The sequence below is a fragment of the Leptidea sinapis genome, chromosome 26, assembly GCF_905404315.1.
Source record: "Leptidea sinapis chromosome 26, ilLepSina1.1, whole genome shotgun sequence".
In the NCBI taxonomy this organism is placed as follows: Eukaryota; Metazoa; Arthropoda; class Insecta; order Lepidoptera; family Pieridae; genus Leptidea; species Leptidea sinapis.
In genome coordinates, this window is record NC_066290.1 from 5,392,966 (window position 1) to 5,636,758 (window position 243,793).

General features: G+C 35.6%; 5 protein-coding genes and 1 long non-coding RNA gene across 8 annotated transcripts; 3 read left to right on the top strand and 3 right to left on the bottom strand.

The window, feature by feature from the left end:
• The first annotated feature begins 73,372 nt into the window (after nt 1–73,372).
• On the top strand, nt 73,373–103,405 carry LOC126972570 (uncharacterized). Its single transcript, XM_050819426.1, has 2 exons — nt 73,373–73,548; nt 102,660–103,405. Exons 1-2 carry the CDS (start codon nt 73,525–73,527, stop codon nt 103,341–103,343), a joined length of 708 nt encoding a protein of 235 aa, XP_050675383.1. The 5' UTR covers nt 73,373–73,524; the 3' UTR covers nt 103,344–103,405.
• Nucleotides 103,406–106,148: 2,743 nt separating this feature from the next.
• On the bottom strand, nt 106,149–127,513 carry LOC126972538 (zinc finger protein 664-like). Of its 3 annotated transcripts, none has more exons than XM_050819372.1 (11): nt 127,383–127,513; nt 124,908–125,297; nt 124,639–124,819; nt 124,427–124,519; nt 123,987–124,156; nt 123,244–123,437; nt 119,830–119,971; nt 113,389–113,514; nt 112,248–112,372; nt 108,680–108,799; nt 106,149–106,405 (listed from the first exon to the last, which is right to left on the bottom strand). In XM_050819372.1, exons 2-11 carry the CDS (start codon nt 125,295–125,297, stop codon nt 106,336–106,338), a joined length of 1,611 nt encoding a protein of 536 aa, XP_050675329.1. In that variant the 5' UTR covers nt 127,383–127,513; the 3' UTR covers nt 106,149–106,335. The 3 variants fall into 3 exon arrangements, with proteins under 3 accessions (XP_050675329.1, XP_050675328.1, XP_050675330.1); XM_050819371.1 differs by lacking the exon at nt 127,383–127,513 and adding an exon at nt 127,087–127,209; XM_050819373.1 differs by lacking the exon at nt 127,383–127,513 and having other exon boundaries at nt 124,639–124,832; nt 124,908–125,043.
• On the top strand, nt 114,466–115,521 carry LOC126972581 (uncharacterized). The gene is made up of 3 exons (XR_007731161.1): nt 114,466–114,878; nt 115,087–115,167; nt 115,459–115,521. It is a non-coding gene; the product is annotated as an uncharacterized LOC126972581 (long non-coding RNA).
• On the top strand, nt 125,680–240,791 carry LOC126972525 (RNA helicase aquarius). Its single transcript, XM_050819344.1, has 28 exons — nt 125,680–125,847; nt 127,337–127,437; nt 129,927–130,083; nt 132,796–133,006; nt 134,820–135,012; nt 140,312–140,465; nt 182,950–183,063; nt 184,076–184,179; nt 185,957–186,068; nt 186,554–186,767; nt 197,412–197,460; nt 199,285–199,520; nt 200,252–200,469; nt 210,286–210,455; nt 214,340–214,471; nt 216,289–216,426; nt 217,008–217,099; nt 218,410–218,608; nt 222,385–222,586; nt 223,211–223,335; nt 227,552–227,712; nt 229,033–229,300; nt 231,294–231,465; nt 232,647–232,817; nt 234,743–234,940; nt 236,579–236,758; nt 239,861–240,024; nt 240,634–240,791. The coding sequence occupies exons 1-27, from the start codon at nt 125,761–125,763 to the stop codon at nt 240,008–240,010; spliced, it is 4,308 nt and encodes a 1,435-aa protein (XP_050675301.1). The 5' UTR covers nt 125,680–125,760; the 3' UTR covers nt 240,011–240,024; nt 240,634–240,791.
• Nucleotides 145,093–156,587, bottom strand: LOC126972541 (probable G-protein coupled receptor Mth-like 5). Its single transcript, XM_050819376.1, has 8 exons — nt 156,155–156,587; nt 155,819–155,954; nt 155,068–155,248; nt 153,108–153,405; nt 151,807–151,885; nt 150,783–150,982; nt 148,756–148,891; nt 145,093–147,019 (listed from the first exon to the last, which is right to left on the bottom strand). The coding sequence occupies exons 1-8, from the start codon at nt 156,342–156,344 to the stop codon at nt 146,752–146,754; spliced, it is 1,488 nt and encodes a 495-aa protein (XP_050675333.1). The 5' UTR covers nt 156,345–156,587; the 3' UTR covers nt 145,093–146,751.
• LOC126972551 (probable G-protein coupled receptor Mth-like 3) lies at nt 157,570–180,250 on the bottom strand. Its single transcript, XM_050819398.1, has 9 exons — nt 180,041–180,250; nt 165,418–165,644; nt 164,621–164,809; nt 162,531–162,646; nt 160,928–161,006; nt 160,451–160,614; nt 159,662–159,806; nt 159,177–159,269; nt 157,570–158,460 (listed from the first exon to the last, which is right to left on the bottom strand). Exons 1-9 carry the CDS (start codon nt 180,044–180,046, stop codon nt 158,253–158,255), a joined length of 1,227 nt encoding a protein of 408 aa, XP_050675355.1. The 5' UTR covers nt 180,047–180,250; the 3' UTR covers nt 157,570–158,252.
• Nucleotides 240,792–243,793: the final 3,002 nt, after the last annotated feature.

Genomic DNA, 243,793 nt, shown 5'->3' on the forward strand with positions numbered 1-243,793 from the left:
TTTGACAAGGACACACAACATACTAAACATTATCTGATTTATTAAAAAATATATAGAACGTCTTTTTAACATGGCGAAGAGCAGTAGCATTTTTTGACAAAATCATAAGTTTTATGTTAAAACTGACGAATACTTTAAGTCGATACAGTAACTTACTAGGACTCACTAAGCACACATTTAAGAAATATATTAAAGCTTCTTTGAGAAGAAAGACTTACTGTAGTATAGTAGGTTATATAGAGTTCGTGTCTGATTCTGTGGAAGTCACCTTAAATTGTATAATATTATATTAAATAGGCTAAGTTGTTATATGATTTAAAGATGGGCTGGCAGTTTCTTATCACTTCTTCTCCCCATGTCAAAGCCCCTTCGCGAACTGATGTAGCTTCATGACATTTACCAAGTGTTGTTGCGATATGTTATTGTCACTTCCTATGGTAAATAAAAAGATTTTTTTTTAATGAAAATACGGGACGAGACGAGCAGGACGTTCAGCTGATGGTACTTGCCACGCCCTGCCCATTACAATAAGATTTTAAGTCTCATTTGCCCAGTAATTTCACACTGGTAACTACGGCGCCCTTCAGACCGAAACACAGTAATGCTTACACATTACTGCTTCACGGCAGAAATAGGCGCCGTTGTGGTACCCATAATCTAGCCGGCATCCTGCGCAAAGGAGCCTCCCACTGGTGAATATTCTTTATTTCACGTCACCGCGTGTAGGTAAAACTTGACATCACATGGAGTACTGTACTAACGTTTGACCTGGAACTCTTCAATAACAACTCATTTGATTACATCGAGACATCTCATGTCAGTTTGATTCGATGGCGTTGTACGGCGCTAATGTGCAAATTAAATTTGTAACTCGCGATCTCTCGGGTTCCGTCCACTAAGGCAACCGTTCGGGGGACGTATGGTTTGTAAATCTTGGTATGTTGTTCAACTCTCAGGTTGTGGCTCCATCTACAGGATCTTCTTTACAGTTGATAACCTGCTCAACCCCAATATTTGCATATTAGGAAATTGACTAGGGGATGTCTCTCTTGCAAATCTAAAAAATTTGTTGTTTATTAAGTGATAACCCTCACTTCTGGGATTAACTAATCCAAATTAATAATCTTAAGTAATAAAAAATTGTGCAGAGCTGATGTGAATCTGCATCTTCTGTATAAGTGTATAAAAGGAAGTGATATACCAGCAGCTGAACTACACTTTGGGATTATTACAGTGATGGCTAGAATCCCAACGGGAATTTACGTTCGTTTTTCCTCGTACCGCCACTTTGTAGAACCTTTCACATCTTGGCGCCTTCAATCATAAGGCAACACATTGTATACAACGTGGGCTTCCTATTAAATAAATAAAAAAATATAAAAAAATCTGAGAGCATACTCCCACTTAAAAGCCCAGCAATGCACTTCACGATGTGTGAAAAACATTAAATAAATCGAATATTTCATTGATTTATTTCCTTGTTTTACCTACATTATGTTTTCTATACTATAATATTATTGTACAAATATGTGTAGAACAGAGGTAATAGCATGTAATAGAAACTCTGTTAAAATTTTAGCTGTCTAATGCTGTTTTTATAAGATACCTAAAGGCCGCTGACAGTCAGACGGACGGAGCATTAGTAATAGGTTTCATATTGGTCGCCGTATGGACAGGGAGCCCCAGAAACGAAACATTAAACAGATCTTTGAGTGTGGGTATAAATAACACAACACACACCAAGTATCAATAAAGGAGGAATGTTTAAAAACCTTCGCTTCACTCGTGTTCCACTCGGCCTGGCGAGAAGCGACTGTTCCTAGCTGTTTCTGATGCGATCACAAACCGGTTGACCATCGGCCGACTCGTAATGACGATCGCTTCCACTCAGAGGCTGCCTCTTAAAGCATTTAACTAGATGGAGACGGTATGTTCCTAAACCAAAACTACGTAACCTTTAGTGGTGATAACTTCTTATGGTGAGGGTGACCGGTTCGTAACGTAACGCGTTACGGCGCCATTCTGTCTGGCTTTCCTTTCTCTCACGCACACGGCTGCGGTAGGCAGTGGGAGGCTACTTTGCACAGGAAGCCGGCTAGATTATGGGTACCACAACGGCGCCTATTTCTGCACCAGTGGGAGGCTCCTTTGCACAGGAAGCCGGCTAGATTTTGGGTACCACAACGGCGCCTATTTCTGCTGTGAAGCAATAATGTGTAAGCATTACTGTGTTTTGGCCTGAAGGGCGCCGTAGCTAGTGAAATTACTGGGCAAATGAGACTTAACATCTTATGTCTCAAGGTGACGAGCGCAATTGCAGTGCCGCTCAGAATTTTTGGGTTTTTTGAGAATCCTGAGCGGCATTGCATTGTAATGGGCATGGCGTATCAATTACCATCAGCTGAACGTCCTGCTCGTCTCGTCCCTTATTATCATAAAAAAAGGCTTCTCCTCTCACACTCTAGCCAATTGTTACTCTTATAGGAATAAATAATGATACTAATAATGTACATACACATATTTCCAATGTACATGTTCTAGAATTGTAACTAAAATATATATGTATTTTATAATCATTAAAAGATTCTATTAATAATTAACCTTTCCTTACATTATCATATTAATATACATAAAATTTAAGTAATAAGTAATAAAGTAAGCTTTTCTCAAGTTAAACAATTTCAATTTTAAATAGTTCAAGTAACACTTCTGTCAGTCTTTTTTTTAATAGCGTCAACGTTAAGAGGGGACGCTAGCAGCGTCATTCCATACAGACGTATTCCCCTTTTTTCTCCCTGGACAATGCTTCTAGAGAGGAGATTTTTTGTCACAATATCAAGATATGCTAAAGCTGTGTCGGTACGTTTTGTTTTTTTCAATCAACTTACGACAAAAGAAAATATGACTCTTCAAACATCGTAAAAAACGCCATTTTAATACCGCCCTGTTCAGACGAATACGTAACAATTTTAAAAGGTTTTAAAGAGTAAAGGAAAACGTACCGACACATACTCGTTCTTCCTGAAAATAATGTACCAAAAATTTATTATTTATCTGTGGTGTTCTGGAATCTGGATATGTTTTCCCTAAGGAAAAAGGAAATACTTAAATCGGGTCATAAAAAAACCTTCTCCCCTTTTGCTATCGGTTAAAAGACACATCAAGTGCACAAATCCTTGATACTCAATAAGAAAAGGTCTAGAAATTTTACGAAATTCAGTATTGCAAGAAACTGCGGTGTCTCAATCTAATCTCAGCAGGACTATATTTACATCCTGGTACGCTCATGCATTAGCTCGAACCGTTCGAATACGATCATAATTTCTATGTTAAATTGTCAGCATACAGTAGAGACTGTTGATAAGATTCTTTGACATTGTGTAGAGATGTCACTACATTCTGGTTCAACTACGTTTTGTTATTTTTTTTTTGAAGTGATAACCCTCACTTCTGGGATTAATTACACAAATTAATTTAAAAAGAAAATTTTTAACGACGCGGGACTCGTACCCGCGACCTCATGCGTTCCGTGCGAGCGCTCTTTCCAACTGAGCCAACCGAGTGAGGTAAAGTTCATAAATTTTGATGTGTCTTGTTCAACTCTCAGGTTGTGGCTTTATCAAAAGTGACGGTTATAACTTTAAAATAATAACAAATTGTTTAGATTTGAAAGAGCGACATCTCAAGTCAATTTACTAATATGCAAATATTGGGGTTGAGCAGGTTATCAACTGTAAAGTCGATCCTTGTGTGATCCCCGACTGACATATTTACTACTAGACTCCCTTAACTTAAATATCATCCTCAACATCTGAATACCATTCTATCAAAGTGTGGTACTTAAGAAACTTTAAAGCAATTGAATGAATAAAAATTTATGAACTATTATTCATCAAAATTGACTAAAACTAGTAACACGACAGAATATAATTTTGGTTTAAATACAGCGATATATAATGCTTTTTAACTTAGCTTTTTATATATTTTCAAAAATCAAAATAGTTTTAGAGTTAAAATTTTTTGGAATCTTTCTCAGGAAACCCTCTCATTCGATACCCATATCATAAGACTTCATTAAAATATATGTAATATGTTAGCATTTAAAGTGTTCTCTTATTGCAGCCAAATTTCAGAACAATAGCCAAGGTGAGAAATAAATATTTAAAAAAAAAACATAATATTTCATACTATTTTAATATTGACTGTCACTAGAACTCAGTATACAATTAAAATTTCAGTTACTACATTTGGCCCAGAATACAAACACAAACATTGCAAATTAAATAAAAGCTACTAGAAAACTTAAAACATAAACGCAAGATCAATCCTATTTAACTCCTGTGTTTAAGAACAGATATGAACTCTGCAGTTTTTTCACCTTAAAACCTCGACAATGTCATCTCCATTGTGGTTACAAGTCCAAGGGCCAACAGTGTCGGTGTGAATGTCGAAACACCAGTCAGCCTACTTTGCATTAGTCAATGATATTTTTACCAAATTTTTTCGTGCAATTTATTTGTCTTCTTTATTCATTTGATAGTATTAGAAGAGAAAACTGTGCGCAACTAGTTCGTGATCTAAAAGTCTTGGACACATAATATAATTTAACCTGTTTCCCGTGTACATACAAATCGATATACAACGCCTCTCTCCAGGGCGGTGGGCTCAGAATTCGAGCTTCCATTTACCACAGTCCTAGTTCCCTAGTTTCTTCCATTAGCATCAAACCTTATAAAAGCTTTCTTCTTCATGATACTCTAGCACTGGTCGCTTGTTAATACATCCTCGAATCGATCGTGAAATATACGCCTAGGTCGACAGTTTCCAACATTTCCATATGAATGATGAATATGAATTTGCGGAGTCAATCTACTTTCCATTACCGTTTCTCTTACTCCTTCCTTTCTTACGTCACTTTTACTTAATCTGTCTCTCAAATTAGCACATATACTATACAAAGCTCTCATTTCTACTCCATTTATTCTGTTTTCATACTTCCTCTTTCGTATGGGCGCAACATCATCACCGTATCGCATACTCCCCTGCAGTACCAGAAGAATCAGGAACGCTGTCGGCTTTTCAGAAAGGTTCAAAACGCTCAAGGAAGTCCATTTTTAGTTTGGTTTTATGTGGAAGAAAATCAATTGAAAACTGCATTTTGGAGGAACATAACTTGAATAGCTGGTGAGCATGATTTATGTTAGTGGCGTGTGGTGTTAGCAAATAAGCTGTGTGCGTAAATAGCCCAGTATCTCAAACTATCTAGTGCTTGTCACGTGTACGCAAGTGTAAACAAACGTTAATCAATGTCAAAATACGTCACAATTAGAACGCTTTAGAGTCACGAATTTCGTGCACTTTTAACATATTCGCTTTACTTTTTTCCTGTGCTGTACCCAAAGGGTAAAAACGGATCCCTATTACTAAGACTTCGATGTCGCCCATTTCGTATTACACTGGAAACAACGCAAAAGTGAGGACGTTACATTTTTAATTGCGTTATGTGGAAGAAATTCAATTCCTTGAAAACCGCACTTTCTAGGAACATCAGTCATTCAGCTGGTGAGTATGATTTATGTTAGTGGCGCCTGGTGTGAGTGTAGAATTCGGCAGTAGGAATCAAGTCAAATAGCTCCTCGGATCACTACTAGCGTGTTTCTTATGGAGTAACTGGGAAAATTCCTTAAGTCTAAGAGACTTTGCGAGAACGTTCTCAGATAAAGTGAGATATATTTTTAGGTGCACGTATCATATTGACCAGGAAATACCGCGTAAGCTCGTAACGCGATCCTGTTATGTTGTTTACGAAAAGTGGTATAAGGTTAAATTATATTTTAAAAGGCCAACGTAGGTACATGTTTATAACTACACTAGCAGCTCCCGCGACTTCTTCCGCGAGTATTTAGTTCTGTAATGAGATTTGTAACAGCATCTTAAATATTATCATCTGGTTCTGTAGTTAAATAGTGATGAAATAAACTTTATTCAATTTGACTTAAACTAAGTGCTATTGCATCGTCACTGTAAATATTTCTTTTAAATTACTGAACTACTACTACCTACTAAGTTCGTGAGAAGAACATACAAGAAACTCTCTCTACTCTTAAGCGCTTAATATTTTTTCATAACTTTAAATTACTTATTTCGTTTTTGTAGCAAACGTATGCTTATTAAAAAAGAAAAATAAAAACACAGATGTATCTTTACATTCTATTACTTATTTTTACCGTTTCCAGATATTTCTTTGCAAAATTCTTTCATGTTCTGAAACGCGATAATATTATAAACGTATAGATTTTAATAGTCCAGGTGAAAACAATAACAGTTATCGTTATAATTTAGTTAATACAAATGGATATAGTAAGGATATTTAATAATTCAGTGTAGAGTGGAGATGTAATGCGCAAGTCGGTGCGGGTCTGGCAACACTGCGCACCGCCGAATGAGGGCAAGAGACTGCTTCCCGAAATATCGGGAGACGAACTCGGACCGGGCGCGTAATGTCGATATAAATTAGACAAATGCTTAGACGAGACTTTCCTTTACATCTCCACAGGGTATTTATAATTTTACTACCTATATTATTGAAGTTTACTTGCTCAATTATGCACTATATGAATTATTTGTTTTACTGTGAACATTTGTCGAGTGTTATTTAATAGGTGGTTACTGTCTATCCAGTACGGGTTACTAGTTCGGTTCCCGATAAAATTTCACATCATTTTTGAGAGTCATGCGCTCGAGTTAAAAAATATTGACTATCCGCGGCAAGGTTTCACGATTAGTTTCGCTCCGTGGACCCAATTATAAGTATTTTTATTATTAATAAGTGTGACAACTGTTTAAGTCTAGACGAGCTCTTATTTTATCGGTAGGTATTTAGTGAGACTATGTTATCATACTAGGGTTGCGCGATCAGTCAGAGCAACAATTACCAGAGTAATTTATTAACAATTATACTGTAACATATAAATATGATACTACAATATTCAACAAAAAAGCATGTCGCACCAGAATAGCACCACCCCATCTCCTCCCGTGGGTATCGTAAGAGGCGACTAAGGGATACAAAGAACGGAGAATGAGCATCCTTCCGAGAAACACCAACATCATCTGCGATCACCAACCCGCCTGTGATTATGGCCAACCCCCCCAATTTAAAAACATGACAGAAAATATAAGGCCCCGGTCCCCAGTCCCCGGTGACCCCGCTCATGGCCACGGTAGCAGCCACATAAACGACGGGGCAGGGGTTGGTAAGAATCGTCGGGTTAGCCGTTAGGCAATGCTACCAAGCCCCCCAAGATGGACCGGTGATCTGGTCATGATAGCCGGAATTTATTTTAACATATTTTCTCCTTTTTACGGTAAAAACGGAACCCTATTACTAAGACTTCGCTGTCCATCCGTTGAAAACTTCACAGATGATGTAATTCTGTTCCTGCTATAACAACAAATAGTAAAAAATAGAATGATATAAATATTTAAGGAAGCTCCCACACATGAAACGATTTTTTACCGTTTTATACATAATGGGACAGAACCATTTGTGCACGAGTCCGACATGCACTTGGCCGGTTTTATTAATATACGATTATATAATATAATCATTGTAGTCTAAGTGTAAAGTATCAGAATGAAAAAAATCCAAGAACTTTTTTGTCGTGGTTGTCCAAGCAGCACCAAGGATCACTGGATTCACCATACTGTCACTGACCAGTGGGAGGTTTCTTTACGCAGGATACCAGCCAGATGTGTACCATAGAAGCTGTAATGTGCATAATTGTATTTCGACTTGACGAGAGCCGTAGCTAATGAAATTACTGGGCTAATGAGCCTTCTATTGCCTCAACGTGACGCAATCTTTCACCAGTGGGAGGTTCTTTTGCACAGGATGCCGGCTAGATTGTGGGTACCACAACGGTGCCTATTTCTGCCGTGAAACAGAAATGTGTAAACATTACTATAGCTAGTGAAGTTACTGGGCAAATGAGACTAAACATCTTATCTCTCAAGCAGACGAGCACAATTGTAGTGTCGCTCAGAATTTTTAGGTTTTTCAAGAATCCTGAGCGGCACATCCTGGGCAGGACGTATCAATTACCATCAGCTGAACGTCCTGTTCGTCTCGTCCTCTATTGTCATAAAAAATCGAGATGCCGCTCAAAATTTTGGGTTTCATCAAGAATACTGGTGGCGCCTACAGTGGCACCATACTCAGCAGTCTCTTTGAAATTTATATCTACTCTGTGCGGAGCGCGTTGGTAGTTGGTACAAAAAGATTGACGACGCGACGGCGCGGTGCAGCTGATTTACTCGGACAGCGACCAGTCTCGGCGGCGTACGGCGTGCCAGTCAATAGTTTTGTCTTCCCACGACTGCTTAGCGACCGTGTCAATCGTGTGTATGTGTGCGTGCGTCGATTCGGTCGCTCTAGTATGAAGTACTGTTGTACTACTGTAATGTGATATTGGCTATGGTTGCACCACATCAGAAACGGTTGAGCTGCAGCAGGATGTGATATCACTTATTGGAAGTCAAAAATCATCACCACCGAAATTCGAAAAAGTATGCCTCGCACCTGAGAAGAACGGGCGCAAGAAACTAAGCGGGCTTCTTTTTTTTCTTCATAAAAATATTGTCACAATTTAATATCGTACAATAGCATTTATTATTTAAAAGTCTGAGGGCGGTCGCTCCATTCCCAATCTGTGGTTCATTAAGAATGTATTTTATGTTATATTTACCTTTACCACACAAACGGTTTTTAGTAATTCTTGGGATCTTGTTGTAAAAGCTTATACATCGCCCTACAAAATACTTACTACCTCAACTTAACCGATTAGTAGGTATTATAAGTTATTTTTGTTCCCGGTGGTTATGACAGTTTCTAGCAAATACACATATGTGCCTATGTACAAACATAACATTATTAAGAATATATTGAGAGGCAACAGTTAAGATGTTAATTTCTTGCAAGAATCTCATTGCCACTCGTTTTACATTTTACATTTTTTTAATTGTATGAAGTGAAGCAAAAGTGCACTCAAACGTCATGACTGACACGAGTAATTTAAATAGAATAAATTAAATAAAATGCAAATGAATTTTAAAAAACCACATAAGTTATTAGCACCATATATGCATTGAGGCATACACACTGTTAATAAATAAAGATATTATAGGAGGGCTATATCAACATATATATGTACAGCACGTGGACCAGACATCATGTCCCTCGACCATATTTTAGGGAACAAAACAACCCGCCCCACGACGCCGCCAAAAGCAATGACATTTTAAGCGACCATCTCGAAGCCTGCCACAAAAACTTAATCAAATAAGAAGCGAGAATGTGTATCTACTACTACGCTACTTATAAATTCATATTGAGTATTTTGTATATTATAATAAATAAGAAATATACATTTCTTATATCAAAATAATTGATACTCGAGCTTTATTATCATTGATGACTTATAACATTGATTTATTATCAATATTATGACTGTTCATTGTCAGTACATTTATGAAAATTTAATATACGTTCACAAAAATCGTCACCTTTTTGCTCTTAATAGTGATTTTCATTATTATAACACTAGAAATAAGGGATTGCTTGTAACTAATTATAGTAGGCTTCATAAGATACATAATAGCTTTACGGGTAGATGTATACACTTCTATAATAAAGTCCCAGCCACTGTTCAGGCATTATCTATAAATAAATTTAAATGTTTTATAAAAAAATGGCTCTGTCGTAAATACAATATATTGTACATATTGTATGTTTATATTGAAAAGAGCGCAAAAAAGAATGCTGGAAGAGTTTCTTGCGCCGCTTCTTCTCTCTCAGAGCGCCATTTGTTTCCGAAGCGGTAGTAGTATCTAGTAGTTATTAGAAATGACATCAAAATGAATTCTAAAGGAATCAATTTTGAGAAAATAAATGCCTTTTATGCCTTTTTATTAAAGTAATCCCTTATATTGAAACCGGATTTTTCTATAAGTTTTCGTTTGATATGGTGTTTTCAGAAAGCTTATAATAAAATCGAACACAATAATTAATGTAAACTAATCTTTGTAGCTTGCTAAACTTAGAAGTGGGCATTTAACTGTTTTTGTTTCTGATATTAATATAACTACATCTTCTCAAATTTATTGCCATTTTTAAGTAGTATCACAAAATGTTCATGAAAATGTTGGTTGTGAACTGTCATAGTTTTAAAATCTTGTAATTTAGATCTAATTGACTCTCTTGGTTCCATACTTTATATAGCCCGAACAGCTCTCTACTGCAGTACAAAACTAGAATCAATATCTGGTGGTATGCTGCAGTATATTACCCCACGGTTAGGAAAGAAGAGAAGATTAGAAATGGCACCATTAAGAGCTCGAGTTTGAGTATAATAATATAATAGTGAATACAAATTAAATTTTCAAAAAACCCATTCACTCAAATCTATACATGCTCATAAATAAAACTGATGACTCCGTTAGTAATGAAAAAAAAACATGTAAGCATATTTTATAAGCCTTTAAATAAGAGTCAATTGTCAACTAAACCAATAGTCAAAGTCAAAGTCAAAAATATTTTATTAACATAAAATCAAAAGAAATAATATGCAAACATTGACTATGTAAGTACCTATAAGATCATTAAACTAAAAAGCACATTCCTACCCCTGTAAAAAGCATACATAAACATAATCAAAGCAAAATAGGAATTTATTCTGTGAACATTTTCATCACGGATAGCTTCCAATTTTTCATGAGATCATAATAATTATTCTGAATTGTAACATGAAAAAGGGCGCGAAATTTCCACAATGCACGTCCGCCATTTTGTTTCGTCCCGTTGCACGCAGCCGGTTCGTATTGGTTCGGATGTGGCTGCCTCATGCTTGCCACGTGCACAGCACATCTGTCCATTGCTGCCACCCCACAACTGATCACAATGTAGGACCAAAACGAGCTGCTTTATTTATCTCCCTGTTTTCCGCTGTATTTTCATATACATATTGATTGAAACTTTGAAATCATAACCAGTAATTAAATATTGAATTACTTACCTCATAGGTACTAAAGGTGTTCTATTAATGTCTTAGGCAGAGATTTATAAAGCGTAGTTAGGTTTTGCTCAGACTTCACTTACGTAAAACTTTTCTGAGTTTTAGCTTAGCAGAATTTATCTTTTAATCATTTGTAAAATCACTTGACAGCTGAAAGTATGCTCAGCTTAAGTTAAGACAGCCCAATACAAAAGTCAAGTTCCGGTTTTATCACACTCAGTAAAGTTTTACGCATATACATTTAAATTATATTTTTTTAAAGATAAGCCAATACTTCTTTAAAGTTGCGGGGCGGGTAGCTTAGAAAAAATCTTACCATTAAATGGATATATTTTTATTAGATAAAAGGCACATAGTTATAAGTGAATGGTATCCAATCAATTGAAATGTAAAAAACCAGGAACAGTTAATAAATTCATACCAAGAATTAATAGTATAGACGCCAATAAGAAAATGAAGATGTGATCAGAAGAATGGTTAGGATACCTAGGAAGAATTTTGTTATTAAAACGACACAATAAATAAAATCTTATAATTACTACTCTAGTTAGGCTAGTAGCTACAAGTAAGTTAAGAAACGCTTACGTTTATTTATTTTCAAACCAAACATAAAGTGAAAGTCAACAAAACTTTATTCAATTAGTCTAATTAAGCTAAACGCTTTTGAATCTTCACTATAAATATTTAGGTAATGTGTATTACTGTATCAATTATAATATGTTCGGAAAAAGTAGAGTTCGTGAGAAAAACATACAAGAAACTCAACGGCCTCTTTTTTCAATCAAATAGAGTATTTTACAATGGCAATGTAATATACATGACAAATTAGTTTGTAGGATGCTGCAATATCCAATATATAAATCGTGTTTAAATATAATATCTTAAAAAAATATTTAACATAATACTTGCATTGTTTTTTGTAGAAAATATCATTAAACGCAATATAACCAAATGTATTATAGATAAAAAACAAAAACATAACTTCGTTAATGTTAAAAAAGGTAACAAAAGCATCCTTATAAAACCGATATTTAGCGCGCGGTGCGACGAGGCGCGCATGCGCCGGAGGGTTGCCACCTCCTCCCCATTCTATTACGCACTCTATTTAGGGGCTGCTAGTTGCTACAACGAACGAGTCCGGCCTATCTATTTTGGTCTCAGAATATTGCCGTAGACGAACTCAATGTTTCGTTCTAGTAGTTGCCGCTACTCTTGGGGCAGACAGTTTCATATCTTCAATTTTGCAATTTACAGACTAAAGAGTATTTATATTACTACCACGAGCCTGCTTCCCTTCACTGCCTGCTACTATTATCCTGTGGGATGGGATGGTAGGTTCGATGCCCGATAGGATAGGTGATATTTTAACTGTAATCGTTGGCAAAGTTTATCTTTTTGCCTCAGTTTATTATAAAGATCAGCACAACCCGAGGGTCGCACAAGGAATTCTAACTCAAATCTCTCGCTAAACAAATCGCATTACGTTACACAATGTCTTTTTGTCATACCGTTGCGATTCAAATCATTTTGTCACTGCTTTGGTCAGTAGATACCACTTAACAAAGAGTGAGTCATCTGTTCGTTATTTCATTCATACCACAAAAGGAGATTTCTCATTTTATTCTGCAAATCAATAAAAAAATTTGCTCCGCGCAAGCGACCACCCTACCCTGCCGACTAAAAACCTCGTCTATGTTGCCCTAAAGGGTTTAAAAGCGACATAGGCCGTGGAGGCCGCAAATACTACACAACAACAGCCGCGGGGCGCCTCTTAAGAAGCCTCGGATGTGTGCCTGTGGGAAGGAGAGAAGATCGCTTACGATCCAATATGATCTGATAGTCCGATGGACAAAGGACTGTCGTTAGACGTCATCATCATAAATATTGCTGTTAATAATTACAACTGAGCATCGTATTCCTCTGACATAACACAAAATTATATTGATCATTGGATAACTAATACTAATTTTTCTATGCCTTTGTTTCGTCCCCATTTTATTCAATAGTAAAGACTTGTGACGCCACTAGATTCACAAGCTTTGCTGACCTTAAGATATCGTCGTATCCTTGAAATGCGACGTAAGGAAGTTTATTAGTAACAATGGTCATGAAAAAAAAGTAAAACGACCCTTTTTCTTGGAATAGGTCAAACCATCACGAACGAAGTACGTTGGCTTACTGAGAACAGAAGTGTAGAGGATATCCACTCATTCAGTTGGTGATTGGTGAAATTTAGCGGCATAAATCAGATCAAGACACAAAATGACGAGACGTCTCTATGTGCATCAAACGCAAAGCAATCAAAACCTTCACAAAGTACTGAATGCCTGACGATTTGAGCAGCTTTTGCGTTGCACGCGATCAAGTTGTTAGAGCTGGTATTGGGGACACCAAACAGTTGGAAGTAATACAGGGTGGACCGACCATACAAGATCTGTGGCGGTCGACTTAAACTATTCTCATGTTCTATTGAAAGTTCCTTTAGGACAATGAAATCCATATTGCGATGCTGTGGATGGTGCATCAATCTGTAGCGTGTACTATAATTTGATGGCAGGAATCTAGTCAAATAGTTTCTCAACACTTGATAGATGCGGAAAAAGCGCGTTAAAGTGATGTTCCAACACAACAGCAAGGAATCAAATTGTTCAAGAAGTATTATATCCCAACTATTAGAGCAGTTTATTGCATGCATTGAAATGGATCAAATTTCGTCATCACCTCACATCAGAGATGGAAACAATATATATGTGACTATACTGTTTTATTGCTATATTAGTATTGAAAGTTTACTGCAAGGAGAATTTCTAGTAATCGAGCCATTCACAAATCACTGGATCCATGACATTTTATTCATTCGTCAGCAATTCATCTTTAGATTTAGTTTATTTAGACAGGATGGCACGGGACTGTCGAATAGGTATTTGATGATGAATTAACTAAACAATGGCTGATGATGGATCTTTCTTAAAGGTTATCTATCAAATCGTCCTGAAAGAGAAGGATGAAGCTGAGAACTGCCATAGCAAGGTTGTTACCAACACCGCCTCCTACCATGACTGTTTTTTTTTTTATAACAAAAAGGTACGAGATGAGCAGCACGTTCAGCTGATGGTATTTGATACGCCCTGCACATCATAATGCAGTGCCGCTCAGCATTCTTGAAAACACCCAAAAAATTATTCTGAGCGGCACCACAATTGCGCTCGTCACCTTGATACATAAGAAGTTAAGTCTCATTTGCCCTGTAATTTCACCAGCTACGGCGCCCTTCAGACCGAAACACATTAAAAGGCATAAAAGGCAATTATTTTCTCAAAATTGATTCCTTTAGAATTCTTTTTGATGTCATTTTTCATTAGTAGAAATAAAGGCGCTGTTGTGGTTCCCATAATCTAGCCGGCATTCTGTGCAAAGGAGCCTTCTACTGGTCTTTGACTGTTTGACCTTTGATGGCAAATGTGGGTGTTCTGCGACGCGACCGATCAATAAAAGCCACCGTCCCTTACTCCGCATTCATCAGCTCCAGAAGGCACCAACAGAATAAATAGCTGGGCAATACCAATAGTCTCGCCATAAATATAGAACTAAAAAAATTCTGAATTATTTTCTTTACGGCTACAAATTTCCAACGCACTTGGTATTTACTTTGATTGTTACACATTTAAATAAAATACCTACTATTTAAAGGATTAAACCGAGTGTAAGTCTAAGTGTGTTTTTACATCACTTTTTGCTTAAAAGTTACATTTTGATTATTATTTTACGTAACCCAAATTTCGTGACCTTTTCAGAGTACGTTTTCAGGAAAAATTTTATTCAAAACGAATCCAAAAACACAGCTACAACACGCGTTTTTATCAATTAAAACGTTTTTTTTTTAATGGAACTCAGTGATTTAAAAACTTTTATAATTCCGCGCCGTTTTTTTTTACGTTGATATTAAATTACAAAACTGGACTGTTTAAGAAAACTTTGTATCAACTATTTATTAGTAAATGTTTAGGAAATATAAAATCCGGTGTTGAAAACCATAAAAGATAGTGATTGCTAAATGCTGACAATGCTAGAATAAACATAACCGAATGAAAAATTAAAACTCTCGCTACGAATCCCTCTAATACATACATTTTGTCCTGTGCTTCTCCGGGGCACAAAATATGAAAATCTCAAACCCAAGAATGTTGTAAGGGGCGACTTGGGGCATTTACCAGTTGGAAGCTTTTTTGCACGGGATGCCGGCTAGTTTACGGGTGCCACAACGGCGCCTTTTCTGCTATGAAGCTGTGACCATTATTGCGTTTCGGTCTGAAGGGCGTCTGACTTTCAAAATTTTTAGGTTTTACAAGAATTCTGAGCGGCACGGCATTCTAATGGGTAGGGGGTCTCAATTAAGGTTCGTCTCGTCCCTTTTATAATACAAGACCTTTGTCTCGATGATTATAGACAATATACGAAAATGCTCTAAATAAATCCATGCAACTATAAATAGTGGACAATCAGATCGCTTGCTGTCCCGATACGCTGGTAAAAGGCACAGAAATATCATCTTAACTGATCAAAAATTTCGCTATTGAAGAGTACTAAAATAACAATAAAGGGTATCTTCATAGCTCTACATAATCTTCGTAGTACCACGGTGGTAGTAAAGGTTCACGCACTTCATCATCCAGTTATTTTATAGAAGATGAGGCCAAACGATCGGGTCACCTGGTGTTAAGTGATCACCGCCACCCACATTCTCTTGCAACACCAGAGGAATCACAGGAGTGTTGCCGGCCTTTAAGCATTCCAGCGTAAGTCAGGAATTGGTAAGGAGTAAATTAACGAGGAGTTATAAAGCCTTACTATCTTATATCGTGTCGTGGAATCTGTCAGTTTTACATTTTCTTTAAACGTCTACATTTGAAGCTCTTAGACATCCTTCCATACCCTGGCTGAACTTGACGGATGCGTTATCATAGTTGCTTCTACGATGTTTCTTACGTAGCTCTTCCAACACACTGTTTGGTTCGTAAAGTGACACTCTTATGTAAATACTTTAATGTTATGTAATAGATCTCGGTTCCAAACGGCAGTGCAGCCGTTATTAACTTGCCATCTTTGCGCTGCAGAAGAGGGTTATTCGTGTTATTTAAAAATTTAAGGAAATGAACATATTAACTGTTGCCTCTCAATATTTTAGATAATGTATGCCCACAGGCAAATTAAAACATTTTCTGATAACTGTGATAATGATAATGTTGACACCAGGAACAACGATAAAGTTGTTATGCCTACTACTCGGTTAAGTCGAGTTAGTAAGTGTTTGCTATGGCGATGTATATTTCTACGAACAATTTAATACAACTGTAATAAACGTTTATGGCGCTAAGGAGTCATTAATATTATAGTTTTCTACTATGCTAGTAGGATGTAGCGCTTAATTTGTTTGGAAGGTACTCACGCCGTATCGATGATAACACTGGTAAAGGAAAGAAAGTGGAAGAAGGCTTCTTGAAGAATGACGAACGCCACACGTCCAGATGGTGAGGATCTTTTTTTAGTTTGATGTGATGTCAACAGTGGGAGGCTCCTTAGCACAGGATGTCTGCTAGATTATAGGTACCACAACGGCACCTTTTTCTGCCCTGAAGCAGTACTGTGTAAGCATTATTATTTATCGGTCTGAAGGGCGCCGTTGGGGTTTCTCAAGAACTCTACAGCACCATCATCATAATTTCAGCCGGAAGACAGGTCAAAGGCCTCTCCCAAAGATCTCCATTACGTTCGGTCCTGCACTGCCTACATCCAAGCTCTAACTTCACTAAAGAACTCTAGGCTGCACTGTAATGGACAGGGCGTACCATCAACCATCAGGTGAATATCTTGCTGCACTGGTAACTTCTTTTAACATGAAACAAAATAAATAGTAATACAATAATCTTCATGAGAATTGTCATTCAGGTAAAATACCACGTCTAAACTCACAGAACCTCGCATACACAGAGTTACTTTTTTACTTGAGTGGCCGTCCTGAAATATGACTGATTTCCGTCATTTTTTTCCTTGAGATGTCCTGTCCAATGCTGATAATGTTACAAAACATTATTAAAACTGTATACGTACAATAATTATTAATACATATACAGTTAATGAAACTGTATATCTACGTTATTAATAGCACAACTCTTCATCTTGCATGTGACTAGAAGGGATTTACAAAACGTCTTTACAATTGTAATCCTTCGATATTCATATCCATTTTTTTCAAAAACGACGTCAGAGTGAAGATTTTCCATCGTGTCAGGAAAAACAATATAAACATATTTAAAGTATACAGATAGCATTAGTTTGTGGATGTGATGACTACAAATTGAATTCTAAAGACAATCATTCCATTGAAATGATCTGATGATAAACAAATAGAGTAAGAAGGTAGACATAGGAACTCCTTAAAAGGCATAAAAGGCAATTATGAAAACTTTATTATATAATATTTTATTTTATGATTATGATGTCATTTCGATTATACTAGATACTATTACCGCTTCGGAAACAAAGGCGCTTTGATAGAGAAGAAGCGGCGCAAGAAACTCTGCCAGAATTTTTTTTTTGCGTGCATTTTAATGAAATATACAATATTGTACTGTCATTGGTATTACGATAGAATAATTAAAATCTTATCCCAGGCTGTCCGATCACTTAGATATTCAGCTGTGGAGTAGTATTACGACATTTAGTGGGATTTACGACAGAGCCATCATTTAATAAAACATTAAAATTTATTTATAGAATATAATGCCTGAACAGTGGCTGTGACTTTATTATAATAGTGTTAACATTTACCCTTAAAGCTATTATGTATTATATGAAGCCTACTAGAATTAGTTACAAGCAATCCCTTATTTCTAGCGTTATAATAATGAAAATTACTATTTAGAGGTGAATTCAAAAAGGTGACGATTTTTGTGAACCGTGTATATAAAATTACTAAATCGAAGTATCCTGTTCGTGTTTAGGCTTGTAAGAATTTTAGGTTTAAGACAAAAAATATACTTTAGTTACCTAGCTAAGAGCTATGACGAATCCATTTTTCTAAAATTTGCTCATAAGCAGAAAGCACTGGAATCTATATACATGTCGCCTCACAGTTGCCGTTGTCTCACACCAGCGAGTAAGTAGTGATTTAGTACTTCATTATATATCCAAAACCAATCTAAATATTATCTACATTTCATACTGCTGCTATTTAAATAAAATATAATATTGCCGTAATTCTTAGGGTGAGATTCTTAAATAACGTTCTAAATCATATCTATTTTTATTTTGCGCTCCATTGCTGCACAAGTTTCTCAATATCTAAATCGTTGCAAGAGTACCTAGCAATGTAATGTATGTATATTATAGGTGCCAACTGCCAGTCAATTCGCAAGGAATTATTAGCACAAGGATTTCTAGTATAATTTTTAAACTTCTTATTTAGATTTCTATGGGAAAAACCTTATGTGCGATGCTTATTAGAATTTTCATGGTAAGATAAATTTTCAAACTCAGGTTTATTTCGGTACAAGTATTATTCCGATTGGTTCAGTAGTTTTCGCAGTATAACCGAAGTAATAAAACTGCTCTCCATTTATTAATGTAGATGATTTATGATATTATTATAAGAAACAGTTAGGGAGACACATCAAAACAGTTTTCAGTAATATATTCTGATCTTAAAGAATATGTGGGTTAAAGAAATAGGTAGAATTCAGGAATGCCTAAAACAGTTATTTATAGATATATAAGGTATTGTTTGTAATTTAATTTCCAAATATTTTAAGTTTTCTTTGGTGTTAATTCCGCCAATATTAATGTCCTTTAAATCATTCGACACGTGTTTCGCCTCTACACATCCCCAGGACAAGTTAACTCGGCAAAATCTGGCACGAGACTCAAAAAAAAATGTTTTAAAGACAAATATTGGCGGAATTAACACTAAAGAAAACTCAAAACATTTGGATAATTATGGATTTCCGCAAAGTAACGCCTGCTTCAATAAAAGTAATTTAGTAGTATATGTAAATATTTCCAATGTCTTCCGGATATTTGTTTTTTATTTAAGTTAAGAATATAAGCTCTACTCTACCCCAAAAAATTTCGTAACATTATCCTATTGGAATGTTAATTTACAGAAAGAACACATACTTATAAGAAAATACTAAATCTCCTATCGACTAATTATTTAGGTTTACTACTAATTAGAATTATTCTACCAAGACTTAAAGAAAATTGTTATATAAACGCTTCTAAAATCATTAAATCAGCCAGCGTTGTAAAAGGCAAGAAGTAATTATTGGAAATCCAAAGTTACCCGGAAGTCGGTCTGTGAAGCGGATGGCCGGAACCTAGCGCCCTCTGTTGTCGGGCACGGATCAACGTTTCACGCAAGTCGCAACACTTCTTGTCATAAAATCTTTGATCAAATTAAACTGTTTATCGAGCTGTTATTAATCATTTTATATAAATACGAAGCGCTTTCACGAGAATTTGTAAAATTATGAAGTAAGACTATTATACTACGATATTATAAATAGGTAGATATAATTTCTAAAAAACGAAGATGTCTGGACAAAATATCAGCTAGTTTTACAAGTTTATTATTTCAGGTAAATAATCAAATAGATAATTATTAAGAAAATTGAATTATTAGGTTACGTAAGATCTAAAACCGTGCATTATACACACTTATTATATTTTTCGCTGTGTTTTATCACCGTTACTTTCCATCCAACTTGTCGTTGCGTAGAGACATCGCAATATTACTTTTGCTGCTACCGTTAAGCACTCGATGCCTAAGATCCAAATACCAATTCGTTTATTTTTTTATAGAAGAGGAGAACAAATGAGTGTCATCGCCTCATGTGAAGTAATTATCGCCGCGCAAATTCTCTTGAGCCCTAGAAGAATTACACGGGCGTTGGCGGCCTTTTAGAGGTGTATGCGTTTTTTTGTGTGTATGTCGGTAATAAGTCGTATTGTCCTGGAAACACCGGACAAGAAAGCTTATACCATCGTTTCGTAGAAGAAAATGCCAGGAAAACCGCATTGTAGAGAAATGCAAATACAGTTGGCGAGGATTTTATCCAAGTTTGTGGAGTGTCGTGTGAAGGTGGAATTCGGCGGCAGGAACCGGATCAAACAGGTCTTAGGAACATTCTCCGTGATAGATGCGGTAGAAGATCTAGCCGTTCACAGAGTACTGGATCTCCGACAATTCAAATTGGAATTCTTAGCGAATTCAATAAGTTGAAAAATAAAGAACAAATTTAGATCTTGATATATTCGGTAGTGGGCTGGTCAGGTTTCAAGAAACCGTTGTTAAGCACTTAGCTGACACTCAATCTGCATTAGTCAAATAAGTAGTTTTTCTTTTTCTTCAATTAATAGGTTAAATTTTTATTTCTTCTTTTTTTGTAGCCTAGTAGTACTTTAATTTTTAATTGTGTCTTCTTCAATAGCAATTAGGGAGTATGTTTTGCAATTTTCATGTTCACCATAATTATAATATATTTTAGAACAACAAATTGTAACTTAAGATGTTGAGAATCGTACATGATGTGGTGTACTTTAATAAATAAAAAAAGTTGGCAGTTGCAGAGACTGACGATGTAAGTGAAAACTTAGAATTTTAACCAAGTGATCTAGCCGTTCACAGTGCACTATATCTCCGACACTTTGAGCAGCTCTGTGTTCTTAGATGAAGAATTAATTAAAAGCGACGTCTCTACGCTGTTTCGAATAGGTTTCCTCGCAGTGCTCTACTTCACCATCCCGCGGTGTCAGAGCTCCATGTCTGAAGTACAATTAAGACAGAAAACTGTTCGGCGAGCTCTGTTTTCGTTGGAGGTCAGGAAGTAAAGCGGGCCGGATGGCATTTCTCCAATCGTGCTTAGAACGCGTGCCCCTCAGTTGACGCCGGTGCTAACGCAATTATTCCGGCACTCTTATTCAAATGGCGTAGTCCCTGACTCAGTCAGAAGTCAGCCCTTGTCCATCCGATCCAAAAAAACGGAGACAGTTCGGTTCCGGCAAACTACAGGCCTATTGCTATTACCTCCATGCTCTCCAAAATCATGGAGAGCATAATTAACCGCCAGCTCTTGGTATGCCTTGAGGGTCGCCAGTTGATCAACGACCGGCAGTACGGCTTTCGCCATGGTCGGTCGACTGGCGATCTTCTGGTATACCTAACACATAGATGGGCGCCGGCTATTGAAAGCTAGGGGGAAAGTCTGGCAGTTAGCCTGGATATAGTGAAGGCCTTTAATCGTGTATGGCACAAGGCGCTCGTCGCATAACTTCCATCATTTGGCCTTCACTTGGGGTCTTGGGCTCCATCTTCCTCACTGGGCGCAGCATACAAGTCGTTGTCGACGGTTATTGCTCGAATCCCACGCCCGTGAACGCTGGAGTGCCCCAAGGCTGTGGGCTATCTTCCACGCTGTTTCTTCTGCATATCAATGATATGTTGGACACCTCCAACATACATTGCTATGCAGACGACAGCACTGGTGATGCCGTATACACGGGCCATGCAGGTCTCTCTCGGGAAATCATCGACCAGTGCCGGGAGAAACTTGTGCCTTCTATCGAGTCAGTTAAGCCCTGTCCAATTTAACCCCCAGAAGACTCAAGTTTGCGCGTTTACCACTAAAAAAAACCCATTTGCCGTATCACCTCTCTTCGACAACACTTCCCTTAAAGCCTCGCCTAGTATCGGAATACTGGGCCTCGAAATCTCGAGCGATTGCCAATTCCGTGGCCATCTGGAGGGCAAAGCCAAATTGGCTTCGAAGAAGCTGGGCGTCATTAATAGAGCACGGCAATACTTCCAGCCGGCCCACATTCTAGCGCTCTACAAAGCGCAGGTTCGGACACACATGGAGTATTGCTGTCATCTCTGGTCTGGCGCACCCCAGTATCAGCTCGATCCATTTGACCGCGTGCAATGCAGAACAGCTCGAATTGTCGGGGACCCAGTACTCTGTGAACGGCTGGATCACTTGGTGTTGCGTAAAGACGTCGCTTCATTGTGTGTCTTCTACCGCATTTATCACAGAGTGATCCCAAGAGCGGTTAAACCTGATTCCTGCCACCGAATTCCACCTTCGCACGACACGCCACAAGTTAGGATATCATCCCCACCATCTGGATGTGTGGCGGTCCTCCACAGTGCGGTTTTCAAGGAGCTTTCTTCCTCGTACTACAGAGCTGTGAATGAGCTTCCTTGTGCGGTGTTTCCGGGACGGTACGACATGGGTTCCTTCAAAAAAAGCGCGTCCACCTTCCTTAAAGGACGGCAACGCTCTTGTGATTCCTCTGGTGTTGCAAGAGAATGTGGGCGGCGGTGGTCACTTAACACCAGGTGACCCATACGCTCGTTTGTCTTCCTATTCCATAAAAAAAAGAGCGCTGAAATAACCGGATTGAACCGATGCCTCCTGAATGAGAGACCTCCGTCATAACCATTGCCACCGAAGCTTCCTGCGACGTACTGCCCATCTCACGTGTTTCTAAGTCGATCTAATATTATCTACCGTGACACGTGATATTATATTTAAAAAAAAAACAATATCTACATTCTCAAAGGCTGTCAAAACTCTCTGAAAATATTGCGTAGGTAAATTCCCATTAGGTAGGTAACCTGGTTTTACCATAAAAAAAACGGCCAAGTGCAAGTCGGACTCACGCACAAAGGGCTCCGTACCATTATCAATAAAAATGTCAAAAAAAATATGTATGTTGTATGGGGAGCCTCTCTTAAATATTTCTGATATTTTAATTTAATTATTTATGTTTAAAGTGAAAAAAGGCTTTACTAGGGAACTTTCAACAACGGATGCAGGTGTTGAACTGAACAAGAATATTTTTGATGCCTGGGATGAATCACAGAACGCACTTGGTATCTTCTGTGATTTGTCTAAGGCATTTGACTCACTATGGCATAAAAGGAACTGCGCTAAATCTTCTGATTTTATATTTAAATAATAGAATTCAGAAGGTTGACGTGAATGCCAGGATATCTTTTGGGACTCCCTTCAGTTTGGGCGTTCCACATGGGTCTATTCTTGGACCGTTTCTCTTTCTTATGATTTTTTCTTCCATGTACATAAATGATCTTCCTAACCTTATAGAAAAAAAAACATATATTGCCTTGGGGCAATGCTGCCGATATCAATACCATCTTTGTACTGCAGAAGAAGGTTTATCCGCGCTATTTATAACCTTTGTCCTAAAGAATCATTGAGAGCAAAATTTAAAGAAATAAAAATCTTGTCTGTTACCTCTCAATAAATTCTTGATTATGTTATTAATTATTTACATAGGCACATAAGGGAGTTTGCTAGAAACTGTCATAACAATGCTTTTACAACAATCCCAGATAATGTTCAAAAGAAATGAATTACGAAATTCAACAGAATTGTTAAAAAACGTTTATGTGGTAAAGGTTAATATAACATAAAGGACTTTCTTTATGATAGCACTGATTGGGAATAGAGCGACCGCCCACAGGCTATTAAATAATAAATTTTATTGTACGTTTTTATATTGTAAACATATTTTTATATAAAAAAGAAGCCCACTGAGTTTGTTCCGCCCGTTCTTCTCAGGTCTGAGGCATACCTTTTGGAATGGGTGGTAGTTGTTGACTTTCAATAAGTGATTTTACATCCTTTTTTGAATAAAAATATTTGAATTTGAACATATAAGTACATAACCTTGATTATTTCAAGCATCTACTGCCGGTATTAACGTCGACCAAAAACAATCACGGTTTTTTGTATGGCAGTCCCATTAAATATTTATTTTCTTCTGTAGTCTTCATGGAGTCCCCCTGAAAACGAGATCTGGAAAGGTCTTGAAACGTCGGATTAAATAAAGTAATAATAAAAATGTATTTTTTACGTAAAAATTTTATGTAAAAACAAAAGTTACAATTACACGCGTTTTAATCCTTTAAAAAGTGTTTTATTTAAATATGTAACACTAGCGTAAATCGAAGAAAATATTAGATGCTTGTTTTGCACACCGTAACAAAGCAACGATGTGACGTCATCAACTTGAGCTCCAGAGATAATGTAAATGGGTAGTATATGCAAAGAATATATAATAGTATAGTATAGGGTATAATAAAGATAACACTACCTACCTATCCAATTCCCTAACAAACAAATTTACGGAAGATTCGGTTGTCATTACCAAACTTCAAAAAAAAAATCTATATTAATCTCAACAGAGTACCTAAGCAAAAAATACACCCATATTTTATTTTAAAATATTATCCTACAAAAGGGGACGTCAATAGGTAGTATGTAAAGAGACGTTATATTTTTTAACTGATATAATGAATTCCTATATGAAAAATACTTAAATAGTAGGTACCCACTTAATTATATCAATTATATAAGTACCTACCTACCGATTTTAATATAGTAGGTACCCACCGGTATTTGGAACTCTACCTCTTTGATTATTTAACTGTCTCTAGCTTTGTCTCTACAGTGATTAAGTCAATGTTATATATAAATTATTTCAATAGATATAGGTAATCTGAATTCGACGATAAAATAGAGCAAGAGTTTGTTTACAAATTTTGTCTAACTCAAAAGTTAAACTGACAGTGAAAAGTAAAAGAAAATGCGACATCTATGAACTACAACGTAAACTGCAACGAGCAAAATGCCTTACGATCTTTATTATCAGCAGTAATGGCACTACAAATTTAGTTCTTGCCCTACAAAAAGAGTTTCTCCTTTCATAATAATAAGAATACGTGGAGCGGTTGGCGCGAGCTGGTTCACGTACAAAGTGTGCCTGTCTGTGTGTACGGTACACTGTTCGCGAGTCGTGCTGGTGTGTGTGGGACGCTCGCCTCCCCCCCGCGGCGGCGCCCCCCTCACCCGACCCGCCTGCCTTTGCTTCGTAGCTTTCTGTTCACTTATATAACATACATACAAGCACTGTATATAAATGACGAGCGATGAATAGCGAGCTATGTGCTGCCACCTAGCGGTCCGTTCGCTCAACATGCCACCGAGTACAGATTATGAAGACTTGTGCTCTTTTATTCTGTACATAATAAATATCAAGGCTCTTTAGTTTATAACTTCTTTTGTAGTTTTTAATGTACAGTATAATATTTATTGCTCACTCTTGCTAATGTTTTAAATAAAATTTATTTTATTTCAGGTTTATGCTAGTAATTCTACTCTATATAAAATAAATATTAAAATGTAATAGGTAGGTAATTAAAATTGGTCTAAATAGTAAAACAATTTGTATTAGTTGGTACGATTATTTGATTGAATTTTAATGTAGATAGACAGACTTCTTATAATATTATAAAATATACTACAACATTGTGTAAATTATTCTGTATCCAAACACGCAATGGTTGTCATGGCAACCGAGCCGTATATATTCTATCGATGTAGCTGTTTCTGGCTGGAACTGCGATTGCCGAATGCCGACTATCGTCTGTCACTATTCAGTGCTCAGTGTTTAATGCTCATTGGCCATTCGCAATCTCAGTGCACAATAGTCCCTACTCGGTGGGCACTACAAGATATTGGCGGGAAAATTTCACAAGAACTCGACCATGACCAAGCAGAACCGCGCACATAGCGACTTCTTTCTTGGTTTCGTTGAATATTTTATATGAGAATATAATATTATGAAATGTAAGATTTGTTTATAAAGTATCTTAAAACTAATTATGGAGTAAATTTTAACAATCATGTTGCATGTCAATAAATTATTTTCATAGTAGAAATAAGTATATTTTTTGTATATGATTAGACTAAATCTAATTAAGTAAACAGAGTACAACATACCTGCATACATATGTACGCATATTAAACAGTAAATTATTTTCCATTAATCATTTTAATTATTTTATTTTTATTATTATCATTTTTAATAAAAATTTAAATTTAAATAAATAATAACAGTATATATAATAATAATAAAAATAGGTTAAGTATAATTTATTTCGAGACTTTGCAGCGCCCGTTTCGCTGGCTCCGACTTCTAGACTCAAAACTTATTTATTTTTAATTCTTTCATTTCAGATATCTTTTGATACTATTCGGGAACAGCAAAAATCACTCCAGAATGCTCTTGAAGCATCGTGACGTTAAACATCCATTACTTATGTATAAGATTCTATTTAACGTAATAATATTAATTATTTAGTTCAACAAGTCGAAAGCGGTGATCGATCGACTTATGTTGAGGAAACATCGAAGTCGAACCGAAAACGGTCGTTCTTTGAAATCCAGAACATCCCTCACGCGTTCCATAGACAAGGATATCCAGAGTCTTAGGTACTCTCAGTACTGTCCTTATAAGTGTGCTTAAATAGACAAAGTAGGTACTTTTGATCACGGATTAAGTTTTGAGTATAGTCAAATAATAGGTAAGTATTGTGATGAAGACGAGACTTTCGGAATATTGACTGAGATGTTAGAGAGAGATGGATATGAGAATTAGAATGAGTTGAAATGACTCATGAGTCATGATCCGAGGATATTGGAACAAATCAAAGTGAGGTGGAAATGTATGCTGAGAGCCATATGTCAGGGATATCTAAGGGATCGGATGGGATGTGCTGATGATAATAACAGTAATAATTTACAAATCTACTCATTTTAATGGATAATTTTGATAGGTTGGATATGTGGAATGTACGTTTCAGCGCAATTTTTATAACCGGGTTGATATAAAGTCGATCCGATTTTTTTATCGGATTGATTTAAACTCGATCGGTCGAGCATCTTTCTGATTCTGATGAAATTTACAGGAAACCATTCAGATGAATTTTTAGTTTTTACCCAAATTTTATCATTCAGATGAATTTTTAGATTTTTTTACACTAACCGTTTCCAACGTTACTATATATATTAAATTACCTATAATTTTTTCTATTCATAGTGAAAATATTGTGCTATTTGGATACAAAATGTGGGCACTATAAAATAATTGTAGCGGAGATGACGAAATCCGCCATTGAACGGGTTTCCCCCCTATTCACTTGCGAACTAAAATAACCCAACAGATATCGAACCAACTTTTATTCGTTTTAAAGTTAAACCAAGATATTAAGTAGACTATTAAGCATTAATTACTGTATTGTGATTAAGTTAGAATACTAACATTATGTTACGTAAGTTATAAGAATCACTTACACGGATCATCATATAATATAGGTGCATATTTAATTAGAAAGTTAAAAAAATCTCCAATTTAATAAGAGAGGTTTCTACGCAAAGTGTATTTAATATTGATGATGATGGTGATGATGATAATAATGGAAACTCACAGCTGAGTAAAAGACGTCAACATCAAACCATATGCTACCAAGATCCTTGCTCGGTTACACCACATGTCAATTGATTGTACTCAATTATGGAGCTTATTGTAGTGGTATAAAGTTTAAAGCACCTTGCGAGTATTTAAAAGCAGTTTTTAGTTATATGAACGGCCCGCGCGTCGCATGTCAATGACTCAAGTCTCAACATCGTTGAAACTCAGCGCAATGAACATGAAACAGAAAAATTACGATAGCGAGGGTATTGCCAGCTATAAGACACGTTACATTTAACGCGCTTAGCTCCTTCACAAGATGGCGCTGTCTTCCAAATTTAAATATCTCTATATAAACTTTTTCTGTGTCAACTTTTTAAGACACACATCAAACAAACATATATATAGTTAATGACGATATTAATATTTTGTAATTATAATATTATTGTAATGCTGTTTTGGTAATATTAACAATTTTTTTTAATTATTTAAATTTGTTTATTGTCTTGTTTTATTTGCTAATTTCAAAGATTAAAATTAAGATTTAGATGTTGTTTTTTATGGGTAAGAGTGAGTAAGTAGCGGCAAGTCTTAGTAGAAATAATTTTGGAATGATTCACTGCGAGCAAGTAGAAGAACAGGAAAATGGTAATGATGAATCATTCAACTGTATGACCTACGTAGTTGTGATAACGTATATTTTTCTGGCTTGTGATATTTTTTCCTTTCTGATAGTAAAGCCACTTTGTCGAGTTAAAACTTAAATAACACAGTGCCTATTTACTTGATATAAATCAAAGAAAATACTACTAATACTTATTCTAATTGCTGAGTACTAGCCCGTTTTAAGTTTAATTACATCCTGTATATATATATATATTATTAAATAATCCGTCATTCCTGATTTTTAGGGTTCCGTAACGCAAAAGGAAAAATCGGATCGGAATAACTTATCCTTGTGTCCGTCCGTCTGTCTGTCTGTCTGTCTGTTAAGACTCTTTATCTCGGGAAAGCGTAAAAGTATCGAGTTGAGACTGTGAAAAAAAAACAAAATTCGAAGTTTACGTAAAAAAAAAGATATCGCTAATAATATATATTTCGACACTCTCAACTCTCAAGGGAATCAATTGTTTTTTATGATTACATTTCATACAAATTTGTATGGAACCTTCGGTGGGCGAGTCGCACTTGTCCGTTTTTTTTAAGGTTTTATGTAATATATTTAAGAATTTGGGAGGCTTTAATTTGGGGTATGAATTATATTGTATACTTTCGCTTCCAGCTTTTCTTGCTTTGATCTCACAGTTGATGATCGCCATGCCATTTGAACTGCATGGCGACGGAATGGAATGGAATATGGAAACAGAAGCCGATATATCCCCATTCCCCAATGCATCCAGACTAAGAATAGTAAAGTTACAGGCTCGGAGAGTCACTGGGCAGTGCAGACCTCGACCGGATTAGTCACTTATACCAAAAATCTGGAAATCGGGGTTTCCAGATATAGGCTTCCACATCCAATCTTATTAGATTATCTGCAGACGGCATATCCCGATTGTAACGGCATATCCTGGTCAGGTGTGGAGCTACCCATCAAACAGCTATGACATGGAATACCAGCGATGATAATAAAAACAGCAGCAGGTTGGGGTATGATACGTTGCTGTCACGCATCCTACCCTTGGAGCAGGGTTTCTAGCAGGGACCCTAATGCCTGTGCCATTACTGTTCCGATTGGATACGATTGGGTAAATATATTTTCTTTCAAGCTCTGTAGTATCGATCCGTGGCAGATCATAGCTCTGGTTCAATCGTATCTGGTCTGAATCTGGTGCGTATTCGTGGGTAACACTGAAAATGTTTAGAACTGGCCAGTTTGAAACATTGGTAATGAAAACTTTTTTGAATTTAAATTTAAGAACTCTTTGGTAACCTAATGTAGTATCTTGCATTAATTTGTCATTTGAGTTTATGAATTGGGGGCAAATCTAAAACTCTTGTTACACGTGAAAATGAACCTAACGCGAGAAAATTTTCGGTCAATGATTTATTATGACTTTCGTTGTGGGCTTACTCAACAAAAAACCTATGATAAGCTGCGATTAGCATTTCGTGGACGTAGCAATCTCAATAATGATCCGCGTGAGGGACGTCCTTTAACAGCGACTACTGAAGATAACATCACTGCTATGCGCCGCATGATAGAAGAAGATAAGAGAGTGACCTATCAGCAGATCGGGGCAAGCCTAGGCATTGGTGTGAGTCAAGTTCAAAAAATATTACAAAGCTGTGTACCAGATGGATTCCCCATACTTTAACCGATGACCTGAAACACCTTCGCATGGACTGGTGTCGCCAAATGTTAGATAAGTTCAACGGCGGTGACTCAATGAATGCTGTATTTGACATCGTCACAGGTGATGAATGCTGAATATATTGCTTCGAACAGGAAAAAAAAGACAATCAGTTCAGTGAGTGTTTCCTTTCGAGGATCGGCCAACTAAGTTAAGAAAGGAAGAAGTCAAGGAAAAAAGATGATTTCCTCATTCTTTGGTCGGAAAGGTCATTTCGCGTCAGTTGTGCTAGAAGATGGAAAGACAGTTACTGCAGACTGGTATGGCAATCGCGGTTTGCCTGTTGTATTGGAAAAAATTCTGTGCCCTCGAAGCAGGATCCTCCTTCACCACGACAATGCTTCAGCTCACTCCGCAAAACGGACTGTTGAATATTTGACTATGGCAGGTGTCGAGATAATGAGTCATCCGCCATACTGTCCTGACCTGGCGCCCTGCGACTCTTATTTATTCCCAAGAACAATAGATAAAATTCGAGGTGTTCGCTTTACGAGCCCTGAAGATGCGGTGAAAGCGTACGAAAATACCAAAGAAGAGACCCCTGAGGAAGAATGGGCCCACTGCTCTTCTCAGTGGTTCCATCGAATGCGACGAGGTGTAGAGGGGAACGGAGATTACTTCGAAAAACAATAAAAGTATTGGCAACTTTCTACATTAAGCCTTTTTTCATTTTCTAAACATTTTCAGTGTGACCTAGGTACTAAGGCAGAAATGCATACAACACTCAACAGGCATATCTAATCTGAGTTGTGGTACTCAAAAAAAAGCATGCCTCCAGATTCTTAAGGTGTAAATCTTCAAACATCTTACAAGACCCTTTTCCGTGAAACGCAAGTTGTGATCGTTTTTAAAAGCAGCTCTCGATAATTCCAGCCAACCGTCCCTGCCGCCTACGCATGGAGAATGACATCCTGTGCTCTGTGCTTCCCCGGGGCATAAAAAGAATAGGGAAAACCCAGGCCCAAGAGTGTCGTAAGAGGCGATTAAGTGTATTTACCAGTGGCTTCTTTGCACAGGAAGTCGGCTAGTTTATGGGTACTACAACGTCGCTTTTTTCTGCAGTGAAGCAGTAATGTAGAAGATGTAGAAGGTCTGAAGGGTGCCATACATACTGAAATTAGTGGGCCAATGAGACTTAACATCTTAAGTGTCAAGTTGACGAGCGCAATTGTTGTGCCAATGTTTGAGTTTTTCAATAATCCTGAGGGCACTGCATTTTAATGGGCAGGACGTATCAATTACCATCAGCTGAACGTCCTGCTCGTCTCGTCCCTTATTATCACTCAAAAATCCTTGTTGAAAAGACAAAAGTGAAGGCTGATCTTCGAAACTCGACTCTTAACGACGACCACCCCGCGGTGTAGAGCTCTATGCCTGTAGGAAATTGTTTTCAGGAAACCTGTTTGGTGAGTATTGTTTTCCTTGGACGTTTAGAGCGGGCTGGATAGCATCTCTCTCATCCTGCAAACGAGTAAAACCACTTATACTCAAAAAGTGTATTTCCGTACTCATGGAAGTCAGCACTTGTCCATCCGAGCGCTAAAATTAGACCAACAATAGCTTCTTTGCTTACACCACTCCAAAACTATGAAGAGCATTATAAACTATCAGCTCTTGGATCAATAGTTGATCAACGACCGCCATTAGGTACCTTCATTTTTTACCATGATCTTGTTCGGGGTGATACCAGCAGCCGAATTCCACCACCGGACATTACGTTAAAATGCTAAATACCACCCGCGTCACGTTGACGTCTCGCATTCCACAACCACGCGTTTTTTAAGAAATTTCTTGCCTCCTACAGCTACTTTGTGGAATCAATTACCAGCTGCTGTTTTCCCGAACGGATACGACTTAGGGACCTTCAAGAAAACAGCATACTCTCAACATAAAGGCTGGCAACGCATATCTTGACCACTGGTTTTTAGGATGTCCATGAGCAACTGCCTCACCCTATCCCGGGGGCAAACAGACACTCTTGTCTGTGTGCCCCCTCCCTTATGAGAAAATGGTCCTTGGTGTCCTTCTAAAACCATGAAAGACAGTTTTGCAGTTACTCTATTTTATGTATTTATTAATTACACTTTTTTGACACCACATTAACAAATACTAACATACATAATAATATCATATGGAGCAAATGTATAGTCCAGTCTAGATACAGCAAAGCCTTTAAATCGAGGATGCCACTCGTAAACGGGCGCTACTTGTAGTGGCAGGATGATCCTGTTACCAGAAACTCTGCTTCATGTTTTAAACTTAAGGTTATTATTATATTTTTTATAATCGCTAATTAAATGCTTACCTTTATTTATTTACGGGGTGTGTGGAATGATGTATCTCCTGTACTCAATCAATGATATTATAGTATTAAATTGTACACATTAACATTTTTTTCACTTACTCGTGTAAGGAATTAAGTATCTGACATTTGATTATTTTTGTTGCATCACTATACTTATTAAATTGTACTTAATTGAAATGATTTGTAAAACGATGAAGCAGTAAATGTTGATTTAAAAACGTGCTAATGAGTGTCTTCTTTTTAAATAAAAAAATATTTACAAAAAAATATACAAAATCATATATTTCGCACTTTTCATGTACAAATTAACATTTTATACTGACCCCCACACTAGGCGTTGCCTGTCTCGTGGTGGAATTAACAGAAAATAAAGATACGACAAGACAAGCGGCTAGTGACAACAAGCTGATTACTAAAATTTAACTAATCATATAAAGAAATAAACCAAAAGTAATAACTATACAAGTATTTACTGTGTGTGTGTGTGTAGGTGAAAGTGTGTATATTGTGTATATGTGTATGTGTGTATATGTGTATTTTTTAGGATTGTACCTTAAGAAGATTTTCAGTTTCCATATAGGATAGTTGTATTAAATATTTTGATAGAAGCTCTTTAGCCTTGAAGATGATGATTAAAGATCATGCTTTTCTGAAATGGTGGTAAATGTAATAAAAAAGAAAAATTTTGACATTCATAAGTGTCAGTTCCGTGATCTATATGAATATGGTTTGTTTTGATTCTGATCTAAACACCACCACGCGCGAACAATTTGACCGCGTCACGTGTACAATGCAGAACTGTTCGAACTATCAGGGATTCAGGACACCTCATCTTACCGTCTGATTGGCGATTCTCTTCAGAGCTGTTTTCAGAAAAAATATGGACAATCCCTCTAAAGCGGTACAAAAGTCCACCATAGGAAGGAGCACTTCATCCTCATCAACATCATTCCTACCGAAAGACTTCCACTACTGGACAATGGCTTCCTCCAAAGATTTCTGGAAGGAAGAATTGGAGATTATTATGTTATAATTAATATTTTCTACTTCTTAAGAAACACTTAATATTTATAAATTATTTTATTCATTTAAAGCATTTTTATTTATATCATTTATACATCTAGATAAACTTTGACAGCTGTGCGAAAACGTTGAAAAAAATTGAAGTTGACTGTAAACCTCTATTTTGAGCAGTACACGCACACTAACACAAAGTGACATACAAATCACAGTTGTAAAACGTAGCTTGTCACGCACACTAGATTAATAAAGCTGGCCTGTTTTCATTTCATCGGTTGTCAAGCAACAGGAGACTCTATATAATATAATATAATCTACACATAAGTAATCAAAGAGTTTTTATTAACTATTCGTATAGGTAATCACTTTCGTGTGGTGGTGTGGGTGGCTAATGTAGTTTATCAAACCTCTGACGTCACCCATGACCTCGGGCAGAGTCCTTGGTGACCCTAGATATTTGACCCGGTATTAGACCACACTCCCAGATTCAAAACTAATTTGTTTTAATTATTTTTAAAATATATATTTCCTTAGATAATTTATGCGTCTAGATAGAGCATCTTGCTGCTAGACTACCGATGATAACAGGCCAGGTTTATTACTTTAGTGTGTGTGACAAGCTTCGTCTTACACTCGCGATTTGTATGTCACTTTGTGTTAGTGTGCGTGTTTTTTTCAAAATAGAGCTTAACGAACAACCTCAACTGTTTTCTACACTTTGATAGCTTAGATAGTATATCTAGAAGTATAAAAGATATAAGATTCTTTTAATTATTTTTAGTGACACATCTGAAATACTTTAATTAAAACGCTCGGTTTCTTATATCGTCTGTGTCGATATCTAAAATTATCCTGGATATCTTGATTGGGATACCGGACCGAAGTAATAGAAGTATTATATTATCATCAGTATATTCGCAAATTTTCAAGTAAATAGAACGTCTTGAAGTGATTACGTACAGCAGCTCGAACTGTCGGCGATCCACTGCTCAATGACTTCTCGATCACATGCCCTTGCGTAGAGACTTCACTTCATTGTGTCTTCTATCAAGCATTTATCGAGGAAGGTGTTTCGAAGCGCTGCAGCTTTTTGACCTGAGTCCTGCCCACGAATTCCATCTCGCTTTAAAAAATAATAAATATAAAATAAAATGGCTTTTATTTCCACAATATAAACGAATACAATAGGATAATCACTTCATCTACCTTTATATAAATCAACAAATAATTATTTACATAATGTAATACATTATTTATATAATTAATATTAAAAATTATAACATTTTGATTTTTAGTAGGTAAATTTATTGAAGAAGGCGTTACTTTGCGGAAATCCATTATTATACAAATGATTTAAGTTTTCTTTAGTGTTAATTCCGCCAATTTTTAAACAATTCGTCTCGTGCCAGATTTCGGCGAGACAACACGTCCTGAGGATGCCTCGTGTAGAGGCGAAACACGTGTCGAATTGTTTAAAAACCAATATTGGCGGAATTAACACTAAAGAAAACTTAAATCATTTGTATTTTAGTAGGTAGGTTTTATTATTGTATTGGAAATGGAACCCCTCCCAGGTAAAGGCCTCCTCCAAAGTTTTCCACGTCCCTCAGTCTCGGGCCTTTTTTCCACCTCGTTATGCACGCTCTTACATCGTCTATGGAAACTAGGGTAGCATCCTCACCACCAGCCACGTGCAACCAAACAGTAGAATGAGCTTCCTTTTGCGGTGTTTCCAAGATTACATTAAAAAAAGAGTGTAATTCTTCCTTAAAAGCCGGACGTACTTCTGTTATTCGCATACCATAGTGTTGCAGGAGAATTATTCCTCCTCTTTTAAAAGTTCAAATTTCTGTTACATACAGACATGCATACATACAGGTACTATAAAGTTTATAAAAATTAACAATTGCTCGACGATCTTATTGGCCTATATAGAAATTAATGTAAAGATATCTATTTAAATTTAGATATTTAATATTGATATTGTCACTATAAGATGTTGCTATGTTAGCTGATTAAGTTATAACTTAAGACAGAAGGACCCTTCAGTAGGGACTGAATAAATTGACTGCCTTAGTATTACATGGATCTCACAACATTCTACGGTAGAAAAACTGAGCTGCGAGACTTCTTTTAGAGGTTATGTTTTTGATGACATAACATCTATACATAAGCATTTTAAAGATCGCAAAGTATACTGGGAATGTATATTGTGCCGTTTCTTCTCTCTCAGAGTGCAATTTGTTTCCGAATCGGAGGCAGTGCATTATTGGACATCAAAAACTATTCAAGAAGATGGATTTTTGAGAAAATAAATGCTTTTTAATTCCATACTAAAATGACTGTACAATAAATAATTATTTAAAAAGAATTGTACTCGTTATACCTACTATTGTAACCGATGCCAAAAAATAGTTTTTACAATCTTTGTCTGTTTGTTTTTGCTCGCTAATATCGGAACGGCTGAAAGGAGAGTTTTTGTCATTCCAAATAATAAGTAAAATTAAGACAGGCAAAAAGAAAATTGATGCTCTGGAGATGTGGTCCTGGAGGAGAAAGCTGGAATTTTCGCACCAAAGTCTCCATTCTCTAAGAACTTGGCACAAAGCCTTTCGGGGTTAGAACAGAGTCGCATACTAAAGTTCTTCGGACACGTCTCCCAGCGCGAGAGTTAGTCCATCGAGCGCCTTGACGTGAAGGGCAAAGTGGAGGGAAGCGCCTATGCGATGGATCGACCAAAATAAGTCTGCTGCGGGCGGGCCATTGAATGAGTGTACGAGCTGTCGGCCAGCAGGGAAAAGTGGATAATGCGGATCTGCCCCTAAAGAATACACTTGGTGATGACCACGCTCTGCCAAGAGTATCACTATTATTTGATATATTTTAGCCATGGAAACCTTTCACAGATAACATCCAACGTCTTGGGTGATCATAACGTTTTTTTAATTAAATTTACTGAATCCACCGTTTTAACAAGGTAGAGAAGATATTATTTTTTTTGAATTTATACGTTATGTGTTGCAGCCATCTTTCAATATAATAGAACGTGATCAGAGTTTTTAGGCATCACTAAAACCTAAGACAGCCGTTGGCGAAGTGAAGTCGTCGAATAGCGACCACGTACCGGATGACTCAGTGTTGGTAGGCAGACTGACGTGGTCTAGATCACCGGAATACGTTGGATGAGGGCAGCGTAGGACCGATTGTCGAGGAGGTCTTTGAGGGAGGCCTTTATCCAGCAGTGTACATCTTCCAGCTGATATGAGGATCTTAGAAACTTAAGGCGAATCCTGCGGTACGAGCCCAATATCGTCACAAAGCTCCCGACAGCCTGAGACTGAAGAAGGAATGCTAAAGGAGTTACTAAATTAAGATAAGACAAGAGATTTTTGTATGTAAGAGGACAAACGAGCGTACAGATTGATGCTAAGTGATCACCGCCACCACCTTAAGTGTTATGTTAAGTGAGCAACAAAAACAGAGCGTTTCTGAAACCTTAGTGAGGTGAAAGGTTTCTTCCACCCATCTCGTCATCCTGGAAACACCACGCAAAATTCATTCTACAGAATCTGTCTTGAAAATAGCTCTACAGGAGCACCCACACATCTAGTTGGTGAGGATGATATATATGATTATAGCGTGTCGTGCGAAGGTGGATTTCGGTGGCTTGAATCAGGTGAAACAGCTCTTCGGAACACTCCCCGTGATAGATGCGGTAGAAGACATACCATGAAGTGATTCTATAAAACGCCAGGCGATCCAGCTGATTACAGAGAATTGTCATACCATGCAAATTAAATCAAATCAAATGAAATCAGTTTATTCATGAAGGTCACGGAAATTACACTTATGAATGTCAAAAAAAAACTTTTTTCTTCTTATTGAATCTACCGCTACTTTGAAAAGGGTTGAGCTAACGAGAAGAATTAGCAAGAGACTCATTGCCACTATTGCCACATATTAAGATTTACATTTCCATCGATTTACAAATCATTTCAAATACAATATGTTAAATGTAAAATGATGCAACAAACATACTCAAACGTCAAATAGTCAATGTCTTACTCGAGTAAGTCAAAAAAGTAAATGTAAATTAATACAAAAGTTATTGAGTACAGTAGCTGCATCATCCACATACACCATAAATAAATAAAGGTAAACTGTGAGCATTTTATAGGCGATTATAAATAAATAAATATATATCCATAATAACTTTTAAGAATCTGAAACCGAGTCTCCGGCAACAGGATCATCCTGCTACCACAAGCAGCGCCCGTTCACGAACATGACGCATGAGCCAGTCATCGCCTCCCTCAACCATATTTTAGGAAACACGGCCGACGACCCGGCCCATGTCGCCGCCACAAGCAGTGACATTTGAGCGAGCATGACGAAACCTGTTACGAGAACTCAACAAACAACAATTAAACAATCCTAATCTACATATCATACAATACTCACCAAATACCTCTACTTACAATTTGACAATTCTGCTTAAACTTGTAATTAATATTATATATTAATATTATATTTTTACTAACAGTAATCAAAAGCTCAATCCTTTCGGGTAATCAAATCAAAATCACCTTATTTTTACACCTTAGATGACCAGATGATTGCGGAATTTGCAATCGCTTGAGATTTCGATACCCATATTATTGGAAATGTTATCGAAAAGCGGTGTTACGACAAATGAGGTTTTATAGGGCTTCATCCACTAACATAAGTTTATAATAACCATAGACTCATAACATATAACATAGGGAATACACAAAAAAAGCACGTCAAAGTGATCAACTGCTCTGGCAGAGATACAAAATATAGAAAAGGAAAGCAAATCTATTGTTACTGTAACTGATTTTTGTTCAAACAGTAACCCCCTTATTCATAATGGTCCGCTAACTTTAAACAGCCGCTAAGGAGTGTTTTTTCTCATTCTGACTTAGGTCAATAGAAGAAGATAGAGTGAGAATTAGCATTGCTTTAAGTTAGCAGACTACATCGACATCAGCTTGCGCCTCTGTCTCCCTAAAAGAGGTGCCTCAGATGAAGCAATAGCAGGGGAATGCCCAAAACCAACCTCAGCTGGTGTTTAGTGGGTAGGCACTTGTGAGTCTCACATAACAAACGCAGCCAACTGCTGTTGGTATACATGAGCATTCACCACCTCCCTCCCATCTCAGAGGGTAGACCCTTCTCCTTAATCTGGCCATAAAATACCAAAAGCTAACGCAAACATTGACAAGCGCGAAGTTACTAACATATTCTCTTATGTAATTCTTAATTTGAATCACCGTTCGGTTTTTGAAACCAACTTTTTAGCTAAATGATGACTCATGTTCAGCACTCAGAGCCCTTTTGTCTGCTGCTTGTGCATGGATCAGAAGTATCCTGGGGACTTCACAGCATTCAGGGTTTGTCTCTGTTGAGACACTACCGCCAGGTGTTCCAAGGTAACGTGGTCTCTGTCTCTTTAGCACTAAGGACCACATTCCAGAAAACGTCTCAAAACGTAATCCTCATTCACTTGTATTTGTCTGTTTTATGCACCGCCATGAAGACTGTTAATGTTAACAATTTGTTATTTTTAAGAGATATCCCTCAGTTCTGGGATTAATTGGACGTTATTCCAGAAGAACGTTCCAAACCACAATCATGTCGAAATTAAGTTAGAACACAAAACTAGTCACGTGATTCATATTAACGGACTGACAAAAAATGGCAGCCCTACTGTCACTCTTTAAATGACATCATAGCTTAGTAGCCCAACTCACATGTATGGAACACACTAATATTAATTATTAAACTGTAAACACGAATTCCTTAAAATGTGATGTTTGTGGCTTGGAACGTTTTCCAGAAACTACGTCCAATTATACAAATTAAATTTGGAACCAAAATTTATGAACGATGCGGGACTCGATCTATCGGGTTCCCCCCGAACGCACCAACTGAACCAACCGTACAAGTGACGCATGGTTCGTAAATCTTGGCATGCATTGTTTAGTTCAGCGTCACTCGGATGGTTGACTCAGTTCGTGTTTGTGTTCGGGGGAACCCGAGAGGCGTGGATTCGAGTCCCGCATCGTTCATAATTTTTGGTTACAAATTTAATTTGTATTTTGGAATATTCTGGAATGTTTACTATTTATATTTATACAGTTTATCTTTTAATGAAATATTTGAAATTATTTAAACACTGTTCATATATTAGATACAGTACATAATTTGATTGTATATTACAGCCATTGTAAAATACTCTATTTGACTGATATGAGTCGCCGTTGAGTTTCTTGTATGATCTTCTCACGAGCTCTACTTTTTCCGAACATATGGTAGATTCAGTAATTTAAAAGAAATATTTATAGTGACGATTCAAACGCGCTTAGCTTAAGCCTAATTGAATGAAGTTTATTTGATTTTGAATTTGAGAAAAAATTTATCATTTGCCCATTATCGTCCCTAATAATAACTTTGAGGTTGCTCCTACTTAAGGCGACACTAAATGCCAGCGACCTTGAGCGATATGAGTTCACGGCTGCCGGCCCGCCATCTTTGTAACAAAGCCAATATTTTCAAAATTCTTGGGTGGAAAACAGTTTATATGCTTACAATCCTCGTTATTCACTACAAATCTGAATAAATGAACCTACACACAAAAGTATAAGCTATAAGAATAACTTTTCTGAGAGAAGTACGAAAAAAAATGCGTCACGCCATGCCAAAAAACTTGTTAAACTTCAAAGAAAAGTGGTAGTTCAAAAAGGCTCGGCAGTGTTAACTATAACCAACAGCAAGCATTAGCAATCTACAAATAAGACTTAAGGATATGTGTAACAGGATTAGGTAGTGTTCATAGCTTGAAATGCTATACTTTCACCACAAAACTTGTCTAAAAACACCATGTTTGCGTGTTTTCTGCTTACTCTTCGCCTTAAGGTTAGAACTCTAGCGACTCTAGAACTGTCAGTCATTGAAAATGGATATACACCGATCATGCGCAGAATACATCAAACATAGGTACAATCACCGTTGATAGTGTGTTGGCGGCATTAGGTCCATAGACTTAGAAACCTACAAGCCTGATAGTCCGTGTGTGACCAATTTTGATTTGTCCATGTGTGCGTTAGCTGGTTCTTTTTTTATGAAAATACGGGACGGGACTAGCAGCACGTTCCGCTGATTATAATTGATCCGCACTGCCCATTACAATTCAGTGCCACTCAGGATTCTTGAAAAGCCCAAAAATTCACTACACTTGCGCTCGTCAATTCACGTGCGTTAGGTAGTGGTTTAATGTTCAAAATCTTAGGTTATTTATTCTAATTATTTATTAGTCTAAGTAAACTGTGACAGCTGTCAAAACGTCGAAAACAAGTGAGGTTGAAAGTTAACCTCTATTTTGATCAATGCACGCACACTAACTCAAAATTAACTTACAAATCGCGTGTGTAAGACGTAGCTTGTCACGCACAGTAAATTAATAAACCTGACCCGTTTTCATCGTTTGTGTAACAGCAAGGGCCTCTATTAAGACTTATAAATTATCTAAGTTCAAAATACTAAGGAGATAATTCCAAACGTGGCTGACTGTTTACGACTTGTCAATAAAAACCGGTAACAGTAACTATAGATTCGCTTCCCTTTCCATCTTGCTGTTTTTCCGTTAAAGATATATCTCTCCCCCGCGCTATGTTCGTCTATAGTCTATACGCTACTATATTGTAAGTCTATGCTTAGGTTTTGTCCACATACAAAGAACGATGGCTTACAAAAGCAAGGAAAACATCTCCCTTCTCTGTCACACACTGTTTCATTATGTGGACCCGACCTTATTCTATGAAGTTATCGGGTCTCGTATTAAAAACTTTTTTATTTTACTTTACTGAGAACGAGAGATGAATAACAGCCATTTGTAATATTCGTTCAAAATAATATTGAATTATGTTAAACCTATCAATTTTATTGACAAACTAGCTGACCCAGCAAACGTTGTATTGCCATACAAATTAATTAAAAACAAATATAAGAAAAAACAATTTTTGGGCTCTAAAATAATATACACGTTGGCCGATACTCAGACCTACACAAGAGTCTCAGACCTGTGACCGGACACACACAAAATTATATAAAAATCGGTTCAGCCGTTTCGGAGGAGTTTGTTAACAACACCGCGACACGAGAATTTTATATATAATATTTCTAAAAGATTTTTTTATAAACTTGACAGTATAACTATATGTTATTTTTCAGTAATTCGTTTTCCGATTGGAATTGAAACAATAATACCATTTTTGAAAACTCGCTAATTATCGCAATAAGTAGTAAACAGTCTGTAAATAAAGGTATGTATGTATATTACATAATTTAATTTACTTTTACATATTCATTGCTTTAGGTATTATAAACAGACGTTATACTAGCAATACTCACACAATTAATTGATCGTTATTTAGAAAGACTCCAAGCTACATAATAGCAACACAATATGGTCGGATTCGGTACTAGCAGACTGTCCGGTGGATGCCTCGCACCAATTGGTGCGGAGTGCGGAGTCGTACTCGGCACGGTCCGGACGGTAGCAATAATAATGTTGTGCGATTGACAATTCGACATACCATCGAATATGATCCACTATGTTACGATTATAAAATAAGCATAGACATAGGAACCGAATATGACGTAGGCCAATTAGATTTCTAGAAAGAGACAACAAAATATGGCCGCAAGTTCCCTTTATCTCTCACACTCTAATTTATATTTACAGCGGTATAGTCAAAACTAATCATAGTCATAGTTTTTACTACAGTACCGTTCAGTTCAACCTCAAAAATTCTGAGCGGCGCTACAACTGCGCTCGTCACCGTGAGACATAAGATGTTAAATCTCATTTGCCCAGTAAATTTACTAGCTACGGCTCCCTTCAGATCGAAACACAGTAATGCTTACTCATAACTGCTTCACGGCAGAAATAGGCGCCGTTGTGGTACCTATAATCCAGCCGGCATCCTGTGCAAAAGAGCCTCCCACTGGTTACATTTAAAACTTAAAACTTTAAAAGTTTTAATAAGATAAGAAAGCTAAATTATTATAAGGTATTTATTTGAAATATCAACTTAAATTGCAAATGAAATTACCCAATTTATCAAAAAAAATCTATACAAGTACCTAACCTATTTAAAATACATAAAATAGTTTTCTATTTTATTTTGACACTAATTAACAATAGACAAACATCAAAGAATTAAACAAAACAAGAACCACATTGCCTGAAATTCCGAATGAAACCTGTTACTGAAACTATCGACTGTCGCCGAGAAATCGATTCGAATCATTTTTCGATCGTGATTAACCGCAAATATACCACAACTATGACAATAGAACTGATATATGAAATATCAGCTCTATGCTATAGGTGCATAACGTTCAAATTCAGTTGTTATCAGAGTACTGATAACGTTAGCTTACAATACGTCGAGTATCGACTGAATCTTAAGATAATACAGAACAGCTGGGTATTAACCTAGCCCAATTGTCACTAGTTTTCAATGAGTATTTACTAGTAAATAGTTAAAACTCTCTAATTTTTATAAGATATAGTTTTAGGTAAAAGTTTAAACACAATTTTACAAAGGTTACCCCATCAAGGTCCCAACCGAGATAAACATCGCTTCACTTTTCTGATTGAATTCGTACTGTGAACTCTATGCTCGATAGTATTACTCATCTTAACCATAATAGACTCCCAAAATTTATTTTCGCATAGTAAAGTTAAAGAAACGCAAACGATTTTGAATTAAGAACGAAAAAGAGGCGTCATTTCAAAATAGCTGTTTCGGAATTTCAGAAGCGAAATCAACTTCATAACAATTAACGATACGACCCCCTCTAAATTCCTCGCCCCGAGCGTACCCGCTGTACGCTGGCGTCGTACGCCATACGCCGTACGCCGCGCGGTACGCGACGCTAGCGAGTAGCGATACGACGCCTTCGCATAGATAGAATAGAGAGCGGTTTCAGAACGCACCCGTCCCGCGGCGCTGTGTGGGTGCCTGCGTCTGTGTGCGCGCCGCGTCCCTACACACGCACACAGCGCCGCGCCGAGCGCTGTTCACCGCACTCTGTGAGCGCAAACAACCATCTATAAGGCCACGCTATAGCTGACAGAGGGACGACCCGCGCCTCAAGCCGTTAACGATTTTCCGATTTAGTTTGTTTGAAATGTTTTGTCATTTATTTCTAACACCAGGATTTACTAAAGAGCGATTTTTTTTATTATTTATCACGGCTTTAAAATATAGTAACACATGATTTGACATATTAATAAGTAAAGTTAAAAAGAAACTAATTATTTAAGTAGGGTCAGATATCGGAAATTGTGCTAGTTTTACGGGCTTAGTTTTTAAATTTAAAATTTATAGAAATTAAAGGTTTTTAATCGTTATATGTAGGTATATAAATTCAAGGAAGCTTGCAAAACAAATAAATATTTCCAATATCACGCATAATTAAACTGATGATTAATCTTTCATTCTCTCTATATCTCTATCCTTAATAAGAAATTACATGCATAAGTTCTGGTTCTAATTCAGCATTCACATATTCAATTATAGTTTTATAGCATAATTTGAATTGCTCTCCTAAATAAATTTTTAAACTATATTGATTTCTAAGAAGTAATGCTCTGTATGACAGATAAAATTTATTATTAAAGTTAAGGTTTTAAGATAATAATAATTCAAATATTACCTAAGAATTATAGTGACGTATATAAATTTATAGACTTTATAATTTCAACATTTTATTATAGTTTTCTTTTAGTTTTTTTGTTAACATTTATCTTTTTCGTTAAATTATTAACTACGAATGTAAAGTTTCGTTTATAATGTATTGTTTGCGTCTCTCACTATTCAACTTAATAGATAAATTATAAATAAATAGCTTTACAAAATTTAAGTTTCTCGTTTGAAAATTCATTATATTTATACTAACTATATCACATAGTAGTTTTGTAATTTGTGTATAAGTACTTGTATAATAATAATCATACAAGTTCTTAGTTTTTTAATAGTTCATAGATCTCTTCTTTTATGCTTCATAGTTCAATTTGATTCATTTAAATACCATATTTAACATATAATATATTTTTTTCAGAATACTAACTTTCAACGTTAACCTTGATAATTTAATTTTTGATCGGGTAACATGTTATTTAATTAGTAAAAATTAGTGGCAATTTTTTTATTAATACTTATAAATTTATAATAATTTATAAAATGTAACAAACAATCTTAATAACGTTTATATATTTTTGATATATAGTATTGCGATAAAAAGTCAATGTACAATTTTAATTTTTCTTAGAATTTTTTAAAATCGCTTCTTTTACAATCACTCATTATAGCTGCGAGGAATGCTTACCCTAAGCTTTATATTTTAGCAATACAAATATTCTATCAATTGCAATCAATTCGTTAAAAAATGAAAAATAAACTTTCCATACAAACTAAATAGCGAAATTGTATAACGGCTTGAGGCGCGGAACGGCCGGTATATTTCCGACATAATACCGCTGCGTCGAGCGATTACTACTATATATTCTATATACATTTAATAGCTATACAGGCGCGCATAGAACTGGCCGTACTTATGTGAGCGCTACGAAGCGTACACCGAAAGCGCTGCAGCGCTTCACATCTCAAGCTCGTCCAACGATACATGAATATAAAGCGCTTTAAAGCGGCAATATCTCCGAGCCCGGCTTATTATTATCGTAGATTGGCGTCGGCGCAACTACAACGTTAGAAGGACGTTCCGTTTTAAATATCAGGTTTTATTATTATGAAGAACGGCACAGCGGACGGTGGCGGACAGCACGGCGAGCAGCGGGCAGCGTTTGCGTGTGATAACATTTGACATTCGTAATGAGTTGAGCCGCGGACATTCCGAGAGTCCGGCGGGCAAAGAGGTCGCGGCTCGCGTTGCGTCAGCGGAGAGTTGCGATACGGCGAAGTGCGCGCCTGCCCGCTCGCAGTCACGTGGCCGATCTCGCCGTTCGAGTACACATACATCAGCCTTTATGGCTTTCACGCTTTTCAGACTCACTTGCTCCACGACGTTTGACGCTGCACCCACTTTTTACACGCCGGGGCTAGCGGCCCCACGCTCATATACTAGCGGGGTAGTAAATTGTATGAATATTCCTCCTTAAAATGAAATAATAGAGCTATTTTCGTACATTTTTTCTAAGGCAGTTTTACGGCTGGCTGGTGATTGACCCGCCTGTTACCTCATTACTGATATAGTTTTTATTTTAACTTCAAGTTCCGTAGAGATTAACAAGCCAAAGCTGAAACATTTGTAATCGGTGGTTCGCTGCCCCGTCGTTATTTATTACATTCCTATCATCCGGAATATAAGTAGGGACTGAAATAACAAGGGGGATCGAACCTGCAACCTGTTCGTCGAGAGGTAGACACGTTTACCGCTCGACCAACGGGTAAAAAATTTTCCACTGTAGTTTTATGAACTTTGCCATTATTATTTGGATAGTTTATAGAGACTGTTGCTTCTATAACGATTACTAATCGTATGTCAGACAACAACTTACAAGGATGGGGCCTACTTGATGGTAGGTGAAAACATTTCACTCACAATGATGCCAAAACGTACAATACTCGCATCGACTTGATACAATTATAAACGATGTTTCGTGGAGTCGACGAACTTATTTATTTAATATTTCAATGTCTGTAACTGGGATTGAACCAGCAACCCGAAGCTAGTCAGCCAACCTTGGGAACGGGGTTTTTATCACCACGTTAAAGAAATAGCAATTAATTTTTTTTTCTTCTAAGTTCTAATGGGTGGTAGATTCTAGCTTTCCATAAAAGATTTAAAAATAAATCGATTCCATAGGATGGCAACATTAATGTTAGGTAATTTAGTTAAATTTTTACTCTAACATCTCTTATGGTACTTATAGTAAATTATTTTAAATTTAAAGTCACATAACCTACAAATTACAATGATATATTTTATTTATACTTATATTTTCTAAACTGGCATTAAAAGTGGGATCAGCTATTGTATGGGATGCTTGGACTTTTACTTGCTGTTTTTTTTGTTCGCCCAGACAAAGGAGCAAGAACTACTCTCATGCATACATGACCATTCACCACCTATTGGTATGTCAAAGCAGCCAGGTGTGTTGGATATGTGGGACTCACATGAAACCTACGTGCCTACCCACTAAACACCACCTGAACTATTAGCAAGTGCCCTCTAAGCCTTCATCTCTTCTTCATTTTCTTGCGGAGTGAGATGCGCAAGTCTATGATACGATACTTCCAGAAGGTGCCATTTAATTGGGACTAGTGTCATCAGAAGGATGCTCACGAACAGGAGTTGAGTCTGTCACGTGTATGGTTATTCCCGGATGCCAAGAGGCGATCCAGGTCTGTTTGTATACAAAAAGGCAACTAGAAGGCGTTGTGTTTTATTATGAGAGCGCACTATTGAAGCAGCGGAGCAATAGATTGGACCGTTGACTTTCACCACGGAGGCCCCGGTTTGATTCTCGACCGCCACGTACTACTCGGTTACAATATCTCTGGACATGACGTCGATGACGTCACATAGTCGCTTTGTTACGGTGTGCAAAATAAGAATCAGTAGAATGTTGTAATAAATAAATAAACAACAATTATTTTTGTATCAGATTTATTAAAGCGGCACAGAACAAGAGAAACTACAGAACAATTAATAGAAAAACTCTAAACGGAACAATAAAACTTCATTAACATAGTAGTGAATATCGCGGCATGTCACGGTGATGAAAATGCTGACCGTACCGACGCGACGTAGGACGAGTGCGAGGGAGTTATAGGGTTTCACGAGAGTATGGGCTGCGGTGATCACAATATTTTATGGAGGGGGAGGACAACGAGTGTACCAGAGGAATCGCAGGAGCGTTGCCGGCCTTTTATAACGTGTACGCGCTTTTTTTGAAGGTACATGTCGTGCCGTCGTAGGAACTCGCATAATGCCTTTATTTTATTTTCGTATTAGCCGTTCCAGCCCACTTCGCTGGGCGAAATTGAAAAGGAAGGAACGTTGGAACCATCTAGGACTAATTTCGCATCCAATGGTGGTAGTTTCATGTCGATACGATCAGTGGTTTAGGCGTGAAAGAGCCACAAACAAAGACAATTTTCATTACATATATATTTATATATGTATTGTACTTTACATTTTTTTTTACTTACTCGTGTAAGGCATTTTTCAATTTGGCATTTTTGAGTATTTTTATTGCATATATTGTAATTTAAATGATTTGTAAATTTAATTGAAAATAAGAACCTGTAATACAATTCTGTTTTGAAAAGAGTAACCTTAGAGTTTCTTGCTCGTTCTTCTCTAAGGAAATCTGCCTTGCGAACGAGCTGTAAGAAAAAATTACATATTTCAAGCGTAATGCAATTCACCTACGAATTAAAATATTTGATTTGAACGTCCGCACAAGGAAACTACCATCACATATTTACCATAGATCATTATAATTACTGCCATGAGGTGATCCTTATGCTCGTTGGTTCTCCTCTTCCATAGAGATACATAAATAGTGGTTTCGTTTGTAATTCTGTGTTGTCAATAATTTTGAACTGCTTTACATTATAGTGAGCATTTCGTGTTAGTCATTACGTGTACGTCTAGCAGGTCCCGTCAGTTTAAACTATAAAAAAGGCTTCTTCATGTTGTTGAAGTGAAAACTAGGCGTGCTGATCACTTTAATTAGTTGTTATTGAATGAGACTGAGTCGTCACGCTTGGATATGTAACGCTCGTTCGGGTGAAGACGGCTCTATTTGAAGGAGCAATCAGAGCAAAATTTACCAAGGTAACTTGAATTTATAATTTTTTTATAATATATTGTTAATATTATAACTTTATGATTCATATAGCATAAAAATTGTTTAATTGTTTAATTGTGTTTTTTTGTTTTATTTATAAACCTCGTTTGTATAAGGTTTCCACTTTATCCTGTGGTGTTAAGAACAGACCTTTAATTTTATTACATAAAACTGAAACGTTATATTCATGCAGCAATGAGGAATAGATGAAGTGGTAAACATCTCTTGGTCTTCTACCGCATGTATCACGTTGAGTGTGGCAAAGAGCTGTTGGACCTGATTCCTGCCGCTGAATTCCACCTTCACACGACACGCCACAAATTAGAATTTCATCCCCACCATCTGGATGTGTGGCGGTCCTCCACAGTGCGGTTTTCAAGGAACTTTCTTCCACGTACTATAAAGCTGTGGAATGAGTTTCCTTGTGCGGTTTTTCCGGGACTATACGACATGGGTACCTTCAAAAAGTACCTTTCTTAAGAGCCGGCAGCGCTTCTGTGATTCCTCTGGTGTTGCAAGAGATTTATAAATGAAAATAAGGGACGAGACGAGCAGGACGTTCAGCTGGTGGTAATCGATACGCCCTGCCCATTACAATGCGGTGCCGCAAAGTAATCTTGAAAAATCTAAACATCTAAGCAGGACGGTAAATCGGACGGTCCGGCGGGCGCCGCGCACCAATTGGTCCGGACTGTAATAATAATAATTAAGTGCGATGGCCCAGGCGACATACCATCGAATATAGTGTCTACCAGACCGCGTCCGATGGTACGACCGTACCAAATTCGATCATATGTCTAGGTTTTATCAGCCCAGTTATAACACTAGATACGCCACTCTTCTAACAGCAACACAATAATGCTTGCACATCACTGTTTAAGATCTGGAAAAGTTGCCGCTGTAGTACCTCGATGACAATCTTGTGCTAAAAAGCCTCCCACTATTAAAAAAAGGGAATAATTTAAAACAACTCCATTTGTTAAAACTGAACTCTGTCATCTGTATCACATCATTGAAAAGCATTTAAACAATGATTGATTTTTTTAATTTAATTAATTAATTTATTTATTCGAAGTCTTCTTCGAACGTAATTATATTGAAATAAATTGGAAAACCGAAGCATATATTGGTTACGTGACGGGCGAGGATCGAACCGTGGGCTTCGTGGTGAGAGCCAACATATAGCGCCATCGACGATTTTTAAATAAAATATCTGTTATAATGTTATTCGTTTAGCTTTCTGCACTTCTTCTCTGTACAAACTTTCACCTCTGCTCTCAAAGTGTAAACCAATATTGATAATAATATCTACAGGGTGCTCAAAATGTATAATTACAAAATTTATTCGGGACAACGAAGTACCGTATATAAAAGTAAATCCCGGAGTACGTACTATGCGTGACAGTGGATTCACCTGGTGGAATACTAGTTCTTGGACAACTGGTTTAAGTTTTAACATCGGTAGCAAAGATAATATAGAAAAATTCTGAGAGAAATTAATATGTTGCATAATTTTTTTAATATTATTAAGAGAGTTATTTCGAAAAAAGTCTGTTTATGAGTACGTTGTACGTGACTAGATTTCGATGATACCTGGATTGGGAACATTTAATTTGCTTTCCGAAGGAATTGGCTAATCGAAGGATATTTCTGGATACAAAATGGCGTCCTGAATATCATTTGATCCATTTTAAATACTACAGTCCATTTGATTTTTCTATGTTTGCTGTATTTTACCATTTAATAATTACATTTTAATTACTTAATATTTTTTTAAACAAATCATTATGTTATGTTGGACAATTTAATAGAAAGTCGTAAATAAATATAATTGAAATAGACAAGTTACAATTTAGACTTACAATATACTAGCGTTAACACAATCAAAGCGTTATAATATGTTATGTTATTAAAGTGATGACCCTCACTTCTAGGATTAATACACAAATAAAATTTGAAAAACAAAATTTTATGAACGATGCGGGATTCGAACCCACGACCTCTGGCGTTCCGTGCCAGTGCTCTGCCAACTGAGCTGACCGTTCGAGTGACGTATCATCATAAAATCTATATTAATATTGGGGTTGAGGTCCGGTTGCAGCGGCACGGAACGCCGGATAATTATTTTTTTATTTTTATTTATATCTAACAGTGTTACAGCAAGATAGAAAAGGAAAGCGAATCTATTGTTATTGAAACTCATTTTGATTTTTTTTTTATGAAAATAAGGGACGAGACGAGCAGGACGTTCAGCTGATGGTAATTGATACGCCTTACCCATTACAATGCAGTGCCAATCGGGATTCTTGAAAAACCCTAAAAATTCTGAGCGGCACTACAACTGTGCTCGTCACCTTGAGACATAAGATATTAAGTCTCATTTGCCCAGTAATTTCACTAGCTACGGCGCCCTTCAGACCGAAACACAACAATGTTTACACATTACTGCTTCACGGCAGAAATAGGCGCCGTTGTGGTACCCACAGTCTAGCCGGCATCCTGTGCATAGGAGCCTTCCACTGGTAAAATTGATTGACCACTCGTAAACGTAAACAGCATGTCTCGTTAGTATTTTGAATATTAATCCATTAAGTAACGTACAAATTGACGAATCAAAATCACATCATTGGGCTGCCAGGTCGTCTACACGTTAGTATATTGTAAGTGTATGGTTCACACGTACTTAATGACAGTTGACATTAAACAAGTGTGTTTGTTAAAGTATGCTGAGTTGGTCCATCCGTGAATCATGTGTTATCCGATCACGTGTTTAGGGTTTAACATTGGATTTGGTCCGGCCGAACTATCGGACGCGGTCTGGTACCGGACCATATGCGATGGTATATCGCATTGTCCATCGCACAAAATTATCATTATTACCGTCCGGATCGTATCGACTACGAACCCGGACAATTGGTGCGAGGCACCAGTCTACGGTCCGGTGGGCGCGTGTGTTAGATTTTAACCTCAATGTTATGTGCACGGGAAATTTACTAGTGACAAGGTCTTGCTAATTCTCATTTAAAAAAAATCGAGAGTTTTTTGTTTTCATATGTTTGGATAGGTTACATTATATAGTGACTGACTTAATAACATTTAGGACAGTTTGTTACTAAAATATATTTAGTCTGATATTTATTACCCCAATTAAGATTAAGATTTTCTCTTGTTTGACGACTCTACATCTCATGTCTGTATAAAGAACTGAACACCGCCTCCTAGCGGTCTTTATACAAAACTAATCATTATTAACTCATTATTTAAATTTAATTTTAAATTTACGATTACAAAAATCGTAATATTGTAGATTTTTTAACCCTTTTTTATTAATTACATCTACAATTAAAAAAAATAGAGTTTATAATAATATAATCACCTTAGATCAATTATACGTCAAGATGTCTTTATGACAATGATAATAAATAGAATTATAAATAGATATAAATGGAAGAAATAAACGTGACCTGTTTTCATCGGTTGTCTAGCTCTATCTAGACGTATAAATTATCTATGATCAAGACTAGCCCTATCGGGATTCGAATACACACAATCCCGACCGATATCCGACCACTAATTCACATGACTAAAGTTACCGTTTGTCTCTGTAATACAAAGATATAAACAAAAACAAACATATTCATTAAATGACAACTCCATAATATTATTCTTGCATTTAATTATTTTCATTGATATAACTTCAAAATGTCGGTTAATTGTCCCGTTCACCAAGAACCGTATAAATTTTGTTTGTTAAGTCCGAAACATCCGAATACCCGTCTAATGAGTCCAAAATTCACGCAGGCGTGAGAATCACTCGAATTGCAACCTTATTAACAAAACGTTAGAGTCGTTTTCATATTTGTTATTCTGTCTACGTCAAACGGAGTCAAAGAGCAGAGATAGAGATAAAAACAAGTGAGGAAAACACACTCTATGATATCGTACAGCGAGCGAAAACATCGAGGCAAATAAACAAGTACAATATCAAGCTATATTAGAATAAATACCATTGGAATAAATACTAGAATTCCGTATCGAGTTATAATACGATGCAGCTTATAAAGTTATGAGGACTAAAGATAAGTTCAGTGTACTTGCAGTACTAACTTATTCTTTATAAAGTATATATTGCATTAATGCTATTGTGCTTGACTTGAAAAAGTTTTTACGAACAGCCTGAAGTGACTAGATTATAAGCAATAGATTGCATATTCGAATCCGACGTTTGAGCTACTCGAATTGTCGGGGATCCACTACTTGGTCACCTTGGGATGCGTAGTCTTCTAACAGCGTTTCTCACGTGTTTTTCATAGAATAAAAAAAAATTGGAATTGGTTGTAAAGAAGTGAAATAATTAATTTAAATTTATTTTCATTTAGCATCATTTTTGAAAAATGATGCCAAACTCTTTCTCTGCACCCTCGAGAACCTTGGATACGATATCCATATTGTTGAAATCATAATTTTGCACGGCGGCCATCTTGGATTTCAAAAATTATCCCAAATTCGATCTCTACTCCCTAGAAAACCTCGTATACGATATCCATTCCTATTGTTGAAATAATAATTCTGCGCGCGGCCATCTTGGATAAAAAAAAAACGAAACGGCGCGTAACCGAAAAGCGTGACGATTTGCCATAAAATTTCTCTCATAAGCCGATAAAGAAGCTTCTCTTCAAAAACTTTTTCCGAACATATGTTATAGCTCGCTTTTTCGTTTCATCGAGTTTATAAAAACAACGATTCTAAAGGACTTCTTAACTTAGACTTCAAAAATTGTTGCAACAATAATTAAATACGTGCTGTTTTTATTAAATTCTTAATTTATATTTTATTTCTTCTTTCTTATTGCATATAACATAGTATTTCTTACAATTTACTGATTTAGGGAAATGTCTATTAACTTGCAACATTATTTGGCTGTCTGTGTGCGTGTTGGCGAATGTAAGTACGTGACGCTCACGCACACATTAATCATAATGTTACTTCTATATTGACAGGAACTATGAATGAATGAAATATCGTTCTGAGCGTTATTATTATATGCCTACACATTGAACTTTTCACTAAATCTAATTTCACTTTAAAGATATTAGCACTAGCTGACCCAGCAAACGTTGTATTACCATATTATAAAGTAATAAAAAAAATTCAATAATTAAAATTTTTGGGGTGTAGAAAATAGATGACAATCGATTCTCAGACCTACCAAATATATCGTACATAAAATTTATCGTAATACAATAATTATTACTATCGATTTCCATCTTGTAACCCTATTGCTGATCTGTGGATGGAATAGAATAATATTAAAATCGCGATACAAAATAGGTGTTGATCGTAGACGGCTAAAATTTGAAGTTAAAAATAAAAAAAAATGTAAAAAAAAAATTTTTTTTAGGGGTGGATCACCCTTACCATTTAGGGATATGAAAAATAGATGTTAGCCGATTCTCAGACCTACCCAATTTGTGTACAAATCGATTAAGCCGTTTCGGAGGAGTTTGGTAACAAACACCGGGACATGAATTTTATATATTAGGTTTCGGGTATTTTCCGGAGAAACCCATCCAAAAAGTGTAACTATATATATTTATATTTATTTACTTATTATTTTACTACGCAGCCACTAAGTGTTGGAACAACCTGCCACCACCACTTCGAAATTTGCACTCAAAGGAATCTTTTAAGAATAACTACAAAAAGCTATTATTGCAAGAGCAAAAACTAAATTAAATACATCGACTGTAGTGAGTATGGGTATCATAATGGATATATTTTATCTATATAATATTAAATTACTCATGCATTTTTTTATATATATTTTTATTATATACTTGTCTAGCTAGTGGGGATGTACGTAAATGCGTGTATACGCATCACTACTTGATATAAATATTTTCTTTTCAGATTTATAAATTTATTAAATTCTGAGCTTTGTTTATTAGATAAAGGATACGATAAATATTTAAATATTATAATTATTTGTTTCACTCATTACTGCCAAAATAGCTTTCACGGAAAAAAAAAATATAGGAAGTTCATAATATCAGTGTTAGGAAAATACGTCCTAACGTTTGCTGAGAACTTTCCTTTTTGCGAATCGCGCTGCTGCCTGGTTTGTTATCATTCTACATAGTTAGTTTTAAAGCATTAATATCTCTTTCTTTATTGTTTTTTAAACATTTGTATTGTTATTTTTCTTTTCTTTATACAATGTTAATTGTCATATCTATTGTACTTGTAAAAAATTTGGTGGCAGTTTTTCGCAAATAAAAAATTTATTATTATATTATATTATTATTATTTTATTATCGCGTGCGCCAGTCATAAGCATGCCGGTGATGCGAACCTATAAGACTTTCCTTTACCTCCCACAAGCACACAGCCGGTCTGAGGTTCGAGTCTCCTTAGGAGACGCCCCGCGACTGTTGTTGCGTAGTCTTTGCGGCCTCCACGGCCCACGTCCTACTTCGCTGAGAAAGCCAGGGCTGCTAACAGCACAGAGGAGGTTTTAGTCGGTATGGGGCGTCCGCTTGCGCGGACACTCGAGTCCGACATATTACGCCCCGTTCCGTAACAGTATTTCCTCCTCTCAAAAAAAAAAAAAAAACTTTCCTTTACCAAAAATGCCCAACGCAGCCAAAGTAGTTTTCACTTCAAACATTTACATTTTATTAGGATTTTTTTTTATAAATGCATTTGTTTAGGTGAATCAAAAGGGCACCGTTCACCAGATAGTTTTATATAAATATGGAAATGAACATTGACAGAAGAAATTTGAGATCGATTGATAACTATTGCGATGGAGGGCTTTGTGGTTTATGAGGAGCAGTTCGATGACTGACAGTCTGCTCAGGGGAGTTTTAGTAATAAGGTGCACCTTACTTATTCTTCGCATCTACTTCACAGTCAGTTTTTTAAATTTCTCCTAGTCCATGGCTAGGCGGAATATTTCTTGGACTGTCTTGATGCCAGTCCACTCCCTTATGTGTCTGAGCCAAGAATTCTTTCTTCTTCCAACACCTCTTTTCCCAGCAAGTTTCCCCATCAAAATAGTTTGCAGCAGGCGGTACATATCGTTGCGCAGTATATGACACCGGTACGAGATCTTACGCTGTTTGGTTCTCACTATGGACAAGGACGTCATCGTTAGACAGCCGTCAAACTTTTCTTCACACATGGAACCCTAAAAAGATATGAGTAATCTTCAATATTTTTTTTATGGAAGAGAGGACAAACGAGCGTACAGGTCACCTGGTGTTAAGTGATCACCGCCGCCCACATACTCTTGCAACACCAGACACTGGTTTCTTTAGATTTTAGTTTAGTTTTTTTATTTTAGTTGCATCACTTTACATTTATGAACAATGAAGCTGTAAATGCAAATTTCAAAGAGTGGTATTGAGTTTCTTGCCACTTCTTCTCAAACTTTTCCGAAGTCGTGGTAAATGTAAAAAAAAGAAAACTTTGGACATTCAAACGTATCATGTCCTTGGATAAATAATAAATTAAAAATTAAATTGTAATTTAAAATGTGACCAATAAATAAAAAAGAAATCTATTCGAAATGACTACCTCTGGCCTTCTGGCTACGAATCTATGGATTTACAATCTGTTTCCTTGAGAAATAACTAAATAAACAAGTAGTCAACACTTTCTAGTTGACCATAATTTCTAGTCCAAAGAGTCCAGATCTGTCTCACCACTGAAAACCATTCTAAACAGCCAGTGTTTGCTTATTAAGTCTTATTATGGTTTACATGGCACCTTTACGTACCAACAGATAGATAAGTTAGTATATCTATCGATAAAACATATTTTTAAAAATTATAACTACATATTTTATGGCCTATAATGAGAATGTGGTGTCTGAGTTTGTAAAAATATTTATAAACAAGGATTCCTCATAAAAAAAATATAGACAAAGATTTTTATTTTTTTAAAAGCAACTGAACAAATAAAATTATTCTGATGAATGAAATGACCACCGGATTTTTCCAATATATAAATAAGAAATAAGTCTTAAGGTCCGCCACTGACCTGATCTAGTGATGCTGTCGGAAGGTAGGTCACATTAGGTCTTATCAGATCTAAGATATTACGGAAACCAACAAACTTTGGGCTTACTGGAATTGGCATACGATGGATTACACATATTCGTTACTAGAAAATATCAAATTACTGATACCAACATCAAACATGAACTTCTACTTTCATAAAAGTAACCAAAAAATAAAATCAGATGACATGGTAGCAATATATTTTAAAGACAACTTAACCCCTTTAACGGTGGAATGAATTAGTAAATATTGTTTTATCATTAGTGTAATTACTAATAAATAGATAGTCTAAGAAAATATAACTATTTATTATAATCGTCTTCGAGAACAATTTTTGGGTTTTCCACAGTTCTATTTTTCAAAGGCATGTACGAAAGCAGATTAAATTTATTTTGATCAATTTGAAATTGAGTAATTGGAGGTTTTGGGGGTTTCTAAAAGACACATTTATTTCCAGTTGTGGAGGTTAATGACTTTAAAACAACATTTTCAAGAACATAAAGCATGAATAATATAAAATATTAATATATATCTACTAACTATACGATACGACTACTTATCTTCAATAAACATATAGGTTTCAAATATTTGATTAAAAATAGGTTTTATTAATCAGTGATTCTGACGTCTGAATTAACCAACTGTTCGATGAGGAATGCTGAGAGTTGAGACGGCCCAAGAAACTCAGCGGGCCTGAAATTACAATGGTTACAGAAAATATTTATAGAGCTAAAATGGCGCGAAGCAAACGTCCTTCACGCGTGGTATTTGTACCTCGGAACAAAACTAGAGGGCACTTATTTAATAAAACATAATATTACTTGCAAGTGCCATAGTTACTGTAACTTGTAGTTAGTAGGTATGAAATAAACAACATACAATTATATACATATCTATTGAATATAAGAGCTTATTATATATGTTACGTTTAAATGTAGAGAGTGTCAAATCAATGACATACAAAATACTTATTAAACAGTAGAGTTTTAAATATTTGATACGCTTAAATATAGTTAGTACATATACGAAATAAATAATATATATAAAGGACTTTATAATATTTTAATTATTCATCAAGGAACAAATTTTTTGTAATGTAAAATCAAACCGTCAAAGAAAATTCATTTTGACGGGTTTCAATATACTTAGCGTGAACATAAAAGGTTTGCTTGCAGTCCTCTTTCAATACTTCTGGTGTTCCATGGTGTCCACGGTCCACGGTGATCACTTATTATCAGTTTTCCCATTTTTCATTAGTTTCCATAGGCCCTATTCCCAACTCACTAAATAATAGAAATACTAATGTGTTATTACAAAAAAGTTCAACTATCTGTGTGTTTCTGTTGTTTAGCGTCCAACAATATTTAGACATTGTTTATATTTTAACGAGTCGAAGCTTGTGTAAAGTGTGTCTAACGGCTATATCATATTCTTATGTAACATTTAGATTATATGATGACAGTAATTTAACGGTTTTTTTTTTAAGTAATCGAGTACCTATATTGAAAAATTATTTAAATATTCTACGTTTATTGTATTTTGGTCTTGTTACCAATGCTCTAAATTAATAAAACTAATTATATGATGACAGATAGATGACAGCTTGCAAAAATGGCGTTCCTTTTCTTTAATTGTTCCTGTACTCTTTAGTTTATGTTGTGATTAATGACGTTTTAGTTAAACACAAGCTAAACACTGTTTTGTAATTAAGAACCCCCATTTTAGACATCGTTATTGTTAGATCACTGACGTTGTTATAGTTAGGTCACTGTCTAACAAAACACTTGTCTAAGCCATGTTTAAAATATTTTTTTGTAATAACACTGTTAAAATTTATCTCACTGTAGACGCCTAACACACACAAATATTAAAAAGAGCGCTTACATTTAAGAAAATGTTTACAAAACTGAAGCTAAAAGATGAATACAAGAAGGTATGAATGCCTACCAGTTGTACAATAAATACTTAATCAAATATTTAATAAATATCTTACATAAGACAGAATTAAATACTTCATCTATTATATAGTACCTATGTAACGCAATCTTTGAATGTATTTTGAACCACCTAAAGATGACCAAATTAATTGAAATTTTGAATACAAATGAAGGGCCGACGACAATATGTTTATATAGAGTAAAAAAACACGTATATTTTTAGAAACGCACGCGCAATGAAACAAAGTGACTGACGTATCGCGAGTGTAAGACGTAGTTGTCATGCAAACTAAAGTTATAAACCTGGCCTGTTATCATGTGTTGCCTAATAGCAAGAGGCTGTAAATTATCTAAGGACAGTACAATTTTTTGCTACCTTAACTTTCTATCCCAGCTTGTAATAAAATATTTGCTATTCAATTATTTAAAATAAATTAAATAAATTAGATCTTTTGAATTATAATAAACTATAACACTCTATATCTATGCAGTAAAGTCCTTGAATAGCAAACACATACCAGAAGACGTAGTGTTGGTAGGCCCCCCCACACTTGTACCGGTGATCTGGTCAAGATCGCCATAATAGGCTGGATGAAGGCAGCGCAGAGCCGATTTTCGAGGAAATCTTTGGAGGGAGCCTTTGCATCTGACGGCAGGAAACGGCGCTGTAGTACGACGTTCAGCTGATAGAAATTGATACGCCCTGCTCATTACAATGAAGTGCCGCTCAGAAAGGCGCAAAAATTCTGAGCGGCACTCTACAACTGCGCTCGTCACCTTGAGACATAAGATGTTAAGTCTCATTTGTCTAGTAATTTCACTAGCTACAACTTTCACTAACACAATAACGCTTAAACATTACTGCTTCACGGCAGAAATAGGCGCCGTTGTGGTACCCATAATCCAGCCGGTATCCTTTGCAAAGGAGCCTCCCACTGGGCTCACAGCAGAATCTGCACAGATTTAATTTACTGGGAAAAAAAAGAAAAAAACAAACATAATATCCCACTGTCAGTATTCCGGAACCGATACGATTAAGGGACCTCCAAGCTTAGAGGGGAGAGGCTGGCAACGGATGGCCCTGGTCTTGCGGAAAATCAGGACAAACCTGGTATCGTCAGTCACATACAACATTGGTTACACACTTCAATACATATTTCATCAGTCATTTCACTACCTTGCCCAGGGTTCCAACTACTTCTGACCTTGCTGTCTTTGAGCAATCTGCTGACGTAACTCAACTCGTATACGCCTCGATCCCTTTAACTCCTTTCACTTCATGCGTTCACGATTATAGTCGCTGTATTGACATAATTATAATTAAGTCCAAATGTATATTTAAGACACCCAAAACTAACCCTAGTTAGTTAGTAACGATGGTTCGGACTTATTGTAAGTGATTTTAAAATCTAATCTTAATATATTGTAGGTTGAAGAATGTTTGTAGAGTTTGGTTGTAAACAGATTGAGTTCAATTAATTTCTACAAGCAAGCTTTTCCGGCAAGTTCTGTATAAAGGCATAAAAGGCATTTATTTTCTCAAAATTGATTCCTTTAGAATTCTTTTTGATGTCATTTCTGATAACTACTAGATACTACTACCGCTTCGGAAACAAATGGCGCTCTGAGAGAGAAGAAGCGGCGCAAGAAACTCTCCCAGCATTTTTTTTTGCGCTCTTTTCAATAAAAATATACGCTATTGTACAGTCATTTCTATCGCTATAAAATAATCACAATCTAGTCCCAGGCTGTCCGATCATTTAGATATTCAGCAGTGGAGTAATAGGATGTACGACAGAGCCATTTTTTTATAAAACATTTAAATTTATTTATAGATAATGCCTGAACAGTGGCTGGGACTTTATTATAGAACTGTATACATTTACCCTTAAAGCTATTATGTATATATGTAATACTTCAAGAATAACCTTACCTGCCAAGATTTTTGAATGATTAAATTCAATTGCCAATGCGGAAATTCTTGATTTCGTTCTACTAAAAAACTACACTGAAAACAAAAAATAATACGTCGTTCCCTTTTTTTTACTTTTGATGGTTGTGGTTTGTTGCCCCGTTGGAATTTATTTCTAGTTTTGTCATATTGCGACAAACGCCTTGTGCACTCGTTACTGATGCATCATGTGTTCGAATTACTTATCTACAATTATGTAGGTATATTTTTAAGACATTTTGCGATGAAATTAAACTGAATTAACAGTACATAGGTATTTACTGAACGAATTCAGGTGGAAGCGTTGGAAGAAATACTAACAAGGAGTACATTCCACGTATTAAAAAATTTGAGAGTTTAAGTATACCTTTAAGAACATTACAGAGCTTGTACAAAATGTTTATGTCTAGTCTTTTATATATTTGTTTAATTCGTGAGATGTTGTTGAAGCAATCTTTATAATTATTTATTATAAAAGATCGGATGGCAGTCGAATTTTGAAATATTAGTTTAAGTCATAGAGTTACCATAGAATATAGAGGAGCTGACAGCCCGATAATTTGTGAACAATTTTGACTTATCAATGTGTGTGTGAGCTAGTGGTTAGCAAGATTAATATTCAAAATGCTAAGGAGCTAATTCCAAGCGTGGCTGACTGTTTACGATTTGTCAATCAAAATCGGTTACAGTAACTATAGATTCGCTTACCTTTTATAATTTGCTGTATATCCGTTAGAGATGTTTGTTTCATGTTTCTTCTCTCTGGCACGCTAGTAGGTTTATATTGCATTCTACCATCACTCTACATCTCTATGATCGGTTGTGACAACGTCGAATAGAGGGAGTAAGGTGTATTAATACATTTATAATGTTATTTCATTTAAATTCCCTGTTCGAAAATCAAATCCATGACGCGAAAAATCGAAAATATATTTACGATAATAATTAAATATGATAACTATACAATTTTGATTTAGAATTAAAAATAACAGTTTTTGGTAGCAGTTATGGTGATTATTCTGTCCTTTACTTCTGCTCAAGATCACAAGACCAGCCATAATTCGAATGACATTTATATAATACAATTTTATTAAATGAGCTTGCTGGGTTTGTTCTTAGCATTCCGCATTTTGTTTGCATCTCAGATCTAAGACAAGTATTTTTTCAAACGAGTCCTACATTCAGATGCCTACTTTCATAAGAAAATCATTAAAATACCCAATATTGTATACAAAATTGTATATTGATAACAATTTGTTTCCAATTTGAAATTATAGGAAATAAATATAACTATATTTATTTGAAAGTTGATCGAACTATAGACATTTTTAATGATAAGCTCTCTGCTTTTCGGTATAAACTTCGGAAATTGATGTGTTGCTAGACAGGAATATAATTTGCTGCTCAACAGAAATTATTCATTTAATGTAATATTTTACTTCTGCCGTATTTAAGTAAAATAAGTTTTGTTCATTTTTATTTATAATTGTATTATATTGTATCTTAGTTCTTATGTTGTTAAAATTCAAAAATTATGTATGTTTTACTTGCATGTGGTCGTTGACTGTAAGTGAAATAACACTTAGACTTAGACTTATTTAGATTTATATTTAATGTAATTAGTTAGTGATTATTGTGTTGGCGATGCTAATAAATAAATAAATATTAGTTGTCTATAAAGAAATGTAAGAATTACTTAAATGTTAATGCCCAGTTTTATTTTTATTTATTGAAAAGATATGTAGATAAAGATATATGTACAAAAAAGCCTTAATTAGCCTTAAAGCCAATTTCAGGTCCCTTTATATAAACAAAAAAATGATCTTAACAGAGTAATTTAAACGACTATATTGTATAATAAAAAAAAAGTAATAACTTATCTATGTAGTCATTTGAATTACAATCCAGAACGCGGAATACTTTTTTTTTATCATAGAAAAAATAATAAAAAAATGCTTGTACTAAATACACCTCTTGAGTCGCTCATTAGTTTTAACAATAAATTTGCAACTATTTAACTATTGTGTAGATTACGTTACTAGTTTAATAATTACATAACAATAGAAGTAGATCGCAGCCCCATTGTCAGGCCCAATGACCTTGGGTTGTCATTAGCCTGTCCGGTCATAAAAAGAAAAAAATTTGTATTGGTTTAGTAGTTTTTGTCAGTCAAATTAGGCTCATAAATAACAATTTTAACGTAAGCCAAAAGTAATAATAATCGGCTTCGGATTCCACACTATCATGAGTCGGTTTTCTTTACACAATATATAGGGTGTAAGTGTTAAGTAACCAGTAAATTATTTAAAGATAACAAAATACTTTAAACAGATATCGATCCAAAATTTTAATAATAAACACTCCCATACTTTTAGTATGTAGTTATTATTATTAGTATTGGCAGAAAGGTTATATTTTCTTATTGTAATATGGTTATCTTTGCTTAGAAGTGATATTAAAGAAAACTCTTTATTATCCTTACAAAGTAATAAAACTAACTATCTTTAAATTGAATTATATTCCTTAGTCAGTACAAAATTTTATATTCGAAGTGACGTTATTATTGTGCGATTAACTTTTCTGCTAATTTCATAATAAATGAAGGGATTAGGGAAGCGTTTTATATCAACATTTTGGATACCCCTCGTTTGATTTTTAAAAATCCTCGTTTCATTTTACCGATTAGGTAACGTACTTTTGATATCAGTTCAAAGTTTTTCTATGTATCTTTTATTAATGTTATTATTTTTTTTTTTATTAATGCTAATGAATAATCGCCTGGTAATTTTTAACTATTACAACCTGTATAGTTTCAGTTCCGGTGTGTAGGTAATCTTCAAATTTTATTTAAATGTAAAAATAAAGAATGAAAGGTTCTAACTGTAGCTCGATTCGGTAGAGGGCCTTGTTTTAAGATATTGTGTAGGTTCAAATGTTCTTGTAGATATATTTTGCTCTTGATTCAGTTAACTGTTTTAGAAGCTATACATCTTTTGGGGCGTCAGGCAAATATTATACGGTGCGCGCGCACAGCGCCACGCAAATTTGACACCCTGACGTTAGCTGGTCAACTAGATCATTTGTATTATACCTCAGCTACCATAATTTAAATAAAAGTCATTTAACTAATTAATTTTAATTTAATTTGGTTGCATTGAATACCTTCTTTACTATAATATTGTTCTTTCGACAAATGTCAGGAGGCAAATAAGCAGGAGGAAAGTAATTTTAAAGGATTTTTGTTTTGTTACGCCAAATGAGTATAACTTCTTGCATATGTATATTAACACACACAAACACACACACACACATTATTTTTTATATTACATCCTTATCCTAGTATCAATTTACTAGTTTAAGTGTTTTTACTCATATGAAATAGTTTACATTTACTAGTTGTATACGTGTAAATGTATAAAATTAATTCTAAATATCAGTTATGAGCACGTCTTTTGAATGTGACGTGTAATTGTAACTGTGTTTTTACATTCGTTTTTGCGTAAAAGTTACATTTTTATTATTATTTTAGCTAACCCGACTCAAATTTAAACTCACAACTACATACCAAAAAAGAAGAGGAAACTGTTAGTAAATTTTGCTTAAAACCATCTGTCTACAGCAAATACCACCTCCGAGGCGCTAAACGTCATAATGACAACTATGACAAATACTATCTTACTTACTGCTGTCAAACGTGCAACGTAAAACGTGCTCTGAAAAGGTAATGAAACGTAGGGTTAGCTTAAATAATAATAAAAATGGAACTGTTACGCAAGAACTAATGCAAAAACACAGTTACGTTACTTCGCGTTCACAATCCTGTAAATTTATTTAAATTCCATTTTAATCAAAGAAAATACTATACCTTAAAAAGTATTCATTCTGTTGTTATTAGCTAATACTGGGTAGGTAACGTGTAACAAGCCGTGTTAATTTTAGCCAGATATTCTCGGTACGGCTGCTGTGTGATCATCACTACTGGACTAATCAAAACCAATGAAACTTGATGGTACTGGCGACACTCGCTTCATCAAATTGTAGCCATCAACTCAGACTTTGTATTAGTTCTAATAAAGGCTCAAACTCAAATATCTTTATTTGCCTAAGACCGGTTTACTCGCGGTTTATTGGTGTGGGTACCGACTACACTCGGACCATTCGGAGGTCCTTCATGAGGGTAAGCATAGTGAGTTCCTGTTGATGTCCGGTTTGACTGAAATTGATGAAGGACCTTTGAATGGTCGCATAATAGTCGTTACCAACTATAACAAACCGTGAGTAAGGCCGTTTTACCGAAACTGATTTTTTTTTTATTTATGTCGCACTTACAGGTTGATATGAGTGCACTTATATCAATTCAAATAATCTGTGAGGTAAATATAAATACATTTAATAAAAATTATTATATTTCACATAGTATATTATAATAACATTAAAAGTAATCTTTCTGGATGTCCTTGTGTGGATGGATGGGTTTGTATGTGGCAGGTAAAAGCTAAAAAGCTACTAAAGTATACTTTGTTTATATATGTATATCGTATTAAGTATATCGTTGTCTGGCATTCGTAGTACATTCAGTCTAGGCTCAGTTTGGAGCTAGAAGAAGAAGTTGTGCGTCGTAAATAGAGTACGGCAATACTTCAAGCCGGTCCACATTCTAGCGTTCTACAAAGCGCAGGTCCGGTCACAAATGGAGTATTGCTGGCATCTCTGGTCTGGCGCACCCCAGTATCAGCTCGATGAAACAACGAGTGTGCTTTAGAGCACACGACTGAAGTAAAACAAAATATTAATTTATAAAATTGTTCAAGGAGGAAATTAAATTACGAAATATGAAAGAAGTCACCGTTCGCGTAACCCGCGTAGTTTACTCCCCAAGTCAAGTGTGCGTAAAGAACTTTTACTTCAAAAACTTGCAATACTCAGTGTAAGTCATATGGTCTGATGGCCACGTACCAGGTAACACTCATATTATCTCCTCTTCCAAATAAATTCCATGAATAAGTTCTAACATTGAAATACTCACCGTAATAGCACGGCAATAAGCTAAAATTTGTATTCGTAGAAATTCTTATCGCAAGTGGAGCTATAAGGGTTCGAATTCCAGGAATGAGTTTAGTCTCATAATTTGAAGACATGACAAAAAGAAGGATAGGGAATCCGACTAGCATTAATGAGCTTGTAAAATAAAAAATTGCCTTCGTATAAAGTACACGTGTCAGAAGTGAAACCTGCATTGTGCATGAACCTCTAAACTACATATGAAGTCCTGGTACATGTTCCAAGGATGACACATGATTTCAACCGCTATTACCACTACCATATTTATTTTCTCGTATACGTACGTCGTACGCATGGACGTAAGAATATATTTAGGTATACTCGCGTCATACATAAGACAATCTCTTCTTCAATTATGATCGCCTAGTACCAAAACACTGCATAATGTTTCATATCACATTTTCTCCCACGATAATAAATCTTACGAACTTATGTGTTTTTTTACTGTCGCGGTCGCTTTTTCGTTTCATCGACTTTCAAATCACAACAATGCTAAAGAAGTGTTCACTTCAGAAACCTTTGTAAGGTGTGGACTTCGAACCCACGCTCCCTCTTAGACCACTCGGCCAACCTGATTCGAAAGCAATAGCTGAAATTTATTAATGATTTAACTTCACCTACTCCGCGGTCGCCTGTAACACGATATGCGATAGATGGTCGAAAAAATTTGAGGCGATAATATTAAAGATCAATTTTATTATTTTACAAAAGTATTAAGAAAGGGTATGGGTAAAGGGTATAATGCTATATATTATCGCACTTTTAGGACATATTATTCGCAGTCTGATAGCAGAACGGCAAAAGTGTGGAAAGTGTAAGCACACTTTTCTCCTTATAGTCGTGTGTCAACTGTTACTGACCGAATCGAATAAATGTTTTACATTGCTGCTTATTGACTAAGAATATTGTTAATAACTTGAATAAATGCGGCAATGTATAGGTATAGCAGTCGAAATGTACTTGGTGTAATTTGAGACATGTTCCATATCTCGTCTTTTTTATACGACGTGATTTGCCTAAATGTATAGAACGTCATTGGTTGTCGCACTTGATAATTTTTTTTCTTACCAGCCGTAGGGTTTGTAGAGACCCTTCCTACTTAGCTGATCCATCCGTCTGTTTGTCTTGTTTCTCTCAAAAGTCAGAGATCTGAATAAGAGGCTAAGGTATCATTTATTTTAGTGAATGTGCGGCGTTTATTACAGTCGGAAATCGAACCCGTTATTCTGTGCCGGAACAATTTCTCAATCAACTGAGCCGCTATTTCATTTCTGCTTTTTTATCATCAGAATAGATAAAGTATTAAATTAAGTAAAATTACAAGAATTTGTATTTAATGCGAATGAACTGCAAGAAAAAAAGCTAAATTATTTTGTGATGTTAACTGACTTCCTCTTAGCTCGCATTCAAGTTTGATTTTTAGTACGCTATATATTAGGCATAAAAGGCATTTATTTTCTCAAAATTGATTCCTTTAGAATTCTTTTTGTATTCTGTATACGTTACCGAATTTTTCAATTATTGAAAAATTTTACGTATTCGTAAATAATTATAATATATTACGTTTTTGAAGGTGTATATTATGTTGTATCGAATTATTAGTTGAGACTGAGCTGCCACGCTCGGCTAAGTAACGCTCGTTCCTGCATAGTCGGCTCGAATTGGCTAAGGGAGCGAAATCAGTTGACCAAATTAAACACAGTAGATTATAAAAGCACCCCACGCGTGTACTTTTAACTTACTTAGAAAATATATTTTTTAATATAAAATAAAATAGACAGATATATTTGAAATGTTTTTTGTACGTTCCATTTGATTGTACGTTTTTTTAACGACAATAAGAGATGAGAGGAGCAGGACGTTCAGCTGATGGTAATTGATACGCCGTGCCCATTACAATGCAGTGCCGCTTAGGATTCTTGAAGAACCCAAAAATTCTGGGGTGCATTACAACTGCGCTCGTTACCTTGAGACATAAGATTTTTAAGTCTCATTTGCCAAATAATTTCACTAGCTACGGCGCCCTTCAGACCAAATCACAGTAATGCCTACACATTACTGCTTCACGGCAGAAATAGGCGCCGTTGTGGTACCCATAATCTAGTCGGCATCCTGCGCAGAGGAGCCTCCCACTAGTTTAGTTGTTTCATAGAAATGATTGTAGTTGCACTCCAAACCAATTAGCATTACTTTTTAACTTTTAAATAGAATTGTATTGTGATGTTTAAAAAAATATATTACGAAGAAAAAACTAAAGGTTAATAAACTTCAGTTGAGAATATACAACATTTAAATAAAACACCTTTTATATGATTAAAACGCGTGTTTTTACATTAAATTTTTCTTAAAAGTTACATTTTTACTATAATTTTAGTTTTTCGTGACCTTTCCAGAGCACGTTTACAGGGGCTTTTACGCAAAATCTAACAGTTACAGAATCAACTCTAGTTCTTTCGGTACGTGGTCGCCATTCGACAACGATACTGCCCCAACGGCTATCTGTCCGTCAAGCTATGTGCCCTACCCACTGCCATCTACCGATAGCCCTCTCCATTGTCCTCTGAGCGACCATGAGCTTCCTCATAAGGCATGTTTGCTCAGAGGGCAATGGAGAGAGTTATTTCTATTTTACCTATTTCTACTTGTCCTAACAACGACCATCAACGAGAATATAGTGAACTAATATTTTGATAATAATTAAATTAATAATTAAAGTATAAACAGTAGAAAGACTTTCTGACAAGCAAACACTTTATTTATTATTAATGTTAATTAGAAATTATATTTATTAACATTATTTATTTCGATTGTCTTACAGCCTGTAAAAGTTTTCCATGACAAAAATGTTACATGAAGGAGTTTACAAATTTTAATTAATATCAAAAGAAAAAAATTAATTGCTATAAATTCAGCATGCGATTTGTTCTGTGTTTTTTTTTTGTATATTTGCCAAATATTCCATAGAATTTGTGTACTTTTAGCGTCGATTTCAAACCGTGAAGATTCATATATAACGTGACTATTCAAAGCGCTTCTTCTTAGATCTTCCTAAAGGTTCCTGTGTCTGGAGAACTTCAGCGTGAAGATTGTTGTGTCGCTTAAGTTTTTTAATATATTATTGAACCTGCTTAAGTATTACGTCAGCAAAATACAGTTTCCGAATATTAGATTGCTTTTTTCATTATTGTTCCTATAAATCTTTCTTTAAAATGCGTGTTAGCGATGTTCTTGAAATATTTAAGACACTAGACCGTTTCCGAATGGACAGGTCAGGCTGTTCTTCAACGGACTCTCTTACACGCTCCACGTTTGCAAGGTCTCGCGATGTCCTAGCCCTTCCTGGTGGCGGTTGATTTAAAGTTGAACCAGTTGTTTCAAATTTCTGCACCCACTTTTTAATCGTTTGAATTGATGGAGCTTTGTTGCTGTATCGTATATTATAATGAGTACAAAATTTTCGCTTCGCTGCGGTCGCAGAATCATTGTTTTTGTAATATTCCCGAACACAAAACGCACGTTCTTCTCCGTTGAATGACGCCATTGCACTAAATATTTGAGCCAATAGAGGGCACGCGGCAGGCCGGTCGTTGCTCGTTCGTAATCTCCCCACAGTTCGTTTACATAGCCCTAGCAAGTTAGCCACTAGTTCTTTTTTAAGTTAAATTCTTACAAATCATGTTATGTTTAAATAAAATAAAAATTTATATAAATTAAAATTTCAGAAAAACACTTTTTACTTTCCTACATGGAAAATACACGGGCGAAGCTATCGATTCCTACTCACACTAAGAATATACGTTATATACTCCAAAAATAGATATTCAATATAATGATATTTATTATTAGGTTGTAGTAGAATACGCAATTGTTTTTTATATTCATCACATTTCTTTTGTACTTTTTCTGGGATCATGTTGTAAAAATATATACCTACATCGCATTATAAAAGAATATCTGGACGACCGAGCCTTGCACGGATTTTTAAGAATGTACAAAACTTGAAAAAAAAAAATACTATAGGACATCTGGATTCGAACCAGGGTCTTCTGCTTTCCAGATCACCCAATGTCCCATCTGAGCTATTATAGTCGTGTGTATATAATATATATATATATATATAACACGGATAAATTACATTTTTTAATATTGAAACCTAGCTAGGTCGAATTCTCGCCCTCGAAACTACCTGTATACTAAATTTTATTAAAATCGTTGGAGCCGTTTCCGAGATTCAGAATATATATATATACAAGAATTTCTCATTTAAAGATATTAGATTTACTAATTCGACTTGTCCGAGTACTAGGCATAACAAGTATATTATGTTTGTTTCTCGTGTTAACATTATGATTGTCGCAGTTTCTATCAAATTCGTTAATGTGCTTATGAACACAAAAAACGTTTAAAATTTTTATTTTTTTTTTAATTTTTCTGTTAATGAATCTTTACGACTTAGGTTATAAATACATAAAACCTTCGAAATTGTCAGATTGCCATGTTATCTAAACGGGGAAAGTCACGGTCGCTTCCAGTATTTGATCAGGGTAAATCGAAGCGCGAGATCGATCGTACTTAGCCGTTTCTAACAATCATTATTACAATGTAATAATATGATAGTTACTTACAATTCATCCAATGGCCTGCTTTCTTAGTTATTGTAAACTGACACCTATACTGGAGTCAGCATTTTAGCTAACAATGATAAGTATTATACAACTGTTTGATACGAATTTAGTCTGTATTACATGTAGAAAGGCATCAAAATCGCGCGACTCTATAATTCTTGTAAGTTACAAGTGCAGTTGACGCAAAATGTTGTCACGGAGCAACCTGCGCCCGCGCACCTTGCGCGTCACCTCCTTGAACCGTGGCCAGCTGAATTGTTTTTTTTTTTTTTATAAATAGTCAGTCGATTTAAAAAACAAATGATTATACATTTATTTTATTTGCTTTTGGGTTTTTACAGCATGAAACTCTGCTATCTGAAGGTCAATAAACTTCGTGTTAAAACCTTACGGCCTTGCAAATAAACTTGGAATACATAATATAATTTATACCTGAGAATAAACCGTGACCATGCAAAATTTTTACAATTTGTTTATGATTAGTTTATTCGGACGTATAACGTTTTCCGCGCTTATTTGCATGGCTGCTTGATATATTTAAGATGAAACTTCAGATTTATTAACAGTGTTGTCAGCGAATAGATATATACAAAAGCAAACAAGTTAGCTCAGTTGGTTAGAGCACCGGCACGGAACGCCGGAGGTCGTGGGTTCGAGTCCCGCATCTCGCAAACATTTTGTGTTTCAAATTTTATTTGTAGATATATACATAGTAGTCAACATTTTACATATTCTTGGTTTATTAACAGGTATAACTTTATACCAAGTTTTAGGCAAGTGTAAGGCCGTTAATGTTATTTAAATGCGTTTGTTGTACAAAAAATATACTATTAATGTTAATAAAAAATTTAATTGTAAAATGATGTGTAATTTGTGTCACCATCCTAATAATTAAATAAAACTTGTAATTGACCAAAAGTCGGTATATTTTTTATAATTTAACGTAATATATTGAAATGAAAACTTCTCTAGGCACGCTGAACACTATTTTTTATGGTTACTGAATGAGACCGAGCTGTCACACTCGGTTGTGTAACGTTTGCTCGGGTTAAGTCGACTAGGGGAGTGAGACTTTCCGAACTAAATTTACCACAATCATTATATTGAAAAATTGATCACGACTCATGAATATATAACAAACAATAACTGTTGTATTTCGTATTATTAATAATGTTTAAACATGGGCTATATTATTAAGTCATCACTCTCCTCTGTCGTAAAGCACACACTATTTGTTTTTATCAAATAGTCGTTTTTTTCTACGAAATGTAATCTTATAGAAACTATCCAAATATTTTGAGTGTTCTTTAGTGTTAATTCCGCCATTATTTGTATTTAAAAAATTCGACACGTGTTTCGCCTCCACACGAGGCATCCTCATGAGATGTTGACTCGCCAAACTCTGGCACGAAACTCGTGCGGAGTTTGTCGAATTGTTTAAAGACAGAAATATTGGCAGAATTAACACTAAATAAAACTCAAATCATTTGTATAATTATGGATTTCCGCAAAGTAACGCCAACTTCAATAAATTTACTTATAGAAACTATAATAAATATGTTTTTATTTAAGTCTCTGCAATTGTTCAAAAAGTCGTCTATTCGTCCACATTTTAGTAACTGCTTCTTCAAGACATTTTTTAAGCGAAAGCGAATTAAAGTGTCACTTAAAATTGATCATTTTTCTAAAACTGCAGTCAAAAGAAAAAAGAATTGACAAATGTTATTTATATAAACACTAAGCAAGATTCTATTAAAACAAAACATTGCTTATAAGTTATTTTTACAATACTATGATAACATTTAATTTAATTATCATTACGGGGAAGTGTACCAAGAAAACTTGCAACATATAGACACTTATTACCTATTATTACAATAGTAATCATTGTTAAAGTTAGGTTAGGTCAGGTTAGTTACGCGAAATCTATACTAATATTATAAAGCTGCAGTGTTTGTTTGTTTGAACGCGCTAATCTCTGGTACTACTGGTCCGATTTGAATGATTCTTTCAGTGTTGGGTAGTCCATTTATCGAGGAAGGCTATGTTTTTTTTTTCAAAATTAGGGATCCGTAGTAAAATTGCTATTTTGTAACACAAGGTGTAAAATCGAAAACCTATTTTTGCGTGCACTGCAAAAACTATTGACAATAGAACAAAATGATGTACAGGCTATAATATAGGCAATATTTTATTACTTATAAAACTATCGCGTGAATTATACTTTATATGGCAAAACAACGTCTGCCGGGTCAGCTAGTCTTATATAATTTTTTATTGTTTTTATTTATACATGCAGAATTAAAAAAAAATATGTTTACAAAATAATATTGTACAATTAAACTTATTATTTAATAGCCTGAGGGCGGTCGCTCCATTCCCAATATGTGGTATCATTAAGAAAGTTATTTATATTATGGTAAACTTTACCAGTTATTTTCGCAAACGTTTTTAAACAATTCTTTTAAATAACGTAATGTTTAGAACAATTTTTGTTGTAAAAGCATACACATCGCCCCATAAAAGACTTACTAACTCGACTTAGCCGAGTAGTAGGCATTATAAGCTTATGTCTGTTCCTGGTGTTAACATTATGGTTATGACAGTTTCTAGCAAATTCACTTATCTGCCTATGAACATTACATTATCAAGAATATATTGAGAAGCAACATTCAAGATGTTAATTTCTTTAAATTTTACTCTCAATGATTTTTCGAACCTAGGTTATAAATAGCGCGAATAGCCCTCTTCTGCAGCACATATATTGTATTAATATCGGCAGCAATCATTTCGATTAAAAAAAATTATAATGAAACGTGACGCACAAAGTAATGCATTTTACAATTTAATATGAATTTATACTGTTAATATTATAAGGCCTTTTATTTTTCATTTTGTACTTGTTCGGAAGTAGCGCACTCTGTTGAGAGGCGATAAAAAACAAATTTAAGGACACTTTGCTGCCGTGTGCAATTCTTATTGACTATTATACATTGACGATTTCGTTAGAGCATACAGTGGATTGCAATGTAATAGAACAGCAATGTATGATATTCGTACGTAAGTATTGATTGGTAATGGAAGAGAGTACAGGCGCGGTATCTAGCGTGGAGTGTGGACTATGGCCTCGACGCGAATCGTTGAAATCATAACTTTCACGCTACGTCCGCGTCGCTACGAAGTTTTACAGCTACAAAGTACAACTTCCTGCTACGTACGGCCCACCCCGTACTCGAAACTTTGTTTGAAAAGCTTTTTTGTTGACACTCTTATCTGACCTATGAAAACTTTTTATCGCACTTGTTTACGTACAACTATTGTATACCTGTGCATGGCTTCTACGTGTCTATACACGAGTCTTGTATCATGAAGTTTTCAAAGTTTACATTGATGCATAAAACATTATTTTTACAAACATCTACATACAAAACAACGCAACGAGTTTCAAACAGGCCTTAAATAGTGATAGTATCACAATTTTAAATACAAAACGTATTTTATTTTTGCGTAATTAGTTTATAAAGTTATGAAAACGCTTAATATAGTTCTGAATTAGCAGTTGGTTTTTCATAGAAACTAAATGCAGGTGGGCGCCGTTAGTCGTATTTCGATATTTCGAAGCCGATGAATGTATGAGGCGAAATAGGGTCGGCCGAACTGAGCGGCGGGCCGCGGGGCCGTTCGCAGCTGTGGCGACTGGCGCGGCGTCGCTCGGCGTCGTTCCGACATCGGCTGAATACGATCCGGCGACCGCCATTGGCGCGGTTCTCACTTCAGTCAGCGCCCGATCACCGCACAGAGTGCATGTGTTAGTGACGTCGTGCTGTGACAAATTTGACAGTTGTTATCGTGCTCGTTGTGATGTTTTCGCGTCAGAACTATGGTGCATCCTCATGAAAATGTGGAGTGATTTTCAGGTAAGCGATTACATTTCGATTATCCTTTATCTTATTCTTCTTTTGTTTCACTTTACAACACAATTCTGTTGAGTAATGTTCAGTATTTTTCTTAGGTTGCAAATTTTTTTCGTACTGATTATGTTGTTCGTTCACACTTATTACAACTTTTGTGTTACTGTCAAAGTATTTAAAAGTAGATATACGCAAAACAAAAAAAAATTAAAACATGGCTAAGTTTACAACTTTCAAAATGTTACAACTTATTAACATTATTCTGTGCATGTTGCTCGCCTCATTATACAAAAATATAAACTATTTTGTATAATAATCGTACTACAAGAACAATGGGCCTAGAATTTTTTTGATATAATACTAGTGTATGCATTATAAGCTCTTTGGATTGATGTTATAATATGGTTTCTACCCTCAATAATTAATTTATACTTATATTTTTTAAGTTGTTTTATATTAGTTTTATTTCGAATAAGTTTTTTTTTTTTGTAATTCCATTGAATTTTCCACTTAAGATAGTACGGTATTGTGTTGTAAAGTACAAATGTATTTCTAAATAATTATAATTAATATCCATATAACTTCATAAGTTATCAATTACTGTATGGATGTAGCATCCTTGGCAATATAAAGTTGAACATTGCGTCAAGAAGATAAACACGTAGTTATAATGAAAACTCTTTGTTTCAATATACCTAGTTACGAAATAAAGAAACAATAATTTTACTTAGTTTCAATGCGCGCCTTTTTTCAAATTTGACATCCGTATCGTTTCCGGCGACCTGTCAAACGTCATATGATAGGATAGAAGGGCGCAATTCTATAGTTTTAAATCATAGCGCTGTAAATTCGCCTCGAATCTTGATAACTGCGCGACGCTCGAGGCAAGCGAGAAGTCGTCAAGAAATATGTAAGTGCCGCGGTCTCGCTCTACCCTGTAGCGTTGTCTCGCTCCGGCGACGGGTGTTTTTGTGTCGGAGCGAGTTTTTTGTGTGGCAGACTGGCAGTACGAGGCTGCCGGCGCCGCTTGTTCGAGACCCGACTCGACTCCACATTAATTATCGCCGAGTTGGCTCTAGCCTCTATCTACTACGCTTGCGCGAACGCACTTTACTTTCTATCTGAATTGCTGAGCTTATAACGAAGTTCTCTCGCCATCTCAAATTGAAATAGATAACACAGACTTTGACTCTTTTACTAAGACTTAGGACTAGGTACTCTGACTGAACTATTTTTAGTACCTATTTGTCTTGAGGTTGAGAAATTTTAACAATAGCGTGTGTACCTATTTCCATTTTATAATTTACAAATTTTCTACTGGAATCTTTACTTTTATAATATAAGTAGGCGCTTTAAATATATGACTTGAATTTGGTAACTCAAAGAATATATTAAGCTTACGTCTGAATAGTTATAAGAGCAGAAATCATTTTAGTAATTCAAAGTTCATCTTTGGGCTCTATTTGTTGGGTAGTAACAAATTCACTGAGGGTCCTATTACAATATCACACTATAAAGTTAGAAGGCTACGTTTCGTCAAGGAGGCTCCATAAATTCCTATGCGGTTAAATGGAATGTGACGAGTCGGTGCAAAAAGTCTTATCTAATTATAATACAGTGTCATATTATGTAAACGAGAATGCAAAAACCAAAAAAAATCCTCAACAGTCAAGCCGGCATTGCCAAACCTTGTATTTTACCTATGTAGGTCTACCTATAGTACCGTAAGTATTTGGAGTTATCGCCATTAGTAGACCTTCCTTAAATGTGATTTTCACCTCCCTCTTCTCCTATATTGTGTATAGCTGACCTGTAACTCTTTTTTTTTGTCAACACTAACTACCTCTATTATTTGAGAAATGCCGTTTCAACTTTGGTGGAATACATTTTATTTCGTATTTTTTGCTTCTGTTTCAAAATCAAATATAATTATTAAAAGTAGGATCTTTAATCTCTTATTGAACGTCAAATTGAAAATATGTACTCAGACGGCAGACAGGAGAAGAGCGGGCGCACCGCGCAAGAAACTCATGCCATGTCCTAATTTTCAAGTTGAAAATACCTATTCTATTTTGGGTAGCTAACAAGAAAATAAAATAAGTATGAGACTTGCAGAGTTGTATTTTATGTTACTAAAATAAAGGAATCATTGAAGATACTTCTTAATTGTAAAAAAAGGCTATTTTAGCAATATAATGACAGCCGACGGCTAAAGGGTAGGTTATTTAATAACGTCGAGACTCGAGCCGCTAGATGGCAGTAGGAGTCATAAAACGCGGACTTAGTCCAACTTGTTTGAATGTCCTAAGCGAGGCGTTATGGTTTATATAACTCTCAAAGAAATCTGTTCTAAGGTACAATAATTAGTAAACGAAATTATACTTTAAAGCTTCTATCTATCTATCTTTAATCTATCATGAATCAGGTATTTAATATTACGACCGGCGCGAAAATAGTTTGGTACTTATAATTAAATACATTATGATTATAGAAACGTCATATTGTATAAAATACTCACAATATTTTTATATTCATCTATCCCAAGTAATATTTGAGTTTTTGATCCTTCTGATGCTTATATAGCAAAATCGGCGTTAATGACGTATGAAAGCTTTTTTTTTTGTATTAGTCTGCTTTTTTATCATAACAAGATTTGATTACTTATATTGCTCTTTGTTCCTTGCACTATTAAAGTTAAAACTTGCTCCAAAATGCAATATTCTATTACAGGATAAACAAAATTTTGATGTTCTAGCAATGGTTTATTACACGAATAGGGGAAACGCGGGAACTAGAGGCACCAATCCGACAACGTACTTTTCAATATAATATAAAATTATAAAGCTGCAGTGTTTGTTTGTTTGTTTGAACGCGCTAATCTCTGGTACCTCTGGTCCGATTTGAATGATTCTTTCAGTGTTGGGTAATCCATTTATCGAGGAAGGCTCTGTTTTTTTTTTTTCAAAATTAGGGATCCGTAACACAAGGTGTAAAATCGAAAACCTATTTTTACGTGCGCTGCAAAAACTATTGACAATAGAACAAAATGATGTACAGGCTATAATAATATAGGCAATATTTATCTCGGTATTTCCACGGAAACGAGAAAAACGCGGGTGAAACCGCGGGGCACAGCTAGTATAATATAAAATCCAGGTTGTATGTTTCAGTACATTGGAAGAAATAAAATCAATTATCATTCATTACATATAATCCAACAAACAATCCAATAATAAGTATAACAACGTAGTCATGATAAATTATTATGAATGGTCAATGGTGCAGATAACAATACTATGTAAATAAGTCTCTGACGCGAAATTTACGCATCGGAAGTTAATAATCTGTGGAATCGATCGTGAGTCGATGTCATAATTGACATAACACGCACGTGCGAGCGAGTAAACAAACAATCGAATCAACCCAGCGGCCAAGACACATTAATAATTATTTATGCAAACAAATTATGTAAAACGTATTATGAATCGTTTTGACAGCGTTTACAACCAATTATGAGGCTATTGTGTGAGTGAACTTGAGCCATTACAATATGGGGCATCGACTTCGTTTGATTTATGAATGGCCGATAAGGCACCTGTTTAGAAAAACTACAGCTGTTCAAAGCTTAAATAGTTGTGACGGATTTACACTTGTTTCTGTTATTGTTCGGATGTGACGTGTAACGTGTTCAATATTCACTTGAATTCTATCGCATAGTATACCGAACCAAACTAATAAAATAGCGTTGTCTATTTTCAGGTAAATTAAAGATAGGATTTTATTTAAGGCATTTGTAAAAAAAATTACTTCTTTTAATTAACTTTTGCAATGTTTACGAACGTAAACAACAATTACTAGGCCGTCCTTTAGACCTCAGCGTTTACCAAAACTTTTGTTTAGCAGTATTGCTTGACTGAATTATTGAGTTACCGGCTACCATACCAAAACACAAAAATCAGATGTCTACGAGTATAAAGATCTAGGTAAACGTATGTTAGATAAAAGGTGTCCCTTTTGGCTGAACGAAACTCGTTAGCTAATTACAGGTGAATGCAGTCTACCAGTGCCTACGATTTATGGCACCACGTTGAAATGACACCTCTGTTAATGTTTGGAGAAGCCACGTGCTCTTTGTTGACTCTTCAAATCTTAAGTAAACATAACATTATTAAGTTTTTAGGACTTTATGATCCTTAAGCTTTTACTACTGTTTTAATGCATTTATTAGAGTCATTTACATTTCCGTCTTAGGAATTGCATATTTGCCGATAATATCTAAATTAAATTAGATTACTTCAAACTTTTCTTTGTCATTACCGTCTGTTTTTGTGAAGCTGTAAGTTTAGGTTTAAAAGAGTGAAGTTTCTGGCTACTTTTTCTCAAGCAAAGCCCAACCTTTTCCTTGAAATTAATTGAGTTTCGACATTCATAAGCTAAATTTTTTGACCTTATTCAATAAATCTGACTTTATTTGACATTTATCTAATACCATCACTGAAGTTTGCTTAGATTAGATCTTTAAGTCGTTGCATAATATGTATATTCACATAGGAACCCAGCACATGTGCTTTCCAATTTTGATCATATCAAGGAATCTGCCGACAAAAAATATGTCATATGACGACAGGTTGTAACGCAAACATAAATATTTGTTTCGGAACAATCCGACCCAATTACACGTCGGAGTTCACTTCGGAATGGCTGTGTAAAGTGTAAACACTGCAACTCCATAAACATATTCCCGGCGACGAGCTCCCAGACGCGTTGACGCCAATAATTTATGTAAATTCACGTCATACCGTAAACTGACGTTTTTATTGCCGTTTCTTATTTCGGCGGTCAAGTTCATCCCGGGGTGAAAGTTTATTAAACTGTCCTAAATATGCGACGTTTTATTTGAATTGAATGATATTCTCTGTTGTTTAAGGTTTTATGACTTTGGTTGAATGAAGCATACTCGTATTGAATGAACTAGTTCTTAAATTCGAAAAGGCGATGCATTTGTTTCTGTTAGTAATGATTTTTGTCTAAATATAAGTATTAATGTTATTTCGGGCATCATCCGACTTAAACAGCCTAGTGGACTTTCTATTATTCATAAATAATATGAAACTGGGATCTCACATTCATAAAACCGTAAACAATTTAGTTACAATTATAGCTTTGTGAAATCCCTCAAAGTTATATATATTGACTTCTTTAAAGCAGACGAGTTTTTGGAGCAATTCCTGTCAGTCTGATATAATGAAAGTGAGCGCTACGTTATAGTTAAAACTCTTATTTCATATTCCGTCCCTATGTCACACATTTAATTCTCGTGTATTAAAGCTGTGGTGCTAGTCGAAAATCTGAGAAGTATGATCAAAAAGGAACCAAGAGAAATCTTATTTATTTGACAAGAGTTTGAATGTGAGATGTGAGTTAAAAAATATTTTACCTATATGTTAAATTTAGAACTATTAACCTAAATAAACTATCATACGTTACATAGAAGTTACTCATTCACAACAAAGTTTCAATTAACATAATGTTCGTTTATTATACAATTTAATCGCCCGTTTGAAAATTGAATTAAAACAATGTTAATAGCACAATTAATACGTAACAAGGCGTGTAAACAAGAAGTAGGTAGGTACGTTTTACGACAGACACGTTGGTACCGCGTCAAATCTTGTTTAGGTATAATTATGTGATAATATTATTAACGCCACAGCGAATCTATTGGGTGGTAACTATTAATCATTTATGAATGGCATACAACCGGTCATTGATATCAGAATGTAGTAAATTTCATTTTATAATCATAAGCTCATAAATAAACATAGTGACGTGAGTCGCGACTCGGATCTCTGCAGCTCAGTCGGAACTCGGAAGTGGGCTGGCGCGGGTAAACCGCGACACTCGTATCGGCCACGTGCTCTGATGGTATGTTAAGCGTTTAATTACGTAAGATTGTTTTGACATTACAACGACACATTTAGCGTGGACATTAAGTGGATCAATGAACTTGAGTTAACAGTGTTCAGTGTTACGCAATAGTGAGATTAATGCACGGATTATGGCACGCGATACATTTCAATTTACGTTCTGTTTCATTCATGACTTGAGATAATGATGCTTGTTCCGCTTGTTTATGTGCCGGTGGCCGTGACGTCAGCTGTCATCGAGCACGTCGATATTCACACAATTATTGATTGTTATTGTACCTGTGGTATGTTATATTGATGGTAACACGCGCCAAACCGCCGCTTAACTGCTTATACTGCCATTGAATCCGTCACACTCTAGATATAATATATAAGTTTCTTCGTACTATAATATGAATATTATACTTTAATCATAACATCAACAAATGTAGGGTTAAATAAAATCACACTTGAATGACGTGATGTTGTGTCTCAAATTTATAGGTAATACGAGTTCTGTACGAATTAAACCTGGATTTACTAAACGAAGCGGAACCTGGATTTACGACACATAAAATCAACCTGAACGTACAACAAATAAAAGTTTTTATTCTTCATTGAACTATTTTGTATGCGTTACGTACAACTTGTCCCGAAGCATGAGCGAAACGTACGCTCACGTGTTGTCAAATAACTTCGTATTTACAGCAAGTTTGAAGACGTAGCTGAAGGGGTGAAGGGAGTCGTCTTCATTGACGGTTGAAGCGAACCGCGACACTTTCACTTCTCCGTTATTGCAGTCACTACGCGCCTACTGCACTGGGGCTCGACTCTCCCCAGTGCACTCTCCCCACGCCACCCTGCAGGGCGCAAATACAAGGGTGCCTTTGAACATTTAGAATGCTCTCTACATTATTTTGCTTTTGGTAAGCAGTGAATACTGTATTGCAACCTAATCAACATTTTCGTATTGAACTACCGTAAGGTAATATATTGATGTGTCCCTATGTTAAGATCAATTTAAATAACATAATATAAATACATATAACAGGTATGAACTGTATTATCATGACGATTCTGGCTTTATCTTTTCGCTTCTACGATTTCATGTAAGCTCTCATTTCATTCCTTCACCTTCTGGTATTACAAAATCTATGGGACTGTTTTCCATTTCCATCTAATGCAATACAATAAATATACTTTCTTCAAACAAATACTATATGTGTTTAAATGAACTATCGTACATAAACAAGTGTTCACTTTGAATATTTTTACATAGCAATGCAGCGGCAATCTTAAAGAAACTGCCCCAGAAATAGCGGCTATAAAGACGATAATTACCACACCACATAATGTATATTAACACGTGTAATCATTAGGCGGACGTGTTTTAAGTCTAGACGGTCAGCCGCCGGTGCTAAGTGGGACAATGTCAATGGTAAGGGCCTGCCATTATTTGCGTAGACGTGTGCGGCTTAGCTGAGGTGACATCTGAGTAGTGACGAGTGAACGCGTTTGTGACTTGTGACGGAAGTTTACAAACAACGGCCTTGTTCCCAACCGTTAGTCACGCACTAGCTTAGAGTATCTAACCGAAAGCAGACGCATGAATTGCAGGGTATAAGTTGTTTTTAATGTCGATGAATTAGATAAAGCTATTAAGCAGGCTCAATCTGTGAAATCAGGACCATTATGCATGGATATTGTTAAATTAAAGTATTCTAAGATTTTCACGCTATTTATCGTAGATTGTCCTCAACATATAACTGTTGTGTGATTTTGAGATTATGCGAGCCCACAAATAATGACGGTAATCGAAAGCTAATTAGATCTCTCTTCTCTTTTACTCTCCTCGCTACTTCAAATTCTCTTCTGCATTAAATTGTTAGTGCGAGTGGAAGAGGCCAGGTTTGTTTGTCAGTGCCGTGGCAAATAGAAGTCCTTAATCGCTGCCTAACCTAAAAGTTACACCATGTATCAATTTAAAATATTATAAACTGAATTTGGGCATAACTAAAAAAACCAGTGGTACCACTAATACTTTTAGAGAAATAAGAATTTGCCATTTCCGCTATGTTAAGTACTCTAAGACCAATATCGATATGAGTGCTATCACTATGAATCGATTGTTTACATCGCATTGCTCTCGATTCCACGTGAGGACCATTAATTATTACGTAACACGCATTACATATAAAGTAGATTTACGACAGACGATTAACGTAACAGATTCATGAGATGACTGAAGGTCGAAACACAACCAAATTGAATGTGATATTAATAAATTTATATTAATAGTAAGTAGTATTTTTAATAACTACTTATTAAATATAAACGCTTTGATAAGGGCGACCGATTTAAGGCACCACATTAGCAAATAGATCATTTAGATATGCACAGTAGCCAATAGCGATTTCTTACGGTATGTTGTGATTATTACCTGACCAAAGAGCATTCAGTTCTCCACGCCCACTCACCCCAGTTGATTGACTGAATTGTTTGCATTGCAAATATATAGGTAAGGTATTAGGCGTCTACGGTTATATGTTTCATTGGTATTACCACTCAAATTCCCGCCAGCTCTGAGGTGTATATCTAAGGCTGAGATCAATAGAGCGTACTTAAACTTTACTTAAGTTAAACTTAGCCGAGGGTTGTCTTAGCTTAAGCTCAGCATAATTTCAGTTGTCAAATGATTATAAAAATGAAATAAATGATAAGCTTATATTACGCTCAGCTAAGTTTTACGTAAGTAAAGTCTAAGTACGCTCTCTGTCTTAAAGATTTCATCGTGTTAAAATTATCAAAAAATGTTTGTGATCTGTCCGTGTGTCCCGTTTACAAAACTTCATTGAATTTTAGCTTTACACATGCTCTTGATAGCAGTACATCTCCGATCTGAAATGTACGGCTTAGAGGACCTTTCCTAAGGCTTTCATTCGCTTTATATATTTGTGCGGGTAATGAATTATTTTCTGTGTGTATCCTTATAATTATTACTAGGTCAATAAATGCCCGTATCAGTTCAGCTACGTATGACAATATTCAAATGTAGGCAGACGGGTTATCCCGCGTCTATCGACTCGGCTATCGAGTATCGACTCGACTAGTGATTGATGGCCGATAGATAGCTCGACATTGAACCCAGCCCGCTCAAAGTAAACATATCTATTGGACTTCCTGTGACGTAGCGTGACGCGTCTCTGACGTCACGAGCGCTCTTTTTGTTTACACTATAAAAGTATATTTACATTGTTATTGCATCGGGTCGACGACCCGTTTATTGCTTTTGAGTGAAGCGATTCGATGTTTATTTGTATACTTCTATTCTAGATTGCATTCATTCATGTTCGACAAGGATTGGGCTCACTGGGTCACAGGACCAAACGAGCTATAATATAATGAAGCTAAAAAACACGTTGCATTTGAATTTTATAAATTATGATAATCATTTATGATTCGAGCATACTTATCTAATGGTAAGTTATACTATCTGCAGATTTTAATTCAGTGCTGCTTTTATATTATATTCCTTTAAACGATCAGGGTTGTTAAGTTGAGATAAAATTATTAAGTCTTGGTACCAGACATTTTTTTAACAATACCCTCATTATTTAAACAATTCTTTTTTTTTATATATCATTCCCACATGCGATCCTCTACAAAAATGACAATATATAGTCATTTATAGCGACTATATATAGTGACGTCTTCACATTAATATATTAGACGTAAGACAGTTTGCTACAAAACTCTCGGGACTAATCTCGTAAGTGCGTGCCATTTAGGGTAGGGAAGGAAGAGACGACCGCCTTGCGTGAGTTTATTAAAAATTCATCCTGCTATTGGATTCTAACGTCTTTTTGAATAAAACAAAACATATTAAGTATTTAGTGGTTGATAATAATACTTAAGGTTACTAGATAAATACATAAATTAATTTTTTTTTTACATCTACCCACATAATTTGTGATTTAAAAAAAAAGTCTTTTAAGTAGGATTGAATAAGGTTTTGTTCTTATGTGCGTTTTTGTTACTGTAAATATTCAATCTAAGTGAATATAACTAAACAGCTAAAAAATCGACGTAAACGCAAAAATGAAACAAGCAAAATGTTAAAACTTTGTGCGAGATTCACCTTTATGCTTCAGTTTGTAAAACCACAATGATAAGGATTAACTCTTCCACTGCTAAATGTAAAGTAAATCTAGAATTAATAAATAAATAAGGAAGTTAAATAAGGCAATTACTGACACTTCTAGATTGTTTCATAATCCTTGTCCTTAACACTTTCCTGGTATTGCGCTCAGAAAGAAAACGAATGCAAATAGAAGTTTTCTAATTGTATAATTAGTGTAATGTTGTGTGGGAGCTCTGGGGCGGAGCGCCAACGCGGGGGGCTTCGCAATACACCCATCCCTATAATGTTGCGACCTCCACTCTTGATCTTTTATAACAAAGGATACTGTTGGAACTCGATTGCATCTCGATTCAAACATTATTTAAATCTTTATAAAAACATGTTTATAGAAATCTATGTTAAGTTTTAAATCCCTTCATGCTCAAATTTGTTTAAAAATGTAGATACGTAAGATATTATGATATATGAACGTTTTAATTGTCTTCAAGTGTTCTTGAAAATCATAAAATTGCAATACAAAAAATATTATATTAAACATAGTAAATTTTGTTATTTAAGTTATTTGCAGTGAGTGTAAAGAAATGAAAATAAAGTATTTGTATTATATAGTTTGCTGTTTGTTGTTCATATTAATTTGAATTACTTTAATACCAGCTCAAACATTCCGGTCTTACGCCTTTGGTAATGGCAAGTTTTGGTTACAGACTACAGACTATTAAAATTCAGTAGCTGTCAAACAAGTAGATCATGATACCCGCAATTGGAATTTTAAATAATCTCACCACCGCACAAATCATCCCAATGTACATAAATATTCCTCACAAAACCTCGCTTCCAAACGACCCTACACATTAAGAATAAGCGAGATTAAATTTGTGCGAGTTCGTGTATAAATGGTAGGGGAAGGCGCCAGTACGCCTCCGCATGCGATGTCCCCCCTTCCATCTAATCTAACCCCCCTGAACTCGTGACGTCACCTTTCATTGCTTTTTTGGCAATGAAAAATAAATCTTCCTGATTACACTACACTTTCGGTATTAAAATGCCATTGTGAGAAAAAAATGGAAACAGTTTGAAAATTATTCAACTATCATTAAATGTATATAATATTTTATTATCTATGTATATAATGTTTTATTATCTATAATATAGAATATTTTCCAATGTTTCTGAAAACATGCCTTAAGAGGTAGTTATCAGAATTAATCAGCTGATCGACAGTTTTCCATCGTCTCATGACATCAATTTTGACAATGGCGGGCACTGCTTGTACCTACACTAACTTAGTAAAAGAACACTATTCTTGATTGCTTGATATACTTAATAGTTTTGGTTATTATGTTAGTTATTTACGTTTCTAAACAAACTTGTGAATTTTCAGTAACATAACTTAAAGATGTGATTTTAAATTTTTTTTCACTTTGGTAATGTTGACTTTATTATTGATATATCTATAGTTCTATATTGTATATGTATCTTTAGTTTAATATAATATTTCTTAAGTTGGAGACGTATTTTAATTATTGATCTTTGTTCAATCAGTGGCTACAGTGCCGTCAAGACAATTGCTAAGCGCCCCTACCGGTTTCTATATGGAACTAATTTTAATTCTCGAATTCGGGATCCTAGCACTGTTTTATTCGATCAACGAAGCCCGTATTTCAATTACAAGCAATAATACGCTACAGCTCTTCGTTGTGAACATACTGAGTTCAATTTGTTTTTACTATACTCACTCTGTGGTCATAGGTATGATTAGATAAAAAAAAAATAGACCATGATATTAAAATTCAAATATTTTTATTCAAAATAGGATTTAAAATAATCACTTATTGAATGTCAAAAACTACTACCCATTCAAAATGTGTGTGCTCCTGTGTTTCATCTGGTATTTGAAGAGAGTATGAGCGGCCCTGATCACTTGTGATCATGTATTCTGTACGCTGTGAATGTAATAGTGTGTTAAGTTGTGGTGGGTGTTGTGTAAGAGTACGTGGAGATCGAAGACCGGTGTGCAGCGGTCTGGTCGCTGGTGCGGCCGCGTGTTGCAACACGCGCCGGTTGGCAAGATGGTTGCGTGGTGGTGAGCGACAAGCCCGTCTTTCGACTGCGTAGGGCTGTCAAACGTAGATTAGTTTTTATTTAATAAAAAACGTCTGTGTAAATAGTCTCGTTAGAAGTTGTACTGGGAATACAAGTCTGCCTTATCGCGATAATATGGCCGCAGCTTACGAATTTAAATCTACTATCAAGTCTTATTTTCCACAATAACCTCTTAATATATTTTCTTGATTTTATCACTTCACACTATACTAGTGGGTAATCTATCGACTAAATATCGTGGTGGTAGAAGCACTCTCATAATTTGTCCCCAAACGCGCCAAAAGAAGCGTGACTTCAAAAATCGAGTAGAGAATCTTTTTCAATTAATGGTCTTGAAAAAGTCCACGTGGTAATGCATCCTGAGGTATTGTGGTTCCCTGTCACTTTTTGAGTATTCTCAACGGGTTTGTAGATGAAAGTCTTTGCTTTCAACCGCGTATTGTCTTGTGTATATAAAATTTAACGCGATAAGCTAACAATTAATACGTATGTTTGAGTTCACGGGTCGAAAAGCAAGAGAAAACTTGAATCATAATGAGCAACATATAGGTCCACGTTAGATGTCCAACATTAAGCAAACAGGCTGGAATGATTAGGAATGTATTCTCTTGAATGAAGCCGCTAGTCAAACAAGATTCTCTCTCACCGCGCGCCCGCGCCTGACAGCTCGATTGACAGCTGTCGTGTGACAGCCCTGGCCGCGTACGCTCCAGCACTCGTGCGACGCGCGTGTGTGGGTGACGTCAACGCACCACTTTCACCATACTTTCGTCGCCGTGCTAAAAAACGCACATATCTATTAATACATGCGATACGCTGTCGTAGCACGACGATGCGCTTCATATAAGTTGCTAGCCAATCAAAGGACCGCCCTCAAAGCTGACACTCAACTCGAAATAAGAAAAAGTCAATAGTCATTATTTCCAACAACCTTCTGTAATAGCTTTAACCGAAATTAAAAAGCTTTAAATTCTGGGTTATATAGCTAACTTGTTAATTTTTTTAATAATTTTAAACGTGCAAAGGATATTCTCGTATCTCTTTATTCCTCGTATTCTGGAAGCCATTTGCCATCCAAGAGCAGTTTTGATATTATAAAGTACATAGTTAACAGTAAATTGACAAAAAATAACAAAACAAACACAGCACACATCCGCGAATCATCACGATTCACAAATGAATGCTAATTTTAAAGTTTAGTCTCGCGACAATAATACGCTACAGTTCACTCCGAATTGGACAAGTAAAATCCATTTGTGCTATCGCGCCTGTCTAATTAAGCTCTGTCATAGACTTCGAAGGCTCTATTACCGAACTTGAGCAAGATATAGAATGAATGCGTTTTATGCAAAAGTAATAAGGTTGAAATTAAAAGAGTTTATCATTTCGTGACAATTACGGTACCGCCCTTGCTTCGCCGCAATCGATAGGCCTCGTGCGGGGGCGGACGAGTACGGGGGGAGTAGCGCGCGGGGGGGGGGGGCGGGGGTCATTACTTATGCAAACGAGAAACGGTACTACCATTCTCACCAAGAAACTTCGTTCCGTCGTAGCCACAACGTCGGTGACGTTGGTATTTCTTGGTGGTATGTATTTATTGATTCTCAAGGCTATATGGAAGGCTATCTCAAGGCTATTTCAGAGTTAGACCTTCCTTAGTAACTCAATCAATTAGATAAAGAAAGTCTTTAACCAACCAACACTAATAATATTATCTACATCTAAAAGTATAATAAATAAAGTAATATTTATTAAAGCCCTAAGTTTGGGTACATTTGGAAGTCATACCTAAAAGGTACAAAGTGTCCAATTACATATTAGTTGGTGCATATTTTAGTAAAGTTTTGTTTTTGAGTCAGAATTTTAAAGTAAATAGAAAAGAGCTCTATGGTAACAGGTTGAACTATGTTGGTATCCAATCGAAGATCTTTATATAATTTTTGAGTAATATGGCAAATAGCCATACTGGTTGGTATTGGGTTTCAGTAGAGCTATTAGTATGTTAGTAGTAAAAATCACTAGAGAACACTATATCTTTTAACCCCCTTATTCATAATAGTCTGCTAACTTAAAGCATTGCTAATTCTCACTCTGTTTTCTTCTATTGACCTAAGTCAGAATGAGAAAAAACACTCCTTATCGGCTGTTTTACGTTAGCGGACCATTATGAATAAGGGGGTAAGTCGTCCGTGAACATTAAATCTCCGTGAATTATTTAATTATACATAGTTTATTATTCCAGGTAATGTTTTTGTGATAGAAATATATTTTAGGTTGTAAATTAGATCAAAATATCAAAGCATTGCAGTTACTTATTCAATTTAAAGTTATTTACGATATAAGTCTGTAAATAATAGTATATTAATTATAAGTTTTATTAAAAATTATAAATATTTTGGAAATTAATTGAATTCACTTAGATAGCAGTAATATTTTAGTGTTTCTTGTTTATCCTTTTGAAATAAACTCTTTTCACTAAGTGTTAACAATAGATATCTAAGCGTCTGTTTACATTTCTATACGTTTCAATTAATTATTGGTATATATTATATGGTGGTAACGTTCGACTTAACCGAAGTGAAGAATCTGCAAACTATAAACAAGAGTTAAGTCGAGCTCATGAAAAACTGTCGCGACGAAACCAAGTAGCGATAAGTTTTCGCGGGAAAACTCATTCTCGAGCTGCGGAGTTGAGAGAGCTAGTACATAGCCGCCCCTATCTTTACATAAGGTATATATTTACGTTACGAGAATATCAGATAGCTCAGTTCAGAGAATGCTCTCGTATGGACAGACGTATTTCATCACACTCAAACTTTGTACGATGTTTAAATGGACTTTGATATGCTGACCACCGATGTTGCGTTTTAGTAATAGATGGTACCTGAAGCCATACATGATGTAGATATAAATAATATTTTATTTGCTTATACATTATTAAAGGCATAAAGGCATTTATTTTTCTCAAAATTGTTTCCTTTAGAATTATTTTTGATGTCATTTCTAATAACTACTAGATAGTACTACCGCTTCGGAAACAAATGGCGCTCTGAGCGGCGCAAGAAACTCTCCCAGCATTCTTTTTTTGCGCTCTTTTCAATAAAAATATACAATATTGTACAATTATTTCTACCGCTATAAAATAATCACAATCTAGTCCCAGGTTGTCCGATCATTTAGATATTCAGCAGTGGAGTAATAGGATTTACGACAAAGCCATTTTTTTATAAAACATTTAAATTTATTTAGACTGAAATCTATAGAGTTTACTTAGACTTTCCTTACGTAAAACTTAGCTGAGTGTAATAAAACGCGAACTTAACTTTTGTCTGTCTTAACGTAGGCTCACCATAATCTAAGTTGTCAAAACGAATAAAAGATTATGCTAAACCTACACTCAAGTTTTTATAAAGTCTTAAGTACGCTCTATAGATTAGTGTCAGCTTATAACTTACTTGTGATATCGACTGCAGCTGAAACGTATAGTCCGCAGTAACGGCCTTTATATTTTTTAAAGGTTGCTGCTGTTTAATCGGGATTCATTGATTAATTAGTATTCCTACCACCCGACTTTTTAGAATAGTGTAGCATATATTAAAATACTATAGCTTTTAAAATTAAATGCTTTTTTCTTAATAATTTAAGAACAAGTATTAATGTATTCTACATAATAAGTAATTAATAGATATATTTAAAGGAAAGAAGGGAACGTTTAGATATATTATGTTATCTTCATAAGTATATTTATATTTAAACTTTGTTAATCTTAGTTAAAATGCTGTCTAAATAAAAATAAATAGTACTTTGTTCAATAATGGCAATGTAATTATTCATATTCAATGAATTAAAATTCGTAACTCTGTAATCTATGTTATTTGCTCTGTGTTCTATGATTTCAATGACAAAGCCGAAATAAAGAATATACCACAAATAACATCATAATAAGCTTCCACTTCTATTTCTATAATAAGCTGCAATGTGAAAAATTTATTCAGTTCAGGTTTGTTTCAGACAGTGACAGTTGACACACGACTAAGGAGAAAAGTGTGCTTACATTGTCTTTAATCACACCTTTGCCGTTCCTCTATCAGACTGTCAATGTCATTGTGTGATTCTTGATGAAACTTATTTGTAAATAGTTACGAAAAACATTTTCAATGTAATGATAATAATTAAATAACAGTAAGAACCGATGTGAGAATGTTGCAAGTTGTGTTATCAGGGCGCGTTATCAGTACTCAAGGTGACGGCTCGATGTAACGCTGATTGCTCGCTCTTATCACACACTACCTATTATTATTCAACTTTAATACCAGCTCGAGATTTTAATAATATTTCCGAGGAAGTTCATTGCCACTGTGTCGTGTAGTCGACATGACGGTTAAGGCTGATATAGACCTTACTTAGCTAAGTGTGAGCTTCGAATAATTTTTGATTTTGTTTGTTTGTTAATTTGACAGCTGAAATTATGGTGATCTTTAAAGCTAAGGCGGACGTTTCAAGATCAAATCAGGGACGTCTTGAAAAAAGGCCAGATCAAGAGTACCCTAAATCGGAGAGCATGTATGTAAGGAATAATGAAAGTGGACGAAGCGAAACAAGTATGTAAGGATCGTAGCAAGTGGAAAGAAGTGGTCTCTGCCTACCCCTACGGGAAAGAGGCGTGATTTTTATGTATATGTATTTAAAGCTAAGACAGCCCAATGCAAAAGTCAAGTTCGCAGTTTATCACGCTCAAAGTCTGTGCAAAGTCTAAATACGTTTTATAGAACACAGCCTAATAGTTAGCGGTGCGCGGGAAAAGTAAGTAATTATGGATATGGGAGCACGTGCTCAGATGACATTAACAAAGTTTCTCGATGCGGAGAAAAGTTTGTGACTTGTACGCCAGGACTGTTATGTATGCTCTGTGGCAGCAGTCGCAGTTGTGAGTCAACGAATGGCGCCCTCGTCCGACGCCCGTCTGCCCCCATACAAAATTTATACCCAACGTGGGCGAACCCCTCCAAACACTCCCAATACACAACCCACCCAAAGACGGCGAGACAAAGACTATTTTCGCTGGAACGGAGTCGGCTAGACAAAGGAGTTGGAGCAATTTTCCCGAAAACAAACCCTAACTCCATCGGGGTATAGTTTGTTATTTATGAGGCTGTGAAACTCACGTGCTACGAAGCGATCTGTCATGACGTCATCCGCGGCGGCCAATCGTAAAACTTAAAAATAAAACTCTTTGTAATCAGAGCTATCATTAGTACCCGTATATATAATACAAACCTATGCTTATAGATATCACTATATCTACATCGCCGTAGAAGTTAGAACAAATTGAAAAGATACAGATAAAATAGAAGAATAGAATGTACCTAGATACGTATGTACAGAAGAAAAACATTAAAAAATAACTTTTAGACAGCCGCTCCAGAGTTTCCCTATAATTCCCGCTTGGCATGTTTCGTCTCGAGAGCGTGTGCTCTCATCTCCTTAATTCGTCCTTCGCAGAGCCCCTGCTCCCGGCCGGGAGGGTGCCCACTCTCTCGTTAACTGGAGTCCCCCTTATTTATACCAATGCGAGGAGGCAGGCGGGGCGGAGCGCTAGGGATGGGGCGCTCCATCGACGTTCGTATACCTCTCTCTATGTACTGGTGAATTAAGAGCGAGCTTTCATTTTACTTTAGAGCTTCTACGACCGTGTGCGCGCTTTTCAGACGACTTTCGTGTGCGGAGTGTCTCTACAATCAACTGTACACTCTAAGAGAACAGCATAGGGTCGAGTATTATTTTGTTCTACTCCCACTTTTTATAACTCTTACTGGGGTGGGGCAGCGGGTCTGCCAGTATAAGCACTTTTTTTTGACGTACGTTTTTTATGTTTTACTCTGAATTTACTAAGATAACGATGTCACAATGAGGAAAGCGCTTTCCCGGAACGCTTTTCATATTTTCACTGTTGCAATTCAAAGCGCCATGTTGAAAGATAAGTTTGATTTTCTATGAATGCTCAGTTAGCTTTCATTAGTTTAGAAAAATTAAAAATAAATTTTAATGGCGCTATCTAAAAATATTTTAAATGGTTTTAAAGCAGTGGGAGAAAAAGGGGGGCTAAGTTTACGCATAACATCTTCAGAGAAAGTGAAATTTAGCGCAACTTTGGAGAAATACAACTCTACTCACTCCCCTGCCCTTATCGCGACGTCTTGGGGTGGCTTCAGGGGGCAATCCAACGTAAAACAATATTACTTAAATATATTCTACTGGTTGTTACTACATGTTTGTTATTTTCTACTATAAATCTGTATATAAAACAAATACACACCATTCAGTTGAGAAAAATATTTCTTTTAGAAACGTGAATATATATTATTTCCAAATTTTTTAAAGTCTAAGTGAAATAAACATAATTCAATTAGGCTTCAACCAAGCGCTTTTGAACCGTACCTATAAATATTTCTTTAAAATTACTAAATCTAACATAAGTTCAGAAAGAGTAGAAGCTCGTGAGAAGAACATACAAGAAACTCAACGGCCACTCATTTCAATCAATATTTTACAATGTCTGTAATATACAAAATAAATTAGTTTGTAAGTTGCTGTATCCAATATATGAATTGTGTTCAAAGTTAAAGGCGTTCTAAATATAAAAAATAAATTTTATAAATATAAATTATCCTATATTGGATTCTTATATATATATTATAATATACCTTTAGAGCTTAAATTCATTGTTTGTGTATGGATACTTTGTGAACATGATGGTCGTGATTACTGTCATAATAATTTAGTAATAGCATCCAACAAATAAAATGATTTATCAATAACAGGTCCACCTGTAGTACCACAAGTAGAACCCGTTCACGAGTTGACGCATGAACCAGCAAGGACCAGCCATCGTCCGTTAGATTACATATATATATTATTAGAGATCAACAAGAGCACAACAGCCCGTAACAGTTGAACGACCTGTGTTAAGGTGTCGCTTTCGGGCAGGTTATTTAGTGCGAGAGGGGGTGCGGGGTCTCGGGCGAGAGGTGGTAGGTGGTGGGTTGGTGCGGGTCGCCAGGTCGCTGGGCAACACAACTGGGTCACTCCAGGCTCCCAACCACCCACCAATTATGTACACGCTCGTTACCGGACACGCGTTTTTCAATCACATCCATATTTAATTGGGCATCACTGCTGCTAATAAATACTATTTTCACGAGCTTTATTCGCTTGTACTGAAATCTAGGTTGAATTAAGGGAAGCTCTGTTGATGAGGTATTATGTGTTGCACTATTATATAAATATAAAGCTCTTTTTGTGATCGTTTATGTGTCCGATAGACGAGTCATTATCATCGTCATATCAGCCGGTAGACGTACACTGCTGGACAAATGCCTTCTCAAAAGATCTCCACATCCAACGTATTCCGGCTTTCTTGACCAGATCATCGGTTCATCTTGTGAGGGGCCTGCCAACACTACGTCTTCCGGTACGTTGTCGCCATTCGAGCACTTATTATCCCAACGGCCATCTGCCTGTCGAAATATGTGCCCTGCCACTTCAGTTTCGTAATCATCTGGGCTATGTCGGATGTAATATTATAATGAACGAGTAAAAATACATTATTTTTGATAAACTATTTCTCAACTTATAACCGAACAAATATCATTAAAAGCAATCTGTTTTGGATCTTCTTGGCACTTCTGATATGAAGTATTGTCATATAGAATACTTTGTTAAATGTCGCTCGTGACCATGCTGTCTGTAGAGTACGCCAATTGTCGAGTTAAATCTGATACATACCGCCCAAACGTTGAAACTTGAGAGAAAGAATTAAAAGTATAGATAAATGTCTTATATATTCTTGATATATTTACTTTACAATGCTCTTCAACAAGAATTGTTCCTATAATAAAACCTGGATGAATATTGTCACTGACCACATAAAAATGCGGCGTATAATAATATTTTTGCCAGCTTTTATAATGTAATTTAAGAAGTATATTATGATGTGACTTAAAAAATCAATGTTTAAACCTCATGACCAGTCGCTCCGTAAACCTTTGAAACAACATTTAAATATCGGGAAACTCAAAAATAGAAATATGATGAATTTGGAGTTTAGTATGTATGTATGTATGATTGTTAATAACATCACAGAGTGCTATAGACATATTAATAAAATAAAGATACATAATTTTAAAATGGGTTAATATCCATAGCCAATGCTGTTTAATTTGTTTGTCTTATTATATAATATTGACACACTTTTTACACAAATTATCTTGCCCCAAGTTAAGCATATATAGCCTGTGTTATGGGTTACAAGACAATGATATATTTAACACAATATACTTACTTAAACATACATAAATTCATATAAACATACATAAATACATTTAAACATCCATGACTCGGAAACAAACATCCTATTATTATTCATCATAATCATCATATAAATGCTTGCACCTACCGTTATTCGAACCCGGGACCTCTAGCTTAGTAGGTAGGATCGCTAACCACTCGGCTATACGGGTCGTCTTATAGTTCGGGGTACTAGCGACTAGTAGTAATAGAAGGTCTCAAGAAAGTAGTAAAGTTAGGTGTAACTTGTTGCATAGATGCAGCTCAAAGGGTGGTAAGGGCGCGGGTGAGGGAGGCTGTCTTCCAGTGAATGAGCGCGTGATGCGGCCGGCATCGTATGGAGATACCGCCATTGATAACCCTGACCCCTTATCCCTTATCACGTCTGTCAATTGCTCCCACTTCAGCCTACCTACTACACATTTGATCCACTACTTAACTGATATAACTATGTGGTTAACACTGAGATCTATAGAGACTTTACTTACGTAAAACTTAGCTGAGTGTAAGCTTAGCATTATTTTTGAGTTCGTTTTTTTAGTCATTCAAATTATGCTGAGCAATAAGGTAAGACAGCCCAATGCAAAAATCAAGTTCGCATTTTATTACACTCAGCTAAATTTTATGTGAGTAAAGTCTGAGCAAAGTCTAAGTATGCTCTACAGATGCCTTAGGGTTTGTTTGGGATAGGTAGGTTTTGTCGCATTTTTTTATAGGTACAACTGATGCAACTAGTATATAACTCATGTAAAGCATTTTCAAGTTGATGCAACATGGGTTGCCAGACACAATCAGTGAAAACGTGTACGTCCTCCGTAACAGCTGGCAACACTCCAGTGATTCCTCTGGTGTTCAAGACTGCATGGATGGCGGATACCTTTAGAATGGCTCGTTTGTCCGTCTATAAAAAATAATCCCAACATCGATCCCACTTCTGCCAAATTTCTCATAAAATCCTTTTTTGCATTCGGTTACCTATAAAAGAGAGCAGATATACCTTAAAAACATTAATGATATCAAATACGCACCAGTATTTAGTATAGCATTGATAAAAACTAATATGTAGCGATCGTCTAGACCTGACAGTAAACAAAAGTTAGTTAACGAGCGTTATCGGAGACGGGGGAGTGTCATAAACAACCGATCATTAAGTGCATATAAAGTGCAACCTTGACATTGGCCGCCCTAATGTAACTTGTTAAGCGCGGTTAAGTTATTTACAAACCGCAGAGCTTAAAGCAGCTATATTTCTCTATTACAACAAGGGTCGGTAAGTGATTACAAGCGGTTTATCTGTTCTCTTACCTTTCTATTTCATTGCGGGTTCTATTTTGAAACTAAATTTTCCAATTCTGATTATATTCGAATGTATTCAGATGGTAGCAATGTTTCGTTGCCCCATGCTGGTGGTGTTAGTGACAGCAAAACAATGTCTCAGTTGTTTTTCAATGTCATGTCTTATTTTTTTCGAAGTGTCATTTTTGGATGAGTTGTTCACATGTAAAATTATCGCGGGTTCGCAAGGCTTGTTCAATGTCAGGTGGTGCGACGCGGCGGGTGTTGAATGATCGTTAACGACGCGGAGGCGTCATTACTCTCCCCATTAATCACTGAAACAATCGGCCGATATCTCGCTATTTACAAGCCGGGAGCACGTGCTCGCGTACTACGGAGTGTATTGACCCATTTAGATAGCTCGACCTTCGCGCGGCTATTGTGAGCGAAAAACATAAAAATAAGTTTTATTGCGGCGTCGTTATGCGTATCGCGGCATGCCACAGTTGGCCACAATGCCACCGTGCCTCCGTTCGCCACGCCACACCGACACACCGCCCGCCCCGACAGCTGATCGCTACGTGACATTTTTATTTTATTCACTCTTCCGGGATTCTCCGAGATGTGACGTCATTCTCACCCCGTACTGTCTGATTTATTAGCCGCGGCCCGCAGCCCGTCTGTATCAATTGATATTGACACGCTTTCACGCTGTCGTAAACACAACAAATAACAGTGTCATATTTTGCTTTCGTACATCCATGTATAACATTATTTTGATATAATGTTCTATAATATAATGTCGTGTTGTTTGGTAAACAGTGGTTGTGGTGTAACGTACCTAATGTATGGCTACCATGTCTGAGACAGACAATACCTACACAAGCGTATCGATAAATAAAGCGGGCGAGAGAGAAGATTATCTCTAATGGAGAAACTGCAAGATAGAAAAGGAAAGCGAATCTATATTCAAATTTTTTTATTCAATATATCATATAAAATCACTTATTCAACGTCTAAAACTGTCATCCATTCAAAATAGATTGCCTCAGACCTGAGAAGAACGGGCGCAAAAAAATCGGACTTTTTTATTTCATAAAAGAAATGGTATATAGTACAATAAACATTTATAATAAAATAGTGTATCATTTATGTAATAGTAACTTTTACCAGACAAGCGTTTTTTAACAATTCTTTTAAATATTGTTACACATTTGTTTTGTTCATATTGTAAAAGCATATATATATACATACATTAACCCCACAAAAGACTTACTAACTCGACTTAACCAAGTAGTAGGCATAACAAGTTTATGTTTGTTCCTCGTGATAACATTATGATTGTCGCAGTTTCTAGCAAATTATCAGGGATATATTTAGATGCAACAGTCAAAATATTTATTTCTTTAATTTTGCTAGAATCGGTACAAAAGAAGTATGTATTTAAAAAGATAACTAAAGCAAATTAAGTGGCACGAGAAAAAATTTGAGCTTCGAAGGAACAACACCGACATTCCTTTAGGTGATCGTCGACACTCGTTCTTGGAAGCGGTCGCGTCATGTTTGTACAAAAACCTACAATTATTTTCCCTTTCAATACATCAAGTGGCAACTCATAAACACACACGTTTGTAAACAATGCATTTCGGGAATACCCCCGCTTTTTATGCGGGAAGTGGGAACGCATTCCTCGGGAATTCCTTTTGTTTGCTCCTTAGCGGTATTCAACACCTTGCTTAAAGCACGGCTATTTAACTGTTCACTAACAGGCGACTTACTTTGGCTGGCTGGAATCGATTTGTCAATCAAGTGTAAATCATATAACTTCACTTTTTTGTATGTAAAAATAAACTCTACGCCAGCTGATACAAGTAGCAATTTTTCTTACGATTTACTTTACAATGGTTATTAATTACTTTACGCTTCTTCTCTCTCAGATCGCCATTTGTTTCCGAATCGGTAGTAGTGTATAGTATGTTAGAAATGACATCAAAAATAATTCTAAAGGAATCAATTTAGAGAAAATAAATGCCTTTTATAACTATACTGTATATATTTTAGACTTTTTGGGAGCTGAAGCCTTCCTCATGAATCTGGTTATCATATACAGAAGAATTATTAGAATCGAACGCGTAGGTCTACAGATTAGCACATTCAAACAAACAAATACTTCTCCTACTTACATTTAATTAAATGGCATATATTATTTTTATTACGTGAATATAATTCAATGGTCTATAAATAGTTGAATTAAAAAAACACCTATATTTAAACTTCTAATTGAGATATTACATTTCGCCAGCATTTACAAATTATCTTTTAACTAAACAATGCTTAAATAAAAACATACGTAATCAGATAATTCATATATATATTGTAATAGAGACCAAATAATATTGTCAAATAATAAAAATACGAATTATGTTTTGGTAGTTTAATGTAGGTACTTCAAAAAAAAAAACCGTCTGTCCTCTTATAAACGCAGTGTAAAGTTACTCCAAGTTTGCATTTACCTCAATAACTTCTTTGACAAAAAGTTTTAAATTTGGAATAACTTTACTTGGGTTATTAATAACACAGAATAAGGAAAATATTCGCGGTGTAAAACAGCTGCGTTTAAAATGTATCTAAACGGAGCAGTGGTGAAATAAAAAGCTCGATTCGAAGCTGCGCAGTCGCCGGCGACGGGCGACGGGCACCAAACAGGATGTAAGACTGGTTGTACACACTCGCGCGCGGCGTGTTGGTACGCACGCACACAGGCGCGCGCGGCCTCGCCTCGCACGGAAATGTGCGTGCCAGTTGCCAGTCCACGGACCGGCTGATGCCGCCTTGCCTCGTTGGCTGCGCGACTCTACGACCCGAAAACGAATTCACTCTGTCCCGCTTTTATATAACATACTTGAAATGCTTACGCCTGCGATAATTATCTTATATTTCGTTGCATAATATCACTGAATTTGGTACCGGCAAATACTATTTAGAATCTACCTACATATTTAGCGAAAAGATCGAGCACTTTTTATGAACTGCATATTGTGTTTTCTTTTTAATTTCTACTTAATTCGTTATTGTTAGAAAATCAATATCACCGTATTAAACATTTTCCCGTTTTTAAAAGCGATAAAAAAACATATTTTCATATTACCTACATAATATGTACATGCAATTAATGAATTTGGATGAGTACTAGATATATATTCTGATTATCTAATATAATAAAACATATGAGTTTATCTTTTAAGTTTTCTAACTTCTTTGAAGTAAGTAAAACATGACCAACAACATGGTTATGCGATATATATTGTTAGATTAGATTGATAGATTCATCATCATCAGTTTGAAATGACTTTCTTGCTACTTCTTCTCATTAAAGCTCAACCTTTTTCAATGTTGTGCTAAAGGGTTAAAAGAAAAAGCTATTGACCTAGATGAATAAAGTAATTTTGATTTCACTTGATATAACATCAATCAAACGAATCAAACATAATATAATTTGCAATAAATCCACGTGATGAAGAGCTTATTTCAAGTATTATTGTAAGCGGTAGCGAATGAAATTGAGCATGAACGAAGCGATAGCAATTGTAAACATTGAAAACAATTGCTTGATGCGTAAAGCACTTGCTTATCTCGATCTAATCTCACAGGTGGCAGGCCCGGACCCTTCTCAATGAACACAGCCAGTTCACGTACTCTATAAGTGTACAGAAATGGTCCTTCTAATGGGTCATTCAATCGAGGCTTCACAAACTTTATATTGCGAATTAACATTAACTTCACGCTATTGAAATTTATGAATGAACACACAAAAAACTACTATTTGGATCATTTGTAGTAAATCATTACTCTTTTTATAAACACTTGTGGGGATATACAACAAAGACGCAATCATAAAAACATATCAACATACGACTATGCTTTGTTTGATTTCAGTCCTAATTTCGGTTTAAATAGAGCTCGTTTTGCGATCATCAAAATCGCGTACGTATTATGCTAAAAAACATTATGTAAAATTATTACATTCCATTCACCTCTGCTACAAAGTATATTTCAATATTTAATTAAATGTATGTTTTTAGGTTATAACCGATGTGCAGTGTTGATAAAACTTATAGCTTAGTAAACTAAGTATCTAGTTGATGTTATAGCGAGTATAATACATAGCTCGTTGATACAAGCGGCCCGGCTACGCGGTGTTATTGTGTTGGCTGTGTGTGTGCGCCCGTCCACGCTCACACACACAAGCACAGTCCCTCGACCTCCCGCATTTCTTTCCCCGCTTCTGCTCCCGCCGCCCCGCTCCCCTACTCGACCCTCGCTCGCTCGACATCGACATGGTTAAACGCGCGCTGTGGCAATGCTTTACTGCTATTTATTCGTTCTTCACAATGCCGTAGAAAGTCCGTTCGAAGCGCTTCGACGCTCAAATTTTTCCTGCCTTACCGTTAGTAGTTTCAACAAAATCAGTACATTAACAATGATTATACCATGTGTATATTTTAATACAAGCTAAGATTGAGACAGACAATAATAAATTTCAGCATACAGTAATAATATGAGAGTCAAATACTTACGTTCAACTTTCAAACTGTAGATTGTACAACTCAAGCTGAGAACTCAACAAGCGAGTCGCTGAGGCTCAGAAAAAGAACTTTACGACAAGATTAGAAAGAGCGCTCGGAGCGGCAACGTCGCATGGCCACGTTCCGCGCTACAGCGGCAACGCCTGGGCGACGTCATATACTAAATTTATTATCATGAGCGCCAGCGCTGGCGACAACGCTGCTATTTTATTTGCTTCTTATATTGAGCTGCGTTCTTGTCTTGATTCAGTTTTAATTATTATAGTAAGACTTATTCAAATATATTGTTGTTAATTAAACTACCTTTTAATATTTCTGTAACTATAGATATTCAATAGATTTGTATTATTGGCGGAATAAAGAAAAGTGATGACGGATCAACTAGCGTTTAAGCAACCAGTGGTTATATTTGAATTGATAAAATCGTACTTATCATTTCATTTGCCATCAAAATATCTAATACTTACCTACTAAAGGTTTAATGGTTTGAAAAAATTTCTCCCTTAATAAATTAAGTTAGTACTAGGTATGTACTTACCTAGTTATGACATTAGAATATAAATTTAAATTCAACTTCGATAATTGACAGGTGGGTAGTACCATTAATACTGCTTTTTTTTACGTTTAGGTACAACTCTTAAAAATTGTTCGTGCTTACTATAATGTAACTTAAAAACTAGACAACAGATTATTAATGTAGGATCGTGGGTAGGTATGCAATTTTTAAGTAGGTAGAAGCGTGCCGTTCCTACGACAGGTGTTTTGGCATCTGCCGAGTAGTGCCTGAGTCCATAGACACGAAAAGGAGTTTTTTTTTTAATATTTCTTTGTCTCTCAGGTGTGCTGTGTGCGGTATTAGTTGTTTCAAGTGCATAAACACTTGTGATATCTAAATTGATTCCAATTTTGAGGCGTAAACAAGTTCACAAATAAACAGATTTTTATGAGATCAAGTATCACCTAGTTCTAGTAGGCACTGTATTTTATTCATGTTAATTCTAAGAAAAATAATTTTAAAAAATACAGTTTTGCAGCATTTTTGGATATATCCCAGGCATTTGATCGAGTGTGGCATGACGGACATCTTTTCAAAATAAGAAAAAATCTACTATAGGTAGATTTTTATAACTTCTACAAACTAATAAAGTACATACCTAAGCGACAGACACTTTTTTGTAAAACAAGGAGATGCATTAACATATTTATATGCTATCAAAGCTGGTGTTTCGCAAGGCAGCGTCATGGGTCCCACATTGTATCTGCTTTTTACAGCTGACCTCACTACGACCGATGGAGTAGTTACTGGAACATTTGCTAATGACACAGCAATTCAATGGACAAGTAACCAGCCATTGCAGCACAAAAGCTCCAAAAAAGTCTCGATCTAGTATCCAAATGACTCAAAAACTGGACTGTAATGGCTTCTAAATAATAAATCACGACTCTCACTTCAAAACAAACTATTGCTTTATAAAAGCATAATAAAACCCATATGGACATATTATGGCTTACAACTTTGGGGAACAGCAGAAAAATCAAAGATCGAAATAATACAGAGATACCAGTCAAAGATACTAAGAATAATAACGAACACACCTTGGTATATCTCACATATTAAACTCCATCATGACCTCTACATCAAAAATATTATAGAAGAAATCTCGGAAAGGTCAAAAGCGTACAAGAAGCGAATTATTAATCATCTAAATATGCTGGCAGTCAATCTTATGAAAACCCAAACAGTTACTTGTAGACTAAAAAGAAAGATTCCTTAAGACCTCTGAGAGGAACAACAAGAATAAACGAAGCAGTCACTGGACGGCTTCCGTGCAAGCCCTTTAATTAAATAAAATCTTACAGATAGCTGAATATCTGCAAGATTGATAGATTGCAATAAATAATTATAATAAAAAAAATGTAAATTCTATCGTAGTATCGATGTCGAATAAAAAAAAGGATAAGATTATTAGATTAGTTTTACATTAATCAAAAATTTAAAGTTATCTATAACTTCTGTAAACAAAACGATTAGTCAAATAGTAAGCGAACCCAAAGCGTATCTAGTGTTGGACTTTTGTAAAGATACAATTTAGTAGTATTTACGTCGAGGAATGCGGGCGCCTCTCTCGTTTTCTCGGGTAAATCCCACAGTGGAGTCCCGACTCGGATCTCTACCTGGGCAGAACCCTCGTTGGGGTTGCACCCCGAACACATTGTGCCTAAAAAAGGGAAGGGTCGCTCACAATGGCGCGCTGGGTTGCTTCAGGTACTGCGATGCAACGTTCAACTTTATATTGTTAATAGCTGTTCTTTTAAACGTGTGATTTTCACTGTAAAGTTTAAATAGACTGAATATGCAAGCATGCTGCTATTTTGATATCTTTTTTGATACTTTTTCCTCACCATCTTTATATTGTATGGATTAATTATTTACTCTAGTTGATATTTTTATGGTAGGAAGATTAGATGTCCTCATCTCGTGCAGACGTTTAGCCGGGACGGCCGGCTTTTATTTTGATCATTATCTTAGGAACTTTGGTTCTGAGATAAAAATAAAAGGGAGATGGGAATCTACTAGTATACTAACTAGTACTATAGACTTATTAGGTATAACGAGTCAATTTGCTGATTCTGTAATCATTAAATACTTATCCTTCTGCACAAGCGGGATGCTTATCCTTATGCAGGGTGTCAATTTTGATCCCATTTTGAAATTGATTCGTTTGAATGGAAATAAAGAAAGTTTCCGGTGGATTGCAGGGCTCGGGAGGGTGCGGCGCCAAGCGGCGGGCGACTTCCCCGGGAGAGAGCGCGCACGGCAAGGTCGCGCGCTGGGAGGACTCCATCGCGCGGCTCGAGGCCGTGGCCGCGGGCGCCGGCGACTGGCGCGCTGACGACGACGAGCGACGCGCGGGCCGGCGGCGCTGCGGCGCGGCTCACGACACCATCCGCGCCGAGAACGGCAAGTGCTACCTGGAGCTGGGCGCCGCGCGCGCCTGCTGCGACGGCCGCGCCGCCGCGCGCTGCGCCTCGCGCCGATGCTACCGCGAGCGGCGCCTGCGCATGATGAACCTGTGCGCGCTCAAGCTGGCGCGCCTGCGGCAGACGCCCGACCCGTCGCTGCGCCGCTCCGTGCTCGTGTGCAACACGCTGCGCGGCATCGAGCGCGAGGTGGAGCGCGAGAGCGCCGAGGAGGCCGCGCCCGACCACCCCCCCCTCGCGCCGGCCCCCCGCTGCGAGCTGCTGGCCGCGCGCCCCGCCACCCCCTACCCCGCGCCCGCCCGCGACTCGGGCTACGGCGACGACGAGCCGCGCGCCATCGACTGGGGCTCCGTGCTGAGCCTGTCGTCGCGCTCGGCGCTCGACCCGCCCGAGGAGAGCTGGCCCGACGACTGGGGCTGGAGCGAGGACAGCTTCGTGCGCCTGCTCGTGCCCACCAGCTAGCGGGCGCCCCCCTGCTAGCGGGCGCCCCCCTGCTAGCGGGCGCCCCCCTGCTAGCGGGCGCCCCCCTGAGCGGCCGCGAGCGGTCGCCCCCCGCCCCCGCCAGCTGAGGGCGGCCGCGCGGCGCCGGGCCGCCACGCTCGGCGTCGCGCGGCCGCCAGCCCGGGGTCGGTGCTAGCTGCGGAGGAAGCGTGGGACTAGCCGTGTTATTTTTGATATTATTTCTTTAAGTGAATTCCGAACTGCAACTGAAGTGACTTATCCGAGGACGTTAGCGTTTACACTGTGGAGTAAACTCGTGTTTGAAATTTTTGTTGAAATTATTGTGAATAGTAATTAGATAAAACGCTATATTTATTATGTTAAAAGAGATACGATTATTTGAAATTATTTCTGTCTTGATATTTTCTGTATTATACCTATCCGACGGCGTAACCGTGGGTTGTGTTCTGCCGGAGACCGCCCCTCCGTGACCGGTAGTGGCCCCCGGAGTGGAAGTCTCCGTCGGCGGAGACTGGTGTTGGTGAATGGACATGTGCCGCGTTCGCGCCTTCATCGGCCGACTACACTCGAGCAATCACGAACAAATTGTAATTTATTAATTGATAAGTACTTAATTAACTTTCATTGGTTCCGCCCCGAACTGAAGCGGCACTTAATTTGGGTGTCAATTACACAGCCTTAGCGAACGGTTATTGTGCATTTGAAATTGGAATTTGTAATACAGATTGTACTTAACTGAAAAGGAATTGCAAAGTTTCTGTCCAAAGTAGAATCGATGGTCTTTTAGCAGCGAAGAATTTAACACATTACTTTCAATTGTGACTATTGAGTTTCACAAACACTATCAGACAGTTCCTAATGTTAATTTATTCACAGTCTGTTAATATAGTTTTATGCGTCTGCTAGTGGACCACCGATAGCGTTTGATAATCAAGACAGTAAGCGGTTAGGTTAAACAGAGTTAAGACATCGATCGATAAAACTGAACACTGCCCGGCGATTATATGAAGAGATCTAGTCAAAACGGCGCTAACTTTAATGATGTGTTCCTCAATAACGTCGGGTTGGACAGCGTGAAATGGGATTTGGAGAATCTACGTTTTGTCAGGAATAACAGTCAAAAAACCATTCAAATGTAGTTTCAACTTATCATTTATTTTTATACAAGCCTTAAAATAGAGATCTGACTGTCATCCTGATATAACAATCCGGTGACGAAGCATATATGATTTCGGAAATGCGTGTTCCAAATGAAATAATGTCCCAAAGGTGAATGACCGAAATTCTTTTTGCTTCGTGACCCGAATATAGACAAGAAACCCGGCTCACTCGCGGAGTAGCAACTGCATGGACCAAACATACCTAGCACGACATTTAATAGAATAAAGTACAAATTTCAATATATTAGATGCATTAGTGCTCCGGCGCATGTTTGTCCACCGTTGTCAATTACTCAATTATTTGATATGTGATTCGGTAGCTAATGAGAGAAAACTATATGTTCTTAAGTTTAGTGTACATAAAATAATTCTAATGTAGATGGGCATTAAGGCGCAGTGATACGCGTTTGTAAATATTATATTATTACTTAATATGTAAAATAATAATTTTATTGGTATTGTTTTTTTAAATCAGCTCTTTATCCGGTTGAGACAATCAGGTGTCGTGTACTGTGGCCGTGGCGAGGGCGCTTCTTATGCTCTCGCTTACGCAGGGGTCATTGACCGAAAATCTTAATCCGCCGCGACCGCAGTACTAGTACCATACAATGTTATTCTGTCCAACAATACTTACAAACAACAGAGATTGTATAGTTAGTATAAAATGCAAGGGTTCTAAACTCTTATGGTTTTCTCAAACTTTAATTTAATTAAATCTAGATTTTTTTTGTTTAATATGTCCGTATGATTGGTTGTGATGGTTTACTTAAGTAAGTTAGTCAATAAATTAAAATAAAGTTTTTCACAAATTTGCTCCCAACTTAACCTTGAGTTCTGTCGTGCGATCCCTGGGATTATTTGGAACGAGACTGTACTTAACCATAAACTAGAAAGTAATGCAATCGAGGGATAGCCCGACAGATTAAACAATTGCTTGCAAACATGTACAAAATGATCAAATCAATATTCGACTATCCTGTCATTCATATTATCTAAGTATTATAATGAAACACGGGAATGCAGAAACAAATTGTTAAACGTTTATTCTTTTACATTAGACGAAATATTCATTTATATCATTATTACAATTGCGCGAGCTTAGGCTGCGCGTGCGTTGTGAAACAGCAATAATTGTGAGCAGTGTCACTAACGACACTGCTCAAGTTGAGGACATTTCAAAGAAACGTCCAAAACGCCATCATACGTAACATTGTAAAAACTTATACTCTATGTAATTTTCTTATAGCCGTATTTCACATTCATTGTCTAATGAACGCATAGAACATTGACAGCTAGCGTCAGATCGATATTTGACAGCTGTCAGTGTCATGTGAGCCATGACGTGGCTGTGTATGCGGCCTAGTGTTTCCATTGCCATTGGTTACCAAAAATGACAGGATTTATATAAAATGTTTGTGTATATTTCTAGTTAAATACTCGTTAGTTAATATTGAGGCCATTTTGAATATACTTAGTCAGTACATCGAATTGTTACACATAAATTATGAGTTATTCAAAATTGTTTCTCTATGTTCTAACGCGAGAAATATTGTAATATAATTATTGTTTAAGTGTGAAAATAACAAGAACAGGAATAATTTTGTGAAACAATGGCACAAAGAATGAACATAAAAATATTATATATATTATAGTGACGGAAATGTGACTATAAGAGCAATTTTTATAATAAATATTTACTGTTGAAGAATAATGCCTTTCATTTTAAAATTTATTAGTACCTACTTAAATATCATGAAACATATTAAGAATTAATAAAATATGAATAAAACTACAATCGAGATAAAATATTGGAAAATAAACTTTAACTATTATTATTTAGGATCCATATCAGGCTGCAGTCCATGCAGAGTTCGTTTATGTTTCCACATATCACCAGACCGTCTGTAAAAAAAAAACAATTTAATGTACTTAACACTAAACTATATAATATAAAAGAAAACGTGCGTGTGAACGTATGTTTTCCTAAAATTCGAGAACCGGCAGCCCAATTGAAATGAAACACACAAGAACCAGTGGGAGGCTCCTTTGCACAGGATGCCGGCTAGATTATGGTTACCACACGGTTCCTTTTTCTACCGTCAAGCAGTAATGTGAAAGCATGTTTCGGTCTAAAGAGCGTAGCATGTGAAATTACTGAGCAAATGAGACTTAACATCTTATGTCTTAAGGTGACGGACGTAATTGTGGTGCCGCTCAGATTTTTGGGTTTTTCAAGAATCCTGAGCGATTACGGATAGGGCGTATCAATTACAATCAGCTGAAAGTCCCTTATTTTCATAAAAAAAACTCATAGAGGGCGACATGACCGCTTCGATGAACATAGTTACGTTAGTGCGGGATAGGTGGCGCTGTTAACAGTGATTTTTATGTTCCGAACCATAGTCGAATTGATATGAAATTGTGGATATATATGTATGTGACAGCATAAGATAATATATAGACAATAAACGATGGATTTGAGCATCCTTGATTGACCTCTAAGGTTCTGCTAACAAAGTACCGTCCGCACATACAGTAAGTATCGTCCTGGAAACACCCCAATACACACACAAAAACAGGCGGTAAGACTAATAGATGTATCAGATCAAACAGCTCTTGATATATACGACACAGGACTAACAATATGGCGACATGGTGACATGGATCACAGATTATTCGAGCAACTGATTTATAAATTAAGAATAGTATGAGGTATAAGGAAAAAATAAGCTGCATTAATTGTTCTCCATAAAAATATTATCTATGTTAAAAACACTCATTCGTGTGCATTAGATATGTTTAAAGATGTGGTGAGAGAGTTTCTTAATACAGAAGTGGTTTTATATTAACGAAATTAAATTAGGAAATAATCAATAAATTACAGTTCGCGTAACGCTAGCGTTCGTACGCTCTCGTCACGCATTCACCAGACTTACAATATACAATCGTAGAGACCACCTGACTGCCCGATAATAGTTAACCAATTGTATTTGTCAGTGTGTGCGTTAGCTAGTGACTTAATATTTAAAATACTAAGGATCTCATGCCTTAGCTAGCCTTAGCGTGGCTAACTATTTACGACTTTTCAAACAAAATGCGTTTTAGTAAAAATTGATTCACTTAGCTTTTCTATCTTGCTGTCTCTGTTAGACATGTTCTTATATCTCGCACGCCTTGTTTACCTATACGCTCGTGTATTGTATTTCTATGCTTGATAAAAAGTGACGTAAAAATTCGATAGAACGCTTTTTCTCAGAGATATTACGTGGCTATATCGATTTTTCGCCCCTGAAGATCTCCGTGTATGAATGAAAATGAAAATTATTAGACCCATTTAAAAAATTGCTCGATTAATAGTATAGGTGTTTCTAAATTGTATCTAATGAATACTATAACGTATTCATTAACAGACTACGTAATAGTTATTTATGCAACTGTTGTGTAATAAGGGGTATTAAAACACGAATGTGGATTTATCTCACGAGGCGAAGCCGAGTGTGATAATAGTATCACATGAGTGTTTTAATACCTAATTATCAACAGTTGCATACAAGACTTTATCTACACCCAAAATATGAATCCTCTAAAAGATTCTGAAACAGCTTACTGCTAACATTAAAACAGCCAGTCCTAGTAGTAATCTAATATCATCCATTGCTGATTATATACAAATAAACTAAGTATTAATGAAAGAATTATTTATTTTAGTAGTAATTTACATTTTATATAGTGCAATAATTATAATTCACTTGAATAATATGTTCTTTTGGAAATTAATCGCTCATTTTTTGTAAACAAAACAATAAAAATATCGAAGAAAAATGGCGGGGATTCGAATAACCTACTTTTTTTACGCGCGTAAACCAAAATGTTCTTTTTTTGAAATTCATACAGTTGCCACGAATCGAGCAATAAGAATGTGACTGTCTGTTAAAACTCTTTGAGCATGAAGGGAATGAAAAAAAAAATAGGAGTGTTGTTATGAAATTCAGTACAACATTACAACACTCTTTTGGATGACGTAATGGTTATTAGAACATTGGGTGTTTTAATGTTGGCAATAAGCTAACTGTTTCGGAATCTTTAATAGAGGATTTAAAGCATGGGTGTAGATAAATATAGTTTAGTGTCTGTTCACACAAGAGTTGGTAGACAGTGAGGGATGAAGCTACTCGCCTGAAAGCCGTTCCGCAGACGTTGCACTCGTGAGGCTTCTGTCCTGTGTGGATGAGGGTGTGGACGGTGCGAGCGTACGGCCTCCGGAACGCCGCGCCGCAAATGTCGCACCGGTAAGGCCTGGAATTGACGCCACCTTTGTACCATCTATGTTAGCCTAGTACTTCCACTCCTTGTAATCTTCCACAGAAAATTTGATTCTAGGGCTCTGCCTTCTTATGTAAAAAAAATGACACTAGTGTGCTCTACAATGCCCTAGTAAATGAACACGTGCACGTGTCCAATCAAAAAACTTATACAGTATGTCCTGGCTGATGGTATTGATCAACTCTCAGGTTGTGGCTCCATCTACAGGATCTACTTTACAGTTGATAACCTGCTCAAGCCTAATAATTTTTAACTATGAAAATACATATATCACCGCACTCGCCGGCGAGATATATTAGATCGTTAGTGATCTTCTCTCCATCCAGCCTAGTGAGCAGGCGGTCCGAGGTTCGAGTCTCCTTCCGAGACGCTCCGCGCCTGTGAGCTATATTTTCGGCCTCCAAGGCCCCCGCCCGGCTTCGCTGTAAAAGCCTTCAGCCCGACATATGGGTATCCGTTTCGGGGTCTTCAATACGTAAATGTATTTTACTCCTCTCGAAAAAAAAAAACTATGAAAATGTCTTGAGATGTCGCTCTTTCAAATTTAAAGTATTTCTTAATTTAAAGTGATAACCCTCACTTCTGTGATGATTAAAATAAAAAAAAAACCTATTTATTTCCAATCTACTATTAAATTACATTCTTACATTTATAATTCAGTTACATCATCTACTTATTGTTACCATTATTTAAATAGATAAGAAAAAATATATATAAATATTTTTTATTTGTATTATTCATGACTTAATTAAAAATATAAAGAAATTTTTTATCGGTGAACTGTGATGATTATAGAAATTAAATTTTTAATTCGGATTCGAGTTCCACATCGTTCGTAAATTTTAGTATAAAACAAACAATTACAAATAATTAGAACATATCTATCGCTAACTTCTTCGTTCTTTTGTTTCTAAACATTTTCACATGTTCACATTTACACATGTTTCTAAAATATTTCAATAAAAAAATCACATTTTTTAATTTATGGCCTGCTAAACACTCAAAACAATAATACTCAAAACAACTCAATATTAGAACTCGAAACTAGAGTAAAGATTTTTCAGTTTCAAAAATTATTTATTACGTAATGATAATATTATACCTTCTCGGAAAGCGCCATCTACTGGGCCAAAAGTGCACCACTTATTACGTTCCAAAATGCGAGGCGAAAAGTAGTAAGAATCAATTTCTAACGTGGTATAGGTAAATTATAGGGGTGATGAGGTGGTACAATAACTCAATACATGTTCTTCATTTGTTATTTATTTGAATATTAAATACTTTGACAAAATAATATGATACTTTCGATACAAACTTTAATGTAGGATTAAATCTTTCTATCCTGCATTTTGGTATTTTATTACTTTAAAAGTTTATCAAAAATATTTCAAATAGACCTTTTTTTACTAAACAGATATTTCCTAAAATTACAATAATCAGTAATTGCATTTTTTTTTTATTCCAGCTAGGTGTAGTGTAAAGCACTATACAGTATCTATCTCTCGGGAGAAAGTGCAATACCTCAACCCGCGTCTACGGAGAATTCGTCTCGATTCCATAAGTTGCACCCTCGGCCTCGTAGAAATCGGTAACTTACAGCCTTTAGTGGACAATACACTATAACAGACTTATTAGTGGGGGATATACCTAAGCGTTTAATATTTTGTAATAATAATAGAAAACTATTAACCCCGAGTTGTATTGGTTTTGTTTTTGGTATAAAAATCGGCAGTTGTGTTATTTTAATATAAACTTAATATTCTACATGGGGAACACTGACTGGGTAATTTTTTGAATTTCAATTTTAGAACTCTTTGGTAAAGATAAAATTCGAGGTATTCTATTTACGAGCCCTGAAGATGCGGAAAGGAAGGAAGAATGGACCCTCTGCTTTTCTCAGTGGTTCCATCGAATGCGACGATGTGTAGAGGAGAACGGAGATTACTTCGAAAAACAATAAAAGTATTGGCAACTTTCTACATTAAGCAGTTTTTCATTTTCTAAATATTTTCAGTGTTACTCAGATAACGCAAGTTTTACGTGTCCGCTAATGTTTCTCTAAATTTATGAATAAATATGTTTCATAATATCAGTTAAACATTCTTCCACACTTGGTGATTTATTTATTTATTTATAGGACAACCAGTAGTTGTTACATTAAAATACGCTTAAAATATCTCAAATATTATTAACAAATTAGTTGAATGTACAACAAATTAAGGTGTCAGAACATGCACTTTGCTTTCGTGACGCCAAGAACACAATAATATAAAATAAAAATTATGATGAAGTCACTAACAAATACAGAACAATTTTTGTGACCAACGACAAGGAATAATAATTATTGTCAATGGAGGTATTTCCGAACATCTAGGCAATTCTCAATAAGTAGGTATTATGTACAGGATATAATATTATAATTTTATCATGAGAGAAGAATATTTTTTTAAGCTCTCATAAATAATAAATATATTTAAGAATATCTTAACAATTAAGATATTACCCTGTGAGCTAAGGAGCTTTATAGTTTAAACTCGAAGTTAAAATATATTGTCTTACCTTGGCGACTTACCGTTATAAGTTACGAATATGTAGGATGTTTGTGAGCGATACTACTAACGCCATCTCTGACTCATTGTCGGAAACATTCTTGGAATGGTTGAATTATGAATCATCGTAATAAATGGACGTTGCTTTTAGCTTTGTTTACTGAGAAATGTTGGCGTTTTAAAATTTAAAATTAATATTAAATGATCTCTAATTAAAAAGCATCACTTGATTGGGACCCTAAATAAAGCTAGATAGCTTTTCAGTTGAAAAAGAATGCATACGTATTCATTGTATTTATTATTTTACTTGTGGTTAAAATTTTCGTCATAAAGAGATTAGATTTAAATCATCGATTTGTTATTTCGTTAGTTTGTCCCAATTCTCACCCCTTGATGCTATTAGGTACATCTAGACCACAGAAACTGGTAAAAATCTGTGACCTATACTGGGAGCCTGATTTTTATATTACATTATATTGGGAAGAGTACATTCTGAATGTTTGTAATTACTTAATGTTGTTTTATACGGCAGAAGCAGGACATTGGTCCCATTATAATTTAATATCAGCTTTATAAAGGGATGCTCAATATGTGTAGAGTCCTCGTTCGTTTATTCTATTATAGAAGATGTGAGAATGTAATCCTGTGTTTTCCAGAATGAGTCCAAAATTATTCAAAGTCCATATTCCATAGGGTGTGTTGTACGTTGGTAATCAAGTGTATTTAGTCACAGTCTTCTACTCAAAAGTTGGCACGAACTGTTTATATGTGGCTGCTCGTCCAGTAGTCCAAGGTATGGCAAAAAACTTTTAAGTAACTACACAAAAAGCTAGACTAAGGTACCAGGAGTTCATAACACAAAGAATGCTAACCTTTGATCGGTATGTACGCGTGAGTGTTCACGCAAGCGTGCGGCGGCGGTGAATGTCTTCGGGCAGACCGGACACGCGAAGGGGCGCTCTCCCGTGTGGGTCCTCCGATGGTCGTCTCGCTCCACCTATCACACCGTCCCTTGTAAAAACTATGAGAACTGCCCAGCTATGCGTTGCGACGCCTCATTAAAATGAAAATAATTTAATTGGGATTAATGTATACATTATATATGTTATATTCTCTTAATATTTTTAAAGGTTTGAAACATTCTTGAGAGAATGAAGACCGGTGTTGTGAAAGACATGACAGATTTTCAGCTGGATTTAGTTCACCTTCTTGGAATATATCGACTAGACCGAAAAAAATATGATATCCAACAGCACATCTATCGTGCTAGATGGAATTTGATTATTGAAAAATGAAAGGTCTTTGTTAAAATGTATTGACGCTAGCCTTTTATTTATATATAGGGCTCTGTAGTGTATTGACATCTAGTCTTAACTGAGTACGTGTTAACTATCATTGTCACTGTCACGACATCGACAGTGACATTAACCGTGTCACGTTGAGTGCTATATAAAGAATGCACATTACAGCGGAACGCCTTCACCTCTAGTTTGTGATCATCCTTCTGATGTCACTAGTCCCAATTAGATAGCACCTTCTGTGCTATATCTCAGCGGATACTCCACAGAAAGTGCCGCTTGCGCCTCTCTCTCCGCAAGAGAAGATCGCCTTCGATGAAGGCTTAGAGGGCACCTGGCTAAAGCCAACTGCAGGTGGTGTTTAGTGGGTAGGCACCAAGGTTTTCGCGTGAGTCCCACATAACCAACGCAGACTTAGGCTGCGTTGGTATGCATGAGCATTCACCTCCCTCCCGTCGTTATGCCGGAGGGTAGCCCTTTCCATTTGTTTGGACGCAAAAAAAAAAGTGGAACGCCAGTTCTAATCGGCTATTGGTTGCGTGCGGACGTCTCCGTGTGTAGTGCTACATAGTAAAGATTAGTTGTTTCACTCGTGAGCAAACGAGGAACATTACAGGCTCATTGTTGACAATATTGCATTTGTATAACTTATTACAGGCTTCTAACCAGGTATGCCCGATTATTCTTCGTGTGCTCTAATTCATACTTAACATACCTTAACTTTAAAAGCCTTCGGACACAGGTCGCAGAGGTACGGCCTCTCTCCAGTATGCATCCTCATATGGATGGCCAGGTGTCCGGATTGATTGAAGCGCCTGCCACACACCTTGCACGGGTACCCCTTTTTATAGGACATAAGGATTAGAAGAAGGTCACATCATCGGGCCCATATATAACGATAAATGCTAAAAGAGAGCTGTTGATCGAAAGAGAAATAAAAAAAACGTACCGACGAATTGAGAACCTCCTTTATTGAAGTCGGTTAAAAAAGACAGAAAAGTCTTGTAATTATTGTTTTTTTTATCATTTACATAACGGGCACGAGGTTTAACTTCATCACTCACGCCCATTTCATCATCAACAGTATGCCGCGGATACAGTTTTATTAAATTCGAGTACTAGGGATTTTCTCAAAGACTGCATCATACAATCTGCACTTCACGGCTTCTTCATGATGGATATAGTTATGTTAGTGTGGTTATATAAATAAATAAAAAAAATTGTGAACGCGCGATGGTTCGTAGCTCCGTCGAAAGTTATTGTTAAAGTTATTATTACACTTTCCTACCACCTATGATCAATAACAACAAAGTGTTTTGTAAACGGAGAGGTGTTAAAACCGGTGGAATTTGCTATATTTCTTGGCATAACTCTAGATTCCAAATCACAATAGGGCCCCCATATTGAAGGATTGGCGAACAGACTTAGTTCTTCAGCATACGCGGTTAAAAAGATTAGACAATTAAGGGGCGTCTACGACCAAAAAGCCGCGCTAGCCGTTTTTTAGGCAGTTTTTTGGAGCTGTCTACTTGTTATTTAAAAGAAATATCAACTAATAAAAAATGCATTCAATTTCTGCGTAATCTTGACTCCATTATTGTAGTTTTCTTTTTTTTTTTAATGAAGTACTTTTTTAATTAATTTCCTTACAACGAAACCAGAGATATGAGAAATAATGATTGATATCGTGCGTCTCCTCGTGAAGTAAACATAATTTTATTTTGCTACTAACACTAATGGATAGACAATTTAATAATCAACATTTTGCAAAAAAATAAATTTTTCCAAAGACCAAAATTTGAGTTTTTTAAGATTTTATTCTAAAATTTGGGCGTATTCACTACTGTAACTCATGCGCCGGGGATCGGGATTCAGTCTGCCGCAAGGTCTCGAGGGTGGAACCCGTGCTGTTTGTTACCGCGTCGGCTATCGCACTTGCTCACTCACGAGTCACATGACACGTCACATTATTTGAAGATAATAACATTAGCTTATTGTGTTTGATATTTACGTTTGTTTAGTTTATAGCTTTTTTGTGTTAGCATAGACCTATTGTGTTATTTATTGCGAAAGGACGCTTTGTGTGTAAAAGAACTATTGAGTATTGCGAAAAGACGCTACTGTTTTTTAAACACTCAAAATGCCAAAATACAAGAAAATTGTGCGACAAGGACGTGCAAAAGTAGCAAAGATGATTGAAGCTCGGTAAGCTGTCTTTTAGTTATATTCGAAATAACATTGAAATTATTTGTCAGTAATTATGTATCGTATATTTTTAAATACATAGGTACTTTATTTAGAATATGTTTTTTAAGTATTAAAGTATTGTAATAATTTATTTATTATTATATATATTATAATACAATAATAAATATAAACAAAGCAATTTATTTATCAGTCATTTTTTTTGTAGCCGGGCTAAAAGAAATAGACAAAATAGTGACGAAACGCCAACCACTTCTAAAGATGCTCAACAAAATTACTTTGATAGCAGGTATGTATCTAACTACTATAAACATACTAAGTACTTCTCTAAGATATAATAATTAGTAAAGTGATAACATGTCATCATTGTCATTTAATATTTATTTGTTTAAACAAATAAAAATGAATCTTTGCACAAATCTTCGATCATGCGTGCTCCATAGAGTTATGAAACTACAGACATGAACATACATACATAAAATTGATTCGGTTCCTACGTGGTTCAGCGCTTGTTATGTAACTATTTTCGTATGTAAATTTTAGAGATTTATTGTATTTTTAAGTAAATTATCTTTTTTAGGTTAAAAGATAACCAAAGTGATGAACAACCACCAATAATGGATATTTCTAATATACAACCTATGGAAATAAGCAATAATGAGTAAGTATTTTATAATCCTTTTCTCTATATCTTAATTATTTACAAATGATTATCAAATTACTTTGATATATATATTTAATTGAAATTGTGAAAGTATTAAATAGTCGGGTGCTGCAGAGCTGGAATACTTCAGAAAAAAATTCTCGTATTTGCATAAAAAATACTTTGAACTTCCAAATTATTTTTTTTTAGTCGCAGAAACGATTGTGCTCCTTATTTATATTTTTCTGTGCAAGTATTTTCAACTCTGGAAGCCGAAGGCGCCGGGCTTTTTTAAATTTTGCAATATCATCGTATTTGATATTATCATCACTATGCTAATCACCCGAACCTAGAAAGTATATCATCATTATGCATAATATTTTTCTTTTACAGTATACGAGAGGACTTTGCAGGAGATTTCACGGAAACTGAAATCACTGAAGAAACCAATAAAAACATTGTAGAGGTAAGTTTCTGATACCTTCCTCGTGTGTTCCAAACTTGAATAAAAGTTAGAAAAGGTAGTTTCTATTTGAAAAATATTTTCAGATAAAAATATAGATTGTTTTTTGAGTAAGTACATACTAAATATGTTTTTTTTTTATTTTAGTTTCAAATTTCGTATGAAAAGGAAGCAGAAACTAAAGAAAAAATAATACACAGAAGAATTATTGATGTCAGCCACTTCCTTTCCGAATTAAAACGTATTTCAAACCATGGACCACTTGGATGCAGCTTCACAGAACTTGACCTCATATCTGAAACCCTAATTGGTCTACAGTCAAAATCAGACGGACAGCCTGGGACTAGATTGTGATTATTTTATAGCGATAGAAATGACTGTACAACATTGTATATTTTTATTGAAAAGAGCGCAAAAAAAAGAATGCTGGAAGAGTTTCTTGCGCCGCTTCTTCTCTCTCAGAGCGCCATTGATTTCGGAAGCTGTATTAGTATCTAGTAGTTATTAGAAATAACATCAAAAATAATTCTAAAAGAATCAATTTTGAGAAAATAAATGCTTTTTATGCCTTTATAATTTAGAAACAAAAACAAAATGTCCGCAGCCGCCACCTTGGATTCACATTTTACTAAATTACAATGGGCCCAAATTGAAGGATTGGCGAACAGACTTAGTTCTGCAGCATACGCTGTTAAAAATATTAAAAAAGCTAATTTAATTTTACCCTAAAATTATTAGATACCCACTTTGTAAAATAATAAATGATAATAAAATTGACTTTGTTTTTTATATTTTATTTTTCTACTTTTTATGGTCTGAATAACAGGTAACTCAATCTAAAAAGTAAACACCGCACAGTGTTTATTATGGATCACCATGAATACTTGTACACGGCTAACATATCAAACTATACAAATCCATTATAAGCTTACCTCTCATTGTTCCAAAATGATATACAATGCAAGATCAGCTTATACTGGAAAATCATTTTATATGTTGCTTGCCTGATATGTAGCCGTGTGTACCTGAATAAACGTTGAAAGTATTCATGAACGTAAGTAGAATCACTGAATTCATGACTTAAAATTATTTATGCGCATAAAATATTAAGTAATACACGTTTCTTTCTTAGAAATAAATATTTTTTATAGTGAATGCCGTGTCTGCGGATTATAAGGTCTATGAATTTACTTGATTCGTAAATTGTTCGCCAGATGACGCTCTAGTAACGTTTTACGAAGTATTGTAGAGGTGAGGTGCGGTAAAGAGGGAACGAATGCTCAAGGTTATTACCTCAGTGAAGGGCCTTAACTGACATAGATACGGCGCGACTAGTACACTTAAGTTATTTCCATAGTATTACGCCCTATGGTATATTGTTATGGGGCAACGCTGCAGATATTAATACAATATTTGTGCTGCAGAAGAGGGCTATTCGCGCTATTTATAACCTAGGTCCTAAAGAATCATTCAGAGCAAAATTCAAAGAAATTAACATCTTGGCTTTTGATTCTCAATATATTCTTGATAATGTAATATATGTTCATAGGCACATAAGTGAATTTGCTAGAAACTGTTAACACCAGTTAGTCTTTTGTTGGGCGATGTTATGCTTTTACAACAAGATCCCAGATAATGTTCAAAACAAAAGTATTACGTTCTTCAAAAGAATTGTTAAAAAACGTTTGTGTGGTAAAGGTTATTATAACATAAATGACTTTCTTAATAATACCACAGATTGGGAATGGAGTGACCACCCTCAGGCTATTAAATAATAAGTCTTAATTGTACAATATAACATTAAACATTTTTCGATGACAAAAAAGCCCTAAATAGTTTTTTTGCGCCTATTCTGCTCAGGTCTGAGGCATTCGTTTTGGAATGGGTGATAGTTTTTGACTTTTTAATAATTGATGTCACATCCTATTTTGAATGAAAATATTTTAATTTCGACCTATACCTGGTCGTGGAAATATATGAGATACAAGTGTTAACCCGGCAAACGTTTTGCCATATAAATTATGTACCCGGCGCGCCCGGTTCACTGTATGAATTGTCATAATCTATATAATACATATAAAAATGAATTGCTGTTCGTTAGTCGCACTAAAACTCGGGAATGGCTGTCCGATTTGGCTAAATTTGGTCTTAAATTATTCTTGTAAGTCCAGAGAAGGTTTAAAAGGTGAATAAATATGAAAATGCTCGGAATTAAATAAAAATAACTATTTTGTTTTCCCTATGATGTGTCCCCCGTCGTACAGAAATCAAATTTAAATTTCAAATAGTTTAAAATGAATAACTAATTAGAATTTTTATATCGTTCTAACTTTCTCAGGAGGTAAAAAATAAACTTTATTTAAGCTTTAATTTATTTAATACTAGGCAATTTTCGAATTCCAAAGAGAAATTTTAATACAACAATACAAATAATAGTTAAAAAAAACCTTAAAGAGCTACCTCATGTGCTAACCGCAATGATGGCCGGAGAGACAGATCAAGAAAATTGTCGTATTGCTATGTCAGAATTGCGTTCTTAGTGAGTGACAATGAAGTACATAGGCTTAGAATGCAACGAGTTCGTGCACATCAAACAGCCATAATATTGTCATTCGAGCTGACAAAACACCTGCCGGTGAACACACAAGGAGGTTTAATTCACCCACCATTGACGAAGTGGCTGTTGTCATTGTGGGAGAAAATTTTGCAAAACGGACATATTTTCTATGAGAGAATCTATTTACGCACAGTTTGACAGTTCTGCTTCTATAAAACACTTTCATTTTAACAACAGGGAGCATATCATACGAAATAATTTTTGATGTTATGATATATTATCGACAAACTCATAAAGGATATTATTTTATTTATATATATACAGAACGTCTGTCGGGTCAGCTAGTATGTAATGAAATGTCATTGAGTGAATTATTTGTATTGCTATAGGCATTTTTAAGTCAAATAAATATAGATTCCGGACACTTAAACCTTCTCCGAAACACGGTGCATCTTATAGTATAAATCTATTCCGACTCTGTGGAATAAGTATCATTCCGATCGGTCGAGTTGTCTTCGCAGTACTTATAGCTACTACGGCTCTTCATTTTATAAGTATAGATTCTCAGACTCCTGCGTCGGACCACACGCCACAAACATATATATAATTATCACCATCTGGATATTATGTAATTCTACACAGATGGATTAATTTTTTTGGAACTTTTATGTTTTTTATACTGATAATGTAAGTAACACTTATCGCTTACTTTATACATCCTAAATACATATTTTGAAAAGATATGGAAAATCTACAGCTGATTCTCATTAATTTTTTTCCTTGAACTCCTAGCATTATGGACACGCTGCCGCGGTTCTATATAAAATAATTATTGTAACATTAACGAATTTAGTTCTATTCAAGTTCAAAACCTTTTCGTATCTATTTTTTATTTTATTAAAAGAACATGTTATTCATACCAGTAAGTACTCGGTGCATTCACTTTATCGACTGATCAATTTTAATATGGTTAGAAAGAAAAAAAGTTTACCGACGTAACCTTGGAACAACGTTATGTTTTTTTTAAACGAAATATGTTTATTATTTTTTTATTATAACAATAAATATGTATTTTAAACCTAAAAAAGATAATTGTGCAATTCTAACTTTGCTAAAATAGTGCCCGTAGCACAGGAAACATATGTACGTCTACTGTGCCTGTAGTGTCAAAGTTACGTTGCTGAATATTGATCTATTAAATTGGCCATTCTATAGTTGCAGTTGTCAAGTTCCAAAATCAAATAACAGATTGATTTTTGTTAAAAAATATAAGAGCAATAACACATACGGGCTTTGACACTTTGTGCATCTTCTTGTGAGTGTGCAAGGCGCACATACTTCCAAGGACCTTATCGCACTCTTCGCAGACGTACGCCAACAGAGGACTTCCCGGCGGTCGATCTTCACCACGCTTATGTCGGTACAGCTCTCTAAGAAAAAAAAAATAGAGAGAAGAAGCTTAAGTGTTAGTTGGTAACGTTCTATTGTTTCCACTTTTAATTGGAGCTACGGGAGAGTTTGGTTGACGGTGATTACTATAATAACATGTATGTATGTAGGGTGGGCTATGTGGAAAAGTAAGGAGATCTCAAATATGTTGTAAAATATATTTTTTTGTACTGGGCTATTAGTATAAGGTACCTACATTAAAAGATTTTCAAAAATACTACCTAAAGTTATGGAAATAATTCATTAACACTCACAACAAAATCCAATGTTGCCAAATATTTTTTAAATATGTTTTTGAAACTAGATAGACATTCATTTAAACTATATTAAGTTAGTGTAGAAAAAGTCATTTAAACACTGTAGTAGTAACAATAATTAAATAATCACTTAATAAATTTGTAATACCTATTACTTGTATTACATATTACTTACATACTATAAAAAATATGATCAAGAATTATTTTTCTTATAGGTACTATAACAATTTTATTAAAATAAAGGACGAGGCGAGTAGGATGTTCAGGTGATGGTAATTGATACGCCCTTAGGAAAAAAATTAGGAAAACGGTTGTCCCTAATGGCCATCCCTGCAACTTCCCGCTAATTCCATACCTAAACGCTTCAAATTGTACTTATGATGATTACGAGTTCCTCGAGCTAAAAGAGTTAGCTTTATTAGCTTTCAGACGATCGGTAAAGCCGTTTAAAACCTATTCCAAAAATAACACACATTTTTTTTTTTCAAAATCTACCGCTCCAAATTGTATTAAAAATCTCAGTTTGGTCAAGCCCTTTCGAATGGCAACACATACACACACCCACACACGCAGTCAGACATAAATACACCATCTTAAAAAGTCGTCACGAACGCTTCCTAAGATATCCAGATATCGACGTCTTAAAGTCCTACCTTAAAACATCTGTACCTGATTTAAAACTCGATTTTTGAAACACGGGGTAAAATCAATGATTTCCCAACTTTGAAAATTTTCAATTTTCGCAGCAGGAAATTAAAAGTTAATTTGTAAAAATACGTATAATTATCAAAGTTTTCAAAATTGCATATTTTGAGAATGAATTTATAGATTTTACTTCATTTGGTAATATTTAACAAAGGTTAATGTAAATGATTAAATAATAATTAATAAATAATTTCTTGAATTTTCAAACGACAATAACTTTTGAATGAATGAACCGATTTTCACGCGGCTGGCGACATTCGACATTATTTGAACCTCACAAAGAATCCTTGGGTTTTTTTGTTTTTAGTTTTTTTGAAAAAAGTTCGTTTTGAAAAAACGAACAATCAACGAACGAATCAACTGATATTAAACGGCTTGATGTTGATCGACGTTGTTATTTATGTTAAGAGTTGATTAATTTTTGGAATCGAAAGGTAAAGCCGTTTAAAAGTAATTCGATACACACATACATACATACATAAAGACGTACATATACACCATCGCGGGAATAGTCAGGGAAGCTTCCTAGGACCTTAAAACGTCAATATTTTATGAGAACTCGACTTCCCGAATTTTTGAAAATTTTCAATTTTCTTAACGGGAATTTAAAAAATACAGCTTAGGTTTCTCGCTGTCAGACTTTGTGTATGCAGTCGTTACTTCCTCAATTTTATGTCATTACAAAACCACTCCTTTTCAATATATTAATAACTTATAATTGATTGGCTACCTCAGTAATTGTTTTTACACGGTCTATGTATAGTCTTATTTTTCCTTAATTGTCTTAAATAGTAAACAAACATGACCTTGATGGAAATTCACTTATTTTCGGTTTATCGTACATTTTAGATTTGTTTTCATCATTTATAGGTAACTATTTCAGGAACACGCACGTTATGAATTACATTGAATTTTGATTATATGATTTAAATGCATTAAGTTTCCCAAAATATTAAAAATTACAGAGCCAACTTTCACAGATAATATATGAACACATGATTTTGACATTTCGCTACGCTACTTTGTCTTTGAATCATAGAGATGGAACATTTAGATGATCGAGAATGGAAACTGAACTTACTGAACATGACAAATAGCAATATCTTCAAGTGACAGCACCACTATTTGTAACAATTTTTATTACGTTATAAAATTGTACTGTCTTCTGTAAGATATAGAAGATTTTCAATTGCAATACAATTTCAATTATGATAATCGCCTAATTATCGCCTTTAACCATTGATATGGACGAGTAAAAAAGGAGGACTCTGCGCCGTGATATTTGGAATTGAAGCTCTTTTAGGCTAGTGTGTGTGTGGTTACAGGGTATACTTGTAACACAATTATTTCTCCCTTATGGCCATGACAATTTTTAAAATTTCGATAGATTGTTTTACATTTTTTCACAACGCACGACGACTTTTTTAAAACATTTTATTGCGACGCAAAACTGATCTGGTAAACATAAGGGTGGCCGATCGGCTTGTATTGGTGTAAGTGTGTGCGTGGGGCTATGTATTTACACGTTTACCGGCTTGTTTAGATGCTTCGCTGTTTTGTAGGGTGACACGGAGTCCTTGTTTCCCCCTTTACTCGTCCGTGACCATTGATTAGAATATGGTGAACAGAATTTTATATTAAAACAGCCGTTTATATATAATATTTAAACGATTGATTATTAAATAAACAGTAAACGAGCTTTTAAGTAATATTAAGTAGCAACTCATAACTGGGTTGGTAATTCTTGGGTTGAGGGACAAGTTATACTTTTGATATGCTTACAAGTATTTTTTAATTATTTATATATTGGAACTATTATCATTTCGTATCTATCTGAACAGTTTATTAAATTGTAATAACGACCTTCGCTCGCGACGGATATCACCCGATCGCTTATTTGCTTTTTTTATTTTATAAGAGTATTGTCAGACTTTTTTTTATCATCGGAATCCGAATAATAAAATTATTAAAATAACTTGTCAAATTATTTCTACCCTTCTACCCAATACTTTTCGTTCACTGCATAAAAACCATTAAGTTCAAACGTTCATTCGTTCGATGATCTCCATCTCTCTATGCATTTAATCTGGTTCTCGGTGCGCCATATTTGTTTGCTATTTAAGAAGTAAGAAAAAATAGACTATACATGTCTATATTTAAAGTTTCTAAGGGCTATGTCATGATTTTCAATATCAATAAAGGGGAGGAGGAATACACGTGCACAACATATCTATCAAATAGATCATCGTTTGTTCAACATCGTAAATAGTTAAAAACAAATATCAAATTACCTTGCGGTAGCAAATAATTGGTTACAAGATCCACAATTCCACATTTTATTACTGGATGGAGTGTATCCTCGTCGACTCTTACTAGAGCGGTGACTCTCATTGTGTTTAAATAAATCTTCTTTGGTCGCGAACTGCGTACTACATAAGTTACACCATAATTCGAATGATTCAGTATCTTGCGCGCTTACTGCTCCCTTAAAAGTGAAAAATCTTTATTATAAAGTGTACCGGTAAGCTGTGAACTTGATCTTGAGATTCAGCAACAGCATTAACGGGAATCTCTGCAGAATTATTCCATTAAAGCACTCTTTGGCTACACTATCATCCTCAAACGCTGTTACGAAATTGAACGCGTAATTTAGGAGCAAAATCTTTTTGATGTCGTTTTCAGGTGGATCTCGAATCGATTGGGTACTCTTTAATAAATCATAAAATTGTAATCTTCGGAAAACACCACTTATTCAACTTGCATACTATTTGTACATATATTGTATTCTAGAAACTATAAATTGTATGCATCAAACCATAATCCATGAAAAAATGTCTGTATTTTTCTTATTGTTATCAATAAGTCATACTATAATAAAGTAATAATAATAAAGTAATAATAATAAGTAATACTTTTATAAGTTTTACTTTTCTTAAACATCAATATACTACCTTATTTATTTGCACCTAGATTCAGCGCCAATAATTTTCGCTTTAAATTTATAACCTCAAAAATATAATTTATTGTAGCTTACGAAATCGTTAAGTGTAATTTTATCATCTTGAACCAAACACGAAATCTTATGACGATCCAAAGCTTCAGCATCAGCATACAGATAGCTGCACATGTCACAAACAAACATAGTGCTAAGTTTACGAGGTAACACGCAGTTCTTGCCATCATTACTCAGGCAGCATAGCTGTTCTGTAAAAGAAAATGATCGAAATACTAAGAGTTTTGGTTACTACTGAAGGTCGCTTTTAGATAAGTTCCGATGACTTTTAGTGTACCTAAATGACGCAAATTCTCAGAATTGAAAAAGGGCTGATAAATAAAAAAAGACTTTTCGTTAAAAGGGAAAAGGTTGATAATTTGAGATATACTAATTTTAAACATTGAACAGCTAGTGTTCTGCAGTGGAATAGGTATAATTGGTATTAAGATATTACTTTGACCAATTATCGTAAATCTTACCATTCGGAGGACATTCCAGAGCTGTTGATAATACGCGTTCACACAAACAGCAAACGAGCCAGTCAGCTTCGAAACTTGTGCCATTTGAAAGCTCTAAAATATTTAAATTATTACTACCTTAATTAATACTAGGTACCATTTTTAATGTTTTTGCTGCAATGCGAATGTTCAAAATATTTCTCAAAAGGTTCAAACTTGCAAGAACTTTTTACCTGATACGTTTTCTGTAGGAAGTTCTTCATTATTTGAAGTCACTTTAGAATTATCTCTTGGACGGTCTGAGGCATGGAAAAATATTGTATGATCTAGAAGATCTGCTTCAGTTGTGAATATATCGTGACATATAACACAAGAGTATAATGCTAAAAGATCTGGACCATTGTTCGTATAATCCTGCAAATTCGTTCTAGGAGTTGTTATTAAATTAGGTAGGTACCTAACATAACATGCTTCTTAATTATAATTCTAACAAGTTAGGTACCTTAGCATTAGCTGACTCGTTTATCGGTAAAAGAAATTCGTTAACAGTATTTTCATCTAGCAATGTAGGTGAATCGTTAAAACATATATTTTCGGTTTGAACTGTGTTAACCCCGTCTAAATCGTCATAGAATATTGTATCCACATCAGTTATACCCAAGTTACTTGCTAGATTTAAGCAATAACTAGGTCTTCGCGTATTTAAATTAAAGTTTTGTCCTACAGTAGATAGAGTTCCATCGAGATTTGCTGTTAATAGATCTTGACCATTTGTTGTTGAAGAATCTTGTGGATCGTGGTTAAATATAATATCGTCAGCATCCAATCTATGACCAAGATCTAAATTGTCGGAAAAATCCTTGAAAGTAAGATCAGAAGAATCGTACATCATCTGTAAAATTATTATAAATAAAAGTTACATAACGTGTAAATATAAATTCAAAGTGCTGTACTGTACTGTTCTCCCAGTTCGATTTACTGTACTATAATAATATTAAATTCATAATATTTTCATAGTATAAAACTACAAGGATAAATTATCAATATCGCTAGTATGCATAGCTTTATTATTTAATTAATTGTTTTATAACAAATATAGTTAATCATTAAATTAATTTTTTCGCTAACTTATTCATAGTGACACATTAGATAGTCTGTATTTTCTAATATGTCTTGGTAACGACCTTACTTCATTATTGTGTCAATGTCTTCCAAAAATCAAACTTGACGTTGACATATTTTGATTTCTTGTAGATTCTGAATATTTTCCGGTTTGTTTTTGTGTTGTTTACATGAGTTGTGATTGTTCGCGGTATTTAAAGTTTATTAGATAAATTAACAAAAAATCAATAAACATGAAGGCGGATATTTCGGTGCCCCTTGAAAAGGCTAAGATACCCTTACCGACGCTTTCTCAAATAAATGCTGACAGAATAACATTGGTAAGACAATGTTAGGTTATAATTTTCTAAATATTATGACCATTTTTTAAATTATGTTAAAATAATTGCCTCTTAAGTTTTTTTTATTTACTAACATTTGACTTATTTACATTCATGTCGGTAAAATGAAGTTCTTTGTTTAAATATAATATCGGGTTTTTATTTACAATTAAATTTTAAATCTTGTGTTATATTATCTTTTGCTTTTACATTATATATATTTAATATTATGTTGATCAATACTCTGAGGTTTATAGATTGTAGTTTAATATATAATACATCACCTATATATGTTTGTCAACTGTATTTAATAAATATATGAAATGTTTTTAAAATCACACACATCCAGTTTAAATGTTTAATTTCCTACCAATGATGGAGAAATATTATATACTATTACAGATATAAATTTCAAATAATCAAATCAAAGTGAACATTGGATTTTATTTATATGACCTTGGTTGTAGCGAACATTTAGCTGTAGTGAAATATATATTATCCCCTTAAATTTAAACCATTGTTTTTAATTAATCATTTTTAAGAAATCCCTATAAATCCATGTAGAAAAAATTATAATAAGCCAAGCGATACAGGTGTCTGTATCTCTTTATATTTTCATGCAAAAACATCCGGAAATAACCACAACATTAGAGTGGTCCCTTCAACATTGTTATATCAAATAACAAAATCCACTGTATATATTTTCTATTGGTATCAAAATGATACTGACATTTTATGACTCATGAAGGCCAGATGTTAGTGACTGACTACTTTGCTAGAGTTCCTGGGTAGAATCCTGGTAGGTGGAACATGTTTGTATGATGATGAATATAATTAATGTATGATCCTGGGAATTTATGTTTATTTATATGTGTATAATATAAAATATGTTAAATATTTGTGTGAAATTGTGTCAAATACTTTTTTTATTATTTGAAAACAGTATATTTTAAAGAAAACTATGTTATAAAATATGGCTGTATTTCTTCAATAATATTTTTAGTTTCCATAAATGCAGTTCTCCGTAAATGAAGTAACATTTTTCAAATAACAATAAACTAAACTCGTACGTATGAGTATTGCTTCTTTTGTTTGAAGATTTAATAAAACCTCTATGTCTCTATTAGAATATGAAATAATGAATTTTTTATAGTATAATTAAGTATACATGAAAAGTAAAGATCAAATGAATTTTACATAAAGTAATGAGTATTGCTATAATTTATAAATATACTACACATTTGAGTTGTTTTTCATTTGAATCCCATTCGAGGATAAGACAAGCTTGTTTTTAACTGGAGCAATACATAATCACTTAAAACAAGTGAACTATTCACAGTACTAAAACACTCTTAATAAATAAACTTGTCAAATTTCTAAATATACTTTCATTACCATATAAGCCATCTAGTGTTATATAATATAATTCCAATCTATACAACTATCCTCATTGAATTACTGAAATCAATATGGTTGATTTTATTTTCAGCTTGCAAATCAGTACTGGTCACCTCAAACTAAAGAAAATCATTTACCTTATGATGCTGCTATCGTTGATTCTATTTACCAATCTGAAATACTTGGAAACAAGTAAGTTTTTAACTTTTTTTACATAAATTACTAATGTATTAGTTATAAAAATATTAGATACTAATTTGTTTCTTAGCCATCCTGAAATGCATTGAATTCAAGTTCAATGGCCTCATAGATTGAGGGCATTGACCCATTTATTTTTTAAAATTCTGCTGAGCTTACCTTTTTGAATAGACATTTAGTTTGTGATCAAGTACTTTTGATAATGTTATTTGTATGTAACAGTTGTATGTTTTTGTTGTTTCGAACTGATAAAATTATTCTAAGAAAATAGGGCACTATTAGAATTATTTCTAATTGTACTAAAATATAATCAATTATTTCATGAGTAATTCATATGATTACTCATCATTATAATTATAAGGTGATTCATGTCAGTTCAAAAATATTAGTTTCTTTTTAAAGGACATTTACTAATTTAGATAAAATTGTATTAATTTTTTACTAATTATCAATCAATTCTATTAGGAACATTTCCAGCATTAAGGTTGGAAATGCTCCTGTGATTCCTCTGGTGTTGCCAGTCACTTGTTTGTCCCATGCACTAGTATAAAATTATTAAATACCCTTAAATGAAGCTAATACACACATCACTAGTCTAGGGTGCAAGGTATTTAAAGAACTATGTAATGTTTATTTAAATTGATTAAATAAAATTTCTTATGTGACTTATACTTTAATGCCTTTGTATTGATAATAATTTTTTTCGATTTTTGCTTGTGTTGGCTTTTTCACCCGAGTTAATCCTGAATTTACATTAAAATGTGATAAAAAGTTGAAGAAGACAATCAGCATGATTGTTCTTTGTAATTCCTGGCATTATTTTTAAACAGTGTTGGCATCCAGTGGAGCTACTATACAATATATTTATAGTATCTGGAATCTTTTCAATCTGAGATCAATCAAAAAATGTCTCTCTTTTGCTGGCCAATTTCTGTGTTCTGCCCGTTGTACAATGGGCTTTGCGAGTGTGAAGATTAATAAGTGGTACATGTAGCGCTATCCAACAACGACGGCTTACTTCAAACAAGCATTTTCTTATGGCCAGTTTAATTATAGCTAAAAAGCTATGGAGCCTCGTAACCGAAAGAAAAGTACAACAACTGACCCATGATATTGAGTGATTCTTATTTTGTCATTTGGAACTCCGCTTCATGTTGTTAAAATTAAAGTTTTAATAAATATACCTTTTTATATTAGTATAATTCTTGCATAATACCTTTATTCTTTAACGGCCGTTTTCAATAACCTATTTATCCTTAGTTTAACCTACTACAGGTAGACCGTAGACAAATCTATCCTTTTCCGCTGACTTACATTACAATAACCCATTGACAGATAGCATTGGACCATAACTATATTGGACATAACTATAGATAGATAAGATCTTGTCATTAAACTGTGACAGCAATGTATTCGAAAGTTTGTTTAGTAACTAAGTCGCTTGTAACGCAATTTAATTAAATAAATAAATAATTGATAAAAAAAGTTAAACTAAATCCTTAGTCGTTCAATAACCTATCCAGATAGGTTATTGAAAACGACCTTAAGCGTTTGTGGATTGATGCGTCTACTCTACTATACGCAATAACTCTTGTTTTTTTTTTAATTGATATATATTCTTTAACATACTTGTGTATCATGAAATTTTAGTATTTTTGTTACATTATACAAAGAATGTAATTTAAATAATTTTTAGAATGATGTTGATTTAAAAGAGTGGCAATGAGTTTCTTGCCACTTCTTCTCATTAAAGCTCAACCTTTTCCGAAGATGTGGTAAATGTTAACTTCGTAAATGGTCACTTCTTTGAATAAATGAATAAAGTGATTTTGATTTGATTTATTAAAGCTAAGTTGCATTTTAATTGTATAGTAATAACATAATTAAAAAAACGAGTGTACATTAGACCACACAGCTGAAGTAAATAAAAAAATATATTTATAAAATTGTGAAATAAAATGAATGAAAATTACGAAATAATCAAAAAATCACCGTTCTCGTAACGCTAGTGTTCGTTCGTAACGCTCTCGTCTTGCATTTAGTCATGTCAAGAAATCACCATTCGCGTAACTCTAATAAACTCGCACCCGAATTACTTGTTTCGTAACACTTGCCCGATCACAAGTTTCGTAACGCTTTTTGGAAAGCGTTCACCAGCTCACTCCCCAAATCAAGCGTACGTAAAGAATTTATTTGTAATTAAAATTTATGAACGATGTGTTACTCGAACCTCGAAACGCGACCTCTCCAGTTTCGTCCGGGCGCTCTTACCAACAGAGCCAACCGTTCGAGTGACGCATGGTTCATAAATCTTGGTATGTCTTGTTCAACTCTCAGGTTGTGGCTCATCATCATATTGGTTACAGAAATTGTATTTTTATTATCCCAGAAGTGAGGGATACCACTTTAAAAAAAATTAATAGTACGTAAAGAAATTTTATTTGAAAAGTTATACCGTATTACTAATTCATATTTGCCCGCAGTTTTTCAGTACGTCGTATCATGATGCTGGAGTTCTCCCAGTACCTTGAGAATTATCTGTGGCCACACTATCAAACTGGAAAAGCGTCACATGCCCACATGATGTCTATCATCGTTATGATCAATGAGAAATTCAGGGAGCGAGTACCAGCTTGGCAGGTAATCCATATTCTAGATAGACTGTGACGGCTTATTGAGGTTGACAGTTGACCTCTATTTTGAGCAATGCACGCTGTGAAAACGTCGAAAAAAATTGAGTTTGATAGTTAACCTCCATTTTGAGCAATGCACGCTTACTAACACAAAGTGACATACAAATTGCAAGTGTAAGTAAATTAATATGTTAAAACCTTGGATCATTTATACGTGTAGATAGACATACATACATGTGAAAGCTGTGAAAACGTCGAAAAAAATTGAGGTTGACAGTTGACCTCTATTTTGAACAATGCACGCTTACTAACACAAAGTGACATCGCGAGTGTAAGACGTAGCTTGTCACGCACACTAAAGTATTAAACTTGGCCTGTTTTCATTGGTTGTCTTGCACTCAGATTTACATATAAGGCGCCCAATATGAGAAAAATATGGAGAGTAAAACCTACTCATCAAATGGGATAGTAAAGTTTTTCTCATTTAAATAAAAACAGACTTTGTCTGCTTACAAATAAGGCAACAATTAGCATTGTATTTTCCTGTTGGCCACCTAGCGTTACATTTGAATATTATTTTATTTTGCAATAAGAAGTGTTGTGGCTCATGTACCTTAGTTTCCTAAACTTTATAAGATGGCGTTGAACCACAGACACCTATTCTATTCTTCCTACTATGGCTCCTGTGGAAGGTATACCACAAGTTTGCCAATGTCACGTTAAGGTAGACCACCAAGCTTAGAGTATTCTTTTACTAATTTTAATGGTAGTGATCGGTGCTTAAGATTGAAACAAGTTTTATTTTCTTATACCTGATACAAATATACATGCTGTAAGGACATACACAAATATAATTACTTAAATTATTTAATATAAGTACTTAGTGCTATTTACAACTTAATCTTAATTATTTTAATATATTTACACAAAATAAATACAAAAGGAGTGAAAACTAGGGAGAGGAGACATTTAAAGGAAGTTGGGCGGGGAATTTCAGGAGGTATAAAATTGTACAAAGAAGGTTGCGTTAAAGGGCAATTGAAGAATAAATGATCCACGTTTCCCTCATCTAGACCACATTCACACAGGAAGTTGTCCCTAATTCTTTGTTTAGTCAAAAATACTGGGGTACAAGCATGATTAAAACGTAAATGGCAAATAGTTGAAATCACTGACTTGTTGGGAATTTTAAATTTGGAGAACTAAGGTTTCTGAGGAATTACGGGTTGTAGATCTCCATAAAATTTGCCTTTAGAGTTTTTGGAAACTTGCCATATGTTGGACCAACTCTCATGCATCTTGGGTTTCAGGATGGTGCGCAAGTCATGGGAGAATTTTTTTGAATATTGAGTTCAAATTAAAAACAATTAATATTACTAGATTAAACGTCATCTAGTGTCACTTTCATAAACTATTTCGTATTTCCAAATCGAACACTGAATCTATCGAGTAATACATAAACATAACGGTTTTCGATAGATGGCGCTGATCAAAAATTTTAATAATTAGGTACCATAAGAAAAATCACTATTAACTATGAAGTTTTTTTTTAAATATGTATTTATATCTATAATTTATTTAATTAATACGCTTTTATTAGCTTCTGCTGTATGTCTGTTTGTAACCGACTCCATTGGACTTGATTTTGTTTAGTACCTGTTCCAAGACAATCGTTCTTGAGGAGTAAACTGGAGTCGTGCGTCGGAGCTGGCACAAACCCTTTTTTTGTTTTATCATTGGTTTATTTTTTTCAACTTAAACATGGTGTTATAGCGATAATAGTATAGATGATATGCTAGATATTTTTTTATTTCTTTTTATGTACATCATACTATTATTTCTAGTGGACTCAAGAGACAAAATTATTTTTAAAAATTTAACATACCTCACAAAGTTAGAAAAATACTTACATCTATACATAGAAATAAAATTGGAGTGTCTTTTTGTAATATTGAAATAACCGTTTTTTACTACATATACATGTACAGTTTGTTCCGACAAATCTCTGAAATCGCTGGACCTATTTTGACGGTACATTTATTGGCAGGTAGCTGATATAATAATAATAAGCTACGTTTATTTTAGAAAAATAAAGTAATGTTGCAATGTCCAAGAAACGGGTTAACTCTAAAAAGAAATTATATGGCAAAACAACGTTTGCCGGGTCAGCTAGTATTATATAATATAAACCACACATTAACGTGTTAAACAATTTAATTTGCATACATGATACACAAATTGGAGAGTTAATGTTATTATGGAAATGTTACAATAGCTTTAATATTTATCTATAATACTTTGAACACTGTTTCTTCTCTATTATATTATGTTGTGTTGTGCACACAACTAAATGTCAACTGCTGGCTCAGTTGTACCTTAAAAAAACTAGTGGGAGTCTCCTTTGCACCGGATGCCGGCTAGATTATGGGTACCACAACGTTGCCTATTTCTGCCGTAAAGCAGTCATGTGTAAGCATTATTGTGTTGCGGACTGAAGGGCGCCCTAGCCAGTGAAATTATTGAGCAAATGAGACTTGACAACTTATGTCTCAAGGTGACGAGCGCAATTATAGTGCCGCTCGCTGGGTTTTTTGAATAATCCTGAGCGACACTGCATTGTAATGGGCAGGGCGTATCAATTACCAACAGCTGAACGTCCTGCTCATCTCGTCCCTTATTTCATAAAAAAATAGCTTAACCGAAATGTATTTCCTTTCAGGCCTTACTCAAAAAACCGGACCATTTTCCGGGCTTCTTTGAGCAAGTTCTACGAGCTAGCATAGCGGAAGACCACTTAAGCAACAACATGAAAGAACAAACTGCCCTACTGCTGTTCCTGAACCATTGTTTTGGCAGTATGGAGGTACAGTTGTGCAGAGATCAAGTCAAGAGGCTCGTCTCTCTCAGTATGTGGATCAGTTTACAAGAAGGTAATCAAAAAATATTAATTGCTTCTATCACGGTAGACCATACTTCTCGCAGTAAAACAGGACTGCACTGAACTGTACTAGGTATGATTCTATATTTTAGTATTTTCTTATATCTAACTCAGATTTCTGCCAAAATTTACAGTCGATGCGGGATTCAAATGCCGGCTGGCACATTTAACCCAATAGATGTACGTATAAAAGCTAACCATCCTATGAACCATCATTCGTAAATCTATCCATAATTTGTTCGAGTCCTTAGTCGAAGGCTCTGTCTATAAGATTAATTATAATTTGGATATATTCCTGGGAATATGTCCAAGATTGTGATTTCATTATTTGTTTCCTTGTTTTATTAGCGATAATTACGCAATCAATACTTCATTACAACTGTTTTAATATTTATTTTGATACCATTTCAAATTAGCGGATGTTTTCCGCGAACTTTGGTGGTATTCCACCAAATGCTATTATTATAGCAAATAGAGGATTAGCTGCTCATGAGAGCCAGAGAAAGGGGAATGCCCATTTTAGGCTATCAATGCCCAGAAATTTATTATTATTTAAAAAAAAATCGGACTTTTTTCTCTTTTATAAAAAAAATAATATATCAAAAAAGATTGCTACACTTTTACACATAAATTGAGTAACGCAACGATATTTTACAATACAATAAGACGACATATTTGAATGTTACATTAGAGAATTTTATATTATAGAGATGCCTAAAACAGTAATGCATAAAAAATTAAAATTTTGAATAATAGATAAATGCTTTTATAGTTTAAAAGAAGTCTTTAGCCAAAAATAATAGTATGTAAATGTTATTTTGAGAGGTACCTACAAACAAATGTTTATTTTATATTATATTATTGAATTACTTAAAGCTATGTAATGTGTATTAATGACGTGTATATATAAAAAAAAGACGTGTGGCACTCGGGGGGACTGCCGCGGTAAAGCTATTGCATAGCATTTTTTATCAACTTATGCAATTATAATTATTTATTTATTTTATTTACTTATGCAGTTTTTTTTGATAAAATTAATTTAAAAAAAAGCAAACGAGAAGTTAGTAAAATTTAACTTGCAAGATTCGATTACAGACAGACAACGGGACAGGTGAAATTAAATAAAAATGCTTGTAATAATAATAAAAATTAAAAAACGTGATAAAAAAAAATAAAGAAATTAAAAAAATCAAGACGTACCCCAGGCTCGAACCCGAGACCTTCTGCACAAAAAGACATAGAAATATCTATATAGATCTAGTAAGTGTTAGGTTATTTTCGTTACGGAATTTCTGGATTCGGTCTCCCCGATCAAGGCCCGCGATAGAAGCTATGCAATAGTTTAATATAAAAATTCCAATATTGACAATCAAATATTTGTATGCCGATATATTGGCGAATTATGCTGTACACCAATTAATTGTTAACAACTATGTTACCACGATTCATACAAATTAAATCATTTCAATTCATTACATTTACATATCAGTGCTGCCAATTACTAATTACGAAGCGATTTACTTGGTTTTAAACGATTTTGATCCTGTAATCTACCTATTTGTTACAATATGATATGGTATTATTGTTGCCATCACGCAAGTTTTAAATAACAGGATTATGTGAATAGCTTTTTGTCACAGCTGTCACAGTCTATCTAGACGTTATCTATGTAAAAAAATTGAATTTGATTGAAATTTTTACCTATACATCAGATTTATTAGTAACTCTGCGCCCATATTTAGGACCAATGAAAATGAAAAGACCGAAATAATGTAATTTAAAAATATTTTTACTGTAATCGACAGGAAGAAGAAACCAAGAGTTCAAAGCTGTACCAAAATGGCGGAAATATTGGCGAGCGATACAGAAGAAAGACAAACCAGAACTGATCGAGAAGTTGTCCTGGGAGAGACTGTTCCTACAGAGGCTGATGATTAAATTTATGAGGGTACTCGAGAACATTCCAGAAACTGGGGATATTAATCCTGAAACTGTCAGGTGTGTTATTTATTTATTTATTTGCCAACAGGTGTGCGTCTTAGTTATGACCTGGATTCACATTAATGAAGCAGTAATGTGTAAGCATTATTGTGTTTCCGGCTGTAGGGCGCCGTCGCTAGTGAAATTATTGGCAAGTAAGTCTTAAGTCTCAAGGTGACAAGCGTAAATGGATGTAATTCCAGAAAAACTTTCCAAACCACAATTAGTAAAATTGAGTTAAGATCACAAAACTGGTCACGTGATTCATATTAACGTACTGACAAAACGTGGCAGCCCTACTGTCACTCTTTAAATGGCATTATGACTTAGCTGTCCAACCCACGTGTATGGAACACACTAATATTTATTAAACCTTAAACTCGAATTCCTTAAAATGTGATGTTAGTGGCTTGGAACGTTTTTCAGGAACTACATCCAATTGTAGTGCTGCTCAGAATTTTTGAATTTTTCATCAATCCTGAGCGGCACTGCATTGTTGGCAAGGCGTATAAATAACCATCAGCTGAACGTCCTGTTCGCCTCGTCTCTCAATGTCATAAAAGAAACATATAGATGAAGACCCAATTACAGGCAAACACAGCTTGAGTTTAAAACAATATCGCTCGATAAATACGATTAAATATTAATAAAAATATGGAAGAAATTATTTCGAAAATTTTGAATATACATTTCTTTTAAATTTAGCTAATGAATCACAAAAGATATCTATACTAGTGGCGTGACAGAGAGTGCTGTTGTGTCCGCGACACATCCTGGACGGCTAACCGTTTTGAACCAAATTGGTCCTGGTATTCATTACATAAATTACCCGATAAAGATATATTATTTATATATATTAGTTTTTTTTAAAGGGTTAAATCGCGCTTTATTATGAATGATTGTTAATATTAATTATCGCCAAAATCTTAGATCATTTATAAGTCTAGGCAGACTGTGATAGCTGTAAAAACGTCATAAAAATTGAGGGTGACAGTTAACCTCTATTTTAAGCAATGCACCAACACTAACACAAAATGACATACAAATCGCGAGTGTAACGTAGCTTGTCACGCACACCCAAAGTAATAAACCTGGCCTGTTTTCCTCGGTTGTCTTGCAGCAAGAGGCACTATCTAAACACATAAATTATCTGAGGCCAAAATAAACATATAATGTAAAATTATACACTTTGCAATGGTTACAAGTTCAGAGTTTGTTTCAGGAATAAAGGATAAAAATAAGATTAACTATAATTATTTTTTAAATACTTTTTTAAGAACCATATTGCGTTAGCCCTCGAGCATAGGGTTGACTTGATACATTTATATTTATACGCCATTTGTTTCCGAAGCGGTAGTAGTATCTAGTAGTTATTAGAAATGACATCAAAAATAATTCTAAAGGAATCAATTTTGAGAAAATAAATGCCTTTATGCCTTTTTAAATTGTTGGATACCCAGTCAATAGGTTTTATTTTAAAATGCTTTTAGTACAAAAGACAAAATAAATTATTGTCTAGACAGATTAGGGAAACTATATGAAATCAACCTTATAACTAATAAAGGTTGCGAACACATACGGTGCATCAGGGTAATTAAAGGATTAAAGTAAGTAAGTATAAGATTCGGTAAGCCTAAAAAACTTTAATAACTTGTAAAGATAGCCAACCCCACCTCTCCCTCACTTCAGCCAGCAGTCTGCGTTTATCGATGGTTAAATGTGGTGTGTCGCACTCAACAAACATAGCTTTAGATTATCCGGAGTTTACTCAATGCACCGATAGATGGCGCTACACTAAAGTAGTGCGTTTTAGAACACGCTATGTGTGTTTGTCGAAGTTAGTCCACCACATGCGTAAACCACTGCTTAAGTTGTAATGGGCGTAAGGTGATCACTTACCATCAAGTTTATTTTTGACGAGTTAAAACTGCTTAACATTGATTTGTTAGGTAGAACTCTAATAACGATATAAAATAAAGTAGATATTGGATTGAAGTTGAAACTTGGAGACGTACTAGGCAGAATACAATACCAATTACTAGGCCGGTCTTTTAAGTACTAACACTAATTACTTATCTTATAAATAATTTGTTAGATAAATAAATTAGTGGTGTTTTTATTATTTACGAACACATCAGAAATAAAAATATTCAGTTCTTAGCAAATATAAGTAGAGTTTTTTTTATCCCACACTAGCTGACCCGACAGACGTTGTTCAGTATATAATAAATAAAATTATGTTTTTATATGAATTTGTCAATAATATATCATAACATCAAAAATTACTTCGTAAAATATGCACCCTGCTGTCGTAATGAAATTGTTTTACAGCAGAACTCTCAAACCGTGCGTCAATAAATTCTCTCATAGAAATTATGTATGGACACATCAAAGGAAAAACAAATTTGTTGTTTTTATTTAATTTAGCAGCATTTTCCTATTTATTCACATTTTAAACCTTCTCTGGACTTCCACAAATAAATGAAGAGCTAAATTTGCCATTTTAAATCAGCCGTTCTCGAGTTTTAGCGAGACTAACGAACAGCAATTCATTTTTATATATTATATAGATTTAAAAGAACTAAGAAGAGCTGAGCCAAAAATATAACATAAATTACATAATTATAGCTGTGACAAAATACTAGTTGTTACTAAATACTTCTATCACTTGTCCAGTAACCAGTTCCTTCAAATAACAGTCGGATACTCTTATCTCGCTTGTCACTGTGATTTATGATATCTTGTCACAGTGACAACCGGTGATGTTTTATAATACCTGTGACCAATGACGTTCTATACATGATACACATATATAGAGAATTAATATAAGCTTCGACAACCATATACATTTCTGCGTTTACTACAGTTGTTTAAGATATTATCAGCCAATAGGCAGCAATGTAAACATTTATTCTGCGTATGTTGAATTTGGAACCCAATTTGGACAGTGACATCAGTGGAGTAGCAGTTAGGTATTTTTTAAACTCTGAAGAAAAAGAGGGTTGTATAAGTTTTACGTTTGTCAGTCTGTCCCTATTTTCTGATCAAGATCTGTCATGCGGAGGTTTTATATGTTTTTAATCAAAATTCACATTCATAAAGGCGAAAGTTTTTATGTTTAACTATTGCTTTGTTAGTATATTTGTTACTCATTAACACTTTAAATGGATTTGGATCTAAAACTTTAATGAGAGAAACAAACACTCAATTATGTATTTTGATTTACATAAAATAATTCTGGAAACTGGCTTGTTTATATTAAAATATTAAGTGGCCTGGAATAAATTTAATTTGTTAATAGCTATTCTTTTAGACTTCGAAATTTTTTCCAAGGTACCTTTTTTCGCATATTATGTAGTGTAAGCAAGCGGCCATCAACATATCTTTGTATGACAGTTTTTGTCAAATTATAAATGTGGCTAAATTGGACTTATGTGTGTGCGTCGATTTGAATTAATATATTGACATTCGAAAGAGATTTCAATTCTTTTAATGTTAAAAAAGTTTTAGCATACTTTTTGAGTATGAATTTTTAAACGCTTGATTCGAGCAAATGAAACTTAACTTATTTGGTTTGTTAAGTTCTCATCACTTCACATCACTTAGCTAACAACTGGTGCCAATTCTCTTTCATAACTCGTGTATGGGAAAGCTGAAAAAGATAAGCTTTTACAGATTTGCGGTCTAAATAAGTATCTATGATTGTATCGGATCTATAATTGTTATATATATAAGGAGTCTACTGTGTATTAGTCAATGGATTGTGGTTTACTATTCTGAAAGTCAAATGAATTTTATACAAATAGATTCTTATAAGCACTTGCTTGTTTCTACCGTCATTAATTTGGTAACTGATTCGTAAATAAATTAGAACTATCATTACGGGGAAGCGTGCCAAGAAGAGGATAATACTTTGTACATTCTCCGCGCCACTGGGCCCCACGGGCGAAGTGTCTCGACACCAAACGGCACATAGATATAAGGCTCGCTGAGACCGACATATTTGTCTTCGGCAGTCGCAGCCCCAACTGACGTAACTTGGATATGAGAGTGAGCCTGAGTGTCGACACAAGTCGTATCCCACACCAGCGCCCTTCCCCGTGCCCTAGCCACCAGGGTTATTCCATCAGAACGCTTGCCATATATATGTAATATTTTTTTTTATATAAACCCCCTTATTCATAATAGTCTGCTAACTTAAAGCATTGCTAATTCTCACTCTGTCTTCTTCTATTGACCTTAGTCAGAATGAGAAAAAACACTCCTAAGCGGCTGTTTAAAGTTAGCGGACCATTATGAATAAGGGGGATAATATTTAAAACAATATTATAATAGATTGTGATACAAAGGTGTCATTAATAATCCCTGAACAATGATCGTACGCGTATACAGCCTATTTGATTATTGACAAAGTGTTAATTTGTAAATTGCTAACTTGAAACTTGTAATAAAATATAATAAACAACCATTTAAAATAATTTTGGGAATTCAATGCTAAAATGGGCTATTTTCTTCTTATTAAATGTAGTCGACATAATAATACTAATACTATATATAATATACATGTATAAAAACTCCTTGCAAGTAAACATTAATATATGACATTTAAATCTAAAACTAAACTGCAGATTATGGTCGAACTGCCTATGTAAAAGACTTATTTTTGGAATCATAATCACAGCCTCTGAAAGCACGCCATGTTTTACAACTGTATTGACAATAATATATTCAATATACATCTTTATTTATATATTTCTTGTGTGCGTGTGTATGTCATTGAACTCCTCCTAGACGGCTGGACCAACTTTGATGAAATTTTTTGTGTGAGTTCAAGGGGATTCGAGGATGGTTTAGATTCACAATTGAACTACCTCCTAAACGGCTGGACCGATTTTGATGATATTTTTGTGGGTTCAAGTGAATTTGAGATTGGTGTGTGTCTTCAGGTGGATTCGAGAATGGTTTAGATTCACAATTAAACTACCCCCTAAACGGCTGGACCGATTTTGATCATTTTTTTGTTTCTATCAGTGAATTTTAGATTGGTTTAGATTAACTCCTGCTCATGTGTAAGTTAGTGAACTCCTCCTAACGGCTGGACCGATTTTTCATATTTAAGACGTGTGTACAGGACAACGTCTGTTGGGTCCACTAGTTTATTATAATTATAAATTACTCTAGCTAATTTTACTCTGACTAATCGCACGGCCTACGTGTCTACGAGCGATATATAGTCAAGCGTGACAGGTCAATGTCATTTAATACTCACAAAATACTTCAAAAAATATTAGTCACCTGTGATTTTTTACATTATCAGGTATTGCGAGCGGTTTCTCGAGCTAATGATCGATCTGGAAGCCCTGCTGCCGACGCGGCGGTTCTTCAACACGGTGATGGATGACTGTCATCTGGTGGTCAGGTGTCAACTGGCTCCGCTGGCGAGGCGGTCCGAGGGACAGCTCTTCTCACAGGTGAGTGATTAAGTATTGCTTTATAGTACAAATGATAGTCTCACACTCAGTGCCAGATTTTGGCGAGACAACACGTCCTGAGGATGCCTCGTGTAGAGGCGAAACACGTGTCGAATTGTTTTAAAAACAAATATTGGTGGAATTAACACTAAAAAAAACTTAAATAATTTGTATAATTATGGATTTCCGCAAAGTAACGCCTAATTCAATATTTTTTTTATTGCTTTATAGCTTTGAAATTAAAAATTATCCCAATTTCAATAGATTAGATAATTTAAGAATTAAATAATACAGCTGGAAGGACCAATTTGACTATGTACGAGCTTTTGCTACAAATCGATAGTGAAATGAAAGTTGTTGTTAAGGAATTCCATATATGTATTATATAAATTAAAAAGATGTTGTTGTTAAGCTAGTCAAATTACTGGGCAAATGAGACTTAACAACTTATGTCTCAAGGTGACGAGCGCAGTTGTAGTTCCGCTCGGAATTATTGAGGTTTTTCAAGAATCCTGAGCGGCACTGCATTGTAATGGACAGGGCGTATCAATTACCATCAGCTCAACGTCCTGCTCGTCTCGTCCCTTATTTTCATAACAAAAAAAAATGTTATTGAGCACGCGCGGTAATTGTTCGTCCAGAAATCGTACTGATGTTAATACGGTGCGTGTGGCTCGAAGTGTTGAGTGAAGAAGGTGTATGGCACCGTACATTAATAATTTTTAAATAAACCCAAAATTAAACATCCGGTGAGAACACTATTTGTCGATTAAGGCAAAAGCCATCCATTTTTGAGCAAATACAAAATATATACTTTGAAGTAATAAATGGCGCTGAACTATTAATTAATAGTTTTTTATGATTAAAACTGATGAAACGTGAAGGACGTTCACTTCATTCATTCATCGCAACTGCGCCCGTCACCTCGATACAAAAACTAACAGTTATACCTTTATCGGTTATACAAAATATAATATTACATAAAAACCTATAGATTCCTAAAACTTAGTTAACTTAGTTATATAAATATGAGAAAGCTCGCTAAAAACGGTTAACTATGCCGAAGGGTTAACAAATTTAAATAATAAAGTAACACAAAGAAAACGAAAGCAATTTAAAGAGTTGAGAGCTTTTTATAATACCTAGGTATATATGTATAGAGCAGTCTTTACCTTAACTTATTTTTAAAACATTGCAGAGAGAGCTTAAATATATCTAGATAATTAGCAAATGCATTGAAATTACGCATGGCACGACTAAGATAGGAATTGAGAGCATAATTCGTATTACAGTGACTGGTTTGAAATGTAGGCTTAGAACATGAGAAGATACGGTTATTAGGAGCGCCGAAATATACAGCAAGCGCCATTTTACTTTTTACCAAGGGCATAGCTCCCGCCGTATCAATTATACGGAACCCCGATGTGCGTAAACAAAAATTAATAAACACTTGCTGTTTGCCGAAAAAAAGGCAAGGAAAGTGTATGTTTAATTTCAATTATTTATAAATATTTTGGAAAAAGTGACAGAAAGATAATTTTCATGAATAAATATTTCTTTTAATTTTAGGTTAACATTTTCTTTTTACTTTTGTAAGAAATCTTTACCCTTCATAAGGGCCGTACATCACATTTTTATACGGAGCCCTGCCAAGGCACGCTACGCCACTGCTGGTTACTTACGGCCGTTCCCAGTATTCAGTCTATCTCCGGTTGTGGCTTACTTGAGATAAACATCATAATTATCGTTGACTTTTCTGTCCCAATAAACTTATCGACCGTAAATCATCTAATCCGTACACGTTGTCTGTCAATGGGAGGACGTATAGCTTACCAGCGATAGAAGTTTGTATGGAAATTGCAATTCACGCATCCCAAAATAAGGCGATAAGAATTACTGATAGTAGAAGGTAGTAATTTATCTCTATCTGTATATTGGGAACGGCCGTTAGAGGACGTAAGGTAAAGGACCAACTGACAAGGTCAAAATTAACTTACAACTCTCTGACTCTCTCGATGACATAAGAAAGAATAACCTACTTACTTTGCCTAATTAGGTATGGGTGTAATCTTTACGTTTGTTCTGTTGAATTTTTTATGCCCTTTCATGTTTGAGAGGATTTTTACTCCGATCAAAAAACGAAGAAAGGAAAATATGTTCTTCATGTGACTAAAAACGGCACGCGTGTCGGGGTGAACGGTTGAAAACCAATTGCTTATCTACCTCGAGGAGTCACGCGTCGTATTTAAAGAGCAGAGTGACACACATCTGTCCACTGTACGACATCATTCGAGAATAATTCTTAGAGGTATAAAAATAGACGGACCATTTGTTGAAGTGAATACTCAGTGAGATATATCTAGTACTACAACTGTGAGAGAGTGTTATTGGTATCAGTTATTTTACTCGTTACTGTGTATCATCATCATCAGCCGCAAGACGTCCACTGCTGGACAAAGGCCTACCCCAAAGATTTCCACAACGATCGGTTCTGCGCTGCCCTCATCCAACATAATCCGGCGATCTTGACCAGATCGTCGGTCCATCTTGTGGGGGGCCTACCAACACTGCGTCTTCCGGTGCAAATAACAAATTTATTTATTGGTACTTGCTTATATAATTTATACGTCTAGATAGAGCTTGTAGCTGCTAGACAACCGATGAAAACTGGCCAGGATTATTACTTTAGTGTGCGTGACAAGCTACGTCTTACACTCACAATTTGTATGTCACTTGTTTTAGTGTGCGTGCATTGCTTAAAATAGAGACTAATTATCAATCTCAATTTTATCTTTTTTTGATAATTGCACAGTACAACAAAGCTGTAGAATGAGTTTACTTGTTGCGATGTTTTCGGAACGATACGACATGGGAGATTGGCCGGCAACGCTCCTGTGATTCCTCTGGTGTTGCCAGAGAATGTAGGCGGCGGTGATCACTTAACACCAGGTGACCCGTACGCTCGTTTGTCCTCCTTTTCCATAAAAAAAGGCTGGCCAAGCTATTATAATTCCTCCCATGTTGACAATAACTTAAAATTGCATATAAAATCTTGAATAAACAGTCGCTAAAGGAATGAATTAAAACAATAGTGATATCGTCATGTATATTAATAATAGCTTGTATTAAACATAATATATCATTGTATAATACATAATTGATTTTATATAAAGGCTAAGAACGAGATTGAAATGCCTTTAATACATATAGCTGGTGAAAGAGAGCTTAAAAATATTTATAAAAAATATAAAATGCGCTAGGACGGACGAAGATTTAGATTGTAAAAAAAAAACAATACAAAAAGCGTTCTTAGAATTAAATTTACAGCAGTGGGAGTATAATTAGTATCTAGAATCAGTTAGTAGAATTAGTTAGTTATTAGTTTCATAATCTAATTTTTTTTGGTATCATGTTTTCTTCTATACATTTGTGCTCAAGATATAATGTAGTGTAATTGACAGTTATGTAGCAGGTATATTGTCAAAGCCGTGACATTTCATACAATTTACGGTCGTTCCCAATATACTATCTACAGATAGAGATAAATTACTTACCTTCTACTGTCAATAATCTGAAGCTGTCCCAATATACCCGGTAAGTCATTCTTATCGCCTTATATTGGGACGCGTGAATTGCAATTTACATACAAACTTTATATCGCTGGTAAGGTATACGTCGTCCTATTGACAGACGGCGTGCACGGATTAGGTGAGTTACCGTCGATAAGTTTATTGGGACAGAAAAGTCAACGATAGTTACGATTTTTATCTCAATTAAGAGATAGACTGAATATTGGGAACGGCCGTTAACGGCCTGGTTTTAGTGAAATAATTAATTGTTTGTATTTAAATTGTAACTAGCCGGCATCAATCTCTGTCGGAATACAGCAAAAAAAAAATACAATAAAGGACACGTTTAGAAATAGATTTTCAATCAAAAAAGACTGTTTACAGAGAAGCCGTAATAAAATAATATAATATCGTTAATGAACGTACTTGGATTAACATTTATACTAAAGTAAATAAATTATATTTGTAACCAAAATTTATGAAATGAGATTGGACTCAAACCCGCGACCTCTCGGGTTCCGTCCGAGCGCTCTTTCCAACTGAGCCAACCGTTCGAGTACGCATGGATCGTAAATTTTCGTATATATTGATCAACTCTCAACAAGATATACTAAATTATACGATACATACGTACTTTGGTTACAAATTTAATTTGTATAATATTTGTAACAAATGAGCTTCCTTCATACTTACAGGGTGCAAAATAAGTAATGGCATTATTTTAACATTTAGCGCGTGACATTCTATTCAAATAATTTTTTTAAAATTAAGTATCTCAATGAGCAATCATTAATTATATTACGAAAATATCAGATATGTCAATGTTTTACTTTTACCTATTTCACAATAAACTCATAGTTTATACATAAAACTTATACATATAATTCGAAATAGCTTAACTTAGAACTTTAAAAAAGGTTAAATTCCCAAGTTCGAAAAATATTTTAATAACACTTTAAATTTAGTATAAATGCAATATAATTATTGTATAGTAATTCAGTTGTGGTCCCCAATTTAAGGAAAGTCGAAATACTGACAAAAATAAAAAATTGAAAACAACCATTCAAAACGTATTTATAATAACTTATATGGGAATGACTGACGGAACGAATACATGTTTAATATAATTACTATATAACAGTATGGTATGAATATAACGCGATACGACCCAATAACGTAACTCTGCGCCCGTTATCAAGACACAGATGGAATGTCTCGTGTGCTGTTGTTATTATGCTTTCATGCATTCGTATTTGTTAACACAAAAACATGTTTGTATAAACAGATTATGGGCGTGGCTTAACAGTTTTGTTAATAAAACATCTTAACATGTTTACCGCGAGAAATGGATAACATCACCTGGGTTCGCCTGCGGGGAGGGAAATTAACGCATAATTTGTTAGCGTTCACTGAATGAAGATGTACTTATCATTCGTAGCCAGCGATAATTCTAGTTTGTGAAGGAGTGGAATAAAAGAAAGAAAATACCGGTCTTTGGGATTTTACATTGGTAGATTATAAAAATGGATACAAAAAGCTGGATGCTCTTCATTGGAAATCATTTTTGAAGCGAAACAAAAAACATAAGCAAAAACAGATGCAGCGGATGGACTGTTTTGCTAACATTCTTTGTTAAAAAAAGCGCAGCCGATTTTACAGGCATTATAACAGATTTTTGTGTAAGCTTAAAAATTAATAAAACTCTCTTAAATAAGTCTTGTATACAAGGATCTATCATAGCTGCCCAGTTAATTTCTCATATCTATAGCCTAGTCTAACCTAGTTTACAATACTTACAACTCGCACATCCGATTATTGCCATAAAAATACTGTATAGCGTATTTGTTAAGGCACAAATTTCGATAATTATAATATGTTCAACAAATCACATTCTTTAAGACGCTTATATTAATATTTGTGTAGATAGAGTACATTATTAATGCTAGAACTATTATTAATAGAGATTTTTCGCAATTCGAGCTAATTTGTACGTGTACATATAACTACAATATTTATCTAATTTCAACTTGGAATCATTCATAAATATTATAAATGTGAAAGTTTGTATGTCTGGATGTATGTTTGAACTTCTTTAACGCAAACACTACTGAATGGATTTTGATGAAACTTTGCAATAATATAGCTTACACACCAGAATAACATATAGGCTATAATTTATAAAAATATTGTGTGAATTATCTATACATTTAAATAAAATTGGAGTGTCTGTTTGTAATTTTGAAATTTGTTCGTTTTTTACTAAATGTATATTATGAATACATACACGGTATATACACCAAAATAACATTTTTTACAATTTTTGTGTGTCTGTCTGTTTGTTCCGGCTAATCTAGTAATCTACTTTTATTGGCAGGTAGCTGATGTAATAAGGAGTAACTTAGGCTACGTTTATTTTAGAAAAATAAAGCAATGTCCAAACTCTAAAAATAATTTATATGGCAAAACAACGTTTGCCGGGTCAGCTAGTCATACATAATTGTAATTCCCTCGCGAATTACTAATATGCGCGGCCGCCATTATAGTGACGTCAGTTCCCGACAGAAGCGTTAACACAATAAGTACCGTTAGCAATACTTGCCGGCCGAGTTCTGAATTCATTATCTCTTATTTCTATAAAATATAATATATAAAATTAGCAGTACAATCACTTTGAAATTGTGTGCAACTTTGAGATTATCATATAAAATTGATTTTGTTTAGTAACCGTAATTATTCCCTCCATTCATGTGCGTCATTTCGTCTCCCCACTCACCAGTAGGCAAGGGTTCGGCATAGCAGCAGCTCTTTCTCAAAAGAAATACGACGTGCGACTGCCTGATGATGCAGACGTAGAATATGAGGATGGCTTGGAGTAGGTTCACGACAACGTACGCGTACAGTAGCCCGTCAAAGTTGAGCCATGACAGAAGCAGGAATAACCATGTCAGAGTCATGATGAGGAACATCTGCATGAACAGGTCGAAGCTGTAGAAAGAAATACAAAGTTTTATATAAAAAAAAATATTGAATTCGAATTCGTTATTTTGCGGAAACTATAATTATCCAGTTAATTCTGCTAAGATTTGTTTTACATCAATTCGACACGTGTTTCGTGTCTACAAGAGGTTGTCCTCTGGAGATATTGGCTCGCCAAATTCTAAAATAGCTCTTTTATACTCTCGTCGCTTTAATTGGCGCGCTGTGATTGGTCGGCAGTTGTGACGTTATACTCTCGGATGAGATACGTAACAATGGTAAAAAGGCATAAAAGGCATTTATTTTCTCAAAATTGATTCCTTTAGAATTCTTTTTGATGTCATTTCTTATACTACTAGATACAACTACCGCTTCGGAAACAAATGGCGCTCTGAGAGAGAAGAAGCGGCGCAAGAAACTCTCCCAGCATTCTTTTTTTATGCGCTCTTTTCAATAAAAATATACAATATTGTACAGTCGCTATAAAATAATCACAATCTAGTCCCAGGCTGTCCGATCATTTAGATATTCAGCAGTGGAGTAATAGGATTTACGACAGAGCCATTTTTTTATAAAACATTTAAATTTATTTATAGATAATGCCTGAACAGTGGCTGGGACGTTATTGTAGAAGTGTATACATTTACCCTTAAAGCTATTATGTATCTTATGAAGCCTACTAGAATTAGTTACAAGCAATCCCTTATTTCTAGTGTTATAATAATCTAAAGGTGTTGAATATGTGATAAACTATTTGACTCAAGTCAATTCTTACTCGCTGGCGATTTATTGATTGAACGGTCTTCGCGAAACGTCAATATAATGCTCTCTTCTCTAAGCTTTACAATAAGATTCATGAGAAGACTTTTATCTACACACTAAGCAATTTTGAGGTAAAAAAGAAAACGACCACTTAATCTTAAACAATTATCATATTCAGAAACGGAAAGTCTACTGTAACCTACTCACTAAGAATTACATACACACACACACATTTTTTAATTTTGTTTCGTTTGTCATTGCCATTTGTCGAGGAATCACTGACCCCGAAGATACAGTTTTAACTAGTTTCGGGGTCAGAGGTCAACCTCTTTTAATATCACTGCAAAACCGTTTTTCAATGTTAGTATTATTACAATTAGTGATAAAAAGATGTAAATAATTAGTACTATTATGTAATAAATATTGTACATTTAGTTATTTAAGTTACTTGCAGTGAGTGTAAAAGAATATGCAATAAAGTATTATTATTACTATTTAAAAAAAAATGATAATCTGTGAGGCGACATATTCAACGCGGCTATATCACCAGTGGGAGGCTCCTTTACACAGGATGCCGGCTAGATTATGGGTACCACAACGGCGTCTATTTCTGCCGTAAAGCAGTAATGTGTTTCGGACTGAAGGGCGCCGTAGCTAGTGAAATTACTGGGAAAATGAGACTAAGCATCTAATGTCTCGAGGTGACGAGCGCAATTGTAGTGCCGCTCAGAATCTTTGGGTTTTTCAAGAATCCTGAGCGGCACTGCATTGTAAGGGGCAGGGCGTTTCAATTACCATCAGCTGAATGTCCTGCTCGTCTCGTACCTTATTGTCATTAAAAAAAAATCACTTCTAATTTGATTTCTATGAGTTAAACCCTACTTTTTTTTACTTCTGCGCCCGTTTTTCCGTCAATGACACCAGGTGTCTGTGCAGTGTTGTGTTCTGCAGATACATTCAGATGTGTTAGTATTGTAACTTACCATCCTTTCAGTTTGTAGTGAATTCTTCCATAGATGTTTATTCTCTTTATTACTTTTAGCGTGGTGATGTAGAAAAATAGATTGATAATAAATGTGAATGCGATTGGTGTAAAAAATATTGCAATACCAAGCCATCCTGAAACATAATACAATAGTAATTAATCATCTGTATAGCCGAGTGGTTAGCGATTCTACCTTCTAAGCCGGAGGTCCCGGGTTCGAATCCCGGTAGGTGCAAGCATTTATATGATCAATATGGATGTTTGTTTCCTAGTCATGGATAAATGTATTTATGTATGTTTATATGAATTTATGTAACCCATAACACAGGCTATATATGCTTAATTTGGGGCAAGATAATTTGTGTAAAAAGTGTGTCAATATTATTATCTTAGATAATTTATAGACGCTGTAGCAGATGTGAACATGTCGAAAAAAATAGCACCGAACTGTTAGCCTTTATTTTCAGCAACATAGGCACACTAAAACAAAGTGACAAACATATCCCGAGTGTAAGATGTAGCTGTCATGCCCACTAAAGTTTTATATAAATAAACCTGGCCTGTTATCATGTGTTGGTTAACAGCAAGAGGTTCTCTCTAGACGTTTAAATTAATCATATTCATGATATTATTCATAGTTTGACTGTCCAGTATTTTACTATTGGGGAGTTATCAAGCGTACGGATCAATAGATAGTGTATTATCGATGTTAATAGTCGGCTGTTTTTTTTAAATAATAACCAAAGATAAAAATATCTTTTTTATTTCTTGTTGTGCCTTATTTTTATTTAAAAAGCTCTTTTATTGTACAAGATATAACACTATGTAATTACTTTTAAAGTAAATTTAATGTATTATACAAAATAGTTGTAAACTTCACAAACTTAATTTTTATTATGTGTTGTTAAAGCTGAAATTAGAATAAAAACCTGCTAAAAGACAAAAGAATGGACAGCGGAGTCTTAGCCATAAAACTCCTGCTGGTTACTCTTCAGGTACAGAATGATGAGCTCCTTAATGAGCACATACCCTGAACATCCACCGGAAATCCAGTGACCCGCAGGCTCGTATTCCATAAAAAATACATACCTAGTCTAAACATATTTTTAACAATATGAAAATATACCTCTCTAGTTTACTAATTTATGGTGAGTTAATATCATGCACCTTACAGCCCATAAACTTCCAGTCAAACAACTGAGGTGAGCGGGCGCGGAATACTAAATGCTCATTGGTCAGGCTATGATCGCAACATATCTTAGTTTTGGCCATGTAATGATAAAAACATTCGTAAACAATCACTATTGGATACTGTGAATTTATATATAAGATAGTTATTATGTTTCCATATTTTTAATACATAAGAGATAAGCAATGTGAAAATACTGATAAATACGTAGTACTCATAATACTAAAGAGTTTTTACTGTCAATAGAATTTGATGAATTCAACTCACCGATCTATGACTTTATATGTAGAATAACACCAAAAAGCTCTTAGGTACGTTAGTCGTAAGGACTTTATTTTTCATGTGACAATACAAACTTTATGCGTTTATGATCAATTTCCTATTTTTACTTTAGTAAATTTTAAAATCATAATATCTCTTACTAATTCATTCTGTTAGAGGTTTAATAATTAATCCTTGGACGCGTAAACAGGGCTGTGTTCGCCTTTATCCTTCTAGCCACTTACTGAGCCTAAAACCCTCTTTCTTGTGTAAGCATAATTTCAATATTTTAAAGCTAGTAGATCTTTTTTCGCAGAATAAATAAAATTTGGTATGTGAAACAAAATATGAAACAGGCAATAGCTGAGTCAGCACCCGGCTATGGACGTATGGACTAATAGGAAAGCCACTGACTGAGCAACAGCCTCCTGTGACTAGTCTGATGTTGCAGAATGTGGGTGCAGGTGATCACATAACATCAGACGACCCGTATCACTGTTCATCCCCCTCTCCCGTGAAGAACAAATAAATACCATATAATTAGAATAAAATAATCACACAAAAACATTAATTACCTATTGTCTCCTGTTCTACATCATCTAGGAGTATCGATGAAGAGAATTGTTTCATTTTTCTGTATGTGGTTGTTCCGGTGTCGAGCAAAAAATGTGCACAAATCGCCATTGAAGCCATCAACACCACACAGGACCACACCACGCTGGAGTAGTAACAGTATTTGCGAACATCTGTCACTCGTAGAAACACATTCCGTGACCTTAAAATAATGATGACGATTACTTATTATGACAGTAATCACGACCATCATGTTCACAAAGCATAACAATTAAATCCTCAATCTCTAAATATTGTGGCATCTCATAATGGATAATTTTATATGTTACTAGCTGACCAGACAGACGTTGTTCTGTACATAATAAATAAAATACCGTTTTTGATGAATTTGTCAATAATTTTTCATTGTAACATAATAATATGCTACTTGTTGTTATAATGAAATTGTTTCACAGCAGAACTGTCAAACCGCGCGTCAAAAATACTCTCACAGAAAATATGTCCAAACAAAACAAATATTGGAAATAAAAATAATAATGGGTCTAAAATCGAAATAAAAACTATCCTATCTCATAAGTTGGACTAAACTGCACTCCATGAAGTAATCCCCATTGAAATCCGTTCATTAGATTAGGAGTCCATTGAGGACAAACATTGTGACACGAGATTTATATATATTAAGATACAGTTTATGATATTTTTTAAACATGATTCGTATATTGGATGCATCACGCTCTTCTCGTAAACTTTTTTTTCCGAACATTTACTCCCTTATTCATAATGGTCCGCTAACTTTAAACAGCCTCTAAGCAGTGTTTTTTCTCATACTAACTTAGGTCAATAGAAGAAGACAGAGTGAGAATTAGCAATGCTTGAAGTTAGCAGACTATTATGAATAAGGGGGATAGTAGATACAGTATTAATCACGATTGAAAACTTAATTTAAGCAGAATTAAATAATGTTTATTTAACTTCGACATTTAATATTAGGTATCTGCCATCTAAAATCATTTTTATCTCACTTACTTGAAAGTTTTCCATATGTAAAATCCAAAACTGTTGAGCCAAAAGAAAGCTCCTAATAAACTGATATATAAGATGATATCTGAAATTAAAATTGTATTACTTGATATAAAAATCATCACTAAAGGGTTGGTTCTTCATTTACAATACTCCATAAAGGTGAATAAGTCTGACAATATACAATATGGTGATAGATACTGTTGGCAATAAGCAATAATAAAACTGTTCATTGACTGTTACTGTTAGAACAGAAATTTCATCCACACCATACCATTAATTCATAGCCTTCCTCAAGCTATTGTTTAAATTGGGGTGACCCTTCCGCAAAAGCCATAATAGAAAGTATAGAATATGTTCAGGTTTTTTTATTTTATTAGTTTATATGCACATTTGTTTACATGGCCAATTGAGGTTATTACAGTTATATTATTATAGTGTTGACAAACACGCATAAATTTAAATTAGAGATGAAACAGATATCCGGTAACTATCCGGTATCCGGCCTATCCGGCGGCCTTAATACTATCCGGCCGAATAAGGGATAGCTACCTACTATTCGGCCGGATAGGCATCAGGCCGAATTAAAAAAAATCTGTATAAAAAATATATTTTTAAGTAATTATTTGCTTTATTTAGATAGTTTTAGTGTCACTTAAGAAATATAATAGTTGTAAATTTTTAATCACACCATAGTAAATGAATGTAATAGAAAAAAATTAATTAATTAGCACTCATACTGCACTAAAGGCAAATTATGGTTGATAAATACTAGTTTCTCTGCATTGAGAAGTTGCTAACTTCGCTCATTAACGAAAAGAACCGAATCTAACCAAGTCTACTCGATAGTTCGCGCGCCGCCTACGCAAGTCTGGGTTTGTGTGTGCGATACACCAAACGGCTAAGTTCCGCCGGATATTCGGCTATTCGGCCACATGGTTGGCCGAATATCCGGTATCCGGCCAAACTGCTATCCGTTTCATCTCTAATTTAAATGCGTTTTTATGTCTAAATATTTGAATATTTACTTAACAGCCACAAGATGTCCACTACACTGGTCAAAGGCCCCCAAAAGTTACAAAAACATTAGAATAAGAATTTGTTTTTTTTATTAGTTTATCACCTTACGGTAGAATTGAAATAATGTTGTTCATCGCTTTATCTATAAAATTATCCCACATAAGTAAGCATTAGCCGGAGTCCAATCACAACAGGTTGTCAATTGAGATATATGGAATAATCTATTGCGCTAAAACTCTTATAATATCAAATATAGAACCAACATAGTAATACTGTATAAAACTTACCTGTTATCATAAAACTAACATGGTTACTGAATTCAGTGAATATTCTCACCAAACCAGCGGCCTGACTCACAATCAAGCAGACATTTATAGTTGTTATAATATTACCAGCTAGATCTCTCAAAGTTGGTAAAATAAAGTATATAATAGCTACAGATAGAAACAAAATCATAGCTATAGCATGAAATATTGGATTTAATACTTTTTTCATTAGGAACCCAGTATCCCTCCAGTTTATTTTCACCTCCGGTATACACACTAATGCATATTGTCCTGTTTTGTTTGAGCTTGTCATTAAAATCTGTGAAAAGATTGAATTGTTATGAATCATGAAACAACTGCCTTTCTCTTATTCAAATGTTAGTACTTAAATTATTATAACGAAAATTCTAAAACACTTAAATAGTTATTATTATTTATTACTAAAATTAAAACTAAGATGGACTGACAATCTGGTCAAGGAATACATTGGATGAGTGCAGCACAGGATCAATTGTCGTGGAAATCTTTGGGGGAGGCCTTTGTCCGCAAGTGGACATCTTCCGGCTGATGATGATGGTTAAAATTAATTTTTAATTATGTATATTTAGGTATCCTGAAATTTCATTGATTTTGCTAACAACATGATTCATACAATCAACTAGCTGACTGATGTTGATGTTATGAAAGTAATAACAACTCCAAGATGATATTTACATGTTGGTATAATATCATCTGTTAGTTCATAAGCAAATCTAAAATGCTATTGGCTATCTAGCTAGCTAAGATTTCTCAGGATTGTTTGATTCACTAATCAATGTCACCTAAATGGGTAAACATCATTAAGATTCCCTGGTTCTTTCCCAGTATTTGCAATCTTCTTAAATCTCATTTAGAAACTGATAATTACAACAGTAATAAACATAGCATGCCAACTAAAGCAGTTGGCACAACTTGGTTGATCCAAGTTAGTAAGTCCTTGATTGGGTGATGTTGTTTTACAACATGATCCCAGAAAACCCGAGAAACATGACATTTAAAAAAATATATATATATACTACTAGCTGACCCAGCAAACATTGTATTGCCGATATTAAAATCGCATATACAAAAGTAACTGTTGATCGTAGATGGGTGAAAATTTGAAGTTGTATGTATTTTTTAATGCTGACTCATAATCAAAAAAATTAAAAAAAAAAATTTCGTGTGGACCACCCTTAACATTTAGGGGGATGAAAAATAGATGTCCGATTCTCAGACCTACCCCATATGCACTCAAAATTTCATGAGAATCGGTCAAGTTGTTTCAGAGGAGTTCAATGTTTAACACCATGTCACAAGAATTTTATATATTAGATAAAATATACTAACTACATTTGACTTAATAAGACTTGGGAAATGGAGCAGCAACACCAGCTATTTAATTATTAAATTAAATTGTTTTGAATTCTATTTAAAAAAAGAAGTTCTTTTTAGTAATGTGGTATATACTTTCAAATGGATAAATTTTGAGATTCTATTTAAATGATTTAAAATCCTACTTTGAATTAAAATATTTAAATATGTGTAATAAATTGAATGTTTGAATTGGTAGCAGAGCTTTACATTTAAATTCCATATATCCCAATAGATCAGTTGTGTACTATAGACAGAGGAGATTAATTTCTCAGTGATCAATTCAGTGACTGAAATTGTTTGATACTCTTTCTATTTCACTTTAAATGGGAGATAAACAATTTTATTTGCATGTTATTATTTTTTATATTCAAATCAATCATATTTTAATAAAATTATACAATTCTTTTAATTGTAATAACTAGCTGCTTAACTGTCTGATATCTCAAGAGTCTGGGGATTTCAGATGCCCTACCAGAACGGTTCAGTCTTAAAAGTGGAAACCTCTTCCTTAGTTAACACAAATTTTATATGGTAATTTGTACATATGATTATAATCAAAAATAAAATTTGATATAAAATAATTTACCTTATCCATGCAATATTTATTCTGGCTATGAATATAGAATGAAGGTTCTCTGATCTCAGGTATAGTGATAACATCATGTAAACCATATGAATTAGTTAAAAGTGGGTCGCCTGTCATGGCATCCCTATACATTTCATGATGAATTACATGTTTTAGTTGACCATCAGATAAGAGATTTAATCTGAAATGTGGTTACAAAAATATTATAATATTAATTATATACTCTACACTGCAGTACCCACATGGGATGTATATTCGTCCCAACAAACACTTTAATTTGTAGTATATCAGGATATTTAGTTTATGATTTCTCTATATTATTGTGTAAATACTGTTTATTCCAAATATATATAATTCTTTCATTTTTTCTAAGTTTTAAGTCTATCACTACCATTGATATGTGGGTGGTATTTGTTTTTTTAACAATTTAACTATCAAATCTTGCAGTTTGAATGTCATCTAGCCTAAGGATCATTCCCATTGCAACATGTGTTTATTCATTTTACCTCTGAATGTAATTGGATAATATACAAACTCACAGATATTGACTATCCTTTTATTAACTTTTTTTTTTGTTGTTTAGTTAAGAATTATGTTTTTCTTTTGTCTTTTTAATGTACTTAGATTATAATGGGGCTGACATGTACATACATATAAAAGCCCCTAAATCAATAAAGAAAAAAAAGATATTGACTATGGAAAAAATAAAGCAACTAGAAACAGTTAATTTATAATATTCTGTGTAACTTACTTATCTTCTGAATTTCCCAAATCATAAATGGGTCGTTGTTCCGTTGTTGCACAGTTCGGAACACCCAGTATGTATCTAAAGTACTTCACCTTAACTTTGTTGCCATCTTCTGCATAAAATTGAGGTATCCATACACCTGCATCATTAGTCTTATTAGCAATAGCAATAATTACTCCTATATATGTGTTATTCTAATATCTAATGTAGAATGAATATGCTAGGAGATTATTCACAATCAATACTTGATTATAATCAATATATTGTAACAAATATTGGTGTGACATTTGTAAAGTTTATTTATGAACTAATATAGTAAAATCAATAATTTCAACATACTTTCATTGTATAATTCTGCAAGTCGACATACACGATCTATCATAACTTGATTTTCTTCACAGCATTTGTTTATCTGCACCGAATTTTGTTGCTCTGATAAATCATTCAGATCTATTTCACCAACTTCAGCTTCTGTATAAGGCCACACTACGAATGCCATAAATAACCACATATAATGTAAGAAATACATATTTTAGTAGGAAAGGTTAATGATATTTTGTTAAACTGAATAGCACCGCAATAATTATCTATACCATAATTCACTTAATATTTAATTACTACTCTAATCTATAAGTCACTTAAAGAGTGCTTATTTTGTTATATTGGCTTCTGCTTATTTTACTCTTGCTTGGTGTTTAATTTCTTAGAAAAACGCAGAATATTGCCGTTGTGTTTAGTTTAGAATAATTTAGATTTTACTTTTTACAAACAAACATTGTTTGACGTGACTGACGTCGCTACTTGACACATTGACATTTTCATCTTCAAGTTTATGCTCTGTCATATACGACAACACTATAAGGGCAAACATAGAGTACTTCACTACTGTATTGCTCTATTAACCTGACGTACCGATGATAGTTAATGGTTTCTTGATTTCTTCAACATGAAAAATATATTTTTTCTTTTATTCCTGTAACAATTCCTTTGAAAAAACGTGCTAATTTCTTGCGCCAATAGTTGCTTTAAAGGTTTCTTTCCTTTTGGTAGAGTACATTGTAGAAAAAAATATGTGTCACTTGTGCAATCGATTTTGTATTAATTGTCAATAATTTATCGTTGGCTTGGAATGGGAAAACAATAATGGAAAATCAAGCATGCCTCCTAAATATGGAATTTGTGCATAATTTGTCACAAAACGCGAAGAAGCCGAGCCTCATATATATATTTATCTCATATAATTATTATTATGGCGGCGCAAAGTAGTGTGGGGATGGTGCGGTGTGAAAGAGATATGCGCGAAGTAGGTGATACATGCAGTTGGACACACTAAACATTGTTTTTGATTTTTGTTATTTCGGCTTAATCGTTGAAACATCGAAATTCTTGAATTATAAATTCAAGGATGGTAAGAATATAAAGTCAAAGTCGGTGACTGTAACGTCACTCTGAAATCGTCGAAACGAACATTTTCAGCATGTAGCTATCTTAATCTAACGCGTTAGAGTATTTGTAACGTTTGACTTTTTCTTACTATGAGTTGGCTTATATAATATGTTATACAAGGTGGAGATGCTATACTCGGTGCAGGGCCCTTCTGATGGTAGTTTACAGCACTTTTGTACGTCTTAAAATCCTCCCATGATACACACATAAAGGATAATACGTCGCGCAGCCTTATGTCAGTAAAAAGCCTAGTTATAGTAGTAATATTTATATATTAAAAAAATAGGTTTAGAAAGAAAAACACAAAATACAATTAACATTATATAAATATTTATTTTAAAAATTACAACAACAAAATTTTTAATTCATTGTTTAACTATAAATTAATTAGATAATGGAATGTAGGGAGGATGCTTGCAAATTAAAATAATTATTATATATTATCATTCTAGAATTTACGATTATGCAAATGCTAGACTTAATTATGGCACATTGATAAAGGCGCTATAAATAATTATAATAAATTCGGAATAACCATTGATTAAATGTAAAAATTGAGATTCCTAATTAAAATTACAGTACCTGCTTAACAAATTCTAAAAGTTCCTAAGACATGCGACAGTTCCAATCTAGTTGGAAATTCAAACGTGTAACTGTAAACATTTTACTTAGTAAAAGTGTATTTATGATTATATAGTTTATACACTATACAATAATTGTTCTACGAAAAATTAAAAGTTACGCATATGAATTCATATTATGAAAATAATTCATTCCTTTAAATACAACAAACAAACAAAAATTAAAATCTAGCTTACTATAATATTGCATGGAATGGCCACAATATACATTAAAATCTCTAGTCTATCTCACTAAAGTAATTTAATTCTATTATGAACACTGCGGCAAAGTAACCCTTATTAATATTAAGTTCCTGTATAATTTTAATAGGAATAAACAGCTCGCGCTTGACTATCATTTTTTTTAACTACTAGTTAAGCCGCACTTCAACTGTATCATCAGATAGTATTTGCTGTTCATCAGCATCATCATCTGGGCTCAGTTTGTCAGCGAGGGGCCGGGTGAAAAGGAGACAACAGCGTTCACCAGCCAATCCTTTCATGGCCCGACGTCTCAACACTACCAGGATCAAAAATATTACAACCCCTTGGAGGCAGTTGAATATGTCCATAATTCTCCTGGAAATAAAAATAGAATCAATGAAATTAACAGTAAAATACATATTATTCATATAGAAGAATGATTTCAAAAAATATTTTGTTAATACTAAGTTCAACTTTCAGAATGCTTGCAGAAAAGCCAAAATGTTTCATTTAGAATATCCAGATGGTATAATTAAATTTCATCCGCTTTATATTGAGATTAACCCGTATAAAACAAATCTTATAGCTATATTTAAAATACTATCATTACATTAAAATATTAAAACTATCATTGCGGGGAGGTGTACCAAGAATACTGGCAGTATTTCCGCTTTGGATAGCTAGGCTCATCCGTTGACTGAAATAGCGCGGCGCTTGGGTTTCCAGTGGGCCTATTGGGGCGCGTATATAGCACTTTCCTTTATCCGCGCCTCTGGGCCCTACGGGTCAAGAAGTAGTATAATAAATATAACTTGACAAAGAAAACAGGTACAGCCAATACGTTGGGCATTTCACTGCTGCTATATTTTCAATGATTTCTTTTAATAACGTTACGTTAAATGTCTTCAGAGCAAAATAATATATTCCGTAATGCAAAAATGCCAGGAAAATGGTGGTTTATTCATAAACCTGAGAAAGTTTGTAATATTTCCTTAATCGGTTACAAATTAATATTTCTGGCTCTAGAAATGCATAGGCCTGAGATATATAGTTATATATTTCCAATAGCTGGTTATTACAAATATATTTACCAAATGATGTGGGATTCCCCGTGAGCAAAGCTGGCAATTTCGAAAATCCATGAGATACCCATAACAAGAAACAGTTTTAGAGAGGTGAGGAACCTGAAACAAATTATGTACTTATAGTTTGATAAGAATCGTCAATAAAACAGTGGATATTCTCAATATGAAATAATATATCTTTTTAATAATGCGAATGAATGCATTAAGAGATTTCAAACCGATTGATAAATAACAACTTTAGGTGCTTTGTTTTAAGAATAATACATTTAGCACAAGATAAAACAATGTAAAGTTGAAGGGTCTATTTCATCTCGAAGTTTCTATTTATCGGGAACTTTAATTCTGAAGCCTTTTTTATTATTCCTAATCAGGCTGGCATCGTATTTTTTGTACAAATCGAAAAATTTAAATCTTTACATTATCGTTATGAGCTATTCGCGGATAACAAACATAAACATGATTGTTTTTAACAGTAGCGCTGAATGACTTACTTGCGTTTAAGGTTGTTCAGCTTGTTGACTTCATACTTCCTGTTCTGAGTCCACAAATGGATTGACGACATTATGAAGAGAAACACATTCGTCGTGATGAGGATAGCGATTGGGCCGTAGAAATATATCCAAGTTTCGGTGCGCCCTGAAACATGAAATCAGTTGTAAAAATGTTTGATATTATTAAAACCGCATGATGAAAATGATGACTTTTAGGCAGTATTGTCTTATTTTGTCTTGGTCGTCATGTTTTACATCTATGCCCTTGTATATATCCGGCGACACGATGTCAACATCAAAAAACCATCGATCGCTACCAAGCGGTCAAAATGGATTCGTTCGAGAGTTATCGTCGACGAAAGAAAACCGAAAAAGGTGTGTTTTCAGAATTACTACGAAATTCCGAGTTTTTTTTAAGTTTAAAAAAACTGCGTATAATGCCGCCAACGGCGTGAAAAGAGGTTCATTCTTTCAAAAGTTATTGCCGTTTAAAAATTCGATGTTTTAGGTCCTAGGAAGCGTATCTGACGAGATCGTCCGATCCCGAGAAGATCGTGTCTGTGTGTCTTACTGCGTGAGTATGTGTGTGTGCGTGTGTTGCCATTCGACCGGTAGATTTTGAGAAATCTCAAAACAACTGCGAAAAATATATGTGTGTTTATTTAATGTCGCCATTGAAACGCTGTATAGGTATTCAGGAGTCTACTGTTTCATAAAGTCCATGCCACCAGGCATTCGTTTTCCTATCCATAAATAAGCCTTATGTCTAGTAGAATGTAATGTGGTTACCACTGAACCAGCAGCTGCCTTCACCGATACCGGGCTTGTAGTGGTTCCCTTCCACAAAGTTTGTTATGAGCACAACACTCAGGAACAACAAGGTACAGCCCCAGGCGTAGCTGTTGTACAGCACGTACTGTCTCTTCTCAGTTTTCTTTAGATAACTTGCGTCTCTGGAATACAATGTCCGTTTATTTGGATAATTTACTAGTAAATTTAATACTATTACCGACCCGCCCTTGTTTCGAACGAGTAAAAGTTATGTTAAAGTTAATATCATGTTTTATACATGTAAATCTCCCAGAAAATTATTTACTAGTAAATATAATGCTATTTTACTAGTAAATATAATACAACTCGCACTTTACTTTCGCATTAGTGTAAATTTTAACCGGTTATAACTGTTAAAGTTAATCATACACATAACACTCTCTGAATGGATTAATATCGTTGCCCCAAGGAAACATCGTATGGAAATATACTCACTGCACTGTGCGGTACATATTGATGCATATCACGTTCATCCAAAAGAATGTCGCAATCATCCAGAAGTACACGAAGAATCCTAAAAACGACAATATAAATAAGGTACTCTTTCATAAGCCACTTTGGACAAATATAAATTAACCATTTGTATTTCGCCCCTATAACGTCTTAACTCAAATTATACAAATTATTTAAGTTTTCTTTAGTGTTAATTCCGCCAATATTTGTTTTTAAAACAATTCGACACGTGTTTCGCCTCTACACGAGGCATCCTCAGGACGTGTTGTCTCGCCAAAATCTGGCACGAGACTTTCTCGTTTTTTTTGATGGTTTGATTGGATTTCCGCACAGTAACGCCTAATTTAATAAATTTTCTTAACTCAAATTATCAAAGCATTAATAACATCAATCTATCAACAATTTGGTACAATATACAAGACTATTTATTTTCATGGCAGCCAATCTCAACTGCATAGCGGTTTTGGTAATAGGGTTCTCGTTTGTTGCTGGCATACTGAACCCTAAACATTTACCCCCTTATTCATAATAGTCTGCTAACTTAAAGCATTGCTAATTCTCACTCTGTCTTCTTCTATTGACCTAAGTTAGAATGAGAAAAAACACTCCTTAGCGGCTGTTTAAAGTTAGCGGACCATTATGAATAAGGTGTATTAATAATATGTATTAATTTATTATGTACCCTGATGCTTAAATGGCAGAAGGATGCTCAACTATCAGTAAGTGAGCGTCATGCTCGCGCGACGTATTACAGAATACATACGTTATTATTCAAAACAAAATATGTAATCAATGTGTTAGTGGTCGAAATGAAAGCATTCCTACTTTTTCTACACCTCTACTTTTATCTGTGATTTATATAGCAACGATAAATATGACCACGACTAACATATGTACATACTTTATAAAGTTTTTGAAATAGTCTATACTCTATGGCCTAAAAAGCAATTTTATCGTACTCTAATGTCGCCAAAAAAAGTTTTATTTTGGGGCCACAGACGAAGTAAATCTAGGTTAGGTATGGTTGGTAACACGTAGTACCTACTATATTAAATTCATAATATTTTCATGTTTAAACCATTAGGTAAGTAAGGTAGACTAAATATTTTAAAACATCAACTTAAGAAAAAAAACTTGTTAATATAATTTGCCAAGTTACTGAAAGGTATAATCTTTTTTTTTTCACATTTCCCGCGTTCGCGTTGGCTGTATGAGTGTTCCTTTGCCATTCCTTGAAGTAAAAATAAAACCACTCACCAGAGATAAGTTTCATATAATATGTATTTCCCGCCTATTTAAACGGTAACTCGAAAAGTTATGTATATATGTATTTGATGGTTTCATTTAAAATTACCTTGTCGTAGAATAAATATTGTATGCGACACGTTGTTTAACTAGGGCAAAAAACGCTCGTGGCAACATTCATTGCGATATGCGCCTTGCGGGCCACACCACTCACGTTTTTTTGACCCTTCTTATACAACTGTTGCATAAAATACAACAATATATCGCTACTTCTTTTCCTACGCGTTTTATTTTATTATATTATAACTGCGCTTAAAATAATGCATTATTTAAATAATACCTGTGAGTGTGCACACTTCGTTTCTGAATCCTGGACTTAGTTGGAGTACGCCAAGTGATAGGAAACCCAGCGCCATGCTCAAACACATACACATGTAACATACCCCTTGTAGGTCTCTGTAAATGAATTTATCGTCACTTTATTTTAGGTACTGTGAATATCTAGCGAATATTGTTGGATACGATTACTAATTTTGACAGTAATCACGACCATCACGTTCACGAAGCATCCTTACACAAATAATGAATTCAAGCTCTAACGATTGCTGCATGCAATATAGGATAATTTATATTTATACAGATTATTCTTTATTACTTTTTATTAAATAATTGATATTTAAAACGCTTTTATCCGACATAATTCATAATTCATTTATATTAGATGCAGCACCTTATAAACTAATTTGTTTTATGTATTACAGCCATTGTAATCAACAGAGTATAGATTGAAAAGAGTGGCCGTTGAGTTTCTTGTATGTTCTTCTCACTTCTCTCGAGCTTTTTCCCTTTCTTTTTTCTTTTTCCGAACATATGGTAGATTCAGTAATTTAAAAGAAACATTTATAGTGATGATTCAAAAGCGCTCAATTTAAGCCTAATTAAATAAAGTTTATTTGAGTTTGACTTTACTCACGTATCTTGAATACTGTCATTCCAAAAATAACAATAATCGTAAATAGAATTAGATTTATTAATTAGATTGTATAAAAATACGCAATCATTTTAAACGTTTTAGTGCATATTTTATCTATTGTTTTGGAATAGTGATTTTTTTTTGGTTTTGTTCGTCCATCTGGTCAGGCTTAGGAATAGTGATTTGAAGTCGGTTTTTTTTTCTTAAATTTTTTTTTTTCCTTCAAGGTATAGCAAAAGTACACCCATACAGCCAACGCGGGAAAATTTAAAATGACAAAATATACCTTGCAACACCTTGGCAAATTTTTTTAATAAGTTTTTTCTGAAGTTGACATTAAAATGTTTAGTGTAATGATTTAAACATGTAAATATTATGTATGTAATATTGTATGTACTTCGTATTACGTAAATATTTCAATGACCCTACCATATCCAACCTAGACTTAGTTGTCTGTGGCACCAAAATAACTGCTTTTTTTGCAATATTAATGTTACTGCACTTTAAAGTGCAGTAAACAATGCTGATTTAGGCTCTATGACCTATATATAGTATGGACTTCAGAGACTCAACAAAGTATGTACTTATATTACTGATTGAGACTGTATAAATGATAGATAAAAGTAGACGAGTAGAAAAAAATATATTATAATATTTAATTCCCTACTAATATTATAAATGTCAATGTAAGTTTATTTGTTACGCTTTCACACCGAAACCACTGAACTGATTTTTTATGAAATTTAGTACAGATATAGACTAGGGCTTCGAAAAAGATATAGGTGGCCTTTTATCGCGAAAAAAGGGCTTGGAGGGGTTGAAATACACGGTGGAAGTTTCTATAAAAATATGCTGCCCAAACTTACTACTTACTACGCGGACGAAGTTGCGGGTAAAAAGTATTCATATAAAGTAGGCCAATTACCTAACATAAGCAAGGTCGTATCCATGAATCATCTTAAATAGGATGATTTTATACAGTAAGGCGAAAAAGAACAAAAAACAACCGTCCAATAGCAGTTGCGAAACTTATGCGCTGGTAGGACACAGGTTGACGTAACGTAAAACGTTAACTTTACGTCTGCAACCGTCTGTAACTGGAAAGCTATTTGATCTGCCTTCTGTGGCAACGTAAGCCACAAACCTTACTATATCATCACTATCTGGATGCGGGGCGTTCCTCCACAGTGCGGCGTTAAGAAACTATCGACGTACAACAAATGTGCTATAGATTTCCTTGTGTGGTGTTTTAGGTCTATATGACAAGGATACAGTCAAATTAGGTGCGCATGCCTATTTAACTGATCGGCTACTCTATGACGGTGATCAATAATTATCAGATGCTGAAATTAAACAATCTTCCTCAGAAAACTGCCTGCTTTGACCTTTCTGAACACCAAGAAGCGATAGTGGTATATTAAAGTCTACATAGAAAAGGTAGTTTGAAGCAAGCTTACCTTAGCTGTGGAAGGTACATGTAGACGGCAAACGTAGCCAGAAGAAATATAACAGAGACCAGAGTGAGGACACCGCCAGTCTCGATGTTGTCGTCTCCCTTCTTCACCTCGTCGAAACAGACGATCGCGGACATGGTGGTGCCAGAGCTCGGGTCACTCGTATTGCGGTACATTTTACCGAGGCAGTAACTGCAAGAAATAATAATTAGAAAAGATTATTCCATGCCACACACATAAAAATACAATCTAAATACTTAATATATATTCCTAATCCTAACTTAACAAAATATTCTGTGTGGCAACACAAATAGAAACTTTGTTAAACGATTTGTTATTTTAAAGAGATATTTATCCCTTACTTCTGGAATTAATTCATTATCATCATAATCATCTGGAATTAATTATACATATTATATAATTTGTGACAAAAATTTATGAACGATGAGGGACTCGAGCCCGCGCCTCCCGTATTCCGAGCGCTCTTACCAACTGAGCTAGTCGTTCGAGTGACGCATGTGTCGTAAATCTGTGTATGTCTTGTTCAGCTCTCAGGTTGTGGATCCATCTACAGGATATATTTTAAAGTTGCTCAACCCCAATAATTGCATATTAGGAAATTTACTTGAGATGTCGCTATTTCAAATCTACACAATTAGTAGTTGTAGAGCCACATTGTTGCCAAAATAAAGGTTTCCCACATTTGTGGGTACGAATAATAACAACGAGGAAACAAATCTACGAGCTCTACGTTGTGCCTATGATTACAAATAAATAAAACATGCTGAAAATAAACTTACGATTCGGGGTTTTCAACGAAAATATATCCTGGTGAGTCAAGCGTGGAAACCTTGTTGCCATTCAGCACCACATCCTTGAGCACCATGTAACCAGCGGTGCAGTGAAGATTGATCTTCTCCGAGGAGTCGCCACAGAACCCCCTCGACCTGATGATCGCATCGTTTGAACAGCAAAATTTTGCATGTGCCGACGCTAAACACCCGATTAGTATTGCAACCAGAAATAGCTGAAAATCATTTACCAGTGTATAAGTTAAAGTACCTAATCATATCAGAGACAAATAATTTTATTTGGAAAAAATCCTAAAAAGTTACTAATTTTTTTTTTAATTAAAATAAAAGACGAGCAGGACGTTCAGCTGATGGAAATGCATACGCCCTACCCATTACAATGCAGTGCCGCTCAGGATTCTTGAAAAACCCAAAAATTCTGAGCGACACTACAATTGCGCTCGTCACCTTGAGACAAGATGTTAAGTCTCATTTGCCCAGTAATCTCACTAGATACGGCGCCATTCAGACCGAAATACAGTAATGTTTACACATTAATGCTTCACGGCAGCAGTAGGCGCCGTTGTGGTAGCCATAATCTAGCCGGCTTCCTGTGCGAAGGAGCCTCCCACTGGTAATTACAGCGCTATCTATAAGTAGTAATATACGATTGCATATCGTGATGCACTATTAGTTGAATAATGTTCTAGTGGACTGATACGGCTGCGAGTGATAATGTCTATATGAGGGTTATCATTTTAACGTTAAGCGGTCTATTTATAACATAGAACAAGGCAATGGATACTTTTGTTCTGTGTCCATTTATATATATTTGAACCTTTAAATATTTAGTATTATTCTTCATAATCTTATTTATTTCTTTAATTGTATGCCTTCCGCCAAGTCAAACAAACGGATGTCAGACATGAGTCTACACGAATAAAATAATAAACACAGTTACATCAACACTAAGGGCATTGGAAATATTTTTTTAAAATTTTTATATTTCAACGATTTTAATTAGATTTTGAAATATTTGCAAAAAGAGAACCTCCTTTTTCTACTAAATTCTTTATAACGTTTGCAATCATTTCGAGCGAAACTTCTATTTGTTACTTTTGAATAAAACCTTATTCATATTTTACTTGTTAACTAGATTGTATTTGTTACCTTTTGTAGGAACACCTATTTATTACGTCCATATTTTTTTATTAACAGACTTCCAAAAGGAGGTTATCAATTCGATCGTTATTTTTTTTATGTATGTACACCGATTATTCTGAGATTAATGATCCGATTTACGTAATTATTCTTTTGTTTGATGCGATATAAATGACATTTGGTCCCATAAAAATTTTACATAGTTTGGCCCAGTAGTTTTCATTATATGAACATTTATATGAAAATTTTCGTCTACATGGATGACATAATTGTTTTCTGTGTACGGATTTTTTTTTGGGGTTTTCATTCAAGCTGATTATATATTATTATTAACTGACACTAAAACGTAAAAAATAAAAAATTAACAACGTTTAAAAAAACCGACTTCAAAAACTGATAAGTATCAAATAACTAAAAATTCAATTTAATACACCTCTTATGCAAATCTTTACCTTTAATATTTATAAAATACTATTATTTGTATGTGCTACATATTGATAGCTTTGAAGTCGGTGCCAAGCCAAATGTAAGAAGGGGTACCTACACTCGCCACGCGTGACTTTGAGCGGGATAGCTTCGTCTAGAAAAAAATAACCCAAGCGGACAGACATGCAAGGACAGACAACCAAAATAAATACAGTAAGTAAGCTGTTTATAATGTTAAGTTTTATTTTGGTTAGGGCTTGGCACTGACTTAAAACCTATCAATATATAGCACATACAAATAATAGTATTTTATTAATATTAAAGGTAAAGATTGGCATAATAGGTGTATTAAATTAAATTTTTAGTTATTTGATACTTTTCAGTTTTTGAAGTCGGTTTTTTTAATCGGCTATCCATTACTTTTTCTAAATCGACAAGAAAATTGGAAACGGAGATTAAAAAACTTACATTTTATTTGATTATTATCATTAAAAGCAGTTATAAGATTTAAGCGCGAGGCTAGATATATCTCACTTAATTAGTTTGTTTCCATTATCATTAAAATACTAGCATCTTCCCGTGTCTTCGTCTGTCTTCACTCGTCACTTCAATTACAATCGCCAAACCATGTCTTAAAGGATGATTTTTTTTATGGAATAGGAGGACAGACAAGCGTACGGGTCACCTGTTGTTAAGTGATCACCGCCGCCCACATTCTCTTGCAACACCAGAGGAATCACAGAAGCGTTGCCGGCCTTTAAGGAAGGTGTACGCGCTTTTTTTGAAGGTACCCATGTCGTATCGTCCCGGAAATACCTCACAAGGAAGCTCATTCCACAGCTTTGTAGTACGTGGAAGAAAGCTCCTTGAAAACCGCACTGTGAAGGACCGCCACACATCCAGATGGTGGGGATGATATGCTAACTTGTGGCGTGTCGTGCGAAGGTGGAATTTAATATATCGATATTGTTATTTTATCAAATTGAGAATGCGAATTGATACATCATCTTGCACTCGTCAATTTTCTTGGATTTTTGTTGTTAAGATCAACCACTACTTTTTTTTAACTAAAAAAGTTATAACGTTTGAATAATTTGGGTGGTATGTAAAGTGATGTATAAAATATAATGTAAAATGCTGAAACTGTAAATAAAGATTTAAAAGAGTGTTAATGAGTTTCTTGCCACTTCTTCTCATTAAAGCTCAACTTGTTCGAAGTGCTGGTAAAATCTTTGACATTCACAAGTGTCATTTTGACCTAATTGAATAAATGAGTATTCTCTCTTACTTTTAAAATACGCATAGACATTTATGCGTTATTATTAACACTCATCTGAACCTAAAAATCTCGTTTACAATATTAATAGTACCAAATAAATCTGCAGTTCAAAGGTTACTAGTACTACTAAAGAGTGCTTCAATTAACATTCGCGTAAGTATTAAAGCGTTTGATCGTCTTATAAGATCACATAGGTCGCGAATATAGGTGGTGAAAATGGGTCAAGCAGCAATCAATTATCACTGCTGATATGTATTGAGGGTAAAGTTTATGAATACACACTACATACATACATACTATCAGGCATCTCGTTAGGCAGAAAACTGCATTAGTTCTTTTATAGCTTCGAAGCTTCTAGAACGACTGGACCTTAACTCTTGTGAGGTTAGCTAGACTGAAACGAAAGTGTACTGACACACTGTGAAAGGCTCCTTCCTCTACACAGGATGCCGGCTAGATTATGGGTAACAAAACGGCGCCTATTTCAACCGTGAAGTAGTTATGTGTAAACATTATTGTGTTTCGGTCTAAAGGGCGCCGTAGCTAGTGAAATTACTGGGCAAATGAGACTTAACATCTTATGTCTCAAGGTGACGAGCGCAATTATAGTGCCGCTTAAGAATTTTTGGGTTTTTCAAGAATCCTGAGCGGCACTGAATTGTAATGGGCAAGACGTATCAATTACCATCAGCTGAACGTGCTGCTCATCTAAACTAATGACTTCGGAGTCTGCAGTATGAGGGCTATAATCACAGATAATCTAAATGGAATGACGCATCAAATATATAAGGCAAGTGTGTAAGGGCAAGTCGGTCGCGGGAGACCTCGTAGAACATTCGTCGACCAAATTGGGGACGTTTTGAGAAAAGGAGAGGTCCGAAGCACCCGCAACCGACGTGCATGTATGAAAAGAGTAATGAATGTAGAGGAAGCGCGTGAGGTTTGTAAGGATAGAAGCAAATGGCATTCTATTGTCTCTGCCTACCCCGACGAGAACAAGGCGTGAGTGTATGTTAGTATGTATATTCTAAATGGCTATAATAAATTGGTTTGTTTCCTTTAGTCTAGAGCTTCTCTCTTAATGGTCGCCATACCACCTAAGCTACGGAACGGTTAGCTCTGACGGCTTAGCTTGAGCCTTTTTTCTTCTTCAACTTTGACAATATTATTTGTTACAGAAATAAGTCCCATTTGTTACGTCCATATTTTTCTATTAAATTCTGCTATCCATAATTATTACGTTTCCCAAATCGTCAAGACAATTGCAAACGGAGTTTAAATGTAGGTATTTTATTTGCTTTTTAAAGAGACAAAATTTGCATGGTGACGTATCTCTATACCGAATGAATCATTGGATTTTTGCAGTATAACTCGTTTCTTTTTGATGTAAGAGGAGGACAAATAAGCGTACGGGTCACCTGATGTTAAGTTATCACCGCCACCCACATTCTATTGAAACACCAACACCAGAGGAATCACAGGAGCGTTGCCGGCCTTTATGGATCGGTGACGTATCTCTATACCGAATGGATCATTGGATTTTTGAAGTATAACTCGTTTCTTTTTGATGTAAGAGGAGGACAAACAAGCGTACGGGTCACCTGATGTTAAGTGATCACCGCCACCCACATTCTATTGAAACACCAACACCAGAGGAATCACAGGAGCGTTGCCGGCCTTTATGGATCGGTGACGTATCTCTATACCGAATGGATCATTGGATTTTTGCAGTATAACTCGTTTCTTTTTGATGTAAGAGGAGGACAAATAAGCGTACGGGTCACCAGATGTTAAGTGATCACCGCCACCCACATTCTATTGAAACACCAACACCAGAGGAATCACAGGAGCGTTGCCGGCCTTTATGGATCGGTGACGTATCTCTATACCGAATGGATCATTGGATTTTTGCAGTATAACTCGTTTCTTTTTGATGTAAGAGGAGGACAAATAAGCGTACGGGTCACCTGATGTTAAGTGATCACCGCCGCCCACATTCTCTTGAAACACCAACAGAGGAATCACAGGAGCGTTGCCGGCCTTTATGGATCGTTGGCTTAGAAAAGAGAAACCTGTGTGACAAATAGCAATTGTATGACGCGGTTTTTTAATATAACTGTAATTATCAATTGACTTACACATTGTTCTGATGCAACATATTATATTATTGATAACGTAATGAACGCTCGATATATTATTACTGTGGCTTGATAAAAGGCGGAACATCCTGTCATGAGTGGTTATAATGTGTTCGATACTTATTACTACTAACTTGACTGGTCTATATAGCAGCGTATAAACAAACATAGCGTGCGAGAGAGAAGAACGTCTCTAACGGAGATAGAGCAAGATAGAAAAGGAGTGAATCTTTTGTTATTATAAATGATTTTGATTGAGAAGTCGTTTAAAGTCAGACACACCTTTTTTTATGGTAATAAGGGACGAGACGAGCAGGACGTTCAGCTAATGGTAATTGACACGCCCTGCCCATTACAATGCAGGGCCGCTCAGGATTCTTGCAAAACCCAAAAATTCTGAGCAGCACTACAATTGCGCTCATCACCTTGAGACATAAGATGTTAAGTCTCATTTGACCAGTAATTTCACTAGCTGCGGCGCCCTTCAGACCGAAAGATAGTAATGTTTACACATTAATGCTTCACGGCAAAAATAGTTGCCGTAGTGGTACCCATGACCTAGCCGACATCCTGTGCAAAGGAGCCTCCCACTGGTAAAACTTACTTGGCATTATGGCAAGGAGCTAGTATTTTGAATGTTAAAACATAGACTGCGGAATGTGTTGCACCACCGTATTGCTTGGCATAGTTGAAGTTAAAGTGTCGCTATTGAGCTATTTAACAATAGCTTTTACCGGCGAAGATTGGACGGTTACGGTTAACAGTTAAAGTTATGACGTCATCTCACCAGCCTTAGCCTTTACTTATTACGGCTAAGTTGACTAATTTACACCAAATAGTCAAATGTTTATGTGACGCAGACAAGCATTTAAAAAAAATCTACTTCCGATTCGTAATTTACAAAACTATTTATTCCTACAGCATGTTTTGTAATGATCATTTCCGACATGTAATTAACATCACATTTTTTTCCAGTATATTTTTTTTTTTTATTTATTTATCATATTACATATACCGATATAAAACTAGGCCAACTTAGCATCTAAAAAAAAACCACAAAGATTAACAACTAATGCTAATAACACTTAATAATACGCCACAACTCACAACTTATGCTATAAATTAAATGAACAACAGTGAAAATATTTTAAAAGACATAAAAACGAATAAGTATAACTTATAAATATGACTTAGCAGGTTCAAATTCTCTTAGCTGCTATAATTTTTGTAATAGATAATCTTTTATCATGTTTTTATATATTCTACTTCACCTAAATTTTTATAGTTCTCTAATGGTTCTTTTGTACGTTAAAGGTTAAATCCTGTGATGTTGTATTTATTTACACTGGCTTATTATTTATTTTAAAAGTTGAAAATACAATTTTATTATCAATGAAATACAAAATATTGTCACGCACACTGAACTAATATTCCTGGCCTGTTTTTTTCGGTTGTCTAACAGCATAAGACTCTATCTAGACGTATAAATTATCTGAGTTAATCTCCTTAACAGGAGGTCTCTTGGTCTGAATGTGAGAGGGCAGTTCGAACAATATTTCATTGCATGTAAGTGGACGTAAAGTAAACATGGTTGTTTGTACGATCGCTTGATTCTTCGAATACCGCAGTTGTTTTCGACATTAGCTGGGAAATCCTGTGATCAGTGAATGATATCACGTGACGTATACGCCGTGGCATCTTATTGTTGATACCAATTGTAAAGGCTGCTCCAAACGATTATGGTTTGGTGCGTTCAATAAAGTCGCATTACGCACGAATTTTTTCGGATACAGTTCGTTGATTGCTTGGACAAAATATATAAATAGCAAAAAGTTAGACAAAGGCTTCTCCTTCGCTGATAATAATTTCAAAGCACTAATAATATGAAAAGTAATAAATATATTAGAAAATATTAATCATGGGTCAAGGATCTATTAAGTTTTGAAGCCCAGATAAATCAATTGTTATCTAATATAGAATTCTTATTCATAATAGTCTGCTAACTTAAAGCATTGCTAATTCTCACTCTTGTCTTCTTCTATTGACCTAAGTCAGAATGAAATATAACAGTCTGTAGCAGCTATTTTAGTTAGCGGACCATTATGAATAAGGGGGTTAATGTGTAAAATTTACAATCGGTGTGGTAAAACTTAGGAATATTATAACAAAATGTATATTACCGAATCTTCGTGATACTTTCTAATAAGTTAATTATTATCACACTGCCATATCACATTGTATTTTATTCAGCCATTTTTCTTACGTGGTCTACTATCTGCATTATAATGATTTCAGTCTTAAGGCGAAGAGTAAGCAGAAAACACGCAAACATGGTGTTTTAGACAAGTTTTGTGGTGAATGTATAGCATTTGGAGCTATTAACACTACTTTATCCTGTTACACATATCCTTAAGTCTTATTTGTAGATTGCTAATGCTTGCTGTTGGTTATAGTTAACACTGCCGAGCCTTTTTGAACTACCACTTTTCTTTGAAGTTTAACAAGTTTTTTGGCATGGCGCGACGCATTTTTTTGGTACTTCTCTCAGAAAAGTTATTATTATAGCTTGTACTTTTTTGTGTAGGTTAATTTATTCAGATTAGTAGTGAATAACGAGGATTGTAAGCATGTAAACTGTTTTCCACGCAAGAATTTTGAAAATATTGGCTTCGTTACACAGATGGTGGGTCGGCAGCCGTGAACTCATATCGCTCAAGGTCGCTGGCATTTAGTCTCGCCTTAACGACATCACAAAACAACCTGAGACGTAGCGCAATTCTATCTCATCACTTCTTTTCCTGATACCTTTTCCGGATTGCAATATTACAAGTGTGTAGTATTTTGCGGTATAAATAGCTGTGGTTATTTCAATGAATTATATTTGAACATATACATTGAAACCCTTACAATTAATATATCATTATCGTCCGTTCAATTCGCCGTATTTTATGTGGTCACCACCTTAATGAGAGAAACAGCAGATTGTAAATAAGAACCACGTCAAATGTTAACTCGATAATTGAACGTTAGAGGTAGTTATAGTTTGTTTTAGTACTTCCACATCCTCAGAATGATAATTTATTATTTATATATTATAATATTGAATTTAAATTTTCTAACACAATTTACGTTTTTATAAGTTGAAATATGTTGCTACGTACGTTTCTGTTTGACAATATTATTATAACTGGTCATACGCGATTTGATTGCATCTGATTTTTGCCTCGAGGGGTCCGTACCAAAATCGTTCTTAAGTTTCTTTAACATATTTATATATATAATAAGCGGCTACGTTAAACTTTCATACACAGAAGAAAATTTAAACGCTTTGAAATTCATTTATGAAAATGGAATAAATTATCACTTGTTTGTAGCCGAAATGCCTTATCTCTGATTTCTGTTCCTACTTCCTCTAAGCCCTGTATGCACGGACAGACAATTCATTTATATGTAGGTATGAAACTTTTAATTGAATTTTTCTACCCTCGTGCCAATTAAACCTTCTAGTTGTGACTAAGAGAAGCAGAAATTATTTAATACTTACTTATTATATATTTGTATATGTTTAAATCATAGACTTAAAATATACTAGAGAGAGAGAGAGAGAGAGAAGATATAAAGTCGTAAACAGTCAACCACGCTTGGAATAAGCTCCTTAGTATTTTGAATATTAAACCATTAACTAACGCACACATTTACCAAATTGGTCAAGCATTATGGGGCTGTCAGATCGCAAATACGCTAGTATATAATTACGAAGACAACCTGACAAGTTTAAACTGTTAATACGGCTATTGTCATTTAAAAAGTAGCTTCATTCTTTTAGAAATCTACTTAGGCGGTTATTCTTTTTTCAACATAGAATATTACACTTGACTATTGACGGTTGGAATCTAATCTAATATCATTAAACGAGCAATTCTTGTATATATATATGTATGTAATCTGAATCTTGGAAACGGCTCCAACGATTTTCATAAAATTTAGTATAAGGTAGTTTCGGGGGCGATAAATCGATCTAGCTAGGTTTCAATTTAAAAAAAATGTAGTTTTATCCGTGTTTTAATGAAAAACAGCTACAATAACATTACAGAATACAAAGGTAAATTTCGTTATTATATTTTTCTTCTTCGTCGTTATACTATTCCAGCCAGAGCGGTCGTGGTCATCACGAAGTGAAAACTATATACAAGACTATAATAGCTCAGATGGGACTTTGGGTGATCCGGAATGCAGAAGACCCCGGTCCGAATCCAGGTGTTCTATTAGTTTTTTTTTTGTTCAAGTTTTGTACATCCTGAAAAAACCGAGCAAGGCTCGGTCGTCCGGATATTACCAATTAAAATCCAACCAATTTAAAAAAAGCCTCAGGCAGTTAACCTTTGTTCTATTCCATTATAAAATAATCCAATGTGTGTCAATAAACTTTGTTAAAAATATGATTATGTGTAGGACGACTTTGCTTTGGTTGCGTTAAGATAAAGGGGTTATCGCTTTTGTATTCAAAACACCGGTTATATTACGAACGCCAATTAGCTTTAATTTTATATTACATTCACGAACTGATTCATATTATAATAAAATGTTGTGAGATATATGTAATACCAAGTCGGTCAATTTATTCAGTCGCTACTTAAGGGTCCTTCTGCCTTAAGTTATTACATAATTCGCCAACCTAACAACATCTTATAGTGACTATATCAATACTGAAAATATTTTATGTTTTAAATAACTTGTCCATCGCATCAAAACACAGTGTATCTTTTTTATTTAAAATACAATGTATGTCCCAAGTATTATCCATATTCACCATATAAATGTTTGCACCTACCGGGATCCGAACCCCAGACCTCTAGCTTAGTAGGCAGGGTCACTAACTACTACGCTATATGGGTCGTTGTATTAATATAAATGACATTCCCTTTGTTTCATTTGCAACATCGAATTATGATTCATATTGGCGGCCCGTGAGGTTATCTAGAGAGTATCATTTAAAACAGTACAGAATTAATTTTATCACTCATATGTATAATATATTATATATTTTTTATTTAAAGTCACTTAATGAACGTCAAAAACTACCACCCAGTCGGAATAGTAAGTATGCCTCGGACCTATGCAGTGCCAATTAGGATAGTTCTTGATTGAACTCAAAATTCTGAGTGTCATCTCAATTACGCTATTTTTGAGAGTAAGTCTCATTTGCCCAGTAATTTCACTAGCTACGGCGCCCTTCTGACTGAAACGCGATAATGCTTACACATTACTGCTTCAAGCAGAATTCCAAAGTAGTTGTTCTAAACGTATCATACAACCCATCATAATTGTACTGCATTTGGCGATATATTTTTATAGCTTTCGAATGGGTTCTGTTTTTATTCAAAATAGAATGATATGAAATCAATGATTGAAAGTTAATCACCACCCATTTGAAAATGCATGTCTGATCTGAGAAGAACGGGCGCAACAAACTCAGCGGGCTTCCTTTCTTTCATAAAGAATCTTTATTAAAGATATCGTTATAATGTAATATCGTAGAATAAAAATGATTATTTAGTAACCTGAGGGCGGTCGCCCCATTCTCAATATGTGGTATTATTACGAAAATAAATTATGTTATAGTAACGTTTACCACAAAAACGTTTTTTTGTCTTTTACTTTTTAGTGCCAGTTAATAATAGTAATATATAATCAACCTGAATAAAAACTCCTAAAAAGCCGTACACAAAAAAACAATTATATCATCCACGTAGACAAAAATTTCACAAAAAATGTTCATAAAATGAAAACTACTGGGCCAAACTATGTAAAATTTTTATGGGACCAAATGGCATCTATTTCGCATCGAACTAAAGTACTGTACATAATTACACAAATTTGTGTAAATACGTAAGTCTTACTGTATAGAAATACTGTTAATACATGCATATTTAGATATATCGGTTGTAACTAAAAATATTCTGAAACTAGCTGACCCGGCAAACGTTGTTTTGCCATATAAAGTATAATTCACGCAATAGTTTTATAAGTAATAAAATATTGCCTATATATATATTGTACATCATTTTGTTCTATTGTCAATAGTTTTTGCAGCGCACGCAAAAATAGGTTTTCGATTTTACACCTTGTGTTACAAAATAGCAATTTTATTACGGATCCCTAATTTTGAAGAAAAAAACATAGCCTATAGCCTTCCTCGATAAATGGACTACCCAACACTGAAAGAATCATTCAAATCGGACCAGTAGTACCAGAGATTAGCGCGTTCAAACAAACAAACAAACACTGCAGCTTTATAATATTAGTATAGATAAAAATAAGAACAATAAAGAGAATACTTGTTGTTCAATTTTTGTGGTTTGAAGACCGGTGTATTATTGCGGTCATACACATACATAGTGCGGCTATTGCTAAACTATAAAGTTACAATGTGGTCAATCATATTTTTAAATCATTGTTTCTGTAATTCACAGGCCATACGCCCAAAAGGCCCTTTTAAGAGATATGTTACGCAGCTCTTATTCATTTGTGCTTGTTTCGAATATTTTTTACCCAAAACAACAGTGGCCGTTGACAACAACTATGCGACAGACGACTGCTTGTAAAATATTTTCAGAGCTGTGAAACACGCTTGTGTTCCATTTCAAAATAATTAATATTTGCAATGTACCTGTTTGCTAGAATTAAAATAATTCGTTTGGAGTCTCTCGTGTCACTCGGGTGTATTTGGCTAGGTAATGCATAACTAATAAAAATAACTTATAACTAAATATATTCTTGATAATGTTATGTACATTAGCACGTAAGTGAATTTACTAGAAACTGTAATAATCACAAGGTTAACACTAGGAACAAACAAACTTGTTATGCCTACTCGGTGAAGTCGAGTTAGTGTTTTGTTGATGATGACTCCAGAAACATGATTCCAGAAAATTTACACAAACAAATGTGTAACGTAATTCAAGTCTTGATACAAACAAGAAGGTTACTATAACATATTATATGCTTCAATGTAACCACAGATTGCGAATTGAGCGACCGCCCTCAGGCATTGAATAATAAAAGTTATTGTACGTTATAAGTATTGTAACGATATTTTTATGAAAAAAAAAAGAAGTCCGCTGAGTTTGTTGCGCCCTTTCTTCTCAGCTCTGAGACATACTATTTCGAGTTGGTGGTATTTTTGACGTTCAAGTGATTTCAAATCCTATTTTGAATAAAAAATATTTGTATTGTAACTCAAAATACCTACAAGTAAATTAGTCAAGGAGTGACATGTCAACATTAAGTTCAACATATTATTTTTAAAACACGCTTAGATGGCAATTTATCTTAATATATATAAATCCAGTGTCTTAATGTTTGTTCCCAGTGAACTCCTCAACTAATAATGAATGAATTTAAATGGGGATTACTTCATGGAGTGCAGTTTAGTACTTGAGAGAAAGGATAGTTTTTATTTCGATTTGGGACACAGTTAATTATTAATTAATTTTATATATATAAATTAATTTTATTTCCAATATTTGTTTTGTACATTTCATAAAATTTTTCTCTTGTCTCTTTCAATATTTTTTTTCTTATTTAAAACATTTAGTTTTAATATTAATTTGCTAAAACGTATGTAATGCTCTGTTTATGTCCGTTTTGTTACTTGATCTCGATTTGTACATGTAATAATTGGGGTGTCACCTGAATAGATCTGTGTTAGCTATAAAGGAATTGTATTGGGGCTCATCACCCTGTTGGAGCAATAAATAAAATAAATAAATAAATTGTATGGACATATTTTCTATGAGAGAATTTATTGACGCGCGGTTGACAGTTCTGCTGTGAAACAATTTCATTACAAAAACAAGGAGCACATTTTACGAATTAATTCTTGATGTTATGAAATATTATTGACTAATTCATTAAAAACCGTACTTTATTTATTATGTACAGAACAACGTCTGTAGGGTCAGCTAGTATGTATATATGAATACAGAATGAATGTGTATGTCAAAGTGCTTAGTTCGCTATCATTAAGTTACCTTGTATAATTTATACGTGATGGCTTCTCTAGTCCGTAGTACATAATTACCTCAATGGTGCTATTTTCAAACGATTATTTCACTCATTTTAGCTCAATACATCTCGATCCTCCACACTAAACTAGACAATATTTTGTTAAACAGGCTATTATAAGTAATAATTATCATTTCTCAAAATAAGTTCTATCACAGTAAAATTTATAACTATTTTATTATTTATCCAGCAAATGATGACACGATGACAGTACCGTCACCTTGTAATTTATTTAAAGAGTTTGCAATCTACCCACATTACTGATATGAGTTTACTTGGTTTTTCTATCGTAATTGTGATACAGCGATCAATGTGCTTAGAAACTGGTGGAGGCTATTTACAGCTGACCGGTTGTATTACACTGTACAACTTGTACTTAGTTCCTAACAAAGTAATGGAAGTAACTTTTAAAAGCCAACGTATTTAAATACGATTTGGATTTTCGATAAGTGTAAGATTCATTCACGCATGTTGAAATTTATTGTATTATGGTTAAATAGCCATAGTTCGTTTTTTGCACAACTCAACTTTCTGTTGCGCTGTGAGCTAAAAATCTATACTTTTACTTATTTATATAAAACACTATATATTATTCGTGGCTCGATAATTAACATTAAAAATGTATGTTATTAATTGTATCAAAACCGAATATCAACTTTAGTTACATAATTGTAGCTGAATTGTCTGTCTTTTATGATTATAATTTATTAAAATATCGCATACTGTTAGAATTGATTTCGTATGATCTTAATTATAAATAAAGTTATAACTTTATTTCGCTGAAGTCAGCGGTTGTTTTGAAGTTTTTGTATGTGCTCTATTCGAAAATACACCGTTTGCCTCGAAAGACCGATTGATATGACTTGTTTTTTTTTAAATAAATTCGTTGTTTCGCTTAATTCGCATTATATAACCTCCTTTAGTCTTAACATAAATGCACTTTCGATACGAAAATACGTATCTACCGATAAAATAGCTTTATAATACTGGCTATTTATTAGTATTGTTATCATCCTTTATATATATAAACTTTAAGTACATTCACGTTATCTAAAATATAATGACTACTGCAATGGTCTCTGTGTGTGTCACAGCTAAGTAGCTAACACAAAACACTCCACAACAGAAATGCAAGCTTCGGAGAGATAAAAAGAGTATCTTGCAGCTCAGATGTACAAAAACAGACGTCTGATATTTAAAACTGTTTTTAAATTAAGTAATTTAATTTAACTACCACGTGCTATTCCTGATTCTAATATTGACACACTTTTACACTAATTTTCTTGCCCCAAACTAGGCATAGTACTGTGGGTGCAAGACAACGATATTACTAAAACATATATAAACAAACATCCATATTTTCCTTTCGATCTACAGGATTAAAAGCGAAAAGTTATTGAAATTGCGATGCATTGTTTTCGACGGTTACGCGGATGCGGTAGGTATATTTTAACAAAAACTTTATAATTAAACTTTAAATAAAAATCAATAACTTTAAATAGTAATTAGTTATTATTCAAATAACAATTAATACAATAAGAATGAACACCTAACAGCTTACCTTCATTTTACTATCCGGATTGTGGTACAGAAAAGTTTCGTAAACCAACCTCACGCACTAAGCACTCGAACCAAATAGGACACGTAAAGGGGCGGTATTTGGTGACAGTAATAATGATCGGTGTTTATCGAAGCCTCTAGCCAGCACAGATGATAATGACAAATAGATGCGTGTACGCAGCGTAAGTGTAGCACGCGGAGTAAGGCACAGATTGAGATTTCCATCCCTCCGGGGCTCGTGTCCACTATGTAGGTATGTTGCGAGGGTCGAGTACGATAACGATAATACAAACATCTTTTATTGTCTGTGGCATTCAGTTATCGAATAATTACGTAGATTATAGAACTATTAGACCCATTCACGCATAGACGCAGATCTATGCAAATATACACAGCTTTTTGGTACTTGTGAACTAAAATTATCATTTGATGATGAGTTGAGCAGGTTGCTACGTGACTCGATCATGAGTTTCGGCAAAAAATATTAATTAAAACATTAAGTTTTGTATGTGTAAATTTATTTGTCAAGATTTATAATATTACTCATTCCTCATAATATTAATATTCACTAACAGATATTCTTATACTGTTTTAGAGATCATTACAATATATTGTACACAATATCATGTAGGAATCAAAGTGTGATTCAAAACTTCAGTAACTTTCAAGTTCAATTTCATTCAAAATTAATTCGTAAATCTAAATTTTATGAATAATTGTTTCTTAATATACCTGATAAAAATATTTTATAATTAGCTCATAGGCTAGCCAACAATAACAAGATCAAAAACCTTAATTTTTGGGTAAAGGTCCTAAAAATATCAGCGCTAGCTGATTCGATTCTGAATGACGTCTAGGAACGAAAGGTCTTATTGAGAAGCTCCTATAGAACTTTGATTATCTTAAACCTTTAATTATCTTAAATTTATAGGTTGAATCATGACCCCTTGCAAGTCCTAAGCCATATTTTATGCTGATGCTATAATAAACTTTCTAGAACAAATATTTCGCCGACGACGGCCAGAATATTTTTCGGTTTTATATTTATTCAATCCACCAGTGATAATTACATTATTTCAAGCAACAATACCATATTGAATCTAAAGTTAATTCTAAATGTATTATCTTTTAAGGCTGATACAGCAATTATTATGAAGCTTACAAATATTTATATGGTATAATCAAATGAAGAACTTATACATAATTTAAAAAACGTATTAACTTATTACCGAAAAATAAATCACAATGAAATAGTTCTAGATAGTTCGCCAAATTGAAACCAGTTAAATATATTCTGTTAATATTACAAATGATTTAATTTATCATTATAATAAAATTTTACTACGGAATGTTTTGAGTGAGTCCCCGAATGAATCCAAATGTTTGCAACTCTCGTTTAATATTTTAGACATCCTGGAAATTGGTGAGTTATTGCCGAAACAGGTTTTCGAAAAGGTCGAAATTAGAAAAAACGCAGAAGGTTTTAAGCGAATAAAAAATTGCATCTGGCTTCATACCTGCGTTTTGTAATGGTATCAACGGTTCGTACAATATTCGGTTGTCTTCATCAGCTACTCGATGTATATATAATAATAAGATTAATGTACAAAGTCGTATACCTATATGTACGAAATAACGGGTTCCGTTTCGTTTTATGGCTTAATTTCTCTCAACGTGCAAGCGTTAGAAATAAAATTTGTAATCCCGCTTGTCACGACATGATACCGACACGCGTTATATTAGCTAGATAATTTTAACCAGGAGTTTGTTAAACTATTAATCATTATTTATTCTGTATTAAATATTGATGTTACGTGTAAACTATTAAGGAGTCGTTATTATCGTTTATCCAAACGGGCAAGAGGCTATCGGGATGGGGAGAGGTGTTGAGGCAGTTGCCTCAACTCTCCTCATTAAGGTATGCTCTTTTTATGGAGATCGTATCGGTTCGGGAAAACCGCAGCCGGTAATTGATTCCACAAAGTGGCTGTGCGAGGCAATAAAGAAATTTCTTTGAAAACGCGCGGTAGTGGAATGCCAGACGTCAAAGCGATGCGGGTGGTCCTTTGCACGTATTGTCCGGTGGTGGAATACGGCCGCTGGAATCAACCCGAACAGCGCCTCTGAGCACTCCCCGTGATAAATGCGGTAGAAGATGCAGAGAGAACCCACATCTCTACGCAACGCCAAAGAATCTAGCCGATCGGAGATGACTTGATCGTCGATGATTTGAGATGGTCTCTTCAGTGTTACAATTGTCACAAATATATGAATAAACTTATCTACAAAAAAATTTTTACGTGTGCGTCTAATATCAATATGTATATATTAATAATTGTATATCAGCCAGCCATCACTGAGTTTTACGATTATACTTATAATTTTAAGACTTAGCAATACACACGCTAAATTTTCTTTGGAACAAGTTGTATAACTTAAGTACTATACATTATATAGTTACCGTAATTATCGTCTCAAAACTTCCTTCATTTGAGAGCTAATGCAAGTGGATTACCAGCTTCTTCACTGGTTTTAACATACAGGTCGTTGTCGATGGAAATTATTCGAGCCTCAAGCCCGTGAACGTTCACGGGCCCAAGGTTGTGTGCAACCTCCTACATTTTCCTACATTATTTCTACTGCATATCAATTATATGTTGTAAGCCTCCAAAATGCATTATCAATAGTGGAGATGCAGTATTCACGGGCCATGCAGGTCTCTTTTGGAAATCGTCAACCTTCGCCCGAAACAAACTCGTGTCTTCTGGCGAGTCCTCTCTGGAGAATGTCCCTTATTCAACTTAACCCCCACAAAACTTAATTTTGCGCATTAACCACTAAAAATCATTGTATTTTCACAAGAATGAAAGCAGTAAGATTTAATCTAATAAATGGTATCGATTTTTTCAGCTTCTCCAGATGTTGAAGTTCTATGCCCGCTTCGAGATCAGCGATGAGACCGGTGACCCTATGACAGACAGGGACATGACACTGCAGCACTACTCCCGAATTACGTCACTACAGGTAAATTAAACTTATAGTGAAGGGGAGAATATGTATGTACTTATGTGGGCAGGGCACATAGCTTGTAGTAAAGTCTTCGAATGGTGACCACGTGCCCGAAAACGTAGTGTTGGTAGGCCTCCACAAGATGGACCGGCGATCTGGTCAAGATCGCCGGAATAGGTTGGATGAGGGCATCGCAGTACCGATCGTCATGGCGATATTTTTGGGTGGCGTTGTCCAGCAGTGGACGTCTTCCGGCTAAAATGATGATGATGATGAAAGGGGACACATTATCTTCCTTCCTGGTTATGCTTCCTATAGATAAATCAAAAAATTGTTCATATTCGTCAAAAAAAAATACTAAAAAAGAATGGCTAAACAGTTCTTGGAAAAAAAAAACTTATTATATTTAATCACTTGCTTGTCGGTTAACGCCATGTCTAATTAATTAAAGCTGAAAATTAGGGTCATACTTCATTTGATCAACCCGGCACCCTAACCGCACGGCCTTACCTCGTGCGGTTACTATTCTTTATGAAATTGTAAGGATAAACGCTCTGTACTACTGTATCTCCGTAGCCTCGCAATCTTGCGTAGCGACAGTGAGTGCTAACATCTTAATTGCACATTGCCAACACACGGGTCCCTACTTCCAATTGGATATGCGTCGATCACTGACGACAATCTTTCGGCAGTTTCGCAGACCAAGACCGAATCCTGCACTCCTTATTTGAATTAAGCGTTCAAAAAGACGTTCCGTCCAAGTAACTAAAACTATAAGCAAAAATGAAGTTTGACAATTATTACGGATATGCAAGACTTGGCAATACGCTATATTTTCAACAAGTTGTATTACTTAATTATTGTATCAAAACTTCCATAATTTGGGCTTATCGAAACACACAAACCAATATGCTAGTCACTTACAAACTCTTAGTTATTACCAGTAAAGGAATCACAGGAGTATAGCTAGTGTTCCATTCAAATCGAAAAGCTGATTATAATATAATTTATTAATTATTTGACTCAGAAAGCTGCATTTGCGAAGTTTCCCGACCTGAGACTGTTCGCATTAGCTAATGTTGCCAGCGTCGACACGAGGGAATCCCTGCAAAAACATTTTGGAAATCTGACGTAAGTATCTGAACGCATGTAAGATTTTAAGCTATTTTAACATAGTTAACTATTACGACGTCGCTTAATGAGTTTCTACTCAAACTAATCGTAGAAATTCTTCTCTTTTGTTTATTTTAGCAAACCTCATTCAGCAGTGTCATAACAAGTTGGATGCTAAGAATGGATTGCTTACTTGATGGCTAAAGCTAACCGACCACTAGCCAGTAATCGTGTTCTGGCAGTGTGGCTGTTGAACTGTAATAGATAAAAATAAAGGGACACTGAACTTCAATGACACTTCTGGAAGAGGTCTACAAAATGTACTCTGAAGGTGTGATCTCTTTAAAGAGTAAAAGAGCAAGAAAGTCACTGGCCACTGCAGGCTTAATATAAATCCAAATAAGAGATTTAGATCACCTGCCTGATCTTGGGGGACTGGACTAGCCGTAAGCCGTAAGCAGGTGTAAACCTGTTGGTCTACCGCCATCTGGGAGGATATGAATTACCATGGGATTTCATTAAAACGTTATTAGGCCACTATCAATTAATGGAAAGTGTCTAGCAGACACTAGCATAGATAGGTGAATTAATGATACAAAATAACCGAAAACACGGCCCTAGTGCGCGTGGTGAAAATCATAATAAAAAATAGTTTAAGTCTACAATCCCTTTCATATAATAAAATGCTGGGTATTTTGTATTGATCTCAGTACAAAGTCCAAACTCAAAAGTATTTATTCATATAGGTCAAAAAAAACATTTATAAGTGTCATTGTTATACATTTCACCATTCGGAAAAGTTGGGCTTTAATTAGAAGTTGCATGGAACTGATTACCACTTTTTTGATTTTACAAATATTTTAGGTGATCTTTGCAAAATGATATACAAAAAGCCTACCGTATAAAAAACACAATTGATTGAGTACAATGGATAAATCAATTCACACACGATATATAAGTTTTCGTTTGATTCACATCAAATTCAAAGCATATGTTTTAAAATTGCATTCATTACAGATATTTGCAATGTCTTCAGGATGTTCGTAGACTTGAAGTGAACATTAACAGTTCTGTCTTTTTTTTTCTGGTATTAATATCATGTCTTTCACATGATTTCTTAATTTCATTGATATTTTTATGGATCTTTCATAATTTGAATTTTTTAAAAGTTAGATCTAAGTGAATTTATGGATTCATATTATCATAAACCATATGATGTACGAGTACCACCATAAATCTTGCAGTTGCCATATTTTTTACCATTAAATAGTTATTAGCTTCAAATTAATTTAAATCTTTTGTAAGAGTATTGTTCGTCAAAATTTGTTAAACAATAGTTCATTTATCATCAGCAAACAGTACAATTCCATACTCATTGTAATCAATTAAAGTGTGTTTTATATAAATGACAAACAGAAAAGGTCCGAAAGTAAAACCCCGTGGAACGCCTAATTTTCCTATTGATCGAGCAGATCTCTTTCCACTTACCTCTTACCTTTTTAATCAAACCTTGGCCTTCTTCATGATTTTATGTCTTTATATTATATTCAGTTTCGAGCTCTAGGGTTTGGCTAACGGTACAAATGTCAGATCCTGACAAAAATAATGAAGAATGCATTTGATGAAATCTTTGTGAGTTATAGTTATATTAGGTAGTTGTGAAGTGCGCTATCACCTACGGTTACTATTTCATTATTTGTCAAGTGCATGGCAAAAAGAAGAAATAAATGAATGGACGAGCTGAAAAAAAGCAACATGATTTGATTGTTTCTTAATATAATAAACATTGTTTCAGTGATAAAGCCTTAAGAGCCATCGCGACGTATCTGAACCTAGTGCCACCCGAAGGAAAGGAAGCTGAAACACCGTGGCATCGTTTGGATAAGGATTTCCTAAGAGAATTATTAGTATGTATTGTCTTTAATTAAAATTTAAAACCACCAACATTGCAAACCAGCTGGCAACAGCACAGGCAATAATACTCTTTTATAAACTGAAACATTAAGTTAAAAGTTTAATTTTATTAAAATTAACAAAAAGCCATTAACATTAAATCACCTCAATAATATAATAATTAACAATATGTAGTAAGAAATAAAATAAAATAATTTATACAAATTAAATTCGTAACCAAAATTTACTAACGACACGGGACTCGAATCCACGACACAGAGCCGTTCCGTCCGAGCGCTCTTTCCAACTGAGCCAACCGTTAGAGTAAGCATGGTTCGTCTATGTTTGGTATACCTTGTTCAACTCTCAGGTTGATCACCAAATAACAAATTGTTTAAAATAAAATAATAAATTTAGAAAGTGAGTGTGAAGAAATGAAATGAAGTATCTTGTATTTATTGTTTGTATTTATATAATGTACTTATTTGTCTTCTGGCAGATATCACGACACGAGCGTCGGATCTCACAACTGGAGGAGCTGAACTCGATGCCACTGTACCCTACCGAGGACATAATATGGGACGAGAACGTGGTGCCCACCGAGATCTTCAGCGGAGAGAACTGTCTGGCCCTTCCCAAGCTGAACCTGCAGTTCTTGACGCTACACGATTACCTACTGAGGAACTTCAACCTGTTTCGGTTAGAGAGTACATGTGAGTGTCTACGCTAGTCTGTGAATTTATTCCAACGACTTTGTAACCTAGTGCCAGCCCAGACCAGTTAGCTCTAGGGTGGTTCTCGGTTTCGAATCACGATAGGTTCGAACGATTGACGTACAATATTTATGATAGAATTATGTTAAACATTACCAGTCGGAGGCTCTCTTGCACAGGATGCGGGCTAGATTATGGGTACCACAACGGCGCCTATTTATGTCGTGAAGCAGTAATGTGTAGGCATTGTTTCGTTCTGAAGGTCGCTGTAGCTAGAGAAATTACTGGGCAAATGAGACCTAAAGTATGTCTCAAAGTGACTAGCGCAGTTGTAGTGCCGGTGTGAATTTCTTGATCTATCAAGAACCCTGAGTGGCGCTGCATTGTACTGGGCGGGGCGTATCGATTACCATTAGCTAAAGGTCCTGCTTGTCTCGTCCCTTATTGTCAAAAAAATCAACTAGACTCACAATCCCCTCCTAAAAGGTCGTGAGAAATGTCCGCGCGGCGTTGTATATTATATACCGTATACATTATCTTATACATGATAACATGAAAACATTCATTAAAATTAACACCTTACACATTTCGTGGCACTTATGTTCAAAGTCTATTTTGCTCTCATGCTCATAAGAAGTTCATTGTGTGTGGAGCGAAATAAAAAGGCATAAAGGCATAAAAGGCATTTATTTTCTCAAAATTGATTCCTTTAGAATTCTTTTTGATGTCATTTCTTATACTACTAGATACTACTACCGCTTCGGAAACAAATGGCGCTCTGAGAGAGACGAAGCGGCGCAATAAACTCTCCCAGCATTATTTTTTTTGCGCTCTTTTCAATAAAAATATACAATATTGTACAGTCATTTCTATCGCTATAAAATAATCACAATCTAGTCCCAGGCTGTCCGATCATTTAGATATTCAGCAGTGGAGTAATAGGATTTACGACAGAGCCATTTTTTTATAAAACATTTAAATTTATTTATAGATAATGCCTGAACAGTGGCTGGGACTTTATTGTAGAAGTGTATTCATTTACCCTTAAAGCTATTATGTATCTTATGAAGCCTACTAGAATTAGTTACAAGCAATCCCTTATTTCTAGTGTTATAATAATGAAAATCACTATTAAGAGCAAAAAGGTGACGATTTTTGTGAACATATATTAAATTTTCATAAATGTACTGACAATGAACAGTCATAATATTTATTTCTTTAAATTTTTCTTTGAGAGACTGTCTATAACCAAGCTGATATATAGCACGAACAGCTCTCTTTTGCAGTGCAAACACTATATCAATGTCAGCAGCATGACCCCATAGTAATATACCGTACGTCATGATGCTGTGAAAATAACTAAAGTACACTAATCTAGCGGTCCCAAAATTCGTGTACTCTCTAATCTTTCTATATGCCGCAGAGCTGAGTCTATCTGCTAGATGGGTAATATGTGGACCCCAATGAAGCTTTTTATCTAACGTGATACCCAAGAAGACCGTAGTGTCCACAAGTTCCAATCTCTGGTCATTTATAAGTACGTTGGTTTGTACCTCCGCTGTGTTTGGTGTTATGAACCGTAAACATTATGTTTCTTTACTGTTTAAGTGCAGATTATTCGTCTCAAACCAACGCACTATCTTTGAGAGTGCATTGCTTACCTCGTCATCAATATCCGCACGTCGCTTCACTTTAAAAATAAGTGAAGTATCATCAGCAAACAATACAATCTCATGGCTATCATCTACCACAAATGGTAGATCGTTAATATATAAGAAACAAGAAAGAACCGAGAATAGAACCCTGTGGAACACCTATTCCCACAGGTTTACCCGAAGACCGTTTGCCATTTACATCGACTATCTGAACTCTTTCGCTTAAATATGATTTTAACAGATTTAGGGCTCTATTTTTCACTCCATAATGTTTCAGTTTTAGGAGTAAAGTTTCATGGTGGACGGAGTCAAATGCCCAATGCATCCTGTGACTCTTCCCAGGCGTCAAAGATGTTCTCAATGAGTGTAGTACCCGTATTAATTGTTGATAAGCCCCTAGTGATATCAAACTGATTTTTGTTCATTAATTTACAAAAATGCATTTGTAGCTGTTGAAGCAAAAGTTTTTCAAAAATTTTACTATAAACAGGCAGCACTGAAATAGGTCTGAAATTAGCAGGGTCAAAAGAACTGCCCGATTTAAACAAAGGTATAACTTTGCTGTATTTCATGAGGTCAGGGAACACACCCTCATCTATGCATTCATTAAATATTATTGCTAATTCAGGTGCTATAATGTCAAGTATGTATTTTACAATATTAGTCGAATGGCCCCATAGGTCTTTTGTATTTTTTAGGTTAATTAATTTGAAGATTTTTATTATATCGCTACCTGTAACATACTTAAATTTCAAATCAGTGGAAGATACTGGTACGTGTAATTTAAGCATATCATATGCTGCTTTTGGCGAAGAGTTAAGGTCTTTGGTCGTGACAATCGGGATTTCGGAGAAGTATTTATCAAATTCATTTGCAATTTCTATTTCCGAATTTATAACGCGATTATTAATATTTAAACAGATAGAGGTGTTACGGCAATTAGATCTACCAGTTTCATTGTTAATTACACTCCAAGTCGCTTTTACTTTATTATTACTGTTTTTAATTTTATCTGAATGAAACGTGTTTTCGCTTCATGACAAACTACTTTAAAGAGCTTGGAGTATTTTTTTACATATATTTTAAATTCTCCACTATTATTGTAATGTTTCTCATAATAAAGGTCAAATAAGCGTTTACGACTTTTGTGGATACCCATTGTTGCCCAATCATTAAAACAATGTTTGTTGTTTACTGTCACAGTGTAAAAATGGTATCGTATTTATCAAATTATTTCTAAACCTCTCAATAGGGCTACCCGTAACTGGTATAATCGTCATCTTTTTTGGTCTGACATTGTCCAATCTTGTATTTACTTTTATAAGTTGCCCACTATGGTCGGACTGAAGATTATTAATTATGAGTTTACTAGTAATAGTAATATCTGTAAAAATATTATCTAAACAGGTTGCTGTTGTAGAAGTGATTCTAGTAGGTTCCCAAAATACATTGAACAAATTAAAACTTTGAAATAAATTTTTAAGGCTAGTACAATTGGCCGAAGGTTCAAGCAAGTTTATATTAAAATCTCCACACACTATAATTGACTTGCTGGTTTTGCTAAATTTTGATAGTACCTCCTCCATTCTATGTTGGAATTGTTCATATGATGCAGTGGGGGGGCCGGTATACACTTGCAATAATAAATTGCTCTAGTTCTATACAAGCTATCTCAATTGGTTGTTCTATAGAGAGATTAACAATATCTCTTCTATTTTTACATTTTAATCTATTATTAATAATAATTAGGGAACCTCCATGTATTGCCCTACTTCTACAAAACGAACTGACTACTTTATGTTCTCTAAAACTAAACTGGAGCTGATGACTCTTACGCCAATGTTCTGTAATACATAATATATCTATATTACAGCAGCTCAAAAACAGTTCAATTTCTAATTCCTTGCTTGAGATACCTTGTATATTCTGGTGAACAATATTTATGAGCTTTATATTATGATTATCTATAGCAGTAACATTTATATTTGGTGAATGTTGCCTATTTTGTATGATATTGCAAGAGTTGTCCTCCCTTGTCAAATAACTTAATTTAAATTAATTGAAGAAAAATCTTCATTGTTATATTTTTGTACATTAGTACTAATACATTCCCCAATAGAGGCTTGTATGTCGATTATTTTACAATTTTGCCCAATAGAGGCATGTTTATTTAATAATACCACAGAGGAAGTAGTTTGTTGACTAAGACTATAAGCTACTAAAGTAGCCAGCTGTCGCTTAACTCTAAATGGTAGGTATAGGTTACCATTGGTTATTTTCAGTTTATAGTTAATGAATTTATTTGTGTCAAATAAAATTAAATTTTCATTGTTGTGGAATGTCGCATTATACAAAGTTGTATTTAATTTAAATATTTTTATATATTTTTTGCTCCTGTGTCAAATCCGAGGAGTATGGAAATGTACACATCATCGCTTTAGATTTTGTGTTATTGGAAATATTAATTAATTTTTCTATATTTTTAATTAGGTCCTTATTTCTAATATTATGAGAGTTATAACCAAACATAAAAATAAACATATTGACACGGGAGTGGGTCAGGGATTGGAAATAATACTCCGCTTATAGGAACGAGTATTTATTTGCGTTCACTTTTTCTGAACTTGCACTTCGCCGGTCTGCCGCTGTTTCTCTTGTGGGCGGCGGTACCTTCAACGCGTCACACCGCACCAAACACTAAGTCTCTTCTATCTTCTTCCTCTTGGATAACTTCCACTTTTCACTACTCCTTCTTTTCTTCTTCTTCTTCTTCTTTACACTTTCGAGTCAGAACTAGACCTGCCGTAGGCCACGCTTAGTACGGCTTATATACCCCCGGATCCGTTCTATTTTCAAAATGATTCTCCCATTCTTTAAATTTAAATTGTACTAGAAAATTCTTTTAACCATTTTTATCCTGCTTACACATTTTCCATCCCTTTTTTTCTGTTCGATTTGATCCTGAACTAACTAGAAATTTCCTTTAACTTCACAAAACCCAAAAAAATCCATACACTGGTAGGTGTATCGAACCCGGGTCTACAGCGTCTAAAGTAAACACTTTTCCGCTGAGCTACGAGTAATGCTGACGGAGCTGTTGAAATTAACAATGTCTTGAAGTTTGACAACTCTGGTCATATACTTCGAAGGGTTGCTACGCAACACTGCCCCCTCCCAAGACATGATCGTCCCGGTCATCGTTGCTTCCGTAGTACTTAGCCACCCGATCGACATGTACGATTTTCGGGGGGCTTCGAGGGGTACGCTGGATCCTGAGAGTCACATCATTTATCCTTGTGATTACTTTGTATGGTCCCTCCCAACTTGGTTGGAGCTTCGGAGACTTCCCCTTTCGCTTTACAGGATTGTGTAACCAAATCAGGGTTCCCTCTTCAAAACCAGGAATATTAGCTCTTCGATCGTAGCGGGTCTTCATCCGTTCACTTGCCTTAAGCCCAGTTGTTCTAATTTCCTCGTACATGTCAACCATCTTTTTCCGTAACTCATCCACATATTCTGTTATACTTTTCGGAGTATCCGGTGGACAGCCTGAGAGTAAATCAGCTGGCAATTTCAATTCCCTTCCAAAATTGGCGTACGCAGGAGTCACCGTTGTCGTCTCGTGTGTTGCGTTTCTATACGACATAAGAAACAGTGGAATGTACTCATCCCAGTTATCCTGATGACTGTCCACTACTTATGCCAGATGTCGCTCCAATGTTTGGTTAAACCTCTCCACCATCCCGTCCGACTGTGGATGATATGGCGTAGTTCTGGTCTTATGGATTCCCAAGATCTTGCAAACTTCTTGAAATACTTGTGATTCGAAGTTCCGCCCTTGGTCACTGTGCAACTCCAAAGGCACACTGAATCTGCAGAAAACTTCATTCACCAGCTTCGTCGCAACGGTAATTGCTTCTTGATTCGGTAGAGCAAATGCTTCCGGCCACTTCGTGAAATAATCCATCACCACCATTATGTAACGGTTTCCAGATTTGGTGACTGGGAACGGTCCAGCCATATCCAGAGTTACTCTTTCCCACGGAGCCCCAACATTGTACAACTTCATAGCTCCTCTGCTTCTGGTCTGAGGTCCTTTGAAAGCAGCACAACTCTTGCAACCAGTAAAATCGTTCTTTAATTTTTGTGAGAGTTCTTCTTATTCCCAAATGTCCACCTGAAGAACCATCGTGATAAGCTCTCAGGATCTCGTTCACCTTCTCCCTGGGAACGACCAGTTGCAGATGGCAATCCTTTCCTTGCGGGGTTTCCCATTTACGGCAGAGCAACCCGTCATGCATCACTAAACTGTTCCATTGTGCCCAGAGACTCTTGGTAGCCGTACTGTGTCTAGCCACTTAAGACCATTTTGGTTTAAGTGATCCACTTGCTAGCCAATGTAAAAGTGGTTGAAGATCCTTATCATTTTCCTGAGCTCTCCTCATTGCATCGTTGCTCCAGTTCTCAATAAATTCTCTTTATAAATTCATCAGCCGGATCATAAAATTCTCTTTCTCCTCCTGACGAATGCAATGTTTGCATTCCATCGGACATCGGTCTTCTAGATAACGCATCTGCATTTCCATGACTTTTTCCTCCTCGATGCTCGATTTCAAAGTCATACTCTTGAAGTTGCTCAATCCATCTGGCCACTTGTCCTTCCGGATTCTTGAATTCTAGTAACCACTTCAAGGCGGCATGATCAGTCCTTACGAGGAATTTGCGACCCAACAAGTACTTTTTGAAATGTTGTAATGTCTTTACCACGGCCAGTAACTCCCTACGAGTTACACAGTAGTTTCTCTCCGGCTTTGATAAAGATTTGCTAAAGTATGCAATTACAACTTCTTGATCTCCTCTCTTCTGAGATAGTACTCCACCAATTCCAGTGTTGCTAGCATCAGCATCCACTATGAATCTTCCCTCTGTGTCAGGATATCCGAGGATAGGTGATTCACATAGTCTTTTCTTCAACTCTAAGAAAGCTTGTTCGCATTCTTCATCCCAGGAAAAGGCTCTTTTCTCCTCCGTCAGTCGATGTAAGGGCGTAGCAACATCGGAAAACTCTTTCACAAAGCGTCGATAATAAGAGCATAGTCCTAGAAATGCTCTCACATGTGTCTTTTCTGTCGGCGTCGGCCAGTCTTTGACAGCACTTATCTTGGCAGGATCCGTCGCAACGCCTTGCTCCGAGATAACGTGCCCCAAGTAATTCACCTGACGTTGAAAGAAGGAACATTTCTTTGGACTCAACTTCAAGTTGGTACCCTGCAGTTTTGTGAAGACTTTTTCGAGCTTCTTAAGATGATCTTCAAAACTTCGTCCCATAATGATTATGTCATCCAAGTAGACAAGGCAGGTTTCAGTAGCCACTTTTCAAATCAAGAGTAGAGAACCACGTCATGCCACAAAGTGAATCTAATGTGTCATCGATTCTTGGCAATGGATAACTGTCTTTCTTAGTTACATCGTTCAAACGCCGATAGTCCACACAAAATCTAGTTGATCCATCCTTCTTCTTCACCAGAACCACTGGAGAACACCATGGACTCGATGACGGTTCTATCACACCATTTTCTTTCATATCCCGAATCATGTCTTCCACTTCTTGTTCACGTGCAAACGGAATACGTCTTGGTCTTTGCCTTATCGGAACAGTGTCTCCTGTGTCGATCTTGTGTTTCACCAAACCAGTTCTTCCGATGTCCCCGTCGTTCTTCGAGAATATCCCGGCGTAGCGTAGCAGGAAATTTCTCGCTTTTATTTACTGTAGCTTGGTAAGATTGTCCTTACAGCCATCCAGAAGTTTCTGTATGTTCACATCCTGGCTTGCAGCTACGGTCTTCCTCCCTTCTTCACACTTTCTTAACCAAGCTATCTCCTCACAACCTCCTATCACTGTTCTTTTCCTAATGATTTGCTTGTCCTCATGAGGATTAAACACGGGAACCATCGCAATTTGGGAGTTTCCCACAACAGTCCTGGCTGGGATCCATTTCGTGTCCGATGTATCTCTTTCTATTAAAGCGCATTTACAAGGTCTTCCTCTGTCATCTCTTGGCAGGACTACCGGGACTAGGGTCTGCGATCTCGGATTTAAAGTAGTGTCTCGTAAGCACAACACTTTCCGAAAAGTTCCACCTTTTATTGGAATTTCTTCACCTCCATGCTTCAATACACCATGTTTCATGTTAATCGTACACTGATGATTGCGAAGAAAATCCAACCCAATGATGCAGTCATCTGTGATATCTGCGATTACCACTTTTTGCCAGTACAACGTATTACCGATTTTCATGGCCACGATCTTCTCTCCCTGGACTGGTATGCGCTGGCCGGTAGCTGTTGTGAGTGTTAAGTTTGCATTTTCTCGCATATGTCGTCTTCCGATGCTCTCTAGTCTTCTTTGGCTAACGACTGTACGTGAGGCTCCCGTATCCAAAGTGAAACGGCAAGATTTTCCATTTATCATTCCCTCTATAACTAAAGTGTTTCCGTCACATGTCTGCTTAACGAAGATCCTTGGGGCTTTGCTTCTACCAGCCAGCGCCCACCCCACTGCCCTGGCCTTTTCTAGTTTTCCTGCTGCTCCAGCGGTGATGTTGAGACCGCCGCATCCTTCCTACCTTGCGTTATGCTCTCACGCCTGGGGCAAGTGCTCCTAATGTGTCCTCGCTCCCCACACCCATAGCATACTGGGCTATATGCTTGCCTTCGGCTGGAATCTGCTGGTACAATTTTGCGGAGTCACAACCCCCGAGAATCGTGGCGAACTGCTTCCACTTCCAACGCATGTGCCACCGCTTCCTTCAAGCTAGTATGATGACTCAGTCGAACGGCTGCTCTTACTTCGACGTCCCGTATTCCATCGATGAACACTTGGAGCAACATTTCTTCTATTGCAGTTGGCGGCGACTGATATGCTTTTCGCACTAGCTTCTCAGCTTCGAGGGACCACTGCTGCAGAGTTTCGTTGGCCCTTTGACTGCGGTCCTTAAGCTGCGCCCGATACACATGCTCAAGGTGTTTATCGCCATAACGTGCCTCCAACGCGTTAAGAAGGTCCGTATAGGTTACTTCCTCCTTCCCAGCGCCGAGTGCTTCATCACGGAGCGCTAGTGTGAGGGCAGAGTGTGCTTCTTGGTCACTCCAACCACTTGCTCTTCTGACCGTCTCTAATTGTAGCTTGAAGGCGGCCCAGGAAGACTTGCCGTCGTAGGGGGGTACTTTCAAACTTCTGGTCGATGTGATTCCGCAGGTGACTCCTGGGTTGGCTGAAGGACCCCCACACACGACCTTCCTATTGAGCTGATGAATAGTTGCTTCCATCTCCCCCATCTTCCTTTCCACAGTGTCAATCCGGGCGATCTCCTTTTCTACAGTGTCAATCCTGGCGATCTCCTTTTCTACAGTGTCAATCCGGGCGGAGTTTTTCTGCACCACGGATAAAATTTCCTTGGAGAGGCCTTCATGTAGACCTCGCAGCTGCTCCTCCTGTCGACGTGCTTGCTCTTCCTGCAAGGCTCGCAGCTGCTCCTCCTGTCGACGCACTTGCTCCTCCTGTCGGAGCGCTTGTTCCTCTTGCAAGCCCCGCAGCTGCTCCTCCTGTCGGCGCGCTTGCTCCTCCTGTCGGCGCGCTTGCTCCTCCTGTCGGCGCGCTTGCTCCTCCTGTCGGCGCGCTTGCTCCTCCTGTCGGCGCGTTTGCTCTTCCTGTCGGCGCACTGGCTCCTCCTGTCGGCGCACTGGCTCCTCCTGTCGGCGCGCTTGTTCCTCTTGCAAGCTCCGCAGCTCCTCCTCCTGTCGGCGTGCTTCCTCTTGCATCATGGCGGCCATCTGCTGCATGAGCGCGCTGATGTCTACGGCAGGAGCCTGCGGTGCTGACACGGTCGCACTGAGTCCAGAGCCGGATGCTTGTTGTGACTCGTCCTCTGCCGCTGCAGCTGCTCCCGCTCGCGTGGTCACTCCCTTCTCGTTCCTGGGCACTAATGGCATCTTTCCAATCCCACTTCTGACACCAATTGACACGGGAGTGGGTCAGGGATTGGAAATGATACTCCGCTTATAGGAACGAGTCTTTATTTGCGTTCACTTTTTCTGAACTTGCACTTCGCCGGTCTGCCGCTGTTTCTCTTGTGGGCGGCGGTACCTTCAACGCGTCACACCGCACCGAACACTAAGTCTCTTCTATCTTCTTCCTCTTGGAACACTTCCACTTCTCACTACCTCTTCTTTTCTTCTTCTTCTTCTTTACACTTTCGAGTCAGAACTAGAACTGCCGTAGGCCACGCTTAGTACGGCTTATATACCCCCGGATCCGTTCTATTTTCAAAATGATTCTCCCATTCTTTAAATTTAAATTGTATTAGAAAATTCTTTTAACCATTTTTATCCTGCTTACACATTTTCCATCCCTTTTTTTCTGTTCGATTTGATCCTGAACTAACTAGAAATTTCTTTTAACTTCACAAAACCCAAAAAAATCCATACACTGGTAGGTGTATCGAACCCGGGTCTACAGCGTCTAAAGTAAACACTTTTCCGCTGAGCTACGAGTAATGCTGACGGAGCTGTTGAAATTAACAATGTCTTGAAGTTTGACAACTCTCGTCATATACTTCGAAGGGTTGCTACGCAACAATATAACAGACGTCCGTCTCTTTTCGGCGATGTATTTTGTTTCAGCAATTGAAATGTGATTATTTTTATATTTAAAACGGCACTTACCTGAAATACGACAATCCACCCTTTTTATTTTTGTATATTATGTTATTATTTGGACAGTTTTTCACTGAACACTTTGTCATTGCGTGGCGTTGCATTCAAAGCGCGGTCGAAACACATCTGAACGAAAATCCTACCTAATAGATACGTGGGCAGAGTTTTGCTTCAGATAATTTTTGAGCGTGATTGTGAGTCTAGTTGTTTATTTTACTTATTATTATTCATAATAATTCTATAATATGTCTAATATTAATTTTTATGCTCTCAGATGAAATTCGCCAAGACATAGAAGACGCCGTATATCGACTTGCACCATGGTAACTAAATACTTTCATTAACTACAAATAAAAATAAAACACTAAGTTCAAGTTGTACCTTTATCAAAAGATCGTTATTTTTCACAATGAGTTTTTTTTTTCATATTATAAGTGTTTACTCAGAGGTATTTCATGAAACCATTGAATATTTGTTGCATCTATAAAGTTTTCATCGGGTATTTAAGCATTATTTTTCGATAGTGGTAAAATAAGCGGTTATGATTAGGACGCACTTAATAAACAATTATACCTTACCGACCGCGAATTAACGAGGGATTCAATAAACAAAGCTATCTTAACAACAGTTTGTAAAAATGACATATACATTCCACGTGAGACACAGAGTTCTTTCAAAATGATTTTGCGCCACTTTTCCTTCCTTGCACGAATTTAAAAAATATTGTGCGATTATTTCTTGGCTAAACATTCACAGTTACAATAAAGCAATAAAATTATTATTATTCACCGAAGTTAAGGAAGTTCCATTTTTTTGTGTCCTAAAAGTGTGATATTTCTATATCGCTAGTCGACCAATAACTGTTTCCAAGGTTAATCTTACAATACGACACAGTCTCGGTTACTATGTCGGCTTTAGAAGTTGAAGATCAATTTAAAAAAAAAAAACAAAATAAGGAAAATCTGCTAAAATATTCGTGCCAAACTTTGTTTACGTAAGAACTTTTGCATCAGATAAAAAATCAGGTCATTGGTCTCAACGCGAATATTTCGTTCACGTGTGACGTGTTTAACCTGTTTATTATTAGAATTACACATAATATCGTTAGCGGCTTGATAAAGTGTAAATTGTATTCCGAATTTTTAATGTTTCTGAGCTCGATATAACCTACTTCCATGCAGTGTAACATTACTATCATCAATATGTAATAGGTTAACCGTCTAAAAGTTTTTTTCCATTTTCAAGCCTCGGTTGTAATAATAACTCTGCTCTTATCTCTATATATTATCTCGAGGATATTTATGATGGAACTTCACTTGTTTATGCGAATAGAAGAAGCAAGAGACATATACCAGGATTATGTCTAATGCAGATCCTTTATCGCTAGCTGTCTTATTAATGAACGTAGTGTAAAGTTACTCCAAGTTTAAAGCTTTTTGTCTTTATCTTACCTTTGTCACTACAGTATTACATGACAGGGAGAAGTAATTTTAAACTTGGAGTAAATTTACACTGCGTTTATTAATAGAACAGTAGGAGTACAGAGAAGAACTGTTTGATCTGATTCTCGTCCCCGAATTTCAACATCGCACATTCGCACTTCATAAACATATTAAATCAACGGCCGAATTCCACCACCGCACATTACATCATAATGCAAAATAGCTCCCGCATCACGTTGACGTCTGGCATTCCACAATCGCGCGTATTGCAAAGACCTTTCTTGCCTCGCACAGCTAATTTATGGAATTAATTACCGGCTGCTGTTATCCCCAATCAATACGAGTTAGGGAACTTCAAGAAAAGAGCATACTCCCCCAAAGACCACCAACACATCTCTTGACACCTGTTGTTACGGATGTCCATGGGCGGTTGCCTCATCTCTCCCCATCCCGTGAGCCTCTTGCCCGTTTGCCTCCTTTTGTATATAAAAAAATCCTCACCAACTGGATTAATTGCGTTCCTCCACAGAGCGGATTCCATATATTTAAAATCTATAGAATAAACTTCCTTGTACGGTGTTTCCAGGACGATATGCCATTGAGTTTCTTAAACGCTCATGTGATTCTAAAACTAAGCATGATTTTTTTTTGCATTATTTTGTTTAACAATGGACTTTTTTAATCAGATTAAAATTTTTGTACCAGGAAAGCAGAAGATGGAAGCGTCTATTTCGGGGGCTGGGCTCGTATGGCACATCCCATACAGAGCTTCGCAGTAGTCGAAGTCGCAAAGCCGAATATTGGAGAGAAGGCACCTTCGAGGGTACGTGCTGACGTCACAGTCACTCTCAGTGTGAGGAGAGAAATCAAGCAAGAATGGGAGAATCTGAGAAAGCACGATGTCTGCTTCCTGGTTACAGTTCGTCCCTCACAGGGAATAGGTAAAAACTCAACATGACTATTTTCTTTATTCTACAGGCAACCTAATTAGGTAAGGAGAGCTAACGTTAAATAGTCTCTGCTGTAAAGCTTTTGTTAATTAAATTTTATAGGTGTGGTGGGCAAATAAGCGTACGGGCTATTGAAAACAAAAGAATATGATCGTCTTCACGAACAAGGACGAGCTTGGTTTCAATTTTCCTTTCAGGATTTTGTACTTGTAAAGAAAAAATAACGCTTGTATGATATTATAGGTATAAATAAACAAAAAAAAAATATATATTCACAGCAAACCAATCTAAAATATAAACTCAAAGTTTAAGCAATGTATTATGTTTCACTTAAAATCCTCCGAGATATACTTTTTTAAATATTACTAAACCAGTGTAAGTAGATACTTTAATATTGTAGCTTTTGACTATAATGATTTTATAGTATTAGCCCTATAAAATATAAATTAACAAGGTATTAATAATTGGGTAAATTTCATAATTTGTATCTGCTCGATTTGTACGAAATACTTTTAACCTTCCAAAATTAAAATAGTCATATGGGGACAGTTATCGGAAACTCGAGTGTGGCGTACAGCACACTATTCCCTCACTCAGTTTTGACCCTTGTTTTGTTTCCAAGATGGTTTATTTTCCTACAAACTTATTGCGTCGGTTATCACATCAATACGATGGCAATTTTCGTGAAGAAATGGATATTTAAACAATGCAATTAATTGCAGGTACAAAATACGACTACAAAAAGAGCATGGTGGAGCAGGCGGGTATAGTATACGTGCGTGGATGTGAAGTGGAGGGTATGCTGGATGCCTCGGGGCGGGTCATCGAGGAAGGTCCTGAACCGAAGCCCGAGCTCGATGGAGACTCCAGAACATTCCGGCTGCTGCTCGACCCCAATCAGTACAGAGTTGATCTGGACCTTGCCAGTAAAGGACGAGAGGTGAGTGAGATTGGTCAGATTTAGCAGAGTATAATATACAGTTTGTACTTTGCATAATATATGATTTAAATGCAGCTATATACTTCTAATCGCATCTGCTGACGATACACAAAAAACGAAATCGGTGCACTAATTAGGTGAAAATGTAGGCTTTTAATATTGAGCGAATATGAACGCGCTGTAGAATTGAATCACCAGGTCAATGTTTCAATGAACTTGTATTAGTGCAAAGAAAAGTGGTAGTTAAAAATGGCTCTGGAGTGTTAACTATAACCAACAGCAAGCATTAGCAACAAAGCAGCCTACAAATAAGACTTAAGGATATTTGTAACTTGTTTAAGTAGTGTTCATAGCTCCAAATGCTATATTTTCATCACAAAACTTGTCTAAAAACACCTTGTTTGCCTTAACATCTAGTGGTATACTCCACTAGTTGTTAATCACCAAAACAGTCGGGATATATATTCACGGTTTCATAACTATTCCAGGTATGTAATATACGTTTACGTAAATATGCATAACTTTATTTTGTACTCGAAAATAACATAATTATTACCTATATCTAAAAATTATGCATTATGAACGATGAAGAAAAACTTAGAAACACCATAAAATTACTGCGTGCCCTATATCCATAAAGTTTATCAAGGAAGGAATCCAATCCACTAGTGGCGGGAAGACGATAGAGAAGTAGCAAGGGGCAGGGACGGCGCGAGTTCAACGCCTAGCGATTTATTAATAGAATTGTGAATTGACCGTACACATACACAATAAACAGTCAGCTAAAATGATATAAAAAGATTAATCCTGTTTATCCTATAATTGACGAAATGAGCGTATATGCAATTAGATATAGGCTGGGATTAATCCCTTAAACGTGCTGTGGCCGTATGCTTTCAGGTTAATTATATATTATAATTATTAACTGATACTAAAAATAAAAAAAAAGTATCAAATAACTAAAAATTTAATTTAATACACCTTAAAACCTATCAATAAGTAGTACATATAAATTAAAATCTTAATTATTTGATACTTTTCAGTTTTTGAAGTCGGTGTTTTTGAACGTAGTTTTTTTAGTTAGTTAAGTTTTATGTTAGTAAGCATTATTTAATTATTAATATTATATGACAAAAAACATGCCAACATGTTGATTTCAGATACATAATATTTAAACTATTGTCCCGGGTACTCAAATCGAAACTCTAATGGATTTCATGACATGATGAAAACGTTATCCCGTGGCCTTATACAAAGCGTAGAAGGGCGTATTAAATTAAAAAGACTGTGGGATATTTTAATAGCCTCAGAGGTGCTGTAAAAACAGTGCAGCAGTGGAAGAAGGTTATAAACCATATAAAAATGTTTTTTTTCTTTTTATTAAATTCACTAGCTGACCCGGCAAACGTTGTTTTGCCATATAAAGTATAATTCACGCGATAGTTTTATAAGTAGTAAAATATTGCCTATATTATAGCCTGTACATCATTTTGTTCTATTGTCAATAGTTTTTGCAGCGCACGCAAAAATAGGTTTTCGATTTTACACCTTGTGTTACAAAATAGCAATTTTATTACGGATCCCTAATTTTGAAAAAAAAAAAATAGCCTATAGCCTTCCTCGATAAATGGACTACCCAACACTGAAATAATCATTCAAATCGGACCAGTAGTACCAGAGATTAGCGCGTTCAAACAAACAAACACTGCAGCTTTATAATATTAGTATAGATTTTAAATCCCTCTCACTTTTTTATTAGGAGGCATTATTAGGATGATCTTTTTGCAAATTGGTTACCAATAAACTTTTGATTAAGGCGATAATTTTAAACGAATTACCCATTGGGATTGAATTTGTTTATTAAATAAATATTGCCGAAGACGACGTCGTTATGCTGTTTCAAGAGTTTCTTTGTACACGAAGACCTCTTTGTACAGTAAAAAACGTGCCATTTTTATAATAAAATAAATATTTTTTTATCTTAAACGAAACCTATGAGGCTATATCGTCAAAAGTGAGGAGATCATTATAATGTCAATCAACGAAAAAGTAAATATCAAGTGAATTTGGGAATAAGGTAAGTGAAAGACAAAATCTGTAATCACGAACTTCGTAGTACAGATTTTGTCGATGTCGATATTCGTATCCGAAACACTTTCGTAGTAGGAAAATGTACGTTACGTCAACCGAAAATTCTTATGTCGATTTTAGTAATAGGACTCAAGAATATTATATCTAAACGTGAATAACGTATTTCGGTTCGTATTGTCCTTATAAGACAGTGACAAAAAACCCTTTATCACGGATGATGTATTGAGACATTTTCTACAATATCGACCTCTAGAAATAAGTTTGACTCACTGAATGAGGTTCTTAAGAGGGGACGCTAGCATCGTTATTCCATATAAACGTATCCCTCTATTATCTCCCTGGATAATTCTTCTAGAGAGGAAATTTTTTGTCAAAAAATCTAGATATGCTAAAGCTATGTTTTTGTTTTTTTCAAACAACTAACGACATAAGAAAATATCACTCTTCAAACATTGTAGAAAATGCCATTTTTATACCGCCCTGTTCAGACGAGTACGTAAGAATTTTGAAAGGATTTTAAGAAAAAAAGAAAACGTACCGACATATACACATTCTTCCCGAAAATATTGTATTAAAATTTTTTTGGTAGGTTTAATATTCTAGAGGAAAACAGGGGAATACGAAAATACGAAGTAGAATACGAAACCTCTATTTAGTCAAAATTTTGTAGGTAAAATCGGTCTCAGCTGCATTTGTCACTATCGCACTCTTCGGGGGATGGCTGGAGGTGAGGGGCGTTTGTTGGCCAGTCCGGAGTATAACTTATGAGTTATGCACATAATATATAGTAGTCGCCCAGATACTATGGGTTGCTTGTCGATTGTCGATTAAGTAGAATTTATTTATTGATAATTTTCGTGAATGTGAGATATATTGTATGTAGTGTGGGACTGATGATTATATTATTGTCTATAGAATAACTCAATGCAAGGTACATACGGATAGACAAGCATGTATAAATTATACACGCAACCTCAAGTATAAGGGCGCGTTTCCACTGACACGGAGCTGGGCGAAATTCAACTTGGAATTTTTCAATCACAGCTGCTTGGAGCGAATCAGCGACATGGAGTAGAGATTTTGAGTTGTCCATTGTCGTCCTGTGATTCGCTTACTCGCCAAATGTGTCGCGTAATATATATTACTACCTCCTCATATTTATGGATTCCTGATTTGAATACAATAGCGCTGTCGCTATTTACAATTCGAAGATACAAACATACTAATCGGTCATAAAAGTATATATCACAGTAAATTTATTATAGGTACGATTTACGAAACCATTTACGTCTTCTTTGTCACACTCAACTTTATTTATTACAGGCAGAGCGAACGTGGAGCCTAACTCTCTATGTATTTAATAGTATTTAACGAGTTCTTTAAATCTTATTTATATATTATGTGTACTATGCGATTTAAATAACAATAGGACTGATTTGTCGCCATATTGTTACTTCACGGGTGTTAAAATGAACCGGTTAGGTATGGTCAACAAAACAGATATTAACCAAAAAATATTTGTGTGAGAATAAAATTAATTATTACTTTTTTAATTAACACGACTTATACATATTGTTACATCAGGTCTTGCGTTAAGTTACAGTTTGAGTATATATTTCACCCGACGTTACAAAGCCTTTGCAGGTCAACAATTTAAGAGGCAATAAATCCTTCATTTTATTTAAAAAAATATTAGTTTTAATCAGAACCTAGTTTTTCTTGAACCTTGTTTATTCGTATGTTACCTATAGATAGTTTTGAAGTCGGTGCCAAGCCAAATGTAATAGCAGGTCCTACACTCTCCACGCGTGACTTTGAGCGGGATAGCTTCGTCTAGAACAGAACAACCCAAGCGGGAAAGCACCGACTTAAACTATCAATAGATAACATACAAATAATAGTATTCTATTAATATTAAATATATAAGATATGCAAAAGAGGTGTATTAACTTTAATCTCTATTAAGTTATTTTGTACTTGTTTTTGAAGTCGCTTTTTTTAAACGTAGTTTTTTTAAAGTCTTAAATAATCACCCGCACTCACTTTCCTTATTCCGTTCGATCGACATTGACGTTATCTTTTTTCCATTTGGTGGAATTTTCATTTGGCATTCGTCTCATCGTAATAATGATCGGTTTATTGAAAAAAAAAAAAAAATCAATATTAATGTTCAATAAATCCTGCAACTTCATTAATATAGTTTTTATATTGTTCATAGTCTATTATGTTATAAATGTATTTTTCAATTCATAAATTGTGTATTTTCAGTAGTTGTTAAAATATAGATTCAATTTTATAAAGCAGTAAATACAATGGTATATCTGAGTAATTTTCTCTGCAAGCTGTACTTCCGTGACGAAGCCATTGATATTATTATTTCAAGGTTATCGTAACTATGCGACCATTATATATTTTTTAATACATAAAAAATGGCGTATTGCAGGGACGTATAGCGTTCGGGATGTGGGCTATTACATACTCGAGCTTTTTATTTCCCAACTGTCAAAATAATGTCTATTAAAAATAAAAAACCAACCACGAAGTTTTTACAAAAAAAAATCAAAGAAGTTTTTATGATTCATGAAAATATTTCTAAAAAGAAGCTACTAAATTGTTTCAATACCAGATTTAATGGTTTGATTCAATGAGTTAAGTTAGGTTTCATTTCATTTCGAATGTAGACGAAGTTTAACTACTTGGTTGAAATCCATGAATTATGAGGAAATGGAAGATCTATTTAACTACACGGAGTAAATTTTAGTTATACCTTCTTAATAGTACAATAAGTCGTGTTTTACGAAAAGTAACAATGAAACACATCACACACACGCACACATGCTCATACACACACATACTCACATACATACACATACACACACACACACACTCAGACATCCTGTTTGTATAATATTTTTTTATATTTTTACACTTCATTTGTGATCCCTAGTTTTTGGTACTGTTAATTTTAATTGATATCGAAGAGCGTAGCCTTCTGGCACAGGTGTTTCTCACTTAATAGAAGGTCACATCTACTATTATGTGTGTACCATTTTTGTTACAGAAATAAATATTCTTTCATTTTTTTTTCATTTTCATTTCATCTCATTAAATTTTATTTTCATTATATATCAATAAAAAAATCTACTGAAGATTTGGGTGTATGGGCATAGTTCCCTTTGCCTACCCAGAATGGGTGAAGAAAACGAAAAAAAAATCTCCGCTTATATTCTTTTACAGTTGGCGCCATTTTCCAAAAATTTTCTTTGCGAGTTTAGTTGTTTGTTGCACAAAATAAGTAATTTCGACGATATTTTAATAATAGTTTGTCTCAAACAGTAAGTAAAACTGTTCCAATTTCAATGTATATGTGAATTACAACTTTTATAAGAAATAAATGATTAGTCAATTGAGTTTTTTTTTTTAATTATTCTATTAAATTGCTTAATTTTTCTCCCTGTCAAGTAATTCTGTAGTGACATAGGTAAGATGAAGACAAAAAGGTTTAATCTTGGAATAACAATCCAAATTATTGCTGCTACGAAATAACATGTATGAATTCTCTATGAAACATTCCCTTTTGATGGGCTTAAATTTTCTGAACATTTACCATTGTAATTTATATTTTTTTTTATACTATCGGAAAGTAGAGATTTTGACCTTTAGACCAAACAGATTTTTTTGAAAAAAGCTGAAATTATGACAAAAAATATTACTGTGCATATTGAAATGTGTTTTTAAAACCATTAAATTATAACGGCTTAAAAAATTGTTTCAATAGACTTTTTTACTGAGCGTTACTTCCGTCAGAAAAAAATTCTAAGTTACCCCCAAGTCGCGCCTAAAGAAGTTTCACTTCAAAAATAAATATTTAAATTCTAATAAATTACAACGGATTTGGGACATTAAAAGGTAAATAAATGTTCACCAAATTTCGTGAAAAAAAATATTTTGGAAAAGATAAAAATAAGAAACTAAAAACTTGTTTTATTTTTTATTTTTTCACATTTATTTTGAGGTTATATGAAAAAATTGTAAATACAAAAGTTGTAGATCTTTTTATTACCTACAACTTTGCCATTTGACTTATTTCCATAGAAGAAGAACAAGAAGATTTTTACCCTTAATCACCCCCCCTTTCCATTTCCCCCGACCTCGGATCGTACGTAATTTATTTTCCTTTCATTTTTGTTATATTATCTTGCGTTTCTAATGGGTTTCATTCTAGTATTTTTTTTCACTTTTTATTGTTTTCAAAGACTTCAGCACAGGTCTTCAAGCCGTATGCGATGCTCAAATCTATTGATAAAGGGGCTCCTGTTTCTGCAATGAAATGTGACCACTCAGTTGGGTCCATTTGTCGTGCAGTATGTGTCCTGGGGTGTTCGCAAACTTCTTGGAGCGACCTTGTATTCACTAATGTTATAGCCCTTTGGTTGGACACCCCAGCCAATTCCAGGATTACATGAGTGACGATTTTGTTCTCGGCTAGACAGTCTCTGCACTCAGGACTGTCCGTTACGCCGATTGTAAAACGCTGCATGTTTAGTGATGTGTGGCCTGTTAGAGTGGCCACCATGATTCGGATGTCATGTCTGTTGAGGCTGATAAGTCGACGTGTCAGTTTGAGCGACTGCGCAGGTATCGCTTCTTTCGACTGTCTACACTGTAGACAGTTATCTATATCTCTCGGTTATCCGAGCAACGGGCGCGGTGGTCTTCAATTGACCTGAAGTAGATGGTTCCGAAAGGTTCCTCGGCGGTTACCCGTCAAACGTGGTGGAGGTAGCTTTACCGACACGGGTGCTATGGGGGAGGGGAGCTCACTGGTTATCAGTGCCCCTCAATTGGTGGCGGAGTCGTAGTGTCTTGGCGCAAATGGGATGTAGATCTTTATAACCGAAAGGTTGATAAGTCCATGGGAAGGGAAATGTCTACACTGTAGACATTTATCATATTATCATTTTGCTCACATCTAAAGGAGATTCTGTTGAATGTTTCATTTATTGACTATAGGAAGTGGTCGGGTGATACTTAAAAAGAAATATATTTATTTTAGAGTTACATGCTAGAGTGTTTGTCACAAATTCGTCACATTTCAGCATAATGCTGACTACTGTCCCAACCAGCGCTGATCTTCCAGTGGGACCAATTAATGACGCCACACACGAACACACGAACCTATACAATAGAGTGACGTACATATAATGTCTCACGGTTTTAGCTTAGTAGCTATGATGTTAAGTTTATTTTCGTACACTCGTTCTTATGTATATAAGTGGATACGCAAACATAAAATTAGAGGCAGTTAAAAAATGTTTACTATCGTTTAACGACTTTTTATGTGGTAGTGAGATCATCTGTTTTGTCATATACGAAACACGTAGATACGAAAGGGAGAAACAGCTATAACGCGTTTTCTTATAACACCGAAACATTTTTTTTTATGGCATAGGAGGGCAAACGAGCGTACGGGTCACCTGTTGTTAAGTGATCACCGCCGCCCACAATCTCTTTCAACACCGGAGGAATCACAGGAGCGTTGCCAGCCTTTAAGGAAGGTGTACGCGCTTTTTACTTATATACTTACATTCTATATTCCTGCGTTATAGGGGCGATTACCTGTATATTTGGTTGTCGGAAATTTTTTAAGAATTGTATAGTTGGACTCAAACGAACACCCGATATATTTACTACCACGTGGTAGATCAGATCTAATGTAATCTCCATACATGTGAAAATACAATTCAGAAAAATATAATTCGAGAGAAAAAATTTCTTCGCATTTTTAGGGTTCCGTAGCCAAATGGCAAAAAAGGGGAACCCTTATGGATTCGTCATGTCTGTCTGTCTGTCCGTCCGTATGTCACAGCCACTTTTTTCTGAAACTATATGAACTATACTGTTGACATTTGGTAAGTATATATATCTGTGAACCGCATTAAGATTTTCACACAAAAATAGAAAAACAAAACAATAAATTTTGGGGGTTGAATCAAATTAAAACAAAGCAATCCCCATGCTTAGAATTGAAACTCAAAAAGTATTTTCGTTAAACCCATACGTGTGGGGTTACCTATGCATAAATGGTCTTTAAAAATGATATTGAGTTTAATTTTTTTTTAACTGAATATTTTCGCGAGAGAAATGGTAAAATGTGTCCCTCTGAACTTCTAAAAAAAGAAGTTTTCATTACCATGCAAACTTCCACCGAAAATTAGTTTGAACGAGGTTTAGTGAGTAGTTTTTTTTAATACGTCATAAATAACTAAATTAAAAAAAATACACTATTATTAAAACATTGATCAAAGTTACAGCGAACTAAAAAAACTTTTATATTTTGTTACTTGCTGCTACGGAACCATTCACGAGTCCGATTCGCACTGGCCGCTATTTTTATTTTTTCTAGAAATTTCTCTTGCTGCTAGACAAGTGATGAAAACAGGCCAGGTGACAAACTACGTCTCACACTCTAAAGTCGTTAACAGATGTTAACAGTCAACCTCAATTTTTTTTTCGACATTTTCACATCTTTCACAGTCTACCTAGACGTATAAATGTTCAAAGTTTTTTTTTTTACTATGGAATATAGATTTATACATACTATATGAAGACTACGATATTTTCCTCAACCTATTATTATGTTGAGTTTCTCTTCAACAGAAACAGCATTCCGAATCGATACTAATGGTTGGTCATTTAATGACAATCAAAATGTTAATATATTCGGCCTACGAACTATTTAAATCCGGTCGAGACAGCGACCGGGACCGACAAGTAGTGATTAATTCAAGGCCTTGAGATATGGTATGGCGTGTTCTCCTATCTCTCAGGCTCTACACTACACCCTCAGGCTCTTTAATTATAAATGTTAATTGTACGATATTACATTGTAATCCATATTTTATATTAAAAAGAAAAGCCCGCTGAGTTTCTTGCGCCCATTCTTCTCAGGTCTGAGGCAGTCTCTTTTGAATGGGTGGTAGTTTTTGACGTTCAATAAGTTAATTATGTAATTTTATTATGGAAGACAATTTTTTTAAGTTATACTTCTTGGAGCGCGTTAGGAAAAAAATATCAGAGTTAATTATTATGAAAAGCGCGCACACCGTCACGCAAATCCGTCACCCTGACGTTAGCTGGTCAAATAGGCCATTTGTACCTACCATACTTCAGCTACCAAGCCTCTTGTAACTCATATGTCTACTGAACCACTACCAATGGACGAGAATTAAATAAATAACAATATATAATTTCAATTTATGTACTAACAAAATTAAAATAAAAAAAAAAATTCTCTCTTTATTTTTTCTCTCATAGTGCCTTATTAAGAAAGTAAATGAATAAATTTTCGTTTGTATTATGGTAGAGATATAATGACCCTAAGAAGGAATAAATAGCCAATACTTAGGCTAATACACTACAAAATATAATTTTCCTATTATCGTGCGCAAAGTTCGATTTTGCGCATGCATTTGCGTCCGCAGAGTACTACTTTCCCACACTTTGACAAGAGCGTGCGGCGGGAATGTTTGAAAATAATTATAGTGGTCGAACTTTGCGCAACTTAATAGGAAAAATAGTACACGATACTCTCCTACGTGTGCACACACGTAGGTCATCCTGACTTGCTTCGCTGGTGCGGCAACGCCCTACTTTGCGCACTTGTATCTTACTGTAGTATATTAAGTTGCTTACTTACAATCTCAAACGATAAACTTTTTGCAGGATGTGTACGAGACATTCAACATAGTGATGCGTCGTAAGCCGAAGGAGAACAACTTCAAGGCGGTGTTGGAGACGATCCGAGAGCTGATGAACACGGAGTGTGTGGTGCCGGAGTGGCTGCACGACATTGTGCTGGGCTACGGGGACCCTGGACAGGCGCACTATACCAGGTGAGGACACATCTACACCTGGACCCAGCTCTGGACTATTTTTTTTTATGACATTAATTAGACGAGCAGAATGTTCAGCTGATGGTCGCCGCTCAGGATTTTTTAAAAATCCAACAATTCTTAGCGGCACTACAATTGCGGTCGTCACCTTGAGACATAGGATGTTAAGTCTTATTTACCCATTAATTTCCCTGGCTACGGTGCCCTTCAGACCGACACAGTAATGCTTACACATTACTGGTTCACGGCATAAAAAGGCGCCGTTGTGGTACACATAATCTAGCCGGCATCCTGTGCAGAGGTACCTCCCGCTGATAAAGTACATTATAAAATTGCTTACATGTTACTGCTTGCGGAGGCGGCGTGGGACGGGTCGTTCCCTTCCCTAAAATATGGTCGATGGAGGCGATGGCTTTCCCATGCGTCATGGGCGCTACTTGTAGTGGCAGGATGATCCTGGGACCAGAAACTCTGCTTAATGTTTTTAAAATTAAAGTTATTATATGAATTGGCGCATCTACTGTACTCAATAACTCTAGCTTTACGTATTGATTTACATTTACGCATTACTTTTATTTTTATTATTTTTCTTGCGTCACTTAACATATGTTGTAGTTGAAATCATTTGTAAACCAATGAAACTGTAAATGCTGATCTAAAACATCGGCAATGAGTTTCTTGCCACTTCTTCTCATTAATAAAAAAAATAGGTCTTTTAAGCAAGTGATTTGAAAAAATAAAAAGTACAATAACCATCCTACGTATTATTTCATTCACTATAATAGGTATTTTTATAACTGCTATTTATATTTATTTAGAGAAATTCGGTTTTTACTCGAGTGAATTCTCGTTATTCAAAGTCAATTTAGGCCTTACGGTATAATGTATCGCATGTGATGGGCCGGTTGAGTTACAAACTTACGTCATCCAATCCAAAAAATTATCATATCAATTAGCATTGAATGAGTGGTCTATCTAATTATTCAGTAGCCGAATTGGCACAGAATAACTAATAGGACATATACAATACATAAGGACCAGTCCCGAACATAAATTAAATTTAGGCATAGAAAATTACCTACTACCTACTTCCTACGGACGCGGTCTGATAGCGGATCATAATTGATGGTATGTCGCATTGTCAGTCACACAAAATTATTATTGCTACCGCCCGGACCGTGCCGAGTACGACTCCGGACGTAACATAACTCCACTGGGAAAGTCTGTATATATATTATAAAACCGGAAGTGACAAATCACTTCAACGACATAATGTAAATAATCATAAAACACTGCTGATGTAATATTAATAGTATCCGTTATTAAATCAATTGTGTCAAACAGACCATTTTTTCCTGAAAGCTCGCCTATTGTTTACACACTTAAAATACTCCGAATCCTTGAATATGAGCCAATTTTTTTGAGCTGATTAACTGTAAATACAAACTATGTGATATTTAGATAGATTTCACAAGATAGTTGCGAGCGCACTCCAATGTCTTTCTGTTAGAGAGGTGGACACGGACTTTAATTTGTCACAGTTCTGACCATAGACATTCTTACGTTATATATTAATGTAAATTCAAATAAAGCATGCGAGAGACAAGAACATCTCTAACGGAGATACAACAAGATAGAAAAAGAGAGCGAATATATTATTACTGTAACCGATTTTGATTGACAAGTCGCAAACAGTCACCCACTTGGTTCTGGTAAATATTTATGGTTGAAAGCGTCTGTCAAGTGTCATGATCATTGGGAGCTCATCCAGAGCTCACATAACTAAGGATATCCCGCAAGTGATTATTTTTACCAGTGGAAGGCTCCTATTCACAGGAAGGCGGCTAGATTAGGTATGGGTACCACAACGGCCGGCGCCTGTTTCTGCTGTAAAGCAGTAATGTGTAAGCATTACTGTGTTTGGTCTGAAGGGCGCCGTAGCAAAGGCGACTTAACATCTTATGTAGTGCCGCTAAGAATTTTTGGGGTTTTTCAAGAATCCTGAGCGGCACTGCATTGTAATGGGCAGGGCGTATCAATTACCATTAGCTGAACGTCCTGCTCGTCTCGTCCCTTACTTTCATAAAAAAATACCTGGCACCTTTGTACGACAATAGGTACCATAATGGTTATAGTTATCGTTGAGCCAATGTAAACAAATTTACAACAACATTTACGAGCTTTATTGCGATCTCCAAGTAAATGTATGGCAAAATTAATGACGTCGTTGATTTAAGTCATTCTATAAAAAAAAATTTGTATGGACTTTGGAGTGATAGCAACAATTTTATAAGAGATAGCTTTTCAGTATTCGTATGTTTAAAATCATCCTGTATATTAAAATCATCCTGTTTATTAAAATCATTCTGTATATTAAAATATGCTGTTTATTAAAATCATTCTGTATATTAAAATCAACCTGTTTATTAAAATCATCCTGTATATTAAAATCATCCTGTATATTAAAATCAACCTGTTTATTAAAATCATCCTGTATATGAAAAACAACCTGTTTATTAAAATCATTTTGTATATTTAAATCATCCTGTATATTAAAATCATCCTGTTTATTAAAATCATCCTGTATATTAAAATCCACCTGTTTATTAAAATCAACCTGTATATTAAAATCAACCTGTTTATAAAAATCATTCTGTATATTAAAATCAACCTGTTTATTAAAATCAACCTGTATATTAAAATCATCCTGTTTATTAAAATCATCCTGTATATTAAAATCATCCTGTATATTAAAATCAACCTGTTTATTAAAATCATCCTGTATATGAAAAACAACCTGTTTATTAAAATCATTTTGTATATTAAAATCATCCTGTATATTAAAATCATCCTGTTTATAAAAACAACCTGTTTATTAAAATCAACCTGTATATTAAAATCATCCTGTTTATTAAAATCATCCTGTATATTAAAATCCACCTGTTTATTAAAATCATTCTGTATATTAAAATCATTCTGTATATTAAAATCAACCTGTTTATTAAAATCAACCTGTATATTAAAATCATCCTGTTTATTAAAATCATCCTGTATATTAAAATCAACCTGTTTATTAAAATCATTCTGTATATTAAAATCAACCTGTTTATTAAAATCAACCTGTATATTAAAATCATCCTGTTTATTAAAATCATCCTGTATATTAAAATCATCCTGTATATTAAAATCATCCTGTATATTAAAATCATCCTGTATATTAAAATCATTTTGTATATTAAAATCATCCTGTATATTAAAATCATCCTGTTTATTAAAATCATCCTGTTTATTAAAATCAACCTGTATATTAAAATCATCCTGTTTATTAAAATCATCCTGTATATTAAAATCCACCTGTTTATTAAAATCATTCTGTATATTAAAATCATTCTGTATATTAAAATCAACCTGTTTATTAAAATCAACCTGTATATTAAAATCATCCTGTTTATTAAAATCATCCTGTATATTAAAATCAACCTGTTTATTAAAATCATCCTATATATTAAAATCATCCTGTATATTAAAATCATCCTGTATATTAAAATCATCCTGTATATTAAAATCATCCTGTATATTAAAATCATCCTGTATATTAAAATCATCCTGTATATTAAAATCATCCTGTATATTAAAATCATCCTGTATATTAAAATCTCCCTGTATATTAAAATCATCCTGTTTATTAAAATCATCCTGTATATTAAAATCCACCTGTATTATAAAATATAACCAAAACCTGTTTGTTGTTCACATTACTTCGGTTTCGTGATTTGTTCGATAGAATCGGAGTATAAAACGATGTTTTGTAAACCTTTCAATAGGATTTTATTGAGCTTTCATTATTATTTTAGTCACTTTTATGGGTTATATTTGTGTAACAGAATGCCAAATGAGATTCCAACGCTGGACTTCAACGATACGTTCCTCGATATGGAACACTTGAGGAACAGTTTCCCGGGGTATGAGATCAAAGTGAAGACCGACAATCCGCAGAAACTCATCAGACCCTTTAAGTAAGTATTTGGTTTTCTTTGTGGAAAATTTTAGTGACGTAAGGGAGCGTCCATTAATTATTTCAAAATTTATGTTATAAACGTGTTGGATTATTGAGGAAAAAAAACAAAAACATATCTAGTTCTATTATTATCAGTCCATGAAGGCTTGTGCACATTTTACACCGTTTTCTGCTAGAAAAATAATTACGTAATATTTGCCCCCAGCCCCTAAGTAAGATTTGAAAAGATTTAGCTTGATCACCTCCCCACTTAGAACACCTCACGTAATTAATAGACGCCCCCCTAATGAGGCGAGAATGTAATCCGACAACCTTTACTGCGCATGGAGCAAGGGATCCCTATATTTCACTGGACACCACAGTGACGCAACCATTCATGTCTACCAACACAATGTATACAGCTCTATATAGAGTTGCTCACCTGGTGTCTGTTTGGTGGCGCGACCAGCTCATGACTGTAGTGTCTGTATAGTGTCTAGTTTATTAGCTCCCGGACATCACGGTGGCGCGACGTGAGCAACCGTGATGTTCCAGTGAAATATAGCCCTTAAATCTGTAAAGTGGATATCTACCTTACCTCGTCCGAGCGTTTTACCAATAGTTAGGGATAAGATAGGGGTCCTTTTATTTAACTAAAATTAACTAACTAACATGTAGATTTAAAATTAAACGTTTGTGTAAGCGGCCAAGAGACTTCAAAAATTAAGAATATCATAAAATTTTTATTTTATCGTACAGTAAGCTCTATTAAAATATATTTAGGATACGATATAATGATTCCAAAATATTAAGTTGTCAAGCGGAGCGCTGCAGAGCGGCGTCGCTGACCGTGACGTCACTAAACTACACCTAGCGGCGCGCGATGTTATGACGTCAGGTGGATATTTCAATACGGGAACGAAAATTACCTACAAGTACCTACTCGTTTTATTTAGATGAAACAAAAACTTGTGCATTTTTAGGCATATAAGCAATACGATTGTATAGTTTGAAGTGATTCGATGGACTTCCTTATATCCTCAATTAAATCAGCACCCACACCACACCACGCCAAACCGAGACAACAGAAATGCGGTGACAGTACTGCTCTTAAAGAATCTGCAAATATAGTTCTACTGCTGCTGTATAATCTTCAGAAATCTTTAGCTATTTTCCCATGATTGTGGTCACTTTGTTTTGAAACACTTTTACACAAATTTTCTTGTCCCAAACTAGGCCTTGCCTGTACTATGGGTACAAGACAACGACATATTTAATACATTACTAGCTGACTCGGCAAACGTTGTTTTGCCATATAAATTGTATTGATCTTTTTCTTGCTAGTTGATAAGAAATGGCGCTAGTTGTATTCATTAGTAACAATCACACTTCTTTTATATTTTGTATAATTCACATTATAGTTTTATAAATTATAGCCTATTAGTTATTCGGGTGTGTAAGCTATATTATTGTAAAGTTTCATCAAAATCTATTCTGTAGATTTTGCGTTAAAGAAGTTCAAACATACATCCAGACATACAAACTTTCTCATTTATAATATTAGTAGGATACTTACCTAAACAGACATAAATATTTACAAACACCCATGACTCGGAAACCAACATTCATATTCATCATATTAATGTTTGCACCTACCGGGGTTAGAACTTTATTGTTGATATGATGGTAGTACCTACTTACCAGGAAAATTTAATTCACGACTATTTTTTACTCAATTGACCCTAATTAATCAATTTGAGTCGTTCGCTCTACTTTAATATTAACTAACATTATCCGACTCGTTCTATCGAGTAGCAACACTGATGAAATTTTCAGGGTTACCTTTGAGAATGTGAAACGTAAGCAGGAGTTGGGTGACAATGCAATGGATGAGGAGGAACCGCGGAAGGTGATAACAGTCGAGCCCCACGTGCAGCCCAAACGTGGGCCATATCTCTACAATGAACCTAAGAAGTAAGTATTGTAAATTTAATATCTATACTTATAAATGGTGATGTTACCTTCGGTTATACTACGAAAATTTCTTTTATGATTTTAAGGGACGCTAAAGCAGTACTTTCAGCTTATGGTTATTGATACGCCCTGCCCATTAGAATGCAGTGTCGCTCAGGACTCTTAAAAGAAAAAAAAATCTGACACAATTGCGCTCGTCGCCGTCACCTTCAGTCATAAGATGTTAAGTCTCATTTGCCCAGTAAGTTCACTAGCTACGGCGCCCTTCAGACCGAAGCACAATAAAGCATACACATTAGTGCTTCACTGCTGAAATAGGCGCAGTTGTGGTACCCATAATCTAGCCGGCATCCTGTGCAAAGAGCCTACCACTGGTAACTATTACAACTATCGGAGTAATACACCATAAAACACAGCGTGTTATTGAGATAGTTTAACTATATGATATGTTGGTGATTACTTATCTGGAAACTATTCTTTTTTGACTTCTAAGTAACCACATGAGATATTATTGTATTATATATGTACTCTCTACCATTTGTTCCACAAGGGCACATATTAAATTGTAAACCTTTCCACAGAAATAATATTTTGTTCACACCGACGCAGATTGAAGCCATTCGGTCTGGGATGCAACCTGGCCTCACCTTGGTTGTGGGTCCACCCGGGACAGGTAACTGCCAAAATATTTTATAAAACAAAGTCTTCTATAGAAAATCTCTTAAGTAACAATTCATTTACCTCAAATCAGAGTAATGCAATAGTTAAAAATAAATTTTCTCTACGACATTTTGAAGCTGGTGCCATGTTTAACATATAAATTACAACATTCAATAGGTGAAATGCATTGTTGAACCAGTTAGACGAAAATTTTCATATAAATGTTCATAAAATGAAAACTACTGGACCGAACTATGTAAATTTTTTATCGGACCAAATGGCATCTATGTCGCATCAAACAAAAGAAGAGTTACGTAAATAAGATCATAAATCTCTTTTTTTTTTCCTAATGGAATAGGAGGACAAACGAGCGTACAGGTCACCTGGTGTTAAGTGATCACCGCCGCCCAGATTCTCTTGCAACACCAGAGGAATCATAAGAGCGTTGCCGGCCTTTAACTTTAACTGTACGCGCTTTTTTTGAAGGTACCCATGTCGTATCGTCCCGGAAACACCGCACAAGGAAGCTCATTCCACAGCTTAGTAGTACGAGGAAGAAAGCTCCTTGAAAACCGCACTGTGGAGGACCGCCACACATCCAGATGGTGGAGATGATATCCTAATTTGTGGTATCTCTGAGCAATCGGTGTACATACATAAAAAAATATCGATCGAATTGATAACCTCCTCCTTTTTGAAGTCGGTTAAAAACAATACTTTTTTTCAATCAGATACAGGTGAATTGTTAACCTTTTACTTTTTTGAAGTTTCTAAATAATGAATATAAAATTGATTCAGAATGAATTGATTAAGGGCTCAGGGGAGTTGTTGGGGTTGATACCAGTTCCATGACCGGACATTACGTCAAAATGCAATATTCCACCCACACCTTGTTGACGTCTAGCATTCCACAACCGCGCGATTTGAGGGAGATTCACACATAGAACATACTGCCTCCTAAAAGACCGGCTATGCATCTCTTGCCCCTGGTTGCGGTTGCCTTCCCATCACATGAGTCTAAAAAAGTTGAAAGTTAAACATAACTCCATTGTTATAATTAAAGGCTGCATGCAAAGCATATTTCTTGAACTTGCTGCCAGTGCTGTTCTTTCTAGCTCAATATCTATTGGTCTCTTTTCATCGTCATCCTAAAATCTCAATATTAATTTAACAAGTACTCTTTAATTTGTTTAATGATCCTTGTTCGGCGTTTCCGGCACGATACAATAGAATGTGGGCGGCGGTGATCACTTAACACCAGGTTCGCTCGTTTGAAGTGTTTTACGATAAAATAAATAAATAACAAATATTTGTATCAAACAGGTAAAACAGACGTTGCGGTTCAAATAATATCGAACCTGTACCACAACTTTCCGTGGCAGCGCACTCTGGTGGTGACACACAGCAACCAGGCACTCAACCAGCTGTTCGAGAAGGTGGCCGAGCTGGACGTGGATGAGAGGCATCTGCTGCGTCTGGGTCACGGAGAGGAGGAGCTGCAGACAGATAAGGACTTTTCTAGGTACGGAATTGAATTTATTCTGAGTTATACAGCCCTGGTGGCAGGCTTTGTCATGCTCTTATGTGTCATTGTTTGTGGCGACGTCGTGAGCGTGTCGTTCCCTTCCCTTAAATATGATAGAGGCTAACGATAGCTGACCCATGCGTCATGCTCATTTTTCGAAGTAATTCTATTAATTTAACATTAATTACTTGTAAGTTATAGTCAAGTGTTGAATTCTTACCTTAAAATTATTCAAATTTAACGAGTGTAATATTCTAGTTTAATACCTAACGCCATAATATATATTCCCAAGTACCTACACAACTCTGCTTTTCTTATTACATTACACATTTTATATTTGATAACTCTTAAGGCTGTTTATATGGTTTATGAACATTTTTCAGCCTTAAGCACGTTGGTCACTTTTGGTCTAGGGAAAAAGCACTGGCCTCGCTTGACAGTCATGCTATAGAGTCGGATAGCTACTCTTCGGGTATTGATATCTATTACCGCATCGTCAGTCTAACTAGTTCCTAATAGTATTTTATCTACACCCATAATATGAATCCTCTGTATAAGTTTCTGAAACAGTTAGCTTACTGCTAACATTAAAAAAGCCAGTCCTAGTAACCATTACACCACCCAAACGAGTGTTGTAATGTTGTACTGAATTTCATTACAACACTCGTTTGGATGATGTAATGGTTATTAGGACATTGGGTGTAATTGACATTGACATTGTTGACAAGTCTTGTATGCAACAGTTGATAAAGGTATTAATCACTCATGTGATACTATTATGATGATAAACACACATTCGTGTTTTAATACCCCTACACAAAAGTTGCATAAATAACTATTATGTAATAGTTGTATAAGAAGTGTCAAAAAACGCGAGTGTCGTGGGTTGCGAATGAATGAACGAAAATAAATGAAATGAAAGACGCCACAAGCGTTTTTTCACTTAGTTATACGTGTTGGAAATTGGCAGGAAATGTACTGTATACATAGTTAGTAATCTCTATCAAGGAATGGCAATGATACTAAAACCATACAGCCAACGCGGGAAATGTGAATATTACAGAATAATTATAAAAATTATATTAATAAGTTCTTTTTTTCTGAAGTTGATATTCAAATGCTTAGTCTAATGATTTAAACATGGAAATATTATGTAATTAATAAAGTATGTACTTCGTTTTACCTAATATTTCTATAAACCTACGATACCTAACATAGATTTAGTTGTGTGGCACCAAAAAAACTGGGATTTTGGCGACAGTATAGTACGGTTAACAATGTGTTTTTTAGGCCATAAAGTAGTTATATTAGTAATCGGCTCTGTATAAATGACAGATAAAAGTACAAGAGTAGAATAAAGTAATAATTACACGTATACTTAAATCATTTTAGGTTATAAAAAAGTGTGTGTGTACTTATGTATGCACGCAAGAAGTTATACCTACTTCTTTGGCGTAACATAGCAAGAATCCTCAAAATTATTTATTCCTACTGCTATTCCACGTTTGAAGAAAGAACAATATTGTAAAAATCTTGCAAAGATGACTTTGACAGTTAAATATTAAATAACGAATACGGCTGTACCCTTTGCCTGTCCATAATGTCATAATGACATAACCAGAAACCAAAAAAAAAAAAAAAATAACGAATGTCGTAAACGTCAAAATTTGAGGAACCAACTTCACCTGGTTACTTTTGTGTTACAGTGATGCGCGCGCATCATTAAATTTCACTCTTATCATAACTTCAAAAATTACAAGTAGTTATTATTAGTTATTTATGCAACTGTTGTGTAATAAGGGGTTTTAAAACACGAATGTGGATTTATCTCACGAGGCGAAGCCGAGTGTGATAATAGTGTGTTAATAACATGAGTGTTTTAATACCTAATTATCAACAGGCACATACAAGACTTTATCTACACCCAGAATTTGAATCCTCAAAAAGATTCTGAAACAGTTTACTGCTAACATTAAAATAGCCTGTCCTAGTAGTAACCTAATATCATCCATTACTGTTTATAAACAAATAAACTAAGTATTAATGAAAGAATTATTTATTTTAGTAGTTATTTACATTTTGTATAGTGCAATAATTAAAATTCACTTGAATATTATGTTCTTTTGCAGCGTTTTAAATGAATTGCTGATTTTTGTAAACAAACCAATAAAAATATCAAAGAAAAATGGCGGGGAATCGAATAACCAATTGTTTTTTACGGCGTGCGACGCACTGGTAGTGTAGAACGCGCATAAACGAAAAGGTTCTTTTTTTAAATTCATACAGATACCACGCATCGAGCATTTAGAATGTGGCTGTCTGTTAAAACTCTTTGAGCATGAAAATGTATTGAAAAAAAAAATATCTTTTTTTTTTCATAAAACATACTAGCGTATATTAGCTCTATAGTATTTTGATTATTACACCACAAGCTAACGCACACGTTGATAAATCAGAACTGTTCACGCATTATCGGGTTGTCAGGTCATCTATACCTACGCTAGTATATTATATACAGGTTGTCCCAAAATTCAACGTCAACCTGAAACCAAACGATAGGCTAGATGGTAAACTTCATCAGAAAAAACATCCATCCCATTTTGTTTAGAATATATTGGTTTTAAACAAAAAAAAAAAATTATTAAATTGGATTATAATTTTTGAAATGGAAATGGACAAAAATAAAAAACAATAACCAAAAAATGGTTAAAAAATGGAGAAAATCTGCTTTTTTTGTTTAAGTGCCAATAATTTGTAAGGAATCGGGATCGATGTTTTTTTTTTCTGATCATGTGTACGATCTAGCCTAACATTCTATTTCGGCTTGACGTTAAATTTTGGTACAACCTGTATATATGCTATAGTCTACGGTCAAGAGACATACTCTCTAGAAACATAAAGCAGACTAAATTGAAAAAAAAAAACCTAGCAGAAAATGTGTTAGTATTGTTATAAAACTGCTATGATATTATAATCATCTGTACATTAAAATAGTGGAAATATTATTAGGGTCGAAAAAGTCCAAGTTTCGTATTTCCCCTTCGTCTTTATTTTTTTAGTTTGTGTCAGTAAACATAACATTATATGACATAAAGTATAAAATTAAGCAAGACATTGTTTCGGTTGTTGTGTGAGTTTAAGTAATACATGTTATTGTTATAACAGTGTGTGCTTAAAACCACATGACAAGTGAAAACTTCATTAAGGTGAAATTAATAATACGAAAGACAACATTTTTTTTGGTCTAAATTTGAAAAAGCAATGACCGATTTAGTCCACACTCGCACCGCACAATTACACTTATACCCGAACTGAGAAGAATACCCAATCATATTCTTACTGGCTTCTTAGTTCAACGTTCTTGACTACCTACGACATGTATATAAATTACTTTCATAAATTTTAATCTGTCTGATCGCACTACTTAACGAGTGTTACATAGCTAAGCGTGACAGCTCAGTCATAATACAAATATATAAAAAAACACACTGCAAAAATAAGAGTGCTCACGTTTCCACATTTTGGACTGGACTATAGTCCAACAACTACGTGCGTGACTGTCCCACGGGGTGACGAGGGTGGCGGGGTCGGGGACGGGGTAGTAAGATGTCAGCGCGTAGCGGGTTACGGGAGTCTCACGCATTGCCCTTCCCCGCAACACCACCTGCTACATCTTCAGTTCATTGTCCCCACCACCGCCTGTCACCCCGCGGGACGATCGCGCACCAGGTTGTCGGAGTATGTTGAATTTACAAAATAAATGTAACAAATAGATACGGACGCGTGAATTACGTGCTGGCGAAGCGTATGGAGCTACTGGAGCGCGTGTCCCAGCTGCAGCGGTCTCTGGAGGGGAGCGACGGGGGCGCGGGGGGGAGCGAGGCAGGCGCCACGTGTGAGCTAGCGCACCACTTCCACGTGTACCACGTGCGGCCGCGCTGGCAGGCCTTCGTGAGGGCCTGCGCCAGGCGACAGGTACCACATACACATCCCCATGCTTTAACCATTTTCAATTTAAATAAGAGTTTTAGTCACTTATTATTGTACTTCAATCTACCACCCCTTCGAAAAGAACTCCCACACCTGAGAATTCGAGAAATAACCTGGAGATGATCGCTCCACTCCAACGATCTGGTACCATTTAGAAATCCTGAAAGTCATCCATACGATAGTATTCGAGGGGCGTCAAATATACAGGTGGTGAGAAATAGGTGCAAACTCTATGGAAAATTAAATTTAATAAAATTTACCGGCATTAAGTTATTGCACTACGTATTTGCAATTTGTACGTTTTCTGGGATCCTGTTATCAAAGCATATATTTTGTTCCACAAATAATGACTTACTAAGTAAATAGTATATGGTAGGTGACTAAAATTCCAAATATATAAATATAAATGAGTAGCAATATGGCATTCATGAATCTAAATAGGTTTCCTATATTTATTCCTCTAGATCAATGCTCCACAGGGCAGAAGAGGTCAAAAAGAGGGACAAAAATTTAATAAATTATATCTAATCGAAAACGACCTCTTGGCGGATTATTATTAATATTATGTGGAAATTGTTTGTGAAATTTTGTTATACTTTATGTTAACAGGATAAATCTGCAGATGTTGTAAGCAAAGAGTTTCCGTTCCACGATTTCTTCGACGATGCTCCAAAACCATTGTTCCTTGGCAAGTTATATGAAGACGACATGGCCATAGCTGAGAGCTGCTACAGGTACATTTATATTTTGTTCTATCATCGTTTGCTATTACAATGGACGTTACATCTATTTTTACCAGCATACCAGTTTTTTTTTTTTTTTTTTTATGGAATAGGAGGACAAACGAGCGTACGGGTCACCTGTTGTTAAGTGATCACCGCCGCCCACAATCTCTTGCAACACCGGAGGAATCACAGGAGCGTTGCCGGCCTTTAAGGAAGGTGTACGCGCTTTTTTTGAAGGTACCCATGTCGTATCGTCCCTGAAACCCCGCACAAGGAAGCTCATTCCACAGCTTAGTAGTACGAGGAAGAAAGCTCCTAGAAAACCGCACTGTGGAGGACCGCCATACATCCAGATGGTGAGGATGATATCCTAACTTGTGGCGTGTCGTGCGAAGGTGGAATTCGGCGGCAGGAATCAGGTTAAACAGCTCTTCGGAACACTCCCCGTGATAAATGCGATAGAAGACACACAATGAAGCGACGTCTCTACGCAACGCCAAGTGCTCCAGCCGTTCACAGAGCACTGGGTCCCCGACAATTCGAGCTGCTCTGCGTTGCACGCGGTCAAATGGATCGAGCTGATACTGGGGTGCGCCAGACCAGAGATGACAGCAATACTCCATGTGTGGCCGGACCTGCGCTTTGTAGAGCGCTAGTATGTGGGCCGGCTTGAAGTATTGCCGTGCTCTATTAATGACGCCCAGTTTCTTTGAAGCCAATTTGGCTTTGCCTTCCAGATGACCACGAAATTGGCAATCGCTCGAGATTTCGAGGCCCAGTATTCCGATACTAGGCGCGGCTTTAAGAGAAGTGTTCTCGAAGAGCGGTGATACGACTAATGGGGTATTTTTAGTGGTAAACGCGCAAACTTGAGTCTTCTGGGGGTTAAATTGGACAAGGTTCAATTTACCCCATTCCGCGACCTTCTCAAGAGAGGACTCGATAGAAGACACACGTTTCTCCCGGCACTGGTCGACGATTTCCCGAGAGAGACCTGCATGGCCAGTGTATACGGCATCACCAGTGCTATCGTCTGCATAGCAATGAATGTTGGAGGTGTCCAACATATCATTGATATGCAGAAGAAACAGCGTGGGAGACAGCACACAGCCTTGGGGCACTCCAGTATTTACGGGCTTCGGGTTCGAGCAATATCCGTCGACAACGACCTGTATGCTGCGCCCAGTGAGGAAGCTGGAGGTCCACTTGCACAAGCTCTCGGGAAGCCCAAATGATGGAAGTTTGGATAGGAGCGCCTTGTGCCATACACGATCAAAGGCCTTCGCTATATCCAGGCTAACTGCCAGGCCTTCCCCCTTGCTTTCAATAGCCGCTGCCCATCTATGTGTTAGGTATACCAGAAGATCACCTGCCGACCGACCATGGCGAAACCCGTATTGTCGGTCGTTGATCAACTGGTGACCCTCTAGATATACCAAGAGCTGACGGCTAATTATGCTCTCTATGATTTTGGAGAGCAGGGAGGTAATAGCAATAGGCCTGTAGTTTGCCGGATCCGAACTGTCTCCTTTTTTTTTGGATCGGATGGACAAGGGCTGACTTCCATGAGTCAGGGACTACGCCTTTAGAATAAGAGTGCCGGAATGAACGCGTTAGCACCGGCGTCAACTCAGAGGCACACGTTCTAAGCACGATTGGAGAAATGCCATCCGGCCCGCTCGACTTTCTGACGTCCAACGAAAACAGAGCTCGCCTAACAGTTTTCTGTCTGAACTGTATTTCAGGCATAGAGCTCTGACACCACGGGATGGTCGGCGGTGTTTTTCTGTTGTCGTCAAGAGTCGAGTTGGAGGCGAAAAGAGTGCACAAGAGATCGGCTTTCTCTATTGCCGTATGGGCCAGGGTGTCATTCCTCATGTGCAACGGCGGCATGGACGGCTGGCTGAAGTTACCAAGAGCAGCTTTCGACAACGACCAGAACTTGCGTGTTCCGGTCGGGTAACTGGAAAGCTGCTCGCCGATTTTGACGGCGTGTTTTGACTTTGCACGGGCGATTTGCCGCTTAATAAATCTGGAGGCACGGTTGTATTTCCTCTTAAGAACTGTGCAGTTCGGATCCTTTGTGCCCAGCGCCGCAACTCAAGTTCGATACGCCTGTTTATTGCAGTCAGATGCTGCTTTAACAGACGCATCGAACCATGGCTGTGATCTGCCACCGATGGGTACTATAGAGTTTGGTATAAAAATATCCATACCCTGTAGTATCACATGGGCTACTGCAACGGCGCAGGCACTAGGATCATCCGAAGGGAAACAAACCCTGCCCCAAGGGTAGGATGCAAAAAAGGAACGCATCCTATCCCAATCTGCTGACTTGTAGTGCCAAACGCGGCGGGTCGCTGGTGGTCTGCGACGTTGGCGTCGGATAGGCACTACACTCCTGACCAGGCAATGGTCGGACGTTCCGAGAGGGGCGTCGACAAAGACCTGGTAACCATCGGGATGTGTAGTCAGCAGAAGATCCAATAAGGACGGCATGTGGCTATCCACATCCGGGAGCCGCGTTGGCGACTCAACCAATTGCGACAGACCATACGCCAATGCAAAATTATGCACAGATCGCCCTGCGTAGTCTGTGGTACGTGATCCAAGCCATTCGGCATTGTGCCCGTTGAAATCACCCAAGACTACGATTTCAGCGGAGGGGATCTGTGCAAGTACGTCGTCAATTGCCGCTTGAACGCAGCCCATGAGATGATCGGTTTCTGCGTTACCACTATGGGACCTGTAGACACACGCATAGATGCGGACGCGGTCCTCTAAATCTACGCGGAGCCAGAGAGTGGACAGGTCCCTACCCTCAAAATTGCCGAGACGGTGACAGCAGATATCCTCCCTAACGTACACACATACCCCAGCATGAGGCAAAAAATTGTGCTCAATTTTGTACCCGGGGTACGTTAAATATGACGTATCGCTAGGTCGAGATATCTGCGTCTCAGTAAGGAAACACAAGGCCGGCTGCGCCGTCTCAAGGTGGTGGTGGACGGCGTTTAAATTGGAGTGAGTTCCACTGATATTGCAAAAGTTCACGTTGAGCGTGGAGCGGGGTGATACTGCCTCGTTTGTCCTTGGTCATGCGCGGTTCGTGCCCTCCCCAGAATACGAAGGGCAGCCCGAGCTAGAGTGCCCGGGGAGGGATTCTCCAACTCTGGTAGAGCCGGTACCCTCCTGGGGTAAAATCTTTTTGAGTACCGCTGTCATATTCGGGTGGAGGGGTGGGGGGGGGGAATGGCCACCGGTCCTCGACACTAACCTATGTGAAACATATCGGCACTAGGCCGCTACTTCACGCTGGTATTCTGTGCGAGTGTGGTAATTAACTCGGACGAGTCTGGCCCGATTGTGCTGACGTCAAAAGACGGCAGCGTGACTCTCCCACTTCTAAAAAGCCCTTAGTCGCCTCTTACGACACCCATGGGCCTGGGACTCCCCTATTCTTTTTACGCCCCGGGAAAAGTGCAGGGCAGGTTTGGTTAATTTTGTGGTAGAAACTTATGAGATTTTATGTCGAGGTGAAATTCTTAAAAAACAAAAATTAAAACTAAGGAGTACCACGATTGCGCTCGTCATCTTGTGTCAACATATCGTTACAAGGTCAGAAATTTCACAATGTGCTCCGAATACTTGGCTTGGCATGATATTTTTTATATAAGAGGGGCCGAGTAATAGTCTGGAAGGAAGGAGTAAGGAATTTCTCACCGTTCAATACGTTCTTGTATATTGCCAGACGTCAACATGTTGCGGTTGGAAATGGAGTTGTATGTAAAACTTTAATGCAGTTTTTAAGATTCCACAATCATGATCTGAACAAATGCCTCCTCCAAAGTCCTCCGTGACCACCGTTGGCATGGCATAAAGGCATAAAAGAATTGTGCTCGGAGTTTCCCTGCATGATCGGATCAGACATGTGGAGATCCGTAGGACAACCAAAGTCACCATCATAGCCTAAATGATTGCAAACTGAAGTGGCAGTGAGCCGGGCAGTTCGACTGACGCATGGCCATTGATTGGGGCAGTAAAGTCCTCGACTGGTGACCAAGTACCGGAGGACGCAGTGTTGGTATGTCCCCACATGGGGGACTGACGATCTGGTCATGATCGCCGGAATATGTTGGACGAGGGCAGCGGCGATCTTTGGGGGAGGCCTTTGTCCAGCAGTGGATGTCTTCCAGCTGATGATGAATAAATCTTCCCTTCTTAGGTATATAGAGCACATATTTGAAGAGCTGGAGGAGTTCCGCGCGTTCGAGCTGTTGCGGTCAGGGCTCGATCGCTCCAAGTACCTGTTGGTGAAGGAAGCCAAGATCATCGCGATGACGTGTACGCACGCCGCTTTGAAGCGGTCCGAACTTGTGCAGATGGGTATGTCGCTATTTATAACCTAGGTTCTAGAGAATCATTACGAGAAAAATGTAAAGAAATAAACATTTTGATTATTGCATCTCAATATATTCTTGATGATATTCTGAATGTTCAGCATCTTAACGAATTTGCTAGAAACTACGACATTCATAATGTTAGCATGAAGAATAAACATACAATCGGCTAATTGCATTATGAAAGTCTTTTATTGGACGGTGTAAATGCTTTTAAAATATGATCCCAGATAATGTACAATCAAAATCAGACTGGGAATGGAGCAAACGACTATTTATTTAAAAAAAAAATTAGGTACAATGCTACATATTATATTGTTACTAAGTTAAGAAAATAAAGCCCGCTAAGTTTCTTGCCCCCGTTTTTCTTAGGTCTAAGGCATCTTATTTCGAAAGGGTGGTGGTAGTTTTTTGACGTGTAGTACCTAAGTGATTTTAAATCCTATTTTGAATAAAACAAATTGAGTTTTAAGTTTGAAACTAAGCAACACACTGTTTATTAAATGTTATTTTTAATTCTGACCTATATAACTCAGTGGTTAATGACCCTGCCTGCTGAGGTACACGTCCCGGGTTCAAATATCAGTAGGTGCAATCATTTATATGATGAATATGAATGTTTGTTTCCTAGCCCTGGATATTCTTAATATAGATTTATATATATTTAATTATTTAATATGTATATTGTATTAAATATTACAGGCTGTACCTGGCCAAGGGCAATTTTATGTAGTTACAGTCTTAACGTAATGTTCAATTGACAAAGCTATCTAAATGAACTCCATTACAAATTTATCCAAACTAAATATTATACGAGTTTTTTCCTAATCTTGGCTGTAGTTAGACCACACTATACACCAAAAGGTCTCATATTTATTTGTGTGATAATATAAGATTAATTATTATTTGGTCCTTATTTCCTTGTCGAATAATATTAGTATCAGTGACAAAATTGATGATTCATGATAGATCACGGCGCCTATTTCTGCCGTGAAGCAGTAATGTGTAAGCATTACTGTGTTTCGGTCTGAAGGGCGCCGTAGCTAGTGAAATTACTGGGCAAATGAGACTTAATATCTTGTCTCAAGGTGACAGGCGCAGTTGTAATGCCGCTCAGAATTTTTGGGGGTTTCAAGAATCTTGAGCGGCACTGCATTGTAATGGGCAGGGCGTATCAATTACCATCAGCTGCGCGTCCTACTCGTCTTGTCCCTTATTTTCATAAAAAAAAAAACATTTAATATAGTTCAGCAGTGTCTAAGGACTGGTATCCGTTATAAATGCAATAACGCTATTTCTCGTTCAGGTTTCAAATACGACAACATACTCATGGAGGAGTCGGCACAGATCCTCGAGATAGAAACATTCATTCCTCTGCTGTTACAAAATCCACAAGACGGTCGCTCTCGACTCAAGCGGTGGATAATGATCGGTGATCATCACCAGCTGCCGCCTGTCGTGAAGAACATGGCCTTCCAGAAGTACTCCAACATGGAACAGAGCCTGTTCACCCGAATGGTGAGGCTGGGGGTGCCCTATGTGGAGCTCGACGCACAGGGAAGAGCCAGACCTTCGTAAGTATATTATGTAACTGCTCATCATCTCAGCAGGAAGGCGTTCACTGCTGGACAAAAGCCTCCCCCAAAGATCGCCAACATGATCGGTCCTGGGCTGCTCTCATCCAACCTATTCCGGCGATCTTGACGAAATCATCAGTCCGTCTTGTGGGTGGCCTAACAAAACGTCTTCCGGTTTGTGGTTGCTATGTGCCCCTTCAGTATTCACTGCCACTTCAGTTTTGCAACCATCCGAGATATGTTGGAGACCTCGGTTCTCCTACGGATCTCCTCATTTCCGATTCGATCTCGCAGGAAAACTCCGAGCATAGCCCTCTCCATTGCCATCTGAGCGACCATTAGCTTCCTTATAAGGCCCGCGACCACGTCTGCGTACCGTAAGTCATGACTGGCAACACACACTGATTAAAAGCTATCGTCCTCAGACACTTTTGTTTGTAACTTCTGCAAGTAGAAAAACTATTTGTTCTCAGAAGTTTAATATAGATTCACGCTGGTTGGTTGTCCCAAAAGAAAGAAGTTTAAATTTCTAGATAACTAAGACGTAATAAATACAGCTGTATATATATATAAAAAAAAAGGTTTGCGTGTACTTATATACATACGCAAGATTTTGTACTTTTATGGCGTAATAAAACCATAATGCCTAAAAAACTTACTTTTCGTGCTATTTTACGTTGTTTGAAAGAACAATATTGTAATAAAGAAGGTATTAAATACAACCAATGAGAATATTAACATTATATTATACCGAATAGTTCAGTTCATTTAGTCGACGGTAGAGGGTATCGAGTGACGGTGTGCGTGCGCGTCATATTAATCCACTTTATTTTTTTCCTGACGCAAAATAACTATAACTTCAAGAGTGTAAAAGGCACGCTCTCCGTCAGTTCTATTTTACCACCTCCAGGGTAATAAATATCTTGACAACATAACTTTCTCTTTATTCATTAAGATCGGGACTAGACGACAGCCAGTCTTCAGCTCTGATGAAGTCCAAAACATTCGTTTCCAACCAAAACTGCGTAGACCGCTTTATGAGCCGGCGCCGAGTCTTGCTGGAAGGACCATTCTTGGTTATTGAACATGGTGTTGTTAAGAGGCTCCACTGCCTTCTCTAGATGGTATCTTGAAATACTTTGTGCCGATATTTTGATAACTTTTTCACAAAAGTATGGCTCAGTCACTCCTTCATTACCTTCTTCAGTTAATACTCCACCAAACTATCATTGAAGTCGGATAGTGGCCACGTTGCTCTCTGTCGACTAATTGGGAAGCTTCCTTAGAGCTTTGAGCATAAATACGGTCATTTTGTTTGTTAAAATGTTACTCAATTGTAAAAAAAAATTCTCATCCGTAAACAAAATTCTTCTATGACTTCCCTTTGCGTACCGCTTCAGTAGTTGTTTCGATTTTACCAACCTTTTCTTTTTTAAATAATCTGTTAAGAAATGACCAGTTCGTCTCTTATAGGCTGCAAGTTCTAAGTCATCTTTCAAAATACGCGACATGGTTCTAGGTGCTATCTTCATCTCCCGAGATAAAATCTTTTGCTTTCGGACAGGATTTCTTAGAATTCGTAACCTTACTGCTTTGACCACCTTTTTTGTACTAACACTACGTGGTCTCATTGGACTTATTAATGGCCCGGTACACAAACATTTTACTTAAAAATTATTGTCTTAAAAATTGCATTTAGCAATAAATAATAATGCAATCACAGCGATTCAGTTCTCTTTTTCACCCCACTCCATTCTAATATCGCAAAATATTGTTTAATGTATTGGCGCCAAAATGAGAAAACTCAATGAACAATCATATATAAAAATGACAAATTCCAAATTCAAACGAAATATTTTGCCAGACTAAGTAATTAGATCACAACACTGTCGCATTCCTGAACTCTGCATTCAACTCGCTGCATACAAGACGGATTAGATTGACGAAAAATTAGAGGAGCGGAAAAAAATAATAATTTTGTAATGTTTAGAATTTGCAACCTGTACCGCTGGCGGTATCGAGCTCTGGGCGACCTCGCTCACGTGTGTCGTCTGCCAGAGTACCGCGCGGCCAACGCCGGCCTGAAGTACGACTTCCAGCTGGTCAACGTGGAGGACTTCAACGGCGCCGGAGAGACTGAACCCAGCCCCTACTTCTACCAGGTATGTGCGACCCATCAAATACCTCCCCCAAACATCACCATGACGATCGGTCGTGCGCTGTCCTCATCCAACCTTTTCCGGCGATCTTGATCACATTGTCGGTCCATCGTGTTGGGAGCCTACCAACACTACGTCTCCCGGTACGTGGTCGCCATTCGAAACGTACTTAGACTTTGCTCAGACTTTACTTACATAAACCTTACCTGAATGTGATAAAACGCGAACTCGATTTTACATTAGGCTGTCTTAGCCTAAGCTCAGCATAATTTCAGCTGTCAAACAAATATAAAAAGCGGCCGAGTGCGAGTCGGACTCGTCCATGAAGGGTTCCGTAGCAGCACGTAACAAAATATAAAAGTTCTTGTAGTTCGTTGTAACTTTGATCGATGTTTTAATAATAGTGTATTTTTTTAAATTGAGTTATTTATGACGTATTAAAAAAAACACACATTTTACCACTTTGGATGTGTCTCTCGCGAAAACTATTCAGTTTAGAAAAAGATTATATTGGAAAGCTCAATATCATTTTTGAAGACCTATCGTCACACGTATGGCTTGATAAAAAAAAATTTTGAGTTTCAGTTCTATGGAGAACCCCAAATTTATTTGCTTTTTTCTATTTTTATGTGAAAATCTTAATGCGGCTTACAGAATACATCTAATTTCCAAATTTCGACAGTATATTCTTATAGTTACGAACGGACAAACCGACAGACATGACGAATCTATAAAGGTTCAGTTTTTTCTTTTTCTGGATAGAATGGAAAAAAACTGAACCTGGATATGCTAAGCTTACACTCAGCTAAGTCTTACGTAAGTAAAATCTGAGCAAAGTCTAAGTATGTTATATAGATCTCAGCCTTAGAAGTCAGGTCGTTATTGTCTCTGTTATGAACCGATGAAACCCACATAGGTATATATATCAAATGTACGTAATTCCTAAATATATGGCTCGTGTTCCACTTTATAGTTCCTCAATATTTGTTTGTTTATCAAGATTTCATTCGTGACCTCTTGAATTGATTGGTACAGATTTATACAGTAAAAAACACAAGTAGTTTCTCAAGAGTTTAAATTCAAAGCAGTATTACGCACCCTTGTTTTAAAATAAACAGTGTGATTTATAAAAAAATATATATATATATAATAATTTACTGAAAATTTTATAATACTTGCATTAGAACCTGGCGGAGGCAGAGTACGTGGTGGCAGTGTTCATGTACATGCGGCTGCTGGGCTGGCCTGCCGACAAGATCTCCATCCTCACCACCTACAACGGACAGAAACACCTCATACGTGACGTCATCAACAAGCGCTGCGCCGACAACCCGCTCATCGGCAGACCCCATAAGGTAATACTATTAACATATTTATTTATGGCAATAAGTTTCGCGAATATGGTCTCAATCTCGGCTACGTTATCTTAATTAGTCAAAAAAATTATGAACGATGCGGGCCTCGAACGGTTGGCTCAGTTGGTAAGAGCGCTCGGACGGAACCCGAGAGGCGCAGGCTTAAGTCACGCATCGTTCATAAATTTTGGTTACAAATTTAATTTGTTTAATTAAACCCAGAAGTGTGGCTTATCAGCACAGTCTTACTTTTTTATATAAGAGTGGGCTTTGGCTCACATTATGGGAAGTGGTGAGACAATCGCCCATGGACACCGCAACACCTGGGGTCAAGAGATGCGTTGCCGGCCTTTAAGTTGGGAGAATGTGATTGATTCCACAAAGACTGCGAGGCTGGAAGTGCCTCGCAAAATCCGAGATTGGAGAATGCCAGACGTCAACATAAAGCCGGTGGAATTCCGCCCAAATCTCTACGCAACGCCAAAGAATCAAGCCGACCAGAGATGACTTGATCGTCGATGAGTCGAGCAGCTCTTCGTTGTATACGGTCAAATGGAAGAAGGGGGAGCGCTCAACCAGAATTTTAACAGTAGACCATGTGGGGCGGAATTTGCACCTTATATAGTTGCAGTAAATTACCACAGTATATAATATAAGCACTAGCAGTTTGGAAACTATGGCAAGTGTTATGTCTCAACGCGGCACACGCAGGGCTCGCGCTACTGAAAACTTGTAGAAACCTGCGTATGTGTGCGTGCGTCCTTACGAACCTATGTACGTAGTTTACATACTGCTAGCGTTTATAAATACTTTGGAAGTACTCTCATGTCTAACGGCCGTTCCCAATATACTATCTACAGATAGAGATAAATTACTACCTTCTACTGCCAGTAATTAGCTGTCAATAATCTGAAGCTGTCCTAATATACCCGATAAGTCATTCTTATCGCCTTATATTGGGACGCGTGAATTGCAATTTCTATACAAACTTCTATCGCTCCTCTTCCTCCCATTGACAGACAGCGTGTACGGATCAGGTGAATTACCGTCGATAAGTTTATTGGGACAGAAAAGTCAACTATGGTTACGATTTTTATTGTACTTTTTAGAGGCCAATGTAGCTTTTTTTTCCAGGTGACCACGAAATTGGACGTCACTCGAAATATCTTGTCTATTCTTGTTATCTCTTCAGTACATTCGCTCCGCTTTTGTCTTTTCGATTGGAGATCGGTTTGCCAATAAAATGGATGTTTTTCTTATAGGAGGTTTTTAAGTTACTTACCACATTTAAGAAAGCGATAAAAAGGAATAATATGACTTCGCTAGAATTTGTCAACTGTGTATTTATAGAAATTTTGTTTGACGTTTGCCTGAAGTCGACCTAACGTTTAAATTACTGTCAAACATAAGGATTAAAAGGGAGAGGAGGTATGAAAAGTAAACACAATTCACTTGATTTTGGTGCCACGTGTTCACAGCCGGCTGGTACCTTAATAATTCAAAGATTTATCAAATAAGTGATAAAATGTTTTACGAATATTTGTATCAGGCTCCACCACATATTTGAATGTGCGTTGATATAAGGAAGGAAGTATGAAAGAGTTAAAATTTATTTCAGCCTAAATCACTCGATTTAGATTACATTATTCTGTCAATGCGTATTATTTTACGTGTACATAAAATAAATATTGAAACAAGCTCTAAGACCATGCACAATAAACTCTCTTATAAACAAAATGAGAGTCAGAACTTGCTCAGGGCGTAGTGTGCCAAACGTCACTCCCGATTTTGGTCTATATGACAGATCTAGTGCCAAAGGGCACTTCCCGATTTTGAAAGGTACAATTTGCTATTTTAAAAGGGACGTCCCTCACTTGTAGTATTAATTATACAAATTACAAATTATACAAAACCCTGTGGGTCAGGTGACGACGGTGGACAAGTACCAGGGCCAACAGAACGACATCGCGCTCATCTCCCTGGTGCGTACGCGCGCCGTGGGCCACGTGCGCGACCTCCGGCGTCTCATAGTGGCCGCCTCGCGAGCCCGTCTGGGCCTCTACGTGTTCGCGAGAGCCAACCTCTTCAGGAACTGCTTCGAGCTGCAGCCCACTTTCAACCAGGTAACGTATACCTATCGTAAGTAGTCGTACAGAGGTCTTTTGATCTGAATTATTTTGAACAAATTACAAAACTCTCTCAGACCAGGATGACATGATTTTCAATGATGGAACTCCAGGATAATTGTAATATATATTTGATTTACTATACAATTAGGTACAGATATAGCAGGAAAACTAATTAATATATAAAATTTCCAGTACTGTAAAATTTCTAAAAATATAGATGCGAGTGTTTTGTTAAACGGAGAGGTGATAAAACTGGTGGAATCTGCTATATTTCTTGGCATTACTCTGGATTCCAAATTAGAATGGGGCCCCGTATAGAAGGATTGGCTAATATTTATGGGCAATAAATTGACATAGATGCGGCACGACTAGTTTACTTCAGTTATTTTAATATTTTTATGTCTTATGGTGTATTGTTATGGCAACGCTTTCGATATTAATACCATCTTTATGCTACAGAGGGGTATTCGCGCTATTTATAACTTAGGACCTAAATAATTATTTCATCATTTAACTGTTGCATCTTAATATATTTTTGATAATGTTATATAATACTAGCTGACCCAGCAAACGTTGTATTGCCGATATTAAAATCGCGATACAAAAGTAACTGTTGATCGTAGATGGGTGAAAATTTGAAGTTGTATGTATTTTTTAATGCCACATTATAAAATAATAATAACAAAAAATTTCGTTCAAAAATTAAAAAAAATATTTTTAGGGTGAACAACCCTTATAACTTAGGGGTATGAAAAATAGATGTTGGCCGATTCTCAGACCTACTCAATATGCTCACAAAATTTCATGAGAATCGGTCAAGCCGTTTCGGAGGAGTACGGGAACGAACATTGTGACACGAGAATTTTATATATAAGATGTTCATAGGCACTTTAGCGAATTTGTTAGAAATTGTGATAATCATAATGTTAACGCTAGGAACAGGCTACCATAAATATTTTTTTACTAAGCCCGCTGATTTTGTTGTGCCTGTTTTTTTCAGGTCTGAGACATATATATACGAGTGGGTGGTAGTCTTTGCCGTTCGAAAATTTTTTGAATTACTGTTGCTTTAGTCGCTCACTACTTAGACACCTTGATTCTAGACAGTTCTACTTTCTTTGGGCCGTCCCAAGTGAATACTTGATTTGCGTAGAAATAGTCCGCAGGTGTTTTGGATATAAGTACATTGCTTTGATATTTAAGGTTTTTTGACAGAAATGTTGTATCTTGTTTTATACTTATGTTCAGCTTACAGGGACCTGTCAGTGTTGTTGTCACTGCACAGTTATTGTTTTTTTTTATGACAATAAGGGACGAGACGAGCAGGACGGTCAACTGATGGTAATTGATATGCCGTGCCTATTACAACGCAGTGCCGCTCAGGATTCTTGAAAAACCCAAAATTCTGAGCGGCACTACAATTGCGCTCGTCACTTTGTGAGACATAAGATGTTAAGTCTCATTTGTGCAGTAATTTCACAAGCCACGGCGCCCATTAGACCGAAACATAGTAATGCACATATTACTGCTTCACGGCAGAAAAAGACGTCGTTGGTACCCATAATGTAGCCGGCATCCTGTGCTAAAGTGCCCCTTGTGTGTATGAGTTGTAACAACAGCCATGTGTGGCAGCTGGTGGAGCGGCCCCTGCAGCTGGAGCTGGTGACCGGGGAGCAGTACCCGGCGCAGCGTGCTCCCGGGGCCCCGGTGCCCGAGGCCCGGGTGCTGCGGGCGCGGGACATGCCGCACATGGCGCGCTACGTGTACGACCTGTACCTGGAGCTGCTGCGAGCGGCCGACAGACCCTGCCCGGTGAGTACACTTGCAAACCATCGCTTGGCGCCGTACCTGGAGCCCTTTTTCCAAAATCCATAGACCCAGTATAGTAACTAGTCTAATTGATAGCTTCCGTCTCACTCACACGAGAAAAAGAAAAACTGATGATTAGATTTTTTGTTTCGCTTGACAGCGCTGCACAGGTAATTTACTTTTATTTGCGTCCATAAAAATAAGCTATTATTGTTGTGAAACGTGTGTAATATCCACTATTTATTCAATATCAGCTACAATTTGAAGTCGAATCGAAGGTAATATGGTGCGATCTTGTGTTTTACGATGTAAATGTGATAGTGAAAGAACACTTGTGTTATATTATGTACCTAAATGTATATATAGAATGTTGGCTACACCAAACTGATGTCTAGTTACTATACTTGTTCTATGCCAAACCGAAATACGAAGTTTCTGTTGACGGATCGTACATTTTCCTATTACGAAAGTGTTTCGGATCCGAAAATCGATGCAAAGTTCGCGATTAGACATTCTGTGTTTCTCATTCCCAAATTCATTTGACTATTACTTATTCGTTGTATAACATTAATAAGATATTAACTACAACTTCACTTTGTATGGTTATGTCTCTGGTTCCGAAAAGGAATCCATCATCATAGGATTTAATTCGAAGTTCGTCGTTCTTTCGTTTCGGACCGAAACTTCGGCTTTCGATTTTGGTAATAGATCTCCTGATCGGATCCCAGCCCTATTTATTAAAAACTGCTCCGAACCGTAAGTTGAACCACAAAGTAGGGATGGATATTTCAAACTTTTCTGTATCCGTGGGCTTCCTCAAGCTTGGCAAATTTTGCCCCCATCCCCAAAGGTCATATTGAGAACTATCGCCCGATGTCATTGTTGGCAATCTTTGCAAAATTGTTCGGTGCGATCATATTATGCCCCTCTTAGTGCAAGAACAGCATGGGTTCCGAAGTATAATGTCGACTTCATCTGATCATACTCACTATACAAGGGAATAATCCGTTTCTGTGGATAAATCTTAACTCATTGAAGACGTTATATAGATTCAGGCTGGCAATAAAATAATTTATTCGTCTTTTTTTTAACTTAACGTAATTTTGAAAACTATAGACAATTTCTTTGTTTTTGCAGATAATAACTGAATCTCATTAGTATTTCGATTTATAATTATTATTTAAATAATTAAATGTTGTAGTACCATTTAATTGTTTAAATAACACACTCACTTCCAACATGTTGACTTTGCCTGTTATTTAGTTTACACTCAATGCCTGTGATTGTACTTCAGCTACCAAGCCTCTTGTAACTCTACTGAAACCACAATCAATGTACGAGAATTAAATAAATTTCAATAATTTCAATTTATATACAAGTTTTAAAATTAAAAAAAAATCTCTCTTATTGTATAAAAATAATTTAATAATATTTAATTACACGTAATTTAACTAAATTATGCGGTATAATAATATTATTAATAATACTAAGTATTGGTCACCGCTGCGCTCCAACTAGATACCGCAGGCTTAGTCGGAAACGACGGCAACTAATACTACGCCCAAATGGGCGTACACGAGCCAGTCCCGGACGATGTGCCGTAAAATGATGCCAGGTGTTCTGTAAAACTTTGTAAAATAATATTACATATTGAACGAATGTTATTTCCTGTATCATATGAAGAAATATCACAGTCATAAAAACTATAATTAAATTTGCCTAAAACTAAGCGCTTTTAAATCGTCACTATAAATATTTCTTCTAAATTACTAAATCTACCATAAGTTCGGAAAAAGTAGAGCTCGTAAGAAGCTACAAGAAACTCAAAAGTCACTAATTTCAATCAACAGAGTATTTTACAATGGCTGTAATATACAAAATAAATTAGTTTGTAAGTTACTGTATACAATATATAAATCGTGTTCAAAGTTAAAGGCGTTCTAAATATTACATAAAATGTAAATAAAATACAAAAAATAATAATTTGTAGGTATAATTGTAAATTATCATATATTGGATGCTTAAGAGCTTGAATTCAATGTTTGTGTAAGGATGCTTCGTGAACATGATGGTCGTGATTACTGTCATAATTAGTAATAGCATCCAACAAATACAATTATTTATTAACTATAGCAGGTCGACCTGGCACCACAACACACTGGCATCACAGCACCTGTTCACGAGTTAACTCTATATTCCATAAATGGACGCGCGAATTGTTATAATAGGGATTTAAGTATGCAATTGTCGTTTTATTGTACTAGGTACTTCGAATTGACATGTAAGAACCTTTATGGTTTGAGATTTTTGATTGAAACTTTTTTCACATGGTACTTATGTAGTTCTTTTTTTAAAAAATGTACAAGTTTCGATTATCAACTCAAATCAGTTGTTTTTTTATTCAGCTTGACAAGAAAGCCTTAATATTTAGAAGTTCATAGTTTAGTTTCAGTATTCAAGTGATAGCCGTTAACCTCCACATGACCTCTGTCGAATTATAATCATGTTATATTAGATAACTGGTCCCTGAGCACAGGATGTTGGTTAAATAGTGTTATCAGCGGACTATAACATGGTTTGTCACGTTCGCTAAAATGGCGTGTGCTTGCGGCGGCGTCGCGTGCTGGGTCGTGTCCTTCCCTTAAATATGTGCGAAGGGAACGATGGCTAGTTTATGCGTCAACTCGTATGTACATCTCACGGCCTCTACTTTTTCCGACCATAATATTATAGATTCAGTTATTTAAAAGAAATATTTGTAGGTACCATTCAAATTTTAACAGCGCTTAATTTAAGCCAAATTGAATAAAGTTTATTTGAATTTGACTTTCACTTGGTGCTGATTAAATTACAAAAAAATGTCTGAAGCAAAACTCTGTGTAGGCTATTAGCAGTTTTCGTTTATAGACTATTAAAATTACCTACTGCCACGAAATAAGAATTAATGTTTTTATTTTATCTGTAGGTATAAGTTACTCTCAACGCCGCTCGGAATTTTTTGACGATTACCAGGCAATTGAGATTGTAGTTGTTTATAGTACGTTAATGGTTGCTCGTATCGATGACGATCATTATAGAGAAATAACGTTTATGTTGTCGTGGCAGCGTGACAGCGAGTATAGCGCGCCGGGCACTGTGAGCGGCGGAGGTGACCCACGCCGCCACGTGCCGGCGCACCCCGGCGGAGATGACAACGACGAAGACGACTTCACCCCCACCGAGATACGGAACGAGGTGGACGAACCCGCCGTCTAGACCCACAGACTGTGGTAAGTATACTACAAACATACTTACAGATGTCGGTATACTAGCCGGTGTACAAAACAAACATACAATAGGGTATTTTTATAAATAAATCAAGTAAAATTTATTTTATCCCTTTTATATATTGATGTAAAGGTGTTGTGTTATGATGCTAATTATTATTATTGTTATGAAAAATCAAGGAAAGAATCTGGGTTACATATACCTACCTAACGGTAAGTTACTAAAAGTTACTGGACCAAAGTTGTAGAGAATTTAATTTGCAACAAAAAATGTTAACAATTTTTTTTTATCAAATAGTTTAAGAGATATATCGTAAAAATCATTTCAACCCCTATTTTCAAGATGGCGGCCGTGGGACAACCTAATATGGTCATTCGAATATAAACTATGCACCTAACTAATAGGTAGTAACAATTTGTTAGAGTGTGAGAAGAGGAGCCTGTCTACTGCTGTCGTATGCGTGAGAGAAAGGGAAGCCAGACAGACTGGCGCCGCGTTACGTTACGAACCGGTTTGCCCTCCCATATGAAGAGTATGAGTTTCTTTAGTAATCTTCAAAAGTAAACCTTTTAATTATTTACTTTTAATATTATTTATTTTATTTGTTGCAGTCACCACGACAAACGAAGATGAACAGCAGTTCCCTCCCTCCGCGCGCACCGATTAGTCCTTTCGTTTGAAATATGTTTAAAAAATTTTACTTCAAAAGACTGTTCGATTGTACTATTTATAAGAATAGGTAATAATAAATGAATCTACTTAATTATTACATGAAGTTTCAATGTTTATTGTCTCGGTTTTATGAATTAAGATCCCTTTTTCAATGTTTGTGTGACGTGGCTAATGGCTATAAAACATATTACTATTGTCTGTAATTGCTTTGGTAAATTTGGTTGTGTAAGATTGTATTATCGCAGATGTGGTCTACCATAGGGATCTAAGCGTATTTAGTGCGCAATGTTCAATGCAAAATTTTAAAAACAAATGTATTATAAAATTCAAAAGAAATTTTATGAAATTATACCACAGATTGGCAATGGAGCGACCGCCCTCAGGCGAATATATAATATATAAAAGAAGCCCGCTGAGTTTGTTGCGCCCGTTCTTCTCAGTACATACTAAGACATATTTTTTGGAATGGGTGGTAGATTTGAATTTGAATAAGTGATTTCATATCTTATTTTGAATAAAAATATTTGAATTTGAATTAGAATGATAAGAACTGGCAGAGAGCGATAGATATTACACCAGTGCCAATGAAAGTGCCTTTGAAAATGATAAAAAGAGAAAAAATAATAAAAGTACGATGAAACTTATTGGAAAAGGAAGAGATTATAACAAAAATGAATGAAAAAATTAATTACAGGCGATTTGAGTTCGGGAAGTGGAAAAGGGGGGTGTTTTAGGGTAAAAAACGGATTATCTCGATTTAAAAAAAGAAATCGCCAGCCTCGTGATGTGACAGCAGAGGGCCTACCATCAACTTTTAATAAGCGATGCGAATCCGATGCAGTTCAGTTTAGGTACCTAAACTGAATCACTAAAATTCGTACCATGAAGTGCCTTTTACTGAATGGCGTTTGGATCTCTTATGAAGAATGAACGAAATAAAATTGCGTTACGAAACCTAAAATGATATGATTTTAGCGGTATTTTTGCTTAGAAAATACTAAAAATACATTTTAAAATTGCGCAATTGCGTCAAATTATAAACCATTAAGCCCTTTTTTATACTTATTAAATAATAGTAATATAAATAAGTATAGTTCTTTGAATTACAAATTAAATGTTTGCTTATGTGTTTTCGTAAAAATAACGAGTTATAAACGCACCTCCATTGATGTTTGATTTGATAGGACCACACAATGATATTATAGTATTAAATATCATTGGGACCACAGAGTACATTTTTTTTAATTCGTCCTTGTGAACAGGCTATTGCCCGGGCCCTTACTGCCTCGTCTTTAGTATCTTCATTTTTGGTATTTATTGTTAGTAACTATTTTGTTTTACAAAAAAGACCAATATAGTATTCTCATCTCATCTGTACTCAATAAATATTTTCTTTTCTATGTTTTCACTATTATTTAAAAGTTATTAACAACACGATTCACTTTCCTCTAAGGAAGTAGCAACTCTTTTCGAATCGGTCACTTTTAAAAATAAGCTTTCCGCAGGAGACGATTTCGATGCTGCCGCTATTCGTCGTCATGTACATGAATGACTGCTGTCTAAACAAGAAATTCAAACTTTAAGAAAACTTATTGTCTATTTGAGAAGAAGTAGTCTATTCAAAATTCTTCTTTGGCCAAAGTCTTGAAAAGAAGAAGAAATCAGATAAAAGAAATATATTAACGGTAGGTACGCACTGATATTGTTTAACGATGTGACTTTTAAGAAAGACAAAAAAATTCAAGTTTGTATAAATATTGTCCTTACAGATGAAACATGGCTCAACCCTTACCACACCGTATTACTGGACTGACGACACTGTGCTTCCACCTCCGCAGTACCAATTGGAAAAGGCGAATGCCTCATTATTTGTCACGCAGGTAAAAGGTTTTGTACAAGACGCGCTGCTGGGCTTTAAATCAAAGAAAGCTGGCGATTACCAAGGTGTAAGAGTGGTTCAAGAACATGCTTCTATCATTGGAAGAACCGTCAATAATTATTATTGATAACGCGCCCTACCATTCTCGCCAAATTGACAAAATACCAACGCAAGCCAATAAAGAACATGAAATTATTAATTGGCTACGCGAAAATGGAGAAAATATGGACGACTCCATGTTTAAAATAGAATTGTTAAAAACAATTAACAAAATAACAACCGACTTCAAAAACACTATTCCAAAACAATAGATATAATATTCACTAAAAAGTATAAAAAGAATTGCGTAAAACTATGCATGTAGTTACAAACCTATCTTGGATGAAACCGATTCCAAAAATTACAATAATCGAAAATACAATAAGATTAATCAATGAGATTGTATAAAAATGCGCAATTATTTTTATACTTTTTAGTTCATAAGGTAAAGTCACTAGTAGTTGACCATGTACCTGTAGTTGACCACTTATGGACATAAACCGATAAACTAAGAATTAGCGGCATTTTTTTAAACTAATTCCATATTAACTAGTCAGTGTCGCGCGAAATTTCCCGCCCATATCTGTCAAATATTCAAAATGACAGCCAGTTGTTTGTTGAGTGACGCACCGTAAATCTATTATTCGTTTTTTTGTAACAATTGACTTTAAGATTGAAAAAGTTTGAAGTACAGTATTAGCAACTTTGTCAACTTGTTGATGCTAAGGGTGTTTTCTTTTCTTGTTCGTTTATGTTTTATTTAAATAACAGGGTATTTAAAATATGAAGATTTGTTTACAAGATTGAAAAATGGGGGTGGTCAACTACTGATTCCGTTTGACCATGATTTTCTAGTAATTGACCATGATGGTCAACTTCTGATGAAATTCTGTATCATGTAAATATGCTGTACACAACAACATATGAAGGGCAGCATTAATTAAAATAAACTATTTAATTTAATTTTACTATAAGTTGATTTTATTTAGTAGTTGACCAACTTTATGGTAAGCTATGATCTATTGCTTAAACCAATTTTTCATCTCGTAGATGTCTGGCAAAAAGGGCGCATTCCTAAATTATACAGAAGCTGCAATGGTCGCAGCAGTGAATGATGTTCGTCTTCATAAAACACCATAAGAACAGCTGCAAAAAACTTCGGTGTACCGAGAATAACGCTT

Excerpts from the sequence above, each read along its gene's own strand:
- LOC126972570 (XM_050819426.1), top strand. The coding sequence starts at position 73,525 with ATGAAAATGTGGAGTGATTTTCAG. Across the intron at positions 73,549-102,659 it reads AAATGTGGAGTGATTTTCAG|GGCTCGGGAGGGTGCGGCGC; the intron begins GTAAGCGATTAC and ends GGTGGATTGCAG.
- LOC126972525 (XM_050819344.1), top strand. The coding sequence starts at position 125,761 with ATGAAGGCGGATATTTCGGTGCCCCTTGAAAAGGCTAAGATACCCTTA. Across the intron at positions 130,084-132,795 it reads AGCGAGTACCAGCTTGGCAG|GCCTTACTCAAAAAACCGGA; the intron begins GTAATCCATATT and ends ATTTCCTTTCAG. Across the intron at positions 231,466-232,646 it reads CCAGCCCCTACTTCTACCAG|AACCTGGCGGAGGCAGAGTA; the intron begins GTATGTGCGACC and ends TACTTGCATTAG.
- LOC126972538 (XM_050819371.1), bottom strand. Across the intron at positions 124,520-124,638 it reads TCCTACAGAAAACGTATCAG|AGCTTTCAAATGGCACAAGT; the intron begins GTAAAAAGTTCT and ends TAAATATTTTAG. Across the intron at positions 112,373-113,388 it reads CGAAGGCTTTTAAAGTTAAG|GTGGAGCGAGACGACCATCG; the intron begins GTATGTTAAGTA and ends ACGGTGTGATAG.
- LOC126972541 (XM_050819376.1), bottom strand. The coding sequence starts at position 156,344 with ATGTATTTCTTACATTATATGTGGTTATTTATGGCATTCGTAGTGTGG. Across the intron at positions 155,249-155,818 it reads TTGGGAAATTCAGAAGATAA|ATTAAATCTCTTATCTGATG; the intron begins GTAAGTTACACA and ends ACCACATTTCAG. Across the intron at positions 153,406-155,067 it reads ATAAATATTGCATGGATAAG|ATTTTAATGACAAGCTCAAA; the intron begins GTAAATTATTTT and ends ATCTTTTCACAG.
- LOC126972551 (XM_050819398.1), bottom strand. Across the intron at positions 161,007-162,530 it reads CGAAGTGTGCACACTCACAG|GATTCTTCGTGTACTTCTGG; the intron begins GTATTATTTAAA and ends TGTCGTTTTTAG. Across the intron at positions 158,461-159,176 it reads GGGGAATCCCACATCATTTG|GAGAATTATGGACATATTCA; the intron begins GTAAATATATTT and ends TTTTATTTCCAG.